At 43.0% G+C, this 243,793-nt stretch overlaps 8 protein-coding genes across 9 annotated transcripts; 6 read left to right on the top strand and 2 right to left on the bottom strand.

The window, feature by feature from the left end:
* The first annotated feature begins 2,367 nt into the window (after positions 1 to 2,367).
* b3gnt7l (UDP-GlcNAc:betaGal beta-1,3-N-acetylglucosaminyltransferase 7, like) lies at positions 2,368 to 3,877 on the top strand. Its single transcript, XM_079558673.1, has one exon. It carries the CDS (start codon positions 2,462 to 2,464, stop codon positions 3,800 to 3,802), a length of 1,341 nt encoding a protein of 446 aa, XP_079414799.1. The 5' UTR covers positions 2,368 to 2,461; the 3' UTR covers positions 3,803 to 3,877.
* Positions 3,878 to 9,169: 5,292 nt separating this feature from the next.
* On the bottom strand, positions 9,170 to 64,993 carry cep104 (centrosomal protein 104). Its single transcript, XM_079558009.1, has 22 exons — positions 64,941 to 64,993; positions 64,209 to 64,335; positions 62,773 to 62,928; positions 60,808 to 60,946; positions 60,556 to 60,618; positions 53,791 to 53,867; positions 52,024 to 52,192; positions 47,327 to 47,482; positions 46,377 to 46,565; positions 43,890 to 44,099; positions 43,614 to 43,781; positions 40,154 to 40,327; positions 37,314 to 37,490; positions 32,076 to 32,276; positions 30,763 to 30,831; positions 30,534 to 30,618; positions 29,884 to 29,959; positions 29,677 to 29,785; positions 28,347 to 28,485; positions 15,225 to 15,292; positions 10,460 to 10,547; positions 9,170 to 9,616 (listed from the first exon to the last, which is right to left on the bottom strand). Exons 2-22 carry the CDS (start codon positions 64,319 to 64,321, stop codon positions 9,489 to 9,491), a joined length of 2,754 nt encoding a protein of 917 aa, XP_079414135.1. The 5' UTR covers positions 64,322 to 64,335; positions 64,941 to 64,993; the 3' UTR covers positions 9,170 to 9,488.
* An 869-nt stretch (positions 64,994 to 65,862) lies between these two features.
* Positions 65,863 to 73,310, top strand: lrrc47 (leucine rich repeat containing 47). The gene is made up of 10 exons (XM_079558033.1): positions 65,863 to 66,190; positions 66,957 to 67,247; positions 67,944 to 68,028; positions 68,100 to 68,272; positions 68,660 to 68,866; positions 69,874 to 69,990; positions 70,283 to 70,398; positions 70,511 to 70,613; positions 71,807 to 71,896; positions 72,803 to 73,310. Exons 1-10 carry the CDS (start codon positions 65,906 to 65,908, stop codon positions 73,004 to 73,006), a joined length of 1,671 nt encoding a protein of 556 aa, XP_079414159.1. The 5' UTR covers positions 65,863 to 65,905; the 3' UTR covers positions 73,007 to 73,310.
* Positions 73,311 to 76,222: 2,912 nt separating this feature from the next.
* LOC306964138 (ornithine aminotransferase, mitochondrial-like) lies at positions 76,223 to 109,057 on the bottom strand. The gene is made up of 9 exons (XM_079558051.1): positions 108,940 to 109,057; positions 95,966 to 96,160; positions 94,504 to 94,728; positions 83,154 to 83,249; positions 81,104 to 81,231; positions 80,209 to 80,331; positions 80,011 to 80,139; positions 77,257 to 77,515; positions 76,223 to 76,426 (listed from the first exon to the last, which is right to left on the bottom strand). The coding sequence occupies exons 2-9, from the start codon at positions 96,156 to 96,158 to the stop codon at positions 76,263 to 76,265; spliced, it is 1,317 nt and encodes a 438-aa protein (XP_079414177.1). The 5' UTR covers positions 96,159 to 96,160; positions 108,940 to 109,057; the 3' UTR covers positions 76,223 to 76,262.
* A 16,022-nt stretch (positions 109,058 to 125,079) lies between these two features.
* LOC306964165 (tumor necrosis factor receptor superfamily member 14-like) lies at positions 125,080 to 161,104 on the top strand. Of its 2 annotated transcripts, none has more exons than XM_079558106.1 (7): positions 125,080 to 125,162; positions 130,921 to 131,017; positions 158,229 to 158,354; positions 158,711 to 158,869; positions 158,941 to 159,025; positions 160,721 to 160,851; positions 160,960 to 161,104. In XM_079558106.1, the coding sequence occupies exons 1-7, from the start codon at positions 125,130 to 125,132 to the stop codon at positions 161,010 to 161,012; spliced, it is 684 nt and encodes a 227-aa protein (XP_079414232.1). In that variant the 5' UTR covers positions 125,080 to 125,129; the 3' UTR covers positions 161,013 to 161,104. The 2 variants fall into 2 exon arrangements, with proteins under 2 accessions (XP_079414232.1, XP_079414231.1); XM_079558105.1 differs by lacking the exons at positions 125,080 to 125,162; positions 130,921 to 131,017 and adding exons at positions 155,457 to 155,570; positions 155,688 to 155,783 and having other exon boundaries at positions 160,960 to 161,100.
* Positions 146,062 to 153,022, top strand: LOC306964166 (tumor necrosis factor receptor superfamily member 14-like). Its single transcript, XM_079558107.1, has 6 exons — positions 146,062 to 146,296; positions 146,531 to 146,621; positions 147,805 to 147,933; positions 152,301 to 152,456; positions 152,536 to 152,623; positions 152,695 to 153,022. Exons 1-6 carry the CDS (start codon positions 146,264 to 146,266, stop codon positions 152,885 to 152,887), a joined length of 690 nt encoding a protein of 229 aa, XP_079414233.1. The 5' UTR covers positions 146,062 to 146,263; the 3' UTR covers positions 152,888 to 153,022.
* A 1,933-nt stretch (positions 161,105 to 163,037) lies between the features above and the next one.
* Positions 163,038 to 169,133, top strand: pex10 (peroxisomal biogenesis factor 10). Its single transcript, XM_079558075.1, has 7 exons — positions 163,038 to 163,214; positions 164,105 to 164,185; positions 164,488 to 164,675; positions 166,808 to 167,023; positions 167,089 to 167,261; positions 167,371 to 167,503; positions 169,020 to 169,133. Exons 1-7 carry the CDS (start codon positions 163,103 to 163,105, stop codon positions 169,086 to 169,088), a joined length of 972 nt encoding a protein of 323 aa, XP_079414201.1. The 5' UTR covers positions 163,038 to 163,102; the 3' UTR covers positions 169,089 to 169,133.
* Positions 169,134 to 201,162: 32,029 nt separating this feature from the next.
* LOC306964867 (NACHT, LRR and PYD domains-containing protein 12-like) lies at positions 201,163 to 216,633 on the top strand (the record flags this gene model as incomplete). The annotated part of the gene is made up of 9 exons (XM_079559035.1): positions 201,163 to 201,220; positions 206,757 to 206,838; positions 207,808 to 207,971; positions 209,644 to 211,318; positions 211,671 to 211,844; positions 212,570 to 212,746; positions 213,113 to 213,289; positions 214,412 to 214,585; positions 216,568 to 216,633. The coding sequence occupies 9 exons, from the start codon at positions 201,163 to 201,165 to the stop codon at positions 216,602 to 216,604; spliced, it is 2,718 nt and encodes a 905-aa protein (XP_079415161.1). The 3' UTR covers positions 216,605 to 216,633.
* Between the last annotated feature and the right edge of the window lie 27,160 nt (positions 216,634 to 243,793).

The following is a 243,793-nucleotide window of genomic DNA, read 5'->3' as shown; positions in this document are numbered from 1 at the left end:
ACGAAATGCTAAACAATGACACTAATTTGGAGTGAATCGGACACTATGGGGGGGCTGATCAATTATCAATCAATGATCAATACCTCAAAAACGAAGTGCGCACAAATGCTAATTTCGTGTGCACAAACGTGCACAAACGAAGCACAAACGAATGACACTATTTTGAAGCAAATCTGACACTATGGGGGGGCTAACTTCACACAGGTCATCTACAACCCACCTCCACGCGCTCCTGCACAAGGGGGGCTGGCGAAGGAAGTAGAGCAAACTGAAGTCTGAAGCCCATCCGACCGCTCCACATGCAGAGAACAACGAGAGTGGCCTCAGATCACGCAGAGTCTCGTTCAGATATCGCGTTCATTTAAAGCTTATCCTAAATAAAAGTCATTCACCTCCTGCTGTGTTTCCTTTACTCCAGAGACATCATTCTTCATCAGAGAAAACTTTCCCATTTGTTTGTTCAAGTTTGTGAGATAAAACACGTCCTTTTAAATCATTAGTTTGTTCTGAAAAGCATCAAACATGAGCTCTATTTTAGGGGCGATGCATAACTTTAATAGTTTCAGTCATAGTTTATTTGTTCAGATCTAAAGAGGAGAGAGGAGGGGGCGAGGAGCACGTTTCTGATCACAGCAGACTCGTATCCAATCACCTGCGCGTGAGCCGCGGACAGGTGGGTGTTTTCCCATCATGCACGGGGCCGTGGAGCCGCTGCAGTTGCCTCTGGAGAGATGCAGCGGCTGATCAAGTCGGCTGCTCTCGTTGGGGTCTCACGATCTTTCCGTGCCCCACGTGCCCGTGACATCAGAGCCCGTCTGGAGCAAGTCGGACAGAAATCTAACCGGCATGCACCGTGCGTCTGCAGTCAGCTGTCAAAACCGTCTGGCTCATCTCAAACACACCTGTTGTTCTCTGCATGTGGAGGGTCGGATGGGCTTCAGACTTTTTTTTCTCCGCAGCCGCATCTCGAACACACCTGTTGCGGTGATCTGCCGTCTCCTCCCCGCTTGGTTTCCGCCCTCCACACCCGAGGCCAGGCGGAACAAATTTGCAATCAGGAGCGCATAACCGGACTGTTGATAATGACGCGTATTCTCTCCAGTGTCGCGCACCGGGAGCAGCCCCACAGCACGGCAGGAGACTCAACCAACACAAATGAACCTGAAGAGGCTGCGGGTGAGCTCCAGCGCGCGCTTCTGTCTGTGCTGAAAGCGGTGTTCATTTTGTCAACACATTTTATTTTTAGTCTTTTGACTGAAAAATTTGGGGGGGGACAGGAGACACCATGTGAATGGTGATGAACAGACTACAGATAAATTAAATATTGTATCATGATAAGACAAAGTCTGCAGTAAGAAGAAGAGGATAGCGTGTGTCTTAGCTTTCAAATGAGGTGTTACACAGGCCTATATAATAGCCAAAGAGGACAGAATGCATTTGGTTTAGGCGGGTGGTAAGAGGTTAATTCATAATTAAGTATGAATGTTAAAATCCTTAAAGGCTAAAAAAACAAACAAAAAAAACCCCACTAAAACATAAAGAATAAAATGTGCTAAAATCCTATTTATCTGATTCATATATAAAATACTGTAAAAGCTACATGCTTGAAAGTATATGGTTTATTTATGTATTCTGATTGCCCCTGTACTGAATACTTACCTGTGTATTGTATTTTTACTTTATATTGGGTATTTTTTTTCTGTTGAGTCACTTCTGGTAAGTGGGAATAAAAGGAGGAAAGACAACTTCCTGCCTCTTGAGTAAATTCCTGTTAACTTCAGTAGTGAGTCACGTCAGGTGTGGGAGCCCGCCTGACAGTCACAGGCATGCTCGAAAAGCTCACTGTAGTTCATAAACACTGATACAAATACTTTATATCAGTTCTCAGTCGTGCTGGTGGTGAACTTCTTTCACCAAAACAACACAGACACATCATTTTCCAGATACTAAATCACAAATATTATCCAGCATTCACCGATTAAAAATGAGCTTTTGGCTAAACAAATGTATTTCTAACTAATCTTTTCCCAAACAGATCAACAATTCAACACTATTAAATGTCATTCATGGCACTTTACTGTAGTGTTTGTTCTCCCTGTGCAGAAACTCAAGTATCATGATACAGACTGCTGTTGTAGCACATGTTGATTTTTGGCTGAGAACTGAGTCTAAATGACAGTGACCATAGAAACCACTAGGTGTCAGCAGAGACCTGAGAGCTGGGTTTTCTGATCAGACCGTTTAGATTTGAGTGATTCAGACTAAACTAAAGGCTGCTATTAAAATCAAATCTAGCCCACACTGTGCTGGTGTAGGTCTAATGTCCCTCTGACACACGTGTTTGTTATTCATCATGATTCCTCTGTTTATTATGACTTGTTGTTTCGCAGATGTTCCTGTTTGTCCCTGAGCGCTTCTTGAGCTGATACTGAGTCAATGTCTCCATTGTTGATAAAGTCCTATGTCTTATCTTATACTCATGGTCCTGTCACAGAACTCACGCTCCGTTCCAAAAACCTCTCGGTGTCACGTGACAGTAGGCGCTCCTCAGGGTAGAGGAGGGACGGTCCCCCTGCTCCTCTCACTCAGCCGTGCGCACCGGTCACACCTGGAGCTCCGGGCTCCGCGGGCTCCGGGAGGAGACATGAATCACTGGGCCCGTCGGAAGCGGCTGGTTCTGTCCCTGCTGAAGCCGCTGCTCAGCCTGTCGCTCGTGTGCGCGTCCTTCCACATGCTGCACCGGCTCACGGAGAAGGACACGGGCTTCAGACTGAGCACCGAGGCTCCGGAGGACGCACAGGAGGACGCGCCGCGCTCACCCAACGCCACCGCCGCGTCGTGGGACGCGCAGGTCCTGAACTGCAGCGAGGACGCGTCAGTGCGCGCGCAGGACTGGTTCCGCCGCCTGGACTCGCGCTTCCATCAGTTCGTGCTGCACAGACACTGCCGTTACTTCCCGCTGCGCATCAACCACCCGGAGAAGTGCGCGCGCGGCCCCGTGCACCTGCTCATCGTGGTCAAGTCCGTGATCGAGCAGCACGACCGGCGCGAGGCGGTGCGTCAGACCTGGGGCCGCGAGCACGAAAGCGAGGACGGGAGCGTGCGCACCGTGTTTCTGCTCGGGAGCGCGGCCGACGGGAAGGACGCGCGGAACTTGCAGCGGCTGCTGGAGTACGAGGACCGGCTGTACGGGGACATCCTGCAGTGGGACTTCATGGACACTTTCTTTAACCTCACTCTCAAAGAGGTCAACTTCCTCAAGTGGTTCAACACCTACTGCCCGCGCACGCGCTTCATCTTCAAAGGGGATGATGACGTGTTTGTCAACACGCACAACCTGTTGCAGCTGATCCGCTTCAGGTCCGAGGAGCGGCTGGACGCGCAGCTGTTCGCGGGTGACATCATCTCCAAGGCCGGGCCGATCCGGAACCGTCAGAGCAAATACTACATCCCCAAAGAGCTGTACGACCGGCCCTACCCCCCGTACGCGGGCGGAGGAGGCTTCCTCATGTCCGGAGCCCTGGCCCGCAGCCTGTCCGGGGCCTCGGAGGCCGTGCAGTTATACCCCATTGATGACGTGTTTCTGGGCATGTGCCTGCAGCGGCTGGGCGTCAAACCGGAGGCGCACGCGGGATTTAGGACTTTCGGGGTGACGCGGCGGAGGCTCAGCCCGATGAACCGGGAGCCGTGCTTCTACAAACAGCTCATAGTCGTGCACAAGCTCAGCGCGCACGAACTCATGCGCATGTGGAACGTGACGCACGAGGACGGTCTGGTATGTGCGCGCGCCACCGCTGTCTGACCTCTGACCCGCACTGTGCTCCTGCTCCGTGGTCACAGGGACAGCGGGGTCACGGGTCACGCCTCCTCTGCCTGTGTGGAGCTGATGAGTCTGAGTAGCCCAGCTCAGACTGTCCGGTGTGGAGCCACAGCAGGAGGACGTCATAACACTGAACACACCTTTCTGACCCTGCCTCAGACTCTGCGGACTCTGGAGAGGCCGTGGCTCATGGTCAGTCATGAAGTGACCACACATCCTGAGCCTGTTGAAGGAGCAGACAGAGGGGCAAAAGGAGTTCACTTTGAGATACAAAGTGCCAAACTGGTCAGGGAGGATCTCTGGTTCCTGCTCTTCTCAAGAAGCCCATAAGCAACAGAGAAAGTCTATGTATCAAGTTACCAGTGGTCACTTTCAGGCCATACCTTCATCCTCAAGGTCAAAACATCAGCCTTTTAATTCTCTTTATTTTTGTGTGTGTCATCGTCTTAGGAGTTACCTAGGCCCTTGGACCAAATGGGACCGAGTCGGAGAACAATATCATGGATTTTTCATGGCTGAATAAGGTGAACTCTGAAAAACATAGTTCAGTTGGAATCCTAGGAGACTTTCTTTGATAACGGCTCAGGTTATTGTCCGCTGAAGCCAAATGTGACACTTGTATAACAAAGTGAACCAACCGGCCTGAAAATTCCTCTGCTCCAGTTCATCAGTAGCTAAAGTTTCAGTTTGAATGAATAATAAAGTGTTTGGGGAGATTCACTTCTGCACATTTACTTTTGCCAAGACAGCCCTGATTGTAAAACGCATCCGCCACCAACTTCTCACATAAAGGTTTGAAAGAAAGATTTTGTGTTCATCTGTCTTCTGTACACGCCGCCCATCAGCTGTAGTTTACTGAGATAAAAAGAACTGATAATGAAATGTAAAATAGGGGATTTCACCCAACACACACAGCAAATATACATATATTTATTATATTATAGATTACTGATGTAAATGAGTTACACATTTAATTTAGAAATAAGACATTCTAGGCATAAAAAAGGCCACAATTGCCTATATTTTCAGCGATCAAATCTATGGCTAGGGAAATTGTACATATATGGTTTTATTATGTTGATATATTAGGCTACGAAGATGTTTTCAGGAAGGATTTTGGATCTGGTTTAGTTTTAGAAAAAGCTATAAGTGGAAAAAAAAAAAAAAAATCCAATGTGTCCTTGTTTTTTGGGTTCAAACCCCGGATTAAGGAAGTAATTTGATATTGAAAACAATCCTGTGAGTCTGAAAAGTGTGGAGTCTTAAAGAGTGGATTGAAGTATTGAAGTTGAGTCTCTTTGTCTGCACATGCGCCCTGTGTACACTGGATTTCTCCCGTCTTTAGCCGCTGCTGTCTCCCACAAAGGAAATGACCATATTTGGATGTCAGTATTTGGGAATGAATAAGCGTTGGAAAGTGTTATGGGTATTTCTCGGTCATGATAAGAAGTCATAAAACAAGCATCACGAAGGGACAGTTTACTCTTTTTAAAACTCTGACATTGTTAGATGTTCAGGAGCAATGTGGAGCCACGGCGCCCCCTAGTGAGGCTGCAAAACGCAATGAGACAACCAACCGTGAGGAAATGACACAATGTGTGACTGTTTTATTTTGACAAAAGACAACTTAGAAGTGCAAGGAAACACGACGCACATGGGCGAGTTCACAGAGGGGCATCATGTGCAAGTTTTATTGTTGTTCCCTCATTTCTTTTTCAAATTACAAATACAAAAATACAAGCACAGCTCCAAGATCACCTGGTAGATTGTGAGAACATCCACATGTTTAGACTCCGGCTCAGAAACAGTTCAGACTTTAATGAGGTCTGTTTCTATTCGATCTACAAGTTCTAACACTAAATTGAGATTCCTTTACTTTGCTTTGGTAACAGCAGAGTCATTCCCCGCTCTCAGAGATGTGCTGCTTTTCAACATTCATCAAATAGTATTTCATTTAAAAAAAATGACGTAAGGGAACTTTTTTTTACAGGTGCACTGTTCAACATTTTAAGTTGGATTATAAATATGAGTTTGACCTTTCAGTGACCCAGCAGATGCTTGGTTGTTAGCATAGCTCCTTCACTTACCATCCCAATGCCCTGTAGGACGCTCCAGGATCGATTGTTTTTTAGGTTTTCACTGCTGACTGAACTGTATCCATGGTTACATATACATTCCATTCCGAAAACCTACCGGCAACCTTAAAAAAACTGAAATAAAATAAATCCTGAAGCATCATAGGAGCCACCAGGATAGAACGGTGCTAAGCTCACCTCCCAAACAGCTGCGGAGTCACTGAAAGGACAAAATCGCACTAATGTAATTAATTTTTATTTACATAAAAAGTTGCATAATGCACCTTTAACATATAAACAAAGCGAGCAGCATTACCCACAACTGTGTATGTGATACACAATACTTCTCCAACGTTATTACAATATTAAACATTCTCCATTTCTCCATCTGTGAGATCAATAAAGTATCATCTTATCTTATTCTCAAAGAAAGAGTGAGAACAATCTTTCTGAAACATTCACTGTGTCCACGACATACAGCATCTGTGTCACGGCCAGATTCCACATCCTCATCCATTCCACATCCATCCAGGTTTCCATTGTAGTTGGTGGGTTCGCTCCAAAGGCCACAGCTCGAAAAATATGGATCGTACTAAACAGGAAAGATCTATTTAGTTATGTATTCTACCCAATATAACCCCCATACTGTATTTCCACTCTGTAGGTGTTTGCTACCACTCACCAAAACAATCACACGTCATGATATAGATTTATTGCCCATGTTCAGGGGTGTAATGGTACACAAATATGACATTTCGGTCATCAGTTTGGTTCAGTGTTTTTTTGGGTACAAACAAGAAAATAAACTTGTTTGTACCCAAAGAAAATAAAGGCTAAAAGTTTAAAAATAGAGTATCAAAAATAATTGAAAGAAACCCATTTAGGTCTCACATTACAACACTTTTCTGTAGATTTATCCATATTAATAGATTGTTTATTCTGGTCAATCAACTTCTTTATCTTTCAGACTTTACAAATAAAAAGTATAAAACTGCACTTTAGCTCAGGGACAAGGACCATTAGTTGGAGCGATGACAGGCAAAGTAAGGCCAAGTGCACAATGACAACAACAAAAGCACATAGAGGAAGTGATGTCAGATGTCAGATGGAGTCCAAACCTCCACCCACACACTGGCATTCTGAAGTCTTTAAATACTCTGGATCGTTCAAAATCCAATCAGCATCAAGGTTACACTGATAAATAATAGACGAAAATACGTCCAAGGTGCAGTGTATTACTCGATAATGTCCATATATACAGACAGCATCATACAAGGGGGCGTGACCAAGTCGAGGGGTAGAAAACCGCTCTTGCTAATACACAAAGTGCTCCACCTGGGGATCAACATGTCAGGTCCTCCAGAACCATCACGCTGAACACGGGGGTTCCCCAAGGCTGTGTGCTGAGCCCCCTCCTGTTCACTCTGCTGACCCATGACTGCACTCCAAAGTACGACTCAAACCTCTTCATCAAGTTTGCAGACGACACAACAGTGGTGGGCTTCATCAGCAACAGAGACAAGTCAAACTACAGGAGTGAGGTGAGCACAGAACAATCTCTCTCTAAATGTGGAGAAGACAAAAGAGATTGTTGTGGACTTTCGAAGAACAGCATGCTCCTCTAACAATCAACTGTGCTGCTGTGGAGAGGGTGACCAGCACTAAGTTCCTGGGTGTGCGCATCACAGAGAAGCTCTCCTGGACCATGTATACTGCATCACTGGTCAAGAAAAGTAATCAGCGTCTCTACTTTCTCCGCAAGCTGAGAAGAGCCAGAGTCCCAGCCTCCATTATGTCCAACTTCTACAGAGGGACTATAGAGAGCATCCCGACCAGCTCCATCACCGTGTGGTTCTTCTACAGAGGGACTATAGAGAGCGCATCGTGAGATCAGCAGAGAAGATCTCCCGAGAAGATCTCCCCTCTATTAAGGACATGTACTCCACCCGTCTCAACCGCAAAGGGGACCCTACGCACCTTTCACACAGTCTCTTCAAAGTAATGCCTTCAGGGAGGAGACTGTGGAATCTACGGGTCAGTTCCAGTAGATTTCCCCCCCCTCACATGGTGCATGTGTTAGCATGTGTAGCATGAAGCATTGACTTTCTGGTTAACATTGTCCATTTTTTAAGTATCTATGGGCTGTTGAACCACTTTGCCCCTCTCCATGTCGCTGTATCTTTAGTAAGTAGAAATGGAGCACTTTACTGCACGGACGTCGAAGTGCTTCTGGCGTTATTACGCCTTACAATATAGTTCCCCTTTTTATCAGCTTAGAAAATGTTTTAATTTTGTGTAACTATACATGGATCATGTAACTCTTCACAAAGCCCTATTTTAAAAGGGAAAACGTGGAAGAGCTTGGTCGCTTCTAACTTAACTTCTGTTTGGCAGAAAAGGCAAAGAGAGAGAGGGATATTGTACATCCAATTACACATTGGAGATCTTTTTTTTCCACTCAAATTTGGCTGTAAATACTGTTTAAGTTAGCTTTGCCCGTTAGTGTGCTAGCTTCTTCTTCGTGATTCTATTAGTGTGTATGGGCTATATGCACAGTGACCCCACGTCATTTCCGCCTGGACAGTCAGCCAGAGGCTGTCCTTCCTGTCTGTCATCTCTTCCCATTAAAAATTAGCAGGTCCCACAGAAATGAAGCAATAGCTTAAGATTTGGTAAAGGACAGCGAGTAAAAGTTCGGATGTGGCTGGAGCAGGTTAAAAAATATTACGTGAGACGTAACGACTTCACTGGAGGAAACGTCCGTGTTCATAACGGTGGATGTTTTTGTCTTGAAGCTAACGCGGCTAACAAAATAAAAAATAAAACTAGCGCAAAGTTTTGAACGAGCCAGCGCAAAAAAGAATCGTCCTGTTAGTAGTTTAAATAATATTTACTTGTTTACATGTTATATTATCATTTTTCAACACTAGCCTTTAGCTCTAAGATAAAAGCTCCTACCTTACGACAGCAGGCGTTTCCTTTGGGTGCTGGATTCACAGCGAACATGATGTTTGTAATACGTTGCTGTGACTGTCCATCAGTAACTCGTTGTCCTTAACCAGATCCTGAGCTATCGCTATTTTTGTGTGGGAACCTGCTAATTGTGAACGTAAACGACCAGCGACAGGAAGTGCTGCGTCTGGCTGACTGTCCAGGAAGACGTCACGTGGGGAAACTGTGCATATAGCCCATTGGTGACTCTGACCCGTAGGCTGGAAAGTTGTAATTGTGGTTTTCTGGCCAGAGACACCAGGGGGAGATGAAAGACCCCCAATCCTCCCATTAACACTTGTACTACCCCAGAGGGACTATGAAAAGGATTTATTAAGGTTTATAAAGGTTCAATACTTGTGTGTACCGTTACCCCGTTAATGTTCACGCAGCTTTTCTCTGCAGTTTCCCTTACACGCCAGGGAAAAACACCTGTCTGCTCCTACATATAAATATAGTTAGTGATATAAACAGTCCAGAGCTGAAGGTGGGTGTAGTCAGCATTGACTTTATGCAGCGGGGCGGAGTCAGCAGGTGTGTGGTGGAATAAGTGGTCAGGCGTGTGAGTTTGGTGTCTCCTTGGCTCGGCGAGGGGAACCTCTTCAGCGTTTGTTGGCTGTGCTCCTGTGAGCCGGTGCCAGAGCCGGGATCCTGCTGCCTCTGCCCAGGGGCCGGCCCCGGGGCCCCACTGTCCAGCTCTGCTTGGGTCTGCTGCCACCCGCCGCTCGGCCTGTACATAGGAAACATCACATCAAGACAGGTCCCTGTGCTGTGGGGGGACAGGGGCTCCAAAAGTGGTTAGTAACAAAGGAAACTTAACACTGTGCTTAAAGAGCATGGCAGGTTTTTATGCTTTTGTAATTATGACAGATGGATCTGCTGTAACTAATAATCAGCAGTTTAAAGGTGCATTATTCAATTTTTTTAGCTGAAAAAGTTGATAATAATGCGTATTTGACCTTCCAGTGACGCAGAGGTTCTATATCACGCTCAGAGGCCACCAGGATGGAAAGTAAAGGCGCTAAGCTAACTACCCATACGGTCAAATACACACCAAGATGAACTTTTTTCACATAAAAAGTTGCACAGTGCATCTTTAATGAAGAAAGTGATTGCTTTTAATCTAAAATGAAAGTTCATGACATAGATGGAGGGAAACTAGAATTCTGACTCACTATAAACTTATCACACACCAATGAAGTCCAGCCAAAATCAGGTCCATATGGATGTTTTTTCACAGCAGCTTGTTCAGGAGAAGCGAAAAACGGCACTTGTTGCTAATGTTAGCATGTAGCATGAAGCTAATGTAGTTTCCTTGTTAGCATTGTCTGTTTTTAAGTATTTATGGGTTATTGGACCACTTTGGGAGAAAGTTCAGTTTGTTTTCCCTCTGGCTGCTTCGAACATGACCATATATGGGCAATGAGGAGTGTAACTTGATCGATACACATTCACCTTCAATACTTCTGTTACTGCTCGAAAAGTTGCGAGACTCCTCACATTACAGTCCATGTCCATGTGCCCAGTCCCAGTGGGAGTAGCGAGGGCGGTGCGGACAGTGTGAAAGGCGTACCTTGTAGCGGTTGCGTCCTGGGCAGCAGCGTGGGGCGGCGGGGGTTGTGTTTACAGCCCTCGCGACTCATGAGGTGTGTCTTCCAGGCCTGCGAGGGGACAAAGAGCTCAGTCTCCTGTACTCACACACTGCAGCCTTATGCCCAGAGTGAGCAGTACCTTCTCTGCACCAGCCTATACCCCCACCATCACTCTGCTCTGCTCTCTCTTCATGTGCCCAAACTTAACTTCAGGTTTCATTTAGGTGCTGTGTCTTTCACTTTTTATCAGTATTTTGGCTTAGTACGTTCAATTTTGGACACTGAAATGAAACATTGCTGTACACGTTACTCAAAAATAAAATCTAATTAAACAAACCACAAATGAAAACCTGGCTTTGTCCATTACAAGATTTTGCCACCACAAATATTGTCCATTTTGATGCAGAAAAACACCTAAGTTCCAAACGATAATATTAAACAAAAGAAAACTTGAAACACTTTTACAGTATCTATGCAAAAGTTTCAAACAGATCTTAGTTTAAAGTGAAAAAAAAAGTCTAAATAAATTTTACATTTAATAGTTCGCGGTGACACAACATTCTACTTTAGTTTAATCAATGAAGTTGTTTTGTATAGCCCAATATCACAACAGGGCTGCACCAATCATGAAAACAATGAAACAAAACAAACAATGCAGTGTCCGAGCAAATGTAGTGTCCAAATAAGCGTCAGACGAAACTGGCGTTTTGGGGGTCTGTAAACGAACATTTTCCATCCAGGTCCCAGAGTGGAAAGATCTCAAAATGTTGTTTACCTGGCTCTGTTTTTACGCCGTCTCTGCAACTTTTGCTAAAAGATGATGTCACAACACCAGCATTATGTGTGATTATAATCCACAAACGTTTACTGTGCATGCGCTATCTACATCTTGTTCTATTATCTGTGGAGGCGTCACAGCGCCACACAGAGGTCTGGTGCTACTTTAATCACATTCACCTGCAGTATCTAGAATTCTTTTGATCATAACTAGGGCTGCGTACAGTAAAACCAAAACAAAAAAATAGATACCAGTACTTAAAGCAGTACTAAGTAACTCTTCCCCCTAGAGGCCATAAGCGCAACTGCAGGTGTAGTAGCAAGTTACAATTTTTTTACTTTTTAATTGTCTTGGGGAGTAAATACTACGCTGACAGGAAAGGCGAAGGGAGAGAGGGTTACTGTGCATCCAATTATACAATGGAAATTTTTTTTTTTCACTCAAACTTGGCTGTAAATACTGTTTAAAGTGAAGTTTGCCTGCAGTTAGCTTTGCCCGTTAGCATGTTAGCTTCTTCTTCGTGATTCCACTTGTGTGTACTGCTTTCTCCGGACCGGTGGCAGTCAAGTTGCAAACATGGTTTTCTGGCCAGAGACACCAGGGGGAGATGAAAGACCCTCCAATCATCCCATAAACACTTGTATTACCCCCACAGGGACTACGAAAAGGATTTAATAAGGTAAACACGTTACTTAGTACTGCTTTAAACGTTTATACCATTACCTGAATGATACTTTTTTCGATAGCAATACTAAAGTATTTGACTAGAAAACAGAACAATAATGTTCATTCATTCCATAAAAGACTATTTATTTTAAATTTGTATAATTTATTTGAGCTGTTGAACCTAATCACTTCCTTTAATGGACCCAACAGTATCAAAACATGGTTAGTAAAGATGCTTTCGATACGTTTATTCTCTTTTTTTACACCAGTAGTACCTAAACGTTTAGCCCTCATCATGACTATGTAGGGAAATACAGTAACGTCTGCCACATGGAGGCTGAGGCTGACCAGGACTTTGTCTGGCGCTCCCTCTGCAGGCAGCAGTGGGAATGACACAGGTCCAGTGATGGATTACAGGCTTTAAAAATGTGGAAGACTGTTTTAGTTTCTTCTATGACGCAGTGTAACCCAGGAAGTACAGGTCGGAGGGCCTCAGCTGTAGAAGAAGAAACAACCCAAGCAAACCCAACCATAGTTTCCTCAGCAACAGACCACAGGTCATCAGAATAGACTTGGTTACATCATCCACTCTTCTTACCAACACCGGAGCCCCCCAGGGCTGTGTGCTCAGCCCCTTTCTTTATACTCTCTACACAAATGACTGTCTAAGCCCTCTACCTACCAGCACTTACTTCAAATATTCAGAGGACACTGCCATTCTCGAACAATAATTCAGTCATTGCCTACCACCGATCAGTCAATCATTTCACACAGTGGTGCTCAGGGAATTTGCTGGAGCTCAATGTGGAGACCTATCTATCTATCTATCTATCTATCTATCTATCTATCTATCTATCTATCTATCTATTTATCTATTTATCTATTTATCTATTTATCTATTTATCTATTTATCTATTTATCTATTTATCTATTTATCTATTTATTTATTTATTTATTTATTTCAGTCTGAGGAGAAGGCTGCTGGTAGACTCTCCCTCTGAAGGAGGTGGCTCCTGTGTCTGGCATCTGGTGCTCAGACGACCTGCGCCCCAGAAAGACGAGCTCATCACTTATTAACCTTCACAACAGCCACAGGTAACTCTATCCTGCAGGGAGAACAGCTCTTACACCCACCGGGCCAAGTGTAAGAAAAAATATTCAAAGACATCTACATTATTTAAGGGCTGGAGCCACACAGGTCCAACTCAAAGGACCAATCCCAAAGTTGGAATTGGCAATGATGGCTTCACTTGACTTGGTCACACGAACCTTTCAGATAATAATAGTTCACACAGGTTTGAGGAGTTTGCTTTGGTTGTTCCTTGGTCTACTACAGAAGTGCTCCAACATGGACATTGACATTTTCATAAACATGATCGGCCTGTGTTTCAGGACAATTAGCCTTATTATTGCCTGATCCTATAGTAGCTCATTGAGTTGCCTTGTGTGCGAAATGCGCGGCATAAATAAAGTTGCCCTGCCTTGCCTAGTCCAGCACGTTGCGGCCCCTTTATTGATCCAATGAGGGGGCACCGCAATTCACTCTTTCCAAAGACTATGGAATGATTTTCCTAAATACTGTCTCATCATTTTACAAAAACAAATAGTAGCTAATAGTGGATATTGGCTAAACACTTAAAATCATACAAATACCCATTTCAAGGAGGCCATAGTTTAAATATCCCTGCTCCTGTCCCCGATAAAGTCCCAGTCAGAGCCAAGACAGCCTCCAGTCACTGCATCTTAGAGGCTGAACTGGAGGTTCTTAGCTTTCAAATGTTCCCACAAACTTGTGCTTGTGTTCATCATGAGCATCTTTGACCAAACCATTACCAAAATAATAGTCGCAATAGTCGATCTGAATTGGCTAATTCAAAATTTGCCTTGGCCTTCCATCCAAGTTCAACAAGCGCTCTGTCCTTGTCCACTTTCACATACTAATATAAATCCTTCAAATGATAAACACGTACACAATAACGTCTGCTTTCTATACATTACATTGAAGTAAGTCATCCCGTCAGCTGACATTCGGCTAAACATTCCGTTCTGGTTGTGGGGCCCTGTACATTAGCATCGTCTCCTTTTGAAGTCTCCACAGCTCCATCAGCGGTCCAGCTGTTTTAGTCCTGTTCTGATTACAGCCTGAGGAGCAGCTCACCAAAGCCTCTGTTTTCACCAAACACAGCCTTCAAAATAAGATACAGAGAGACGGCTCCATGGAAACAGTCCAACTATGAGCTGTTTTGGATAATAGTGGTAACGTATTAGTCTAATATGCAGGTCAGCTACAATCAAAGAGTCATTGAAAAATCAACCCTCATTCAATTTGGATTTTATTGTTGTTTCCTTAATATCTAGAAAGAGCAGTTTACAGAAATCTAAATTTCATGGAGTATGGAGCCTTTATGACGTCCACATTCTGAGCTGAACAGAGCGTTACGGACTCTACACGACTTCAAGACAAAAGAAATGTGTGGTTTGTCTGTTTTTGATAAAGCACCACACAATCCAGATATTTTTCGTTGTTAAATGCACCAGTGTGAAACAATAGAAACAAACATAACCTGCAGTATGTGCATTATGCCAGTGCTATGACCCATAAACATGACCGTTACAGACACTACATGAAAACACAAGTTTTAATGATTCTCCATTGGGAAAATAAAAACTAATTGTAATATTTTTAACAAAGGGAGGTTTTGTTGTCACTACTGCTCATATATTACACTGAACTACCAAAGTCGGGCCCTTTAAAACAGCACAGACAAAGTTTAAGAAACAGAAAACCATAAAACAGCATTTTTGGGGAGAAAATTGTCCTCACTCCTATAATAATCAGCAGATCTGTCGCATAATAATCAACTATTTGGATTTATACTGAGTAAAATCTGGGATCTGCAGGGGCGTTACAACATGAACCCAGTCATGACGCTTTGTGGCTAACCCGATGGTGCTTTTGTGGACGCCTGAAGACGTCTAATATTGAGCATTCATCATTCACTGTGAAGACAACCTGATTTGTACTCACCTCGAGCTTTTGCGTACACGTAACATTTCCTTGAAGCCATTTTTACCTCTTTCAGATTAGCAGATAACTAGTTTTCCACCCTGACCTAAGGTACCAGATCTAGTTGTGGATGTGATGAGAGGAAAAGATCTACGTGAGCCTTGAAATGGTTTGGATTTTTGATAAAAACCTGTGTTAATTTTTCTACAACACTTCCTGGTTCACAGAGAGCTGTGTCCCCAGGACCCACCCCTTTCAACGTGTGTGTATAGAGTGTGTGTTTCCAGAGTCTGACCTCATCTCCGGGCTGGAAGTTGGAGTGGCACAGGGGGCAGTGGTTGGAGGCGTTCCCTGGGCTGAGAGCTGAAACGGAGAAGACCGACAAAAACACCTTAACGTCTGCTCCATGAGGACAACGTGCCGCTTCTCACATAAGACCTATTCACATTTATGAGCTTTAGTTTAGCGACAACAGACATTCCTCACGACGCACGACATCAGCGTCACGTCTCTGGGATTGTGCTCTAATCATAAAACAGCACTTTGAGTTCTCCCTTTTTTTTTTTTTTTTTCAGAAATATGTTTATTGCCATATTTTGCTTTTTTTTTTTTTACACCAACACACGCATACACATACAAAAAGACAATAAACAGAATAATAAGAGTAAATAAATCAAATAACGAACAATCAAACAAAGAAACAAACAACAGCATTTTTCACTTCAAAATGCAAATGCCCGTTTAACAATAGCTGATACCTCCAGTCCGACATACATTAAGAAAAGTTCTCAAGTCTTTCGAAAGACCTCGTCCCTGTGATTCAGTCGACAAGTCAAGTGGTCAAGGGAAAAGTAGCTGAAAATAGTTCTGTGCCATTGCGTCCTTTGGAATTTGGCACAAAAAGTAAGCATTCGATACAATTTCTTATGGTGTTTGTTGTTGATAACAGGGTCAGTTAATCCAAGCAACAAAAAGAAAGGGTTACATTTCAAATAAACAGAAAATATTTTTTCCATTTCACGTCCAACCATTTGCCAGAAATGTTGCACTTTTATACAAGACCAAAAGCAGTGTGTAAGGGCACCAGTCTCAATGTTACACTTCAAGCACAGTGGGGAGGAGTTAGGCTTAAATTTGTAACGTAGAGACGGAGAGATGTGGGCTCTATGAAGAATCATAAGTTGAGTTGCTTTAACTTTATTACAAACACATAATGTTTTCACATCACCCCAAATATTTTCCCATTCATCCTCAGTAATAACACAGCTAAGCTCCTTTTCCCACAGTTCTCTCAAGTGCGTAGTGTTGACTGACGAGTACTCTTTAAGGATGTTGTAAAATATCCTAATAGAGCTAGCAGATTTGTTTAAGAAAATGTGTCTCTCAGTGTCTGATATATCCTGAAGTGTCAAATCTGCAGCATCTCTTCACCTGTAAATACTGGTAAAAATCACTCCTTGAAATGTCATACTTCTCAGTTAGCTGGTTAAATGACATAAGAGTAGGTCCCTCAAAAAAGTCCTGTAGTTTAGATAAACCTTTATGTGCCCAATTTTGAAATCTGTTATCCAACATTCCGGGTACAAACTCTGGATTTTTCCATATCGGCGTAAGTTGTATTTGACCGTCCTTCTAGTTTTTTAAGCATTCACCATGCAATAGCTGTAGCGAGAGTAATGGGATTGGAACAAGCTAATTTTATGGATCTAATCTTTCGAAGAAATAATAAGGTTGCTAATGAAATTGACGTGCCGCTTCTCACATAAGACCTATTCACGTTTATGAGCTTTAGTTTAGCGACAACAGACATTCCTCACGACGCACGACATCAGCGTCACGTCTCTGGGATTGTGCTCTAATCATAAAACAGCACTTTCCTTTCTCCTTTTTTTTTTTTTTTTTTCAGAAATATGTTTATTGCCATATTTTGCTTTTTTTTTACACCAACACACGCATACACATACAAAAAGACAATAAACAGAATAATAAGAGTAAATAAATCAAATAACAAACAATCAAACAAAGAAACAAACATTGGCCCATACAAACAACAGCATTTTTCACTTCAAAATGCAAATGCCCGTTTAACAATAGCTGATACCTCCAGTCCGACATACATTAAGAAAAGTTCTCAAGTCTTTCGAAAGACCTCGTCCCTGTGATTCAGTCGACAAGTCAAGTGGTCAAGGGAAATGTAGCTGAAAATAGTTCTGTGCCATTGCGTCCTTTGGAATTTGGCACAAAAAGTAAGCATTCGATACAATTTCTTATGGTGTTTGTTGTTGATAACAGGGTCAGTTAATCCAAGCAACAAAAAGAAAGGGTTACATTTCAAATAAACAGAAAATATTTTTTCCATTTCGCGTCCAACCATTTGCCAGAAATGTTGCACTTTTATACAAGACCAAAGGCAGCGTGTAAGGGCACCAATCTCAATGTTACACTTCAAGCACAGTGGGGAGGAGTTAGGCTTAAATTTGTAACGTAGATACGGAGAGATGTGGGCTCTATGAAGAATCATAAGTTGAGTTGCTTTAACTTTATTACAAACACAAAATGTTTTCACATTACCCCAAATATTTTCCCATTCATCCTCAGTAATAACACAGCTAAGCTCCTTTTCCCACAGTTCTCTCAAGTGCGTAGTGTTGACTGACGAGTACTCTTTAAGGATGTTGTAAAATATCCTAATAGAGCTAGCAGATTTGTTTAAGAAAATGTGTCTCTCAGTGTCTGATATATCCTGAAGTGTCAAATCTGCAGCATCTCTTCGGATAAAGTCCCTCACCTGTAAATACTGGTAAAAATCACTCCTTGAAATGTCATACTTCTCAGTTAGCTGGTTAAATGACATAAGAGTAGGTCCCTCAAAAAAGTCCTGTAGTTTAGATAAACCTTTATGTGCCCAATTTTGAAATCTGTTATCCAACATTCCGGGTACAAACTCTGGATTTTTCCATATCGGCGTAAGTTGTATTTGACCGTCCTTCTAGTTTTTTAAGCATTCGCCATGCAATAGCTGTAGCGAGAGTAATGGGATTGGAAAAAGCAAATTTTATGGATCTAATCTTTCGAAGAAATAATAAAGTTGCTATTGAAATTGACGTGCCGCTTCTCACATAAGACCTATTCACATTTATGAGCTTTAGTTTAGCGACAACAGACATTCCTCACGACGCACGACATCAGCGTCACGTCTCTGGGATTGTGCCCTAATCATAAAACAGCACTTTCCGTTCTCCCTTTTTTTTTTTTTTTTTTCCAGAAATATGTTTATTGCCATATTTTGCTTTTTTTTTTTACACCAACACACGCATACACATACAAAAAGACAATAAAGAGAATAATAAGAGTAAATAAATCAAATAACGAACAATCAAACAAAGAAACAAACATTGGCCCATACAAACAACGGCATTTTTCACTTCAAAATGCAAATGCCCGTTTAACAATAGCTGATGCCTCCAGTCCGACATACATTAAGAAACGTTCTCAAGTCTTTCGAAAGACCTCGTCCCTGTGATTCAGTCGACAAGTCAAGTGGTCAAGGGAAATGTAGCTGAAAATAGTTCTGTGCCATTGCGTCCTTTGGAATTTGGCACAAAAAGTAAGCATTCGATACAATTTCTTATGGTGTTTGTTGTTGATAACAGGGTCAGTTAATCCAAGCAACAAAAAGAAAGGGTTACATTTCAAATAAACAGAAAATATTTTTTCCATTTCGCGTCCAACCAATTGCCAGAAATGTTGCACTTTTATACAAGACCAAAAGCAGTGTGTAAGGGCACCAATCTCAATGTTACACTTCAAGCACAGTGGGGAGGAGTTAGGCTTAAATTTGTAACGTAGATACGGAGAGATGTGGGCTCTATGAAGAATCATAAGTTGAGTTGCTTTAACTTTATTACAAACACAAAATGTTTTCACATTACCCCAAATATTTTCCCATTCATCCTCAGTAATAACACAGCTAAGCTCCTTTTCCCACAGTTCTCTCAAGTGCGTAGTGTTGACTGACGAGTACTCTTTAAGGATGTTGTAAAATATCCTAATAGAGCTAGCAGATTTGTTTAAGAAAATGTGTCTCTCAGTGTCTGATATATCCTGAAGTGTCAAATCTGCAGCATCTCTTCGGATAAAGTCCCTCACCTGTAAATACTGGCAAAAATCACTCCTTGAAATGTCATACTTCTCAGTTAGCTGGTTAAATGACATAAGAGTAGGTCCCTCAAAAAAGTCCTGTAGTTTAGATAAACCTTTATGTGCCCAATTTTGAAATCTGTTATCCAACATTTCGGGTACAAATTTTTCCATATCGGCGTAAGTTGTATTTGACCGTCCTTCTAGTTTTTTAAGCATTCACCATGCAATAGCTGTAGCGAGAGTAATGAGATTGGAACAAGCAAATTTTATGGATCTAATCTTTCGAAGAAATAATAAGGTTGCTAATGAAATTGAAATCACCTCCTATGATAGTATGTTTACTGCCAAGGTAAATAACTTTGTAGAAGGCGGAGGATAATAGATGTGTTGGATAGCCGGGTGGATTGTATATATTTAGTATTGAGAGTTCTTTACCAAAAAGAATTCCCCTCAAAATTACATAACAGCCCGATGTATCCTTTATACAGTCCAGAAGTTTAAAGGTCCTATATCATGCAAAATCGACTTTTTGGAGCTTTTAGCCATGTTGTTATGCTATTTCCTTATCAAAAACACCCCCAGAGTGGTTTGTGGCTTCATTCACGCAGCTCTCAGTAATCCTCCTGAATCCTGCTCTCTGAGCAGCTGCTCCTCCCTCTCCTGGTGAACGGCTGAGTGTTCAGTTGTGTCGTAACAACGGAACGGAAGTGCTCGACGTCTGTAATGTAATGTCTTAATTCTGTGCTTACGGCCTGATTTTAATTTGTAAAACAGCTTTTTCATTATTTCTGTCGTAAGAGAGAAACAAAGAGTAAAAAATGAAAAAAAAAATAAAAAAAAAAATAAAAAAAAAAGGATGTGCCCGAAGTGCTTCCAGGTCAGCTGTGGCCAAAACAAACACATCGCTTCTGAACAGATCAGTCATGTTTGCGCTGCAGCTGTGAAGATGGAGCTCGTTACCTACTCTGGACACCTGTTTTTTATTCTTAACTAACGATAATGTCACGGACGGAGAAAAAGAAGCGCGTTTGGCTACGAGGACGAGGAGTTTATATTCAACCCTTTTCAGGAAGAGGCCACTCAGCTGTTTTTTTCTCCGGGATTCAGCGACTATCAGCCAAAATGGTGTTTTTCTGTGATTGTCTCTGATGGATGTTTGGTGAACCTTCGCCAGAATCAAAGTGGATTAACTTTTATAACCAACGCGAGTCCCATAATGTAAACAACGATGGACCAGAGCGGTGAGTCAATCCAAACGCGGGTTAGCTTGTGTGTTAGCATATTAGCATGTGTGTTAGCCATTTATGAAGCTGTGTTGCAGATGTCAACTCCGTATAACTGCATCGTGAAGTAACTTCACTTATTGTTGTTTATTTATATTACGGTAAAGTTGTATGCGCGGAGAGAGGGGGCGGAGTTAACTGAATCGAAGCGTTGTGTCGTCCGGGTTTGAAAAATACCTCCAGAAAACACTTATATTTATCACAAAAATGAGTGCTCCATAGTGGTAGAGGTACAATATATCATATAAATGCCTATACTTAACTTTGGAATGGCTAAAATAGCATGATATAGCTCCTTTAAAAGGAATACCTCTTTGTATCAGAATAGCCACTCCCCGGCTCCTTGATGTTAAAGATGAGAAAATAAACTTAACTAAACCCCCCCTGCTGAAGTTTTCTCTTGCAATAAGGCTATTTGTACACCTTCCTTTTTAAGGTAATTTAAAACCTTTCTACGTTTTATTGGTGTATGTATCCCCTTGACATCCCAAGTACACAATTTAAGTCCCGACATACACTGCGTTCCAAATTATTATGCAAATTGGATTTTTGTGTCAAAAAGGTAAAAAAAAAAGCAATAATAATTAAAGCCGCAAGCGGCGTCGTACGGCCCTCGCCCCTGGCATTCCCCCCCTTGCAACCGCCCCTGCTCGCTGTCGCCCCATGCGAGGCCCCCGATTGCTATGCTCTTTGTGAGCCCTTCTGATCGCTCTTGCCCCTGGCGACCTCCCCCCTTGCGAATGCCCACGTTCGCTGTCACCCAAACCTGCTTTAGCCTCAGCCTCACACCCAAACCACTCTCTTACGCCTGCTAACCCATCCCACTCTCGCCTGAGCTTTTGTCACACACCGGCCTCACTCTTGTCCCAAGTAGCTTTGGTGCCGGCCCACTGTTGCCTCAGCCTGAGCTGCTATTCCAGATATGAAGCTTGTAACACAAGCCTATAAGTAATGTAAGTCTATCAAAGACAACAAACGGATACAGGAGAATCAGAAAAAGACGTTGCATCAAACTTTTCATACTTGTTGTAGGAAGACACGTTTTACTGTAATGTGGAACGAACCAGAGGGGTGTTTAAATGGAACACCTCTCTGCAATGGGCTGCACGAGTGAAGAGGGGGAAGGGAATACACAATTGTGTCACATTACTTGGTTCTCATTGTGTACTTGTATTAGGCTCAAAAATATGTGAATCATGTGAAAAAACAAAGAATTGAAAAATTGTCATGGCAGTGTTTGAACTGGCAACCTCCTATACCAGAGACCAGCACACTATCACTGAGCTATAACTACATACTGTCATTGGCCTGATGTGGGCTACTATTCTCTAGAATAACGCTCCAAAATTAGGTCCCAGCACCTGAGGAGAGGTCATTTTTGGTCAATTTTCCCTCTCCATTTTCTAGATTGTTTTGACATTGTCCCTGGTGTTGCCTCAATAGTTGCCCTACTATCCTGCCATGTCTGTAGTTATGCAAATTCTGTAAGCGTTGTTCCCACTTTTTTCATGAGGGTGAGACCATAGGTGCTGAATTATGTAATTTCCAGTAGGTGCCGAGGAAAAAAAAATATATATAACAATAGTACAGATCAGAATTGATCCAGCAGCCTCATGGTTATGAACCCAATGCTCTACCTATGACACTATACAGGCACAGTTAAAATACTAGCTGAACAAAAGAATGTCTTATGAAACTCCCCGTGCATTAGAAATGTTAGGACTAGCTACCTCCTTCACCTAAGACGACCTTTTACCACTGAGATATAAGTCCATACAAACATGGGCCTGATGAGGGCAAGGCTTCTCTAAATTTCTGGGCCGAAATTAGGGGACAGCACCCCACTGGAGGAGAGGGAACATTTCCCCATTTTTCATGAGGGTGGGACCATAGGCGGTAAATCATGTTCTTCCCAGAAAGGGCCAAAAAAAGAAAGAAAGAAAGAAAAAAAGAAAAAACACTTATGAAGTTCAGAATTGATCCAGGGGCCTTTTGGTTATAAACCCAATGCTCTGCCCATGACACTATACAGGTAAAGACAATGTATTAGTCGAACAAAAAAATATCTTATGAAACACCCGCACTCATGGTCTTAGGCTGAGATAATGTGTACAGTGGTCGATGTAAAATGAGAAAGCATAAGAAAAGTGTGAAGGCTGTGTTAGGACTAGCTCATTCACTGAAGACAACCTTGCTACTACTGAGATATACAAATATACTCCATACAAATATGGGCCTGATGAGGGTGAGGGTTCTCTCAATTCTCAGGCCAGAATTAGGTCACAGCACCCCACTGGAGGAGAGGGATCATTTCCCCATTTTTCATGAGGGTGGGACCAGAAAGTACCGAGTCCAAAAGGAAAAAAAAAAAAGGTGATGGCTGGGATCGATCCAACAACCTAACGTATAGGAACCCAGCACTCTACCAATGGAGCTTCACAAGCTTAGTGGATTCTGCAGCCAATTTAAGATTAACGTTATGAAAGACTGCACTTGTCTATTTGCAAAAAAAGGAAATTACAGCTTAAGCATTAATATATTTCATTCTTTTTAATTAGGGTAAATTCCTCTGACCGCCCAAAGATTTGATGAGAGGGTGCACCAGCCCAGCAGCACCCTCCATATAAAGAATATTTCGTTGAGAGCGAAATAGTACGAGGAACACACAGAGGGACGGACAGGAAACGGGCAAACTAAACTTCCTGTCACTATAAACTTTAGAAAAAGTTGATTTTGGAGTCAAAAACATCAAAATTGAAGCATCTTTCTGTGACAGAGGGGTAGTATAAACATGTACGAGTCTAAAACTGTAGCCGTTGTGAATAAAGGATGACATTTGGAAAAATGACGAATTTCAGAGAAAACTCTTAGAGAGGCCAGCGTGCTGCCTGGCTAAGACCTCTGGCCATTTCCACGGAGGATGGGTGGGACCACTTAGAACCACTTAAAACCCACTTAAGGCCCAAAGGCGCGAGTGTGTGTCCAAGTTGGTGGAGGCTCTCCGTCACTAAATTATTTTTTTCAATTTTGCAGGTGGCGCTGTTGTGCCATTTTGCACGTCCCACATTGGACACTCACATTTTCGTAAATTTTTCACCAGACCGGATTTTTCGGTGATTTTTAATTGAGTTTTCGCGCACGTTCAGGGGGTCAAAATGCAGTTTTAAGAGGCGGAATAAAGAAAAATAATCGTTTTTTGCCAAAAAAAAACCTAAGGCGTTGCCGTTACCACCACATGCTGTACACCGTTGGAAAGCTCTGGCTAAGGCGCACAAAAAAGTTGTGGGTCATTTTTTTCTGGCGTGTACGTGGAGCGCGCGGTTGGCCGCTGAAGCCCCCGGGAGGGCTTTTCTGCAAAAGCAAAAACAATAGTCCCTACCGCCATGTATGGCGCTCGGGCCTAATAAGGGTTTCCGTTGCCCGAAATAGCACATATTATACATTTTCGGAAAGCTCTGACCAAGGCGCATGCAACTGTCAGGGTCATTAGTCTCTGGCACGTACCCAGTGAATGAGTGATGGCATTAACATGCATATTAAAGGGGGCGCTGTTGGGTCCACTGCCACCAAACCTCATTCCATGTATGCGGGGGTGAAGGGGCAACATGTGTATGAGTTTTGGTAATAATCCGAGTGAGTGTGTGCGAACAGGAGCCATTATTGATGTCTCAGAAATGGCCAAAATAAAGGTCAACTTTGGGGCTCCACTGGAGGAAGACCGCAAAACATAGCAAAAATCCGTGGATAACTTTTGATCCCCAACATGTGTAGATGAGTTAGAAGCCATCAGAAGGTCATTCGGACAAACGCCCACGGAGGAGTTCGTTCAAATGCGACATCAGCGTGGAGGCAATTTGACTTTTCCTCATTTTTCCACTCAAAATAGGGGACTTCCTGTTTGTCAGGGGGCGGGGTCATAATAATGTTTTTTGCTGGTCACGACCTGGACAATGTCTGTGCCCAAAGGCGCGAGTGTGTGTCCAAGTTGGTGGAGGCTCTCCGTCACTAAATATTTTTTTTCAATTTTGCAGGTGGCGCTGTTGTGCCATGTTGCACGTCCCACATTGGACACTCACATTTTCGTAAATTTTTCACCAGACCGGATTTTTCTGTGATTTTTAATTGAGTTTTCGCGCACGTTCAGGGGGTCAAAATTTAGTTTTAAGAGGCGGAATAAAGAAAAATAATCGTTTTTTGCCAAAAAAAACCTAAGGCGTTGCCGTAACCACCACATGCTGTACACCGTTGGAAAGCTCTGGCTAAGGCGCACAAAAAAGTTGTGGGTCATTTTTTTCTGGCGTGTACGTGGAGCGCGCGGTTGGCCGCTGAAGCCCCCGGGAGGGCTTTTCTGCAAAAGCAAAAACAATAGTCCCTACCGCCATGTATGGCGCTCGGGCCTAATGAAACTCATGGATGGTATCGTGGCTCAGGGCTCTATGAATCACTGACATAAATCTCAGAGACCTGGGATGATTCGTTGTCGGGTTAAGCCCAGTTAAGGGAAAAACTACTGAAAAAGAGTGTTCCACTTTATTATGCAGATCATCATTTTCAAGCAATATGGGAAAGAAAAAGGGACTTTCTGCTGATGAAAAGCGTGAAATAGTTGAATGCCTTGGTCTAGGTATGAAAACCTTCGATATTTCATGAAAGATTAAGTGTAATCATCGTACTGATAAGAGATTTGTGGATGATTCAGAGCACACTCCGTTTTGTGCAGATAAAGGCACAATATGGATGGTTTCTGCCAGACAAACACATCAGATTATGAGAACAGCAGCTACAAAGCAGCATACAGGTATTTGAAGCTGCTGGTGCCTCTGGAGTCCCCCAATCATCAAGGTGTAGGACCCTCCAGAGGCTGCAGTTGTGCATAATCCTTCTATCCGGGCCTCCCCTAAACTGTTAATTGAATGTTCATGAACAGAAACGGCTGCAGTGGCTCAGAAATACATGAGGACTCATTTTCAAACAGTCTTGTTCACTGATGAGGCCGTGTAGCCCTGGATGGTCAGATCAATGGAGTAGTGGATGGTTGGTGAATGACCACAATGTCCCAACAAGGCTGTGACGTCAGTAAAGAGGGGGCGGAGTCATGTTTTGGGCCAGAGTCATGGGGAGAGAGCTGGTCGGCCCCTTTAGGCCCTTTTAGGCTCCCTGAAGGTGTGAAAATGACCTTTGAAAAATATGTGGAGTTTCTGACTGACCACTGTCTTCTATGCTACAAAAAGAAGAGCCGTGCTTTCCCTAACAAAATCCTCTTCATGCATGACAACGCACCATGTCATACTGTAAAGAAAACCTCTGCATCACTGGCTGCTATGGGCAAAAAAGGAGAGAAACTCATGATGTCGACCCCCTCCTTTCCTGACCTCAACCCTGTTGAGAACATTTGGAGCCTCAACAAAAAATACTTCTATTAAGGTGGGAGGCAGTTTTCATCCAAACAGCAGCTCTGGGAGGCTATTCTAACATCCTGCAAAGAAATCCAAGCAGAAACTGTCCAAAAACTTACAATTTTAATGGATTTAAGAATTTTGAAGCTGCTATCACACAAGGGCTCCTATGGTAAAATATAACTTGACCTGTTAATATTTTTTTGATTGAAATAGCTTTTGATTTCAGTAAATATGACCTCCTAATGCTACAAATACAACAAATGACCATTTTCAGTTAATTACAAGCTTTAAAATGTATTGAAACGATGAGTTGCATAATAACTTGGAACAGTGGATTTTGAGGTTTTTACTATATTTATTTTTGAAAAAAATACTGTTATCACTAGGAAATTTTTTCCACCACATTTAAATGATCCTCTACCAGGTAAAGACTTAAAAATTATGCTGACTCTCATTTGAGTTGACAATTTAGAAAATCTTAGAAAAATGTCATTTGCATAATAATTTGGAACGCAGTGTAGAAATGGTTAAAAAAGAAAATAGTTAGGCATGTGCATATTCTCAAAGTCACAGATAATATGGTAGTGACGTAGGGCCAAAAAGAACATAAACTGAACAAATGAAACAAATAGAACCAAAAACAGTGTACTTAAGGTACACGCTGTAGAAGTTAAGCGTAACACGCAACACTGTACTCCTCCCAAACACAGAGGAGATCGAGTGAGTGGGATCCCTAGCGGTAAAAGGACACATCAGTTCTGGTCGCCGGGAGGCGTGCACATCTTTCCCTACATAAACAACAACAGTAGATTTAAAGCTCCATTCTTATCCCAGTTCACAATGTTTACACTACTTACGGATAGATGACAGTCCGAGATGACGCGCCAAAAGAGTAGTCCAAATGTCACTCATCACCACCAGAAGCGCCCCCGTCCAGCGAGTCCACATACTGTTCTCAGAAGGATTATTAAACACTTGGTTTGATCCACGGAAAGTCATTATCATTTTAGCCGGGTAAATCAGCCTGTATTGTGCACCAAGTGCTCGAAGCCGCTTCTTCACTGCATTGTATCCGTTCCTCTTGCGGGCCACAATGGCCGAGAAGTCTTGGAATAACATCTCCTTGGAGTCTCCATGCTTCACAACATGATTCTTCCTCGCGAGTTCCCAGGAGGCATTCATCACACGTTGTTTGTCTTGATAGTTGTGAAAACGTGCAACCACTGGTCTTGGCCTCTGCATGGACTAGGGTTTGGGGCCGAGTGTGCGGTGCGCTCTCTCAAGTTATATCCGGCCGTTCTTCGTTTTCATATGTAGCACTTCAGGGATCCAGCGCTCGAAAAAGCGCGTCGGATCATTCCCTTCCACGTCCTCTGGGACCCCCAGAATTCTGATTCTCTAGTTCGTCCACACGTTCGGTCAAAAAGTCCACAGTCTTTTCCAAGACCTCAACCTTGGTTTTGACTGGGTCCGCCGCATCCTCCAGGGCCCCAATCCTCAGCTCCGTAACAGCTAGCCGTTTTTCATGGCTATCCAGTGTATGGCCATGCTTCTTCAACAGTTCCAACACCGGCGCAAACTTCTCATCCATAACTTTCGTGACATTTGATGTCACTTCGTGTACCACTTCACGCAATGCAACACGAATGTCAGAATCTGTCCCCTGAACTGCGCTAGCTTGCTGTTCCTCTTTGTTAGCTGCATTAGCATTCTCTCCCATCATGCTAGCTTGTTGCTCTTCGGTGGTGTCCGAAGCTGGGTTATTCCTTCTTGTCTCAGAAAATAGCTACTAATGCTCATCCTCAGCAAGGGAATCGGTGGGTGAATAGAGCTGTGGTATTCAGTAGGGTTAGTAGGGTTATCAACGACTTGTTTTAACAGCACCCCCGAGATTGACTTATCCCTACACCGCCATTTTGGAATCCCTCCTTTCTCCTTTTATCCGATCGCTCTGATGCTCCTCCTCGCTTTAAACTTCGCACCAAACGCATCCAAACTTTCCCTCAGCTGATCCATGTTGGTCGGTCTGCCATTGCCATGACAACGGGGGCGTGCTTCCGGTTCAATTGTGTGTAACATCAATGTTTCGGGGCATTTGGGTCGGAGTAATGTTATGATGCTTGATATTATTACTACAGTTTAAAAGTGGACATAAATAAATAGTCAACAAGATGTTGCCCTTAATTAGACTTCATTACGCAGTTAAAAACTTTCCAAACTCCGACATGTCGATTCACACGGGACTAGAGTCACCTGAGGACTGAGGAGTGAGGGAATTTTTCCCTTTTTACATAGAAACTCCAAGGACGTCATTCATCTTTACCCTTTACCTGAGGTCCCTGGGTAATTCTAATCCCGTGCGAATAGGGCTTTAGACACACTTACACACTGCAGCAGCTCACCGTTGTGCTCAATAATTCATGCAACATATGGCCAGGCACACCTCGCCCCATTAATAGGTTTCTCAGGTGTGTCACAACTTACATCATTTGGTTCATGGCCATGTTTTCCCGACCCGCAGTGCCTTGCCTTAAAATAACTTTTGAGTACTGGTAACAGCCGGACTGATGTGGTAGTACGAGGTGTACTCACGGTGGCAGGTGGCGCCCTCCATGTGTGTGGCCATCTCCTCAGAGGGAACGGCCTCGGTGCACTGGGGGCACTGGCTGAACGTGGCCCTGCTCTCACACTCCCCCAGCAGGTGCTCCGTCAGGCTGGAGATCTCCACCACCTGAAACCAACCAGCAGTGGAAAGGTTATGACTAACTAGAGAACCAAAACATTTATCATTTTGGTATCAGAAAAATGGAATCGATAGTGTTTTTGATGGATTTGCACTGATATCCAATACCGGAATCAGTGCATCAGTTATCGCTGAAATATCCAAGAATTCAAAACCCCATCCGTACACTCCGCTCCAGTAGTTACATAAACCTCTCTGTTCCCAAAGTCGGCACATTGTTCTTTTTCTGCAATAATCCAAGATCAGTGCACGAGTTTTTCATTGTTATTATTCATCCTAATGTGTGTAATTGCTCTTTTGTAAGATAGTAATAATAATAATAGTTCATGTTAAAGCAGAACTAAGTAACTCTTGCCCCTAGAGGCCCTAACAACTGCGGGTGTCGTAGCAAGTTGTGATTTTTTAACTTATTAATTGTCGGTGAGAGCAAATACTACACTGACAGAAAAGACAAAGGGACAGAGAGGATGTTGTACATCCAATTATACAATGGAAATATTATATTTTTCACTCAAACTTGGCTGTAAATACTGTAGCGCTATCCCACAGGTAGCTTTGCCTGCTAGCCTGTTAGCTTCTTCTTCATGATTCTATTAGTGTGTATTGGTTGCTCCGGTCCGGTGGCAGGAAAGCAAGCACTTTTTTTTCTCTGTTTTTTTTTTTTACCATGAGAAATGCAGCAGCTCAAGTTACACACATGAGCAACCATGCCATGCTCCGGCCCACCTCCTCCAGCCGGACCAAAGTCCAGAATCAATGTGGCTTCCTGCATGTGAGCGCATCCTTTAAGTGAATAGGCCACCATTTTTTGATACTGAGATTATGTTCTTACCTGAGCTTAGACGAGTTGATACGTACCTGTCTGGTCTTTGTGCGTGTGCTCAGTCACGAAGTAAGAAGCAACCACAGTTTTCCACGGGCACGCACAAAGACCAGACAGGTACACATCAACTCGTCTAAGCTCAGATAAGAACATATCTCAGTATGGAAAAACGGTGGCCTGTTCCTTTAAGACTTTAATGAAATATTCCTGGAAAATGCATAAGAAACTAGGTTGGGTAAGAGTCCAGAGTGAACACACAGCTTTATTTTTCAGAAAAGAGCAGTAATAGCCTCTCATGTAAACGTGCTTTCACCCAAACATTCCCCGTCAGCCCGAGGACAGAGGCCTCTTGTCACCTGTCTGCAGTGGTCACAGCGGCGCAGCATGGGGCAGTGCTTCCAGTAGTGCAGATCCAAACCGTCCTCTGTGAAGGCCTCGTCCCTCCGCCCACAGAAGATGCAGAGACTGCACAAAAACACGGGGAGCTTGAAGACACAGATGCTTACAACAGGTCTCGGGGATCCTTTCTGAAAGTTTAAAGAAATCCTACACACGAGACCTACTTGTCTAAATAGTTGCCGACGGTCTCTTGAACATCAGGAGCTTGTGCGGGTTTACTCTGTGGCGCCTTTAGGACAGCTGGAAAAATACAAAGGCATAACTTAAGTTATTCATAAAATGGTTTAGGAATGACTAGAAAATGTGACAAAAACACACTGGGAACCCTTCTTCATTCTGGCTTTTAAAACGCTTTAACACACATCAGAATATCCTATTTAGGAACTTTAAAATATGTTCTTCTGAAGTACTGTAGTTGAAAGCTGTAGAGAGTTTTGGCAAATTGCTGACCATGGCTATTTTTGCACAGTTCCTGGCCTGTCGTTGATGTGCTGGCGTGGTGTTGCACCCCCATTGGGTTTGCCATAGCTTGTATTTTCTTTTCGTTATTTATGTTTTGTCTGGACTTTTTTTTTTTTACCCCTGCAACCCACTGAAGACATCTGTGCGACCCTAGTGTCAGTTGCCTATTGTGTGTAGCCAGCTGAAACAGTATGACTAAAAGCTGATTTAGCAGAATGGGTCACCTCTGACTGGTTCTAGGTGTTGAAATAATGATTGGACGATTCATATGGTTGCTGGGCAGGTGTTTTGTGAGCATAGGAAAAAAAAAACATCACGTCCATGAGAAAAAGGGGGAGTGTGGCGTACGTACTCGCCCGCGCCGTCCTCTGGGCCCCCTTCTCCTCTTTGGCGGGTTCTTTCTTAGAACTTTGTGCTTTGGTGCTTTTGTCTCTGTCCTTAAAAACACAGGAGACATATAGTATTTCAGACATGCGAGACAATGAGAGAAGCAGCCTCATTCTCAGCATTAGCCTGATGAGGTCACCGGCGAAGGCCCAGTCATACACTGAGGTCAACACTTGGACATTGTAGTGACTCACAGTCAGTTCCTTTAGCGCGGCCAGTTGCTCCTGAAGGGATTGGACCTGTTCCTGCTGCCCTTCTGGGTCCTGCACAGAGCCACACACCAGGAAAAACAGCCATGGGATGTTGTAATCTACAAAGTAAACTCAGCATTTGTGAAATACAGCACATTTTACTGATTGCAAATGTGGAAGTAAGAGTCAACATGAGTGCAGTGCTTCCTTTGGTGATCTGCCAAGTTCCCTTCACAACACTGTCTCAGTCTATCCATCCATCCAAACCAACTCATCCATCCATATCCGAAAACCCACCCATCCACCCACCCATCTATAATGCACTATGTGGTGTGTCCGCACTCATATCTGCTGCTATCACTTAATGCACATCTGTAAAAACACTCACGCTGTTGTTCTATGTCAAATTGTTGTTGTCTTTACCATAGATTTTTTTAATCTTCTTACGCATGCCCTTATAGTCTTATAGTTTTTATGTTTATTATAGTTTATTATTTATCTAAGTTATGAGTCATCTTTTATGTTTCATGTTGCACGATCAACCGAAAAAAATCCCTAGTTGTGAACCTGTTCACAACCATGGCAATTAATACTATTCTGATTCTGATCCATCCGTCCAGCCACTTACCACCCCTCCGAGCCATCCGCCCGTCCGTCCATCCATCCACTTACACATACATCTAGGGATGGGTATCGCTAAAGATTTATCGATCCGGTACTTTAACGGCACTCTTATCGGTACTTTAAAAGGAAAAAAAAGTCAGATAAAGGCTACTGTATACATTTTATTTCCAATTAGGGCAAATACTTAATATATGGGAGTTAAAATACTTCAATTACTTTGCTATATATTTTTTCATCATTATTATTATCTAGTAAATCAAGGCTGCTGGTTAGATTTGGCTGTAGCTCTGAGGACTGAGTCCAAATGAAAACGTAGTGCAGTAAAATAATGAACTAGACTCGAGCTACAGCCTGTTTTCTACCCCTCAGCTTGTGTCCGGTGGGTCGGTTTATGGTCGACGGTGTGTCTTTCCCCGCGCGCACCTGTCTCGCCGCACACAGCTGCAGAAGGGAGACAGGGCAGTGGGAGAGTGCAGGGAAGCTCAGTCAACGAGCAGGAAGTTTGAGTATGTTGGGGGGAGGAGGCTGAGGAGTCTCGGGGCATGTACCACAAAGAGTAGGAATGGGGACAAACCTACTAGATCTAGGACATGCAGCTTGTGGCCCCTGACATGTCCTGCGATCCTTCCGAAAGAGCTGGAGGAAGTATGCACGTACAAAGAATCCCCCTCCGCGATCGAGGATAATGTTACCTGAGCGGGTGCCTGCGTTCCATCGATCTTGCTGAAGCCATCAAAGATCGTTTTGTAGATGAAGTTCTTGCGCGCGGCGTGGCCGTCGGGCGGGAGGTATCGGAGCACCGCGGCCCTGTGCTGCTGGTAAAGGGAGAGGATGATCCGCACAGCCAGGTCCCTCACCGGAGACGCACTGTGCTCCAGAGCCCCTGTGCAGAACTAACATCCACAGGACAAGTCAACTTCTCTTCCACGCACAAACAACAACAGTGAAGCATGTTTCATTATGGGCTGTACCACCTGGAGAAGGCCTGATCGCGGAAGCTAAGCTAGTTTGGCCTGGTTAGTGGGATACTTGGATGGCAGACCATGAGGGAATAGCAGATGCATGGGTGTCCAATGTTGTATTCCAGCGATGACACAGATTGGCCTCGCTTCTGTGCAAGGCCATATAAAGACGGTAGTAATACTCATCTGATATTATCTTCCAGTGGATAAGATGAGGTACAGAGGTTAGAAGGTAAACCAATAGTTATTAATTAACAAATGTAGTCTATAGTCCAAAAATAATAATCCTTAATGCAATTGCTAAATGTTAATGTTGCTCGTACTTTTCATACCAAGTACCACCTCGTAAAATATTTGATATTCCAAGGCCAACCAGGTCTGGATCAAGATAAAGTAAAGTAAAGTAAAGTAAAGTAAAGTAAAGTAAAGTAAAGTAAAGTAAAGTAAAGTAAAGTAAAGTAAAGTAAAGTAAAGTAAAGTAAAGTAAAGTAAAGTAAAGTAAAGTAAAGATGAACAAATGTGCAGGTGACGCTGTTGGTTCACAAAAGATCTGGACGTGATGATCAGAGGATTCTGATTGTAAAAAGCTTGATCCACATTTCCAATACCTATTTTCAATACTTACTAAAAATCAATTTGTTGAAATAGTAATATTATATTATGTTTAATGAAACTGACTAAAACTAGACTAAAACCTTTGGAGTTTTCGTCTGACTAAATCGTGACTAAAACTATCACATCGAGTAATGACTAAAATGTGAACAAAACTTAAAGCAGTAAGCAACTTGTTTACCTCAATAAATCCTTTCCGTAGTCCCTCTGGGGGTAATACAAGTGTTAATGGGATGATTGGGGGGGTCTTTCATCTCCCCCTGGTGGCACAGGCTAGAAAACCATGCTTGCAACTTTCTTGCACCGGGTCGGTGTCACCAATACACACTAATGGAATCACGAAGAAGAAGCTAACAGGCTAACGGGCAAAGCTAACTACGGGCTAGCACCACTTTAAACAGTATTTACAGCCAAGTTTGAGTGAAAAAAAAGATCTCCATTGTGTAATTGGATGAACAGCGTAGTATTTACTCTCACGGACAATCAATGAGTAAAAAACGCAACATGCTACGACACCTGCAGTGGCACTGATGGCCTCTAGGGGCATGAGTTACTTAGTACTGCTTTAAAGCCTTTTCGTCCAAAAGACTAAGACTACAACTAAGAATGCTGCCATAAACACTGCTAAACTGGGTGTAAACCATGTCTAAGCCAGACAACACTTAACTTGAGCGCATTACTAAAGCATAAATGAAATGGTCTCTAATGAACCACTGTTATAGATATTTTTATAGACTTTTTCAGATGTTTTAGGATCTTTTTTCTTCTTCATACAATTGAAAACAGCACCAATGTCCCTCCTCACAGGCCATCCTTTATCAGGGCAGAATGGCTGAACGGGCTTTACTCCATTTTCCTCTTCAACCCAAAAGTCAATTAACAGTTTAGTACAGAGCACAGTACATGATGCCGGTCCTCATAATCCTCAGCACAGAGAGGGGGACAATAGTGCTGGCAGCTCGGAGAGGGTTAGCACGTCCATGCAAACAGAGCAATAAAGCCCTCTTCGCTTACAGGAACCCGCTTGGTGGCCTCTGTGCGGGTCGTCCCGGAGACACCGCAGCGCGAGAGACAATGTTTGAACAGTCGAACCCACATCCACCATTTCACAGGGAGATGCTGCTCGCTGCTGCACCTTTCAGCGCCACCCTGGATTTTGATTCTAAAAATGGATCTGAAACTTTACAAACGGAAAGGCCCTAAAAAGCATTTTGCAGTAAAAGTCTCCTACCTCTATGTGTGTGTTTAAATAATGTGGCTTGTAGCAACAAATCCTCCATCACGCCTTAAAACTCTTACTTTTGAATTTTTTTAAATATTTGTTTTAGTCAAAGTAATATTTTTGCTGGCTAAATTTAGACAAAAACTATATAAAAGTAGTTGATGAGACTGAAACCTCTCCAGATGCAGTATTTAGGTCGACTTATAAAAACTAAATTAACAGTAAAGAAGGGACTAAAAACATGTGAACTGCAGTCAGTGCAGTTACATGACAAAGGGAAAGTTTAATCGCTCCCCTATTCAGAGGGGGGGGGCACGATCCGACTTTCCCCCTGAGCCAGTTGGCGACCTGCCTGGGCTGCAGCCAGATTAGATTTGCATGTAACCGCAGCGTTGCATCAAAGTGCATTGGTTTTTGAGTAGCACAAAGTATCTGCGTGTGCTGTCCCTGCCTGGAAACTGTCAGGCTCCTGGACGCAAAAACAACACATTGTCCAATGACATTGTGTTAGCTACTTCTAATCAGCGAGTGCTGTGTACTACTGCTCCAACACTGATGGCAGGGGAGCTCATCAGGTCCAGCGCTGAGAGTATGTTGTGCAATGAGAAAGAAGACTCCTATAGGAGCTACAGTTAATGTTAGCACTGAACAATCATATGAAAACATGAAATAAGTCACTAAACCACCAGCTACATTTAAAGCAGCTTTTAAAGTTGTGCTGTTCTTATTGAATGTATAGTTTATTACACAATTCTTATCACCAGAGAGCTGAAGCGTATCATATTACGTTAGCCTTTATCTAGCTGGCTGCTAACTGCTTATCACGAGTGCTAATCAGCATCAGTTTGAGAGTTTTAGGTGGATGGGAGCTTAAACGCCAGGGCAGACCATGGTGTCGTAGACCATGAGTGAATAGTTAAAGATCAATAGGGCATCACACTTAACCGCAGAACAGCACTTCAGTCTGAAAGCACCGTGAACTAATTGGGGCTAACTGTCAACGGCAAGTAGTGCGCATAGCATAGCATCGCATAGCATAGCATAGCATCACCCCCTGTCCCCTGCTGGCCGGGAGTTGCACTGCTCCTCTGCTGCTCCCACAGGACATTTAGATCGGTGGCTGTCATGTAGACTGGGAGAAGACTGGTTTGACAGGTGTTACTCGAGAAACGGATAGGAGTCGAATCTTTAGCCTAGTCGGATTAGAATTAACATGTAAACGTATGACTGACACAGTTTGAAAGAGCTTCACATCATTTAAATTCACTGCCAAAAGAACAGCTCTATGTCCATGTGGGAGAGCAAACATGAAGCAATGGACCTAGTGTAAAATAAATAACTGAATGGTAAAGTTGGACACATTCATTTTAGATTTAGGCCCTCTGGAACAGTCTGACATGTCCCCACATCCACTTGACGTCTGTTTCCCGTCACTGTCACTGACGGCAACACGCAACCACGAGGAGTGCTCGGTCCACAAGGAGGTGTTTCCCAAGCAAACAGAGCAGCATACATCTACATGCCAACGACCACCCACCAGCCCCAGGGCTGCGGCCCTGGGCCCCGGGGCCCGCCCTGACAATTACCCCCCACTGCGACGCAAGTACAGGGTGAGGGGGGAGGGGAGGTATGCTGTGTGGGAAAGAAGCCCCTGTCAGGACCTCTGCAACAGGCTCAGACCCGGGTTAAATGGGTCACAACCGAAATCTCCTCAACTTTCTCATGATGAAAATGGAGCCAAATGGAACGAAACCCTTAAAACAGGGGATTGTGCTGTTGAGTATTTGACGATCATTTCATCTTGACCTCTTTCTTATGCCTTGCTGGTCAGAGAATGCTATTGAACTAAAGCTTTTTCTACATGTTTCAATGATTCATATTGATGATTTGATGATTTGGAGGGTAAGAATTCCCCAGATTTTTTCCCTGAAACGATATCCGTCCGTGGTAATGGCCATGTCAGTCTTTTGAAAATGTTTTAACCCTGTAATGAAGCTTGAATAAGAGCAACACCGATTCCAAACGTCTATCTATTTCTGTCCACATGAGCAATGTTATTATGCTGCAATCGAAGCATTACATCAAACCCAGCAACATGGAGGCTGTTAGGGAAATACTAAAGGAGTCCGGAGGAGATGTGGATGGAGAGACGGGACACGGTCTGGATGTCTTACATGGTAGAAGTTTATTACCGTATTACAGGCCTGGAGACATTCGAACAGTCAACACAATGTTCAGAGCATTGATCATTCAGAGTCTGGGGAAGAGAGCTATATAGCCTCGGTTACACGTAGGCACTAACAGTCTACCTCTCGGACAATGTGCCACGTTGACTAGGCCACAAGTCATGTAGAAGGTCGGCGCCTGAATGTTCCCCTTTGACAGTACAATATGATAAGATTCGAAAGGAATGTGCCATGGCTGAATTAACTCTATAATTCTCCATCAGAGGCCACTGCTGATTTATGAGAAAAGTAAAACCTAGGCCAATACGAATGAATAAAAGGAATGTCCTCATTCAATGAATACAACCTGAGCTGTTTTACCAAGGTCACTAGGTAATTATTATCCAGTGCTAATAGAGTTTTAGTTTGCATTTGGCTCGCTTTGGCTCGCTTTCCTGCTATGCGGATGTAGTTTACTATTAAACATCCTCGCCAGTGTCTGAAAATGCTCCCATTCGAACATGCGCCGATAACTGCAAACACAACTCCAGCTATGTTCGTGACAACACTGTAACTTAGTACAAGGCTCTTTTATACCAACCTGCATTTAAAGTAAATATGTAGCCTGTCTAGCCAGAATACACGCTTTTCCAAATCTTTCCAAAGACATGTATCTGGTATTTCTTTGAGTTCTTGAAGGGCGTAACTGACAGATGTATTAACCAATCAGAGAAAAGCCAGATATGATGCACGCTGCATGCGGCGTATTGTGTAAACAAGAAAGTTAGTGGTTCAACAATGATATTGGCCAGAAGATCGGAAAGAAATGTGAACCATCTACAAAACAAAAAGCAGGACTGGCAAGGAGAGACAAGTAAATATGAAGTTGGGACGAAATGTGGGTCCTCCTTCAAAGGAACTGACAGTATGACGTTGCCTATGTAGCTCAGAGTGACGGTCAGCCCTTACCGTCATGACATTGTCCAGGGTGAAGCCGGAGCTCTCGGTGCCCAGGGCCGGCAGCAGCCTCAGCAGCAGCTCGGCGCGGCTCTGGGCCAGACGGTGGGGGAACGTGGATGTGAACGACTTCACCAGCTCACAGGGGATCCACTGCACCGCCCGCACATCCTTCAGGAGAGCCACGTCCTGCAGGAAACAACACCCACAGGTTTGTAATGGTGGGGTAAGAGCTCACACCTAAATCACGCAATGAGGACACAAGCATGACTGACTCTGTGAATAATGTTAGAATCAAGCTGACGGTGGGATGTTTATGAAGACTTGTCCTTATAGTTCAAATGCTGCAACTGCAGACTTTATTTTTGTTACAACAAACAGATTTATTGACAACAAATCGATTATTGAAAATTGAGTTGACAAAGATTAATTAATTACTAAACGCTCTTAAAAAGTTGATTTTGCGTCAGTACATGACAGTTTTGGTGCCTCTTTAATGATTACATTGGTTGGTGCTATTCTTTGTCAAAAAAGTAATGATCAATTAAAAACAAAATATGTTTGAATAATTAAAATTCCTCATAATTGCTGATAACAGGAGAAAGTTGGGACTCAAACTAGGGATGTGCCGATCCGATGTTTTGACACTTCATGCTAACTGATACCGATCTGATACAGTCTTTTTGGATTTTTATATTTTTATATTATTTAATATTATTATATATGATAGCCTATGGATGTTACAGTAGTTTCACCAGCTGGCTTTTATAAACATGCAAGAGGTTTAGGCTTTAGCTGTGAATTTTAAATTTGAAAGTTTTGAAGAAGCAGGTGTTAGCGGCAGGTTAGCGATAGTAGCCTAGCTTAGTGATGCATGAAGGCTGTGTTTTTCCGGTCCTGGATCTGTAAACCCGCAGATTCACGGCCGTCTTTTGTATCGGACCCGATCCCGTCATCAAATCCGATCCTATCCAATACTCTCAAAATGCCCGGATCGGCTAACGATACTTATACTGAATATCGGATCGGCACATGCCTAACTCAAACCAATCTGTAGCACCTGTAGGGGTGCGTACCGATGTTCCCCGGGTCCGATGTTCCCCCACTTGTATTGACGGGGGAACATCGGACCCGGGGAACATCGGTACCTCGCATATTAAAAAGTCCCGATGTTCCCCCGTCAATACAAGTGCCAACGCTGCATGCGATCAGGGTAGACTTACGCATAGGCATAATGCAGCGCTCTTCATTCATCAGGCAAAACGTAAAACAATCATCAGCAAATATAAGTAGGCTACTCATGCCCCAACACTACGTTAGCCTGTAGTGAGCCAGTCACAGCGGAGGGTGCAAGTAGGGATGACATGTCGAGGCACAAGGAACTGGTACACGATGCAACATCTGCACAGAGACAGCCAGATGTGCGCGTCCTGCAGACAGAGGTGCAGACCGCGCAGATGTCTCTGTCCTGAAGAGGCAGTGAACACTGAATGATCAGGACCGTGGGGTGGGCTTGGACAAAATTGGGTGTTCACAGGTCCACCCGCGGTGCCGCGTAATTGTGCCATAAGCCCCGAGCACTTTTCCTTTGCTGCGCTTCCTCAGCGTTCTCATTTAATATAGGCTATGGATCGTTTTCATGTAAAAAAACAGCGGCGCAAATACAGTTCAACGTCATTCAGTCTCACTGGCCTCAGTGGTGCCTCTCGGAGCGTCTGATGGCCAAAGCATAGTGCGTAATGTGTGCATGACAGGCGGCGGCACTGGGAGAGGAGTGAGGACGCAATGCATGTTGCCCCATTCGTAAAAAGATCCCTAATTTAATGTGTATAAGGCTGGAGTGCAGCCATCAGAAAAGACTTGCTGAGAGTTAGGAGCGGCTATGGCACGAGCCGCTGCACTTGGCTCTCCGCGCGCCGCGTAATGGACTACGCTGGGGCTCACGGACAATCACAAGAAAAAAACATGGATTTACGCACGATCGAGCTACAACAACGAACCAATCAAGCAGGTTGCGAGGATAAACGGGGGAGATCTGTTAACAAAAAAGAAAAAGCGGCTGTGGGTGAGTTCGGTGTTGCTAATTTTACTTTTCTTGTCTGAACTGCGACACGTTCTTATTCTGAGGTTGTCTATTACAATGCGAAATCTACAAGACTTATAGTATGTTATAAAGTAGCCTAATCAGTAGGCTAGTTATGAGCGAAACCAAGCCGCTTGTTGCTCCATTATCCGCGCGTACAGGGCCGCTCTGTGCCAAGCGGTGAAGAGAGAGGCGGGGGGCGTGTTCACTGCTTGCATCGGTCGGGGAACACCGGGCCCTCCGGCGTCCGGAGGGTCCGATGTTCCACAAGGTACGGGGGAACATCGGACCCGGGGAACATCTGGCCGACCCCCACCTGTAGTAAGTAAGCGTCAGAGTTTTACTCCAGTGGCAAAGTGAAAAAAGTTGCATATTTGCGTAGGAATGGGCTATAGCCCTTTTGTACAGTATGGTTACAGAGAACATCTGTTGTAAGTAATACTCATAGTTTTATTTCAGTGAAGCAGAAATGTAAGAAAAGTTTAAGTTATTGACACAGGTAGAGAGACAGGTCCAGAGAACAACATGATTGGCACGGCAACAGTTTAAAAATATTTTACCTCTACCTATGTCACTTCCTGTCAGGGTCCAATGAGAAAATAAAATACAACAAGACAAATCATGTATAATATGTAGATATATATAATATACAGAATCCAAAACATAACTGCTTTTAACTAAGTTTGGTAAAATGGTAAACATATAACGCGAGAGCTTTAACTGAGCTTTAACAAAAGCAATCCTGCACTAGCACTAGCACGGTGTTCACCTGTATGAAGGAGAGGGCAGCAAGGCGCAGGCGGCTGCAGGAGTCCCCAGTGCGGGGCAGGAGGTGGGGCCAGGTCTGCTCCAGACAGTGCGTGACCTCGGCTCGACCCAGACCTGCCCTGGGAATCAGCTCACTCAGCAGGAGGCGCAGCAGCTTCAGCGAACACTGGAACACCTGGAGCCGAGGGTCAGGGGGGGGAGTCACATGTCACTCAATAAATACACTCAAAATACGACAGAAAAGATATACAATAGGGCCAGGATCAATAAGAGTGTGTTGCGTGGTCATTAAAATGCTCTGTCCCAACAAATGAGTGGTTTGTTCCACCCTGAAATCAAAGCCCTATAGACTCTCTACATCAGAGGTTCAAAAGTGGGGGTCGCTGGAGAGATTATTTCAAGAAATAATTTTAAAAAACAATCAATAACATTCAATAACATTATATTAATGTCTAGGTTCTCGCAATTTCCATGCCAAATTGTGTAGCGGAGTCTCAGAGGAACTGTAATTATACCCTGCCAGAGTGGGCTCATTGATTTCTAAATTTACAATCTGCTCATCCTTACAGAATCACAAAACTGAGCCTCCACCAGCCCCTGCCGAGTTAGAGCAGTTTGATCAATGTGGCAAATAAATCACTGTATATTTTCTGCACTTGTCATTTGAGAAAGTTATAGCATTAAGAGAGTGAAGCTCAGGCTTATCCATGTGCATGTTTACTCTGTGCTCTGTGGCAGCTGCCCAGCTCGGCCCAACACTCCGGACTCTGTCAAAGTCGGGTCTGTGCGGTTTTCACAAACTTTACGTTAGACCAGGAGAGGACAGAACCAAAAATACACGTCCAAAGTATGTACAAGCTCTTGGTATTACACTTTTGCAGGTATGTCCAGCTATAATATGACATGTTTCCGGATATATCACAGGTACAGTGTCAGTGCTAAAAAATGCACTTTTTAGAGTTTGTCACATGGGGATGAAGAAACTCATTCCTCATTCATTTAGAATAAAAGTTAAACATGCATCAGGCAACAGCTGCTACAATTGTGCTCAAAACTTTTTTTCAGTGAACACAACAGATTTTTTTCATTCATAGTTAGTGGTTGTGTGAAGCCTTTTATGGTCAAACAACTGAGTTCCCGAGTTCTTAACACTGTGTATTTCCCCTTTAGCATCAATGACAGCTTGGATTCTTTTGTAGTCGTTGTGGATGAGCCTCTATTATTTCCTCAGGTAGTAAAACTGGCCATTGTTCTCGGCAAAAAGCTTCCAGTTCCTGTAAATTCCTGGGCTGTCTTGCATGAACAGTGCGTTTGAAATCTCCCCAGAGTGGCTCAATGATATTGAGGTCAGGAGACTGAGATGGACACTCCAGAACCTTCACTTTATTCTGCAAGAGCCAATGAGAGGTCCACACGGCTTTGTGCTTTGGGACGTTGTCATGTTGGAAGCATTTGAGTGCGTCCCATGAGCAGCGTCCAGGCTGATCAGTGACACTTTTCCTCCATTATTATTTAATAACATGCTGCATTCATCCTGAAATCAGTTTTGACCAAGTTCCCTGAAGCTCACACACCCCAAAACATGACTCCAACAACACCTCCATGTTTCTCTGTAGGAATGCTGCACCGTTTGTGGTTATGGCCAAAAAGTTACATTCTGGTTTCATTATTCCAAAAGACATTGAAATGTTGAGGCTTGTCTCTGTGCTGTTTGGCATATTGTAAGCAAATACTTTGGCATTTGTGAAGTAATAGCTTTTTTCTGGCAGCTCGACCATGCAGCCAATTTGTGTCTCCTTATTGTGCATCTTGAAACCATTACACAACTTTTTTTCAGAGAGTCCTGTATTTCAGCTTAAGTTATTTGTGAGTTTTTCTTTACATCACAAACAATTTTCCTGGCAGTTGTTGCGGAGATTTTAGTTGGTCGACCAGACCGTGGTTTGGTTTCAGTAGAATCATTCATTTTCCACTACACTGCTGATTGTGCCTTGGATATCTTTTAATATCCCTTTCCTGTTTTATACAGTTCGTTAGACAATTCTTTTGCTTTCCCCATGACTCCAGTGCAGCTCTGGATGACAGATGTCTGTCAGGAGTCCAAAAACTCACTGACTTTTATACGGACACAATAATTACAAACACAATTCACAGGTGAGGATGCTTATCTTTAGTAGTCCTTCAAACCCGTTTGTCAACTTGTGTGCATATTATCAGCCAAGATCATCAGGGTATGAAACTTTCATTTCATTATGGTACTTTCTTTTTCCATTATGATTTAAAAAGAGTAAACTTGGTTGCTTCACCTTAAATGGCTTCACACAACCACATAGGTGAACAAAACTAAATGTTATCTTTCATATTGTCTGAAAAATAGTCAAAAAATAAAAAAATCTGCCAGGTTATGTAAACTTATTTACAAAAACACATGTATATCTGTTCAGTGACAGTTTAGGGACTAGTGAATACTGTGGTATCGGAACAACCAAACAGGAACCCAACAGGTTTGCGTGCTCTGCTGTGTGCTGTACACAGCACTTCTTCAGTAACACGAGAGGATGGAGAGGTTATCAGAGACGGCAGTTCAGTTATGGAAACATTCTGTATTTAGGTTTGAGAAAAGCAACATTAAACTAAGGAGCGTTAAAGGGTAGGGTTAGGGAGGGAGTAGCTTGTTGTGGGTGTTGTCACTGTTGTGGTCAGGGCACTCCCAGGGCAGTTGACAGATTTGGCAGGGCCCGGGACAAGGACGTTTCACATACCCCACCCCACCCCCTCCCCTGACCCTTCCGGTGGCACCTGTTTGCCACAGCATAATAATCATTTCATTAATTATATTTTTCAGCCCTGTCCCGCCATTTGACACCACTGTTCTCTCCTCACTCTCTTCATTTGGTACCGGCCTCAAAAACACTTCATTCACTCATTTTATAAACTGTAGCTACTGAGTCTCAGGCCTATGTTATGTTTAACTTCTGGACCCTGACCCACACTTTGAGAACCACTGATTTACAATAAACTGAAACTGCACCTAACTGGTATTTGTTATCAAAGTTTCTTCTATTTAGTCTGAATATGAAGCAGACAAGCCGACTGAGAGTGAGAGGAGGAGAGAGAAGAAGAGAGAGAAGAGGAAGAGAGAGAGAAGAGGAAGAGAGAGAAGAGAAAGAGAGAGAAGAAGAGAAAGAGAGAGAAGTGGAAGAGAGAAGAGACGAAGAAGAGAAAGAAAGAGAATAAGAGAGTTGCTCGGACGGCGGAACTTAACAGCGATGCGGGGTTGTACCATTTGTGTGACGAGGGGGGTGCGCAATAAAGGAAAACAGATGATCTTATGCATGAAAATACATGTCAAAGTAATTAATGCCATTAAAAAATAATTACTTTTATAGAAAAAAGGGAAAATATAAAGTGGGCTCCTTGGAAGGCAAACTGTCCAATGTTCCATAAATAACATGACTTACAGAGGACACTTTGTCCCTCAGAGTCTTCTTGACCAGGAGGACAGCAGCTCGAATCATCACTCTGAGCTCCTCTTTGGAGCCTGTGGGAGAAGCTTCCAACAGCCTCTGGTGCACCGCCGCGACGGCGTCCTCTCTGTACGACCAGTTCTTAGAATAAGCTGCACACACCTAAATAAAACGAGACATTTCCTCAGTCAAATGACTCTAGAAGTGAAAATACAATTCAGACATTGATTAACCGTTGGTCTCCTCATAGGGAGTAACTTAATAACGTACAATGGTGTCTCCAAAGACTTCGAGCGCATGTCCAGCCTCCCTCTGGGCCTTCTCGGTGAGTGGCTCTGGCTCTCCGCTGATGCGGGCGGTCAGTGGAGAGCTGGCCTGGGGGCAGTGCTCCTCTGGTGGGCTCAGCGTGCTGTCATTAGCAGGTCTGTCCCATCTCTCCAGCGCTGGCAAAGGCCTCTCGTCATAAGGCACACTTGGAACCTTAAAGGGTGAAAAAAATCATTTCACATTGACAATCTCGTTATGCTTCAGATCAACTACTTTACACCTGTACCTTGATATTTTTTGTAGGATCGCCTTTAAGAAAATACCCTGTCCCTGTGGAACTCTGATGGGCATGTCTCAGTGTACCCTGTGGCACTCTGATGGGCATGTCTCAGTGTACCCTGTGGCACTCTGATGGGCATGTCTCAGTGTATCCTGTGGCACTCTGATGGGCATGTCTCAGTGTATCCTGTGGCACTCTGATGGGCATGTCTCAGTGTACCCTGTGGCACTCTGATGGGCATGTCTCAGTGTACCCTGTGGTACTCTGATGGGCATGTCTCAGTGTACCCTGTGGCACTCTGATGGGCATGTCTCAGTGTACCCTGTGGCACTCTGATGGGCATGTCTCAGTGTATCCTGTGGCACTCTGATGGGCATGTCTCAGTGTATCCTGTGGCACTCTGATGGGCATGTCTCAGTGTACCCTGTGGCACTCTGATGGGCATGTCTCAGTGTACCCTGTGGCACTCTGATGGGCATGTCTCAGTGTACCCTGTGGCACTCTGATGGGCATGTCTCAGTGTATCCTGTGGCACTCTGATGGGCATGTCTCAGTGTACCCTGTGGCACTCTGATGGGCATGTCTCAGTGTACCCTGTGGCACTCTGATGGGCATGTCTCAGTGTACCCTGTGGCACTCTGATGGGCATGTCTCAGTGTACCCTGTGGCACTCTGATGGGCATGTCTCAGTGTACCCTGTGGCACTCTGATGGGCATGTCTCAGTGTACCCTGTGGCACTCTGATGGGCATGTCTCAGTGTACCCTGTGGCACTCTGATGGGCACACTCATGGAGCCGTGGTCCAGCTGGCAGCAGGGCCCGGTGGCGGTGTGAGCCTGACAGACTGGCAGCCGCTGAAATCAGCCGACTGTGGCCCAGTTAATTAAAGAGTGAAACGTGAGGCGCTGGAGAGTGTGTTCATAATCTCCAGGCTTAGGCCGGAAACATGTTCCCAAGGTGCCACAGTGTGGGAGCCCCACAAGGCCCTATTCTTTATTCTTTCTTGGAATGCCCCTTGAGATGTAGCGTCTCTTTTTTGAGGGGGTCCATCGAATGCAATTGACAAAACAAAACAGGCACAGGCAGGTAAATTTTAAATCATAAATCAACAAATTGACAACATACAAAAAACATTTAACATTATACAACACTAGACAAACATAACAACACAGTACAACAAAGCAGCCCCCACCACCCCCAGATCCAGTTATAGGGTTGTTCTGATGGATGATATCATAGTCCATTGTGATGAATGAACCAACATCACGATGAAGAGCCACCATCGTGATGCCACGCCCCCTCCTGTCAGAAATGCGCACTGGTCTTCTGCAGGCCTAGTAAACTTTGCAGGGATTGCACTGTAAATTAAATCATGCATATAACTAATATACATGCTAGTTTAAGTAGCCTGCCAGAGACATGACATGTTAGTCTGTGAAAATACCATGTGGCTTAGGGGTTAGATTAACCGAACATTCTCCGTCATTTACAGAATATTTTAGGCCGTCCATCACTTTGATGGATTGAAAATCAAGTCGTAATGAATGTCCTGACACAGCGCTGCTCTTTTTCTGACAGGACGGGGCTCTCTCTGTGCACATCACTGTGGTGTGGTGGTTTCACTTTTCGCAAAAAGAAGGACAGAGATAGGAGAGAGAGAGAGAGGGAAGAGGTGTGGTGCGTGGAGGTAAGAGCAGGCGGGTCAGGCTACAAAGACGTATGATGCAAACTGCAAAATACTGTCCCGTTCGGCCACAGTTTATGACGCATTTCGTTAAAATTGGGAAAATGCAAACAATAAGTTCCAATTTGTATTAGTGTAATATGAGCCTTACGAACACGCCTGTGGTCATGCAGATTTATCATCTGCCAATCTTTAGCATGGATCGCAGATCATGCACACAACTTAATTTGTGTCCCTTGGCTGTCCACTGTACCAACTCTTCTTAAATGGAAGCTTTTTTTCCTTAAATGCCAAAGCCCCCGATGAGTAATTAAGTTAGTAAAATAACAAAATTATACATTTTAAGTAAAAAAGGGTATAGCATAAAAATTAAAATTAGTTATATTTTAAGAGATACCAGAGGTTAGTGCTACCACCAATCATAATTCTCAGCACGTTTCTAATTCTTCACGCACAGTGTACGTGAAAGCTTTTTATTGATGGTGAACTCGTTTACGTTACCGTGACAGTGTTGGTTGACACTTACATTGGCGGTGCTGGGCCCGCTGGAGGGGCTGCTCGGCGTGGGGGCGTCTGGGCTCAGGTCTGGGGGCTGTGGGTCAGAGCTCCGGGCCTTGGGCGGCGAGTTGGTGGGCACTGAGGGTGTGGTAAGGACTGGGGAGCTGTCCGGAGAGGGCAGAGTACAGGGGGAGCCCTCTGACGCCGCTGCTGTGATCTGAGACGGGGCACAGGGCAAAGAGAAACAATCACACTGGGGAGGCAAACGTATGGCCAGAAAGGGTTCAAATAAGAGCTAACGTTCAGAGGATTCGTGATAAAAGTTCAAATAGGAGCACAATCTGGACTTTGCCAAAAAATAATCAGTCTTTTTGATTTGTGTTCAGGGAGTTTTTGACTGTTTCTTCAGGGATTTATGTGGAAAACTGAAACTTCAAGAACCACTTTGTCAAAATGCATTTCCTCTTAGTTAAGTAGCACCTACAGTTAACATTATCTAGGTTTTTGTATGTTTTTTCAGAATGATTTTTCAATAAATAAATAAATAAATATTTTTTATTTTTATTTTACAGATATTTCCCTCACTAACACATTTATTGAGAAACTAAATAAGATATCAAAAATCTCCTCTGAAAAAAATATTTGTGTCTAATATGTCAACAAAGAAACCCATAAATTCAAACCGTGCTTAATCCATTTGGACCATTTTTTACACAAAGAAGGCCTTATCTCATACGAACATATTAAAGGTAAGAAAACTTACAACGCATTTGTCCTTATATTTGTGCCAGTGATCAACAGGGAAAGTTTTAATCTAATATCTTTTGTAGATAAAAATCTGGGAGAAGGACAATATAAATGTTGGAGCGGCGGTGGCTCAGGGTTAGAGCATTCTTGCACCGATCCAAAGGTTGCCTGTCCAATCAGAGCTCTGGCCAGCTGTGCCCATGGTGCCCATGGTGCCCCCGGAGACCTCACCAGAACGGGGTCCAGCAGCTCGTGCAGCTCCAGTTGCTGGTGCACAGTCCTGCGGTACTGCTCCATCTGCTGCCTCTTCTGCTCAGCCTGCTCATAATCCTCCTTCTCCAGAGCGCAGCGCTTCTCCACGTCCAGTCGGGCCAGACGCTCGCCCACCTGAGAGGGCCCAGAGCAGGCACCGTCAGTCACAAACGCACAGAGAACGTGTTTACATCACTCACTCACATCTTTCATTCAAAAGCATTTCAGCAAGCCATGGCTGCCAACTCAAAGGACCAAAAAGTCAAGATTTAAAGAGCACAGCAGTAGGAGCTCCCAATTTTTATATTTACTCACACCATATGAAAAATGTATGGAGCCTATGAAGTGACATTAGTGAGGAAAAATAAAAAGGTCATTAATAAGTCAAGTAAGGGCTGTAGATAGTGATCTTGCACACCCTGACACCCCGACCAGCATCAGAAGCGGTCTACTACGGTTAGACTGATTCAGATATTCGACATCAGCTTGACTACTCTACTCACGGCTGTAGTTGGTCAAAAAGAGTATGAGCTGGCACACCCTGCTCTGGTTAGGGGCCATCAACTAATTACTATACTAAACAACTCAATATCTTTAAGGGCATTTGACCCAGTTCTGAGAGCAACCGGTCTGACAAGCATCTCTCCCCGCCGGCTCACACCAGAACTTCCTAATGCTGATATTTGTTTTTGGTGGTATTTGACAAAATAAAGCAGTGAGTAGTAGGGGTGGGCCATATCGTTACATATACACATGGTATATCGTTACACCAGTATAATTGTTTTATTTCTTATATCTATCGATTCTGATGCTGGTCGGGGAACAGGTTGTGTCCATGCAGGATCACTATCTTGTGTCCCTGCATTAACCATCTCGAACCTCAAGTTACTATCTTGTGCCCTCGACTTAGTACGTTGGGATCCCGACATAATGACCGTCAGAGGGCCAGATCTTGTCCTGGCGCACGTAGGGGCGCAGGCTCCTAGCACATAATTTTCCGAGTGGCGGCGCTATGTGCCACCACGGAACCATGGAACACCACTGACATTCATTTCCTGGTTTACATTGAGCTGCCTTGTGTTCTTCCTTAAGCATGATCTCTCTCAGGTCAAACTAAAAACTTTATTTACCCATCATGAGCTAAACAATGTTTACGTCTCGAGAGAGAAAGAGCCACAGCGTCCAACTAAACAAATGCACATGTTCACCCCCCACAACCCCTCTCCCGACTGCGGAGTCGATCTGGTTGGAGGATAAAGTGTGTCTCCACCCCGGTACTTCCCCCTTAAATGCAGTAAGTCTGGAGAGGCAAGATCAAGCTCAAAATGTTACGCTATAGTCTGTGTTTTGACACACAAGACCGGGCCCTGGGCCTGGACCTGCATTACAAATGGTAATGGGCTTTTTACATAGATGTATGACATAGTTATCCTTTGACATCCTAGTTGGTCTTTCACTAAAGCACAAATAAAAGGGCAAGAAGACCAAAAGAACCGGACAGACAGACAGACAACAGAGCCCAGAAGAAAGGGAGCCTCCTTGCTTTAGAGTTTTTCATTATTTTTAATCTTAAAGGAATAGGCCACCGTTTTTATATACTAAGATATGTTCTTACCTCACTTTAGTCGAGTTAATATATCCCCGTCTGGTCATTGTCCGCGCGCTCTGTCACGCAAACGGAGCACATACGCAGCCTCTCCCATATGTGACATAGCTCCGAAAAAGCTCACGATAGAAGCTACCAAGCTCTTCCACGTGTTCCCTATTTAAATAAAGTTACGTGAAGTGTTGTCATGCGAAGTATATTTACACAGAAATGTAACGTGTCGATTTTATAAGCAAATAAAAAGGGGGACTATATTGTGAGGCGTAATGATACGAGGAGCACAGCGTCCGCGTAGTAACTCCTAAAGACTTCCCCCGCTCACTTCCGTCAATAACCTTTAGGAGTTACTGCGCGGACGTTTTACTCCTCGTATCATTACGCCTCACAATATAGTCCCCCTTTTTATTTGCTTATAAAATCGACACGTTACATTTCTGTGTAAATATACTTCGCATGAAAACACTTCACGTAACTTTATTTAAATAGGGAACACGTGGAAGAGCTTGGTAGCTTCTATCGTGAGCTTTTTCGGAGCTATGTCACATATGGGAGAGGCTGCGTATGTGCTCCGTTTGCGTGACAGAGCGCGCGGACAATGACCAGACGGGGATATATTAACTCGACTAAAGTGAGGTAAGAACATATCTTAGTATATAAAAACGGTGGCCTATTCCTTTAAGAATATTGAAATTGTTGGAAAATATTAAAATTTCCATGATATTTTATGTTTTGTCCAACACTAAAACATAAATTGGACTTCTGCAATAAAACAGTAACTGAGAACAATCCTTTTTTACTTTAACAGTACTTGGATTTGGGTCACTACTTTGTACTTTTACTTGTGTAAGTATCTTGGCTGCTGTAAGGCTCTCTGCGCCTGAACAGTTAATCGGGCTAGATTCAGTTACAGCAGTTGCATGAGTTACAGGTGAAAACATGGACATGATGGATAGCACAGAGGGCCATGAGGCCACACTTCCTCCTCATGCATTAACTATTGATGGTGTGCATGGAAACAGTGTCCACAGGAGGTCACCACACTGGCTGACCAATGACTAACACTCACTGCTGACAGATGGGACATGAGGCGACTTGACATTCACATTAGCCACCTAGCACTAGCACTAGCACTAGTACTAACACTAACACTAGTACTAACACTAACACTAGCCACTAGGGCTGCACTGCGCTATAAACAGACTCCACGTGTATCTTACACTGTGCAAACTATTCTCGCCACTATGGCAACAAACGCGTGTCTCGTGCTGTGCAATGTCTGAAGGAACTTTCCGGTAACACATGAGGAAGGAGAGTCTACTATAAGTTTACTAAACTCTGGGAATAATGTATTTCTGCGATAAAGACCAACCAAACTCAAGAGACAGTGGACTATTTATGGATAAATATGAGTCAAATACATTTTATTTCACATGGATTTGACATGAATGAAGAAAACGGCCTGGATTATTATCTTTATGTCTGAGAGAGGAAGCTCATTTAACAGCTCGGGCTAAAGGTAAGGTATTTTTTCACCGTTAATTCATGTCAAATCAACAACACACGACTGAAACAGCTGATTTCATTCAGTCATTTTGTGTTTAGGTCAAAGACCTCTCACTGTCGGCCGTTCTTCTCTGACGCCCATGTAGTGACCGTCACTGCTCACTACTTTTCAGAATGCATTGTAGGAAATTTTTGAGTGCACTACATTTTTCTCTGGTCACTCTCTCCGAGAGTGACCTACTTTTGCACCGCATCTGGTTATTACTAACTCTCTCCCATTCATTCTCGATGGTATATATGGATGCACACACGTTTTGGCCACCAGCGTCAAATTGGGGGGCTGTTTCACTCCTTTCAAATAGTTAAAGAAACACTTTTGTGGTGTTTTCCAACTTTTATTGCAAAGGTTGTTGACATCAACAAAGGTTTGTGTTAAAAATGACTTATAAAAGAATTGATGCTAAACTGACACTTTCAAAATGATCTAATGTGGCATTTTATTTGAGTTAAATGAATGAGGTAAAGTCACTGTAGGTGTTGTAGATACTGGTGTTTTGCACTATATTGCTACAATTGTTGATTTTGTTCAACTAAAACTACGCTTTTGCCTTAGTTAACATTGGTTTCAATGTAGCATGCATAGATTAGATAGAATCAAATGCTAACTATTATTTTTTTTAGTTATATGTGTTTCACGCTTGGCATTACCGTGTTTGGCCCATGATCCACAGGCATTTTTTCATTTTGGCCCTCGGAGATGAAAAGTTTGGGCCCCCCTGCACTATATAGTGCACTGTATAGGGAATAATGAGGACAGAGGACACCGCCCCAGTTTGCAATATGAGGAGAGCAGGAACAGAATTTTCAAAAGTAAACAATCAAGCTCCTCTTCCTCCCCTCCTGATTGGAGGGGAGGTGAACCAACAGGCTGGTTCACAGGAAAGCTCGCCTCATTGGTCAATGTGGTCACCCGGGGGATTCTGATTATTGCCTGAGATCAGCAAAGGGAGGAGCTTTAGAAAAATGTACTATTATAATAATGATTATTTATGTTACCTCAAATTTCAGACCCAGGCGGTCAATTGTACACGATCTATTACATTTGTAAAACATTTAAACTTACAGACCATCACGTTAAAAAATAATTAATATAATGCCTTCACTGAGAATTTACAATGTATAGTCTTAATAAACCACTACATTAAAAAAAGTGTTTACAAACCTTTGACGGTACTGTATGGATTGGAGTGGCTTAGAACGAAACGCAGAGTCTGACGTCGTGTTGAAGCCCATTCGACTCTCTCAAAGAAAGGTTTGTGAAACTTCAATCAAATAGTCTTTACAGTAAGTTTGTTTGTTCAACTCTAAGATGTTTTCATCCAATTTGTCATTTGTTATTTTCATTAAATCCCTTTCAGGTGTCTGATAACGCTTGCCACTTCAACAACCAGACAGCTCTAGAAGCTCACAAAATGATCTGATGTAACCATAGTCACAGTCTCTGGGAGCACAAAGGAAAGCGCTCGTGTTTGCCGTGTCACATCCGTCTTCACTGAGCACCACATACCTTCTGCAGGTCAGCGATGGCCTGCTTCAGATGCCTGGCCTGATCAAACTTTTCTTGGTGGACCTTCTCCTGCTTCCTCTGGTCCAGCAGGCGGATGATGTGCGCCACCTCCGGGTCCTGGTACATGTCGAAGGCCAGGTCGTCCAGAGGAGAGATGCTCTCCCATTTGCTGCGACAGGCAGATGGGAGAACACAGGAGTTTGAGATATCAGGCTGTAATCAGCAGGGGACTTATGACCAACAACTTTCACTCGACTTTTGGGTGAATTTGCAGTTAGGTCCAATATTTCATACAAAATCCACTTTAAAAAATGTTATAACCAGGGTTAAGAGTTATGCTGCTTACAAATAAATAGAACTGTTTATGATTGTGTAACGTATCAAGAACAAATGACGCAATCAAGGCACATCGAGGCGAATCGAATCGTAAATCGAGTTTTTTATCTTGCTTTTGTGGTTTAGCTTTTTATGTTATTAAAAAAAAGATATATTAAAAAAAACATCACAACGTGAACGCAGAGGAGCAATGGACAAGTTGGAATGATTCTGGCGGACGGGGTCGCGGTGGGCAGGACCGGCTGCTAGACTATAAAAGAGGCTTCAGGAGGCACACTAAAGGCTGGTTTATACTTCCTCGACAGCGCTGTGTTTACGTACTGGACGCACGAGGGAGCCAATCAGTGAGTCCGCGACAGCTGCACCTGCCGCTGAAGTGCACGCAATCGCTGTGATTGGTTGATCCTTTCGAAAAACAAGGAAACACACAACAAACTCCTGCAGTCTCCCTCTTTGACGTTATTTTTCATGAGTATATTGTTCGTATGACTTAGTACTTTTGTGTTTTCACTTTTGATCTAATAAAAAAAGTGTTCAAAATATACATAACAACGTGAGAGGAGCTCCGCGGACATTCGGATGATTCTGGCTTGCGTAAAGCGGACGGGGTAGCACTGGGCGGGACCGGCCGCCGAAGTATAGAAAGGCCTTTAAAGGTTCACACGGCAGGTGTGTTAGAGCGGTGTCAATCAGTGGCAATGAACGTGGCGTGAGGAGGCAGGAGGAGTAAAAACACACATTCATTAATAATTTATTGATTATCTGAATATGGAGCAACATAACCTCCTCTTCACCCTGATTACAAGCCTTTCAAGTGTCCAAATAGAAGCAGCAGCGCGGTCCGTGCAGTTATGTGTGTAGGCACCATAATGTAAGTGCCATAAAACACTTGAGAAAAAGCTGCAGCCTCCGGGCTGTTATCTGCAGCTGCAGGACAATGACAAAAACAGCTAATGGGCCCAGCCCCAAACCAACTCTTGTTAGGTGTAAACTTACCTGAAGCATGTGTCCACATTAGCTCATTATAAAAGACAATTCCTCGAAAATGGATGTGTTTATGTTGGGCCTATTATTGAGAGTAAATATATTGTGAATCATGATTAATAAAATTTCCAAAGTGTGATTAATCTAAGAAAAAAATTAATAAATTGACAGCAATCCATGATATAGAAAATACCTACAATAGTCGCATATCAACATCTCAAATTGTATTTCACTGTCGTCTTGCCCAAGGCTTCATAAACCTGTTTCCCATAACAGGCGATGGGAACAGTATTGGGGGTAAAAAACACATTTCGAAACGTGCCAGCTGCGCTGTGGCTTGCGTGCGTGACCTCAGATGCTCTTCTGATTTTCATCCAGACCAAATGGCTTTGCTGGACAGTTTTGCGGTCACAAGACGCTGAGGGGGGTTTGTCGGCCCAGACTCACCCCGCGTAGGTCGCGTCCAGGGCGGTGTCCCGCTGGGAGCCGCTGAGGTACTGCTCGATCAGCTGCTCGCGGCTGGGCTGGGGGCACACAGATGGGACATCACACGTGAATCACAACTCCATCACCACGGACACAGAGAAGAAGCAAACGCTGCAAAAAGCAAGAGTTTAAACGCGGGTATCGGATTTTGACCATTTACAAAGCGTGAGGAGGAAGCAGAGGTTACACTGTCAGGTGTGTCCCCAACTTGTTTCTAGCTTAAACAATACCTCCCGCACAACCGCATTGTTCATGTGAAATGACGCTTCAGAAGCATGTGCAGCAGCTCTGTCAGACGGAGAAGTGAAAAAGGTCAGATTGCTAGAGAAATACATCAACCTGATTCAGACTCTTCTGAGTTAGCGAACAATCAAAATGGGTGACATTCAGATGCGCACAGTGCGGACATTTCTCAACCACAACAAACAAGTCAGGTGCACCCGCTTCAGAGGCAGAGTATGTGGAAAAATGTGTGTAAATATTTTATGGACATGTTGTTGAAATAGAATATTGCATTTTACATTATGAAATAGTTTTAAATAAAATTTCAGTTTGGTTCTCAAAATGATTATGGAATCAGAATGAAGAAGTGCCCCACACGCCTATGGTTGTGAAAGTGTTAAAGTGACAGAACTTTGGAGACTTTTGGAGCTTTCATATGAAGAACGGCATGTTCACGTACAGTAAAACTCATGTCACTGTATGAATTAAACCAGTACATATGCTTTATTACTGCACAATGTGGAGCTAACTGCGGCTGTATGAAACAGAAAACAAGAGTGCAATAAAACAAAGACATAGAAAGACAACTTCAAAGGAGGAAGTCATCACAAGAACAGGATGTGGGGACACTATGTTAAGCACTCGTTTAGGGGAAAGTTTAGTGGAGTGGTTGACACGTCACCGTCGGCTGATGTGAAGCGGAAGTCAGAGTAGCCCAGATGGCCAACCAAACTAGTGCTCAGACTCAACTCTTTGAACTCCCTTGCTAAGAGACTTTTGTAAGAGCTAGGGATCTTGGCTTGAATGACTGAATAACATAACTTGTTGTTTCTAGGCTGGGAGTATAAGGACAACCTCAGGGGGATTGGTTCCTCCTGAGGATGAGGGAGTCTGACCATCTGACTATCAGAACCGTAACGTCTTTTCAAAACTCACAAAGAACTCACAGGGATACTCCACACTGGTTAAAGGTGCTATGTTCTGTCACTGCCTCCCGTCAGGTGGATATCTAATGAACCCAGATTGAAGGTTTTCTGGTAGGTTTTCTGGATGGAATCATTGTCGTGACCATGTAGACAGATCCATCAGCAGTGAAAAACTACCAGACAGACACCGAGCTGGTTCCAAGCTTATTTAAAAGGTGTAGGGCACAGTTCAAACAACCTCTCCTAAATGTTGAATGTTTAACTGGATCGACCACCAACTGTGACCCTCTATGATGTATACAACTCAAAATGTGGCCCGCAGGGATTAAAGTTTGAGGCGGGCAACAGAGGAAGGCCCGACTGAGCAATAGGCTTGCAGATTTAAGTCAGTAGGTGAATGGTAAAGCCTACTGCACAGCACTTCACAGAGTATAATACAAGCTTTTATTTCATCATCCCTCTAAAACCAGATGTCTTTACCGAGAGCAGCCATGGTGATGCTTTGCTTTGACTAAAGGCAGCCACACAGGTTTGAACACTTCATTTTGGCAGCCAAGGAGCATGTTTCTTATCGGCGGAATGTTTGTTTTTGTTTGGACTCTGACTCTGGTTTTAGCCAAGAAAATAACATGAGTAATGTTACATTACGCACAAGCATGATCTTCCCCAGGGCATGTAAATCTATGATCAGAATTTATCATACACAGTCATCAAGTAAACACAACATATCTGATTCACAGCTTTAAGCAGGAGACTGTCACACCTAATGAGAGGAAACGATGCTCAGTAAACTTTAATTTTGTATGAACCTTTTATAAATATGATTTCCACAAACACGGTTTTCCAGTTTGGTTCGTCATGTGACACATCAATGAACTATAACCTGGAATGTTCTACACCACACTTGTCAAGTCACATGGTTTAATGTGGCCCTTTAAGGAGCATGAATTCCTGAGCATGCAAAAGAAAGTCAGTCTCCAGCCCCTTTCTGCGTGGAGTTATGGATTTTTAACGAAATAACCAGTTTGCTCACTCCAGCCACTAGGGGGCAGCTTAAATTTAAAAAAGGAAAGAATTCCACACGTCTCCAGCAGAGGACGCTGTGTGGAAACTGTTGAGGCCACAGTCTTTTACTACATTTGCGGCCCACGACCCGCCGTGGGGGGCCGAATTTCGGCCCTCGACCCAAACGAGTTCGACACCCCTGTCTACACTGTAGCTTAAAGCAGTACAAAGTAACTTGTTTACATTAATAAATCCTTTCCGTAGTCCCTCTAAGGGGTAATACAAGTGTTAATGGGATGATTGGGGGGTCTTTCATCTCCCCCTGGTGTCTCTGGCCAGAAAACCACAATTGCAATTTTCCTGCCTCCGACCCGGAGCATCAATACACACTATTGAAATCACAAAGAAGAAGCTAACAGGCTAACAGGCAAAGCTAACTGTGGGCTAGCACCACTTAAACAGTATTTACAGCCAAGTTTGAGTGAACAAAATGATCTCCATTGTGTAATTGGATGTGGAATATCCCTCTGTCCCTTTGTCTTTTCTGTCAATGTAGTATTTACTCTCACGGACAGTTAATGAGTAAAAAACTCAACAAACTACGACACCTGCAGGGGCGCTTATGGCCTCTAGGGGCATGCTGTCAAGAACACACGTTGAGCACACAGGTTCAGTGCTGGTGTAAAAAATGACAGTTGGGTCTAGTCTATGATGCAATAAAATCCAGGAAGAACAGATTGGAGTTCTTCCTGGATACAGCAGAAGAAGAACAAACGACTAATGTGAATGAAGCAAAAGACTATTCCCGGTATATTTGAGAGTGAACAATGCTATATAAGTCTAAGCAAGGGACTGATCTGCCCTCCACATCAGCGTAAAACTATAGGCCTCTTGGAATGATGTCACATGAACGTAACCTTGACCTCTCTCTAATAAGAAACGTCGTACTGCCTTACATAAGCCTTGCCTCGTCATTACCTTTGGATGAACCGCACTCTTGTGTATGTGCACTTTACTCTATAGAATCCACTTCCTCGTGCAGGGCGGATCGGCCGGAGCTCTGGAGGTTACAGCCTGCGTGGAGGAGCCCACGGTGGGATTAGCGGCGTAAAACAATGTGCCGCCTGTTCCCTGGCGGAGTGTGCCAAGGCGCTGATCTGTGCGCACCTTCCTCCCGGAGCTGTCTGTCTGCGGGGCTATCCCGTTACGGCGGGGACTGAAGGGCCCCTGTCTCGCCTCCCGCCGCGCATTCCTCACATATACTCTAAGCGCTATTCGGCCACGGGGATACTTTACCTGGGCGCTATGGTAACATATGGGCTGTGACAGGGCGAGGTAAGGTGAGGGTGCAGCAAACTGACCTCATACAAACTGTCAGAATGGGTAGTACTGGTGATTTTACAGGTGGATGGATCGCCCGACTCGCCTCTTCTTCCCGAAGTTGGGGATCATCTTGTAAAATATTCGTTGTTATGATTCTCTGCATGTGTGTAGTGTCAGTGCGATTGTATAACAACAATTTGCCAGGACTCAGCCTCCAAAACCTCAAAATCGCCCAATATATTGCAGATAAAAGGTAGATATCTCCGGAACCGAATGTGATAGCGACTTCATGTTCTTTTTTGGTATGGGAAAGGAAATGAGCCTGACCACAACCTCCTAGGCCTCAGGCTTAGAAACATCCCGGTGAAAATCAGTCAAGTTTTGTGCAGCTCAGATTGTTTTTATATTTTATATTGATTGATATTTCATTATTCTTTATGTAGTGCCTCACAGCATGCCATGACCAACATTCTTATGCCACCATAAACCTACCTTCCCACCTAAAAGTATGATATTGGCTAGAAATTTAACATTCATGCAATGCTTATATATAAACATTACATTAATCATTTTACAACCATCATCAGTATCATAAAACAAATGTAACTGTGGTCATTATAACCAATATAATTGCGTATTACCTAATAATCTCTTTGCATAGATCAGGGATGTCAAACATACGCCATAACCCTGTTTTTTATCATGGCGGGTGTGAAGCCAACCACGGTTCATAGCGCCTAGTTGGAAGGGGAAAAAAGGTTTGTTTTGTATTATTGTTGGATATTGTTTGTATTGTAAAAATCTGTAACCTAATTACTGGTGTTTGTACAATTTTAGCTTTTACGGTGGAAATGGAAGGTACTGTAAGAATTATAATTGTATCTGCTTGTGTAAAACTTATAAACAACCCATTCAGAGAAGAACAACGTGAACTTTGTGTAATGATTTTGCTTGTGTCATTGTTACATTAATGTCCTGCCTTGAAAATTAAACAAACTTGTTTTGCTGAAACTTGCACATACCATCTGAGTCAAGGTCAGTTTGTGCGTCTGGTTTAGAGGCAGGACTAACAGTGTAAAATACTAAGACAGACTTCACTAGACAGACTTCCCATCAAATACTTGTCAAGATGTGACCTGTGTTTTGTGCTATTGATCAAATAAAGACTTCTTCGAACGGACACCTTCTCTTGAGTTTCTTATGTCCCGGAGCTTAAGGATCCCAAAAAAAATTAAAAAAAGTTCAAACTTTTACAAAAAATAAAAGTTAAAGGGAAAGGAAAACCACCTGTACGCTCATCTTTCCACAGGGCTGCTATAACAAAATGCTCATTCTAGCCACTAGGAGGCATTACATTAAATAAAAAAAAGGAAAGGATTCCAGCAGAGGGCACTGACATAATAAGAGCTCAGGACATGAACAACACATTATATAGCCATGTGGTACATGGACAGTGAGTGAATGAATAATGACTACTATGTAGTACTTTGAGGAACTTGTGACACAGGCTCGTAAAGTGCAATACAAGTGTAAGCCGTTGTTATTAATGAAGTTACAAGTTGGGGCTTTGACCAAATCAAAGCTTATTATTATTCATTTATTGGAAACATTTTCTCTCTTATATGCGGCCCACGACCCGCCGCGGGAGCTGAATAGTGGCCCGCGACCCAAAATGAGTTTGACACCCCTGGCATAGATCATCAGCATCACTCATCATATCATAAATACCTTAGTTTTCAACTGACAATATTTCAGTCTCTGATCATCACCTCAACTAAGTAACAAATTAGCCTCCGAGGATTCTAAATATTTTTAACAAAAAGTTGTGCACAACCTAATTGCTTGAAGGACATTCTTTCGAATGCAGCCACCCATCTCCATTGCCCAGATGGTGGTCTATCCTTTTTCCAGTTTTTAAGAATGATTTGTCTTGCAATCATGACACTTTGAATCTAACTCTTAATGTGTTTGTCCTGTTCAGTCCAGATTTCCTTCTCCATGGTCACATCGCCAGCAATTTGGTGATTCTTTTAACCCTAGGCGATAAAACCTAAGCAGGGACCAGTAAGAGCGAAGCAAGATTTTAAACTATAAGGCGAACCCTGAAGGGCAAAATTCCGTACAAGAGGAGATGAAGTTGTAAATATTTAAAGGAATTACATTTAGAGATTTTAAATTGTTCTACTATTTCTTCAAATGATTTTAAAATGCCATGATTGTACAGCCTCAGATTGTATTTCATATATTTTATGTCGAAGACTTTTGCTTATCATTCCAGAACCATAAGAGATAAAGACTCACCTTTTTTTGTTTTGGAATCAGCTGATTTGTCATTCATAGGAGCTCCCTCTGGAGAACCTACTAAACATGAATGTCTTGAATAAATCCGCCCTATGCCCTTAATAAAGCGCCCCCTAGAGTCACAGTTCAACACTGACACATTTTACAGTTTAGAAGCTTGAAAAAATCTTCCCCTTTGTTTCTATCCCTCCCCTTAATGTGATGCCCCTTTTCCCTCAGAGCACTGTTTGTCTGCACTCTAACTGTAAATATGCACTTGCGCTTGGTGTTGAAATAATAATAATTTGACGTAAAAAGGAGATAAGCATGAAGGAAAAGCAACATACACTGAAATAGTAAAAAAGTAAAAAGTAAGAGCTCTAATAGTATACCTGATGTTTCCCTTGTAGTGGAGTGAAAAGTTTTGTCCTTCAATGTCTTGTAAAAGTACACATTTGGTCGCTTCTAAGTTCGCCCCGTTTGGAGCTATAGGAATATACTGGGAGAGGCCAAATGCTAACAACATCTTTGGTCATTTTGGGTGACTGAGCGCACGCACAAAGACCAGACAGGTACGCATCAACTCGTCTATGCTCAGGAAAGAACATATCTCAGTATGTAAAAACAGTGGCCTGTTCCTTTAATCAATGTATAAGGCCTCTAAAACAGGAATAATATGTCAACATTGTGGGCCCAAGCGATCAGGCCTATTTCTTCTGCCTTTGTTTGATCATTTTTACTTAAAAATAAAATCAAGAAATAATAGGTGGGTCTTTTTAGGATCCTGGCTCCAGAATAAGAAGAGGGAGAGACAGGCTTGCTCCCAGTTCTCCAGTTCAAACTGAGCATGAGAACTGCAGTATTGTGCACATGTCCAGCTCTGGACCCTCATACTTAATACATGGACCCCCTCTACTGGTGAGCGACTGTATGACAAGCTCAGAAACACACTGATAAATACAGGTCTTACCATGGTGCTGAAGACATTCCCATCCAGTGAGTCGCCCAGGACGTTGATGGCCACCAAAGCCACCTGGAACACAACATGACAGGCGCGATTTGACTTTTATTTACTCTATTTGAGATGTGTGTCATACAGTCCTACTGAAGGCATCCATGACTAGAAACACACCACCACGCTCTGTGGATCTCAAAGCTTTCCCGCCAAGTACCACCTCAGAGAATGTCTGATCTTCCAAAACCAACGAACATGCAAATGTACCTGGTTGAAGCGGTTGTGACGGTTCCCATGGTTCTGATGCAGCGTAATCCGGAGGTACGTTCCGATGGCGTCCACGTGCACCGACTTGAGCTCCCGTGCTTTGAAGGACGTCTGTTCGTTGTCAGACAGCGACACGTACCTATGGCGTACACAGAGAGTTTACAATATACTAAAGTAGGACATCCGTTCCACTACTAGACAAAAATCAGGTATAGTGCCTTTAAGTCAGATTTGATTTGTTATTATTTGTTTGAAACTGGGTTAGAGAATCTGTATTATTGTAATATTTTAGACTTTTTAGACTTAGAAGGCCGACATTTTTGAAAATCATCAAAGTGGGTGGCGGCACATTGCAAAACTTAAAGGGACTGAATGTTAAAATGCAAAAATTAAATATTTTCCTCCCCCTACATGTTTCAACAATGTCCTAATGTGTAGAATGAGCCCAGACCTGTTCACCACAACTGCCTCTAAAATCCTGCACTGTCACTCAAAAAGGGGTTACTTTGGGTCCGAAGTGCCGTCATGCACGAGCTTAATATAGAAGGTGCAGTTACACGCATGACCTGAGATGGCAGTAGTGAGTATAAAATGGCTAACTTGCATCTAGCCCCTTTAAAGGAATAGGCCACCGTTTTTACATACTAAGATATGTTCTTAGCTCACTTTAGTCGAGTTAATATATCCCCGTCTGGTCTTTGTCCGTGCGCTCTGCCAGGCAAACGGAGCACATACGCAGCCTCTCCCATATGTCATATAGCTCCAAAAAAGCTCACGATAGAAGCTACCAAGCTCTTCCACGTGTTCCCTATTTAAATAAAGTTACGTGAAGTGTTTTCATGCGAAGTATATTTACCCAGAAATGTAGCATGTCGATTTTATAAGCAAATAAAAAGGGGGACTATATTGTGAGGCGTAATGATACGAGGAGCACAGCGTCCGCGCAGTAACTCCTAAAGACTTCCCCCGCTCACTTCCGTCAATAACCTTTAGGAGTTACTGCGCGGACGTTTTACTCCTCGTATCATTACGCCTCACAATATAGTCCCCCTTTTTATTTGCTTATAAAATCGACATGCTACATTTCTGTGTAAATATACTTCGCATGAAAACACTTCACGTAACTTTATTTAAATAGGGAACACGTGGAAGAGCTTGGTAGCTTCTATCGTGAGCTTTTTTGGAGCTATAGGACATGTGGGAGAGGCTGCGTATGTGCTCCGTTTGCGTGACAGGGCGCACGGACAAAGACCAGACGGGGATATATTAACACGTCTAAAGTGAGGTAAGAACATATTTTAGTATGTAAAAACGGTGGCCTATTCCTTTAAGGCAAGACGCTGCAGGTGAATAGGGGGGAAAAAATTATTTAGTGATATCACTTCTGCTGTCGATAAACATGACAAAAAAATGTATTGCAAGATTTCTTGAAGTTTTCATATAAAAACAAGAATAATTTATGCACAACAGTGGCTACAGTTGCCTATATTTTCAGCAACAAAATCTAAATAATGATAGTCGGGGTTAATGGTTTTATTTTGTTTATTATATTAGTTATAAAGACTCAGCGGGAACTTTGGATCGTGTTTAAGTGTTTTCTATTTAAAAAATAGTCAAATTCTTCCTTGTTTCTTGGGTCCAAAGCTGAATAAATCAGGCTAGGAATTAGATATTAAAAAATGCCTCTGAAAAAGTCCACGTAAATGAAAGTTTGAAATCTGTAGCAGCGGAACAAAAGCTTAATTTTGAGAAAAGCCGCCCTAAAGTTTTGTAACGTGTGCGCATGTGCGAGTACATGTCTGTTGTAGTTTGCGCCGGGTTTTGTCCCAGAAAGGAAATGACCATATTTGGATTAAAGCATAATCTCGCGGACCCTTCCATTGACTACAGGGTGAAAAATCTATAGCCAATCTATAGCCATCAGCCAAACGTGTCAGATATTTGGTCTGGGGTCTGGAGGTTTACCCGAGTCTGCGCATGGGGCTGCTGTCTGAGGGCCCCTCTCCGATGTGGAGCTCCACTCTGGAAGGGATCATGAACTGATGAGCCAGGAGCTGGAGCTTCCTCACCCGGCTCCTCTCCTCCAGCTGCAGGGTGATGTGCTGAGGGTACGAGCACAGCCTGTGGAACATCCAGTACAGGGATTTGATGAAAACCAGGATGAAAATGCAAAAAAAAAAACGCAGAAAAGAGACAAATGTGTGATGAAAATGCAACAAAAAAGCCACAAAAGAGCAACAGAAAAGTGACAAAACGGAACACGAGGAAATTTAGCTTTTTAGTTGAGTTTTGTAGATTTGGGTAAAGATGAACTGGAGAAAATGCACTTGGTTAATGCGGGGGTTAAGAGATTAATAATGTCATTTTGGGCACCTCAGCATTGATATTGTACTTTTTCAAATTAGAAATAATGGCTATGCAAAGATTAAAGAGTAAAGACTGTGTCCAAGATCAGAACTCAGTTATTGACAAGTGTTCTACAATAGAACACGTAATAACTTATTATAGACGTTTCCAATAACTTTTGGAAACTTCTATTATAAGTTTCCAAAAGTTATTTGGAACCTTTTCCAAATAACTTATATATATTTAGATAATAATCAATTATTACAAATAATTAATAATTTATTAATTATTTGCAAAAGCTTTCAGATCAGATCAAATATAATAGAACTTCTAATATATTTGAATTGATCCAAAAATGTTTCCATCATTTTTCCATCAATCAATCCTTATTTCTATAGCATCTTGTATAAACAAGAGTTTCCGAAGTGCTGCACAAGAAAATTAAATATTACTAAACCAGAAGCTATAAATAATTAAAAACAATAAAACATCAAAAGCCAATCGACACAGTAGAATAAAAAGATACTTTAAAATACTTTAAGAAACTATAAAAACAACAAAAGGACCACACTCTACGCAGAGTTTTAAGCCTAAAAATACAAGTGGACCCAAAACACTCCACTGTGGGGGGCATTCAGACGTGGAGGGTCAGAGAAGGGGACAATGCTCTGTCCCCCTTGGTTCTACAGTTCATCTTGAGCACCATGAGCTGGAGCTGGCCCTAAGACCTCAGTGCACACGCCACGGTATAAGAAAAACAAAACCAAGGCACTCATCGCGCCATCAGGTCATTTGAAGGGTCCATGGGGGCCAAACATCACGATTTCAGTTCTGCTTTGATTAAGACTTTAAAAGCTTTAAGCCAAACGGGCCTTGATGTCACTCAAGTACTGGAGTATGGGTACCAGGGTGCACCTACCGTTTTTCTTCAAAGGCATATAGATTTGGCAGTCGTCTGTGCAAAAGTGGTAAGAGACGCCATGCGGTAACTATGAGCATTCACATCTCAAACTTTAGAACATCGGATTTGTCATAATTCTAAGTAGTTTGTTCACCTGCTGGACCTCCATCCGCTGACGGTGGGCGCGTGCACCAGCAGCTCCTGTGCGCTGAACTTCTCCTCATGACTGGAAGAGCTGACCACGGTGAAGCCTATCTTCCTGGGCATCCCTGAGGCACATCCTGACAAGCAAAGACAACAGATGGAAAGACGTTAGAGAGACTTATTGGCCCTACATTTAAGCTAAAATAAAAATGGGCCTTGTCCTTCAGTATATTGTAAAAGCAAATGTGGTAGAAAAGTTAGGATCAAGTTTGGACACAACAAACTATTTAAAATGTGCGTGCTCTCACTTTCACTGTTTGCAAACGAAAACAAACTAATCTCAAAAAGCAGTTGAGTTGGGGACCTTCATTGTTTTGCGTTTTTGATGGACTGTCAAGGGTTGAACATGGTTAATAAGAATGAAGATCATGATAGAGTTCAGTTTACTTCAGACGTTTAGCCTAGTTTCTCCTTACAAGGAAACTATGCAGCGGTGCTGAACACAAACCTTCTGTTTACCTATTTCTACGATACGCTAACACAGGAGAGTCTGTGCCAGGCTAACATCATGCGGGTGGGGGCTTAGTAGGCTGCTTAGCTAGTCTGCATGTGTACAAGGTTTCTCCCTCTGCAGCACGGCACTAAAAGCCATGACAATGTTCGCACACCATAGTCCATGCTGTATCGCTTCATTATTATCCATCTGAACGGGTAAGATCGGCTTTGCGAGGACGTCTCTTACCACAAACATTAGCGCAGAGTTGACAGCTCGCAGCTCCATGTCGTCTCCATAACCACCGCCGACAACAACTACCCGCGCATGCGCAGGAGTAACATTCACACTTTTTTTCCCTGTCTTTTTTTAATTTGTATTATCATGTTTGAAATACATTTGAAAGAAAGTGAATCTCTAGTTTAGAACAGAGGATAATCATAGAATCAAACTATAGGCCAGCATGGCTAGCGCAGGAGCGGTTAGCAAAACAGTTAGCTTTCTGCTCTATGACTTATAACGGCAGAAAAATCCTCCAGAGGGGAAAATGTACTCAAACCAATTCAGCCAAAGTCAGTCCCAAATCTCTAACAACTTTAAAAGACAGTCGGCGTACTTTTGTCACCTTCTCACTGCACAGTTTGAGGTGGATGCGCGACTTGTGTCAAAAACTCAAATGCGCATGTGCGGCGTTAAAAGTCGTTCGTGAAATCCATTTACAAAACATCTACACAAAATATACACAAAATACATCATCAAACATACTACATACAGAATCAAGTGTTAAGTGTGATTTATTTTGTTCGGTAATTTTTATTTATTTATTTATTTTTACTCTGCGTGCTGCGTACGGGAAAAGGAGCAACAGCTCAAAGTAGAAATGTTTAATTACATTATCACATCAATTTAAAAGTGTTCGTAAAGCTACTGATTGACAAACGGTGCACGCGCAGATTCGCTGCACCAAATCGTGCTTCTGCCTCAAACTGTGCACTAACACAACTTACGGTCTTTTCGCTGTTTCGTTAGCGAAACGAGGTGATTAATAGGCTTTTTGTTTTGTGTTTGTTAAGTTGCCAGCAACTGCGTTTTATTTGCATGTTAAAAAAGAAGGGGGAAAAAATAATGAGTTTCATTTTCAGGTTTGGTCAACGCGGAAATGACGTATGGTTCCAGCCAGAACAGAGCAGAAGTAGCAGTAGCATCCGAGCAGCATGGACAGTGTGGATGAGGGAGAGAAATGGCCCGAAATCGAGAGAGCCGCTACGGAGAAAAGGCGTGAGCTGGTCCTCCAAGGTCCTGCCGTGGACACACGGGTGTCGTCCGCGGGGGGACTGTCCTCCGCGGTCTACTCCCTCACCCTGCTCAACTATCTGGAAGTCTCCCAGTGCCCCAGTCTCACCCGGGTCCATGAAGACATCAGGAACTTGACAAACCTCCAGAGCCTCATCCTGTGCAGGAACAAGCTCCTCTCTGTCCCAGGTGTAGACGCTCTGCAGGTAGGGTCACCACCTGCCTGTCCAAGTCCTACAGAAGTAGTCCTGGTTTATTAGTCCAGGTCTGTTTGGCTTGTGTTGGTTCTGCTCCTGGGTCAGTCACTCTCCTAGCTCAGGTTCTGTGCTGTTCAGGAAGTTCTCAAGGCCGTTTCACGTGGTATTGTATTAAAATAGGGAATGGTGAGGTGCTTGAAAACCTACAGTGATCCAGTTTTTTATTTACAGACATATGAGACTTGTCTTTAGTGGATAGAGAGCTCTCATCTCTATCCACTCTCTATATTCAATTAAAGGTGTCAGTCTATGGAACGGTCTCAATTGTAAAACAAAAGCGTCAAAGTCCATTTCTAAGTAAGTGCTTTATTTGTCATTGTACAATTGTAAATTGCGTAAATCAGGTGTTGGGTTAGTCCTGAGCCTCAGCCTTTGTGGGCCAACCTCAGCAGCATGTTTCAGAGCGTGGTGTCCCGCACTCCTCTTCCTCTGTGCATCTCTCCCCGCTACAGCCTCTCACCTCTCGCTCCTTCTCATCTTCATCTTCCTCCTCTTCCCCTGGCTCTGAGCCCATTCTTCACCTGTGGGTCACCTGTGACGCAGTTGAGCCAGGACTGAATATAATAACACCATCTGTAAAGCTTAGCAGACCAATATTGTTGTAATTATGGTTTTAGAAGAATCTATTTGTTTAAGATGAAATGAACTGGAACATGTTTTTTTTGTTGAAAAGAAATTTGGTTATTGCTTCTTCTCATCTGTCTCCTGTCCCCAGGCCTTGAAAGTGCTGGACCTCTCTGTAAACCAGCTGGAGAGCTTACCTGAGGGGCTGAGCGGGCTGAAGGAGCTGACCACTCTGAACCTCAGCTGTAACCGGCTGGAGACTCTGCCCGAGGGACTGAGCCAGTGTCCCCGACTGTCCACCCTGAATGTGTCTAAGAACCGCCTGCTGGGCCTGCCCGCAGACCTGTGCTCCGAGCGCATGGAGCTGCTCAGCACCCTGCTGGCGTCGGACAACTGCATCCAGGAGCTGAGCGGAGAGGTGCACCGGCTGCACGCGCTGAAGGTGAGGATGTGGACCTGTGCCAACTGTACAACACATCATTGCTACAATCTAACGTAACAAAAATGCATGACAATTGAACCATCAGTGAAGTCATTTTAGTTTGATGTTAGCCTTGTTTTGGTTCTGATTTATCCAAGCCTTGTTTTGACACAGTTTGATCAAGCAACTTAAAATTGCTGCCAGTGTTTTGTTTGAGCATAATGGATCACACTGTGTTGAAGTGGAAAAGGTCAGTGTTATACTGTATGTGTGTAATAATTTGCTGACGATAAGACCGTTATTGATCATTTCCCGTTTTGCATTGTGCAGCTCTATTAGCAAGTCAAAAGTTTGAAATTCCAATACTGACTTTGACCACTAGAGTCCCAGGTTCATTGTAACCAGAATCATTATTTGAATACTCGCATTTCACTAATGAAATGGCAAAGGATGAAATGACTGTGATTGCCTTTTGCCTCAAACCTGCTAATGAATATTTAGGAAAACAACAATTAGGTCTGAAAATGAAGCTAAATAACTATAAAAGTAAGCAAACAGTATTTTAAATACTCTTTGCTTAGTGCTCAAGTTTCCCTTTTTCTACTTCAGTGGAACATTATTTCATCTGAGTATTTTTAATCTCAATAAACAAGAGTAAATCTGGTCCTGTTCATGTAAAAGACAAAAAGATACTAACTTATGTCATTGTTCCCCCAGAACTTGGACCTGTCCAACAACCAGCTGAGTGAGATCCCTACGAGTCTGAGCGACTGCTCCAAACTCAAGGAGATCAACTTCAAAGGTGACACACAGTGTTCTCATCAGACACACATTATCTCTACACCTCCTGTGTCTGAACCTCACCTTTCACAGGGAACAAGCTCCGGGACCGGCGCCTGGAGAAGATGGTGAACGGCTGTCAGACCAAGTCTGTGCTGGAGTATCTGAGAGGCAGGGCCCGCACGGGGCCCGAGGGGAGCAGCGATGGGCCCCGCAACACTGACAAGAACAAGAAGAAAGGGCAGAAGAAGAGCAGAGCGCCTGAGGTACGGAAACAGGGCGTCCACGGGGCATTAACGGGTCTGTTACCACCTGCCTTTTATCCAGTTCAGCTTTATCCAAATCTAAAAGCTTCTCGAATGGAGCTTAGTCTATAGGCCAGAGTAGCACCTCAGACGTATGAAACTGTGTTGTTCTTTTTCAACTTATTTTTCTCACTTTTTTTGCCACTTTTTGTTGCTCTTTTGTCACGTTTTGACGCTTGACTTGAAGGTTCTTTAAAATGTGTCTACCCTCTATTGCTGTCCAGTGATTTTGAGTTTTCAAATGTGCAATTGTTTATAAAATGATGTGCAGATGTATTGAGTAGAGGTGTAGTAATGGAATCCAGGTTTGTCTGAATAAAGTGTAGTGAACTGTCTCCACATCCCCAGCCCGAGGAGCCAGACGAGGCCCAGGATGAGGCCCAGGACGTGGCCCGGATGCTGGTCAGGGTGCTGCATGTGTCCTCGGCTCCGCCCGCCCTCACGGTGACCGTCAGCCCCGAGGTCAAGGAGGTGCGGCCGTACCTGGTCTGCTGCCTGGTCCGCGGGCTCAACCTCAAACCCGGCAACGCGCTCAAGAGGTTCCTCATGGCCCAGGTCAGTGTTTTCACTCATTATTAAAGCTGGTCTCTTATAGTAGAGCTCCAGGTCTAGATACTGTATTCTCCCCCTGTACAAATGAATGGTGAAGTCCAGTCTTATGTTCCTTTCATGACATTTATGTATTTGATGTGGTTTCTCAATCGACAACTTATGAAAATGAGAGGTCTTGAAGCAAACAGATGGCTGCCAGATCGCAAAGCAAGAAATCTGAAAACACACTTTCTGAATATCATGGAATATCATGGAACAGGAATTTTGCAAGAGAAATGTATTAAAACCTGTGCATAAAAGTCTTTAAGGAGGAGCATCCTCTGCTCATCAATATGAAGGCTCAGATTTCAATATTAGAAATAATAGAGCTTATTATTTGCATTTCCTCAATTTTATCTTAATGTTAAAAAAACACAGAGGGCGAACAGGGCCACATTCAGCAGTTGCATCGTGTGTTTTTGATGCTCCCGAATCCCGCTCTGTGGCTTACCTTTGCCTCTCCTTCCGCTCCCCGTGCTTTGTGTATTGTATCCAAAGTCCATACTCTCTTGTTCGCCTTAGCGGCCGTAAAAGGCAGTTTAAAAGACAAAATGCAAAACAATGCCGTGTAGCTCTGTAAGGAGAGCGTCCGTTTAGTCAGTCCTTTGACTTGACATCCATCAATAAACAAAAGTAGAAATATTTCTGCAGCCATATTATTGTCACACACACTATCCTTTATTAAATCTTGGTCTATGACTTCAGACCAAGTAGTCACAGACTTCATTTTTAGAAGGTTGTATCACATTTTTGAATGAGAATCAATGAGCTCAGTCAGTGTTGAGTTAGCTTTTTTCAGGCTCATTGCTGCAATGCCTTTTCACCACCAGATGGCGCCTATAAGCCTACTAACACTGTGATACAATTTGTAAATGAGTGTGACACACTCACTGAGGTATCATCTAACCATCACTATTACGCAGAACTTCAAGAGTTTAAGAAGTATTAGAATCCTAAGTCTTTCTCCTCAGACGAAGCTCCATGAAGACATCTGTGGGAAAAGGACCACGGCCACCATTGCCACTCATGACGTGCGCCTGCTCAAGGGCCCGCTGACCTACGGAGTCAAACCCCCAACCCAACTCAAGGTAACGGTGAAACATCAGCTCAGCAGAGGGAGGGAAGGGGAGAGTTCAGCTTATTATCTGCAGGATTATTAGGTCACAAGACAACCTGCTCTACTGTCTGCGCCACTGCCGCCCCAAGAACAACAAAGTGTTCACAAAACAACCCTACCTTTTTTCCCTGCTCTGCCTGAGGCTGTATAATCCAGAAAACAATGATTTGATTACTTTAATGGCTGTTGAGAAGGAGACAGATTTGCACAGGACTGTTTTTGGAAGACCATTACAACATGGTGTCCTTGTGCTTGTGTTTCAGATCGTGGCTTTGGGGCGCAAGGAGATGACGGCCGTGGAGCTGGTCAGACACTTGCACCTGGAGGCGGAGGAGCTGAGGAAGCAGAAGAAGAGGCAGAATGTCACCGGCCTTCACAAGTGAGTCTGTGTTCCGGTCCGTCTCGTCACCAGAGGGCAGTGCTGGCCCTAGATTTTAGGTACTGTTGGTGACGAATGAATTTGATTGGTAAATACACTGTCCCTGTGTCAGGTACCTGCAGCTGCTGGACGGGAAGGCCATGTACCCCTGTCTGACGGACGCAGAGGGGCGGGTGGTCTCCTTCCCCCCCATCACCAACAGTGAGCACACCAAGGTGAGGCTGTAGGATTGGCCTGTGTGATTCTAGACACCTTTGCTACTGGGCCGCACAGAAATAGTAAATAAGTTGTAAACAACCAACACAAAACCAACCACATGGAAAAGTTATCTTTCTCTTCACAGTTTTGGCCATCTTTACACAGCTTAAAAACTTAGCCTAAAATAAGCCTACTCCTTTTGGACATTATTGTGTTTTCTTTTTTCTCAATAACTTTTAACCGGGTCCTTGAAAACACAACAACTCAAAAAAAGAAAATAAAGACTTGGGGGCACGGTAGCGCAGCGGTTAGCGCCTCCGCTTCACAGCTAGAAGGTCCCGGGTTCAATTCCCACCAGGACGGGCCTTTCTGTGTGGAGTACGGGGACAATAAAGTGTACATAAATAACATAAATAAGACTTATCAGTGCTGGTATAGGCTTGGGGTCTATCTATTTGTTTATTTTGGAAAACATTTACATATAATGTCTTCCTATAGCTGTTCATGAATGTAAAAGACATAACATTGACTAATTCCATTAGTCTTGTAGATGAGTGCCCTGTATTCTCTATATGCAAAGGTGATATCGGGCAGTTGTCTGTCACCTGCATAATGTCCTTGACCCTCCCATAACGATCCAGACCACTTTACCCTAAAGGCACTTGAAACTAAACTGCCCCTCCTTAAATGGTCTCAAGTGAACCGAACTGGTCGGGGCTGGACCAGTTTGGAGCAGTTCCCTTTTGGCTGTGGAAACACCCACAAACAGCTCCGGTATGTTCCAGTCCGCTCCTTTGGAATGCCCCTTGTCTACGTAGATTACTAGTTTCCAATAGTAACATTTACAATACACTTGGTGCCCTCTGTACTGCCCCTAGAGGGCACCAAGTGTATTGTAAATACAGTAGGAGATTCAGTAATATATTTCCTCTTGGTCTAATCAATAAATAATGAAGCTTCATCATGGCTCACTTTCTATACTGGGGCTATATTTTTCTGGACCTTGAAACCGTTCTTTGCCAGGATGAGATGGACACATGATGAACGTTTTTAACGCTCCAGTTGTATAGGTGATGTTGGCAGTGCTTGGCTTGAATGGGGGGCATTTTAAATCCCAAAGTCTTGCTCTTAAAACATTGTCCAATCTCTGCGGACGAGTGCAGCGACAGGAAAAGGGAACATGACGGATCCTTTTTGTGATATGTTTCAGATCGGCAAGACGACCGCTGAGCTGTTTGTGGAGGTGACCAGTGCGAGCAGCCTGCAGACCTGTAAGGACGTCATGGACGCTGTCATTCTGGTAAGGCCGTCTGGGTTTCGCATGTTCTCGTACACTTTCAAACACCATTCAATCAAAATCTCTTGGATAATAATGACATTACCTCTAAATAAAAGACATTTTGGTCCATTCATTTGCAGTTTTGGCTGAAATCGCACCCAATGTTTTGCTCTCAAGTTTCCCATTGTGTCCTATTTGCTTTTGATTATTGCAGTTTCCTGTAGGAATGGAAGGGGCGGACATTTTCCTAAAACTTTCAATGGGAACTTGAAAAAAACTGCATTTTTTTTGTTGAATGAACAATTGATTAATTGAACTGTTAGCAACCCGTCAATGACATTTACATACTTTGCATACATTGCATACTCCAATATGGCATCAGCAGCATAATTCGTTTTTCATATTTCCATTTAAGTCAAGATTTCTATGATATACAGTATACCTAAACCTACATCCTGTATAATGCTCTTTCTACTGAGACAGATTGAGTTTTATCTCTAACTCAGACTCTGACCAATACTTTACATGGAGTGGGCGGGGCCTGTGTCTGACACAGAGCTGCATTAAGCAGAACAGACCTGCTTTATCGACTCATAAAACAATATCATATTGTAAATCAGCACACACTTGATGGAAAAAAAAAACAATAGGAAAGAGTCTGTTCCAAAAGCTCTTCTTTGTATCGGTCACAACCTAAAACACTGTCCTCTTCAAGCCCTGCTGTCAGACAGTGAAGATGATTACTAGCAACTCTACTCAAAATGCATGTTTTATGGTTTAAAAACATAATAACTGGTTAAATAATAGTTATTTTATTGTTTATTCAGTCTGCCTCATACCCCTCTGTATACCCACTCCCACACAAACCTGTCCATGAGGGTGTTGCATCATGTTTCCTAAAGTCCCTCCTCTGTCTCCCCCCCACAGAAAATGTGTGAGCTGAACAAGTTTACGGCCGAGCACGCCGAGGAGGCGGGGTCGGACGGAGAAGGCCCCGCCCACTCCGACAGCCCCTCCAGTGAGCTGACAGTGCAGCAGGTGCGCACCGTAGACCCGGACGGCGGCCTGAAAGTGGTGTACCCTTCAAAGACTGATCTGAGCGACTGTCCCGGGGTAACGGTCCTCTGGTAGTGCCCCACCGCAAAACCAGACTGTCCCGGGGTAACGGTCCTCTGGTAGTGCCCCACCACAAAACCACACTGTCCCGGGGTCACGGTCCTCTGGTAGTGCCCCACCACAAAACCACACTGTCCCGGGGTCACGGTCCTCTGGTAGTGCCCCACCACAAAACCACACTGTCCCGGGGTCACGGTCCTCTGGTAGTGCCCCACCACAAAACCACACTGTCCCGGGGTCACGGTCCTCTGGTAGTGCCCCACCACAAAACCACCCTGTCCCGGGGTAACGGTCCTCTGGTAGAGCCCCACCACAAAACCACCCTGTCCCGGGGTCACGGTCCTCTGGTAGAGCCCCACCACAAAACCACACTGTCCCGGGGTCACGGTCCTCTGGTAGAGCCCCACCACAAAACCACACTGTCCCGGGGTCACGGTCCTCTGGTAGTGCCCCACCACAAAACCACACTGTCCCGGGGTAACGGTCCTCTGGTAGTGCCCCACCACAAAACCACACAGCGGCCGAGTCATTCACATCTGTTTATTTCAAAGTGCGTACAGGAAGAATACAAGTACAGTAACATACACCCTAACGTTGTACCTAAAGGCCTCTTCACACCAACCCCATTACCTCCGGTCTGGTTTTCTTTGGTCAGAATTTGAGTTTGATCATGTTTTCACATCTTGATCCATGTCTTACACACTGTTGATTAGAAAATGCTGCATTGATCTAAAACGACTTATTGAGAATTTCTTCATTTTGATGGGGAAGCTTAAACTGATTTTTTCTTCTTTTAACTGTTTGTTCTTTGCAATAGAGGGACAGATCAGGAGGTAAAAGAAAAGGTAAGGGCTCTGGGAGGGTCTTGGGATAAACAAGCTGCCATGGCGACACTAAGAACACTGAGGAAGATTCAAAGATTACTCAAAACATGTGCAAATGGCTCTAAAAACATAAGGTCAAGTTTTTTGATGAGGGGAAAAAACATTTAAACATTGATTTTGCGTAAGTCCCCACTTTAAGTGTCATCTTTAGGATTTAAGTTGAAAACGCTTTTTCTGTGCATGTTTCCTATTTATTAATATTGCCTGCAGTTCCCAAACTATTCACTAGGGGGTGCTGCAGCCCCATCAGCACCCTGGGTTCCCACGGCCTTGCTTTGGCCTCTCGTACCTCCATAAGACCTTAGAACATGGCCCTGCCCCTCACACAGACACAGGCGTTTGGTTGGTGTGAAGCCTCCTTTAGCTCGCTCCCAACATGCACTAACTATTATAAATATATATGTACTTTAATGCTGTCACTTGTATTTTCTTAATAAACATTCATTCTCCCCCTACATTTGTGAAAGGTTTCATGTTTTTCATCAAATACACTGCGCAGACAGTACATGTGTAAGCTCAGAGTGAAACCACTACTGACTATTGTCATTGCACTTTCCTCTTCACATTATGGTAAAAAAGAGCAGGGTCTTGACTTCAGCACGTCTGCAGAAACCCTGAAGAAGGCGTTCTGTAAACATGTTTACGCCCCTCCTATGTCACGCCATAACTTATGTAAGTCAAACTTTTGTATGTAAATGAATGGTTCAAGAGCTGCCTGTGTAACTCATTCCTTTTCTAGGCCGTAAACCTGTTCCTAAGGCTTTCTACACAGGCTTGAACATGTTGAACACAGTCTGCTAACATTTAAGACAGGAGCATCCAAACTCTTTTGTGATGGCAGTGACGAGGGCCACAGACTGGAGGTGGATACAGCCAGACCTTTCATCGGATGCACTTAGCAAAGGTTTAGAACCTTTGAACCATTTAAACCAGAGCAATCCCAGGTTTCCAGGTTAGATGTCAGTCGATTAAGCAAGAAATTTGAGGGCCAACCATTGAAGTAAATATAAGGGGCCAACAAACATGGCTTTGACAGTGGGGGAGTGCTACCTTTTCTTGAAGACACACTGCGCAACATTTTGGATTATAATACAAAACATGCTCCTAATGAGCAGCTCGACACAGAAAAGACATTTTCTGCAGTGGGTGGTTAAAGAATGGATGAGAACCTAAAATATTTAAATGTCATATTTGGCTGCTTTTGGTCACATCTCCATGGAGACGAGCCGGAGACGCCGCTCACAGTAAAGTCAGTCCGGTCTGAGGAGAGTTAACACAGATTTAAGTTTTTTGCTATGGTCCAATGTGTTTTTTTGTCTTGTATCGTGCAGCTCTAGCCAACACTATGTCGGTGCACACAGTGGACCCGGGGTCACGGTCCTCAGGTAGAGCCCCAGGTTCTACACAAAACACTGACCAATTTTCAAATCAATACCTGTATTTTATTCTTTTTTGGGTGAAATGTTGCGTAGAGTGGCTTTAAGTAAAAGCAGAGAGTAACACATTTACCAAAATAGAAGTATAAAAATATAGTTTTGTTTTGAACATTGATAAGAGTGAAATGTGCAGCATTTTTATGACAAATTGTGTTTGTCATCAAACAAAGTCACGCTTGAGCTTTGGATTCACGACTGTTCGACTGATCTTTGTTTTTATGTGTGTGGTTGATTGTGCAAGAAACATGTGGTGCAGAACTAACATCATTTTTTGGATTGTGATGTTTAAAGATCCCATTTACATTCAATGCAAAGGCAACCATGTAATGCAGTTGTTCTCGAGCTTTTCACACCCATTCATAATAATAATAAAATACTATTATTGCTGCTAAAGAAAAATTATATTTATATATTTTTAATATATATTAAAAATAACTAATAGTAGATGAATAATAATAATAGAGTTACGGAGAACAATTGTAATAAGTGTGTGCTGCTCTCCCCCTCCCCTCCGCATGGTTTGCTTTGTTGTAATTTGTATTCATTTGTATGTATTGTTCATTTTGCTTAAATTAATTAAAACATATATTTTTTTTTTTTAAAGATTCACGACTGTTCCTCATAAAGAGGTCACTAGGAAAATAAATGCATTCAAATTCAAATGCTTCAACAAAAAATATTGTGGAGTATAAAATACAGATACCTCTAAAATGTGGTGAAGTAAAAGCATTCATCATAAGGTTTACTGAAGTGAAAGTACTTAAAATGTGTACTTTGTCACTTCCCAGCACTGTGTGGACACTCCAGCTTCAGGCGGATATAAAACGTAACAAGAATCGTCCAGCAGCTTCCTCTGTCAGGCTGTTAGGAGGCTGGACTGAACCTCACTAGCTCCCCCTGGTTTGAACTGATTAAAGTCGCTCTCGGAGGAAAAGGCACTAAAGTCGCTCCTCAGAAGGACATGATGGTTCTCTGGATGATGTCCACGCACTCCTGCATCTGGTGCTCCGTGATGACGAGGGGCGGGGCCAGGCGGATGACCGAGCCATGGCTGGTGTTCTTGGCCAAGAGTCCGTTGTCGCGGAGACGCAGGCACACCTTCCACGCGTCCCAGTCTGAAAAAAAAGAGCCGGGTCAGCTGGAAACAACTCGAGGTAGTCATCGGTCAGACTGGATACCATTAAACCGTACCAGTACAGCATTGGAAAATTATTTACTACTTACTTATTTTTGCCCCAATTTTTTTCACAAGATTATTCTAAACTCTGCAGTCAGTTGTTTGATTAAATACTGCACTTTTCTCCATAAATTCATTCAACAACTGACTGTGACGAGTTTCTATGTTTTGAGCAAACCTGAAAACTTGACTTGAGTTTGGCCTGCAGTGTCTCTCATTTCCCCCTAACTGTTCGGAGCCACTCGAGGCAAAATGAGCTACTTCTGTTAAATAAAGCAAACAATTTAGTCTCCACTTTGTAAAGCAAATGTTGGTTTTGGAGGTGTTGTTTTCCTTCCTTACGTAAATGTACAATATTTGTTCTTAAAACACTGAACTAGTCGGAACAACTCACACTTGCCTTGCCTTGGGTATTAATTAACATTTGATCAAATAAATGTTATGTTCAGATTCCACATTCTACCGATACAGTGGGGCCAAAAAAAAATCTAACTCGATGTCAGAAATGTGCTTATTCGTTGTTTCAAATTAGGCGTAGTTTCCCAATGTCAGAAATGTAGCAAGTATTGTCTCAAATCATCCTGCGACCCCCACTTTGGGAACCACTGGGCTAAAACTCGAAATTTGCGCTGAAAAGTCCATTACTGAATCAGGGCTGAATAAGGTCTAAAAACAGTCTGATACATATATTTGCATTATCATACAGTATATATGGAACTTCAATAGATTATTTTTTTCTAAGAGAAAATGTAAATCAAGTGTGTGTACCTTTGGTCTCTCGGATGACCAGCCCCTGCAGCAGGCCTCTCCCCCGGACCTCCCGGACCACGTCTTTGGGCAGTTTGCTCAGACCGTTGTGCAGCAGCTGACCCATGACCGCGGCGTTCTCCGCCAGCTTCTCCTCCTCCATCACCTGCAGGGCGGCCATGGCCACGCGGCACGCCACCGGGCTCCCCCCGAACGTGGAGCCGTACTGACCCACTCTGACGCAGGAGGCGATGTGGTCGTCACACAGCACCGCGGAGACCTGGATTCCCACGGGATAAAAGACACAGTTGGCAAAGCACATGTATTGATGTACTGTATTGATACCATCATACTTGAACGTTTATTTGCTGAACTAAAATTGGCATGTAAGTGTGTTCCACAATTTAGAACAACAGTTATAGTACTTGGGTTATACTCCACACTCCTTGAACGCCTCATAAGCTTCCGGGCCGTGGTCCGTTATAGCTCCTGTACAGAGACAAAAATGACCTGACAGTTCCCTACACATCATGGACTGTCAACCAAAGTAACATGAACATTTTACGAGGATTTAAACAGAACTGGTGTCAGCGGGTCAGACTGGCATTCTCCACAACGTCTAAACAACTCGGGCTGATTGCGCGCAGACAAGGGGCATATGTGCCAGGTGAGGGGTGTGTTAATAAGGGCAGGTGAGGGTGTGGTACGGCAGGTGAGGTGTGTGTTAGGGCAGGTGAGGGGTGTGTTTGGGCAGGTGAGGGTGTGGTACGGCATGTGAGGTGTGTGTTAGGGCAGTTGAGGGGTGTGGTACGGCAGGTGAGGGTGTGATACGGCATGTGAGGTGTGTGTTAGGGCAGGTGAGGTGTGTGTTAGGGCAGTTGAGGGGTGTGTTAGGGCAGGTGAAGGTGTGGTACGGCAGGAGAGGTGTGTGTTAGGGCAGGTGAGGGGTGTGTTAGGGCAGGTGAAGGTGTGGTACGGCAGGTGAGGTGTGTGTTAGGGCAGGTGAGGGGTGTGGTACGGCAGGTGAGGTGTGTGTTAGGGCAGGTGAGGGGTGTATTTGGGCAGGTGAGGGTGTGGTACGGCAGGTGATCGATGTGCTAACTAGGGCAGGTGAGAGGTGTGTTGGGGCAGGTGAGAGGTGTGTTGGGGCAGGTGAGAGGTGTGTTGGGGCAGGTGAGGGGTGTGTTGGGGCAGGTGAGGGGTGTGTTAGGGCAGGTGAGAGGTGTGTTAGGGCAGTTGAGGGGTGTGTTGGGGCAGGTGAGGGGTGTGTTGGGGCAGGTGAGAGGTGTGTTGGGGCAGGTGAGAGGTGTGTTGGGGCAGGTGAGAGGTGTGTTGGGGCAGGTGAGGGGTGTGTTGGGGCAGGTGAGGGGTGTGTTAGGGCAGTTGAAGTGTGTGTTAGGGCAGTTGAGGGGTGTGTTAGGGCAGGTGACGGTGTGGTACGGCATGTGAGGTGTGTGTTAGGGCAGGTGACGGTGTGGTACGGCATGTGAGGTGTGTGTTAGGGCAGGTGAGGTGTGTGTTGGGGCAGGTAAGGGGTGTGTTGGGGCAGGTGACGGTGTGGTACGGCATGTGAGGTGTGTGTTAGGGCAGGTGAGGGGTGTGTTAGGGCAGGTGAGGGGTGTGTTAGGGCAGGTGACGGTGTGGTACGGCATGTGAGGTGTGTGTTAGGGCAGGTGAGGGGTGTGTTAGGGCAGGTGAGGGGTGTGTTAGGGCAGGTGACGGTGTGGTACGGCATGTGAGGTGTGTGTTAGGGCAGGTGAGGGGTGTGTTAGGGCAGGTGAGGGGTGTGTTAGGGCAGGTGACGGTGTGGTACGGCATGTGAGGTGTGTGTTAGGGCAGGTGAGGGGTGTGTTAGGGCAGTTGAACGGTGTGTTAGGGCAGGTTACGGTGTGGTACGGCAGGTGAGGTGTGTTGGGGCAGGTGAGGGGTGTGTTTGGGCAGGTGAGGGTGTGGTACAGCAGGTGATGGGTGTGTTGGGGCAGGTGAGGGGTGTGGTACAGCAGGTGAGGGGTGTGTTTGGGCAGGTGAGGGTGTGGTACAGCAGGTGATGGGTGTGTTGGGGCAGGTGAGGGGTGTGTTAACTAAGGCAGGTGAGGTGTGTGTTGGGGCAGGTAAGGGATGTGTTGGGGCAGGTGAGGGGTGTGTTGGGGCAGATGAGGGGTGTGTTGGGGCAGGTGAGGGGTGTGTTGGGGCAGATGAGGGGTGTGGTGGGGGTGTAATATGAGGCGGGGAGGTGCCAAGCTTATGTCAAAAGGCGGTACATACAGGTCCTCATCACATCATTAGAATATAATAAAAAAGTAAATTTATTTCTGTAATTCAACTTAAAATGTGAAGCTAATATATCAAATTGACTCAAGCCTTTATTTGTTATACTTGTGATGATTGTGGCTTATAGTCCATCTTCAAAATCTTCTAATTTTATGAGATTTCTTTTTTTTTCTTTTTTTACAAGCTGAGTCATAAAAATCAAAACTACAACAAATAAAGGCTATACATATCTCACTCTGCATGTAATGAGTCTATCATATAGTAGTTTCACAGATTAAGTTGAATAACAGAAGTGATTGCACTTTTTCATGATATTCTAATTAAAGGACGAGCACCTGTATAGAGGTGTAACATGGGAATGTAACATGGGAATGTAACATGGACGGGATGTGCGATCTTTCTGCTCATTGGGGCTTTAAGGCAACTAACGTTCAGTTGTAGAACCTTTCTTACACCACTAAGAGCATCATACAAGTATTTAGCAGCATTGATGAGAATACTTACAGGGTAAACTCCTCCAGACAGAGACTTGCCCAGGATGAGGATGTCTGGGCGCACATTTTCATGGTCTACAGCCAGTCTCCGCCCGGTCCGGCCCAGTCCTGTCTGCACCTCGTCTGCGATCCACAACACCTGTGGCACAAAGCGGTCAGTCTGCGGTCAGCCACTACCACAGCACAGCAATTCTGTTGGCTGACTTACATTGTATTTGTTACAGAGATGTCGGATTTTGCCCAGGTATCCGGGATCAGGCACCACGACCCCCCCGTCGCCCTGGATGGGCTCCACCATGAAGGCGGCGGTGTGCGGGTCCTGCAGCGCTTTCTGGGGAACAGGAAGGTCAGTCACACAAACAAACCAAACACTCTGGTAATCCGCACAAACTAGATGCACAATAGAAAGGCAGAGCGCCACGATGTGAGCCTGGGATGAGCTAGATGTGAGCTGAGAGGAGCTGAGAGGAGCTGAGAGGAGCTGGGGGGGTACCTATTTTTCATTTTTTCATATGCTATTCACATAGCCCTGGTGCACACTAATCATTACATTAAACATAATCAACAGCAAATATGAGCAAACCAACTACAGCTGTAACATCAGTCCTCGTGGCGGAAACGTCAGTACAGTTGCAGGTACTTCCACTCAGACTTGAACTGAATGGTTCTTTTCAAAAGCAGGCTGAATGAGCAGGGCACAGTATGCTGCACAGATGCAATGGCAACACGTTTTTGAGTGTGGAAAACGACCGGACTCTGGGGCTGTAGAGCGAGCGCCTGCACCCCTTGTATCGGAGTAATATTCAACAAAGTAGTGAAAAGTACTTCGACCACCACTGCCCACCAGCGAGGTGTTGGCGCAAGTCCCTACAGTGTCCTCAAAGCCCCTGCCTTTGACCACAGCCTGGACCTCAGTGCTCGGCGTCTTAACTGCTCCCCCTGCAGGTGGATGCACATGTGTAAACGTCTCACATCCGCTCTTGGTCTGGCCCGTCAACTGAATCCTGAAACCGGTTTGTCACGAAAGACCCTAATCCATAGCTCCGAGGGCTTTTAGGGCCCCACCGCCACCCGGGAGTTGTTCAAACTTTAGACACACTTACCTCCAGCGCAGGGATGTCGTTGTAAGGGATAAGCTCAAAGCCCGGCATGTACGGCCCAAAGTCCTCAGTGCTGCTCACATCGGAGGAACTGGAGAAGGCAGCCATAGTGCGGCCCCAGAAGTTCCCATCTGCAATTAAACAATCTCCTGTCACCTTTAGAATTCACATTTTAAAAGCACTACATGTACAATACGTAAGCCATTTCTAATCCAGATTCTATAATAACTTGATCTCTAAATCAATCATCTCAAAAAAAAAAAAAACATTACACTGAAGTAAATATCTAATCCCTGACAATTTAAAAGTAGGTTTCATTTTTTCGGTACCTGTAGAATCAAAACTTTTAACTGGTATTGTGTAAAGGTACTCGGCCCTATTTTAAAGGGTACAGGCTTTCATATTTTCTATGAAGCTACAATAGCCTAGTGTGTTTTTACAGAGTAATTCAGCTAACTAAAGTAGTATTCAGTAGTCTAAGGCAGTGGTTCTCAACCTGGCGGTTGGGACCCCCAAAGGGGTCACGAGACAAATTTGGGGGGTCGCCAGATCATGTAGATAAATAAATATATATATATATTATTATTATTTTATTGGGGCATGTGTGTGTTATTTTACCAAAGTGCCATCATTTGTTCTTGATTTTAATAACTTTATTTAGCCATTGTTTTCTAAGAATTATACAGGCTAATGTCCCCGTCTTCCATGCTGTGACCTGGGGGTCACAAGCCCAGTTAACTGTCATAATAACTGTCAAAAGGTTGAGAACCACTGGTATAAGGCCTGCGTACAGATATGTTCACAGTCCGGTGCAGAAGAACCAGGAGTCTTACCAGAACACATCACTCAGCCGAATGTGTACCGCTGGCAGAAGAAAATCTACTTCAAAAACATGACAGTCAGAAAACCACAGAGCCATGGTTAGACCATGGACATGCACAGAGAGGGGACAGTGACAGGGACAGAGGACAGAGGGGGGACAGGGACAGAGGGACAGATCACATCTTTGTGTCGGGGGAGCTCGGCTTACTGGTTTTACTGGTTAGGCCGGATCCTGTTTGTTCTGTTGTTCTACGGCAGCTAAGGATTCACATTTTGTTCAGTTTGTTCAGGCTCAACACCCACCTTTTTAGCTTAGCTTTTAACTGACATCTATTTATTTAGTCCTAATTTATAAGGTGTATGGGAGGGTGTGCCAGGCGTATTGTTTTAAATGTAATCTGTAAAGCACTTTGTGAAAAGTATGAAAAGCGCTTTATAAATAAAGTTTGATTGATTGATTGAGTTACTTTAATTGAGGAATAGGCCTTATCATAATCATGAATCTTCATTTTAAAGTTTACTATAATTCTCTAAAGCCCCGTTGTATGTCCTAGACGTCAGTTTCCAAACTTGGTTGATTTGTCTTATTCTGTTTAATTCTCAGATGCAACCGTCTTTTATTGTTAGTGTTCTCTCCAAAAGGAAATTCACAATCAATTTCCGGATATTTTACAGAAACTTTCAGGAACATTAGCCTGGTCTAAGTCAAAATGCTTAAATAAACAGTACGTTTTTGCATTTTTCATTGAACAGAAAATAATCAGTGATTATCTGTTGCCCATTAAAGCAGTACTAAGTAACTCTTGCCCTAGAGGCCATAAGCGCAACTGCAGGTGTCGTAGCAAGTTGTGATTTTTTGACAAATTAATTGTCCTTGAGAGTAAATATTAAGCTGAGAGAAATGACCAAGGGAGAGAGGGATATTGTTCATCCAATTCCACAATGGAAATAATTTTTTGCGTTCTTTTTCTGTGTCATTTCAGTTTTATTCTGGTTACCAGGCTGTTGTTTTCATGTTTTCCAAGAGGTTTCACTCTGAATCACTTTGCTATCTCTGGCCTGCCTGACAAACCGGAACCTCGGCTGATAAAAGACAGTGACCCTACAGAGAAAAGATCACAGTTCAGGCAGAATGTGACAAGAATAAGGGGGGGACATCTTTTTTTACACATTGTCAGACTGGAGAAGAAAACATTGAGGACAAAAGAGAAACTGTAAAACGCAAACTTACGTGCAAAAACGATTTTGGCCCGATATTTGGGGACGCCCTTGACTTTGTAGGCCCAGCTGCGTGCCAGCTTACAGGCCGTCTCTCCTCCTTCAGTGCCTGGGGGGTACAAGTACCAACAAGTGAGCCAAATAAAAGTGACCATTAGACGGATAGGAACCTCTCTCCCTACTGCGCTACAAGACATACGTTTCTAACTAGCTAGCTCTGCTTTGCTAACCCTTTTAGAATGTACGCCTGGATTCAGTCTCAGATTCAATCATTTTGTTATACATAGTTTTCTCTTTCTGTGAGTGTGTTTACATGCACTGGTGTTTCCCAGTTATAATCGGGAGTCTTTAATACCGTATTCCGTTTTTATTATTCGATAAACACACTTTTCCAATTGTAGAGAGCGGAAAATAGCAGTTTCCTGGTGATGAGAAACCTGGATGCTTTGACTGGGATTCTAAAACAGTAGCCTAGCATAACCGGGATATAACAGATTATATATAGATACAGACAGCAACGTGACATACAAGGCCGAGCCGAGGGGAAAGAAAACCTCTCATGAGAATCACAATTTTTCACTGTTTTTAGCTGTTTTCTGGTAGACTATTAACATATTTATCACACACCAATGAAGTCGAGCCAAAATCAGCTCTGTATGGATGTTTTTCACGGCAGATTGTTCAGTTGAAGCCAAAACAGCACTCATTACTAATGTTAGCATTATGTAGCATGAAGCTAAAGTTAGCTTCCTTGTTAGCTTTGTCTGTTTTTTTTTTATATTTATGGGTTGTTGAACCACTTTGCTCCTCTCCGTGTCTCTGTATCTTTATTTAGTAGAAAAGCATTTTAATAATTAAGCTTTTTTAAAAGTAATGGCGGAAAAATGCGAGGAAGTTCACTTTTTCTCTTTTTTGTTTTCCTTCTGGCTGCTTCGAGCATGACCATATATGGGCGAACATGCCGTTTGTATCATGCATTTCCAATGACATCACGCATAGTCCCGGCGGCCATTTTGAATACCGAAGTGGAATTATGCAGTACTACAACATGTAACAATACCTCTACTCAGGATGAAAATGCAAGACAACTGCTTGACAGTGGCATTTTTATGTTCTCCTAATCATTGCTCAAGAAGATAACTAAATCCGTAAAAATCCGGGGCCATGTTTTCTTTTATGTGAGAAAACTAGCAGATATGGCACAGATGTAGCAGCTCTGTCTAGCTAGCTTTAGCTCGACAGAGATTTACTAAAGATCTGCTTCACTCAGAAGACTAAATGAACACATCAAAAAGGAAACAGAAAACCTTTCTCTGTGGTTTTTACAGTTTGTCATGTCGACAGTCTCAGTCCGAGTCAGTTTTTAAGCTGTTCAAGACCATAGCATGCTACCGGTTAGCAACTGTCAATGGCTTCAGCACGGTAAACACATGTGTGTCTCACATGTATGAACACTGAGGAAATGCTACAGTAACAGTTCAGCTCTGACCTCTGTCACATGTTGTATCCAAGGCTCGATGTTTGTGGTTCAGGGCTTTCTCTTGGAGAGATCAGAGCTGTTGAAGCTCAATGCTAACCGGTAGAATGCAAACATCTTGAACAGCTTAACCCGCATTTAGTAGAGCCTTTTATTTTTGCGGGTCCACTTCCTGCGCCACCCCAAACTTCCAACTTCCTACAAGTTACGGGTCACGCGGGTTCACTTCCTCTCCGTCTCCACTGTGGCTGTGGCATGATATTTCGGCGTCCCCAAACAAATGAACGACACGCTCCAAGCTTAGCGATTCAAGTTCTGAATCCTAGGTAAGTCTTTTGCCATCCGCTTCTCAACCTATATTATGTCTCGTTTTGCCGTGTGATTGCTCACGGAAGCGTTACTTTGACTATAGTTGCTGCCGTTCCTCAACCAGAGCCCCTGTCTGGTTCCGCTGTGTTTAGACGTCGGGCCGCGCCTGGAGACTCCGCGCTAAACATTCTAAAACTCAAAGGTAAATTGTTTGTTTGTTCTATCGTGAAAGCCGAATTGTAGGCATTGCTTTAAACTATTAGCTTCTTCGCTAATCTAAAGAATTATTGCCGTTTTGAGCGTTTTTTGTCACTTTCGTGACTACCGCTGAAATGGTTACATGTTTGGTGGCCATTGAAGCCCATTGATTTTAACGTAGCTACGTAGATCCTTTCCTGAATATTGCGCAATACCAATTCGAATACCAAACTCTGCATTTGTGTTTGGATTATTCGACCACTGAATTTAAAGGTGCACTTTGTTTATTATTTTTCTCAATGTGATTTGAGTTGTTTTGATTCTGAACACAACTTTCAGATACAATTCACAGTGTGGGGTAACATCATTACACATGAGTGTAATATGCATTTGCATTCAGCATGTATGTTTATGCATATTGATTTATTTATTTATTGATATTGATTTACTTTATTTCGTTGGTTACTTTAGTAACTAGGTTACTTAACCTATGTTTTTGGCCTTGTAGATCAGGTTTTTTGTATGGAACCAACAAAGTCCAATCCTACCCCATGAACTCTTGAACTCTCGATCGTCCCAACTCGAGGACTCCTAACGAGATGGCGAGCTACGAACCCTCGGACCTATATGTGGTAGGATAAGCAAAACACACATCCATCCGATACGTTTGAACTCTGCCCTAACTGGATTACCGCTCAACTCGAACTCTATTCCGGCCGTGGGACATATCGGGACGGGGTTTTTTTCCCCCTTTCCCCTTTTATTTGGGTTTTCTTTTCCCCTCCCATTCGTTGGCGGCGCGTTGCTCCGCCCTCGAACTGTCCAAACTATTTTGTGTTCCTGTACTCCTGTTGTTACTTCATGTGCTTGAAGAATACACTAAAACTGAATTCCATGGCTCTGGTATAATCATTCACAACCCAGGCTCCGTGACGAACCATCTTCTGTGCATTCTAGCTTTCGCAGTCAACCGCCTAGCCTTTACATGTTACATCTATGGCGAGCTAGCCAGGAGCCTGATATTGTGAATGTCTGTACGTGTGTCATCTGTGTAATTACCGGGTTATGACATAGGAACAATCGCAATTGAGTGGGAACATGGATTTCTTTAAGAAAACTGGTATCAATATAGCTAATTCTGTCATTGTTGATGGTGTGTCAAATGCTGACGGAGATGACGAGATTATTCATCACTTACGTAGCTACGGTGAAATTAAACAGTCGTTTACCGTTACCGAACGTGAGAGTCAATTTTACAAAAACCTGACCGTTGAGTTTATTAATGCAGCAGCTTTGGCACCGCTAAAACCAAAACTGCCGTATACATTTTCAGGCCCAACTGCCGATTTTGATATTAAGTTACTCTCGAGTGGAGGCCACCCCTCTCCCTGATTACCTACAAGAGCTAAAACGTATCTCCCGACAGAGTGGCCAGCCATTCGACAACGTTTTAAAAGGAATGTTTGACCAAATAAGTGCACATTTGGGAATAGCGGCCACTGGTGGGGGACAGGAGGAGACTGATGGTGAAGAAGAGGTGGAGGAAGAAGCGGAAGAGGACACTGAGGTACCTGGAACTGCTGTGGAGTCAAATCAACCTCTTTCATTCACTTTTCCCGGACCACGTGGAGGTCGTCCCTCGTTTGTGCAGCAAGGACCTCGACCCCGCTCAACCCCGGCTAGGGATGTTGGACCCAGAATCTCCCTCTCTGGCCATGACCTGAATCCTCCTGAGATCCAACGGGTGGTAGTCGAGCACATTGTGCGCAGAGACGATGTTAACTTGCAGCCCATGTCTTCACTCCGACTACGCACCTTCTCAGGAAAACTTCCAAAACCACAGCATGAAGCGGATTACGAGTCCTGGAGCTCTCAAATTGAACTTTTGAATGCAGATCCAAGTCTTGCACCTCTACATATTACGAGACGCATACTGGAAAACTTACTCCCTCCAGCTGCAGACCTGGTGAAAGGTTTAGGACCCAACGCTCTGCCTGCTACGTTTCTGCATGTGCTTGACTCCGCTTATGCCACTGTTGAAGATGGGGAAGAACTATTTGCCAAATATTTGAACACTCTTCAAGACCAAGGAGAACAACCATCTTCATACCTGCAGAGACTCCAGCTCACCCTCGGAACCGTGATTAAGCGTGGTGGTATCCCAGCCGCTGAATTCGACAGATACCTGCTGAAGCAATTTTGTAGAGGGTGCTGGGACAACGGCGTGATAAACAAGTTGCAACTGGAGCAGAAAAGAGACCGACCACCTCCGTTCTCAGAGCTGTTGTTTATGCTCAGAACTGAAGAAGACAGGCAGTTGGCGAAAGAGACACTAATGAAGAAACACATTCCATCAGTGAAGCACCGTGCAAACTTGCAAACTCATAGCACTAGTGCATGGACATGTGACCATTCCTCGAGTGCTATTGAGGAACTGAAAACACAGATGCTTCAACTTCAAAGCCAGATGTCCGCCTTGTTGGCTCAGAACTCTGCTAAATCAGGCACCCAGTCGAACAAGAAGAACTCTAAACCTGGTCAAGGTCAAAGGCCAAAGCCTTGGTTTTGTTTCCAGTGCGGAGAGGATGGTCACATAGTTCCCAACTGTCCCAAGCAGCCAAATCCCAGCCTGGTGGAAGAAAAACGCCGCCAGCTTAAATGCAAGCAGCAATCCTGGGGAAAGGGGAAGCCATCAAACTAGAAGCAGCTTCTGCCGAGGGACAAGCGGGAGCTGCAACCAATGACTGTCCCCACGTTAACCATTCATCACCCCATTGCCCATTGCCTAAGGGGTTGGTGGGCACAAGAAGTACTGGTGAGATCAAGATTGGAGGGACCAACTTTCATTGCCTTTTTGACACGGGGTCCCAAGTCACCACAGTTTCACATTCCTTCTACAATACTTACCTCTCAGACCATGAAATAAAGCCATTGAATAATCTGTTGGAGGTAGAGGGTGCCAATGGACAATGTGTGCCTTACATCGGGTATGTGGAACTCTGTCTGACCTTCCCACCTGAGTTCATGGGAGAAGAAATGGACATCGACACCCTAGCTTTGGTCGTACCGGACCTGCGGACGACACAGCCCCCTGTTCTGATTGGCACCAACACTCTAGATGTCCTCTATGACCAGCACTGTTTATCACGCTCCGAGTTTCATCCTGTGCCTTTTGGATACAAGGCGGTGCACAAGATTCTGGAAATAAGACGCAAGCTAACAACCGACGACTATCATGGTGTTTTGAAGCTGCTGTCCACCATCCCACAGACCATTCCTGCCCGGAAGACTGTCGTGCTGGACGCGCATGCTGTTTGTCCGTTCCTGCGAGGTGAGAAAGAAGTGCTAATCCAACATCCGACCTCTTTCTCGTTGCCCGGTGGTTTGATGGTGAAATCTAGTCTTGTCGACCTACCTCCAGTCCAGCCTGTCCATCTACCAGTGGTAATCACCAACGAATCTGACCACGACGTTGTGATTCCTGCCAGAGCAGCCATCGCGGAGTTAAGTGCCATCCAGACTATCTTGCATAAAGAGCAAAGCGTTCATCAACCTTCCCACTGTACAGAACCAATTCCGACCAAGCTGAACTACAACTTCGGAGAGTCATCGCTTTCAGCTGAATGGAAGCAACGTGTAACAGCCATGCTCGACAGTATACCTGAGGTGTTCGCAAAGCATGAACTCGATTTTGGCTGTACGGACAAAGTCAAGCATGACATCAAGCTTTCCGATCCAACTGCTTTCAAGCAACGACCAAGACCGATACACCCTCAAGATGTGGATGCTGTTCGAAATCACATACATGAACTGTTACAATCTGGGGTTATACGTGAATCTAACTCACCCTTTGCTTCCCCGATAGTTGTGGTGCGAAAGAAAAATGGTTCTGTACGACTCTGTATCGATTATCGCAGGTTGAATGCACAGACGATCCGGGATGCGTACGCACTGCCGAAGCTGGAAGACACATTCTCAGCACTCGCTGGCTCCACATGGTTCTCTACGCTGGACTTGAAATCTGGGTACTACCAGATAGAGATGGAGGAAAGCGACAAGAGCAAGACGGCGTTCGTATGTCCACTTGGATTTTATGAATTCAACCGTATGCCTCAAGGGGTGACTAATGCCCCAAGCACCTTTCAACGTCTCATGGAGCGGTGCATGGGAGACTTGAATTTGAAAGAAGCGCTGGTGTTCATTGATGATCTGCTTGTGTTTGCACCAACACTGGAAGAGCATGAGCGACGTTTGATGAAAGTGCTCCAACGCCTGAAGGAGTTTGGACTGAAGTTATCCGTCGAAAAATGTGTTTTCTTCCAGACGTCGGTTCGCTACCTTGGGCATGTTGTTTCAACCGATGGTGTGAAGACCGACCCCGACAAGATTGCAACTTTAACGACCTGGCCTGTCCCGCAAAACCTCAAAGAACTCAGATCATTCCTTGGTTTTGCAGGGTACTACCGGCGGTTTGTGCAGGGGTATTCTTCCATTGTCAGACCCCTCAATGAGCTAACTTCTGGATATCCGCCCAGCCAGAAAAAGTCCAAACAAGTGGGGAAGTTGCAACATTACCTGAACCCAAAAGAACTATTTGCTGACCGTTGGACCCCTGCTTGCCAGCAAGCCTTCAAGGAGATAATCCAGAAGCTCACGGCTGCACCAGTCCTCGCCTTTGCTGATCCGAGGAAACCCTACATCTTGCACACGGATGCAAGCTGTACTGGCCTTGGTGCAGTATTGTATCAAGAGGATGATGGACGAAACCGGGTGGTGGCATATGCTAGCAGAGGCCTTTCACGCGGTGAAAGCAGATACTCCGCACATAAACTTGAGTTTTTGGCGCTCAAATGGGCGGTCACGGAGAAATTCACCGACTACTTGTACGGATCGGAGTTCACTGTAGTGACTGATAGTAATCCTTTAACATATTTGCTGACTTCTGCAAAATTGGATGCTACCAGCTACCGATGGCTCTCCGCCCTGTCAACCTTTGCATTCAAGATTGTATATCGAGCTGGGAAGTTGAATGCTGATGCTGACGGACTCTCTCGGCGACCTCATGCTGAACTATTAGAGGATGCCCTATCCCAAAAGGAGAGAGAGAGAATTCTGAAGTTCACAGAACAACACCTAGAGGATCCATTCTGTGTGTCTATCGACCAGCATTCCGTCCAGACAGTTTTGTAAATGATCTGCAGTTCTCTTCCCTCGTTGTGCCATCCCTCTCTGATGTTGAGATTGCTGCCAAGCAACGAGCTGATCCGGTCCTTCAGCACATTGTGGCTCAGTTGGAGAGAGGAGAGACTCCGCCGCCATCTCTGAGGGAACAGCTCCCCGATCTGCCATTACTCCTGCGAGAGCTTCCACGTCTGGAGCTCCATAATAATGTTCTCGTCAGGAGGAGGACTATCGGCGGGGAGCCCAGTTACCAACTCGTCCTTCCGGAGGAATGTCGGCCTGATGTCTTCTTCCAGCTTCACGATCAAATGGGTCACTTGGGCACAGAGAGAACACTGGACCTTATCAGATCCCGTTTCTTCTGGCCACGCATGTCTGTCTACGTCTGTGACCGGATTAAAAGATGTGAACGATGCATTCGACGGAAAGCACAACCAGAAAAAGCTGCACCCCTTGTCAACATCAGAACATCCAGGCCTCTAGAACTTGTTTGCCCACTTGTTTGCCCACCCCGAATCAACGAGCCAAGACGGTTGCGAAAGCCCTATGGGACAACTACCTGGTCCATTACGGAATCCCGGAGCGACTCCATAGTGATCAAGGGCGCGATTTCGAATCTCACACTATCAAAGAGCTCTGTCAAATGGCCGGAATCCACAAAATCAGGACCACACCTTACCATCCTCGTGGCAATCCTGTGGAACGATTCAATCGGACTCTACTGAACATGTTGGGCACTCTACCAGATCAGGATAAAGCACACTGGAAAGATTTCGTCAAGCCGCTTGTACATGCTTACAACTGTACTCGTAATGACGTCACAGGATACTCCCCATATGAACTTATGTTCGGTCGACAACCCCGCCTTCCCGTTGATTTGGCTTTTAGGCTGCCTGTGTCTGAAAAACCGTCTACGTCGCACTCGCAGTATATTGAAAAGCTTAAATCACATCTGGAAGACAGCTATAGGATTGCCGCCGAGAACTCTGAAAAGGTTATGGGGAGGAACAAGCTCCGATTCGACAAGCACGTCACGGCTTCAGAACTCTTTGTTGGAGACAGAGTTCTGGTCAGAAATGTCAACCTCCGAGGCAAGCCCAAACTTGCGGATCGATGGGAGCCAGATGTGTATATCGTCCAGAAGAGAGCCGGCACTCTTCCAGTATACACAGTCAAACCCGAAAGCAAAGATCGCCCCATCAGAACTCTCCACCGAGATTTGTTGCTGCCTTGTGGCTACTTGTCGCCAGCTTCCAAGCCTGAACTAGCAAAGACCACCTCAGTTGAGTTATCGCCTCCAGTGATCCCTGAAAGCTTTGATTCTCCAGACCCTGAGGATGATCTGCAAGAACTGTTCATACCTTACTTGCCTGACACCTCTAGCTCCTCTCCCACCTGCATTACCACTGTGGTGGATTTCCCTGTTCCAGCGCTTGCAGTTCCTCCCGTCGTCCTGTCTGTGATTCCACCTGGCCAGCGTTCACAGCCTGCCTCTGAAGAAACTGCTGACGTGGAACGGATAGTGGAGTCTGGACCTGAACCTACGATTGACTCTGACCCAGAACCACATGAGCAGTGTGTGGATGCGGAACTTTCGAATGACTCTAGCTTTGATGCTGCTGATGGCCCTGAGCTGCCCCCAGAGGAAAGCACCTCCTCTGATCCAGAACCTGTATCTGCTCAGGAGCCGGTCAACCTTTCAAGTGCTTCCGAATCATCCCCTGTACCTGAACTGTCTAGCCCAGACTCTGAACCCCAAGCACAACGTTCTGTTCGAGTTCGTCGGCCGCCTAGTCGCCTGCAGTATTCGACGCTTGGGAATCCGCTTCTGCATAGCATTCAGTCCCTGTTCCATGGGCTCAGCACTGTGTTTGCCTCTGCTCTCCAACTAGATGGGGCCCCTCCGACCTCTGCTCCCTGTGATGGCGCTGTGTGCTGTCAGCCTCCTGCATGTCCGAGGCCGTACATGAGTATAGGGGGGGAACCTGTAACCCGCATTTAGTAGAGCCTTTTATTTTTGCGGGTCCACTTCCTGCGCCACCCCAAACTTCCAACTTCCTACAAGTTACGGGTCACGCGGGTTCACTTCCTCTCCGTCTCCACTGTGGCTGTGGCATGATATTTCGGCGTCCCCAAACAAATGAACGACACGCTCCAAGCTTAGCGATTCAAGTTCTGAATCCTAGGTAAGTCTTTTGCCATCCGCTTCTCAACCTATATTATGTCTCGTTTTGCCGTGTGATTGCTCACGGAAGCGTTACTTTGACTATAGTTGCTGCCGTTCCTCAACCAGAGCCCCTGTCTGGTTCCGCTGTGTTTAGACGTCGGGCCGCGCCTGGAGACTCCGCGCTAAACATTCTAAAACTCAAAGGTAAATTGTTTGTTTGTTCTATCGTGAAAGCCGAATTGTAGGCATTGCTTTAAACTATTAGCTTCTTCGCTAATCTAAAGAATTATTGCCGTTTTGAGCGTTTTTTGTCACTTTCGTGACTACCGCTGAAATGGTTACATGTTTGGTGGCCATTGAAGCCCATTGATTTTAACGTAGCTACGTAGATCCTTTCCTGAATATTGCACAATACCAATTCGAATACCAAACTCTGCATTTGTGTTTGGATTATTCGACCACTGAATTTAAAGGTGCACTTTGTTTATTATTTTTCTCAATGTGATTTGAGTTGTTTTGATTCTGAACACAACTTTCAGATACAATTCACAGTGTGGGGTAACATCATTACACATGAGTGTAATATGCATTTGCATTCAGCATGTATGTTTATGCATATTGATTTATTTATTTATTGATATTGATTTACTTTATTTCGTTGGTTACTTTAGTAACTAGGTTACTTAACCTGTGTTTTTGGCCTTGTAGGTCAGGTTTTTTGTATGGAACCAACAAAGTCCAATCCTACCCCATGAACTCTTGAACTCTCGATCGTCCCAACTCGAGGACTCCTAACGAGATGGCGAGCTACGAACCCTCGGACCTATATGTGGTAGGATAAGCAAAACACACATCCATCCGATACGTTTGAACTCTGCCCTAACTGGATTACCGCTCAACTCGAACTCTATTCCGGCCGTGGGACATATCGGGACGGGTTTTTTTTCCCCCTTTCCCCTTTTATTTGGGTTTTCTTTTCCCCTCCCATTCGTTGGCGGCGCGTTGCTCCGCCCTCGAACTGTCCAAACTATTTTGTGTTCCTGTACTCCTGTTGTTACTTCATGTGCTTGAAGAATACACTAAAACTGAATTCCATGGCTCTGGTATAATCATTCACAACCCAGGCTCCGTGACGAACCATCTTCTGTGCATTCTAGCTTTCGCAGTCAACCGCCTAGCCTTTACATGTTACAACTGGTTTCTTCACATAAATGTGCGTCTCTGTGGCCGTGTTTTTACTGTTTTCTTCTTGAGCAATGATTACGAGTAAATAATATTGTCACTGTCAATCAGTTGTCTTTCATTTTCATTTTCGTCTTTCAGTAGAGATATTGTTACATGTTGTAGTACAGCATAAACCTACTTCGGTATTCAAAATGGCCACTATAGAAACAAAAGTCACATGACTGAAAAGCGCGCTATTTCACGGTTATATATGCACCATTAATCTTAAACAAACATGGTGGCGGCGAGTCAAAAGAGCTCCTATATCTGGAGTCAAGAGAAAACAGAGTTTTTTATTTTAACCATGGAAGAACTAGGGATTATTTTAGATGGAAAAATGCGTTGTAATTTGGATTTATGTAAAACTGTGGCCGATCATTTAAAGTTGGCTGGTTTTCCTCCGCGCTCTCAAACAGGTGCGTTGAATTAGATTGAAAAGACAAAACCAGGAGGCTGCCAACTTTAATTCCATTATTTTATCATGTAAATGCGGGATTTCAGTTGACATATAAACACCACATCTCGAGCACATGTAAACGCACTCTGACATGTACTTTGGTCATCCTGGTATAGTGTTACACCACATTAAGAGTACGATACAAAATCACCAAACATTGACATCAGCATCAGAAAACCCCACATGGGTGTTTTCCGGTCTGTCCTGTTCCACTGCTGTAGAAATGGCCCTATTGTTTCTTTTGTTCAACTGCAGAGGTTCGTGTTCTCAAAGCGCTGCGGGCAAATGAGCTGTACCCGGTGTGTTGTTTTTGGAGCGTCCGTTTGGCGTGACCAGTGTGGGGAGCGTACCTGTGTTGGTGGGCAGCACCTTGTCGTACCCGAACAGCCTGCAGATGTGCTCCTCGTACAGGCCCAGCAGGCTGTTGTGGAAGGCCCTGGACGTCTGGGTGAGCTTGGCGGTCTGAGCGTGCAGCGCCGAGAGGATGCGCGGGTGTCTGTGGCCGTGGTTCAGAGAGCTGCACGCGCTCAGGAAGTCGTAGTACTGATGCCCTTCCACGTCCCACACAAACACACCTGCAAACAAGCACAGTCAACTCGTCTGGCCTCCTCTGACCACAGGGGAACTGCTGTTTGATTCCCAGGAGCAGTTCGGCGTCCGCGCAGTAAAGTGAAGATATTAATGCACGGATGTCAAACTACTCCTGGTATTATTACGCCTTACAATATAGTTCCCCCTTTTATCCTCTTAGAAAATCCACATTGTTTCATTTTGTGTAGTTATACTTAGTAGTGTAACACTTCTCGTAACCATATTTAAATAGGGAAAACGTGGAAGAGCTTGGTCGCTTCTATCTTGACCTGGTTTGGAGCTATAGAGGAGAGAGGGAGAGGCTAAATGCTAACGCCGTCTGTGCTGTGTTTACGTGATAGAAGGCACGGGGGAAGACCAGACAGGTCCTAAAGAACTTGTCTAAGATAAGGTAAGAACATATCTCAGTATGTAAAAACGGTGGCCTATTCCTTTAAGTTATTTCCCCATAGGTGCTTGTTTATACACAACGGATGTTTCACTGTTTGCATGAGTCCACCATAATAAATATTACATTTTAAAACATGACTCATTAGTTCTTTTTAAGCACATAAATCATCTTGAAGAAATTAAAAAGTCACCTTGGTAAGTCTTCAAAAAGTAATCAAAAGTAAGCAACTCAAAATCAGATGACAATCTTCCTTCTTAAAATGCTGACAATGTGTGGAAATATAAATACATGGCTACATTTATTTGACGAGCTTTGGCAGCAGATTTGTAAAAAGCTCCACACACCAGCGCTGACGGACATTTGGGGTCGTCGTGTGTGTATTTTGCAGCTTCAGTGCTTTCAGTTGCTATCACAAATGACGGTTTCAGACCTCATTTTAGTTCTATACCATCTATATTATTATACACGATATCTTGTATTAACCAATCATCAGTTTAAAGGGATATTTCAGGATTTTTGACATAGGGCCTCATTTCCTAGTTATCCAGAGTGTTGCTGATTTCTGGAGATATTATTTTTTGTAATTCATGCAATTCTTATATTTGAAGAGTTAAGTGGCGCTAGGCTAATGCATGTCTATGGTATCAGTTGGCCTGCAGTAAAAACAGTCTGACCTGGACAGGGTTATCTCAGAGGGAGATTTCACACTGGTCTCACAGCACCTCCATCAGTGACTGAATCTTCCACATTGCACTTGACCTCTGTGATAAGCTTCTAAGCATCTAAGAGACCTAGAGGTGTATTAGTGTGTGCGGCTCTGCAGTGCGTACCTTCTCCTCTCTCCAGGATGACAGGGACCGGCTTATAGATACAAGCTCCATACTTGTGCTCCAGAGAGAAGAGCTCCTCGGAGGTAGAGCCGCCCCCGGGCTGCAGCCGGGGCGGGGCTGAGGAGGCCGGCCGAGCCAAGGCCCGGAGGAGGAGAGGGGTGGTCTGGGAGAGGCGGCGGCTCACGGGAAACATCTCTGCAACACACATGAGATTGGGACAGTGTTAGATGTTGGGCTGAAGGGTCATCGCAATAAAACATGTTACTCCAAACATTAAAGGCACGCCCACTTTCATTTTGTCTTTCAAATCTGACCTCTATTTCACCAGGAAAGTCCCTGTATGACTCAAAATCTCCTTTATGGACGTACTGGTCTGTCTTGTCCAATGGTTTTGTGTCCCCTTTATGAATGGAGCGCATGAATGAGCGGTTGGTGGTGCACAGCAAATGAAGATTTTTGCTCAAAATGTCATGTCCGATGGTTTCGTATTTATCCATTTTGTGAATTTAGCATAGGGCAGAATCATCAGGTTTCTTTGGCATATTGTGTTGCAATCACAATATGCCAATCTCATTATATACAATCTCATTATATTCAGATTGTGTTGAATATAATGAAATCAAGGAGCATGACATTTCCTGGGACAGGGATAAGACTGAATGACCGAATTTTTAAGAGCTGATCTTGGTAATAAATAAATGGAACCGTTAAACTGGTGAAGGCAAAATGTAGACTTCAGTATTAGGAATAAGTCTGGACTAGTTTAATGATATTTTCATTTCAGTTTTGTAATGGCTCAGTGAACTGCCGCACATTTAGGCGCTCCGCTTTGATCTAAATTAGTAATCTGTTTCAGTTTTGGTCTGTAAACGCCCGTATTGCCGGTGGACGTCTTACAATGATGTCAGATTATTACAGTGGGGAAAAAAAAGTATTTGGTCAGCTCCTCATAGACTTCATATTGGATTTTGGTCAAATACCTTCAACATGCGTATGTAAGACTAATGCATTATTACTATTATCATTTTGATAAAGTTTGGCAAAAGAACTCTCTCTCACTCTCACTTTGGTATAAGAACTCTCTCTCACTCTCACTTTGGTATAAGAACTCTCTCTCACCCCCAAAAGTCCTATGTGGTGCAGTGCAGACTCCATTAAATAAGGAGATCCAAGGGGTCTCAAGCAGGGGCGGACTGGGACTGCAAAACAGCCCTGGACTCTGACCAGCCTGGCCCAAATTAGCGTAAATGTGCACTTCCACAAATACATATTAACCTCTTACCCCCCGCCTTAACACTAACGAGTGCATTTTCCCCAGTTTGGTTTTTATTATTATTTTTTTGATTGGTATCATCAGCAAAAAGAACGTGAAAGGTGGTCGTAGAAACAGAAGCAAAATCATTAATATAAATAATAAATAATAATGGTCCCAAAATTGAACCTTGTGGCACACCACACTCCACGGAATTCCTTTTAGATTCATGTTTTTTTATACTTTACCCAAATCTACAAGGTTCTCGACTGGAGATCAAATATGTAACGCCTCATTTGAAAGCTAAGACCTACAAAAGTGATGGAAACTTTTCGTCACGTCGCCACATTTTTGTCATATTTTTGTTGTTTTTTTAAAATTATTATTTCTATCATTTTTTGTTGTGTTTTTTTGTCTGTGTTTTTCTCATATTTTCATCCTCTTTTTGTCGCTATTTTGATGCTTTTCTTTTCAGCCCTCAGATTTGGGTAAAGCTCGGTTGAGGCGGGACCGGTGGCCCTCGAGCCAGTGGCCCTTCTGTGCTCTTCCAGAATGGACATATGGCCAGTCCGCCCCTGGTCTCAAGGGGTCCGTGGGTGGAAAAAGGTTTAGTGAATTTAACTGATTTGACAGGGACCATGTACAGGAGCATTAATCAGCATATGAAACGATGCTTTGTAATTTGTAGTTTTTGGAGCTCATCTCCATCTGCGGGCCCCGAGAACACTAAACCAGGGGGAGGCAAGTTTGCTCGGTGGAGGGGCCAGGATATTTCATCGTCAAAAGACCAAGGGCCAGGACCAATTGAAGCAAAGCATCACTTTCTACATATGCCAGTGTTGTACATCATATACACTGGAAAAATGTCCGCCATAAATTAGATAAATTACTTAAAATTGCTTGATGAAGTTTTTTTTTTTTTTTTTTTTAATAAATTTGAGTCGGTTTGAACTAAACTAAGATAAGATAAAAACAATTGAGCAATTAGAAATCCCACTGGGAATCAAATAAACTTTTACTGTAAAAAATATTTCTTTTTCACTTGAAATTAAACAAAATTATCTGAAAAAGTGAGTGCTTGTTCCATTGGCAAGAATATGTTTTATCTGCTTTAAGGCCAGACCAAATCCACTCAATCTTCAGATTTAATCTCTTAATTCAAGTAGATTTAAGTAATTTCTTGGTATTCTTAGAGTATTCTTTTAGGATTATAGCCTAAAAGGGTGCTCTGCTAAGACATTATAATGAATTGACAGTATTTTTCACTTCTAGAGTACTGTAACAGGCATTTGATTTCTGATTTGGGGCATAATATTTCTCAAAATCATCTCCAGGGCCAGAGTTGGATGATGGAGGGCCGGTTTTGGCCCCCGGGCCTGACGTTGCCTGCTCTAACCCACGGCCTGCCCTTCTCACATATAAAGTTTCATTGTTTTTGGAGAAAAATGCCGATTGTCTTTGTGCTGTTTTTGGTTTTGGCACACTGGATGTTGATCTTGTTCTGACTCTGATCAGGTTTAATGGACAAACCTTTTTTAGTGGGGAGATTAAACAGAGATTACCCGGCACTTGGCTCCAGGGAAGTCGTCTGTCAGCGCGGTGACCTCACCTGACAACAATCTGTGCACCAAAAGCACACCAACCCCCACGAGGAAGAGAAGTGGTCTTCTTCCTGTCCCCCGGGCGACTCTCTTTTTACTGAAGGACTTTGAGGATAATATCACGATACTGCACTGTGTTAAGTATGTTGTCATCTCTGTTTGCATGTATTTCGTCAGTCAGTTTTATGGTTAAGGCTCTGTTTAAAGTGGTTTATTGTGGCCCAGAGTCTCAGACCTATACCGCCCCGAACGCATTTCCAAGACCCCCGTTGTTCAGTCACACGGTCCGCTGTCAGGCTGACCAGTGCTCGGTTCCTGAAATCCCTCTAACACCAATACGAGCGGAAGTTTTTTACAGCCGGTGAACATGACCCTGCAGGTACCGGTCGTTCCAAGTAGAATGCAGAAAAACAAAACAAAAAGATGATCCGATTACCGCAGATCTAGACGAGAGTGTATTCTGCCTTGTCTCTGGGCATCTTTTTATTATCACCAGAGAGGGCATCGGTTTGCAGGTTTGTGTTTCAGGGAGTTTTTAGAAACCATCTCGTGGGGCAGCAGTGAGGTCAAGTTACTTTCAGTTCATCACTAGCCTGTATGTAGTTTCACCTCTCTCTATCCCTGTGTAACGGATTGAACCAGAGTTAGATCTTTCCAAATGCTCTCCGAACAACAAATACGTCCGGGAAGCAGCTGTTGCAAGCCTTTCTCATAAAAAACTACTAAAACATTTGGACACTGCAGTGTGTTATGGCTGGTGTACACTATACGTTTTTTTTCCCCATAAGATTTCTAGATGTCACATTGCACCACGTGGGGATTCTAAAATCGTAAGCCAGAGCCAAAATACAGTGAGCCACTGTACGATGGTTCAAAGAATCATAGTCCAAAGTTTTGTTGTAGCAGTGCACCCGACTTAAAGGAACAGACCACTGTTTTTCCATACTGAGATATGTTCTTACCTGAGCTTAGACGAGTTGATGAGTACCTGTCTGGTCTTTGTACATGCCCTCAGTCATGCAAAACAACCAAAGATGTTGTTAGCATTTGGCCTCTCCCAAAGTATTCCTACAGCTCCAAACGGGGGTGAAGTTGGAAGAGACCAAGCATTTCCACGGGCACAAAGACCAGACAGTTACGTATCAACTCGTCTAAGCTCAGGTAAGAACACATCACAGTATGGAAGAACTGTGTGCCTTCAGTCACGCAAAAAGACTTAAGATGTTGTTAGCATCTGGCCTCTCCCAGCATATTCCTATAGCTCCAAACGGGAGTGAAGATGGAACACATCTCAGGATGGAAGAACTGTGGCCTTTTCCTTTAAGATGGATTTACCAGTCGTGACTCGTCCCATGGCTTTTTCTCCACTTTTAATATTGTTTTCAGCCAATGTTAGTCTCTGGGAAAATGTTTGCTCGTGCCCACAAACATGGCGGATCTCCATGGTAACAGTGATTTTATAACATTCCATCTCTAACTCCTTTGATTCCAGTTCACGTGCAATAACGAGCTGCACTTTGTCTATGTGCGCAATAACTGTTATGGTATTTCACTGTATGATACATTTTCTCGAGCAGAGAAGGTTCTGGTGGATCTGTTCTTTACTCGAGGAATATGAGAACGGAGCACTTTCACTCCACTCCATCTGAAAGACAAATATATCCTCCGCTACAAAAATGAACTGCCTATTTTGTCCAATGTAAAAATGTTATGATACACACTCCAGAACAGCAGATGGCGCTGCAGACGTACGTTCAATGTCACTGAACCACTACAGGGAAGAAAGTTTGTCCCTATCGTGTTGCCATACTGAATTTAGGAATGAAATGCCATGTTTTTGATGACTAAGAATGGGTACTTTGAATGCTTTAATATTCTGTACAGTGAATACTTGAGTTTGACCTTAAAGTGGAACTAAACATCTAAATCCATTAACAGTCTACAAAGATCTGCCAAAGTGGGCCGCGCCTGGTTGGACTATAACGGCACAAAGGCCAAGCGTCATACTGTATAATCATTGGATCTTTTAGTAACATTGGATTGTGCCACTTTTACTTTCACTGGACTAATATTTGAGCAATTGCATCTTTACTTTTACTGAAGAAGTATTGAAATGAAGTACTGAGGCCACCTCTGCCCTCAAACGCTCCCATCCAGCTCCACTCTGTTTGAACATGCAGTGAATGTCCCCGGGGAACAAACGCATCAACACTGGCCTCAGCATCGGTTCTCGGCAGCGTTCAAACAGAACCACACCTCAGTGTCTCTGGGAAAACTGTGAAGTAAACTCAGCTTACTGCCTCTGGCAAACGGAGCACTCGCGATGGTCGAGACACCGAGGATCCTCCCAAGTGAGAAACAGCCGCTGTCTAAGTCCGCCCTGGGTCCCGTGTGATTTTGTTACTTCAGTTCTTCTTGTTTCTGAATTTTGTGGTGTTTTGCTCAGTTATTAAACATCACCCATTTTTGTCACATTCAAAGCCATGACAGAACCCTTTCAAAAATCTAATTGGAATTAAATTACTACATGCCCACGTTCAAGATAATGTTCTTAAAGGAACAGGCCACTGTTTTTCCATACTGAGATATGTTCTTACCTGAGCTTAGACGAGGTGATGTGTACCTGTCTGGTCTTTGTGTGTGCCCTCAGTCACGGAAAACGACCAAAGATGTTGTTAGCATTTGGCCTATCCCAGTATATTCCTATGGCTCCAAAGCTGGAAGCTACCACGCTCTTCCACGGGCACAAAGACCAGACAGGTACGTATCAACTCGTCTAAGCTCAGGAAAGACCATATCACAGTATGGAAGAACTGTGGCCGGTTCCTTTAAACTGCTACCTGCCAGCTTAGGGTTTGCAATTATGCATATCCAAATCTCAAAGCGTATTGACTGGAGAGTTTGTGGCCTATATGTTAGTGTGATATCGCATTTGAAAGCCAAGACCTTCTAGTTTCTAAAAGATGGGGTTAGCACAACATTCGGCTGCATTCCAACATCTGAGCTGTGTCTCATACCAGAGGTGGCATCACTCAACAAATACCCCACCTAGGAGCGAGGCCTATACAGGAAGGCAGGTGACCTTACTTAGGTAAAGCAAATGTATTTGTGTAGCAGCACCTCAGAGTGCTTTAGAGTGCTTTAGAAGAAAACGCCATTTGGAAATGCAGCCAAATCAAAAAGATGACTCGACATGGTCTAATTGGTCTAAATGACCTTTCGCAAAAGCCTACGAAATGTTAGCTAGCTCCGGCCAGAAGTGGAGTTAATAAAACTTTCAGATGCTGCATACTTTATACTTTCATATATTTAGGACAAAGCTCATGTTTATTCAACCAAATGTCACGCAGCAAAACTGTCCATCATTTCACACTCATAGAGTTTGGAAACCTCCAGGGACCAGCAGTGGATTGTGGGATAGTTTTTAGCTCCGTATGGGTTTGTTGAGGAACATCCCGAACTCTTTTGGATGCTCCTTTTCACGGCTGATGATGAGGCATTTCCTGGTCAATGATGAGAAGGATGATGCAGCCTTTGTGCTTTTGTAGCTGGAAAGTTCTTTCTAATTTCAATATTTGAATATTTTCTATTGCAAATACTGGTCAAATTTTGATGGACAAACTTTTACTTGAACAGTAGTATCAGTACTTTTTCCTCAAGTTATGAAAAAATCCCTGGAGCTATACCTTCAATGCAACCTGTCATTGGACTGACACTGCCGGGTAAGTTCTCATCTTGTGTTGAAACATGAGCGTCATTGTTAAGTTAGCGAGCTTGCTAAACCAGCAGGAGCAGAGTGCACTTCTAACTTCAGTCTGAAAGTTACGGCTTTCTCATTCTTACGACCTGTAACCTCTCAGGCTTAAGCCTTACGTATAACTCGTACGGCCAGTCCAGGTTAGGCAGTATTAGCTCGGCTCTAATGTTAGCAGGCAGTGTTTTTTCAGCTCGTTTATCGGCTTTGAGGTATGATTGGACAATGATCGTTTGGGTTTTGCGAAAGGTCAATTGACAGTAGCTGACACTGAGGACACACAACGGAAGAAACCATTTAGAACTTCCATCCATGCATCCATTTTCTTCTGCTTTACACGGTTTAAACTCCTGATATGACTTTACCACATTTCTGTCACGCGTGCACTAAATGAAGAGTGTTAAGACTGTTAAGTCTTGAATCCAGTGTTGGCCACAGGATGGAGCAGGTTCTGAAACCCTCTGCTAGGGCTGCTCGATTATTGAAAAAATAATAATCACGATTATTTTTGTCATAATTGAAATCCCGATTATTCAAACGATTATTTGTTGCCTTTAAAAAAAAGTCTTTAGATATTTATTAATAAAAAAACAAACTAATATGAATATTTTCTGAAGAGTCATAAAAGTACACATGATTTCAAGTTTGCCTCGATTAAGGAGAGGTCTCTGTTTCACACCTGCCCCCTGCTGGCCCGCCCTCACACCTGCGCAAGTAAACTGAGCAGCGCGGCCTGATGACATCATCACACAGCGCTGTTTGTTTATATGTCAGGCAAAAGCATGAGCCATGGCACCTGAAATGTGAAAATAATCCCAGTGCCATGAAATAATGCAACTCTGCTTTGCCAAAAAAAATAACTAAATAGTTTTTTTTTCTTTTTTTTCGATTATGCTAATTTTGTACGCGTTGCACAGCCCTACGTTCTGTATCCTCAGGCTACCACCAAACACAATTTCAACAATTGATTATTTGATTAAGGACAAACTCCTAAATCCTCTTGAACATTTTTAGAATAGATCCAAATTCATCCAAGGTCTCTCCACAATCTTAGAATAGTAAAAAAAAAAACGAATGGTCCCCACATACAACACAGAGTTCCCGACAGCATCATCAACACAGAATAACTGAGTCAACCCACACTGTAAAGGTCCTACAATGTCAGGTGTTGTTTGTTGCTCCGCGCAGCAGCAGGGGGCTTTGACTCCAAAGGGGAACATTGTCTTTTGGAGCTCGACAGTCGATGCCCCGACTGACTGGTGCCGGAACTCAAAATCCGATTCATAATCTTTATAAATTGAGAGTTTAATCTCTGTGCTAGCTACTGACCACCGTGCAGATAATGAAGTAAATATTCAGTTTAAAATGGTGTGTTTTCTGTCCGTGAGTTACCACAGGCCTATTAGCTGCAATTGTTCTTTTAAACGTCTATGGAGATTCTGAATGGGATTTTCACTTCGGCACCGAGGAGGAGCTTCGGCTGTTTAGGGTTGATCCCCATCAGGGAAGTTTGCTCTCTGCATTTGACCCATCCTCAGCGCCGTAGGGGTGAGCTGTAGGAGCAGTGATGGGTGAACCTATACGTGTTTTTAGTGGTATGGGAAACCGGAGGAAACCTATGCAATACACAGAAATACAAAAATATGGTATCCAACAAAAACAAAAGTCACTAAAGCAGATTTGAAATGTTTTGCACCTGAAGTTATAAGTGCTTGATACATTTCACAGTGGGGGGTCCCGAGATGTTGGTCCAGGGATTTTAGGATTTGCATTTGAGAGTGCGCACAGTGAGGCTGTATCTGATCAAACTCACCTAAAGATACACCAGACCAGGAAACACCCCGCTGTGAGTGAGTTTCCCTTTTCCTCATGGTTACTACCATGGAACCTGTTGTCCAAACTTGTCAGGAATCTGGGGAATCCCACAACAACCAGCCGGCCGTCATGAATTTGAGTTCTACAGGAGGAGGCCCAGGTTTGGACTGGCCAAGGACTAAGACCAAGGACCAAGAGAATTCTTAAACCAAACGGGAGCATCACGATGTCTACAGTATTTGAAAGGGTTTCCACGAGGCGTTCAAAGTCATTAGGTCAAATTAAATGGATATTTCAGGATTTTTGACATAGGGCCTCATTTCCTTGTTATCCAGAGCTGATGTCTGGAGATATTTTTTTTGTAATTCATGCAGTTCTTATATTTGAAGAGTTAAGTGGCGCTAGGCTAGTGCATTTCTATGGTATCAGCTAGCTTGCATTAAAAACAGTCTTACGCACTCCACAGTGCACCTGGGGCAAATCACTTATAACACCAGGCTACCCATATAAATGTCTGTGTCGATAGAATAATTTTTGGAATATAACTGACCTTGCATCACATGAATAATCACATTTTGAGGGACTATTTTATAGCAGATCACTCCGCCGCTGCGTACCTTATACCAACACAAAGCCGATGCTGCTCAAATATAAGTTCTTTTAACTGCAAAATGGCCAAAATTATTCAATTGTGGAGTGGGTCAGACTGTGTTTAATGCAGGCTAGCTGATACCATAGAAATCCACTAGCCTTGCACTAGCCTAGCACCACAAAACTCTTCAAATATACTGTAAGAACTGTTTGAATTACAAAAAAAAAAAAAAATCTCCAGAAATCAACAACACTCTGGATAACTAGGAAATGAGGCCCTACGTCAAAAATCCTGAAACATCCCTTTAAAGCCTTATACTGTATGTTATTAAAGTGTAGTAAACTTGATTGCAACTGGCATTCAATCTGAATTTTCAACACCAGAGGTTCATCAAAAATACTACTTCTGTCAGCACACATACATTTCCTGTAGTGTGCATCCTTCCTCTGGTAAAACAAAACAAAACACAAATGCAACTTGCCACTACATGTGTAAAGCCCGGCGACTATTTACATAATTACAGAGAGAGACCTAAATCTCCATTTGTGACCGCGAGGTCTTCCTCTAACCCCGGCTAACCCTGGAGCTGAGGCCTCTTCAAACATGTTCTGAAGTGCACGGGATTCTTGCAATAGTTTAGCACTAAATGCCCTCTTTTTACAGTTTGTTGTGTTGTTGCCAGACTTGTTTGAACAATGCACCAAATCAAAGGCTCTAAATTCTCCAGGGGGTGAGTCCTGTTTTTCTATTTTTTTCTGGTTATTTAGCCTATTCTCGAGGCCTCAACTCCTCAGGGAAAGGCTTGTCCAGTGCAGTCAAACAACGGGAATGCAAATCTCTGCGTGCACATACTGAAGGTTGTCTTAGTACTTCATTTATTTGTAATGCTCAGCTCAACCTAAACGCCCGCTCTATTCCAAAGGACATTTAGCGTGGAAAAGTCCTTGGATCCATAAGTTTATCCATAAATATGATAGATAATTGATCTGTAGCATCCCACAATGGAGAAAATAGGAGCCTGACCTGCAGATACTCAAACCACCAGCATCAGCATCAGAAGCAAAGAAGCTGGATGCGCCTCTACTAAAGAGCAAAGCTGAAATGATCCTTCTGAATGAAATCGAAGTTGGCCGTAGACCTTGAGCACCAGTGGAAGACGAGCCCAACCTTTCAGACAGTTGGTGCATTATCTAACAAGCACCCTCTCTGTAAAGACAGGGCCACAAAATGATAGAGCTGTCAGACAACAATCCGCGTTGCAACATCCGTTCCACACGTGCCCCAGTACATTTCCACTGGCTCCACTGGCTGACGCATTGGTTTAGTATTCCTGGTAGGTTTTGTTTTAGCCTTAGCCATTGGGAACGCTCTGTTCATATTGGATATTTACAGTGGTGGAAGAAGTGCCTGATTTTAGACTTGAAACTGGAGATGTGACAAAAGGCAGGCAGGTTAGGTCTGGTAACCGTGACATCAACCACATTTCCCGAGCGGAACATACGCAAAGGAAACCAATCAGCGAAGGGCAGGTGTTATTAGCAGTTGTTCGAAAAGGGTTAAAGTTATCTACTGTCACTGTTTTTTTGGTCATTTATCGCCGATTGGAAAAAAACGATCGGCTCTCCTGTGCGCCGTCTGTGGATTTATCTCCACAAAACCTAGTTACGCAACTCCATTTTCAATTTCTCAATCTAGACGTTTGTTAAGTGTGACGTCACTAGCAGACCAGCAAATATGAGGGGAAAAAAACATTGAAAACCACAATCAATATTTCTAAAACTCAGAGGAGAGATACTGAACCTATTTCTCAGACTCAATAACCAAAACTGCTAACGACAACTAATCAAAGCTGGGACAGAAACTATAATTGGATCACCCAAAGTAATACAATGAAATGGGCCAGTGCTGGAGCGGCCAAGTATTTGTTTTTGCAGGATTATAGATCAGACATTTCGAAAACTCGGCCAATTAACATCACAAATGATTGGCATCAGCCTTAGAATAACCCATATCGGTATCGGCCTCTAGAAGAAACTGCATCGTCGCCCAGCCTGAGAGTTAAACAGCAAAGTTAGATTGTGTAAGCGCAGACCATGACGACAGGTTTACACGCCCGTTTCCAACAAGAAGCTGCAGAATCCAAATGAATACTGAACATTTTAAAACTAAAGGGGACGCCTGGTTATATTTACACTATCAACACCTTTTTCAGAATACTCAAAAGGTAGAGGAATATGTCGGTCCCTCAGAGACCTGACCTCCAGACCCCTTATAGGTCTTTCTCATTAAAGCTAAAAATAAAAGTAAAGCTTTGATTTTAAAACATCTCACTCTAAACTCTGAATGCAGCCTTTTACGGAGAAAGTATTACATTTGACCAAAACAATGCGAATAAATGTACAGATGATATATTTGGAGCTTATTATGATGTTTATCTGACACTACAGGCAAAACTCAATTTCCAGTTTTCAGGTTTTGGGCCATATTGGTCTCTGAAGATATAAGCTTTCACCTAGTAAAAAAAATATACCTGATCTTCACAATAACATATTTAAATATTGCGCTGATTCAATGCTTCCCCATAGGTTTATATGGGACAACCCAATTTCAAGGGCCTTTTTCTCAAAACGCATTTTTCTCTCATTGTGGCGACACTATGTTCCTGTCAGTAGCACCTGAAGACTTTTCCAGCCTTGGACTGAACAATGTTTTGAAGATTTTTTCAGAGGGATTTTTTAAATATATGATTTATTGAGTTTTGAATGTCAAAAAAATAAGGTGAAAATACATTTTTACTAATTTTTCCACTCCGCTTATTGTAACACTAAACAAGACATCCAAAATCCCCTCTGAAAAAGTCTTGCTAACTCATTTATTAATAACATAAAACCATCAATTTAATGTAGGTTAATCCATTATTCAGATTTCGTCACCGAAAAGATGGGAAATTTGGGGCATTTTTAGACATAAAACACCTTGCTTTGATATGAAAACATAAAATGACAGAAAACTTGCAATGTAATCTACAGCAGAAGTTTCAAATTGATATCTGTACATTTAAAATGTTTCCCTATTCACCTGCAGTGTCTCGCCTTAATGAGGCGGGTAGTACTCAGTGACATTTACACAAGTAACTCTTTGAAATAAATGTACTTAAGCAAGTCTTTTTTCATACAGTACTTTTTGCTTGTACTTGAGTAATATTAAAATGAAGTATCTGTTTCTTGCTTGAGTTTTTACTTTTACATGTAAAAGGTGGTGTATGTTTTTGTGGTATTTTCTACATTATTTCATGTTTTTTCTCACCATTGATGTCACGACTGAAACTCTCACAATACAACATTTCATCCAAGCACTTTTTTACTTTTATTTGAGTCGAATTATTTGAGCCACTACTTTTTACTGATACTTGAGTAAAATGATTTCAAAGTAACGTTACTCTTACTCGAGTAAATATTGGCCACTCTACCACCTCTGGACTTCTGGACAAGTCGATTGGACCGGTACTGGCAAGGCCTGGGAACCCATGGTGCTTAGGGTACTACAGCACCCCCTGGTGGATCGTCTATGCATTACAGGCAATATTAAATAAATATGAAATAAGCAGCCAAAATATCCCCCCGCGGTCCTGGGTACTGGGATACTTTTCAACAAATCCTACAAAAACTTCAGACTTGGACATGTGTGGATGAGCTTTACTGCTCCAGTGATACGATTACGATTGTCCCACAGAAATCTACTGATGCCGTGGAATGAAACACATCTTTGGGTAGATTTCATATTTTCATTGCGACATCGAGGTGAACTAAGCTTCACAATGAGAGGGGGAAATGCGCGGCTCATCTGCTGCCTTTCACTGTCACTTCCCACTTTACCCAGCGCGCGCACCTCCGCGTCCATACAGTTCAAATCTCCTGTTTTATCATCGTAGAAAGGATCGAGAGTGAGAGCAGAGCTTACCTGTGTGCAGCGGCGCGGGGCAGGTCTGTTCCGTTGGCGCGCGGCAGGTGCAGTGTGTGTGATGGTGAGTGTGGACTGACTGTCACACGCGCGCGCGCTTTATAGCGAGAGCGCACGGGGACCTGGCTGCTGATTGGACACGGGCCAAGGCGAACACCTGCGCAGGCAACAGGGCCGGAGCGACACGCTTTACTTTACTTTTCTTATTCATAATTACAGTTTTTCTTTTGCATTTTCAGGTTATAGGACAGTCTGCTCAAAGACCTTCACTAGGAAACTAATAAAATGCCAAATCTCCATTCATTTACATCCTAAGAGCAAATTGTAACTTTCAAAAGCATTTTCTCACATCGCGGCAGTAACATACATACAAACATAGGTTATGTAAGTTTAGGTGTCTTGCCCAAGGACATGCAGTAATGTGCACTGCCACTTTAGTGAACCTACTGTTCCCCTGTGGTCAGACAGAAAGTCATTATGAAAGTGCATTTATGTACATTTATCATACAGGTCACATCAGGGGTAGACTGGGACTGAAAAACAGCCCTGGACTCTGACCAGCCTGGCCCAAATTAGCGTAATTGTGACTTCCACAAATACATATTTTAACCTCTGACCCCCCGCCAAAACATTAACGAGTGCATTTCCCCCAGTTCGGCTTTTTTTTTTTTTGACTGGTATCATCAGCAAAAAGAGCGGGAAAGGTGGTCGTAGAAACAGAAGCAAAATCATTAATATAAATAATAAATAATAATGGTCCCAAAATTGAACCTTGTGGTACACCATACACCACGGAATTCCTTTTAGATTCATGTTTTTTTATACTGGGCTTTACCCAAATCTAAAAGCTTCTCGACTGGAGATCAACAATGTAACGCCTCATTTGAAAGCTAAGACCTACAAAAGTGACGGAAACTTTCACATCGCCACATTTTTGTCATATTTTTTGTTGTTTTTTTTTTTTTATTATTTTTTCTCTCATTTTTTGTTGCGTTTTTCTCACGTTTTGTAGTTTTTTTTTTCATCCTCTTTTTCTCGCTATTTTGATGCTTTTCTTTTTAGCTTTTAGATTTGGGTAAAGCTCGGTTGAGGCGGGACCGGTGGCCCTAGAGCCAGTGGCCCTTCTGTGCTCTTCCAGAATGGACATATGGCCAGTCCGCCCCGGGTCACATTATACACGATATAAACGATATCAAAACAACAAGAGACACGCACACAATAGAGGCATCATGCAGCTCAACTTGGATTGATTGAACGTCAACACAAACAGATGTGTTTTAAGGTAAAGCAGCTCTGACTGAGTCTCCAGAGTTTGGGAGCAGCCACAATAAACGCCCGATCTCCTCGCGTCTTTAGACAGGATCTGGGCACGTGCAAAGGCAAGGCAAGTTCATTTGTAGAGCACGATTCATACACAAGGCAAATCAAAGTGCTTCACAGTTGCATTGTTGGTATGAGCAAGCCAAAGGCACATTTCTGCCATCATTTTTTTCTATTCTATTCTATTCTATTCTATTCTATTCTATTCTATAAATACAAGAAAACAAGTAGAATCAATAAAAACATCAGCATAAAATTAATTAATTACAGTAAAAGGCGAGAGTGCAGATAAAATACTTTCAGTCATATGCATCGGTAAAAAGAACTGTTTTCAGCCTGGATTTGAACATTGTCAGAGTTGAGGCCTGTCTCACATCCTCATGAAGACTGTTCCAGATTTTAGCTGCATGAAACTGAAACGCAGCCTCACCGTGTTTAGTCCTGACTCTGGGAACCACCAGGAGACCCCTCCCTGAAGTTCTAAGGGCCCGAGATGGTTCATACGGCTGTAACATGACAGAGATGGACTTCAGCGCTAAACCATGAAAAGACTTGTAACAAGCAGAGCTGTTTTAAAGTCTATTCTCTGAGTGACAGGGAGACAGTGCAGAGACCGGAGCACTGGACTAATATGGTTGTATTTCCTGGTTCTGGATGTTCTGCAGCTCTGACAGTGAGCAGCCGTTGCAGTCCTCTAACCTGCTGGAGACAAATGCATGGATAAGTCTCTCTAAGTCTGGTTTTGACACTGTTCCTCTGATCTTAGCCATGTTTTTCAGATGGTAAAAAGCTGCTGATGTTATTGCTTTGATGTGGCTGTTTAAGTTCAGGTCTGAGCCCATGATTACTCCTAGATTTGGAACCTGACAGCTGGTTCGCAGACCTTACTGATCTGACTGGGGCATAAACGGACAAAAGCTCAGAGAGATACTCCGATAATAATAATAATGCATTGGTTTTATGTAGCACTTTCTGGACACTCAAAGACACTTTACATTGCACTATTCGTTCACCGCCAACCTGACCCAGCAGGAAGGAGGGGGGGAGTGTCTTCGCCTCACGCCTCAGGACAACTGGTTATCTTCTTCTACCACATCACTTTTCTTGGTTTGAAAAAACAGAAGGGACGTTTGCACCGAGTTCCTAAATCACAGTGAAGACATGTGATCGAGATGAACCGGAATGAGTCAACGCCGGTCATTCCGAGTTATCAGGCGCCTCATGTTGCAACATCTTACAGCGAGAAGAGTTGACAAGTTTTACACAACTCGGGATGGAATTTTTTTTTTTGGTGAAACCCAACCGAAAACAAACAGTCAGGGAACTTGAAAATGTGCAACAGTTGATTTCCTGTTTTGGTCCTGATTGAGTTCATCACATCAGCATATTTAAGTCTTGTTTTGACTAAAAAGGCCAAATACAAAGGTCTTTATGTGCATTTTTAATCTTTATATGCCAGAGCTGAGAAAAATGTCCAGTATTTATTTATTTGTTTTACCTTGACACGTAGTACCGGTTGACCACAATGAAAAGTGCTGTGTAACTATGGTAGTAATGGAGTAATGTGTCTCAGCAGGAGGTACATCGTGTAATAAGACCATTAAAGTTCATGTGGCAAGTCTGAATGATTTTGAAAATGTGACAGTTGGATAATATCAAGCAGATCACACAGTGTGGGGATGCTAAACAACTTCCTCCAGTTAAATACAGATACAAGTGAGATCATTGTCTTGAGCCCACAAACACACAGAGGTTGTCATTGGTCATCTTGAGACTCTTTCGCTGGGACCGAAAGATAGAAATCTTGGAGTAATCATGGACTCAGGCATGAATTTTAACTGTCCTATTAAGTCCATTACATCAGCCGCCTACTACCATCTAAAAAAACATAGCTAAGATTAAAAAAACATAGTGTCTAAACCAGATTTGGAGAGACAAATCCATGCTTTTGTCTCCAGCTGTTAGAGTATTGTAAAGGTCTGTTCACTGGCCTCTCTAAACGAGCTGTCAGAGCTGCAGAAATACGACCATATTAGTCCAGTGCTCTCCAGTGCACTGACTTCCTGTCGCTCAGAGAATAGACTTCAAAGGTCCTATATCATGCAAAGTCGTGGAGCTTTTAACCTCTTAACTCCCGCCTGAACCGAGAGGATCTTTTTCCTCACGTCAGCAGATTTTTTTTGTAACGTTTTTTTTCATTTTTTTTTTTTTCATTTTTTCATCAATTTTTTATCACATTTTTGTCACATTTTTGTAATTTTTTCATCTATTTTTTATTAAATTTTTGTCACTTTTTTGTCACATTTAGTCACATTTTTGTAATTTTTCTGTCACATTTTTGTCATTTTTTCGTCCATTTTTGATCAAATTTTCGTCATTTTTTCGTCACATTTAGTCACATTTTTGCCATTTTTTGGTCCAATTTTTATCACATTTTTGTCATATTTTTGTCACATTTTAGTAATTTTGGGTCATTTGTTTTGTTACATTTTTGTCATTTTTCGTAAATTTTTTGTCAATTTCTTGTGACATTTTTGCCACTTTTTCATCAATTTTTTGTCCTTTTTTTGTCAATGTTTTCTCACTTTTTTGTCACATTTCCATCATTGTTTTCGTCTCAGTTTTGTTGCTATTTTCACAGCTTTTTTCTAGAAGCTTTTGGACTGGGGTAAAGCCATACTGGAGAAAATGTGCTCAGTTCAGGTGGGAGTTAAGGGGTTGACCATGTTGTTCCTTATCAAAAAAAAAAACAGTGGTTTTTAGCTTCATTCACACAGCTCTCAGCAATCCTCCTGAATCTCCTGCTCCGCCCCCTCCTGGAAAACCACTGACTTGTGACACTCAGGAAGAGCCCGACGTCTGTAATGTAATGCCTTATGGCCTGCTTTTAATTTATAAAACCTCTTTTTCCAGGTCAGCGCTGCCCCTGTGTATTGCAGATGTCAATTTCACTTATGTCTGTGATATTTATATTTATTTTACTGCTAATAATGCATGGGCGGATTAGCTCAGAGAGAGGGGGCGGAGTTAACTGAATCGAAGCATGGTGTCTTCTGGGTTTGAAAATACCCCCAGAAAACACTTATATTTCTCACAGAAATGAGTTCTCCATAGTGGTAGAGGTACAATATATCATATAAATGCCTATACTTAACTTTGGAATGGCTAAAATAGCAAGATACAGATCCTACAAAACAGAAGTCTCTTTAATGTCAGCCAAAGTATGACATGTTCCACCCGTATGAACCACCTCAGGCGCTGAGATCCTCCTGGTGGTTCCCAGAGTCAGGACTAAACACTGTGAGGCTGCGTTTCAGTTTCACGCAGCAAAAATCTGGAACAGCCTGAGGTCGTGAGACAGGCCTCAACACTGACCATGTTTAAGTCCAGGCTGAAAACAAACTTATTTACCAATAGCAACTGATTGTATTTTAGCTAATTTTAATATATATATGTATTTTTTCATGTATTTTTTGAATGGGTGTTTGGTGTTGCTGTGAGGCAGTTTTGCATGAAATGTGCCATACAAGTAAACTTGTCTTGCCTAATATCTGTTCTCAGTCATATAATCACTTTATTTCAGTGAAGCAGCACTTTAAAGGTTCCCTAATATATAAAAAAGAGTTGATATTAGTGCGTATTTGACCTTTCAGTGATCCAGAGGCTGTGTGGGTGGTTAGCACAGCACCTTCATTTTCCATCCCAGTGGCTCTTATGATGCTTCAGGATACATTTTATTTCAGGTTTTTTTCAGGGTTTCTGGCAGATTTTTCGGAATGAAATGCATCCGTAACCATGGATACGGTTTTGTCAGCAGTGAAAACCTAAAAACAATAGATCCTGGAGCATATAGATACAGACGGCATCTCTGGAATCGCCCATATATGGTCATGTTTGAAAGCAGTTAAGGGGGAAAACAATTTGGAAAAATCTCTTTCTCTAATTATTCAAAAACTACTTCAACAAATGCTGAATTATTGATATAGTTTTATACTAAATAAAGATACAAAGACATGGAGAGGAGCAAAGTGGTTCAACAGCCCATAAATACATAAATGACGGAGAATGCTAACATGATGCTACATGTTAGCATCGGGCTAATGCTTAAGGTTAGCTAGTGCTTGCTACAACTGCCGTTTTTTTCACTTCTACTGAACAATCTGCGGTGATAAAATATCCATATGGGCCGGATTTACACTTGACTTTGTTTGTATGTGAAAGAGTGAAAAAGTGTGTTTCCCAAAATAATCTATTTTCCCCCTCAGCGAGGCCACGCCCCCTTCTATGACGAGATGCCGTCTGTATCTATGGAGCTCTATGCTATCAACCCAAGCCTCTGCCGGGTCACAGAAAGGTCAAATATGTTTAATATATATTTAAAAAAATGACATCAAAAGTTTCATAGTGCAGCTTTAATGAAGAAACGTTGGGCAGAAAAGTTACAGTTTTAAGCTACTGGCAGGAATCTGGAGCAGCCTCTTCAGGCATCCTGCACATCCTCTTCCTCGCCGAGTCTGGGCAGTGAACGAACACGGAAACATCACTTTGTTTATATTTCACTTTAGAGTTCATTTTTACTTTACTTTATTTTAGTTCCGTTACATTCACTTCCAACTGTTGCCAACAGGGGGAGACAGACACCTCCACTGTGTGAAAGCAAACGAACACATAATCAAACTTGTATTGAGATAAAAAGAAGAGCCACTCTGGGATGATTCTAACTGATTCATTTGTAGAATATGACTCAGGTGAACTCTTTGCATGTTTGAATATAGCTATAGGCTCCGATTTACAGAAACAACGGTTGACTTTGCACACAGTCGCCTGCGGTCTGTTTGTGATGAGCTTGTTTGGTTTGGGAGGGTCTTCCCAGGAGCAGAGGAGCTGAAATGTTTCCTTTCCTCAGTGAAGCTAGGGAAAAACAAACACACACAAAAACCTGTAGTGCTCTAGCCTCCTGTATCATTAAACAATACCAGTATCAGGAAAAAAAAGTAAAATCTGATCCTGTTGGTCCAGGGACAGCATTAAAGGAAGTGACTTGGTTCATGTTTGTATTATTATTTGTGATACAGTATGTGTGTGCTATTTTACCTGTGTCATTATTTCTATCTTTTTTCCCCCTTTGTTTTTGAAGAATTATAAACATGTATTCCACAACCAAACAACAGGAATAAAAAAGATCCACACATAAATACAGACAGACAGGGGTCATTTTTATAATGGGGGCCTTGGCTCCAAACAGTTGAGAACCACTGATCTAGAAACAAATTCAGCTGCAGTTTTCACTTCCATTTTGCCCAATCTTTTGCACAAATGTTGCCCGTTCGTTGTGACTAATTTGGCCTTTAATATCAACATTTCCCCTCCGTCCCATTTGTTTGGAAGTTTACACACTTTGCAAAATGAAGTAGGCCAAGATTTTTTTGTTTTTGATTTGTGGCATTAAAAATACTAATTAAAATGGCATGGTTCTAGATGTCAAATGTTTTAGTATAGGTATGGAGTAAAAGCATAGTTCAGGTATAGGAGACATTTTTCCTCTTAACTGCATTACACATTCACAAGTCATATCTAAAAACAAAATTAATGAATTAAAGGGGCTAGATGCAAGTTTGCCATTTTATACTCACTACTGCCATCTCAGGTCATACATGTAACAACAGCGTCTATATTAAGCTCGTGGATGACGGCACTTCTGACCCGAAGCAACACCTTTTTGAATCGATGGGAAAGAAGTTTAATACAAAACCCCTCCTCCAGGGGGCGCCAACCAGGGTCGGTTGGTCCGGCTAAGTAACTTGTTTACCTTAATAAATCATTTTCGTAGTCCCTCTGGGGGTAATACAAGTGTTAATGGAAGATTGGGGGGTCTTTCATCTCCCCCTGGTGTCTCTGGCCAGAAAACCACAATTCGGTTGAGAGCCTATAAAAGTCAATGGACGACTGCGGAAGGATTCCGCAGTCAATTAATAAGAACTCTCTTCCATTCATTCTCAATGGTAAATATAGATGCAGTACACTTTTTGACCACCAGAGTCAAATTGGGGGCGCTGTTTCACTCCTTTCGCAAAGGAAACACCACTGTTGTGGTGTCTTGGTATTTATCAATTTCACAGTTTTCCAACTTTTACTGCAAAGGTTGTTGACGTCAACAACAGTATATGTTAAAAATTGACTTATAAAAGAATTGATGCTGAACTGACACTTTCAAAATAATCTAATGTGGCATTTTCTTTGAGTTAACGAATGAGGCAAAGTTACTGTAGGTGCTGTAGATACAGGTGTTCTGTTTTTTTGCACTAAATTGCTGCAATTGTTGATTTTGTTTTATTAAAATTAGGCTTTTGCCATAGTTACCATTTGTTTTAATATAGCAAGTTATTTGCATATATAGAATCAAATGCAAATGTAGGCCAAATGATGACCAGAATGTCCCATTTTATTCTGATGGAAAAATGTTAAACTCCATAATTCAGCGACATGCACTTATTCTATCTCCTCCAAGGAAAACCTGGTGAAAAAGATCTAGAGAAGTGAGGAACCAAAGGTTGTCCAAAGTACTTGGATAACCTTTGTGGATTTTCTGCGGCACATCCGCAACCCTAAATAAAATGTAGAAATAGGCTTCAGTTTGCAGATTTGCAACTCCATGCTCAATAAACAAAATTGAGCGTGGAGTGCTCATTTTTTTACTGACAAAAACTTTCCCAGATACCAGGGGGGCGTGTTTGCGCTTTCCAACAATCCTAAAACTAAGAGCCTAGGGAAAAAACACTTAAATAACAAACAAACATAAACGCAGTAGAAATGATGTAATTTTAGATTGAGGAAGACAGAAGAGGCGCAAAGCGGAAGGGCCGTCGGGGAAGGCCGATAATCGCCGCGGCTATATTTTTTAATATATTATTATATTACAGTAAAAGCAGGGACCTTGAATGTGGAGAAGGAAACAACATGCCTGTGGTCATTGGAATCAATGTTGGAGCTGTGACACTGGTCATTATATTTGATTCAGTTGCACTGGTTTTAGTCAAGAGAAACAGACTACAAGGAAATGTAAAGGGTGTGGTTTGAATGGACGATTGACCAAACAAATAAGTGGAGCATGGTTTTATCACATGACCTTTGGACCAAGAGAGACAAGCCTTGTTACAGGGAGAGAGATCACACCAAGACCAGGATTCAGCCACTCACATTCCAGCCTGTTCTCAAGCTTCTGATCCTTTACCATCTGTTGACATACCATGCAAACTTGACATTTTTGAGCCTTAACCAGGGATTCAAGTAGTTCCCTCATCTGCATCTCAATCTGCAGGTTATCACATCTTTGGATCATCATTCGGGTGCTCAAACCCTTCCACAACGTTAAGGTGGAGATTCAAAGAGGGAATCTTTGTTTGAATGAAGATTCAAAATCCATTCATCAGTTAAAAAAGACATTCAAGAAAGTTGTATTATCAGAGTACAGAGCCAAGGAAGGTATTTAATTGTTGTAAGTTTTAATTGTTTAAAGGTTTTCAGTTATAAATCATCAAAGTTGTTCAATTGACGAAAAATAACCAAATTAATTGGCCATTGTTGCTGCTTGTTATTGTTGTCATTGCTGCTGCGACTTCAATATCACAATGGGAGTGGCCTCACAGGCTGCACCAAACATTTCAACTAAACAAACATGAACCAAGCCAAGGGCATCCCTGTCCTTAGACCCTCTGAAGGAAAAAATATGATAATGACTAAGATCCTCTAGAGAGCGCCATTGCCTCGTCAAAACCGAAAGACGGTCGGGTCGCGCTCATAGATGTAATAGCGAAACTAAACTACAGGGAATGATCACGCACACAAACATTTCCTGTGCCTCAGCTCCACAGCACGTAAGTTTTTTGTGCCTTCCATACGATCCTCAGATATGTTGATAACTGATTTTAATACTGTATTTCTCATCGGTGCATTGTTCAGTCGTTTGTAATTCGAGTGACCTCCGAGCTATCAAAACATGAGAACTCTTGATTCCGACAGCAAATCTAAGCGATCGAGGTCGTCTTCTGAGTGATAATAATACGGCCAGATCATTGTAATTAGAGAAGTTGATGAATACGCAGCCTATTCGTATCAAAAGCAATAATAAAACGGTTTCAAAAGGGAGCCTGTAGGTTTAGTCTAAAGACTAGCCCTAACCCTGAGGCACGGGTGTGACGTCATGATTATTTGAATTCAGGAGCTGTTAATGTTCAGATTAGACATGTTGTAGCTTGAGTAGAAGGTAAACTGGTTATTATGTATTATGCAAGGTCACGTGGCCTGGGAAGTCCCTGACAGAGGGTTATAGTTTTACTTTCATAATTTCAACTTAAACTCACTGTTCCATTACAAATAAAATGCCCATTAAACATTATTGTGTAAAGATTATTATTATTATTATTTTCTATCAGCATTCTAACCTAAGAAGAGCCAGGTTATATTCCAGCCCAAATAGAGTTCAGGACTGTGACGTCATATCACTAAGAATCATGGGATTTGCAGCAATAATAAAATAATGGAGATTTTTAAAAGGTAAAATCCTGACGTTATTGTTCACATTAAAACACTTTAAGTTAGATGGACTTACCAGCAGTGACTCGGCGGCTTTTTCCTTCACTTTCTATCCTGTTTTTAGCTATTATTATGGTGCTTTCCTGGTTATATATTAATCGGCACATAAGGCTGAGTTCTGTCTGAAGTAAGTAAAGTAATATGTTAATCTTAAAATGTGTAAAAACAAAAAGGTAGCTAGTTGCAGCTGTATTTTTGCTTTTACCTGAGTCATTTTGGACATCTCTGCCGCTCAGAAACGGAGTGCTATTGTTAGGGCTGCACTAACAATAGCACAATGGGTGACATTTTGCCAATATCAAAATGTCACCTATTTTGATATTATCACCCATTGTGATATCGGCACGTGTGATATACATATCTAAAAGATGCGTGATAATTTCAAATTATTTAATGCAAAAATCAGGCATTTTTTTACATGCATACTGACCAATCTGCTGCAACCTTAAATAGGTCCCAAGGTGCTGTTTCGCTATTGGCCAGGGCGAGCACATGCTCTGTCTCAGCGATACAATAACAAAAACAAGCATGGCGGGGGACGAAGAAACAAATGAGGATGAAAGCAGAGAGCAGCTTGTTCCTAAAGGACAATGCACCTCCGGAATTTTGGACGACTTTGGTTTTGCAGCACAGGACGGATCACAGACACAAGTTATTTGGAAGTCGTGTAGAAAGATATTGGCTATGTCAAGGGGAGACATGATTTTCACAGAGATCCTCTTTCTGTGGTTGTGTTAAAGTGTGCCATCTTTAACACAACCACACGGAACTTTATGCTGTGTATAACGCTCCACAGCCAACTCCGGTAAAGTCAGGGAAACAAAACGAAAGTTTCGCTTCTGCCACTCCTCATGAAAAAGCTTTGAAGTGACACAAAGAATTAACTGCAGCCTTTATGTGATATATATAGCGAAATGCACTCTCGGTTAATGGGGGTGTAAAGAGGGCTTTTTGGAACTGGCAAAGGAGTTCGACTGGAGATATCAAATGCCATCACAAACATATTTCTCCCAAGTCGCTATTTCGGAGATGTACGAGTCATATGTGAAGTCTGTATGGGAAGAGCTCGGTGGATTTCTACGCAAGCATCACGGACTTGTGGTCCAGTCGAACCACTGAGCCGTACATGAACGTTACTGTTCACTTTTTGACAAGCAAATTTGAACTCATTACACGCTGCCTGAAAGTTGCTTAATTCCTCACACACCGGTGAAAACATCGCTGCATTCAAAGCATGTTGCCAGCTGAAGAAAAACACGGTGTCCCATCCCATGGAGAAGTCAGTCACCATTGAGAAATATATGTGACTGAGTTGAGACAGAAGAGCAAGGACTGTGAATTTTGGTGCATCAGAAAACTTCATGATCTGAGACAAGATTGTGTTCAGTTTGAATGATCCACGGCTCAAAGAAAGGCTGTTAAGAGAGTCAGATCTCACGCTGGAGAGAGTGATTGACATTTGCAGAGCAGTGGAGACGGCCAAAGCACAAATACAAACAATGAGTATGACAACAACAAGAAAGTCTCTCTCGTACCGAAAGTGTGGTTAGCTGCAGTCACTATGCAAAGATGTGTGAGTCTACAAAAGCAACACATAGGATGAAAATGCATGATTTGTGCCCAGAAATAGATACACTTTTTATTGGGACATCGACCACAAAAGTGCTGAAAGAGACAATTCCTGGAATGCAGACATAAATGCTGGTGACATGTTTGTTAAGTTAAAGTTGGACACAGGAGCAGAAACAAATGTACTACTGCAAGCTGTGTACAAAAGATTGAAGAGAAAAGCCAGGTGTGAAAAACAAACATTCAATTGAAACCGACTATGTTAGTGACGTGCGGTGGAGTACGGCTGAAACCAGAAGGAACAATTTCACTTGAGTGCAACACTGCCCAAACCAAATCCAACCTGCTGTTCAATGATCAAACTACTCCAACACAGTTATTCTAGGAAAAGATGCATGCGAAGCATTAGGTCGGATAAAGAGAATGGACTTTGACAAGTTCCCAACTAAAAAAGAGAAGCTGCGTGAGCAACATGCAAGTGTCTTTGAAGGACTGAGGTGAACATCACATCCACATTGACCCTACAGTCACTCCTGTCATACATGGCTGCAGGAAGATACCACTGGCAGTTCTAGATAGACTGAGAGGCACTCTTAAAGGGGCTATATCATGCTATTTTAGCCATTCCAAAGTTAAGTATAGGCATTTATATGATATATTATACCTCTACCATTATGGAGCACTCATTTTTGTGATAAATATAAGTGTTTTCTGGAGGTATTTTTCAAACCCGGAAGACACAACGCTTCGATTCAGTTAACTCCGCCCCCTCTCTCCGCACATACAACTTTACCGTAATATAAATAAACAGCAATAAGTGAAGTCACTTCACGATGCAGTTATACGGAGTTGACATCTGCAACACAGCTTCATAAATGGCTAACACACATGCTAATATGCTAACACACATGCTAATATGCTAACCCGCGTTTGGATTGACTCACCGCTCTGGTCCATCGCTGTTTACATTATGGGACTCGCGTTGGTTATAAAAGTTAATCCACTTTGGTTCTGGTGAAGGTTCACCAAACATCCATCAGAGACAGTCACAGAAAAACAATATTTTGGTGATAGTCGCTGAATCCCGGAGAAAAAACAGCTGAGTGGCCTCTTCCTGAAAAGGGTTGAATATAAACTCCTCGTCCTCGTAGCCAAACGCGCTTCTTTTTCTCCGTCCGTGACATTATCGTTAGTTAAGAATAAAAAACAGGTGTGTCCAGAGTAGGTAACGAGCTCCATCTTCACAGCTGCAGCGCAAACATGACTGATCTGTTCAGACGCTCAGTACAGGGGATGTGTTTGTTTTGGCCACAGCTGACCTGGAAGCACCTCGGGCACATCCTTTTTTTTATTTTTTTTATTTAAATTTTTCACTCTTTGTTTCTCTCTTACGACAGAAATAATGAAAACGCTGTTTTACAAATTAAAATCAGGCCGTAAGCATAGAATTAAGACATTGCATTACAGACGTCGAGCACTTCCGTTCCGCTGTTACGACACAACTGAACACTCAGTCGTTCACCAGGAGAGGGAGGAGCAGCTGCTCAGAGAGCAGGATTCAGGAGGATTACTGAGAGCTGCGTGAAAGAAGCCACAAACCACTCTGGGGGTGTTTTTGATGAGGAAATAGCATAACAACATGGCTAAAAGCTCCAAAAAGTCGATTTTGCATGATATAGGACCTTTAATGACCCACACCATATGAGGTGTTGTGCAAATTTGCCGGTAAGAAAACCTTCTTCAGTGCTGGCTGAGAAGGACGGCTATTGGCAAATAAAGCTGGACAAGGAGTCATCGCTACTGTGCACTTTCAATACGCCATGGGGGCGTATAGGTTTAAGGCTGAAAGTACGGGCTGACATGTTTGAAATCAGTGGTCAGTCATTTCTTCTGGATTATTTCTGGATTTGTGGATTAAAGATCAGAGACAAGACAGCACACACAGTCATTAACACAATGAAATCGGTATTTGGCAGAGAGTGAGACGGGCCTAAACTCTGACCGGATTCAAATCCAGACTGAAAACAGTTCTATTTAGCTGCACAAGTGTCACATATTACTTGTCAAATATGACTTTTTTTTAATTAAAAGTTGCTCCGTCAAATTATTACTAGAGTCAAAGTAAATGAACGAAGGGGACAAAGTACCCTCTTCCTTGTTGTGAACAAGTGGCATGACAGTACATCTGCACAGTGCCACCTACTGTTCTCGAGTTCTGCTTTTAGAAAGTATAAGTAAAAAACTACGACTAAGTAAATGACAGAGCCTCCAAAATTCTGCTTAAGTACTTAAGTGAATTTCCTATGCTACTGAACACCTCTGCCCCTTTATTTAACCCATACTGGCAGTTCTCATAAGAAATGTGCTTCTACATGTAAAATAACAAAAATCAATAAATATAATATAAAAAAAGAAAAAAAGAAATGTGCTTCTGATGCACAAAATGTGTAAATTTTAACCAAATGTTTGGACAAGTCACAGCTCAGGTGTTACTGCTCCCCCTTCACTGAGCAAGTTTGTAAACTTCAGATCGAGTGCAGACAGAATAACTTGAGGGGCTCCCTCACTGCTCTTCGAGAGAATGCATCCTCTCCAGTAGAAAAACTGCATTTTGGCAGGACGTCTTTTCTCATAAAGCATCCCAACAGTGGAACACAGTGCCTGAATCAATTCGCGAGTCTCCCTCATTCTATTCATTTAAAAACAATGCCATGTGGAGACACAGACTTGTGAGCACTAGTTAAAATGCATACTTTGCTCTTTACATGCACTATGTATGTATGTAACTACAGTGCCTCTCGTTAGTATTGATACACCTTGAGCTTTTGCACATTTTGTCATGTTTACAACCCTAAACATAAAGATTTTATTTTGATTTTTTTACTGAACGTTCACACACAAGTAACAGACAACTGTGAAGTGAAAGCAACATGATACATGATTCTGTTATTTTTCAATAAATAGAAAAGTGAAAAGTGGGGCTTGCATAAGTATTCATACAGCATTTTCTGAGTGCATTAAATTGCCTTTATAACATTCCTAATGACTCCAGAATGTTCACACCTTGGCCTAACCATTAAATAGAGGCACCTGTGTGTAATCTACTCTCAGTATAATTTCAGCTGTTCTTTTAGGCCCTCAGAGCTGTGGTCGGAGTGTATTGGTCACTGAACAGCATAATGAAGGTCAAGGAGCTCACCAGAGAGGTCAGGGATAAAGTTGTGGAGAAGTTTAAAGCAGTGTTAAGTTATACAAAGATTTCCCAAGATTTAAACATCTCCCGGAGCACTGTTCAATCCATCATTCAGAAATGGAAAGAGTAAAGCACCACTGCAGACTTACCAAGACGTGGTCGTTCACCTAAACTAACAAACTGAACAAGGAGAACACTGGTGAGAAATGCAACCAAGTGCCCCATGATAACTCTGGAGGAGCTGTGAAGTCCTGCCGCTGAGCTGGGGGAATCTGTACATGGGGCAACTATAAGTCGTATCTACACAAATCTGGCCTTCATGGACGAGTGGAAGAAGAAAGCCATTATAGAAAGGAGGCCATAAGAAATCCCGTTTGAAGTTTGCTAGAAGTCATCTGGAGGACACAGCTCCATGTGGAAGAAGGAGCTTTGGTCAGATGAGACAAAAATTGAACTTTTTGGCCCAAATGCAAAACGTTGTGTATGGAGCAAACCTGACACTGCTCATCGTCCTGAGTGCACCATCCCCAATGTCAAATATACGGGGGGGAGCATCATGCTGTGGGGCTGATTTTCCTCAGCGGGGACTGGGGCGACTGTAAGAATAGTTGGGAAGATGGATGGAGCCAAATACAGAGACATTTTGGAGGAAAACCTGCTGGAGTCAGCAAGAGAACTGAGGCTGGGGCGGAGATTCACCTTCCAGCAGGACAATGACCCGGAGCACAAAGCTAAATCTTCAATGGAATGGTTCAATAAAAACATATTAATGTGTTAGAATGGCCCAGTCAAAGTCCTGACCTAAATCCTATTGAAAATCTGTGGAATAATCTGAAAACTGCTGTTCACAAACGCTCTCCTTCTAATGTGACAGAGCTTGAGTTGTTTTGTAAAGAGGAATGGGCTAAAATGTCTCTACATGTGCAAATCTTGTAGAGTCAAACCCCAAAAGATTTGTGCTGTTATTACAGCAAAAGGGGGTTCCACAAAGTATTCATTCATGCTGTATGAATACTTATGCAAGCCCCACTTTTCTATTTTTTGAAAAATAACAGAATCATGTATCAATTTGCTTTCACTTCACAGTTGTCTGTTACTTGTGTGTGAACGTTAAGTAAAAAAAATCAAAATAAAATCTTTATGTTTAGGGTTGTAAACATGACAAAATGTGCAAAAGTTCAAGGTGTATGAATACTTTCGAGAGGCACTGTATATTGTGTTCTGTAAATTGCTGTGTGATTTTCTGTCTTTTTTGACATCGCCTTTCTCTGCTAACTCAGGCATATTTACATTGTATAATGTTGATTAATGTGCACTGAACCTTTTCAAATAAATAAAATAAAATAAATAAACACAGTTCCCATATTTCTGTGCTTCAGCTCATTCCAAAAACATTAATGCGGAGTTCTGATGTTTTATCCATCTATTTCTATCTTGTGAAAATAGAATGTTCTAACTTTATGTTTCAGGAAAAGGAATGTACGTGAACCACAACATTATGATTTAATAATGCAACATGAAAAGCTCAGCGCGAGGAACCATTTTACTGGTAAGTGATTCTGCTTACAGCATAAATGGGGGCTGGAGGCTAATTTAGAGAAACATATTTTTGAAACGTTTTGCTGTAGATTACTGATGTAAATATAGTAAAGACATGGGGCCAGATCTTGTGGCGGCGCAGGCTCTTGGCGAATTATTTTCCGATTGGCGGCGCTATATGTGCCATTTGCCTCCGCCACCTGTGAGGGGGCGTCACAAGAGGAGGCACTCATGGAAACACGGCTGACATTCACTTCCTCGTTTACATTGCGCTGTCTTGCGTTCTTTCTTAAGCCTTAGGCTCTCACAGGTCAAACTAAAAACTTTACCCCATCGTGAGCTAAACGATGTTCACGTCTCGAGAGAAAAAGAGCTACAGCGTCCGCTGTGGCGCGGATCGGCCGCGCTTGGCGTGAACGTGAAGCAAAACAAAAGCACATGTTCACCCCCCAGTCCCACACAACCACTCTCCTGGACGCGGAGTCGATCTGGTTGGAGGAAAATGTGTGTGTCTCCACCCACTTAAATGCGCTAAGTCTGGAGTGGCAAGATCACAAAGTGCTCCTACTGAGCGCAAAATGTCACGCTATCGTCTCCGTTTTGATGCACAAGAATGCAATTTTCCTTTCATGTATTGCTTTATGTTTGGATCGCCGCCTAGTGAAGCCAGATCCCATCAACTCACAGAAGCTAAGCAGGGTTAGTGCCTGGACTGGAGTCCTCTGCTGTGAATGGTCAGTCTACCACAAGGGCAGCTGTGGCTATGTTCATAGCTTACCACCATTGGCTAGGGACTGAGTGAAAAGTGGCAGAAATTGCGTGTATTTGTGGCATTGGGCCTCATTTATCAAACTTGCGCACGGTGAAATCAGAGCGTATATGGGGTGTACGAAAAATTACCTCCTGTTTTGGCATTTATCAATCTCAAATCCTACACCAAGTATACCATACTAATCTTAAGTAAACACTAAACCACGCTGGAAAACAGTTTTTAACAACATGAATTGCATTGCCACATCGCATATAATCCTCGTTGATGATTTAAACATGAAACAAGGCTACAGCGTTAATGTTTACGGACAGACTTGATTCAATCTTGCGCTGCATTGACATGCTCCTCCACGCCGCGGGCTGAGCGGAAAGGCTCAGCTCGGACCAGAGACACTATAGAACCTGGACTGCGGGCCACAGAGACACTTTTTTTTTTAATCAAGAATATTTTTATTGAATTTTAACATATTAAAAAGATGAAACATATGTACATGTGTTTGGTACAAAAATGGTATATTAAAAACAAAATCCCCGGCCAAAACAAAAAATAAAAAAAATAAAAAAAATAAAACCCCCACCATTACTGCCAAAACAATGACGTCACACCAAGACCTATTCCAACAAATGAAGGCACTGTAAAGTACAAGTACAATATCACAGAGCTGGGAATGCAAGTAAGAGTGGGCCCCAAGTATCCTCAAAGGCACCAGGCGTTTGTTTTAGCGAACATCTTATCTTTTCCAATTTTAAGCAGGACATGACATCTTGCAGCCACTGTGCGTGTGACGGAGGGGAGGCCTCCTTCCATTTAAGTAAAATGGCACGGCGTGCCAAAAGCAAAGCAAAGACTAGTGACTGTCTTTTGTTGGCGCTGAGACATGTTTGATTTTCAAAAACCCCAAAAAGGGCTAATACGGGATTTGGTTCGAGCCTAAAGCTCAGTAGTTGAGATAATGTGCTGAAAATGGTCCCCCAAAAGTTGCTTAAGTGCGAACAAGACCAGAACATGTGACTGAGGGAGGCCTCCATCCGTTTACATCTGGTGCACAGACAGAGACACTTTTTAATAGGATCCGATCATGTGATCGGAAATCGGCCCGATGACGTGGCTACAGACTCGATCAGAATCGGGCAATACCTCCCGATCAGGACTCGGATATTTATGCGTGTCCATTCTCGTTACTTTTGATCAGATTTCGAGCTACCGCGAACCACTTTCTGTCCTCTCCCCCTGGCCCAGCGCCTCTGTCACTCACTCCATCTGCTGCGTCAAACCACTCGCACCATCGCTCAGTCCGTGTCCCCCCTTCGTCTGAGAAATCCCCAAATCCACACAAGTGCCAGCGCAGGAGAACAATAACAACTCCGATAACGCGTGCAGAGTTTACTGTGTAGGCTGAGCGAGGAGAGAGGAGTGAGAACGGACGGGAAGACAGGACGCGGAGAGAGCGGTAAGAAGTAGCAAACAGCTGTTTTTATCGCTATTACCCTGCTACATGTGATTAAACCATGCCTACTCAGACCCGCACTGAGCAGAGAAACCCTCCTCGCATTTCTGCAGAGATGTTTAAGTCCGTGATGGCCCGCTGCGCTCATACGTGCGCAAACGCTGAAAGACGAGGGGAAACTTCGTCTCTATAACCTGATAACCACCGCCTCCTCTCTTACACCGCCTCCTCTCTTAACCACCGCCTCCTCTCTTAACCACCGCCTCCTCTCTTAACCACCGCCTCCTCTCTTAACCACCGCCTCCTCTCTTAACCACCGCCTCCTCTCTTAACCACCGCCTCCTCTCTTAACCACCGCCTCCTCTCTTAACCACCGCCTCCTCTCTTCGCTTATCCCCGCGCTACGTTCAGGAGGTGAATAGAAGCACTTGTTGTCACTCCTGGTTGTCTTAAACCTTTAGTAAAACACACACACTCTGTACACGCCCACAGTAGGTGACCCGCGCTCAAGCCACGGTGAACGGCGCGCGTGCACAGCTCGGTGGACGGTGCACTGCGCGCGGACCTCGACCATGTCCCGGTTTTCAGGCTGGGAAATGTGGTCACCCTATATCTACTTATTAAAGATACTGTAATCAGGTTAACATGGCACATTTAGCTTTTGGCCAAACATATTCTGTTATTTAACTGTTTGGCCACATTACTGCTGTGTTTTTTTCTGTGCTGCCAGACAGTTTTTTACATTGCAGTGCATAAAAAATGTATTGACGAAGTTTTGTTTTCATTGCCAATCAACAAACACATTTAATAACGAATGGGATTTTAGTTCACCCTCTCTGTGTAAAACTATATTATACTGTAAAGACTAATAGTCTTGCTTACTTGAGAAAAAACAGACAAAGCAGAGTTACTCTCTATATCCAAAACCATGAATGAAAACAAGTTGAATAATATAGTTTTTAATTTTTAAAACAATGTATTAGGTATCGGATCGGGACTCGGTATCGGGCAATTCTCAAAATCAAATGACTCGGAGGCAAAAAAACCTGATCGGGACATCCCTACTTTTTAATATATTTTCTTTTTTAACAAAAGACCACTGCTGCGCAAACTTTGTGTGGATGGCTGCCCCACCTCACATGGGACTCACCTCGGTCTGCGCTGGTTTGAGCATCAACTCTGTGAACCGTATAAGCCGAATGCCCATCTCGACTGCGCATGCGTGAGTTAATCAGGCTCCTAATTTCGGCGACCAAACAAACCACTCCATCATTGAACTGTGTGAGCGAGTTCAGGCAGCGGAGCGTGAACACTGAAGTATATTGAGCCATAACCGTGACCCACAAGTCTTACGGGCATTTGTTTAAAGACTATAAGTCTCAAGCATAGACTGTATATTAATGGACAGCTTCTGCTCACTCTCCCCAGCTCTGATGAAGCATGTTCCTAAAAAGGGCATAATGGCGGGATCTTCACTGTAGACTTGGCCCTTGCGTGACGTGTAGCTCGCGCTGCTCCAATGCTAACAGTCCGACCCTCATTAAGTACGAGATTTCTAAAATTCTTCTTACAAAAACCAGCCTGGTTTCTTAAATTAGTGCTAGCCCAGCGTTATCTCAGGAGGAATATCTAGCCTAGTCGAGTGCTGAAAAAATTGAAACCAGGCGTTAAAGTTGTTCTTAAGGTGTCTAAACTCCAATGCTTTTCAATGGGGGACTAGCGGCGATATGGAGGTACTACAGCAATGGCGGCCTCTAGTGTTGTGGTTATAAAGCAGAGCAGCCAGCGCCCATTGGTCTCAAGTGACATTTCTTGCAAATTTTTATGTTGTCAATTTCTTGAAAGCGAGAGAAAAGTCAGGACGGCGGCTCCGTAGGCAGTTGTGGACCATAGCGGACAGGGGAACGACAGGACCTGGGATATGCCCGACACAGACACCACCACTTTTTAAATCATTTAAATTTGTCTTGAAATCGCAGGAAAAAGTTTCAAAACGGTGTTGATGTTAAATATAGTGGGTACATTTCCGTCTGTCAAATTAGCGATCGATGAGACATGTTGTTCACCATCAGATCACTCGGAAGAAATACAAATAAAGTGAATTCAGATGGCCTAGCCTGTACGTGTACATGGATCTCTCTGGTCACAATAATAATAAAAAAGATTTCATTTGCTGTCCACCTCCTTATTGACAAAAAAAGAGAACTCTACATGTTTATTTCTCACTACAATTTAAATGTTCTAAGTTTCGGCGACATGAGGCCACAGTTTCAGTTTCAGTCGCTTTCGAGGGTCAGAAATGTTTTTCTCACATAGTTATTCCAACTATATGAACAAGGACTGGTCTTTACTTTTAAAGCAGCTCTACATATGAATGGTCGTTCATTTCTTTCAGTTTCTGTCTATCTCCGTACACAGCCGTGGTTGTAAAAAATAGACTTTATGCTAGTATAGTAAAAAGCTACACGGTGACGACAAAAGCACTTTATATCATCATATCAGCTCGCTGTACGTGTAGTCGGGGTTTGGGGACGAGGCAGTGGTTCACTTTGGGCGTGAATGAGGAGCAGAGTCCGGGTGGTGAGAGAGAGAGGGATGTCATGGAGCTGCAGCGTCTCTGTATGGACTTGTGCCTTGGACCAGCCCTCAGCGCGGTCTCTGCAGGAGTTCAGACTGTGGTTAAAGCGGTTCTGTTCGGATCCTTCCTGCTTCCCGCTCTGAGGAGGTGGCAGCACTCCAGTGTCCGTGCATGAGCGTACATGAGCGTGCACATCTTTGACAAATATTGTCGTAATCTGTGACGCTCCAAGTATAAGAACAAAATATTTAAACACTTTACTCAAAGCCTATGGTTTAATTCTATATTTTATATTTTTATTACCAATCATTTCTAATGAATAAGGTGATTAAATAAAGCTCAGCGGTTTAAAATGTGCACAAAACTTCATTTCCTCAATCTGACCTCCCCTCGCTACTTTCCCTCGCCTTTTGTCGTGTCTGTGCAGCGTTTCTGAAAAGTGCGGATTGCGTACGACGGGTACAAACCTAGTGTGGCGGTGCGTAATGTTTCAGTTTGATTTCTATAAATACCACCTTTAGCACAGAACAGTTCGTACAGAAGGTTTTGGCCTTGTTTTGTCCATATGTGAGCTTTATAAATGAGACCCCTGGACTTATGACTTGGACTTGGTTTTGGGTGATTGTGAATCGAGCTATAGGACTTTATTCTCATTATTCTAATTAAACTTGGACTTGTTTATCCATTCTCTGCTTTCAAAGCGTAACTAAGCACTACACTCCAAATCCTCAATCCAGAAATGACAGGTAAAGTGGGCGGTGTCTGGGGCACTGCCTGTACGAGCTTGGATAAACACACGGGGCTCGGTCTTAAGAGGAGGAGGGAGGAACTGAGGAAGAGCAAAGTGCAAACGGCTCAAGTTTACATTATAATGGCAAAAACATTGACTGGGAACAGTAGAAATCACTCTTGGAACAATATACAGTTTATCAGCAGATTAGCTACACTTCATGCTTTTGTTTTGTCGACAGATCCAAATAATGATGCATGCTGTGTTAAGCCTGCCCCCGCCCTGTTATGAAGGCGAATACCAGATAGGACAGGAGTGTTGTCCCAAGTGTCCTCCAGGTATGTACCAAAACACGTACAATGGAATCAAACAGATCTAAGGCCTGCTCCATGGACAGCGACATAAGACCCAACTCTGGTGAAGGGACAGGAGAGGACAGTTAAGTGGACTGATAAACTTGTCTGTCCCTGAAGGTGACAGAAATTCTTCTCTGACAGGCTTAAAACATGCACACACTCTTCCATAAAAACAACAATGAACAACAGGACTCTTGTTTGTGACCTTTCATGGTGGTGATTACATTTGGAACTCGGGCAGGTACCAAAAAAAATCTTGTATCTTTAGATCCTAATTTTCATGTCTGTTGGGTCCAAGGTTCTAATAAATCTAAATGTATTTATTTTTGTCACATTTAAAAAAGAAAATGTCCAATGTTTTCCCCATTTTTTTTATATTTTTCCCTCCAATTTTGCTCCAATTTTTTCTTGTTTACATTTTTCTTTTCTGATTTGTATTAAAAATATGTTCCCTATTTCCCCCCAATTTTCCCCCAAGTTATTCCCTGTTTTCTCCCCATTTTCTTTAATACAATTTGTCCTATTTTTTGCCACAATTCCTCCCTATTTCCCCCCATTTTATCCTAAATTAATCCCCATTTTTCACACATTTTTTGACACGACTGTAAAGTTCACAGAGGGGTTTGAGCTGTAACGTTGAACCATGATGTGATACTGAAAGTGATTATGGATTCTATGAGAGATTTGTAAACCAGTGTTAAAATGTCTTTTTTTTCTCAGTACATGGAGGTGCTGTGCGTTTTTGAACACAGAGTCCATGAGATGTTCAAAAGACAGGCCAACATCTACAGTGCCTCTCGAAAGTATTCATACACCTTGAACTTTTGCACATTTTGTCATGTTTACAATCCTAAACATAAAGATTTTATTTTGATTTTTTTTTACTGAACGTTCACACACAAGTAACAGACAACTGTGAAGTGAAAGCTAAATGATACATTCAAAAAATAGAAATGCATAAGTATTCATACAGCATGCATGAATACTTTGTGGAACCCTCTTTTTCTGCAATAACAGCACAAGTCTTTTGGGGTCTGACTCTAGAAGATTTGCACATGTAGAGACTGACATTTTAGCCCATTCCTCTTTACAAAACAACTCAAGCTCTTTCACATTAGAAGGAGAGCGTTTGTGAACAGCAGTTTTCAGGTCTTTCCACAGATTTTCAATAGGATTTAGGTCAGGACTTTGACTGGGCCATTCTAACACATTGATATGTTTTTATTGAACCATTCCATTGTAAATTTAGCTTTGTGCTTCGGGTCATTGTCCTGCTGAAGGTGAATCTCCGCCCCAGCCTCAGTTCTCTTGCTGACTTCAGCAGGTTTTCCTCCAAAATGTCCCTGTATTTGGCTCCATCCATCTTCACAACTATTCTTACAGTCTCCCCAGTCGCCGCTGAGGAAAAGCAGCCCCGCAGCATGATTCCCCCACCCCGCATATTTGACACTGGGGATGGTGCACTCAGGACCATGAACAGTGTCAGGTTTGCTCCATACATAACGTTTTGCATTCAATAAGTTCAATTTTTGTCTCATCTGACCAAAGCTCCTTCTTCCACATGGAGCTGTGTCCTCCATATGACTTCTAGCAAACTTCAAACGGGATTTCTTATGGCCTCCTTTCAATAATGGCTTTCTTCTTCCACTCGTCCATGAAGACCAGATTTTTGTAGAGTACAACTTATAGTTGTCCCATGTACAGATTCCCCCAGCTCAGCGGCAGGACTTCACAGCTCCTCCAGAGTTATCTTGGGGCACTTGGTTGCATTTCTTACCAGTGCTCTCCTTGTTCGGTCTAATATTTTCGGTGGACGGCCGTGTCTTGGTAAGTTTGCAGTGGTGCTATACTCTTTCCATTTCTGAATGATGGATTAAACAGTGCTCCGGGAAATTTTGGGAAATCTTTGTATAACTTAAGGCTGCTTTAAACTTCTCCACAGCTTTATCCCTGACCTCTCTGGTGCTCCTTGACCTTCATGATGTTGTTTAGTGACCAATACACTCCGACCACAGCTCTGAGGGCCTAAAAGAACAGCTGAAATTATACTGAGATACACAGGTGGCCTCTTTTTAATGGTTAGGCCAAGGTGTGAACATTCTGCCGTCATTAGGAATGTTATAAAGGTAATTTAATGCACTCAGAAAAATGCTGTATGAATACTTGTGCACGCCCCACTTTTCACTTTTCTATTTTTGGAAAAATAACAGAATCATGTATCATTTTACACTTCACAGTTGTCTGTTACTTGTGTGTGAATGTTCAGTAAAAAAATCAAAATAAAATCTTTATGTTTAGGGTTGTAAACATGACAAAATGTGCAAAAGTTCAAGGTGTATGAAAGGGTTAAAATTGTGGCTACATTTAAAATTGCAGTAAACAGTACCATCTATGGCGATGTGTGTCAATAAAACTAGAAAAAATTGTTCTGAGGCCGCATTTGACCCCGGGTCACACTTTGGGCACCCCGGCATTATGGCAATGGGATCTTCAGTTACAGAAGCTCAGACACACTAAATGTGCCAGTCTTGTATTTAATAACTGATTTGAAGGTTTCATAAGAAGAACATTTCAAATAATAATAAAAAATCTCTCAGCCAGAAAACAAGACAAAATTGTAATTTTTATAGATTTTTTTTCACTAATAACTCACTACTTATGCAGGGGAAGAACACTCGATATTGATGCGTATTGACCTGGTGGTGACCCCACGGCTGTATGGGTGGTCAGCATGGCACCTTTACTTTGATCAATTGTTTTGTAGGTTTTGCAGAAACTCTAAAAACCATTGATCCTGGAGCCCTATAGAGGCCGCCATCATGGAAAGTAAAGGCGCCGTTCTAACCACACAGCTGCTGGGTCACTCATAAAAATCTAAATCAAATCACATAGAAAGTTACACATTCATGTTGGATTCTGCTGTGGGCGGTGGTATAAACATGCTCCCATGAGCAGCTCGACACACAGAAGTCTGTTTCTGCAGTGGATGATAATCAAAGAGTGGATTTTTCTTAAATCTCATTCTCAGCTGACTTTAGTCACATGTCCATGGAGAAGCTGGTCCCGCTCTCAGCACAGGCACAGTCAGGTCTCACAGTAAACACACACGTTTGTTATATTTTTTTTTTCTAAAATGTTTTATTCTATTTATGGAAATAGTGCGCGGTGGCTTTTAGTGAAGTATCTGCTCCTGAATCGAAATATTTTGAGTAAATACTTTTTTTTTTACCACTGGACAGGGGCGGACTGGCCATGTCCATTCTGGAAGAGCACAGAAGGGCCACTGGCTCTTGGGCCACCAGTCTAAATTTTCTCCTTAACCTCTTAAATCCCGGCCTTAACCGAGCTTCACCCAGATCTAAGAGTTTAAAAGCAAAGCATCAAAATAGCAATGAGTGAGCCAGAAAAGCAACAAAAATGTGACAAAAAAGTGACTAAGACGTGACGAAAACATGACAACAAAGCAACGAAATAAGCAATGAAACAACAACCAAAACGTGTTGCAGCAATGTGACAAAAGGGTACAATCACTTTTGTAGGTCTTAGCTTTCAAATGAGGCATTACACTGTTGCTCTCCAGTGGAAGCTTGTAGATTTGGGTAAAGCCGAACTGGGGGAAATGCACTCGGTTCAGACGGGAGGTAAGAGGTTCACATATGTCTTTGTGGAAGTGCTGCATTTACGCTCATTTGGGCCAGGCTGATCAGAGCCCAGGGCCCTTTTCCCGTCCCAGTCCGTCCCCGCCACTGGAGGGCGCAAGTGAAAGCGAAACTAAAAGAAGCTCAACCCCCACAATAACATGGAGAGTCACGTAGCACACTTCACCCCGCTCTGAAGAATATGTAAGTAAGCCTGTATTATTCTGTCCTGTCCTCACTGAGAGTTGCTTTTTGATGGTAACTGTCGGTCTTGTTCCTGCGCACTGTACAGTCGTGTGATTAGTCATTACCTTTCGTGTGTTATGTGTTATATGAGGCCTCGGCTCTTATGAGTTGGCAAAAGTTTCCGAATCTGCTTTCACTTTTGAAATGAACAATATAAATATGAACTCACCACAAACGTCTACGGGAGCGCGGACAGAACGGGTTTGTCACATGAAGAGTAGAGGTGGATATTGTTAGGTTATCTAAAACAACAACAGTGTTTTGACCTTGAATCAGCCTGGCTGCAGTTTATTTTCATGGTAAACAAACAACTGCAGATGCATATTTTTAAAAGTGGTGTTTGAATACTGGCAATGGTGACAGAAAAAAAAATGGAGGAAATATGTGTGTGATCACAATCTGATAGAAATGGACCCGTTAAAAAGGGTAAACGCGACTATACAGGTGAAGGTGTCTGTATAATGAGCTTGTTCTGGACCTAAATCTCGTCCACTCCAGAACTGAACCTCAAAAGCTGCTTTGGGTCGAAGTCATGGATCTATTATAAACTGGATAAGGCATGCTGTCCCAGCTCCTATCTCTTTACATAGGGGTGCTCAGTGGCGCATGAAACCAGTTTCGTCCGCCATTGCGGCCCAAAGTACCCGTATGACGCGTCACCTGTATCTATGCTCCCTACGGCCCAAGTGGGTGAAAGCAGCGTGAGCGCGCACGGCTGCCGACGAAGCTTCAGAGCGGAGCGGACGCCATTACGCAAAAAGTCAAATCTCTTAATATCATCGTTCTTTAAACACAAAATGTTTTTTTAAGGCCATTTCAGGCGAATAAGCTACCATGCTACGATGACTTTGGGGGTTAGTTTGTCAGTGCGGGGCTTAAAAAGCTAGTTTAGCCCGCTCTTTGAACAACCGGGCGCTTAGCGGCCCTTCGGACGTACGTAGCCGCGCTCATGAACTTCCGCTCGGTCACTTTTCTGGGAAGTTTCGTAAGTGCTGGAAGTCTTGATATTGTGATAGAATTGATAAAAATCGAGTTGTTACTTCACTGTATTTGCTAGTATAACATCACAACTAGAATTGTTTGGCTGAAATACAAAGAATGAGCACTGCAAAAGTGTTTTATATTACATTTTCATTGGTAAAATGTGATAAATTGTTTTTTACATAGCATTTATCTGTACTGTACTGTACTGGATCCAGGACAGATGCAGAAATCATGCATTTTTTTGTGTTTCATTCTACTTACACAAATAATGGTGTAAGTACATAAGTACATTAAATGCTGCTAGTATTTTTTTTAATTAATAAAACAGTTACAGGTTATTAGTGCCATTATTTAATTTTCAGAAATGAGTTTAATAACATGTAGACTAGTTGTTTCTTATTAACCATAATCCAATGCTATGCTATATTCATCATACATTTCGTATTTAGTTTTTGGCTAAACTTACTTGAGATGTTCGTTATTTCGCGTTTATCCTTGTTTTTAGTCCAGTCCGTTCATTTGTTTTGCTCAGACTTCAGCCGCTAAATCACACGAGGGAGAACTCTGCTCGTTCATGAGTCATCACGCACACGCTCGCGCACTTCTGCGGCCCTGGTGACGTCACGTCATTAGAACACTTTTTAAAATGTATTTTTGATGCTTTACAATTTTTTTACGAAGAAAAAAAGTCCATGTCCTAAAAATAGTAATTTTAAAGAAATATATTTGCCTCAGTCTGAAACTCCAGATGCCCTGTGGACCATTTTACAGGCTGCTCCTTTTACATGAGTGTCTATGACAAAAAGGGCTTTTTGGGCTGCTGGCTGCAATATCACGGCCTGCCACTAGCACGTACTCATTTCAGAGTGAAGGGGGCGGACCCCCCCACTGGTCGAAGTGCGTAAGACTCTGCGGGAGCGCGGCTGCGGCTGCGCGTCCGTCATAAAAGAGAGAGAGAGGAGCGTGCGCCGCCACAGTTCCTTTTTCCGCTGAATGATGATGAATTTGATTGAAAATAACCATATTGTGGTAAATTGTCTAAATTTGCACTGATGTTTAAAAAAAAAAAAATACTTTTTCCGCTCGTTCTGATCCGAGGAGCGAGAGGAGGGAGAAGCGTCTGTGGTCTGTGGTGTTATTCTTCTTTCTACTTCTTCCTTCTTTGGCTGCTGAACGGATAAATTGTGCATGAACGTCTTTATGGCTTACAGCTTTAGGACTAATGTAGCCTGCAAGCTACAGAGGAAAACAAAACACAAAACCTATTTTCCTTTTCATTAAATCCCTTCTCCATTAAATTTCCTACACATCATTAAGACATGCCCAACCGATTCTGGCACATTATGTGTTGTTCTTCTGCCGCTAAACCCGTGTCTAAACCTGTATAAGGCACAAGAACAATTCTAGAGCTAGCTAGAGAACACCTGATCATGGTTTCCTGTTTTCATGTGCATTTTAATATGGTGCAGTCTGCTATAAAGTGATCAGAGTTATATTTGTGATAAAAGGATTGACAGAAGACAAAAAGCATAATACCCCCTCTTTAAAGGAACAGGCCACCGTTTTTACATAATGTGATATGTTGTTGGCTGAGCTTAGACGAGTTGATGCGTACCTGTCTGGTCTTTGTGCGTGCCCTTAGTCACGCAAAAAGACCAAAGATGTTGTTAGCATTTGCCTCTCACAGTATATTTCTATAGCTTCAAACGGGGGTGAAGTTGGAAGTGACCAAGCTCTTCCACGGGCACAAAGACCAGACAGGTACAGATCAACACAAGGTCCACTGCCTTAAAGAGGGGGTATTATGCTTTTTTCAGCCACATAGCACCAGTCTATAGCACACTACAATGATGACGAAACCTTCTGTTGGTCTGTAAATGCAGTAAATTAGAATAACTGCCTTGTATAAAATTGCTCTTTCAAAATGGCGGTAGCGAAAGACTTGAAATAGGCCCCTGTCTCTTTAAGAACCTCTGACCCTTTCCGACACGCCCCCTCCACACGCTGTCTGTGGCATCACAACACTGCGCTCGTTGTCTCAACTGTATTGAAACTACGATCGGTGCATTTTAATTTTTATTGTTGGAAAGGAGCTACTGTTTATCACTTTGTGAACAATGGCCACACAGGATATTATTTGGAGACAAACCTTCCACACCGGACGCTTGGAAGGGGCTCTTGCCTGAAAAATAACTGCTGTTTGGAGGCTATCTCTTTGCATCTGCCATGCCCTATGGATCTCTAACTATACCCCCATGGACGACACCAGGATCTGCAGGAGCCCATACGATTGAAAGACGGACATTATCTGTGCAGGTGGACAATGGTTTTTCGAGGTTACCCGTTAGCTTGTTATAATCGACTACAGCTCATTGTTGATGAAAAGTCTGCAGTAAACCACAAATGTGTAAAGCCAGGCTCATTGTGTGATCATCGTAAAGGCTGCTTCAAGTAGTTGCCTGCTTTATTGACGTTATTTGTGCATAATATGCTGCCTGTTTTCAATGAATGTTGTGAAGGTGAAGGTTGTTAGCTTGTCGTGGCTAATAGTGCCTTAGCTCCGGGAGAAAACCACTCGGCTACGACTCACTGTAGATGAAAAGTGAGCAATAAACTACAAAATCAACAAGCCAGGCTCCGTGTGTGATCATCATAAAGGCTGCTTCAAGCAGTTGCCTGTTTTAGTGACGTTTTCAATGCATAATATGCTGCTTGTATTCAGTGAATTTTCCCGTTAGCTTATCGCGGCTAGCTTGTTAGCTCCGGGAGAAAGCCACTCTATGCTATGACCCATTGTAGATGAAATGTGAGCAATAAACTTCCAAATCAACAAGCCTGGCTCCGTGTGTGATCATTGTTAAACGGTTCTTTATGTGTGTGGTGGTTTTATTGACTTTATGTGTGCATATTTCTCGTTTTCACGTGATGACTCGAGGTTTAGCTTAGCATTAGCTTTCTCCGGAGGCTCTGTGCATCATCAAGGCCCAGCGCAGAACCAGACACTGAAATAAGCGTTCTTGTCACCGGTTTTAATCCTGGGTGTTTCGGTAACAGAAACACTGATGTGTGTCTTTGTAAAAGTCTGCTGTGGCTCCGGTTCACAACACATGAAGCTAATCCTCCATGATGACTCTGTTTACATCTTAGGGCTAGACACTGCGGGGAGGGGGTTCTGCTGAGGGGCAGTGGTTGGTTACTCGGCTGGTGACGAAAGGTCGGAGGCGTATCCTGGAGGTCGGAGGCGTTTCCTGAAGGAATCAGGCGTTTTATCCCTAAAATGGCTGCCATCGGAGTTTTTACAGATTACTCGAAAATACGTGAATGTGCTAAGGCAACACTTCAGGCATGTTTTTAATGAGGGAATGACTTAATAACATGATGTAAAGCTTGAAAAAGTCGATTTTGCATAATACCCCCCCTTTAAGAATCTTTCAACCTAAAGCTCTAGAAAAATGATTGTAAAGCCATATGTTTGAGCAGCACGTTTATATTGTTATGATTTGACTCAGTATAAGCTGTTATGTTTTGGACCTGGCTGTGTCAGATACAAACCAAAATACAGCACATTTTTGATAATAGGCTCAGACTTCAAGATCAACTGGGCCTAATGTACTACAGTACAGTAAAAAAAAAACATTGGTTGATTGGGACAGTGGCACAGATGGTAGAGCGGGTCGTCTCATGATCGGAAGGTCGGGGGTTCGAATCCCACCTCCTGAAGGTGCACATTGTCGTTGTGTCCTTGGGCAAGACACTTCACCCACATTGCCCCTGGTGTCTGCGTACATTGGTGTATGAATGGGTGAGTGGATCCTTACTGTAAAGCGCTTTGAGTGCCTATAATGTAGGTGGAAACGCGCTATATAAGTTGAGACCATTTACCATTAATAGTATAACTATTGGGTCATGTGTGTATGTTTTTGATTTGACCTGGCCTACCTACAAAATACATTTCCAAATAATGTGTTTCGTATTCTGAGGGATTCTTTTATGGCCGACAAACGGTCTACATCAACTTAAGCTATAGTGTGTTTTTGGTTAGAATAATGAACACAGAACGACGCAACGTAAATGCACAGAAAATTAGCGGGGGATTAAATAAATAAATAATTGATATGCCGAGAAATGGTCAAAACAGGGGTACGCGATTCATCACTCAAAGCTTCAGGGGAACACGGCTCCAAAAAGTTTGAGAACCACTGGCCGAGTCTGTTTGGTGGAATAACAGCGCCCAGAGGCGTTGGTCTACGTGTGAACTTAACACGCCTATTGATGATCTGTAGACTTTGTGAGTAACCTCTGATTATTCTGAAGAATCCATGCTGTAAATTGAGCTACACAAAAATAAGTTACTCCCGCGCAAACTTCTGGTCACGTGCTTTAGTCCGGAAGTAAAATTCCCTTTCTTATTTCTAATGACCGAAAGTAAGCACTAAATACCTTGAAAAATATGAACAAAATACTTTTTCAGTTGATCAAGTTTTAGATAAATCTTCAATTTGAATCAGTGTTTTATGTCCATGAGTAGCACATTGCTGATTAGCCTGTGCCGTGCTTTTAAACTCTTCAAAGTTTTCAAAAGGCAACAGATCATCACTGATCTGTTCGGATCAATTTCTACGGGGCGACACACGCGTAGATTGATTGATTTATGAAAAAAAAAAGTTGTGGGCACGTTCAGTCCACACACAGCGTGGTCACGGCGAGCGGAGGAACGGAGGAGCTTGAACCCCGCGTCATTTAAATGGTTCCCTGTCAAATTTAATGATGAAGGAAGAGGTTGGAGAGAGCGCACGGCTCCCGTGTTGTCTGGGCACAAAACAAAACCCTGAGAATATCTGATAATGATAGAAGCTTATTAACCATCCTCATGGCGCTGGAGGAGTCACTGACCCGCTCTGAGAGTCCTCCATGTCGGCCCATCTATGCGCTCCGTCCTGGAGAAATGCTCCGACTGGGCTTTATTCATTTAAATGTTCACTTTGGCTTCTGTCCCACAGCCTCATTTAGCAACAACCTGTGATACAGGTACAATCCTATAGGCCTATTGCTCATTATTGAAATAACATTGGCAACACTGTTTAGATTTATAATCTATTTAATTGTCTGTGATACATTTAATATGATTTATAATAGAGTTTTTTATGGGTCCATGTTTAAAGGAAGGAGATAATATGTCTTTTGCTGATCCGAAAAATGATCCGATCCATGACTCTGATCCGAGGAATGATCCGAACCGTGAGTTTACTGATCCGTTGCACCCTTAGTGCTGCAGTGAAATAATTTGAATTTAGATACATTAAGTTTTACGTACGTTAAGTTTTTCATTCATTTTTTTCATTTTCATATATAAATACATAATCTTATGTTCAAAGTTTGAAACTGATGTGGTATTGTGTGTTAAAACCAGTCAGGATCGCTGCTATCGCTGCTGCAGTTTGATCCAGTTGGGGGCACAAAAGAGTTTTGTGTCAGCTCTGGAGAGGGTTGTAATAATCGAGGCGGGAGAAGATGAAAGTGTGGATGATGTTTGTTTCAATCGCAGGCTTAGAATGACTGAGACTGCCGTTTGTGTGCTTGTAAACCTGACTGCTGCAATGGGAAACATGTGGGTGTTTAGGCTTTACCTGTCAGGAAGATCTTTGTCACTCAGGCCGGTGCTTTCCACACTTTATGTTATACTTCAGTCAGATTTCTCAAAATACGCTGTGTGAATGACACCTCCTCCGACTTTGTTGCCTCACAACCTTTTCCATCTCTATGGGGGGAAACTGAGCCTGTGGTGACTGACCTGGGCTCTGTTAACTCTCGCCTTTTCTCCAAATCTAAAACCTTCTTGACCGGAGCTTACAGACTTAGTGTAACGCCTCATTTGAAAGCTGTGTTTTTTTGTTTTGCTTTTTTCGTCATGTTTTGGTCATCGCATTTTCGTCACTGTTTTGTCACTCTCTCTTGTTGATTTTCTGTTGCTTTTTCATCACTCTTTAGTCATGTTTTTGCCGCTTTTTTGGTTGTGTTATTGTTGCTTTTCCACCACGTTTTTGTTGCACTTTTGCCGCATTTTTGTCACATTTTGTAAGTCTATCTATCTATCTATTGTCAAGAAGAGTGTTATACTCAGTAACCAGCTACTGATTCAGCTACTGATTACTGTGGAAAGTCCCTGACATGCCGTTGTTGTGGAGATGTTTGTTGTGAGTATGCATGAATTTGCATTCTACCAAAGGCTAAATTGAGCGTATATAATTCCATATACGTCCATTTCTAAACTTGGAGCCTGGAGCATGTTCATCTTTCATGACAAAAACAAACAAAACAAAAAAACACGGAGCAAACTGTGTTGTGTTTTTTGTTTCATAAAAATAACCTGTCCCTAGTAACCTCTCAAACTCCTCCCACATAACCTTTCTGCACATACTTCATTATCACTTTTCATTAAACAGCACTGAAGGAAAGAAATTCAACAACAAAGTAGTCTAGTCAGTGTAAAGCTTGTGTAAACATGCACATTCACTGTCCTCTTGACAAAACTCGAGATACTGCCTTTTTCACAAAAGTGAGTCTGCCCTCCAATGAAAATGTCCACATTGGGCTCAAAATAGGGCTGTTACATTACAAAAATAGCATGATCGAGAAAAAAAATGATTATTAAGGATGCCCTCCCGCTTGTCCATCCAAAGCGCTGAAAGTCAGTCCTGTGCGGTGTGTTTGGGCGCATCTGATTGGTTGAACTAACAGTACAGTGTGATAAAACTGTTGTATTTGTCACAAAAATAGCTCATGAGATAATGTCACTGAGTGTTACCCTTTTACTGAAAGGAGAACAGAAGTTTAGAAGCCTATATCCTTTGTCCAGGCGCATGGTTTTGAGTCAGAACTCAACGGAGCTCAAAGCAAACTCGTATTATTTCATGCTGTGATGATTGTTTCTGTTCCCTTTACATTTCACGTGCTAGTGGCTCATGCTTTTGTCCGACCAATGGGTAATTTGGACGTTTTTCTTAACAGTCCAAAGAAAATATTTTGCATAGTTTAAAAAAATAAAATTAAGATTATTTTTTCAAAAGGCAACAAATAATCATTTAAATAATCATGATTTCGATTATTACTAAAATAATCGTGATTATATTTTTTTCTATAATCGAGCAGCCCTATAGCTCAAAATGTCAATATTTTGTGTTTCCATTAGTGTATTCCAGCTCCGTCTTGGTCATCTCTGGAGTCCTCTTCCACGCCTTTGTGACATCACGTACCCGGTGGATGCCAGAGACCTTGTGCTCCTCCAGCCTCTGTTTGGAGATGACTCGCAGATGCTCAGTCGGGTTTAGATGGAGGGACTCCTATCCCCAGCTTCTTGGAGGTGCGTTTGGGGTCACATCATGTTGGATTTGGCCCCTGTGGTCCAGTTTCTGAGGTTTAAGACGGAGCTGGAAAATACAAAATGTTGACATTTTGAGCCCAATTTTGACATTTTCATTGTTTTCGGGGACAAAACAGTGAATTTGCACATTTTCATTCATTCAGTGTTGTTCAATGGAAGGTTAGAATATAATCTGTGCAGAAATGTGAAAAACCTTAGCCTGAAGTAGCCTTTTTGCATGCATTACAGTTTTATGACATAGACATAAACATGATATATAATAGACCACTATTCCTCACTCCTTTATTTACATAATAACACCAGTTGAGAGAGAATCCAGGATGGCAGAGCGTGTTCATAATCTGCTCTTTTGTGAGCATGTTGCACTTCTTTTACCATTTGATGTTGCCTGTGTTACATTCTCAGACCCACAAATCTGATACGTAAATAAGATAGCTAAGTTCTTTCTCTGTCTGTCCCACAATTCTTGTGCGGTTCTATGAAGCATTTATCAAGAGCCTTTTGTGTTTTTCTTTTGTCTGCTGGTTTAAAACCCTTTCACTCGCAGACAAAAATAGTCCGAATCGAGCTGTAAAAACCTGCTCTAAAATCATTGGAGTTCAGTTGAGGGATCTGTCTGTTTACTGTGACCTGCAGATCTCTAGGAAAGCCCAGACAATTCTTGCTTCACCAGAGCATGTTCTATATGGTGTATTCTCATTGTTACCTTCAGGACGTCGTTTTGCCTTGCCATGCGGTAAGAGGAACCGCTATATGAAATCTTTTGTCCCAAAGGCCATACGACTCCTGAACTCTCCTTAATTTAATTTGAGGTTGTCACCTGCCTGTTATTCAGACAGACTGTAGCTCCACTTGCTTGCTTTTGTGTTTCTGTTTGTATATTTTATGTTTTCTGCTCTAAAGGAATTGCCCCATGTGGGATAAATATAGTTTGCTGAACTGAACTGAAGATATTGCTGCGTGAGTAAAAAAAAAAGACTGATCCACTTTTGCACGTGGTTGGTACATGAGAAAACACTTGGTAAATGACCCTTTGAGTGTAAACGATTTGGAAGATTTCATCTCTTTTTTGCCCTTTTTTCTTGCATGATTTTTTACTTTATTATCACCTTAACCTCTTAGCCCCCACCTGAGCCTATTTTCTCCAGTTATACCCAAATCTAAAAGCCTCTTGACTGGAGCCTACAGCCTGTAAGCCAGGATAATGTCTAAATTGAAAGCTAGGACCTAGACAAATCATTTAAGCTTCTTCCTAGTTTCTGTTATCACGTTTTAGTTGCATTTTTGTCACTTTTTTGTCACTGTGATCAAGCCACAAAAATGTGACCCAAAAAAAGCAACAAAATGTAAATGCAAAATGTAATGCTCTACTGAAGAATAGTAAGGGGTTAATGACTAAAATGGGAGTACATGTCATGCCCCGCAGATCACACTCTTCCCACATGACTTCAGTGCAGACACATGCCAGATCGCTTCCTCTCTTCTGCCTGTACATAACCACGCATATACTGCTCAGTTGTCACCAGAACGCTACAAAGACAACCACAGGGGGTAAGGCTGGGACGGTATGCTCTTCTCACTATACAAAATATTCATCATGATACATAGGGATCGCTACAACACGCAATTGAACACAGTAAGTAATATTCACAGAGGTGCTACCGTACTTGTGAAATGAAAGCACAAGTTGAGTGCATGCATGGGCAGTGCTGATATAATTCTTGTCCACTATTGACTTTGAAAGAAGAAGATCACCGCATTAGATGTCTACTGTTATGAAGTGTTACCGGGCGGAGTTTCTGATATGATGAGCGTGTTAATTAAGAGTTTATCTGGTTTATCTGGACTCATGGCTTAAGTCCTATGCTGTTTTCTGATGCAATTCTGTTATCATGCTATAATTTAGTACAAAGATGTGTAATAAAACTCTAGATTGACGTTTGACCCTTTAACCCAGTGCAATGATATCAAATAGAAACTCCACTTTTTTCCTTTATCTAATTTTATTTCAGTTTTAAGGAGGCACAGACTTTAGCTCCAGTTGTTCATGGATTTTCCTGTCAAACACTTCAAATCATTCACTTCTATGTATGTCAAATATAATAATAATGTGTTTCCTCCTTTAAAACAGTATTTCTGTCCTTTTTAACTCCACATGACCATTATTTATTGAACACGGGACAGTGATACATGTTAAGGGAAGTTTGTCTTCTTCTCTCAGCATTATTTTATGTGAAAATGAAAGAATATTCAACGATTGAAATAAATAAAAAATGAAATGAAATGAGAAAACAAAGCTTATACGCAGGGCTGGGTAATTAATCTAATTTGAATCTAATCGAGATTTTAATAAAGGTCGATCACGATACTCGCGTGGTGCGTTTTAATCGAGGAGAATTGGCCAGTCCTGTCGCAGTCTGGACGGCGTAATGCTGCAGCGCCTGTCAGGTCAATCCCAGGGAAACACTCAGCCCAAACAAACCGGGAGCACGGATGATACATGCGGCGGAATGGGGAGAGGACCTGGTGATTTTAAGAGTAAAATCAGCTTCAAAATCACGCTAACTCGTCAAATGGGCAAAACAGAAACACGTGAGGCGCCTCAGAGGACCAGGACACACACGGGGATGAAGAGTTTACCTTCAAAGAGGAAAACTACCGATCGCTATTTGGACCATGTGGATTTGTTTCGAAGCTGCAGCCGTCGATTAGCTGGACTTTTATCAGTGAATTGTAAGTTTGATCGTCTTTTTTTAACATTGGTGGCATAGGGGTTCGCCTCACCGGCAAGGCACAAGCAGGCCGCCATGTTTGCCACGACAACGAGCCTCACGTCCGATGTAGAGTTTTATTAAGGAGCTTTGATGTAGTAGCTGTGTATTTTACTTTACAGCTGAATATCCTTTTCTTTCAGATTTTCCAATGTGTTACAAAAGGACAACATGAAGATGAAGATGACCCTCACTTTATTAATACAACATGAGAAACCCTAAGAGATTTTTTCTTCTACTGGTAGGACAGCCTCCTTATTTATGGAATCTGCTGACTCACGTGTTGACTCACTGTGTGTGACATAGTTGAGTTGATCCAACTCACTAGTTATTCACCTGGGCCACAGGAGAGGGAGGGCGGGTCAGGACACGCACAGTCTTACTCTTAGAACCACACTCACAACCATTATTTTGGCACTCATTTAATCTGGCTAATGAGGCGCAATCTCTGGTGTTAATTGTGTTTTATTGACAGTTCCAAATATTGACTCACGTTGGGATAATCCTGACCTGTCATCGTGCGGAGTACCAGATAGGACCGGAGTGTTGCCCCATGTGCCCTGCAGGTACGTGCCAAAACATGGTTTATTTTGTTCATAAACCAGGCTCACTCTGAGGGCCAGATCTTGTGACTGGCGCAGTCCGTGCGCAACTCTAAACGCAACGTGGTGCACGCGCGATCTTGCATGAGGCGCAGGTTTTGCTGAGCCACTAGGGAGAGGGCATTATTTAAGAAAAAGAGGCCGACTGAGGCGTGGTTCATTACAAGCAGCACTCGAGCTGCTCTTCTATGGCAACCTTCACATTATGTTCACATTACTCTTTACATCGCGCTGCCTTGTCTTCTTCCTTAGAATCGACGTCAAAGTGAAAACAAAAGCGAAATTGCCTTGAAAAGTCTGTTTGAGCGTAGGTTATGCACGGGTTTATTTTGATACTGTAGATCCACACGCACACCTCTAACACCAAAACAACAACAGTTTTCCATAAATAAACCACACATGCCTTCAAGTGCCACAACACCAGGTCTAATCTGTGTTTTAAGGAGACATTTCCATCGGGTGTCAGTCTTTACCTCCTGATGATGCTCCTTGTGTGGCCACAGCTCAGTCCAAAAGAAAGAAGCGCATTTTACAGGGCGCATAGCAACTTTTTTTTTCTTTTCCAATTCAGCCGCTCCAAGAATCCTGCAGCTGGAGCGCAAATGTTCCAATACTTTACAGTTTTCTTGCAACTACTGCATAACTCTGCAACTCCTCCGCAGCCGATATAACAGTTTCTGATCAATTAAATCCTGCACATTTTGTAACTTTGTGCATTTGAACGATGTCCAACGCTGAGGCTGCTGCCTCTCTTTCCCGCCCGCTCATCATGGATCTGAAGCAGAAGAGGAACAGTTTTATTTCTTTAATCTTTATTAAACATTGCGCGTTGCATCGTGCATGTTACGCATGTACAAGAGAACCCCTCCCTGCAAACCAACGCCTTCCGCAGGTCTGGGGAAAGCATGGGGAGGGGGTGGCACCACAACATCACAATGCAAGTCTGTACCCCCCTCCTGTCCTGCCCACTTTTTGCGTCAGGTATGACACTGAAGATTGCAAGGAGCGCCACCCGTCTGCGCACTTGTCTTCTCTACAGCCTGCACTATGAACCACAAGATCTGGCCCTGAGTCTGGCTCAGTTGCTGAGTAAATGTAGTCCTTGACCCTGTTTCCTCCTCTCTTAACATCACATATTTTTTTCCAGGAACCCGGGTGAACAAACACTGTACAGAATTCCGCAGTACGTCCTGTTTGCCGTGTGATGAGGGCATCACATACATGGACAATCCCACAGGAATGACCCAGTGCCTTCCCTGTCGAATATGTGACCCTGGTAATGTCTCATATGCCAAAGCACTCCCACTCATCCATTCCTTAACCAAATTCTGCTCTTTGTAGTTTTCCCACTCCGCAGGTTCTCGCTGTATTCTAGCTGTGTATGTGGAAGCAGAATAAGATTAAGATGGTCAGAGCTTGCGTTCTCCTTATCATTGACCCAAACGAACAATGAACCTCCGAAGTGTCCGTGCAGTTAGGAGGGAGTGAGGAAAGGAGCTAGGAACATTGCCACAAGCCACTGCAGCTTTGCCACGTGACATTTTATTCAATAAATATGAGGGCCAAGATCAAAACACCATGAGATGTCTTGTCACTGTGTAATCCCGTGGACTTTTATTTATCTATTTTTTTAGGCTGCATAAACAGTATAAACCTTTACTGTAGACTCCTTATGGTGCTTACAGGTATATTTAGTTATCCAGCAATGTGTACAGTACATGATATATATATACGCTTGGATTGCCCCCTCATTTATTAAACCAGACAGAGGATCCATGTCCCACTTTACTAAAGTCTCTGCTGTTGCCACTCCAACTTCAAGACCAGATATGTCTTCTATTTTGCTATTATACACGCTATTATACCGTGCCCGGTTTAAAAGTAAAGAAAAAAGTTAATTAGATCTGTCTAAATCCTGCTGATGTCAAGTGTTAGTGCGCCCTAAATCACAAGAATGAGTAAATAGTGTCCGCTTTAACTAATACCACCCAAACATTTACATTTTATTATATTTGTAATGGCCAAAACATGTAAACATTCACAGGACAGCATGGAATAAGTGACTACACACCTTTGCTAAGGATCCTCCAAGAGCTAATGAGCTAATGAGCTACGTTAAGAGTTGTTGTTTGTTGAGAAGCATTGTTTATTTGTATAAAGCAGGAAAAGATCACAGAACCATCTGTGACTTCACTGTTGCTTCACTTCCAAGGAGTGGCCGCTCTGCAAAGATGACTCCAAGGGCACAGTGCAGAATACTCAATGAGGTAGAAAAAACATTGCTGCACGTTTGAAGTTTGCGAAAGAGCACTAGGATGCTCCACAGCACTACTGGCAAAATATTCTGTGGATTGATGTAACCAAAGTTGAATAGTTTGGGAGGAACACACAACAAATGGAACAGCACATCAACATCAATACCCTGTCCCCACTGTGAAGTATGGAGCAGGCTGTTTTGTTCCCTCAGGGCCTGGACAACGTGCTATCATCAATAGAAACATTTATTCAGTTTATAAAGATATTTTTGCAGAAAAGCTTGTGGCCATCTGTCCAACAGCTGAAGCTCAACAGAGGATGGAGCTGCAACAAGACAATGACCCAAAGCACAAAAGCAAAACCACTTCAGAATGGTTTCAGAAGAATAAAATACGCTCTGGAATGGCCCAAAGTCAAAGTCCTGAACTTAAAGGTCCTATATCATGCAAAATCGACTTTTTGGAGCTTTTAGCCATGTTGTTATGCTATTTCCTTATCAAAAACACCCCCAGAGTGGATTTTGGCTTCATTTACGCAGTTCTCAGCAATCCTCCTGAATCCTCCTCTCTGAGCAGCTGCTCCGCCCTCTGCTGGAAAACCACTGAGTTGTGACACTCTGACGTTTTTTTACGTCAGAGTGTCAAACAGGAAGAGCTCGACATCTGTAACATAACATAACATAACAGCCTGACTTTAATTTGTAAAACGGCGTTTTCATTATTTCTGTTGTAAGAAAGAAATAATAATTTTTAAAAACTGAAAAAAAGGGAAGAGTTGGACGCGTCGCTGCCCCTTAGGAGAAAACAAACGCACCCCCTGAGCGTCTGAACAGGTGTCATGTTTGCACCGAAAGCTGTGAAGAAGGAGCTCTTTCTAACCTACTCTGGACACGCCTGTTCTTTTTTCTTACCTAGCAATAATGTGGTGAAAATGTGCTTTTGGCTACGAGAGGTGCAGGACTTTATTCAACCTTCCTGAAGGAGAGGCCACTCGCCACAAGTTGGAATTTCTTTCCGGGATTCAGTGACTATCAGCCAGAATAATGTATGTCTGTGACTGTCTCTTCACTGATGGATGCTTGGTGAACCTTGGCCAGAACCAAAGTGGATTAAACTCTTATAGTTAAGAGTCAATCAAAATGTGTTTTTAGCCATTTATGAAGCTGAGCTGCAAATGTCAACTCCTTATAACTGCATTGTGAATATTTATATTTCTACTACTGTTAAATCTAAAAAGTAGTTAACTGAATCCAAGCGTCTTGTCTTCTGGGTTTGAAAAATACCTCCCGAAAATACTTATATCTATCACAAAAATGAGTGCTCCATAGTGGTAGTGATACAATATATCATACAAATGCCTATACTTTACTTTGGAATAGCAGGTGCAAGATTCATCCTGATCGTTGTGCACGTCTAATCTGCAACTACAGGAAACGTCTGGATGAAGTTATTGCTGCCAAAGGAGGGTCAACCAGATATTGAATCTAAGGGTGTACTCACTTATTCCTCCATCTTTTGTGAATGTTTACATGTTTTGGCCAATAAAAGATCATCAATTTAGGCAGAAATGTGGAAAATTTCAAAGGGTTCACAGACTTTTTCCTCCCACTGCGGCCCATGTTTTATTTCATAAGCAAACAATGTGAGAATTGAATTTTCAATGACACTGATATTGATCAAATCTTAACAATTCCTATCCCTTTTATTATTATTTTTTTTATAATACAATACAATGGAAAAGAATGGCTCATGGAAAGTTGTTCTCTGCCGCACCCTCTGTCTCGCTTCCTATTGATTTTTCCCTTTGAGGAATAACCAATTCCAACCCTTCCTCCCTTATACAGAGTCCCTGAAAGTCTAGTTGCTGTTTCCGAATCTGCTTCAGGAGTTTTCTCTGTTATACTATATAACGGGGTGTGTGGCTTGTCCAGTGTGCCGTACATCTGTGGCTTGTATTTGCTTTTCCATTTGATTGGAGATGGTCCAAATCTCACATCCGTATGTCTGCACTGGCGTGACATAACACTCATGGGCTCGGAGTCTTGTCTCCATTGTCATTTTGAGTTTGCAAAGTAAATTGTGTGACTCACACACCGTTGCTCCAGGTTTCTTTGTTCGGGTGATAAAGATTGACTTGCTTTAGTTCAGGAGGATTTCACCATTGTCATACATTGAATTCAACACTTCTGTTCTGTTTTCCTACACCCAGTTCTTCCAAGCACTTAATCATTTCTACACTTATCTCATCCAGACCAATGGCTTTTTTGGTCTTTATACTATGAATAACATAACACACTTCAGATTGTAATATCATTGGGCCTTCACCGTCCTTAAATATCGGGGGTAGTTCACGCCTTTGCTCATCAAACAATTCTGTGATGTGTTCTGTCCATAAGAACAAAATGTGTTGTTTAAAATCCCGTTTCGTTCCCATAAACTCAATCTGGTGTCTCGTTTCGAGGGATTTATAAAAATATAATAAAAATGCAAAGCAGGTCATACCAGCGTTAGAGCCACAGCAGCACATGAAGGTTCAACGTAGAAACGGTGGAAACATTACTTGGCAGCTTTATAAATATTTGTTTCCAATTGCCATGAACTAAACTTCCATCCACGTTGCTCATTTTCATAAACTCACTGTACAAAAAAATTACAAAAATTGACAAAAATTTGACAAAAAAGTGAGAAAAATTTGCCAAAAAATTGAGGAAAAAATGGACGAAAAAGTGACAAGAATTTGACAAAAAAATGCGAATAATTTGATGAAAAACTGACAAAAACTGACAAAAAAAATGGACAAAAAAAAGAAAAAATTGACGAAAAAGTGACAAAAAAGTCAAGAAAATTTGACAAAAATGAGATGCCTGCCCAACAAAAAAAGTGATGAAAAAAAATCTGATGATGTGAGGAAAAATATCAATTTAGTTCTGTAGGTCTTAGCTTTCAAATGAGGTGTTGCACTGGCCTACAGGATTTGGGTAAAGCTGAACTGGAGAAAATGCTCTCGGTTCAGGCGGGAGTTAAGAGGTTAAATTCGCAGCAGTGCATATTATGCAGAGGGCACATCGTAGCCAGTGGTTGGGTGTTTCCGTCTGCTGGAGGCAAAGTAACTCCTCCCATTGTTCCTGCCGGTGGGTTAAGAAGGTCAGATAGTCCTGACCTGCAGAAGCAGCAGCTGAAGTTCCTGTTCCTCACTCCCCGTAGGTAAAAGAATAAAGGGCGCCACTTTTCAGATGCAGCCTTTATTTGCAGGATGGTGGAAGAAAAACTATAAACATATTAGCCGAGTGTAGCTGTTTATACTGAGGGAGTCCAGCGAGTGAAGCAAAACTGTGAAGAATTCATTCCTGTATCACCAAACAACAGTGCACATGTATGTTCTTGGCAGGAGCCGGGCTGAAAGTGAAGACCGCATGTTCCACAATGTCTAACGCGGTGTGTGAAGCTCAGGAGGGACACTTCTGTGAGCAGCAGGCAGAAGGCAGCTGTGTGTCTGCTCGGAAACACAGGAGGTGTGAGCCGGGAGAGTTCATCCAGAAACCAGGTAACAACACTCACTTAAAGCATATTGTTACGTACTCTGATAGTCTATATCAGGTGAAGTGATGGTGATGTCTTCATAGGTAGTCCCTCTGCAGACACTGTGTGCTCTCCATGTGACGAGGGAACCTTTTCCAATGGGACTCTGTCTAAATGTCAGCCGCACACACAGTGAGTACAGCACAGGCTCTGGGTCTGAATAACATGTCACTGACTAAAGATGTTTTGATCTGCTCTTACAGATGTGAGCAGATGGATAAAATCACAGTAAATGCAGGAACCTTCTCCTCAGACGCTGAATGTGGAGAAAGAAACAACATGCCTGTGGTCATTGGGATCAGTGTTGGAGCTGTGATTGTGACACTGGTCATTATAGTTTCAGTTGCACTGGTTTGCTTCAAAAAGAGACTCGGAAATGGAAATGATGTGCTTTGAGTTATAAGTGATTGACGAAACAAATAACTGGTTTTATCACAGCACCTTTGGACCAAAAGAATCAAGCCCTGTGACACTTTGAGACCAAACTGAGGAAAGATCACACCAAGACCAGGATTCTTCCACTCTGACATTTACACATTCCCCTTGTCTGCGTAGGTTTCCTTTCCCCTATGATTAAAAACATGTACAATAGGCCAGGATGAATGAGAGTGTGAGGGAATGAATGTGACGTTGCTTACCACCACCACTACGTGTACATGTAAATAGTTTCATGTAAAGGGCTTGTGAATATATCTGTATCAACTAATTCCTTTCCTTCCTAGATTTGTATATTGATTATTGATTTGTTTTTGTGCAATGATTCAATTCATCTTTTTAGGAAGAGTTCAGCACAGTAGTCAAAACCAAAGAAAGATACATGTGTTGGTGAAAAGATAAATAAATAAATAACGTGGATGTGATTGAGGGAAATGTCATCACACACAATCTGCAAACATTTTGATAAATATAAAAAAACTATTAAATTCATTAATTATAAATATTCATTAAAAAATGTGTGATAATATTATCCCAGTTACTAACCATCCAGTGTGTCCAGTATATAGAAACTCTCATGTGTCCTAAAAGCCAAACTAACTCCCTGCCCTAAGTTTGTATAAGTACAAACTTAAAACTTATGTTTGAAGTTTGCATAAGTAGTGCACAGGGCATGCATCAAGTATTTGAAACTCTGAAAGCACTGCCTGGATACTCCAAGGAATGTATATTGCTCATTTTGTAGGAACATTTGTTTATAGACCTTATGTTATATGCTTCACACTGCATGTTTAAACTTTATTGTCACATCAGGTTTTCTGAATGGAAAGTTTTCGTAACCATGGAGACGGTTCATTCAGCCATAGACTGTGCAGACATTGCTGTGGCTTTAAGGACAAGTCCAGAAAGTGCACTGGTAAAAGATCGTTGTGTCGCGGCCAGTGTTCATTTTGACAACATATTTAAATCTTAGTCTTTTGACGAAAATGTAATTCAATTTTAGTCGAGATTTAGTAAAACAAAATCTTCCATTTTAGTCTAGTTTTACTCGACTAAAATTGCAAGTAAATTTAGTCGACTTTACATTGATAATATTCATTATAATCATATTTAATTTTGTTCCTCTGCTTCATGGAGCTGCTCCACATGAACAAAGCTCAGAGCTGATCCTTTGGCAGTGATTGTAAATGACATGAGGCTCTTTCAGTCAATAGAAGTTTGGATGATTTTAGTCTCTCCTTTTCATTTTGATTTAGTCTTATTTTAGTCGACTAAAATATCTGGACATTTTAGTCATAGTTTTAGTCTCATGAGAAACTTTTAATTGCGTTTTAGTCCAATTTTAGTCGTCAAAAATATCACTTTGACTAAAATTAAGACTAAATATTTAGTCGACGACACTGGTCGTGGTCGCCATCTTCACTGTTTTGGTTCCAGGAGGAGCACTGGTTCATGGGAAATCCTAGCGTGGAAGATGACGCACTCTTAGGCTTGTTCGAGATGAGCCAGACGGTTTTTACAGCCGACTGCAGACGCACGGTGCCGGTTAGATTTCTGTCCGGCTTGCTCCAGACGGGCTCTGATGTCACGGGCACGTGGGGCACGGAAAGATCGTGAGACCCCAACGAGAGCAGCCGACTGGATCAGCCGCAGCATCTCTCCAGAGGCAACTGCAGGGGCTCCACGGCCCCGTGCATGATGGGAAAACACCCACCTGTCCGCGGCTCACGCGCAGGTGATTGGATACGAGTCTGTGTGATCAGAAACATGCTCTGACCCCCTCCACTCCTCTTTAGATCTGAACAAATAAACTGTGACTGAAACTATTAAAGTTTTGTATCGCCCCTAAAATAGAGCTCATGTTTGATGCTTTTACAGAACAACTCAGGATTTAAAAGGACGTGTTTTATCTCACAAACTTGAACAAACAAATGGGAAAGTTTCCTCTGATGAAGAATGATGTCTCTTGAGTAAAGAAAACCAAGCAGGAGGTGAATGACTTTTACTTAGGATCAACTTTAAATGAACGTGATATCTGAACGAGACGCTGCGTGATCTGAGGCCGCTCTCGTCGTCTCTGCATGTGGAGCGGTCGGATGGTCTTCAGACTTTTCTCTCCGCCCCCGTTGCGTCTGCTACTCTCGCTGATCATCCAGGCGAGCCACAACCTCATCTCGAACACACCGAACTCCCGCCTCCTGCTGTGATTGGCTCGTCTTGGTTTTGCCGGAGTCAGCGAGATTGCACAATTCCAGACTGTATCACCATGTATCTCTTAACAGATATCAGTCTGGCTCGTGCCAGGCTAGGCAACTGTCTCCAAAATGTTACGCACTGTGTCTTTAAACTATAAGTTGGCCTAACCTAAAATGTTTACTTTTTGTCGGCCTATCTATTTTAGATTTGTTTAACCCTAAACTCTAATGGCCTTTAGAGGATCAGTGTGAGAAGGGCCTGATGGTAAAGATAAGAGCAAGTAGCTGATCTGATGGAATGAGCAATGCAAGCTTCATGGTTTCTTTAATGGGTCTTTTACTGTGAAATTTTTCGGTCGGCTCACATCCGCCCGTCGCCAGGCATAACGAACAAGGCGAAACAATAGTAATGCCACATAATGTTCGGTCGTTAACAGCATGGCTATTCGGTAAGTCACCGGGAATGTTTATTTTGTCGCCTCTGAGCGCACTGGCCGCGCAGGCTCTGGCTCTCGCCCGCCATGTTTCAGCTCCATAAGCTCTATGTGACTTTTCCCCTGACCCAGGTCTCGTGGCTCTGTGTCTGCTCCTGCCCGCGCTCTGCTGCCGACCCGAGGAATACGCGTCTCCGGACGGACAGTGCTGCCCCATGTGCCGCGAAGGTAACCCCAAGACTCTTCTACTCCTCCTCCTCCTCCGGTAACACGGTGGCACGTTCCTCCGTGCGTGCAGCAGAGACGCAGACAGCGCGTCACAGTGAGCTGTGGCGCAGCTGCTTTTTCTTTTCACTCCTTGTTGGTAAATCACCTGACCTGGCTCCGTCCCCGAAGTTCAAGCACTATGTTCCGAAAAAAAGTTATACTACAATGTGTGAGCGCGATTAAAGGAGCAGCTGCTGACAGGCCAGAGGCAGGGACACGCATCAGCTCCCTGGCCCTGAAGTGAACTGTGCCTCCACTTCCTTGTGTGTGCGCCATATTTCAGCTTTATACTGTCAATGATTCCAACACAAAGACAAGCCCACCACACTCTTTAGAAATAAAGAATCAGAATAAATAAAGCTGGAGGTGTTACTGTGATGGTGAAGTACGCAATTACTTAACCCTCTCCATCGACTTTTTAAGGCCACAATGACCTCAATAAGAATCGAAGCAGAGGCGGAAGTATCAGTCATATTTACGCTACATGTAGGCTACATGTACTTAAGTAACCCTTTGAAGTAACTGTACTTTTGCAAATCGCTTTTTTCTTACAGTAGGCATTACTTCCACTCGAGTGGTATAACAATTAAGCATCTGTACTTTAACTTGAGTAAAAGAAGTAACTCTTTAAGTGCTAAATCTTCATTTTGACGCGTAAAATGGGGGTATTTTGTGTTTTGTTACTTAATTCTCCTTTTTTTTTAAATTACGACAAAACAAAAACGACAACAACATATCACCACGTAAGTGATGCATACAAAACATAAAAAACAAAAAGAGAGATAACAGTAATAGTACATGTTATAGTCAACTCAGTTCCATTCAGGTAAATGGGGATTAATTTATTATTTACTATTATATATTATATATATATATATATATTATATATTATTATATATATATATATATATATATATATATATATATATATATATATATATATATTATTATATTATATTTATTATCATAATTATTATTTTATATGTAGATATGTAAAAACATAAAACCGAGTGGGGAATACTTAAATTGATTTCTTTTTATAGGTTTTTATGGTATTTTCTTTGAAAATATTAACATTTTCCGATTATTTAATGTTTCGTTTCTCTGAATTGATGCCACGACTGAAACATAATCAGACTTTTACTCTAAAACAGTTACTGATAAATTGCTCTTACTTTTTTTCATCTTCCCTGAGTAATTATTTGGGTCACTACTTTTTACTACTTAAAGTAACATTCATTTTCTTGAGTAAATCTTTTGGCCGCTCTACCACCTCTCCTGCTGTGTCAGTCACATACAGATAGTCAATGCAACATCACAGACAACAGATGTACAGTTACTACAGGCAGTTGTTTAGTGTCGTATGTCGTAAATCTGTCTCCTCAGTGGCAATGTACTTCATGTTACATTAAATGTCCATGTATATGTACAGTTACATATATACATACAGCCTACATACACACATATATACATTCATACATACATTTATTCATACATTCATACACTTATACATACATACATCTTTGTATCCAAGGGTCTATATCACAGCACTGTTTATCAGTGCCACCTGTCGTCGAGTGGTTGAGCCTGCTGCAATGCACAAGACATTGTTGTGGGTTAAAATCCCGGCTCTGTCAATATGCTTAAAGTCTCTACCGTCCACACCCACCCTGAGCCGTCCTGTCTAATAAAACCTATGGGCCAAACAAAACCACCAACTGAGCTCCAGTGCTCCACAGGCACAGGTGAAGCTTCAAATTAGACAATGTTAATGAGCAAGGCAAGTTTATTCCATACAAAGGCCTAAACAGGTGCATGAAATCACAAGACGAAATCCATCCATAAAACATTAATATAATCATTAATTATATTATATAGATCAAATACCATACAACTAAAATGTTATATTCCTAACATTTTTAGTTGCATACCTATAATAGATCCATTTTGAACGAAGTACTTGCATGCAGAGACTGGTGTCATGACTCACTTGTCCCACTGAGCAGCTCCTCGGAATGCCAGGCCAAAGCCCTGAACAGTTTTATTGTGAAAGTCAGTGGATCTGCCACGCCCGGCCTCCAGGCCACATGGTCATGTGACATGGGACAGTTAAGATACTGTGGCGCCGCCCAGCACTCGCTCTAACAGGAGCTGTTCTACACTGCCCTCTTTCTTTGATTCAATGTCAAAGGGACTGCGTTTATATTCCAGTCAATCAAATAAAGGAAACTTCTCATTGAAAAGAAGAAACAAACAAGAGTAAATAATTTAGCTAAATGCATGTCAGCCATGGCTCTTTTGAATGTATAAGAAAAATATGACTTCATCCCGTCCCTGGTCTGTGAGGAGGACGGTCCCAGTGGAAATGGGCACTTTCCAAGACTCTCTCTCTCTCTGCTCTGGCAGGCACTGTGGTGATAAAGCACTGCACAGCAGACTCTGGCACTCGCTGTGGACCATGTGCAAACGGCACCTACATGAACCAACCCAACGGGCAAACCCGCTGCTTCCCCTGCTTCATCTGTCACCCAGGTGAGCCACGCAAAATCTGACCATATACATGTACTACCTGAAAATGTACATGTCTGTGAAAAACATCTGTGCTGCCATGTGCACTGCTAATATTTTCATAAATTTCCATAGAGAATTTGTATTTATGTTGTTTCATTGCTCAGAAAGGCTTAAACCTGTTGTTCTCAAAGTAGATTCCTTTAGAAGTCAGTTCATTGATGCTTTACTCGTGCATTGAAGTTTGGTGTTTTTCAGGTTTAGACTTGTCTTACCCCGACTTTAGACTGAATTTAGTCCAGTGTAGATCCAGTGTTTGATGAGGTTGTTGTGAAAAGGCTGAGGACTTACTTTAAACTGTATTCCCTGTCTGTTTGCAGCACACGGGTTGTTCTCCCTGCAGCCCTGCAGCTCTGTCAGTGACGCTGTGTGCGGCGCGAGGCCCGGGTTCTTCTGTGAGCGCGTCAGGGAGGGGGGCAGCTGTGAGGCAGCTCAGAAACACTCCAGCTGCTCTCCTGGGCAGAAGGTCAAAGAGCCAGGTGAGGAACGCTCTGGAATCCTCTCATACTGTGCACACAGAGACGTTACCTCTGCTCCTCCTCCTGCTCAGGGACCAGTTCAGCCGACACTGTGTGTGAAGACTGTCCAGAGGAAACCTTCTCACCACAGGGGAGCAGCTGCACAGCCTGGACTCGGTATGTACTGTGTGTGTGTCACTTACAGCAGTGGTTCACAAACTATTGTTTCTTCCCCAAACATTGTAATCCATTTTTTATAGTTAGTCAGGAAGTAGAGTTTATTTAGAAAGAAGCTTTCACAGACACAAAGTCACAAAGTGATTCACAAAATAACAATAAAAATACAAACCATAAACCCCACCCTAACCGAGTGTATTTTCTCCAGGTCAGCTTTACCCAAATCTATAAGGTCATAGCCTATAGGCCAGTGCAATGCCTCATTTGAAAGCTAAGACCTTCAAAACTCATCTAAGCTTCTTCCTCATTATGATTGTGAAACGTTTGTTGTTTTGGTTGTGTTTGGCCACATTTTCAAAGGAACATCAAACGAAAATGTGAAAAAACATGACAAAAACATGACAATGGAATGAAAACCCGATATCTCTTCAGAGCTTTAAAATGAGCACTCCCACAACTTCCTCGGCCTCAGAGGAGTTCTCACCGCTGCACCAGCGAGTGGCTAGAGTTCCCATCAACTACATATCCAGAGCACATTATAAAGACAATACCCTTCTGTAAACCAATATAAAAACTGCTGAGTGGAAATGCTTTTTTTTGCTATCGCCTACCACAGAACATGCATCTCTGATCAAATATATACAATTCAAATGAGTGATGTGGTTACGTAAGGGATGTCATGCAAAATCAAGCCAGTGCGAGTCATCCTTTTTCGCCTCGGACGTGTGGATCTCCTCTTTTTAAATTTCAAACTGAAGCAGTTCAACTGGCTGTATCTCTCATTGCAAACTGTATTTCTGTTTTGCCCAGCGTGGGCGCTGACGTCACATAAACACACTAGGCACCGACGTAACGGGGCCCCTGCACTCCTGAGTTTGTGGTTATCTCAAAACTGCAGCGTGTCCATGGTTCAAACAGAGCTTTTTGCGTGTGATGTGACGGCCACCCACTGGTGCTGCCGTGTAACTACATCACACAGTAAACTTAATGTGAGACGCTGCAGGTGCATAGGGAAACCTTTTAAATGTAGAGATATCCATTTGAAACTTGTACCGTAGATTACTGACATAAATATGAGGGGGGGAAAAAGTTTTGTGTCATTTTCAGTTTTCATATAAAATAAGGCGTTTTATACCGGGAAAAAAAAGCATCCAAAACGTCCCATATTTTCAGTGATGAAATCTGAATAATGGATCAAGTTTGGTTTCAATTTATAGTTTTATTTTGTTCATATATTTAGCTACAAAGACTTTCTCAGAGGGCTTTAGTTTTAAAATAAGCTGTTCACTAGTGGAAAAATCTGTAAGAATTGGAATTCAAAACTCAATAAATCAGGCCAGGAATTAGATATTGGAAAATCCCTTTGAAAAAACCTTCAAAATATCGTTCAGTCCTAGTATGGAAGGTTTGGCGTCTGTCGGTGCTACTTAACGTCGAGATATTGTTGAAAATGGCCCTTGAAACGACAATTTCCCAAATAAATCTATCGCAAAACAAAAACGTGTTATTGTGAAGTCTAGGATTTGGCCCAAAACCTGAACATTAAAAATAAATAAATAATGATAAATGCCTGTAGTGTCTCCCATTTAAATGAGTGAAGCTGCAGATGATCCTGAGTAAGCACCTCGCACTCGAGACCACCCAGTGTGAGAAAGACTGATCCAACCCAATGACCTGACTCCTCCTGCTCCACAGCTGCTCTGAAGCAAACATCGTCGTCCGAGCGGGAAGCAGGACGGAGGACGTGCTGTGTGGATCTGCTTCACGGAACCGTTACGGCATAATCGTGTCGCTCCTTTTCTGTGTGATTTGTCCTGTAATACTCGGTTAGTGCTGGTCAGCTTCTATTTTCTAATCAATTCATTCACTATTTCAGATGTTCTAATCCGTTTGTTCCTCAGCCTGCTACTGACACACAGATATTTGTGTTCCAGTGGTTTTGCGCAGGTTGAGAGGACAGCCTGGCCAGCAAGAAAGTCCCGAGTGACCAAAGCGTTAGACTTTAATTCCAATTTAACCTCTGCCCAGTGTGACCGGATTCTGCCTAACTTCTTACTCTTCATATTGCCCAGGACTTGTTTCAGAAAAGCCCATTGGTCGCCCCCCAAAAATTGCAATTCCTAAAGACGGTGCAATTTTCCTTGAGTGTTGCCCAGTGACTCCAAGGCAGTGAACAGGCCAACCAGAAACTGATATATTTTTTAAATAACTTTTGTATTCATTTGGAGTTGACCTCAGCCCATTAGAAGATCATTTCCGATCCAGCTACGCCTCGTTTGGTCCCAGGTTCCAGGTTCCCAGACTGCATCTTTGGGACTGGAAACTTAACTCTGGTCTGGGCTGACCCCAGTTTTCAACATTGTTCAGTTCAGTAAAGTTTGTGTTTTGTTCCAACTCCACCAGTGCTCCTGCGTTGGTGTCTCTGGCAGCTCCTGTGTGTTACTGTTTTTTGTGAAGTACAGTGTTTCTAAATTGATTACTTCTGAGTGTTTTGCATCAAGGTTTTGTGCACTAAATGTTTTTTCACAAGAATCAATAAATTACCAAATGTTTTTTACAGAAAGAGTGGCTGACAGTTTTTGTTAAAAATGTCTGACAGAAGAGGTGTGTGATAATTACCTTGACCTTTTTGTCTGAAATGTGTCATTTCTTGGAGGAACACTTTCTAAAGGAACATTATTTTTGAAGTAGGCAGACTGAACTCTCATTCTCGTAAAGGTACTCTACCCAGCAACATGTACAATAAGGGTAATGATTCTGAAGCATAACATTGTGGTGTGGAGGCGTCCAAATGTAGCCTATATAGAGGAATCGAGAGTATTCGTCCTCATTAAGGAGCGATAGAAACTGGAGCTGTAGTCAGGGTTGCCAGGTCTCCGCAGCCAAACCTGCCCAAAAATATCTGGAAAACGGACCAAAATCTGCGGACATACAGCGTGGCTGTAATCTTCAATGTTTTGTCCTATACAGAGCCATGTGCTCCTGCGCTCTCTTAAAAAGCTGCTCTGCGAGTCTTGGGTTTAAGGTTTTGTCAATAATGGTCACTCAGCTCAGCTCCACCTCCAGGGAGCTTCAGACATGTAGTGTTGAACTCTGCTGTTCCATTTAATTCTAAGCTGCGGCTCGCAGCCTTTCACATCACTCCTTCACCTGCCAGGGTTGTGATGTGATGAACGTCATTAAGAGATCTGTTATAAATTAAACCTTAATAATGTTGATGCTTAAATTGTATGTGTGACCTGAAATTTTTAATAAATAGTCACATTTAAAGTTTGGGTTTCTGCGTGTTGTTGTGCTTGGATTTCTTCAGTACAGTTAAAAGATTTATATAAGACTTTCTTCCTGAATGTCCATATTAATCTGTCAAAGAGAATTTTACTAGTGCCCCCAAACTAAACCTTATTTAAGCGATTGATCACATTTGTTTTGAGTTATCAGTATCACTTAACAATACCTAAGCAACACCTAATATTTCCAAAGGTAATGCCATGAACATGAATTACAATAAGCAATGTGTCACGAATTACAGACAAATTACTCAAGTATATATTATAATATTCCTTAGCTGTCTGGTGTGAACTTTATGTAGGCTACATGTATATGAACTAACAACCTGTGTCAATAGCAATTCATTTGACAGGACTATTGAGTTTGATAGAGACCCACACTGTGATGAAATACTCACTGAGCTAAGTCAGATGCACAATTTCCCTACTGGAAAAATAAAGTATACAAACAAACAATATATTTTAAGATACTTCATAAAACTGTCAAAACCGTCATGAACAAAAGAACATTTAGAAATCGGCTGCACTATGTTCTCAGCCGCACGGGGGCGGCAGAGCGCGGAGAGCCCCGGAAGTTCCTTTACACTCGTCTGTTTCGGCCACAACAACACCGGAAGTCGTGTCATTCTGTCACATCTTTGCTTCTTCTTTGCCAAACTTACGTGAAGAAAGGTCAAACCAAGTGGCCGTGCGCTGTCCATGCCGCAGCCCGGCCCCGGACGGTCAGGACCGCGGAGGGAGCACGAGCCGCTGTGAGAGCGGGCGTGCGGACGGAGCCTGGCCCGGGAACATGCCTCTCGTCCCCGCGAACCAGGCTCAGCTGATCCGCTCCAGCCAAAAGGACGAGTATTACCAGAGTGTCCTGAGAAACAGCGCCAACGAGGCTGTCCAGACTGTCGCAGGTCAGAGCTGATTCTCTAAAGCAGTGCTTCTCAAAGTGACGTCCGGGGCCCCCTGGTGGGCCCCCTGTAGTGCATATGAGGCCCACCAGGGGGGCCCAAAGCTCGTCCCCAAAACAGAACAGCTTTTTGGAAAATATTGATTTTGTAAGGAAAAATACATATGTTTACTAAAATGTACTGTTTAAAACCAGTATTTTGTCTACAACCATTGATAGCTTTTGCTTTGTATGTCACTTTAGCTGTAAAATGACTTTAAGTGGGGTAAATCATTATTATTGTGGGGCCCATGAGAATCTTGAATTGATAAGGGGGGCCTGGACTGTGGGAATGGCTGCTCTAAAGAATGTGGATTGATGAAGTTATGATCCACAGTCTGGTATTGTCGGAACACACAGTTATATACAGGAGTGGGTAGAGTAGCCATAGTATTTACTAAGTAAGAGTAACGTTTAAAAAATGCTGCGAGGTGATGCTTCAAATGGTTCTTGAGTGATAAAGAAAATGTAGGTAAACACAGGTGCTGTCAAAGACTAGGCCTAAAAGTATGCTAGCATGGACAAAAAGTGGACGGCAATAAAGCAAGAGAGCAGAGGCACTCTGTACAAAGTAACGTTGCTTTGAAATGATTTGATATGAAATAACATCCATGCCATTAATAGAAAAAAGAATATACATTTTCTGATAATTTGAACGGATTTGACTTACCATCTCGATTTCTTAGGTGTATTAAGTAAGAACTGTAGTTCAAGGCTCGAAGAGCGGCTATGAAATGATAGTTGATCTTTTCACATATATTTATCATGTGTTTTTCCAGATAATGAACTTATCGATTGTGAAAATACTTTGAAGAGGTGTAGTTCGTGACTCTTCTTCCTGTTTGTCCTGGTCAGGGTCGAAGCGATGGCTGGACTGGAGGAGGGAGGTGGAGCTGCTCACAGACGTGGCCTACTTCACTCTGACCACGTTCTCAGGTCAGTATTGCCCCTGATGTCCACCAGACCTCGGAAGCTCAGCAGGAAGGGCCTGGTGTGTACTTGGATGGGAGACCGTTTGAAACACCAGGAAGCCTGTGTGACTGTAGTGAGAGAGTGGCTGGTGGTCGGAGGGGCTGATGGCACAGACTGTGCAAAAAGCACAATACAAAGCCATTATTATTATTATGTTTAAATGGTCTAAAAGTCTCTGAAAAGAAGCAGAAGACCTCAGTGTCTGCACAGTCAGTGTATTACAATATGAATGTATTGCGGAGACTCACACCTGTCTCCCCCTGCAGGGTACCAGACCCTGGGTGAGGAGTATGTGCACATGGTGGCTGTGGACCCGTCCCAGCGCAGAGTCCCGTCTGCGTGGCGGCGTGCGGCCTTCGTCCTGAGCCACAGCCTGGTGCCGTACCTGCTGGACCGCACGCTGCTCTGTGTGGAGAGAGAGCTGGAGGAGGGCGGCAGGGAGGCACCACGCCAGGTCTGCTCTAGACCGTTCACCACGTTGTTCTGTTTGTTTGAGTCTCTTTGAGATATTAACACATTGCGTGCCAAAAACACAAAAACTAGACACTCTAATACACCTTATGTGTGATTTTGGTAGCTCTGTGATGAAAAGAAGTGAAATAAATGATGATCAAAAACTTGTGAAAAGTCACGATCTGGACATTTCATATATATTATTGCGTTTCTTTAAGGGCTGCAAAAAACTATTATTTTGTAATCGATTTATCTATAGTTTTTTTTTAGGATTAATCGATTAGTCGCTTGGCTGTGATATGTAGGACATGTTCATGGAGTAAACTTAAAGTGTTTGTAGGAGACTTTTTGTGCTAATTCTGCCTCTGATTGGACGAGACACAGACAGATATTCATTAAATTTACAATGTACAAAACACTACAGACTCTTCAAAAATACTACATGTTCATTTCATTTTTGCTCTATTTGAGCCTGTGTGAACCAGAAAACGATTAATCGATTACTAAAATAGTTGTCAACTATTTCAATAATCAATCGATCTGCGGCAACACGCTGTGTTTCGAAACATGTCAACAATGTTGTCTTTGGAAATTGACTTGAAACAGAGATATTTAGGCATTTGCCTCTTCACATAATGTTAGTGCCAGAGGACAGAGGTGTGAATCGGAAAGGAGAGTGTTTCATAAAACATGTAATATCTCTGTTTCTAGAACAAAATCTGTGATTTTGATCAAAACAAGCCTCTGTTTATCTTAGATTTCTCAGGAACCGAGGCACATAGAATTAAACTGTTTTCACCGACTGAGAGCTTAGAGTCTCACCTTTTCAAATGAACAATGTGTCCATAGCTACAACATAGAATATGCTGTGGTGCTACAAATATCATGAAAAATGGTCTGGATTGATGGCACTATACAGCTAAATCCCCAAAACAGCGCAGCTCGCTGGAGCGCATGTGACAAAGCAGATGGAAAGATTGAAACAGTTGAGATTTTAACGTTTCTCTGAGTTAATTCTCTTGGTCTCAGAGTGAAAAAAGTGAATATTCCTCTTTTCTCCAATGTCAGATCAATAGAGTCTTATTTTTTCTTGCAAACAAGACGTTACAGATCAATTATTAATACTTAGGCTATATCTATTAATAAACAAATAGAAAAACTGATCTTTTCTACACTAAATATAAGCCATAATAAATGCCGAAATCACAGAGGCCTTCCATCTGTCTGACTGGCTGTTTTTTTCCTAACGCTGCCTGAAACAAAAACATGCTTAAAAATGAGCCAAATTTCCATTTTAGCCATGGTTTTGGTAATGAAGTTCTATTTGAGTTGTATTTTAGTCTCGATGTAGACGTTATTTCAAAGTACCAGGGTTCCCGTGGGGCCTTATAAAGGTCTTTAATTTGATTTTGTGAATGTTTTCTTGAAATGTGGCGTTAGGTTTACCAGCAGCAGAATTCTCGCACTGAATTTTTGTGAGTTTACAAACACACGAGAATCCTTCTTGAACCGCTCCCGCCTCCACCGTTCCGAACCGCATAAAAGACACTAAAGAACAACACGGTGATCACAAAAACATGAGGTGCTGCCCATAACGCAAACAAGTGGATCCAATCAGCAGAAAATGCCGCTCCAAACGACCTCTCCCCGAATGATTCGAGCCGGTCTCAGACTGGTGACAGACAAATGTTATTGGCTCTGGAATCTCAATGTGGCTCTTGCAGCTTAGGTCTAGGTTTTCAAGCATGTGTTTTGAGGACCAGCTCCTCTGATTCATCCAAAATAATGAATGAGCTCAAGTTTTATATATTTTGTGAATAAGGAGGCGGAGTCAGGCGGCCTGATGACACACAGCAGCTAGCAATGTTAGCATCACTCTGTCACTTTCTTATTATTGCAATTTGAGACAATTTGTAAAAGAAAGTGCTCTTCTCCATCTCCTTCATGTTCAAACCCATTTCTTAGTTGATATTATGTTGGTCACTTGTTTCTGTTAAGTTATATAAGTAATATATTTTTCTCTCTTTGAATCTAAAATTTGACTTGAGCTTGTATAACATGTGAGTGGTCTTTTTGTGGTTGTTTTATCAGTATCATATCAGGACTAAACCCAGGCCGTGTGTTCCTGCTCAGGTCTCCTCCTCCAGGCCCTGGGGTGTGGAGGGTTGTCTGCGGAGCTGCGTGAAGCGTGCAGTGGCCGTCCTGACCCCGGCCCAGAGGAGCGCCTGTGCCCCGGCCGTGCCCGTCCTCCAGCAGGCCCTGGACCTCCTGCACCGCTTCCACGCCGCCCTGTTCTACCTCAGCGGCTCCTTCTATCACCTGTCCCGGAGAGCGGCCGGCGTCAGCTACGTGAGTCCCGCGGGAAGAGTAGGAACCAGGAAGTGACTGGTTAAACTTGGTGTTTGTGTCCTCAGCTGCGAGCGACCGGGCCCTCGGGAGACGACAGCGCCATCAGGACCAGCTACCGCCTGCTGGGGGCGCTCTCCCTGCTCCAGCTGCTGCTCACTGTGCTCCTGCAGCTGCACCACTTCAGGCAGAGGCAGAGGTCCCGGGGCGAGCGGAGAGTGCACAGGAACACGCTCCACAGGTTTAAGGCCATAGCAAATCTAAATTTCTTTGTTTAAAAAAAGGCATTTCTTGAGTATTTTCGCTGCGTCCGTGACTTTCCGCTCTTCCATTTGTGTTTGTCCCTTCAGTCCTGACTCAGGGTCCGGAGTGAGCTCCAGAGCCCGCTGCATCCTCTGCCTGGAGCCGCGGAGGCACTGCACGGCCACGCCCTGCGGTCACCTGTTCTGCTGGGACTGTATCACCGAGTGGTGCCAAAACAAGGTCAGGATCAGTCTCTGGGCTCTGGTGAAAACTGAACAGAAATCACTAAGACTGAGGTTACATTAGCCGAAAACTCACTGTCCTTTATGGAATATGTTTAGCTTCAATGGAAAATAAAATCATCATAAACCAGTTGTAAAAATGTCATGCGCGATAACATAGTCTCAGTTTAGGGTATAGTTTAGTTATGTAACAAAAAAGAGCTACCACCTGCTCTTCAGCCAACTGTTATATCCAAGTATTGTTTAAACCAGGGGTGCCCAAACTTTTTGTCTCCGAGGGCCAAAATGAAAAAGTGCCTTAGGGTCCCAATCAGTGATGTCAGCGTGAGACACATTTAACTGCAAATAAAAATAGTTACTTTGTTTTATTTTTTGGTATACATTTGCATTTAATTCTATCTATGCAAATAGTATATAACAAAATCAATCATTGTAGCAATATAGTGTTTTTTTCGTAGTATAGTTGCTACATCAAGCAATGAGAGTGTACCAACTATCCTAGGAAAAATGAACCTTGCGCACAGTCGTGACACCGGTAACAGCAGTCTGTCAGTCCTGTCAGATCTAGGGGCTTGGTCTGAGACGGTCAACAGAGCAGACCCCGCCCACACACTCACCCCCCTCGTCTCCCCCAAAGCCTCCGAGACCACCCTTTCTCAGCAATTTTTGACTTTAGTTTGTGGGTGGGGAAAGGCTCTGCCACGCCCGTTTAGTTACTTTTTAACTTTGCGAAAGGAGTGAAACAGCGGCCCCAATTTGACGTTGGTGGCCAAAAAGTGTACTGCATCTATATTTGCCATTGAGAATGAATGGGGGAGAGTTAGTATTAACCTCTTAACTCCCATCTGAACGGATCCAATTTTCTCCAGTTTGGCTTTACCCTAATCAAAAAGATTCTTGGGAAAAAAGCACCAAAACAGCCACAAAAAATTAGAAGAAACCAAGGATGTAAACGCAACCAAAAACAAAAATGTGATAAAAACTCAAACAAAAAGTGACAAAAATTCAACAAAAAGCGGACAAAAATTCAACAAAAATTCAACAAAAAATTGACAAAAATTCAACAAAATTGTGACAAAAATTCAACAAAAATGTGACAAAAAGTCAACCTACAAGTGACAAAAAAAAAAAAAGGGGACAAAAACTCAACAATAAAAGTACAAAAACTCCCAAAACCCCCCCACAAAATAAAACATAAAAAAGGTGACACAACACAGCAACAACGCAAGAAAAAGATCAGTTTTGTGGGTCTTAGCTTTCAAATGAGGTGTTACACAGGCCTATAGCCAAAGAGGACAGAAGGCGTTCGGTTTAGGCGGGTGGTAAGAGGTTAACCAGATGCGGCGCGAAAGTAGGTCACTCTGGCGGGCCAACTTAATTGTTCTGGGGGCCAAATTTGGCCCGCGGGCCCCACTTTGGGCACCCCTGGTTTAAACAGTGATTAGCATGTGCACAGCTGAAGGAGTGTTAGTTTCAGATCCCTGCTGACAGCGCTGTGTGCTTGTTGTTCTCAGGCCGAGTGTCCTCTGTGTCGAGAGAAGTTCCAGCCGCACAGACTGGTGTATCTGCGCAACTACTGCTAGTTCCACTCCAGCTGACGGGAGATAGGAACCACACCAATCTGAAGACGGGACAGCGCCTGTGGGCCGCTCTCTCGCCGTGCCGCCGTGTCCTTTGGCAAAGGAGATGAAAACACTGATGGGGCTGAGAGACAATCCCTGAGGAGAGACTAACAGGGTTTTCTAAATGGGTAGAGCACAGGGTTATTTTCTGGATGAAGGACCTAAACCTGTGGCTGCTTAAATACCAAGTAAAGGGCTCCATCTGGTGGACAGAGAGACGAACTGCACCTACATAGTACAGAGCCGATTATTTAGAACATATTACATTTTTACAGTAACTTGCCCAACACTGTTCTCTACTGGGACGCTGTCTTTATGCTAAGATGGTAAGCCGATATATCGGGCCGATATTTGAGTATCATTCAATATATGCCATTGACAAAATGAGCTAAAAGAGCTCAGTCAGAGGTTTAAAAAGAGCCTCCCACAAACCCCTCGGCCACAGAGAAGCGGAGAAACATCATGGTGAAGTTTGTACCTATTTGATATGTTTTATGTTGCAGACTTTTGTGTATAATTTTGGAATCTTAAGAGACAGAGACTTGCAGTTTTTTGGGGGGAATTTACTGATTTCTGTCTTTCAAACGAGCTCCCTCTGAAGAACCCACTAAACCTGAACGTTCTGAATGAAACAATAAATGGCCTGTAAAGGTTAGCTTAAGGTTAAGGTGCTTTATTTGTCATGATACAAAACTGTACAATGAAATTTGTCCTCTGCATTTGACCCACCCTACCAACGCCACTGGAACCACCTGTAAGGAGCAGCATCAGATGTGGAGCCAGGCTGATGGTCAGAATCACCTGGCTGGAGGATTTAACTATTGTAGATATTTTGATATCATTATTAATGAAGACCAGACATTTCAAAGCAGTTTGCCCCCTCTTACTTCAGTAGCTATAGAGGCGCATCTGCACAAACTGAGAGTATTTTAGCTTTGTTTTGAACACAACACTCCACAAATCACCAATATATCATTTGTTTTGCTGATCACTTTGGGTGCCCCCATCTTTACAGAGTTGAAATGAACAGCTCAAGGTGTGAGACAAACGGTTGGTAACCACTGGACACTGACATGGTCGTCTGCACTGTCATTAATACACCACTGTGTGGGTGAAGTGTCTTGCCAAAAGACACAACGCCACTACACCTGAAGGCCCCGACCTTCCATTCATGAGATACCCGTTACTACCATCTGCACCACATCCAGGTCAAGAAACATCAACACAGCTTTCAGGAGCAGGATGATGGACAGGACCAGGGGCGTGGCTCCAAATCCTGGGCCTGGAAACAAACGATCTCAGCATCTGACGCCAATGCCTCTTTGACGCTCCCTCACCAGTTCTGCTCGGCCTAACTGTTTGAATTGGTTCAAACATAACATAAAAATAAATACAATAAAAAGAAGCTACATTGCAATGAGGCTCTTCATCTTGTTTTACAAATATTTCTTGAAAATCCAGATAGACGCGCGCGGAGTCACGAACGTGCCGTGCGTCGGTGCCATGGTAACGGAAGTGAGTATTTAAAGAGCGACTTGACTACAATCTTTCTTTTCACTTCGACCCTCGAGTGGAGATTACACGTGAGGTTTGTATTTCATTTCTTATTAAGTCCATGTCACTTATTGGTCAAAAACACATTCAAAAGACTTTCTAACATTTTCTAACACTGTTTCTGTGGCTGTGCGTGTGTTTTTGCAGATTTACGAACTACAAACTACTGAACGATGGCGCCTTCGCATCTGGAGCTGCGGTTCCCTCTCCTGGGTAAGTATCTTTACAATATGCTATTGTTTATCAGCAGATATCGCTAAAATAGCTGCAATGTTCGATGTTAGTAACAGTTGTGTCCGTGTGAGGCGATATGGGCCTTTTGCTAAGGCTTAAGCTGATGAAATGGCCACTTTTACATAGTTGGCAACTTTCACTCGACGATTTCTTTTTCGTGCCTGGTTATTCCCTGATAAAAACGGCTTAAATGTCTCAGTAGGAGTCCTAAGTTAAACGTTATCAAGGAATTTGTTGGAAAACTAAGGTAGTTTAGTTTTTGGACGTCTTGTTTTGGTCAAAAGTGGTCAAGTTGATGAACTAGTCAAGTTTACAGCTACTACTTAGTTGGTAACTTTCACTGGATTACTTTTTTCCGTGCCTGGTTAAAACCAGATCAAAATGGCTTCAATTCATAAGTAGGAGTCTAACGTAAAACATTATCAAGGGATTTGTTGGAAAACAAAGGAAGTTTAGTTTCTGGGAGTCCAAATTCATGGATGTTTTATGTCAGCTTTCCAGCCCAACATTCTAAAGTGGCAGATTTGTTTCACAAATGCATTGGCAAGTTTTAAAAAGCTGATCAATATTGCGTCAATTGACACTTGTGTATTTTTAGGTTTAGACGGCGCTGTCAAGGTGCCCTGGGAACTTACACAAAAGAGATACCAGACTGAGGTCAGTACTTACTTATTGTCATAGTTTTAATGTTTCTTTATTAAGAAATAATGTTTTCATATTTATTATTTTATTCTTAATTAGTTTAATTTTCACTTGATTTTATTATATCTATTTTATTTAAAGAATAGAATAGAATAGTTATTATCTACCGAGGTAGAAATTCATCTTTGGCTCACCGACACACAGAAATACAAGACTGTGGACCATACAAACATGCCCAATAAAAAAATAAAACCAAAACACACATATAAGAACAGTTCATTTCTGTGACAATTGTATTCAGGTCGCTGCTTCATTCAGAATTCCCACAGCACAGGGGACAAAAGATTTCTTAAACACAGCCTTTTTAGCCAGTGGGACTCTGTATCGCCTCCTAGAGTTCAGAAGCTCAAACTGAGGGTTGAGAGGGTGAGCAGAGTCAGAGGCAACAGCTCCAGCCTTTGTCAGTGTCCTTTCCTTGTCCAGCTCAGATAAAGGTCCCTGAGGTCTTCCCACAATCCTATATACTGTGGATTTTATGTGCGGCACTTTGGAAACGCTTGTTTCTAACATGTGCTATGTAAATAAAGTGGATTAGATTGAATGAATATGAAGTGGTGAATAGTTCTGACATGTTCCTGTGATGTAATGCTCATGTTTGTGTGTTTCAGACCTTCTGTGGGACGCTCCGTTGGCCGACCTGTGGGCGGACCCGGTGGACGCGGGCGACCCGTGGGAGGACGACATCGATCCGTTTGAGGTAAATGGTTTTCCTTTCTTTTTTCAGCTGGCTTCTGATGAAGAGGAGGAGGAGGAAGACGAGGAAGACCCTGGCGAAGACGAGGAAGACCCTGGCGAAGACGAGGAAGACTCTGGCGAAGAGGAGGAAGACCCTGGCGAAGACGAGGAAGACTCTGGCGAAGACGAGGAAGACTCTGGCGAAGACGAGGAAGACTCTGGCGAAGACGAGGAAGACTCTGGCGAAGACGAGGAAGACTCTGCGGACTCTGGCGAAGAGGAGGAAGACTCTGCGGACTCTGGCGAAGACGAGGAAGACTCTGCGGACTCTGGCGAAGAGGAGGAAGACACGGACTCTGGCGACAGCAGTCTCTCGGAGGAAGAGGAAGGTGAAGAGGACGACCAGCGCTTTCCTCCAGAAGAGTTTGGGGCTGGCTGTCGGGCCCCTCCTGCTCAAGCTGTGGAGCCGGTGGGTCTTCCCCAGGTCCCTGCCCCACAGCAGCGAGCAGAGAGCCCGTCTCCAGCCTGCAGCGCCCTCGGTCAGCTCTCTCCCCCTGGACCCTCCCGTCCCCTCCTGGATGTGTCTTCAGGCCCTGCTCTGGACTTCCTGCCCCTCGGCAGATCCAAGCGCAGCAGGGACGAAGATGACGAAGACGAGGACAACGACTTCAAGCGCCCGCGTCTTTCCGCCTGAGAAAACGTCACTTCACCCGCTATTTACTTCCACTACCCCCACGTGCTCCAGGACCCACAGCCGGACATGGACTAAGTTTTAGCCTCCGAGCTCTGGACCTGGAAACTTCATTTCGGCGACTTTTACCACCTTCCTCGTCGCCGCCTTATAACCTGTATATAGTCTTTACTTAGCTGTAGGTGTGTGAGCTTCAAAAACAAAAAGACCAAAAAAAATCTTTCTTTTAGTAGTAATAGTAGTATTTCTGTGTGTGTTAAAAACAAAAAGACAAAAAAAATCTTTCTTGTTGTTGTAGCTGTGTTTCCAGTTTTCTAAATAATGTAAAGGTAGGTGTGTGTGTTTAAAAAACTATATATTTCCAATATTTCGTCCATTATACTTTTCCGTCTTAGCTGTTTGTGCTTAAAGAGAAAAAGGGTTTGAACTCAGTGCGTTTGCACTTTTCCTACAGTTATAGACGTGCGCCTTAACTAGTTCTACTCTGGGCATAGGAGGGTTAGACAGAGTCGCCCCATAACCCGAGGGTTGCCGGTGCGACTCCTTCACTGTGCGTTTTGTGTAAATATTTCATGTCTATATTGGCCGTGTTTAAACTGAACGTTTGAATCAGGAGGTCTGGGTTTGTTGACGAGCGAGTCGCTGGTCGGACAATCCCGGTTCTCCTGTTGTTGTTATGGGGTAGCAGTGGCTCAGCTGGTAGAGTTTGACCTCTAACTCAAAGGTTGGTGGTTCGATCTCTTATACTGGCAGTGCACACTGTCATTGTGTCCTTGGGCAAGACACTTGGCCCGCCTTGCCTCCAGTGTGGATGTGTGGGTGGACAGAGTGAATGGGTGAATGGCTGACTGCTGTACTGTAAGGTAAGTGTGTCTTTGGAGACACTGACTGTGATAAACTGTAACACGGAGATTTGGGTTTGTCCATGAACTCATCAGTTTGTGGGACACTCCCTCCTTCCCCGTTTATCTTGTTTTCAATGTACTGTGTCATAAAAGGATTTGACTGGCCTCTTTGCACTTGATTTTGGTTTGTCAAAAATACATAAACTGTTTTAAAAGGTGTGAAACGTGTCAAGAAAGGGCTTATTATCGTTAACAAAAATAGAATCATAAAATGTTGTTTTAAAATCAAAACTGCTGCATGGTTTTCATCTAACACTACTATATTAAAGGAAAAAAGAAGTGTGTTTTCCTTGGTAGGGTGTGTGTGTTTTTGTTTTGTTTGTTTACAGGAAACATGGAGCCGTCCACATCCGGGAGTGAACATGGCACCAGCAGAGGGCGTCCTGACCCAACACCACACCAACACAGCTCCAGAGGGATGTGGGACCTGTGATTTCTCAGGACGACGCTGCTCTTTATAAAAGGTAAATGGTCTGAACTTACAGCATGAAGCGCTTTGCATCAGGGAACCACTCACTCCTTTACACTCTCATTCATGCTCCGATGTGTGCAGGTACCGAGGCAAGGACCCAACCACAGTGTGCACCTGCAGGAGCCGGGATCCCAACCCCTGACCTTCTGATCATGGGACGACCCGCTGTCTTCCTCTCTTGTTGGAAGTGGCAGGTCACTGGAGTGCAGAGTCCACAAAGAGGAGCTCCAGCTGAGGTGAGACGGTGCTGCAGCGGTGCCTTCTGACTGTGCAGCGCCATGGAGCACTTAGAGCAGTGATCAATAAACTGACAGAAACATGGTGGATTTGTATTGTCTTTTTTGTTCACAGTTTATTTAGAAAGTATTGGGAAGTTTGAATAATTGACCTTTGTTGTGAGTGCAGAGAGGCTGCCCAAATGAGGGACAGGGGAGTTTTTCTGTTTTTTCTTCAGCTGCACCACTGTTGAATCTCTCTCATCGAGTAGTTTAAAATAGTTTGTGTGACGGCCCTAACAGGTCAAATAGTTGTGAGTCATTTAGACGAGATCCTTTTTGTTTTTGGCAGATCCAGTGATTTAGACACTAGGGCTTTTTCACACGGTACAAAGTCATCTACAGTTTTGGGCTGGCTCTGAGGAGTCAGATGGAGCCAAACGGACCGGACACGGGCGACAGGCTCGTCCCGGAGAAGAACGCCTGCGGACACGCCACACATTCAGCTCTGAGGCTTTTCAAATTTGCTATGGAGGTTTATGGCTCTCCAATCACAACCTCTGAAACTGTATTTACTCTATTTGGAGAGAACTCAACACAAAGTAAAAGAATTTAAAACTGTCCACATATTTTGGGAGGTTGGAGGAAACAATCCGACTGAAGCTCTTTGAGGAAGTTACTGGCCTGTAAAGCTTAAGGTTAAGGTGCTTTATTTGTCATGATACAAAACTGTACAATGAAATTTGTCCTCTGCATTTGACCCACCCTACCAACGCCGCTGGAACCACCTGTAAGGAGCAGCACCACCAAGCAGTTTGCCCCCTCTTACTTCAGTAGCTATAGAGGCGCATCTGCACAAACTGAGAGTATTTTAGCTTTGTTTTGAACACAACACTCCACAAATCACCAATATATCATTTGTTTTGCTGATCACTTTGGGTGCCCCCATCTTTACAGAGTTGAAATGAACAGCTCAAGATGTGAGACAAACGGTTGGTAACCACTGGACACTGACATGGTCGTCTGCACTGTCATTAATACACCACTGTGTGGGTGAAGTGTCTTGCCAAAAGACACAACGCCACTACACCTGAAGGCCCCGACCTTCCATTCATGAGATACCCGTTACTACCATCTGCAGCACATCCAGGTCAAGAAACATCAACACAGCTTTCAGGAGCAGGATGATGGACAGGACCAGGGGCGTGGCTCCAAATCCTGGGCCTGGAAACAAACGATCTCAGCATCTGACGCCAATGCCTCTTTGACGCTCCCTCGCCAGTTCTGCTCGGCCTAACTGTTTGAATTGGTTCAAACATAACATAAAAATAAATACAATAAAAAGAAGCTACATTGCAATGAGGCTCTTCCAGTAGCGGCTCCAGACGATTTTAATTGGGGGGGAAATATGGGGTTCTGGTCATTTCAAGGGGGGTCTCATGAAAACCAACAAAAAATATAGTGGACACGGCTAATAACTGCATATTACTGCTACTAAACCATAAAAACAACACAGCAGATCAACTACTTTGTTTTGAATTAATGAATCAATTGCAGTTTGCAAATAACACGCTCAAACTTAAATTGCCATATTCACGCCCATGACATAAAACATATTTACAAAATAGTTGGTGCAGCGAAGTTCATGGGGTGTTGCAGGGATTCTTATGTTTATATTATTGATTGACTGCGGAATTCTTCCGCAGTCAATTATTGGTTTTCATGTTCTTTATTATTTTTCCTCTTCCATCTTTTTCCCGATTTTCTCCGGCTTTCAGCACCTTCATGCTTTGTGCAATTTATGCAAGTTATGCATCAAAACGTTCCGCATGTTGAGGAGAAGGGTGCTATTACTTTTGGGACTTCTGCAACTTACGGTTTTTCCGCAATCGGCCAAAATGTCGGAGATTTTTCCCATTGACTTATAATGGGGCTGCCGCAAATCCATGCTTTTCTGCACTTTTTTCTGCATTTTCTGCAATTTCTGCACTTTGTGCATGTTCAGCTTCTGCAACTTGTGGGTTTTGAGAAAAAATTGTCCTTCTGCAGTTTTCAAACTCTCTTTATACGAGAGTTTGAAATTTTTGCATTGGTGTGTATGGGGGAATCCAGCCAATCAGGAGACTCCAGGCCTTTCAGCCATTTGTGCTTCTGCCAATCAAGCACTTTCAACAGTTTGACCAGTTTATGGAATTTTAAAGTTTATGCAATATTAACAATTTATGCAAAGTAACCACTTTATGCATTTTAAACCGTGTATGCAACTTAAGAGTTTATGCCATTTAGGATTTATGAATTTTAAAGAGTTTATGCAATTTACATAATTTATGCAAATTAACCCATTCATGCATTTTACCACTTGATGCAGTTTATACAGTTCATGCAACATGACATTTTATGCATTTTACCAGTTTATGCAAATTAGATTATGCAAATTAAGCAATTTATGCAATTTGAAGAGTTTATGCAATTTCTGCATTCGCTTCCCGCAATTCCGCAGTCAATCGCAATGGCGCAGCCATTGCATTTCTAGTTATTATTCCTCTTCCATCTTTTTCCCGATTTTCTAGAGCTTTCAGCACCTTCATGCTTTGTGCAATTTATGCAAGTTATGCATCAATATGTTCCGCATGTTGAGGAGAAGGGTGCTATTACTTTTGGGACTTCTGCAACTTACGGTTTTTCCGCAATCGGACGAAATGTCGGAGATTTTTCCCATTGACTTATAATGGGGCTGCCGCAAATCCATGCTTTTCTGCACTTTTTTCTGCATTTTATGCAATTTCTGCACTTTGTGCATGTTCAGGTTATGCAACTTGTGGGTTTTGAGAAAAAATTGTCCTTCTGCAGTTTTCCAGTTTTTTTATACGAGAGTTTGAAATTTTTGCATTGGTGTGTATGGGGGAATCCAGCCAATGGGGAGACTCCAGGCCTTTCAGCCATTTGTGCAGCTTCTGCCAATCAAGCACTTTCAACAGTTTGACCAGTTTATATGGAATATAAAAGTTCATGCAATATTAACAATTTATGCAAAGTAACCACTTTATGCATTTTAAACCGTTTATGCAACTTAAGAGTTTATGCAATTTACATAATTTATGCAAATGAACCCATTCATGCATTTTACCACTTTATGCAAATTAGATTATGCAAATTAAACAATTTATGCAATTTGAACAGTTTATGCAATTTCTGCATTCGCTTCCCGCAATTCCGCAATTCCGCAGTCAATCGCAATGGCGCAGCCATTGCATTTCTAGTTATATATTATATATTTATGTGTCAAATAAATTATTAAATATTATTAGGGCCGGGAATCGATTTTTACAAAATGTTTACAAATTAATTGCAAATCTAATTATAAATGCCTTCATGAACTGCCTAAAATCTCTTGACTAGAATTTACTTTGGCTTTAAAAAAGGCCAAAACATTTCTCTTCAGTCTGTGAGCCTGCCCCTGCTGTGCTGGTCCTCAGAGGGTCACCAGCTCTATCACACTGAAAAGCAGGACTCTGGAGGTCAAAAGTGAGGACACATGTGAAACCTACAGATATGATTTTAAATAATGTTACATCCAATCAGAACAAAGCATCAATGTTGTTGCATTATGTATAGAAAATATCATCAGCATAAATAAGAACATTATGTGGTCATAATGCATTTAGGGCACAGGTCTCTATGGTAACGCTGAGGGGAGGGGCTGACTCGCTCTCATTTGGTCCATGTTGTGAAGAACTCAAACAAACAGAGTGATGAATGCGTGGCACCTGTGGCACCTGTCTCTTCCCTTCTGGTCAGTGCGCTCGCTCCGTGCGTGTGAGCGGCAGCTGTGCGGTCAGAGCGCAGAACTGAGCGCGGGGCAGGCGGGCCAGGGCACAGGCTCAGCCCGGTCAAAGCAAAAGGTGGACATTGTGTCGGTCAGCGACAATAACGAGTCTAAATGAACAGGCGGTTTGTGCGTGACCAGATCCTGACTCCGCTGTGGAGTTTACAGACTTCCATCCGCCCGGTGCAACTGCGTCCTCCCTCTGTCAGCCCCGCGCTCAGGCACGCGCCAGTCGTGGCGTTCACCTAATGTGGGCTCTTCATCTTGTTTTACAAATATTTCTTAAAAATCCAGATAGACGCGCGCGGACACACGAACGTGCCGTGCGTCGGTGCCATGGCAACGAGAGAGACTATTTAACCCTCGTGTCGCCTTCGCGGGTCTTTTTGACCCGCTGTCATGCTCCGGGCATTTGGATGCAAGGTGACACAAGGGGGCGCCCTTCCAACCTTCTCAGTGTAAATGTGAGTTGACTTTCTTCAGAGTGAGACTTTAGGTCAGACACCATGAGTGACAGTAACATGAGGCTAAATACAGTGAGCTCTTTGTTTTCAGTAAAAAGGCTGAGGCCTCATTGCTCTTCAGTCACAGACTGAGAAGTAAAGAAGGAAGTCATGGAGCTTCTGCTTTAGACAGAACTTCAGACTTCTGCTGCATGTAGTGGTCATATTACATGATATCAAATGTTGTAATCTGTAAAGCACTTTGTGATATCTTTCGGTATGAAAAGCGCTTTATAAATAAAGATTGATTGATTGATCATATTCTGAAACTCAAATCTGTAGTAAAAACATAATATATAGAAAATAATTACAATTACAAAAATGCTGTATCTAATCAAAAAAAGTTTTTTTTAAATTTACTCTCATTCTAAAAAAGAAAACCCAAACAAACCTTAACCATTTGTATCTGCTGTAGGTCATGTTTGTCCCAGTTCCTCTGAGTCGTGGTGTAGCAGGACTGATGTGGACAGATGTTACAAAAGAAGCTCATGAGGTTCATTTCTTCAACAGTTACTATAGTAACTATTCTCTCCAAAGTAAAAGTAGATCTACCACAGTCCTGTCCACATCTGTCACGGTCCACCAGGACCCACCACGACTCAGAGGAACTGGGACAAACATGACTTTACAGCAGATACAAATGGTTAGGGTTTGTTTGTTTGTTTTAATTTTTTTTTTAGAATGAGAGTAAATAAAACTTTTTTTTGATTAGATACATGATTTTCAAATATTTTTCTTTTTATTTATTTGTAATAATTATTTCCATATATTATGTTTTTACTACAGATTTGGGTTCCAGAATATGATCAATCAATCTTTATTTATAAAGCACTTTGCATACCGAAAGGTATCACAAAGTGCTTTACAGATTACAACATTTGATATGATATAACTCTTATATCCAGCAGAAGTCTGAAGTTCTGTCTAAAGCAGAATCTCCATGACTTCCTTCTTCACTTCTCAGTCTGTGACTGAAGAGCAATGAGGCCTCAGCCTTTTTACCTTTTTACAAAGAGCTCACTGTATTTAGTGTCATGTTACTGTCACTCATGGTGTCTGACCTAAAGTCTAACTCTGAAGAAAGTCAATTCACATTTACACTGAGAAGGTTGGAAGGGCGCCCCCTTGTGTCACCTTGCATCCAAATGCCCGGAACATGACAGCGGGTCAAAATGACCCGCGAAGGCGACACGAGGGTTAAAGAGCGACTTGACTACAATCTTTCTTTTCACTTCGACCCTCGAGTGGAGATTACACGTGAGGTTTGTATCTTCATTTCTTATTAAGTCCATGTCAATTATTGGTCAAAAACACATTCAAAACACTTTCTAACATTTTCTAACACTGTTTCTGTGGCTGTGCGTGTGTTTTTGCAGATTTACGAACTACAAACTACTGAACGATGGCGCCTTCGCATCTGGAGCTGCGGTTCCCTCTCCTGGGTAAGTATCTTTACAATATACTATTGTTTATCAGCAGATATCGCTAAAATAGCTGCAATGTTCGATGTCAGTAACAGTTGTGTCCGTGTGAGGGCGATATGGGCCTTTTGCTAAGGCTTAAGCTGATCAAATGGGCACTTTTACATAGTTAGCAACTTTCACTCGACGATTTCTTTTTCGGGCCTGGTTATTCCCTGATAAAAACGGCTTAAATGTATCAGTAGGAGTCCTAAGTTAAACGTTATCAAGGAATTTGTTGGAAAACTAAAGTAGTTTAGTTTCTGGACGTCTTGTTCTGGTCAAAAGTGGTCAAGTTGATGAAATGGTTAGTTTTACAGGTAGCTAATAACTTTAACTCGACGATTACTTTTTTGGGCCTGGTTAATGCCTGATAAAAATGGCTTAAATCTGTGAGTAAGGGTCCTAAGTTAAACGCTATGAAGGAATTTGTTGGAAAACTAAGGTAGTTTAGTTTTTGGACGTCTTGTTTTGGTCAAAAGTGGTCAAGTTGATGAACTAGTCAAGTTTACAGCTACTACTTAGTTGGTAACTTTAACTCGATTACTTTTTTTCGGGCCTGGTTAAAACCTGATGAAAATGGCTTCAATTCATAAGTAGGAGTCTTACGTAAAACATTATCAAGGGATTTGTTGGAAAACAAAGGAAGTATAGTTTTTGGACGTCTTGTTTTGGTCAAAAGTGGTCAAGTTGATGCAATAGTTTATGTTACAGGTAGTTAGCAGCTTTCATCCGATTTCTTTTCGGGCCTGGTTAATACATTTATCAGTAGGAGTCCTCAGTTAAACATTATCAAGGAATTTGTTCAAAAACAAAGAAAGTTTAGTTTAGTTTCTGGGCGTCAAAATTCATGGATGTTTTATGTCAGCTTTCCAGCCCAACATTATAAACTGGCAGATTTGTTTCACAAATGCATTGGCAAGTTTTAAAAAGCTGATCAATATTACATCAATTGACACTTTTACACATTTTTAGGTTTAGACGGCGCTGTCAGGTGTCCTGGGAACTTACGCAAAAGAGATAGAGGTAATATTTAACTAACTTATGGTAATTGTTTACATTTTTCTTTATTCAGAAATAATATGTTCATATTTATTATTTATTATTTTACTCTTAATTAGTTTTGTTTTCACTTGATTTTATTATATCTATTTTTTATTCCTATATACTGTCTGTTGTATTGGATTGAATGAATATGAAGTGGTGAATAGTTCTGACATGTTCCTGTGATGTAATGCTCATGTTTGTGTGTTTCAGACCTTCTGTGGGACGCTCCGGTGGCCGACCTGTGGGCGGAGCCGGTGGACGCGGGCGACCCGTGGGAGGACGACATCGATCCGTTTGAGGTAAATGGTTTTCCTTTCTTTTTTCAGCTGGCTTCTGATGAAGAGGAGGAGGAGGAAGACGAGGAAGACTCTGGCGAAGACGAGGAAGACTCTGGCGAAGACGAGGAAGACTCTGGCGAAGACGAGGAAGACTCTGGCGAAGACGAGGAAGACTCTGCGGACTCTGGCGAAGAGGAGGAAGACTCTGCGGACTCTGGCGAAGACGAGGAAGACTCTGCGGACTCTGGCGAAGAGGAGGAAGACACGGACTCTGGCGACAGCAGTCTCTCGGAGGAAGAGGAAGGTGAAGAGGACGACCAGCGCTTTCCTCCAGAAGAGTTTGGGGCTGGCTGTCGGGCCCCTCCTGCTCAAGCTGTGGAGCCGGTGGGTCTTCCCCAGGTCCCTGCCCCACAGCAGCGAGCAGAGAGCCCGTCTCCAGCCTGCAGCGCCCTCGGTCAGCTCTCTCCCCCTGGACCCTCCCGTCCCCTCCTGGATGTGTCTTCAGGCCCTGCTCTGGACTTCCTGCCCCTCGGCAGATCCAAGCGCAGCAGGGACGAAGATGACGAAGACGAGGACAACGACTTCAAGCGCCCGCGTCTTTCCGCCTGAGAAAACGTCACTTCACCCGCTATTTACTTCCACTACCCCCACGTGCTCCAGGACCCACAGCCGGACATGGACTAAGTTTTAGCCTCCGAGCTCTGGACCTGGAAACTTCATTTCGGCGACTTTTACCACCTTCCTCGTCGCCGCCTTATAACCTGTATATAGTCTTTACTTAGCTGTAGGTGTGTGAGCTTCAAAAACAAAAAGACCAAAAAAAATCTTTCTTTTAGTAGTAATAGTAGTATTTCTGTGTGTGTTAAATGCAAAAAGACAAAAAAATCTTTCTTGTTGTTGTAGCTGTGTTTCCAGTTTTCTAAATAATGTAAAGGTAGGTGTGTGTGTTTAAAAAACTATATATTTCCAATATTTCGTCCATTATACTTTTCCGTCTTAGTGGTAGCTGTTTGTGCTTAAAGAGAAAAAGGGTTTGAACTCAGTGCGTTTGCACTTTTCCTACAGTTATAGACGTGCGCCTTAACTAGTTCTACTCTGGGCATAGGAGGGTTAGACAGAGTCGCCCCATAACCCGAGGGTTGCCGGTGCGACTCCTTCACTGTGCGTTTTGTGTAAATATTTCATGTCTATATTGGCCGTGTTTAAACTGAACGTTTGGATCAGGAGGTCTGGGTTTGTTGACGAGCGAGTCGCTGGTCGGACAATCCCGGTTCTCCTGTTGTTGTTATGGGGTAGCAGTGGCTCAGCTGGTAGAGTTTGACCTCTAACTCAAAGGTTGGTGGTTCGATCTCTTATACTGGCAGTGCACACTGTCATTGTGTCCTTGGGCAAGACACTTGGCCCGCCTTGCCTCCAGTGTGGATGTGTGGGTGGACAGAGTGAATGGGTGAATGGCTGACTGCTGTACTGTAAGGTAAGTGTGTCTTTGGAGACACTGACTGTAATAAACTGTAACGCGGAGATTTGGGTTTGTCCATGAACTCATCAGTTTGTGGGACACTCCCTCCTTCCCCGTTTATCTTGTTTTCAATGTACTGTGTCATAAAAGGATTTGACTGGCCTCTTTGCACTTGATTTTGGTTTGTCAAAAATACATAAACTGTTTTAAAAGGTGTGAAACGTGTAGAGAAAGGGCTTATTATCGTTAACAAAAATAGAATCATAAAATGTTGTTTTAAAATCAAAACTGCTGCATGGTTTTCATCTAACACTACTATATTAAAGGGAAAAAAGAAGTGTGTTTTCCTTGGTAGGGTGTGTGTGTTTTTGTTTTGTTTGTTTACAGGAAACATGGAGCCGTCCACATCCGGGAGTGAACATGGCACCAGCAGAGGGCGTCCTGACCCAACACCACACCAACACAGCTCCAGAGGGACGTGGGACCTGTGATTTCTCAGGACGACGCTGCTCTTTATAAAAGGTAAATGGTCTGAACTTACAGCATAAAGCGCTTTGCATCAGGGAACCACTCACTCCTTTACACTCTCATTCATGCTCCGATGTGTGCAGGTACCGAGGCAAGGACCCAACCACAGTCTGCACCTGCAGGAGCCGGGATTCCAACCCCTGACCTTCCGATCATGGGACGACCCGCTGTCTTCCTCTCTTGTTGGAAGTGGCAGGTCACTGGAGTCAGGGTTGCCAGGTATGGGCAGCCAAACCCGCCCAAAAATATCTGAAAACCGCGGAAAACCCGCGGACATACTGCGCGGCTAGAATTTTCAATATTGTTTACTAGTTAACAGAGCCCATGTGCTACGACGACATGAGAAACCGCCCCTACTCCCCTCCCTTATTGAAAAAGCAGCTCACAGAGCCTTGGATTTTCTTTCGAAATAGTGATTTTGATCAATTCAACATTGATTACAGCAAGGCCAAAAACCGACAGTTTTTTTCACCCGCGGACTGGCTTTAAAAACCGCCCAATTCCGCGGTTTAACCGCGGACCTGGCAACCCTGACTGGAGTGCACAGAGTCCACAAAGAGGAGCTCCAGCTGAGGTGAGACGGTGCTGCAGCGGTGCCTTCTAACTGTGTAGCAGGGTTGCCAGGTCCGCGGTTAAACCGCGGAATTGGGCGGTTTTTAAAGCCATTCCGCGGGTGAAAAAACTGTCCGCGTTTTTTTGTCTTGCTGTAATCAATGTTGAATTGATCCAAATCACTATTTCGAAGGCAAATCCAAAGCTCTGTGAGCTGCTTTTTCAAGAAGGGAGGGAAATAGGGGCGGTTTCTCATCATCGCAGGAGCACATGGGCTCTGTTAACTAGTAAACAATATTGAAATTTCCAGCCGCGCCATATGTCCGCGGGTTTTCCGCGGTTTTCAGATATTTTTGGGCGGGTTTGGCTGCCCGGACCTGGCAACCCTGCTGTGCAGCGCCATGGAGCACTTAGAGCAGTGATCAATAAACTGACATAAACATGGTTGATTTGTATTGTCTTTTTTAATTCACAGTTTATTTAGAAAGTATTGGGAAGTTTGAATAATTGACCTTTGTTGTGAGTGCAGAGAGGCTGCCCAAATGAGGGACTGGGGAGTTTTTTTCTTCAGCTGCACCACTGTTGAATCTCTCTCATCGAGTAGTTTACAATAGTTTGTGTGACGGCCCTAACATATGGAGGACCGTGGCTGCCAAAACTATAAATATATACATAAATAAATAAATAAATTTAAAAAAGATAAAATTTGCAAAGAAATGCGTGCAATTATGAGAATAAGTGCATTTATTTATGTATTTATTTATTTATATATTTATTTATTTCTGTATTTCTGTATTTATATATTTATTTATTTATTTTTATATTTATTTATACATTTATTTCTGTATTTCTCTATTTAATTCTCTATTTCTGTATTTATTTTTGTATTTATTTATTTATTTATATATTTATTTATTTCTCTATTTATTTATTTATTTCTCTATTTATTTATTTATTTTTGTATGTATTTATTTATTTCTCTATTTATTTATTTATTTCTCTATTTATTTTTTTATTTATGCATTTATTTATTTATTTCTGTATTTATTTATTTATTTCTGTATTTCTGTATTTATTTCTGTATTTATTTATTTATTTCTGTATTTATTTATTTATTTCTGTATTTATTTCTGTATTTATTTCTGTATTTCTCTTAATGAGATGCAAATCATGGGGTGGGTCGGGATGCCTCTGCTGTAAGCTCATTGGTCAATCTTTTTCCTTGCTCCAGAGCTTGTCCAGCATAGACGGCCATGTTGAGATCACTGTGTTCTCGCTATAGCCATGTCAGAACGAAAAAGAAAAAAAAGCATTCTTCCATATGCAGCAATTGCATTGTGTGTGTGTTTTTTAAACAAATAAGTAAATTATCCTTTGCTCTGGGTCGCTGAACAGCCTCCATTTTGGAGTGGTGAACGGTTGCATGTTGGACCTCAAGCATATCTAGTTGGGGACTGCTGTGCTATGTTCTAATGAGCTGAGAAGACTGGCGGACAGGAGAAACTGTAGTGTTGACTATATTATTTTCCGTTTGGATCAGTTACGTAAAGTCCCGTCGCCAGACGTCAGTCTTCAGGGGGGCATATGAAATCCACGCAGGGGCACATTTAGTATTACTATAAAGAACATATTTTTCGGTATTCGCGTAGCCCTGGCGCACACTGATCATTACATTAAACATAATCAACAGCAAATATGACCAGACCAACTACAGCTGTAACATCAGTCCTCGTGGCGTAAACGTCAGTAGGCCTACATGCGTTTCTCCGAGCTGAGCCTCCTCATCAACACATCCTTCTACTCAAACTTGAACTTATGAGTGAGGTCCTTTTCAAAAGCAGCTGAATGAGCTGGGCCTTGCGTCTGTGCAGAATACTGCGCCGATGCAACGAAAACACGTTTCCGAGCGTGGAAAACGACCGGACTCTGGGGCTGTAGAACGAGCGCCTGCACCCCCACACTCCCCTCCACACTCCCCCCACACACACCCCCACACTCGCGCCACCGTTTGTACCATGAATATGGCTCGGTCAGTGCTGTGGCCGCGTCCACTTTTCAGTCTCTCTCAGCCTTCACTGAAAGCTTCAGTGTCTGAGTGTAAAACGCACACTTCGAACGCGGGGACTTTTCGGCGGACTTCAGCGCTTTGTAGTAAAACACACACGAGCACCTGTCACTGCCTTTGCCTCTCACGAGCATCGTGGACTCTCAGGGCGGAGGATGATCGTTGATGCCCCTCTATCATATCACCTATATTTTATTTTGTGCCCAGACAACACGGGAGCCGTGCGCAATTGCGCACGAGCGCAGCTTGGAAGGAACTGTGCCAGAGAAAGAGAGAGAGGGATGAAATGCCGACTCCGTGCTAGAGGAGGAAATAGTTAGGCTACTTGTTGTGGAGTTTGGGCTGGTCTAATCGGGCAGAAAGCGCGAAAGTAACACTGTGCAATTGAGTGATCTTTGCCCAATTTGTAGTGGTTTGTAGTGGGCACACGCATCTTGACCGCATGGCGCTTCTCAGCGCACTCCTGTAATGTACATGTACGCACTTTGCGCGAGAGAGCTCGTCGCGTGCGGTGTATTAAACCGATTGAAAGCGCAAAGTAACACTTCGCACATGAGTGATACGTATCTTGGCCCGGTTTGTCGTGGTTATCCGGCCATCCTGCATGTTTTCTAGTGGTTATACCCGTCGCTATGGGCTGGCCATACGGGGCCATGCCCGCCCCCCCGACACAGATGTGGTGTAGTAGACTACGTGATACTCAGACATACGCCGTATAACCACGAGAAGGCCTGCAGAACTGCTGTACAACCACTACAAATTGGGCAAAGATCACTCATTTGCACAGTGTTACTTTCGCGCTTTCTGCCCGATTAGACCAGCCCAAACTCCACAAGTAACCTAACTATTTCCTCCTCACGGAGAGAGAGGACCGGCGGCATTTAATGCATGTAGGCCTACTGACGTTTACGCCACGAGGACTGATGTTACAGCTGTAGTTGGTCTGGTCATATTTGCTGTTGATTATGTTTAATGTAATGATCAGTGTGCGCCAGGGCTATACGCGAATACCGAAAAATATGTTCTTTATAGTAATACTAATGCCGCCTTAAGACTGACGTCTGGCAGCGGGACTTTACGTAACTGATCCAAACGGAAAATAATATAGTCAACACTACAGTTTCTCCTGTCCGCCAGTCTTCTCAGCTCATTAGAACATAGCACAGCAGTCCCCAACTAGATATGCTTGAGGTCCAACATGCAACCGTTCACCACTCCAAAATGGAGGCTGTTCAGCGACCCAGAGCAAAGGATAATTTACTTATTTGTTTAAAAAACACACACACAATGCAATTGCTGCATATGGAAGAATGCTTTTTTTTTTTTTTCCATTCTGACATGGCTATAGCGAGAACACAGTGATCTCAACATGGCCGTCTATGCTGGACAAGCTCTGGAGCAAGGAAAAAGATTGACCAATGAGCTTACAGCAGAGGCATCCCGACCCACCCCATGATTTGCATCTCATTAAGAGAAATACAGAAATAAATACAGAAATAAATACAGAAATAAATAAATAAATACAGAAATAAATAAATAAATACAGAAATAAATAAATAAATACAGAAATAAATAAATAAATGCATAAATAAAAAAATAAATAGAGAAATAAATAAATAAATAGAGAAATAAATAAATACATACAAAAATAAATAAATAAATAGAGAAATAAATAAATAAATAGAGAAATAAATAAATATATAAATAAATAAATAAATACAAAAATAAATACAGAAATAGAGAAATAAATAGAGAAATACAGAAATAAATGTATAAATAAATACAAAAATAAATAAATATGTAAATAAATAAATAAATACAGAAATAAATAAATATATAAATAAATAAATACAGAAATAAATGCACTTATTCTCATAATTGCACGCATTTCTTTGCAAATTTGATCTTTTTTAAATTTATTTATTTATTTATTTATTTATGTATATATTTATAGTTTTGGCAGCCACGGTCCTCCATACTAACAGGTCAAATAGTTGTGAGTCATTTAGACGAGATCCTTTTTGTTTTTGGCAAATCCAGTGATTCCTAGACACTAGGGCTTTTTCACACGGTACAAAGTCATCTACAATTTTGGGCTGGCTCTGAGGAGTCTAGATTTTTAGGGAAATACTAAAGGAGTCCGGAGGAGGTGTGGATGGAGAGACGGGACACAGTCTGGATGTCTGAAGAAGTTTATTACCGTATTACAGGCCTGGAGACATTTGAACAGTCAACACAGTGTTCGGAGCATTGATCATTCAGAGTCTGGGGATACTTCCACATGAAGAGAGCTATATAGCCTCGGTTACACGTAGGCACTAACAGTCTTCCTCTCGGACAATGTGCCACGTTGACTAGGCCACAAGTCGTGTAGAAGGTCGGCGCCTGAATGTTCCCCTTTGACAGTACAATATGATAAGATTCGAAAGGAATGTGCCATGGCTGAATTAACTCTATAATTCTCCATCACCCCACCCTTTTGAAACACGTACTAGTAGTTTCACTTCAGAAAAAAATAAATTTATCCCAAAGTAAAATCCAAATAAAATCAATTGAACCCATTAACCCAACTAAAGCAATTTCCCAACGAATTTGCTTAAAATAACACTCTTATGTGGAAGGATACCTGATCCCATCAATATGTGGCCCGAAAACCCATCAGTGCAGTAAACTGTCTTCATAATTACTCATTTGATGGGAAAGGCGACCTCATCGCGCTGCTGCACCCAACCTCCACCCAGCCGCGACCATTTCAGGTACTATTGGGATCTTACCAGACTTTAGTTCATTAGAATCACATATCAATCAATACAAACACCTTAAAGATTAATGGCAACATAACACAAAAAATAAAATAATCACTTGTCAATTCACTCAGTGTTATCGGATAAAAATACGAGGAAAATGAAAATATAAGAACACATAAAATCATGTCAATATCGATCATCAATTGATTACACAAATAAAAGGTAACAAAATTAATATATAAGAGATTTTTTTTTTAAAGGGGGGGTATTATGCAAAATCGACTTTTTCAAGCTTTACATCATGTTAGTAAGTCATTCCCTCATTAAAAACATGCCTGAAGTGTTGCCTTGGCACATTCACGTATTTTCGAGTAATCTGTAGAAACTCTGATGGCAGCCATTTTAGGGATAAAACGCCTGATTCCTTCAGGAAACGCCCTCGACCTCCAGGATACGCCTCCGACCTTTCGTCACCAGTCGAGTAACCAACCACTGCTCCTCAGCAGAACCCCCTCCCCGCAGTGTCTAGCCCTAAGATGTAAACAGAGTCATCATGGAGGATTAGCTTCATGTGTTGTGAACCGGAGCCACAGCAGACTTTTACAAAGACACACATCAGTGTTTCTGTTACCGAAACACCCAGGATTCAAACCGGTGACAGGAACACTTATTTCAGTGTCTGGTTCTGCGCTGGGCCTTGATGATGCACAGAGCCTCCGGAGAAAGCTAATGCTAAGCTTAACCTCGAGTCATCACGTGAAAACGAGAAATATGCACACATAAAGTCAATAAAATCACCACACACATAAAGAACCGTTTAACAATGATCACACACGGAGCCAGGCTTGTTGATTTGGAAGTTTATTGCTCACATTTCATCTACAATGGGTCATAGCCGAGTGGCTTTCTCCCGGAGCTAACAAGCTAGCCGCGACAAGCTAACGGGAAAATTCACTGAATACAAGCAGCATATTATGCATTGAAAACGTCACTAAAACAGGCAACTGCTTGAAGCAGCCTTTATGATGATCACACACTGAGCCGGGCTTGTTGATTTCGTAGTTTATTGCTCACATTTCATCTACAGTGAGTCGTAGCCGAGTGGTTTTCTCCCGGAGCTAAGGCACTATTAGCCACGACAAGCTAACAACCTTCACCTTCACAACATTCATTGAAAACAGGCAGCATATTATGCACACATAACGTCAATAAAGCAGCAACTACTCGAAGCAGCCTTTACGATGATCACACAATGAGCCTGTCTTACACATTTGTGGTTTATTGCAGACTTTTCATCAACAATGAGCTGTAGTCGATTATAACAAGCTAACGGGTAACCTCGAAAAACCATTGTCCACCTGCACAGATAATGTCCGTCTTTTGAATCGTATGGGCTCCTGCAGATCCTGGTGTCGTCCATGGGGGTATAGTTAGAGATCCATAGGGCATGGCAGATGCAAAGAGATAGCCTCCAAACAGCAGTTATTTTTCAGGCAAGAGCCCCTTCCAAGCGTCCGGTGTGGAAGGTTCGTCTCCAAATAATATCCTGTGTGGCCATCGTTCACAAAGTGATAAACAGTAGCTCCTTTCCAACAATAAAAATTAAATGCACCGATCCTAGTTTCTGTTGAGACAACGAGCGCAGTGTTGTTGTGATGCCACAGACAGCGTGTGGAGGGGGCGTGTCGGAAAGGGTCAGAGGTTCTTAAAGAGACAGGGGCCTATTTCAAGTCATTTGCTAACGCCATTTTGAAAGAGCAATTTTATACAAGGCAGTTCTTCTAATTTACTGCATTGACAGACCAACAGAAGGTTTCGTCATCATTGTAGTGTGCTAGAGACTGGTGCTATATGGCTGAAAAAAGCATAATACCCCCTCTTTAATGAATGGAATCTTCACTCTGAATAAATTCAGTGTACAACTCTCTCACTGTCCTTCGAGACAGTGTCATCGGCAAGATCTCCGAGGGTGCGGGTAGACTGCCGCACCCACCACTCTTGGTGTGCTAAGGGATTATTCTGCCCACACACCAAGAGGTCCCTACGTTGTTCTTCCGACTGGCATGAAATGGGGGAATCACCAACAATGTCCATGAGGCATACAATGGATCTCCATCGTGAAATCCACTGTGATTCTTCACAATCTTCTTCATGGACAGTTCAATTAATAAAACTTTATTGCTTGTAATAAAGTTCACCACAAAATAATACATCAACAAAGCAGACTCACAAAAAGGATCACATGAAACATCACCACAAAGCCTGTGTGGCTGATTAAACACCTTTTCTTTTCTCTTTTTTTGTTGAATACCTTTTGTTTTTAAATTAACTAAACCAAACTGAGTGATTCTGCAACTTTTAGAGTCAAGTAAAATACTACACTGATTAAAAAATAATAATAATAATAATAGTAATAATAATAATAATTGATAAATCACCAAAGCAGGCCTGAAATATAAAATAATAATAAATATATATATATATATATATATATATATATATATATATATATATATATATATATAAAGTAAGATAAATAATCAAATTATGTTAAATGCTGATTTAAAAAAAATGACAATATAAAATGTAAATTGATAAAAATGTGAAAATATAAAATGTAAAATGTAAAAATAAAAAAATGAATTCGGTATGGTTAAATACTGATTAGAAACATGGTAAAATGTAAAAATGTAACATGTAAAAATTTAAAGAATTTAAAATGTAAAAATATAAAAATGAATTTGGTATGGTTAAATACTGATTAGAAAAATGATAAAAATGTAAAAATATAAAATGTAATGTATGAATAAAAATGGAATAAAATCGGCCTCCTTACTGCTGAATCCCAGGTTCATTTCACTTAATAATCTGTAGGGGATCTGTGTTGTGGCTCTTCGATCACTGGGGGTCTCCACTGAGTGTTGGCAATGTTACACGTCACTTCTCCATTGTCTACGCTACATGTCGCCACTCTAGGGGCTTGAATCACTGCAGCCGCAGTCTTTCTTGCTAGGATCTTAGTTACTGCAATTACGCATGAGCCTAAAAGGCACACCATCAAGATGAATAACGCTACGCTAAAGAGAAATTTAGCTAAACCAGAGCCCCATGCTCCAAATATCCCAGATATGTCCCCTAGATTGAACCCATGTAGTCGATGTAGTTCCTGAACCCCCTGTTCTGTGTTGTGTACCATGTCCATTACCTCCTGTGTGGCATCCGGAACATACGTACAGCACTCTGTTGATGCTATGACTTTACACGTACCCCCTTGTGCAGCTAGCAAGAGATCAAGGGCCATCCTATTCTGCAAGGCGATGTTTTTTTACCTCATTTAACTCTCTGTGTTCTGCCAGCATGGCCCTCGCCGAGGCATTCAATTGTGCCTCCAACACTTTGGATAGGGAGCTAACCTCCTCTTGTGTAATGTACACCCCATACCATGGCAACAGTGTACCGAGTACCTTATCCGTTGTTGTTAAAGTACGCTTGTCTCGGTGTAGTGGTGCATAGAGGGCAGCTACCTCAGATGCTGCAACTTTTCGAATCATAGGGGTTAAGTATGCCAAGTAGCAGGTGCCACTCATATTTTCATATGGAATGCAACTGTATGCCTTACCCCCACACACCATATAGACTCTTTCAGGGAGCGGGACCCGCTTTACCCATAGACTGTAAAAAAAAATGGACGTCTTATGCTCACTCCTCCCCGTTTACCAGAATGACCACGGCCGTGGGGGAATTCATGGCGGATTTACAGACTCCCCCTCCCCAGCTCTGACGAAGCATGTTCCTAAAAAGGACATACGGGCGGGATTTTCACCGTAGACTCGGCCCTTGCGTGACGTGTAGCTCGCGCAGCTCCAATGCTAACAGTCCGACCCTCATTAAGTACGAGATTTCAAAAATTCATATTACGAAAACCAGCCTGGTTTCATATATTGTTATTAACCCAGCGTTATCTCAGGAGGAATATCTAGCCTAGTCTAGTGTTGAAACAATTGAAACCAGGCTTTAAAGTAGTTTTTAACGTGTCTAAAGTCCAATGCTTTTCAATAAGGGCCTAGCGGCGATATGGAGGTACTGCAGCAACGGCGGAGCAATGGCGGCCCCCACGTTTGTGGTCAAAAAGCAGGGCAGCCAACGGCCATTGGCTTTACCGCAACTCTGACGCTGTGGGCACACTGGCTATGGCCCACGCTCTCCTTGGCATCAGTTCCCACTCCCTGAAAGCAGATGGAAACGTTAGTCAACTCATTAACCAATACAGGTGGTATATATTGGGAACAATCACGGGGGCTACTTGCTTCAGTCCAAATTGATTTAGAACATTCCAAAATGTCCACCTTTACCTCGTCAACTGATCGAGTGCCATACCATGGGAGTACGCTAACCAAAGCTTCCACCAACACTGCCGGTGTGTAGGGCTGAGGAAGGCATATCCTGCTCTTAATTTGTTTGCTGCAGTTAGTTTGGGTAAGCGTCAATTGCATCCTATACTCGAATCCTAGTCTAGTGTACATTCGAACATAAGTTATCCTCAGAAGGGTAGTGATGTTGACCCCACGCGGTAAATATTTGGCATTGACTTCATTTATGATTAATTTGGCAAGGCCTTGGTTCCTTTTATCATGGGCTCGTTCAATGGGATATGTTGGAGTATAGCAATCATCTGAACGGTTTTGTAGGCAGTCACCTATACTGTTCCAATTATATTTAATGTAATCTGCCTTACTAAATGGAATTGGAGACAAAGTAGATGAATGCATGGACTTGGGCAAATGCTGGCACAACCAACAGTTACTGAAGTTACGCTCTCTAGCATAATCTATCATTAACGCGATGGCAGAGTTTGGGTGTTTTCTCTGCTTGGTTAAATTTTTAAGTCCTGCCTTAAAGCCCTGATCGTTACTCACCTCTGCACATGTTGTAAGTTGTTGTTTACCTGGGGGATAGTTCTGAGCAGTTTGGCTGCCCTTTTAGTTGTTGTTCAGTAAAGCACCAAAACTCAATGTTTGCTGTGTCTAACCCTCGGGGTGTATATCGAACCAATGTTATATCTGGTGAACGCCGGGATACCTCCATGTGTACATTCTCGGTGTTATCTGTTACCCACTCCCAGTGCCCCCTCCGTGCTTCTCTCCTTGCCACAACACAGTCCCCACCTCGACACCTCGAGCTCGGGCAAATGAAGTCAAGCGTGCCCGCAGCTCTTCTCCCCCTCGGACCTCCTGTAACCACAAGCTCATTAGTCTGCTCAATTTTGCGGTTAACATACCTCTCGCCTTCGGCGCTCGAGGGAGGGGACGGTTTTGTGGACTCGAATGAATGATGATGCGGCCGGTGGTATTGGGACAGGGGAGGGTGTCTCCCCTGCTCTATGGACTGGCCCTCGGGAGTGCGGTTTGCCATCCCCCCCAGCTGGAGGAGAGCCAGAACCAGGATGATCATTTCCTTGAGGAACTTGTGCCTGGGCTGTCTGACGGAGGAGGAAGGGAGCGCTGGTTCGCCTCCCCTCCCTCCTCTTGCCGCGGGACCCTCTGGCACCTGGTGGCGTGTATCCATTCTGGCTTCCCCTGCACCTTGACGGGGGGATCTGGTAGGTGTCAAACGGACCGGACACGGGCGACAGGCTCGTCCCGGAGAAGAACGCCTGCGGACACGCCACACATTCAGCTCTGAGGCTTTTCAAATGTGCTATGGAGGTTTATGGCTCTCCAATCACAACCTCTGAAACTGTATTTACTCTATTTGGAGAGAACTCAACACAAAGTAACAGAATTTAAAACTGTCCACATATTTTGGGAGGTTGGAGGAAACAATCCGACTGAAGCTCTTTGAGGAAGTTACTGGCCTGTAAAGGTTAGCTTAAGGTTAAGGGGCTTTATTTGTTTTTATTTATTTATTTATTTTATTTGTCATGATACAAAACTGTACAATGAAATTTGTCCTCTGCATTTGACCCACCCTACCAACGCCGCTGGAACCACCTGTAAGGAGCAGCACCACCAAGCAGTTTGCCCCCTCTTACTTCAGTAGCTATAGAGGCGCATCTGCACAAACTGAGAGTATTTTAGCTTTGTTTTGAACACAACACTCCACAAATCACCAATATATCATTTGTTTTGCTGATCACTTTGGGTGCCCCCATCTTTACAGAGTTGAAATGAACAGCTCAAGATGTGAGACAAACGGTTGGTAACCACTGGACACTGACATGGTCGTCTGCACTGTCATTAATACACCACTGTGTGGGTGAAGTGTCTTGCCAAAAGACACAACGCCACTACACCTGAAGGCCCCGACCTTCCATTCATGAGATACCCGTTACTACCATCTGCAGCACATCCAGGTCAAGAAACATCAACACAGCTTTCAGGAGCAGGATGATGGACAGGACCAGGGGCGTGGCTCCAAATCCTGGGCCTGGAAACAAACGATCTCAGCATCTGACGCCAATGCCTCTTTGATGCTCCCTCACCAGTTCTGCTCGGCCTAACTGTTTGAATTGGTTCAAACATAACATAAAAATAAATACAATAAAAAGAAGCTACATTGCAATGAGGCTCTTCCAGTAGCGGCTCCAGACAATTTTGATTGGGGGGAAATAGGGGGTTCTGGTCATTTCAAGGGGGGTCTCATGAAAACCAACAAAAAATATAGTGGACACGGCTAATAACTGCATATTACTGCTGCTAAACCATAAAAACAACACAGCAGATCAACTACTTTGTTTTTAATTGATGAAACAATTGCAGTTTGCAAATAACACGCTCAAACTTTTATTGCCATATTCACGCCCATGACACAAAACATATTTACAAAATAGTTGGTGCAGCGAAGTTCATGGGGTGTTGCAGGGATTCTTATGTTTATATTATTATATATTATATATTTATGTGTCAAATAAATTATTAAATATTATTAGGGCCGGGAATCGATTTTTACAAAATGTTTACAAATTTATTGCAAATCTAATTATAAATGCCTTCATGAACTGCCTAAAATCTCTTGACTAGAATTTACTTTGGCTTTAAAAAAGGCCAAAACATTTCTCTTCAGTCTGTGAGCCTGCCCCTGCTGTGCTGGTCCTCAGAGGGTCACCAGCTCTATCACACTGAAAAGCAGGACTCTGGAGGTCAAAAGTGAGGACACATGTGAAACCTACAGATATGATTTTAAATAATGTTACATCCAATCAGTACAAAGCATCAATGTTGTTGCATTATGTATAGTTAATATCATTAGCATAAATAAGAACATTATGTGGTCATAATGCATTTGGTGGGCACAGGTCTCTATGGTAACGCTGAGGGGAGGGGCTGACTCGCTCTCATTTGGTCCATGTTGTGAAGAACTCAAACAAACAGAGTGATGAATGCGTGGCACCTGTGGCACCTGTCTCTTCCCTTCTGGACAGTGCGCTCGCTCCGTGCGTGTGAGCGGCAGCTGTGCGGTCAGAGCGCAGAACTGACCGCGGGGCAGGCGGGCCAGTGCACAGGCTCAGCCCGGCCAAAGCAAAAGGTGGACATTGTGTCGGTCAGCGACAATAACGAGTCTAAATGAACACGTGCTTTGTGCGTGACCAGATCCTGACTCCGCTGTGGAGTTTACAGACTTCCATCCGCCCGGTGCAACTGCGTCCTCCCTCTGTCAGCCCCGCGCTCAGGCACGCGCCAGTCGTGGCGTTCACCTAATGTGGGCTCTTCATCTTGTTTTACAAATATTTCTTAAAAATCCAGATAGATGCGCGCGGAGTCACGAACGTGCCGTGCGTCGGTGCCATGGCAACGAGAGAGACTATTTAAAGAGCGACTTGACTACAATCTTTCTTTTCACTTCGACCCTCGAGTGGAGATTACACGTGAGGTTTGTATCTTCATTTCTTATTAAGTCCATGTCAATTATTGGTCAAAAACACATTCAAAACACTTTCTAACACTTTCTAACACTGTTTCTGTGGCTGTGCGTGTGTTTTTGCAGATTTACAAACTACTGAACGATGGCGCCTTCGCATCTGGAGCTGCGGTTCCCTCTTCTGGGTAAGTATCTTTACAATATGCTATTGTTTATCAGCTACGGAAACTCATTGCTGCCAATGTGAGTGAAACTTTTTTGACTGCGCTTTCTCGTTCGAACGTAATACCATCTCGTTCTAACGAGTTGCCAATGTCGTTTTAACGAGTTGCCAATGTCGTGTGAACGACTTTTTAAGCCCAACGCAGACGCTTGACGGTGCGGCAAAAGAGCCGCCTCCTGTGATCCAGACGCGGTGCCGCGGGGTAAACACATAGGCCTACGTTTTTGACCTGCTGCAGAGGCACAGACGGGTCTCCGCTGTGACAAACAGGGAGACCGCCGTACACTTTGTTTAAGGGGATGATAGAAGCAGCGGAGACAGAACCATCATCAGGGCTCAGGTGGAGCATGTTAAACTCGCCAGCCCCCAATTAACCTGCAAAAGAGAGCCACGTTTTCTCTCTCTCTCTCTCTCGCAACACGGACATACGTGTCTTATTTTATTAATGATAAATGTATGAATTACGCGTTTAAAGCACCACATGGTTTGAGGAAAAGCCTCTGAACTGAAGTGCCCTGACGCGCCGCCTGTGCCGAAATGGACGCGCGTCAGATGATGTGCCGCTGCGCTCTGGTGTGCGCTGGGCTTTTGGCAACTCGTTAGAACGACATTGGCAACTCGTTAGAACGACATTGGCAACTCGTTAGAACGACATTGGCAACTCGTTAGAACGACATTGGCAACTCGTTAGAACGACATTGGCAACTCGTTAGAACGACATTGGCAACACGTTAGAACGACATTGGCAACTCGTTAGAACGACATTGGCAACTCGTTAGAACGACATTGGCAACTCGTTAGAACGACATTGGCAACTCGTTAGAACGACATTGGCAACTCGTTAGAACGACATTGGCAACTCGTTAGAACGACATTGGCAACTCGTTAGAACGACATTGGCAACTCGTTAGAACGACATTGGCAACACGTTAGAACGACATTGGCAACACGTTAGAACGACATTGGCAACACGTTAGAACGACATTGGCAACACGTTAGAACGACATTGGCAACTCGTTAGAACGACATTGGCAACACGTTAGAACGAGATGGTATTACGTTCGAACGAGAAAGCGCAGTCAAAAAAGTTTCACTCACATTGGCAGCAATGAGTTTCCGTAATCAGCAGATATCGCTAAAATAGCTGCAATGTTCGATGTCAGTAACAGTTGTGTCCGTGTGAGGGCGATATGGGCCTTTTGCTAAGGCTTAAGCTGATGAAATGGGCACTTTTACATAGTTAGCAACTTTCACTCGACGATTTCTTTTTCGGGCCTGGTTATTCCCTGATAAAAACGGCTTAAATGTATCAGTAGGAGTCCTAAGTTAAACGTTATCAAGGAATTTGTTGGAAAACTAAGGTAGTTTAGTTTTTGGACGTCTTGTTTTGGTCAAAAGTGGTCAAGTTGATGAACTAGTCAAGTTTACAGCTACTACTTAGTTGGTAACTTTAACTCGATTACTTTTTTCCGGGCCTGGTTAAAACCTGATTAAAATGGCTTCAATTCATAAGTAGGAGTCTTACGTCAAACATTATCAAGGAATTTGTTGGAAAACAAAGGAAGTATAGTTTTTGGACGTCTTGTTTTGCTCAAAAGTGGTCAAGTTGATGCAATAGTTTATGTTACAGGTAGTTAGCAGCTTTCATCCGATTTCTTTTCGGGCCTGGTTAATACATTTATCAGTAGGAGTCCTCAGTAAAACATTATCAAGGAATTTGTTAAAAAACAAAGAAAGTTTAGTTTAGTTTCTGGGAGTCTAAATTCATGGATGTTTTATGTCAGCTTTCCAGCCCAACATTATAAACTGGCAGATTTGTTTCACAAATGCATTGGCAAGTTTTAAAAAGCTGATCAATATTACATCAATTGACACTTGTGCATTTTTAGGTTTAGACGGCGCTGTCAGGTGTCCTGGGAACTTACGCAAAAGAGATAGAGGTAATATTTAACTAACTTATGGTAATTGTTTAAATTTTTCTTTATTCAGAAATAATATGTTCATATTTATTATTTATTATTTTACTCTTAATTAGTTTTGTTTTCACTTGATTTTATTATATCTATTTTTTATTCCTATATACTGTCTGTTGTATTGGATTGAATGAATATGAAGTGGTGAATAGTTCGGACATGTTCCTGTGATGTAATGCTCATGTTTGTGTGTTTCAGACCTTCTGTGGGACGCTCCGGTGGCCGACCTGTGGGCGGAGCCGGTGGACGCGGGCGACCCGTGGGAGGACGACATCGATCCGTTTGAGGTAAATGGTTTTCCTTTCTTTTTTCAGCTGGCTTCTGATGAAGAGGAGGAGGAGGAAGACGAGGAAGACTCTGGCGAAGACGAGGAAGACTCTGGCGAAGACGAGGAAGACTCTGCGGACTCTGGCGAAGACGAGGAAGACTCTGCGGACTCTGGCGAAGAGGAGGAAGACACGGACTCTGGCGACAGCAGTCTCTCGGAGGAAGAGGAAGGTGAAGAGGACGACCAGCGCTTTCCTCCAGAAGAGTTTGGGGCTGGCTGTCGGGCCCCTCCTGCTCAAGCTGTGGAGCCGGTGGGTCTTCCCCAGGTCCCTGCCCCACAGCAGCGAGCAGAGAGCCCGTCTCCAGCCTGCAGCGCCCTCGGTCAGCTCTCTCCCCCTGGACCCTCCCGTCCCCTCCTGGATGTGTCTTCAGGCCCTGCTCTGGACTTCCTGCCCCTCGGCAGATCCAAGCGCAGCAGGGACGAAGATGACGAAGACGAGGACAACGACTTCAAGCGCCCGCGTCTTTCCGCCTGAGAAAACGTCACTTCACCCGCTATTTACTTCCACTACCCCCACGTGCTCCAGGACCCACAGCCGGACATGGACTAAGTTTTAGCCTCCGAGCTCTGGACCTGGAAACTTCATTTCGGCGACTTTTACCACCTTCCTCGTCGCCGCCTTATAACCTGTATATAGTCTTTACTTAGCTGTAGGTGTGTGAGCTTCAAAAACAAAAAGACCAAAAAAAATCTTTCTTTTAGTAGTAATAGTAGTATTTCTGTGTGTGTTAAATGCAAAAAGACAAAAAAAATCTTTCTTGTTGTTGTAGCTGTGTTTCCAGTTTTCTAAATAATGTAAAGGTAGGTGTGTGTGTTTAAAAAACTATATATTTCCAATATTTCGTCCATTATACTTTTCCGTCTTAGCTGTTTGTGCTTAAAGAGAAAAAGGGTTTGAACTCAGTGCGTTTGCACTTTTCCTACAGTTATAGACGTGCGCCTTAACTAGTTCTACTCTGGGCATAGGAGGGTTAGACAGAGTCGCCCCATAACCCGAGGGTTGCCGGTGCGACTCCTTCACTGTGCGTTTTGTGTAAATATTTCATGTCTATATTGGCCGTGTTTAAACTGAACGTTTGGATCGGGAGGTCTGGGTTTGTTGACGAGCGAGTCGCTGGTCGGACAATCCCGGTTCTCCTGTTGTTGTTATGGGGTAGCAGTGGCTCAGCTGGTAGAGTTTGACCTCTAACTCAAAGGTTGGTGGTTCGATCTCTTATACTGGCAGTGCACACTGTCATTGTGTCCTTGGGCAAGACACTTGGCCCGCCTTGCCTCCAGTGTGGATGTGTGGGTGGACAGAGTGAATGGGTGAATGGCTGACTGCTGTACTGTAAGGTAAGTGTGTCTTTGGAGACACTGACTGTGATAAACTGTAACGCGGAGATTTGGGTTTGTCCATGAACTCATCAGTTTGTGGGACACTCCCTCCTTCCCCGTTTATCTTGTTTTTTAATGTACTGTGTCATAAAAGGATTTGACTGGCCTCTTTGCACTTGATTTTGGTTTGTCAAAAATACAAAAACTGTTTTAAAAGGTGTGAAACGTGTAGAGAAAGGGCTTATTATCGTTAACAAAAATAGAATCATAAAATGTTGTTTTAAAATCAAAACTGCTGCATGGTTTTCATCTAACACTACTATATTAAAGGGAAAAAAGAAGTGTGTTTTCCTTGGTAGGGTGTGTGTGTTTTTGTTTTGTTTGTTTACAGGAAACATGGAGCCGTCCACATCCGGGAGTGAACATGGCACCAGCAGAGGGCGTCCTGACCCAACACCACACCAACACAGCTCCAGAGGGACGTGGGACCTGTGATTTCTCAGGACGACGCTGCTCTTTATAAAAGGTAAATGGTCTGAACTTACAGCATAAAGTGCTTTGCATCAGGGAACCACTCACTCCTTTACACTCTCATTCATGCTCCGATGTGTGCAGGTACCGAGGCAAGGACCCAACCACAGTGTGCACCTGCAGGAGCCGGGATCCCAACCCCTGACCTTCTGATCATGGGACGACCCGCTGTCTTCCTCGCTTGTTGGAAGTGGCAGGTCACTGGAGTGCAGAGTCCACAAAGAGGAGCTCCAGCTGAGGTGAGACGGTGCTGCAGCGGTGCCTTCTGACTGTGCAGCGCCATGGAGCACTTAGAGCAGTGATCAATAAACTGACAGAAACATGGTTGATCTGTATTGTCTTTTTTTATTCACAGTTTATTTAGAAAGTATTGGGAAGTTTGAATCATTGACCTTTGTTGTGAGTGCAGAGAGGCTGCCCAAATGAGGGACAGGGGAGTTTTTCTGTTTTTTTTCTTCAGCTGCACCACTGTTGAATCTCTCTCATCGAGTAGTTTACAATAGTTTGTGTGACGGCCCTAACAGGTCAAATAGTTGTGAGTCATTTAGACGAGATCCTTTTTGTTTTTGGCAAATCCAGTGATTCCTAGACACTAGGGCTTTTTCAGACGGTACAAAGTTATCTACAGTTTTGGGCTGGCTCTGAGGAGTCTAGATGGAACCAAACGGACCGGACACGGGCGACAGGCTCGTCCCGGAGAAGAACGCCTGCGGACACGCCACACATTCAGCTCTGAGGCTTTTCAAATTTGCTATGGAGGTTTATGGCTCTCCAATCACAACCTCTGAAACTGTATTTACTCTATTTGGAGAGAACTCAACACAAAGTAACAGAATTTAAAACTGTCCACATATTTTGGGAGGTTGGAGGAAACAATCCGACTGAAGCTCTTTGAGGAAGTTACTGGCCTGTAAAGCTTAAGGTTAAGGTGCTTTATTTGACATGATACAAAACTGTACAATGGGCCTGGAAACAAACGATCTCAGCATCTGACGTGTGACCAGGGGCGGACTGGCCATATGTCCATTCTGGAAGAGCACAGAAGGGCCACTGGCTCGAGGGCCACCCGTCCCGCCTCAACCGAGCTTTACCCAAATCTAAAAGCTGAAAAGAAAAGCATCAAAATAGCGAGAAAAAGAGGAAAACGTGAGAAAAACACAACAAAAAATGATAATAAAATAATAAAATAAAATAATTTAAAATTCAACAAGATGTGACAAAAATGTAACAAAAACTCAACAAAAAAATTATAAAAAATCATCAAAAAGTGACAAAAATTCAACAAAAAGTGACAAAAATTCAAAAATGTGACAAAAACTCAACAAAAAATGTGACAAAAAAGAAAAAGAAAAAAAAAACATACAAAAGGTGACACAACACAGCAACAGCGCGAGGAAACAGGTCAGTTTTGTGGGTCTTAGCTTTCAAATGAGGTGTTACACAGCCAAAAGAGGACAGAATGCATTTGGTTTAGGCGGGTGGTAAGAGGTTAAAATGTGTATTTGTGGAAGTGCACAATTGCGCTGATTGGGGCCAGGCTGGTCAGAGTCCAGGGCTGTTTTTCATTTCCAGTCCGCCCCTGCGTCTGGCTGAACTAGAGAGCGTAGACTCGTCACATGACTTCCAGGAACTGGAGAAGGGCGGGGCTTCCAGGACCCAGCGTGGATGGATCATGGATCTAGTATAATGGGATGTATTTATGGGACCACACAGTAAAGGTAATGTGGCGTCATGTCATGGACCAACTGCGATGGAAGAAAAGAGGACGCAAACAGAGGGGTGAGTACGTGTTTATTCAAGCCATGAAAAGCAAAGTGCGTCAGGGTCCAGTTGTGGAGCAGGTGATCTCCAGGCAAAACACCAGGGGTTTCATGCTCAAAGTGAACTTCAGGATTGTTCACAGAAACTTATGACACACACACACAAAAAAATATTAAACTGAAAAATATGAATATGTGGGATAGTGGAGTCCGATGAGACACGTTTTGCTTTGGTGGTTGTTGTGTCAAAACAGTGTAATATACATGCAAATGTTTTTATTATTTACATATTTGGAATGTTTTCTATTTGTTTGCATCCTCAAAAATCATCTGGAGTATATGGCTTTAAAGATGTTCTTGGTTAAAAAAATTGAAAAAAATAACTTTTAAAAAGGGTCTCAGAGGAAATAATAATAATAATTATTATTACATTTTAGCGTTTCAATGTAGTGTGAGCAATTTTCTGCAATAAGATACTATATTATATTTTTATATTTTCATACACCCAGATTATGATATTTTGTTTGTAAAAACAAACAAATAATTGAGTGTAATTCATTTGTATCTACCAAACCCACCATAAAACCATGCAAATACTATAGAACTGTAAATGAAAAATGTTGTTTGTCATTGATTGCTTCTGGAGCAGAGACTGCCCTGGGTCAAATGACAAAATGTTTGATAGATGACAAGATAGTTTTGTTTATTTAAAAGCAGGAAATCTACTTTCACACCTAAAAACCCACATCAGAAAAAGAAACTTCGTGTGTTTGTTTTTTGTATCAGGCCAAACATTCACCTTGAGAAGTGAAAAACACCTTTTCAGACAAAGTGAACAGAATAAAAACTGATGATTGAAATTGCAAATGTGACACATCGCAATGTAGGAAATCAGATTCGACATTTTGTGTTAATTTCAACTTTAAATCTGACCTCGCCCCTGGGATGAAGTGAGCCACCAGACTTTTTTTCTTCCAATTTCTTTAAAAAAAAACATATGTTCCAGAATATTATTAGAAGTTGATAACCATAAAGGGAAGTGTCCTTTTCTTCACCAGGAAGGACATGTTTAAAATAGGCCGATTATTGAAAAAATAATAATCACGATTACTTTTGTCATAATTGAAATCACAATAATTCAAACGATTATTTGATGCATTTAAAAAAAAGTCTTTATTTTATTTATATATTTATGCTGAATATTTTCTGGTTTCTGAACAGTCATAAAAGTACAAATGATTTCAAGTTTGCCTCGATTAACGACAGGTCTCTGTTTCACACCTGTCCCCTGCTGGCCAGCCCTCACACCTGCACAAGTAAACTGAGCAGCGCGGCCTGATGACATCATCACACAGCGCCGTTTGTTTTTATGTCAGGCAAAAGCATGAGCGATGGCACGTGAAATGTGAAGGGAAAATAATCCCAGCGCCATGAAATAATGCAAGTCTGCTTTGCAAAAACATAAAATAAATAATAATTTGAAAAAACCCCTGATTATGCTAATTTTGTAATCGTTTTGTGTAATAATCGAAATCGTAATCGAATTTTGATTAATTGCACAGCCCTAGTTTAAAACACAGATTCCAGAGCTGGACAATGTGAGTACTGGTGGGACATTCATCTGCACATGTGGGACACCGTCACCCTTGAAGTCACATGCTCTCAAATCAAGTATAAAATATAATCATTGGTAATAGTTAGATGCTTGATCTGTCCAAAGGGAGACTGTCACCACGGTAACCGACCTGCCCTCGGGTTAAAAAGAGACTGTGTGTCTTTCCATCGACGTGAAGCAACCATGATTAATAATTAACTTAGCACCCATAAAAGTCAGCTCAGCCGACTGGAAAGTGACATGTGGGATGAAAGATAAGATAAGACAAGACAAGCCTTTATTTATCTCACAATGGAGAAATTCACTTGTTACTTTCAGCTCTCAGGATAGACAGGAAATGTGCAAACAATTCAATATTAAATGGAGGGATCTTAATCCTGGGCACAGCTTCTTCTGAGCGCAGCCTGATTTTTCTGCATTTTGCCCCAGATTTGCCCCAAATATAGTATGTTTGATTTTGTACGTTGCAAATGTCATTAATTTGATGTGTAGGGTTGTGTACCGTTAAACCAGTGGTTCTCAACCCCCCACGGGGCTCGCGAGAAAAATTCAGGGGGTCGCCAGATCATGCAGATAAAAAGTATATGTGTACATGTGCTACTTTACCAGTGTGTCATCATTTGTTCTTAATCTGATTTATTTTATTCAGCCTATTGTTTTATTCCTTCTTTTTTTAAAGAATTGACTCTGTGCATAACATCAAATCATAACAACACGGCCCCAAAATGTGACTTCCTTTTTCGATCAAGGACACCAGAAGAAAACCTCCTTCTTATTCATTAGTTCAACTTTCTTTCTGCCTAACTAACAGAAAAAAACACTTGAAATGTGTATTTAATTACATTCTTGTAATGTTCAGTACGTTCAGTACTGATTAATGAGACGAGCCGTGTGCTTTTATTTTGGCGTGCAGATTTTCCACACATTATTGTTCTGTTTTCTGGTTCTGGTAGGTATCGGAAAGTATCATAAACCAAGTATGGTTTAAGTACCAGTATGTAAAATAATGTAATGTACCCAGCCCTAATGACGTGTCTGCGTCTCAGGACAATGATCCAATCAGAAAGCAGAATGAGCTTCTCTCATTGTTGCCAGCTCCTATCGTTTAAACCAGTTTGGAAATAGACCTCCTCCATCCCAGCGTCTTTCCTTAGCTTTCAAATGAGGAATGGCCTGTTCACACACACTTGTACACGTTCAGAGACTTTTTTAAAGCACAAAAGAGCCTCCTAAAAACATTTACTTTGAGTTTACTCCATCGACACGTCCTCAAGCGGCGCCGCTTTGGCTTTGTGTGGAAAAAAAGCCTTTCACAGCCAAGCAGTGAATCGATTAATGGTAGACATTTTTTTTTTTTTTTAGCAGATTAACTATTACCGAATGAGTGGATAGTTGTACACCGGAATCCAAAACTTCAACTCCAAGGCCCTTTACTGAGAGTGAACTGAGTAAACTGCTTGGAGGAGGAGGAGGAGGAGGAGGAGGAGGAGGAGGAGGAGGAGGAGGGACTAACCTTTTTGCTTTTTGTTCCTTGAGACAGAGGTCATACAGTATTTTCTAACACTGACTATATGACAGCCTTTAAAACGCTATTTAATGACCACTAGTTTTATTCAGAAAAAAAGTTGAAATGGCCAGCAGAGGGCGGTAGAGCTTTTTGGTAAGAATTCTATAATTAGAGTAATTGAGATAAATGAGAGCAGAATGGGGTCAGTGGTTCCTGGAGCAGGAGACAGATGAAGTTAAATGGAGCCTGCGTTTTCAGCTCACACAGTCACAGCAGCAGCAGCAGCTCTAGAATCACTTAAACATGAAACTATTATTTAGTTTTAGTCTTGGTCCTGTGACAAAAGTTCACTTTGTTTTGTCTCTCACATTTCATGCATATTTAGTCGGCTAAATCTGAAGTGAGCACTTTTGCATTCGCATTATTTCATTTATTCATAATTAGTATGTTGATGATATGTTTAGAGGAAACATATGGACATGTTTGACTTTTGTGTGTATTACAGACAGTGTGTTCCTCAGCGGTCGGTGGAAGTCAAAGCAAAAAGCCCAGGTTTACGGAGCAGTTTAAACACATTCTGACTTTTCTTCTCCTTGACCTTTCAGACAGAAACATGGAGCGTGTCAGTGAGGATGAGGAGTCTTCACTAGGCCTTTCTAAAAACAAAGCAGAGCTCACTCAAACACAGTGAGTACTTCAGCAGCTGTTTGTGTGCAGAAGGATGGACACCTTACTGATCCAAAAGAACGTCCTGATGTTGGATCAAATGTCCCTCAGGGAATCACAATCTGCTGACATTGCGCTATTTGATACACAGTCCTGATCAAACGTTTAAGACCAGTTGAACAATGGTAAAAAAAAAAATCACATTCCTGATGGTTGGATCTTAAAGGAACAGGCCACCGTTTTTCCATACTGAGATATGTCCTTACCTGAGCTTAGACGAGTTGATGTGTACCTGTCTGGTCTTTGTGCCCATGGAAGAGTGGTCGCTTCTAACTTCACCCCGTTTGGAGCTATAGGAATATGCTGGGAGAAGCCAAATGCTAACAACATCTTTGGTCATTGTGCCATGACTGGGGGCACACGCAAAGACTAGACAGGTACGTATCAACTCGTCTAGGCTCAGGTTAGAACATATCACAGTATGTAAAAACGGTGGCCTGTTCCTTTAACAAGGTTCAAAGTAGAAGAAGAAATGGGAGCGAGACAAAAATAAATATAGAGTCAGCCTTTCATTGAAAACAACAAATAAACTGAAATAGTCTGTATTTGCAACTGAGCAGAGCCTCTTGCAGCTGAGGTGGAACGCAGTAACGCAGTCATTTTGAATGTCTTAAAAGATCCTGAGCGTTATGGAACAAAATTGTCAAGTGGAAGACCCAAAAAAATGTCCCCAGCTCTGACACTGAGGATCTCATTTTCTGGAGGATGCTCAGTTCCTGGAGCCGATTGCAGCCCAATAAACAGTTGTTCCCACAGATGAGGCCTCAGTCGACTAGAGTCTGCTCAGATAAAAGTTTTTTCAAACCTATTGTTGCTGATGTTTGAAATCTCTGTTCCCACTGATTCTTATTGAGGAACAGAGACGGCAATAGAAGGACGAGAACATCTGCTGAGTGGATGTGTTTGACTGGGAGTGTGTGTCCTCCACAGAGAGCGTCCTGGTCCGGCCTCATCGTCCTGTCGTCTGTGTGGGAGCGTCCTGAAGGACCCAGACTCCTCCAGCTGTGGACACTGTTTGTCGTCCTCCTGTGACCAGGGCCCGTCTGATCAGCGTCAGTATGGACCAGGACTCCAGCCCCGCAGCACTTTACACAGTGAGATCTGTTCGCGCCAACTCTGAAACATGCCATTCATCTGAAGTATTTATCGTGCTTTGAACAGAAAAAAAAAAGATTAAAAAAAAGAAATATTTGACAAGAGTGTCTGTCTGCAGGCCAACCCTCTCTTGTACCTTTTTCATTATAGGCCTTCTACCGTAATTTCCAGACTTTAAGCGTTACTGAATATTGTGTCATGTGTCACTCTGACGCTGCCTTAGTTCCTCCACCTCTGTCTGCGGTGTTTACTGTCCACCAGAGCGGAGGCAGCAGGATGCCCTCCCGCGCTAACCTGGCTCACTGCTGAAACATTATGAAGGGTCCAGTGAAGCGCGAGTATCAAAAGCCAGCCTCGAGCGGTCACCACGGACCCAGCTCAGAGGCTGTGTGTGTGCACTACAATGTGGAGGAGGCCGGCTCTAAACACAGCCACTCTCCCGAGGAGGGGGCGCTGTGTGGGCAGCACTTTGGCTTCACTGAACACACGCAGGTTAAAAGAATTAATATAAGTGTGTTAAAATCAAAGTTTTTAACACACTTTAATAAAAGGTAAATGTACCTGTAGGCCACCGTTCTCTTGGGAAATTTGACCGTGAACGAAGAGAAAAGTCCAGTGTTTCCAGCACTGATGACTCCTCTAATGCACAGCTTATAGACCAGAGCAGTCTATGTATGAAAAAGAAAAGTCTTTACAAATGTTGTTATATTCAGGTGCGCTCAATAGAAATTTGTCAACATAATAAATACCTTTGAGTAAAGTTGTAATGCCTTTGATTCTTTGCGTCTGTATGCCTGTGATTTCATCTGGACAGTCCGTTTTTTAGCCCTTGTGTGTAGTCGAAAGAAAGCCTGTTTTCCCTTTTCAGCATTTGTCTGTTTTTTTTTTTACTTGAGCAGCAGCAGTTCATTAATGCGCATTTCTGCACACATCACACATTTAATCACAGCGTTAATGTTAAAGCTGAGCTTGATTATCGAGTGGCATGACTTGAGAGAAGGGCAACCAGCTCACGAGTTAATCAAAAGCCTTACCCGCTATTGTGTGTCAAATTTTAGTTTTTTGGTTTCTTTTTGAAAGACACTAGGTAAAAACAAACAAAGCTGTTCAAATACCTTACGCGTTTCGACGGACAAGGAACTACTTCCGTCTTCGTCAGAGGCGTCTCCCGACGTGCATGATGCGTCTCTTATTGGGATGTTGTTCTTCCCAGGCGTGGCCACACTGACATAAGCAATAAACCTGTCAGTGTGGCCACGCCTATTTCTCGCTTTCTGATCTCTATGGCCTCCCGGATCTGGGAGGCCATAGAGATCAGAAAGCGAGGGATAAGATCCATCAACAGAGATGAGGGCGCCTTTACCCTGGCGCACACATGGGACGCACTTCTCCAATAACCAGCACTCGGCGGAAGGCGTGGCCACACTGACAGGTTTATTGCTTATGTCAGTGTGGCCACAGAAACTTAAGTACAGTTCAGGTAAATGTACTTGCGTACCTCTGATTTTAAATGTGTTGAAAGTGTCGTATAAAGTCAGATTGATGGGCAAAGGGACTTTTGTGTTATGTCGGTCAGAAATTCCACGGAAAGAACGGTGTGAAAATACATTTAAGCAGGCATCCTCTTTCCCTCCGCTGAGAGCTTCACTCTAACTGTCCTGGTCTGTGCAGGTGCCTACAGGAGCGCTCTGGAGCAGAGGTGTGAGAGTGTGTCTGAAGGAGCTGAAACAGGAGCTACAACTTCTCTGAACAGGATCTACACTGAGCTGTACATCACAGAGGGCCTCAGTGAAGAGGTCAGTACCCAACATGAGGAGAGGCAGATGGAGACTCTCTCCAAGAAGACTGTCCATGACGCTCCAATCAGGTGCCAGGACATCTTTAAAGCCTTACCCTCCGAGCACAAAGCCATCAGAGTGGTGCTGACCTGCGGCGTGGCTGGAGTGGGGAAGACCTTCTCAGTTGTGAAGTTCTCTCTGGACTGGGCCCAGGGCACAGAGAACCAGGAGCTGGAGCTGGTGGTGCCACTGTCCTTCAGAGAGCTGAACCTGGTCAGAGAGCAGCGCCACAGTCTGCTGACGCTGATACATGTGTTCCACCCATCACTAAAGGAGCTCTCAGCTCAGACTCTGACCCACAGTAAAGTCCTGTTCATCTGTGACGGCCTCGATGAGAGCAGGCTGTCTCTGGACTTCAGCCGTGAGCTCATCTCTGAGGTCACACAGGAGTCAGAGGTCAGCCAGCTGCTGGTCAACCTCATCAGAGGCTCTCTGCTTCCTTCTGCCCTTATATGGATCACCTCCCGACCTGCAGCAGCCAATAAGATCCCTGCGCGCTGTGTGCACAGGTTCACAGAGGTCAGGGGCTTCATCACTGACCAACAGAAGGAGCAGTACTTCAGGAAGAGGTTCACAGACTCAGAGCAGTGTGACAGAGTGCTCTCCCACATCAGGACGTCCCGCAGCCTCCACAACATGAGTCAGATCCCAGTCTTCTGCTGGATCACAGCCACCGTCCTGGGCCACATGTTGAGAAGCGAGCAGAGCGGACCCCTGCCCCAGACCCTCAGCGACATGTACGCACACTTCCTGTTAGTGCAGACGCAGAGGAAGAGGAAGTACAGCCAGGAGAGCAGCGGCCCAGAGCTGACTCCGGCCGACTGTGAGCTCCTCCTGAAGCTGGGGAGACTGGCCTTTGAACAACTGCAGAGAGGAAACATCATGTTCTACCAAGAAGACCTGCAAGGAGAGAGCCTCCTCTTCAATAAATCAGTCTCCTGCTTCCTCCAAGAGTTTCTGGCAGCAGTTTACCAGTTACATAAGTTTAATTGTTATAAAAAAAACAATAGTTTAGTGCAGAGGATTAAAAAAATATTCAAAGGAAACCCATCACTGGAGGAGTTTCTCATAAAAATGCTCAAAAAGTCTTTTAAAAGTCCAAACGGCCACCTGGACCTGTTTGTGCGCTTCCTCCACGGCCTCACTCTGGAGTCCAACCAGAGGCTCCTGGGAGCTCTGCTGGGTCCATCACAGATTGACTCGGGAACAAGACGAAGAGTCATCAACAACCTGAAGAAGATGAACCTGAAGGACATATCTCCAGACCGAAGCATCAACGTCATCCACTGTCTGACTGAGTTAAATGACCACTCGCTCCATCAGCAGATCCAGGACTTCCTGAAGTCGGACAGATCACAGGAGTTGTCCGAGATCCAGTGCTCTGCCCTGGCCTACACGCTGGAGATGTCAGAGGACGTCCTGGAGGAGCTGGATCCACACAAGTACAGCACATCAGAGCAAGGACGACTTAGACTGGTCCCGGCCATGAGGAAGTGCAGAAAGGCTCAGTAAGTCCAGAAGACTCATGAACTCATCACCTTTTCATGAATGCCGTGATTTTTGTTTTCTGCTCAGAAACAATCCTGTTCATTAAATAAAATAAAATCTATTCAATTTTTATTTGCATGTTAGCTGTTAGCTTCATCTCACAGCCTGCGGTGTCTGGAATCACTGGAGGACAGTTTCATCCAACAGACTCCCAGGAAGCTGCACTCTCTCCTTCCCTCCCTCTGCAGCCTAAATATTGCATGCATTTTTGATATTAGCCACTTACTCTAGTGTTGTCAGGATTTCTACGCAGCAGTTCTGCTCACGCTTAGTTTTTCTTCTTTTGATTGTTTTTTTCCCCTTATTTCACAGATTGGATAATTGCAACCTCTCAAAGATTCATCTTGAAGTGGTGGCATCAGCACTGAAGTCCAATCCCTCTAACCTGAGATCTTTAGACCTGACTTGTAACTCAGTGGTGAACTCTGAAATGAAGGCGTTGTGTGGCGGACTCCGGAGTCCAAACTGTCGACTGGAGACTCTGAGGTAAGTCGCTAATGCTCGCTTCCATCACTGCACCTCTCCACAGCGTCCACACACTTTTACTGGGCTCATGCCGATCATTTCACTGTCACACAGTGGACATGATCCTCTGCTCCGCCTCAGTCATGAACTCACAGACATCCAGAAAACACATGAGGAAAACGCTGCATCGGAGGAAAACAAAGTAGACGGTGTAATCCCTCCCCAAGCTTTTTCTTCCTACAGACCAGGGCTGGACTGGCCAGTTTTCCTGGTGGACCGACAGACTTTTGGCAGGTCAAACCAAACAAGTGAACAGGCCCAAACTACACCACACCAGCATGGGACACTGGGACACAGCCGATGTTTAACTCACTGGGGAAGTTTGTAGTGTGTCCTGTAAGAGGCTGAGAATGATGCAGCCTAAATGCTAAAAGAAGTACACAAGGCAGCGCGCAAAATGAATGGAAAGATGAGCAGAGCAAAGGGGTGTTCGACGCCTCAGTCGACCCTTTCTTTCTAAGCCACGCCACGTTTGTTTGCACGCAAGATGTCACACTCGTCTGCGCTAACACTGTTGTTGCGCCAGGCAGTAGATTGGGCCCATAATGTTGTTCCCTTGTCAATAAACAGACCTAAAGTTTGATATTTGACTTCATTTATGCAGTTTTTAGTAATCCTAGGATCCTGAGTAATTTAGCTCAGACTTTGATGTTAATATTAATACCAGCTGTTTATTCTCTCTTCAGATTGGCCTGGTGCAGTCTGTCAGCGTCCAGCTGTTCCTCTCTGGCCTCAGCCCTGAAGTCCAACCCCTCACATCTGAGAAAACTGAATCTGGGCAGTAACAAAGACCTGAAGGACTCAGGAGTGGAACGTTTGTGTCTTTTCCTGCAGAGTCCAGAATGTCAACTGGACACTCTGAGGTCAGGTCACTGTCACTGTTCCTCCACCTCATGAACACAAGCCCATCCAGACAAACTCACACACTGTTTTTCATAATCATTGTCTCGTTTTCATCCAGTACTTTTTACTGCTACTGGAGTCATTTTGAAATGAAATATCTGTAATCTTGAGTAACATAAAAAAGTTAATCTTTAAGAATCTTTGCCCGACGTCATCTTAGGGTGCTATTTTCCTCTGACAGACACTCTGTTTCCCTTGGCAAAACAAAGCCTTACAGACGCCGTCTGCCATGCACTCATCAGTGTGCCTCGGCCAAGTTGTTTGGAAAATATTGACTTGAACCATGTGTTGCGTTCGAGTGGTGACATCAATTCTTGTTTTTTCAGCTTGACCTGGTGCAGTCTGTCAGAGTCCAGCTGTTCCTCTCTGGCTTCAGCCCTGAAGTCCAACCCCTCACACCTGAGAGAACTGAATCTGGGCTATAACCTACACCTGAAGGACTCAGGAGTGGAACGTCTGTGTGGTTTCCTGCAGTGTCCAGAATGTCAACTGGACACTCTGAGGTCAGGTCACTGTTACTGTTCCTCCACCTCATGAACACAAGCCCATCCAGACAAACACACATAATTATTGTTTCTTTTTCATCCAGTACTTTTTACTTCTACTAGAGTAAAAAATGAAGTGTACTGCACTCTTGAGCAACATAAAAAAGATAATCTTTAAGAATCTTTGCATGGCGCCAAGGGAAACACCCTGTTTCCCTGCACCCTGTTTCCCTGCATTTGTCAATACGCCGTCTCTCGTCGCTGCACTGGAGCGCTATGATTGGTTGAGTGTTACCGACTGGATATTAGGAGAGTTTTTCTACTGTGTTTTTGAGTTGTTGAACTCTCTAAATTTCTCTCCCTCTTGCCTATTTTGCCATATACTGCTCTGTTTGATCAACAAGCTGGAGCTGGTTGGTGTGAATCCTCCTTTACAAACCTAACTGGTTCTTGGCTCTCTTGGCTCTCCTCGAGGACTATTTAAACCGTCTTCTCTGGAAGCATAGTTAGACTTGAATGACCCCCACAATGTGAGAGTTCATGTCTCAAAGTCCCGTACTGATACTAAATAAACCTCTCCTGTGTCACACATCCAGTGTCTCCTGCCTGATTAAAGTTTATGAATTTTGTGCAGCCGAGAGTGCGTTCTCTGCACAGTCCAGTCAGGACGAAGCTGCAGGCACTGAGCGCACAGGCCAGGGGCGAATCAGAGAAGGGGACTCAGTGGGCAGGGCCCCACATACAAACACACCCTAGCATAAAAAAATAAAAAAAATCTAATTCTGTCTCAGTCAGAGCAGCACAAAATGTCAGTTAATATACATTTATTTCAATCTTGGTAAGGAGTAAAACCATTAAATCTAACATAATTATTGAAAAAAAAAGAGATAAAGGCCAAGCATGAAGTTATAGTTTATTGTGATTAAATATAACGGTCACATTCTATTTAATCGCAATAAACTACCGCCCCTGGATCTCGCTAATGGTCGGTGCCTTTGTGGCAAGGTTGAAAATTTCGGCTCTTGGTCTCTGACTAGTTGGCCACTCCTGATCTAGAGCAATGTTTTATGTTGAACTATCTGCTCATCAATACATTGTAAAGGGTGAGTTTTTTAACTTTGACATTAATACTTTATTCAGATTGAACATGTGCAGATTGTCAAAGTCCAGCTGTTCTTCTCTGGCCTCAGCTCTGAAGTCCAACCCCTTAGCTCTGAGAGAACTGAGTCTGGAGGAAAACGGCCTGAAGGAGTCGGATGTTCAGGAGCTGTGTGAACTCCAGCAGAGTCCTCACTGCCGACTGGAGGAACTACTGTGAGTATATTAAAGGGGAGACACACATTCTTATGCACAAAACTGAAGAGAGCCATTTTTGTTCTACACTGTTAGCGCCAGTTTGTAGCTGATTGTATTCTGAAATTCACTGGATTGTCTTCCCTGGCTGGCGCTTGTCTTCCTGTTTGGATCTTGCAATTCTATGGGCTTGATCAGAGGAAAGTGCTGGAGCATCTTGCCAAAATAGACTTCTTGTGCATTCTTTCCATTACGCTGCACGCACGGTCTTCGTTCGTTTATGTTTTTCCAGTGGGAATCCTTCGGATCATTGGTTTCGTTTCAAGCTTAAATCTGAGAAACAAATGATTGTTTCACACGATGCCTGTGCGTGACGTCTCCCCTGATCACTGGCCATGTTGGCACATGTTCCATGGGATGTTTTTTTTTGTCAAGTGCATAGAATCTGTTCAATGACATTCAGTCACAGTGGAATCAGTGTGGGCACATTTGATGGCAGACGCACAGTGCGTTATGACTGTAGGCCTATTCACCTTATTCCGGAAGTCGCGATAGGCGGCACCATGTTTTGTCCTGCATCTTCCGGTTGGCCTGTTTTCCATCTAGTGGCATTTTTAAAAGAAAACCATAAGAAGTCCTGTTTTCTGTTTGCCAGAAGCCACCATGTGTCCTCCATGTGGCTTCTGGCAAACAGCAAACAGGCTTCATATGGTTTTCTTTTGAAAATGGTTTGTTCTAGACATAAACGCCATATTTGTGCAGTGTATGACTAATAGTTGTTCTGTGGACAGTTTCCCCCACCTGAGCTGTAGCTCTCTGCAGTTCATTCAGGGTCCTCATAGGTCATCACAGCAGTGCGGTCCTTGTTCAGTCAGTAAGTTTAGGAGGACGGCGGATCTTGGTAGGTTTACAGTGATGACAATGTGCCCCATATGCGGGGCAAGTTGTCACAATGCATGGGGTTGGTTGTCACTATTGTTTTTAATGGAGTTTTTGATGTTTTGCATTTGATTTTATCTATGCAAATAACATGCTACATTAAATCTAATATTAACTATGGCAAAATCCTAGTTTTAATTGAACAAAATCAGCAATATAGTGCAAAATGTAATGAACAACACTTTTACAGTAGCCTACCAACAGTGACTTTACCTCATTCATTTGTTAACTCAAAGTAAATGCTACATTTGATCATTTTGAACGTGTTAGTTCAGTCATAAATTCTTTTATAAGTTAATTTTTAACATGACCTTTGTTGATGTCAACAACCTTTGCAATATAAGTTTGAAGACTGAGAAAGTTGATGCTAAAACGCTCTGTAATTGATAAACACCAAGACAACAAGAGTGTTTCCTTAACTTTGCAAAAGGAGTGAAACCGTGCCCCCAATTTGACGCTGGTGGCAAAAAAGTGCACTGCATCCATATTTACCATTGAGAATGAATGGGAGAATTAACCAGATGCGGCGCAAAAATAAATAAAACGGCTCAAATCAAAGCTAGCATCTGTGTCTTTCAGATCACTGTGTTTTGTTTAAGGCACTAACTAAAGGAAAGCTCTCATTACAGAAGTAACCCAGACATTTAAGTTTGGGAAAAGGCATGAAAACTATTCAAATGTGTCGTGTCCTCATGTCTTCAGTCCAAATGAGAAAATTATTATTGGAAGAGAAGAGGAATACCAATACACATGTTATACCAGTGTACAGCGCCCTCTAGTGTGGCTATCAAAAGCAATGTGACAAATAAAATGACTCCACTTGACAAATAGCCCCGGTGTCGCCTATCTGCCACAGAGATCAACACGTATTCCCTTTTCCATAGCATTTTACAAACTATTTACTTTGTTTTAAAAAGTCTTCAAATGTGTAAAGAGAAGAGCGTTAAAGCTGATAATATAGGTTGTATAAATGTACCCTGCATTGCGTTTAACCACCTGTCAATAATGATGTATGATATTTGTATATTCAAAAGATTGACTCTTTCTCTTCCTTCTCTCCTCAGCTGTTTCCACTGTTTCTGTGGTAATTCTCGACACTGACCGCCAGTCAGTCAGGCTCCCCTACAATCCTTTAAACGACTTTACCACAATACGCCATGGTCCACACACGTGAAGGGCGCCCTCTGGTGGATAAAGAGCAGATAACAAGGGTCATCATTATTGTACTGAATCACAGTCAGAATCTGAATCACACAGTGGTCAACAACAATACTTTTCAGACACTAACTGTATGGAATGTAGTTTTACCGTTTTACATACTGAGATATGTTCTTACCTGAGTTGATGCCTGGTAGCTTCCATCCCCGTTTGGAGCTATAGGAACACATTGGGAGAGGCCAAATGCTAACCACTTCTTTGGTCGTTTTGCGTGAGCAGGTAAGCATCAACTCGTCTAAGCTCAGGTAAAGTATGTAAAAATGGTGGCCTGTTCCTTTAAAATTAAGCATAATGGGATTAAATCAAATCAACACTAATCTCATCATTAGTTTAGCATTAAAAATATATCAGTTATTCTTTACCATCATTTCATAACCAAAATCCAGAGGTGGGTAGGACTCAGTTACTCAAGTACATCGTCATCTGGGCTTTCCCAAATCACTCATTCTTCTGGCATTTAGCAAATAGAACAAGAAAAAAACAAGAAAAGTTCATTCTGATTTCATGTCAGTCAGTGAGAAAAAAAATGGAGATGTGTCTTTTTATATAGTGTATGTAAACATCTGGTTTCCGCTGTATGTAAACTTGTTCAGCGAGTTCAGCTTCCCGATGACCTTGTGTATGAAACTGCTCTTCAGTCGACTGGAACTGACCCGTAGATTCCGCAGTCTCCTCCCTGAAGGCATTACTTTATCTTAAGGCGACAGGCAAATAGTGTCAATACAGAGCGAAATAGTGCTCAAGACAGAGCGAGTCAAAACGAGACTGAAAAATAGTTCTCAAGACAGAGTGAATCTAAACAAGACTTAAAAATGCATATAACTGAAAGTATTTTATCTACACTCTTGCCTCTTACTGTAATTGATTAATTCTATGTTGATGTTTTTATTGATTGTATTTGTTTTCTTATATTTATGCAACTGTGAAGCACTTTGAATTGCCTTGTGTATGAATTGTGCTCTACAAATAAACTTGCCTTGCCTTGCCTTGCCTTACTTTGAAGAGACTGTGTGATGGGTGCGAAGGGTCCCCTTTGCGGGTGAGATGGGTGGAGTACATGTCCTTCATAGAGGGGAGAGGGGCTTCGCAGATCTTCTCGCTGCTCTCACAATGCGCTGGATTCTCCTTCGGCAGGAGGCAGTGCTGGAGCCGTGCCACACAGTGATGGAGCTGGTCAGGATGCTCTCTATAGTCCCTCTGTAGAAGAACCACACAGTGATGGAGCTGGTCAGGATGCTCTCTATAGTCCCTCTGTAGAAGAACCACACAGTGATGGAGCTGGTCAGGATGCTCTCTATAGTCCCTCTGTAGAAGAACCACACAGTGATGGAGCTGGTCAGGATGCTCTCTATAGTCCCTCTGTAGGAGAACCACACAGTGATGGAGCTGGTCAGGATGCTCTCTATAGTCCCTCTGTAGAAGAACCACACAGTGATGGAGCTGGTCAGGATGCTCTCTATAGTCCCTCTGTAGGAGAACCACACAGTGATGGAGCTGGTCAGGATGCTCTCTATAGTCCCTCTGTAGGTGAACCACACGGTGATGGAGCTGGTCAGGATGTCCTCTATAGTCCCTCTGTAGAAGTTGCACATAACAGAGGCTGGGACTCAACTTGCGGAGAAAGTAGAGACACTGATTACTTTTCTTGACCAGTGATGTAGTGTGCATGGTCCAGGAGAGCTTCTCTGTGATGTGCACACCCAGGAACTTAGTGCTGGTCACCCTCTCCACTGCAGCACCGTTGATTGTTAGAGGAGCATGCTGGTCCACAACAATCTCTTTTGTAGAGATTGTTCTGTGTGCACCACATGGCCAGACTGCTCACCTCACTCCTGTAGTTTAGTTTATATGTGCCTGTAGAAGGTCTAAAGTATGATATAGGCCCTTTAATGTGACTTTCTGCCAATCTGCCATAACCCTATCCTGGTCAGAATCCTGCTCCAGCCTCCTGTCGCCCTGGACCGTGGAGAGGCTCTGAAGTGGAGAGGGCGTTTGGGTCGTTTCTGATGAGGCAGCTGAGATCGCTTAGTCACCACTTTAGACTGAAAAAACTGGTGAAGTGTGCTATTTTGGGGACTGTATCAGCCAAAAACCAGGACAATTAGAGACAAAACTGGGACAAGTCGGTGGCTTTGGAGAAATCTATCAGGGCGTGGGACAAAGATCTCAAAACTGGGACTGTCCCAGGTAAACTGGGACATCTGGTCACCCTATAGCAGCCAAATGTGTCAAACGCTGTCCACATAAATGTGCCTCGATCCTTTCTGAACATTAACATATTTTTTTGTGAAAAACCAAACTAATAATGTGAAAATCCCTAAGAAAATACCATACAAATATAGATTTCTGAAGGAAAAAGAGGCTCTACACACAAACCTCATATACATTTTAGGTCGACTTGAAGCTTTTGTAACTTTATATTGTAATAGTAAGAGTAAAAATACTTGATACTATGATATAACTACTCACCAAATGTCAATAGCAACTACTTGCTGAATGTCTATTCTACTCTATTTTCCGGTCATTTATTTAGTTGATTTGTTTTAGAATTTTTGATTTGTTTCTGCTTTATTTTATCAATTTGGGCCAAACAGTTGAACTTTCACCTGGAAACAATAAAACCCTAATCCTCACAATAACATGTTTAATTATTGCACTAATTCAAGGTTTCCCCATAGATTTATTTGGAAATTGTAAATTCAAAAGGTCATTTTCTCAAAATGCATTTTTCTCTCATTGGTGCGACGTCAGACTCCAAACTCTCCAGTCTTTTTTTAATTATTTAATTCACAGCCTGATTTACTGAGTTTTTAATTTAAAAAGAACAAAGCAAAATTTCTCTTTTTACGGATTTTCACAATAAAAAAAAACGACTTTATTACTGTAAGTAGGGAATTAGAGTTACCCTTTATATGAAAACATAAAATGGCATAAAACTTGCAACACATTTTTTTTCTCATATGTCAATAGCAAAAGTTTCACACTCTACATTCAAAAAGTTTCCCTAGTCACCTGCAGCGTCTGTCTCCGTCTAGAGAGCCAGTAAACAGCTGTATTAACATTTAGTCTCCACTGAGAGGCGCTGTTACCCCGTATATCCAGCAGGTACAGTCTGGATAAAAGTGTAGCACAAACCATTTCAAGAACACAAACAAATACGCACAGGTGAGGAAAGATGCCACACTTATACAGCCACATTAGTTTCCGCAGTGGAATAATAAACTTTGATTCATTCATTGTCTCCTCCCTTTGTCCCTCCCTGTCTCTGTGTGTCCCTCTCCCTTCCCTCTCCTAGATCCTGTACACTGTCATTGTAGGCACTGGACAAACCTGTTTCCTTCTGTGCTCACTTCAAACCCACGTGGGATAAAAGAACATGCACCAGACCTCCTTCATTAAAGAGGGGGTATTATGCTTTTTTCAGCCACATAGCACCAGTCTATATCACACTACAATGATGACGAAACCTTGTTTGCCACCTACAACTTTCCTAAAACAAAAAGAATTAAAGCCGCAAGCGGCATCGAACGGCCCTCGCGGGCCGTGCCTCCTTTAGCGCCTCTATCTATCCGTGCCACAACCCTACCGAGAAAGCCAGCGTGGCCACACTGCATTTTATTGCCTAAATGTGCCATTAATCGTTGTCAGTAAACATCAAAACAACATTTTTAGCCTCTCCATGTGAACAATGGCTCCAGCCTGCAGAGGGCGCTAGCGCGCCCGTAATCTTTTTAATTTCACAAGTAGCATCAGACGGCCCTGATGGGCCGTATTTCCATGACCACTGTCCACAAGCTCCTGACAGGGGGCGCTAACGCGCTGTAATGTTGCATAATGTGACATTTATGTGTCAGCCCCATTACAATAACATGGGGGGCCCCGGGCTTTACCATGGCAACACCGTACAAAATACGATATGGGTCTCATTGGCTTTTTGGATCGGGACGCCATCAACTATTTTTGTGCCGAATTTCATCCATTTTCGAGAAACTAATTTTTTTCCCATAATGCAATTTTTCTTCTGCACCTGGAGGGGGCGCTATCGCGCCCAATGTCACTTTTTCACATTTGTTGTGTCCAGGGGTGAAAGGTCAATAAAATGTTTATTTCCGATTTTTAATCGGAGTTTGTTTGTGCGAATGGGAGCGATTTTTAGTTTTTGATGAATCGCAAAATACTTCGGAAAGATTGCGGCTTCGCCGCAAACAAACCGTAAAACATCGTCAAAAAATTTGGATAACTTTTGATGCCCCACATCTCGAGATGAGCTGGAGCGATTTTGAGCTCATTTGGTGAAACGCCCTAGGAGGAGTTCGATAAAATGCGACGTCAGCGAAAACGCTGACTCAGCATTCTCCAGGCTTCCTGTCAAAATGGCGGACTTCCAGTTTGTCAGGGGGCGTGGCCACAATAATATTTTTATTTTGTCGTCACATGACGAATATCTGTACCGAATCTCGTCGCTCTACGACAAAGTTTACCTCGGCCCCTCCCCCATTGGCGTAATGTATTTTCACTTTTGTAGGTGGCGCTGTCGCGCCATTTTTTTTTCCCCCAATATGAAACACACATTTTTATTAATTTTTCACCGAACCTGAATTTTGGGCAAAGTTTGGTGAGTTTTCGACAATGTTCAGGGGGTCAAATTCCTGCTCAAAGAGCAGAAGAAGAAGAAAGAAAGAAAGAAAGAAGAAGAAGAAAGAAAGAATAATAATATTTTCGGCAAAAACAATATCGTCGCTTTCGCGACGACATCATATTATACATTTTTGGAAAGCTTTCAACAATCCGCACGCATCCGTGGGGGTCCTGGGTGGATGACGAGCGCTTCGCGCTCGTCATCCACTATATACCCCCATTTACACTATATACCCCCATTCATTTTAATGCAATAATAAGTATAAGGGGCCACACCTTCGGTGTGGGCTGTCACTGTTTTACATGGTGAGTTTACGGTTGACATGGGGACAGCGCTTCGCGCTGTTTTTGTGCGCTCCGCGCACTTAGGTTCAGTGCGCTGCGCGCACTGCGCTGTGATTACGATTACAATAGGCCCTTGCGACGGCAGGCCGCTCGGGCCTAATTACTTCACTACATCTGGACGAAAACCGAATATATTTTTCATCAAAAGACTATAAACACATTATAACAGTAAAAAAAAAAGTCAAACCACCGACGCAGATGTAAACAGTGGAGGATTAGCTTTATGTGTTGTGAACCGGCTTCCCAAAGCTAATGCTACAAGCTTAAGTTCCGATCGATGTGAAAAACAGAAATATGCAATATTACTTTCAAAGGAATGTTGATTTTAATGGCGGTTTTGAGTAAAAGGTTTGAGAGCATTTTGGCTTTATCTTGAACCCAACACTAAAAAGCCTAATGTTCCGGTCAAAGTTCATACCGACCCACGGTGTCAACAAAACCCATTAAAACCACACTATCATAACAACCGGCTATTTAGTGATTACTACGTCAATTAAAGTTGTTTTATGGTGATATGCCAGGTTCGCATTCATTCTCCATTACAGTGCAACTCCACGTGGGCATGATCCGTCTATGGAAGAGTTTTGCTCTAGTGAAGAGTGTAATAAAGGAACCTCATAGCGTTGTATATGCGAGTCACCATAGGTACTCATCACATTTCCTACTGTAAGAAGACAAATTAGTAAATTTGACATATAGCTAAATAGTAATGCTATTTGTAACCAATGCGTCTATTAATTTAAAGCAGTAAGTAACGTGTTTACCTTAACAAACCCCTTTCGTCGTCCCTCTGGGGGTAATACAAGTGTTTATGGGATGATTGGAGGGTCCCTCATCTCCCCCTGGTGACTCTGTCCAGAAAACCATGCTTGCAACTTGACTGTCACAATCACGAAGAAGAAGCTAGCATGCTAACGGGCAAACGGGCTAAGCTAACTGCCGACTAGCATCACTCACAGTATTTACAGCCAAGTTTGAGTGAAAAGAATTATTTTCACTGTATAATTGGATGCACAATATCCCTCTCTCCCTTCGCCTTTCCTGTCAGCGTAGTATTTACTCTCCAAGACAATTAATAAGTTAAAAAATCGCATGTTTTTTATATATTTATTGGTTTAGCAAGGGCCACAAGTTATTCTTCTCTTCCCAGTAACACTGTGTCCCCGTTTCTTACCGAAGTCATTTAAAAACATCGAGTTTTAACGCTCAAAATATTCAATATCTGTGTCACACTCGGTCATGTTAACGTGTTTGAGATACGATCTGGGTAGGCCTGACCTTTAACCTGGACCAGCATGCTTTGCGCTCGGTGAGATGCCGAATCCGCTTATTACACATGCTACACGTTTTGCACATAAGCAAACGTTTGGTAAATGACCACCAACACAACTTTTAGTCATGATTTTTCTGTTAGATTTTAGCGTAGTTTGGTCCTGTGTTGATATGGTTTAGCAAAATATTAGGCAAGGCAAGGCAAGTTTATTTGTAGAGCACAATTCATACACAAGGCAATTCAAAGTGCTTCACAGTTGCATGAATACAAGAAAGCAAATAGAATCAATAAAAACATCAACATAAAACTAATCAATTACAGTAAGAGGCAAGAGTGTAGATAAAATACTTTCAGTTATATGCATTTTTAAGTCTTGTTTAGATTCACTCTGTCTTGAGAACTATTTTTAAGTCTTGTTTTGACTCGCTCTGTCTTGAGCACTATTTTTAAGTTATGTTTAGACTCTCTGTCTTGAGCACTATTTTTAAGTCTTGTTTTGACTCGCTCTGTCTTGAGCACTATTTCGCTCTGTCTTGAGCACTACTTCGCTCTGTCTTGAGCACTATTTCGCTCTGTCTTGAGCACTATTTTAAGTCTTGTTTTGACTCGCTCTGTCTTGAGCACTATTTCGCTCTGTCTTGAGCACTATTTCGCTTTGTCTTGAGCACTATTTCGCTTTGTCTTGAGCACTATTTCGCTCTGTCTTGAGCACTATTTCACTCTGTCTTGAGCACTATTTCGCTTTGTCTTGAGCACTATTTTTAAGTCTTGTTTGGACTCACTCTGTCTTGAGCACTATTTTTTCTTGCTCGTTCACACGAAGTTACCTAACCTCTGTTTTGTCGCTCCTTCTCCTCTGGACATCAACATAAAATTAATCAATTACAGTAAAAGGCAAGAGTGCAGATAAAATACTTTCAGTCATATGCACGGGCAAAAAGAACTGTTTTCAGCCTGGATTTGAACATTGTCAGAGTTGAGGCCTGTCACATCCTCATGAAGACTGTTCCAGATTTTAGCTGCATGAAACTGAAACGCAGCTACTATTAAAGCTACTCTTAACTACCCCGTTTTGTAGGACAGGCGCCACTCTTCCCTCACAGCACACCCCGCACCACACGCCTAACCTGGCCTCAACCTTTTATAAGTATGTGGATTGGACCTAGAAGGAAGTGATGGATGGATCTAGCAGTTAATAAGACATTTTACACTTTTTTTCCTTCATTTTGGCCAGGACTAGCAGAGAAGGCCCTGCTGGGGTAAGTGATTTGGACTGTTATCCTCCTCCTTGTGTTGTCACAGTTGAAGATGTTCCCGTCTCTCGCTGCCGCCCAAACGCTGGTTCAAGGACAACTACGACAGCGACTTCCTGGAGGACAGACAGCTGGGACTGCAGGCCTTATAAACTTATATAAGCTTTTAAACTCATCTCTCTAAAGAATCTGGATGTTTGGACCAGGGTGAACAGTTCAAACTTAAGTACATCCCTCTCTTGCTGTTTGAAAAAAAATGGGTACAGGAGCTTTAAATATGTAATGATCATATAAAAACTTAGTTCACAATGATGTCTCAGACTTTTGTAAATTGATCTGTTGATTTAAGCGATACCTCTCCGAGTTTCATCGATGTTTGTTAACGCTGGTGTCTGTCCAGGCTTTCTGCGAGACTCTGGAGGAGAGCAACTTTCGTTTGCAGAAGGAGCTCCTGGAGAAACAAAAGGAAATCACGGCGTTAAAGAGGCAGCTGGAGGAGAAGGAGCAGGCCATCCTTCTGCTGGAGAGACATATCAAGTCAGTTTTCAGCTTTCAGTGGTTCGAATTGATCTCGCTTTTGAAGAGACCAAATGTTTTCTTACGTTACTCATGCAAATTTTACACGCAATTGGGAGGAAGGTTGCTCCTTAGTGTGGCCTGCGTATACCGCAAAATCGCCCACGGAGTCACCGAGCAACCTCGATGCTAATGCTAACGCTGTGCACAGTCAGCGACTGGTTTCCAAACAGCTAAGTGACGGGATGATCAAATGGTTGTGTCCATCCATTTTCTTCCGCTTTATCCGGGGCCGGGTCGTGGGGGCAGCAGTCTCAGCAGACATACCCAGACTTCCCGATCCACGTATAGTACACCTCCTCCAGCTGTTCTGGGGGGCCCCGAGGCGACACCAGGCCAGCTCGGAGACATAGTCCCACAGGTGTGCCCTCTACCCACTAGGACATGCCTGGAACACCTTCCGCGGGAGGCGACCAGGAGGGATCCGGAAACAGATGCCCGAGCCACCTCAGCTGGCTCCTTTCGACGTGAAGGAGCAGCGACTCTACTCCGAGCTCCTCCCGGGTAGCTGAGCTCCTCACCCGATCTCAAAGGGTGCGCCCAGCCACCCTGCGAAGGAAACTCATTTCGGCCGTTTGTATTCGCGATCTTGTCCTTGGTAGTGTACTCGGATGACAGGTGAAATAAATTAATCTCACCCAAATCTCATCCGATATCGACCTTTTCAGTGAAATCTATAAATAACTAGCTGAGACCCGGCCTTCGGCCGGGCCTCGCTAGTCTCCACATTTGATATTCTGAGATTATGAGTGATTACAAAGAAATGTCCAACCCGTCACACAGTGCAGCTGTAGACCAGTGGTTCCCAACCCATGCCAAAAACTATGGCCACTACAAATGAGTAAAAGAATGAATGCAAAAAAAAAAGTCAAACAAACTGCAATTGGAGTGTTTGATGCACCCGTGCTCCTTTCTTATAAACTACAACGACAATATTTTCGCTAAACTCAGGGAATAGAATTCAAGAGACAGTGGAATAATTATGGATAAATATTAGGGGTTCAGCTCTAACGGTTTGGTTCACGGTGCAGGACCCGTGGTTTGGTGCATCACGGTAGTTTACAATCCAAAAAATAATGAGTAGGTTTTGAAATGAAATAGCCTAATGATCGTTGTGAGACAGTATTTATAACCTTACAATAAAATTGGCAATGCTTTCAAAGCTGCTTTAGAATAAAATGTACCTCTGGGCTCAATACGTGAAAGCAAAATAGAAAACAAATGGTACAGCAGCAAAGTAAAAAAAAAGATAAAAAGAAAAAAAACTACGCAGTGCAGGCCATGCGCTCGTTAAGTTGTAGTGTCATTTTCGCTTTTACGCACACGGAGGATAAATCAGTCGGAGCAGCGCGTGTGATTAGAGGCTCGTGTTTGAGGAGGTTTTGGGCACGCACGCACACGCACACACATACGCACACGCACACGCACACATGGCCCTGTTTGGATGCGCACGCGCACACATACATACACACACGCGCGCACACACACATCGCCCTGTTTGTACGCGCGCACACGCACGGCAGTCAGATCGCGTGCACTCGCGTTTGTGTGACGGCGGGTTGTCCTCGGACAGCAGCACCGCGGTCCATATGGACCCGTGGCCAATGCCCGCGAGCTGTGGGACTCGTCACGTGGGGGCCGGCCGCGGATGTAATAACACCAACCACGCACACACTCAGTACTGTCGCCAGGCTTCCTGGTGTTCCCAAACGGTCTCCCATCCCAGTCCTAACCAGGCCTTTCCCTGCTTAGCATCGGAGGAACGGTCTCCCATCCCAGTTCTAACCAGGCACTTTCCTGCTTAGCTTCAAAGTCGGTATGGGAAATAAACATGGCGGCGCCCAGGCGGCGGCCATTGAGATAGCGTTTTCTATAATAGATTGTCAATGTTCCTGTGACAGAATTTATGCTACAGTAATGGCTTTGTCTGTCCTGTCGTAAAGGTATTATTGCGTTGAAGAAGAAAAATAGATTGGCTTTGTATGAATTAAAAGAGAAAAATGGTGTTTGAATTAAATAATGTTTGTCCTTGCCCAAGTGTTACTTGGCTTGGTTCCAAACAAATACAAGATGTGCAATAATGGGCTCATACTGACGTTTTTTTTGCTGAGTTTTTAGAGTCATTTTACAAAATAAAAAAAGGTGGTTATGGAATAGGGTTTCATCAATTCTGTTTCAGCTCAAACTGAAAAGAGGCATGGAAACAAAGCTGCATTAGAAGAATTTTATTGAACATACGTGGGCTTGATGAATTTATAGCTGAGTTCTGAGCTGGGATGATGATGAGAGAGTTGATGCAGTGATCTCACGATGGCCTAGGACACTTTTACTACTATAGACTAAATTTGATTGCAAAATGTAATCTATGATGGACAAGTAGAGGTGGTCAAAGTACTTCTTTTCATTTCTTCAGTTAAAGCATTTTTGTAGCTTAAAAAATATGAAGATATACTTCTGAAGACAACACAGTTCCTGACCAGTTTCCAAAACCAGCAGCTCCCATTAATTTCCTCTGCAGGCCTGAGCTCTGAGGCCACAAGCGGCCGTCCTCGGAGGAGAGTGTCCTGACACAGGAGACTTGAGCCCAGACCGTTGAGCTGAAGAAACAACCTAAATGCAGGTGCACGGCGGTGCTGCCCGCGACAGCAGCCACAGAGCGAGGTACACTACAGCTGCCTGGAGCCCTGCCCCGGGCCCTGCACACGGGGTGGTTTGGAGACACATCTGTACCGGAGCTGAACTCAAAAAGCATCTGTCGCTGCCCAGTCCGCTACCTGCAGTAGCCCTCGCTAATTTCCCCCGCGCAATGTCCTACCCCTGACGATTTCACCTCGCGATGTCCTACCCCTCACTAATTTGCCTATAAAATCTCTTCCCTCCCCCCCGCTCCCTAACCACTGCCCTGTCCTAAACCCCCCTCCCCGTGCTGTAAGAACCACCTTGTCCTAAACCCCCCCCCCCCCCCATCCTCTAACAACCGCCCTGTCCTAAACCCCCCCCTCCCCCCGTCCTAGCCCCGGTCCTGTCACACCAATGGCAGCAGATTTACCCCTCTGATGACAGATCAGCTTTTCGTTGGTTCAGCTCCCCTCAGATGTTCCCCTACCCCCCGTCGTGCAGGACTCCGGGGTCAGCGGCTTCCAGACGCAGCTGCAGGTCCTCGATCTGTGGCCCGCCGTCGTTCGAGCTGCATCGCCCATGCACTTGCATTAAGTTGTTTCCTCAGCTCAACGTTGTCTGGGCTCTGGTCCCCTGTACGGGACACTCTCCTCCTGGGACGGCCGCTTGTTGCCTCAGTGCTCCGGCCTGCAGAAGAAACGAATGGGAGCTCAAATATGTGTTGTCCTGGGAAGTATATCTTCATATTTTAGGAGCCACTGTTATCATTTAACTGAAGAAATTTGAATCTAATTTGTATTTTAAAGTACTTTTTAATTTCAAAATATAAATAATATTCTGAATTATTTAAGTATATTAAGAAATTTAGACCTTTTTACATATTAATTTGTTGAAAGTTAAAATAAAACAGCAGTATGCCCTTATAAGAGGTGAACTCTCACTGTCTTCACGTCTCTCTGCTTATTCTGGCCGTTCTTCCTTTTTCCTTGTGTTTTAGTGGAGCACGCTAGCGGACCGGTATTATCGTCCTTGATGTCAGTCACAAATGTCTCCTGAGGCAGAGATTCCTGAGCTCCGTGGTCCAAGGGAGCTACTGCTGGGGTTCCTATATCTATGATATCTTGGTTTTCTTCTGGAATACAATCTTTTTGGACTCTTTGGGATCTTTCAGCTCCAGCCTCTGGCATTTTTCTGAGATTTTTCTTTTTTCTTTGGGTGGAGGACGTTTCAGACTTCATAATGGTCTTGGGATGTTCCTCAGAAGATCTTAATGGCTCCATTTCAACCACCGTCACTGAAGGATTGTACAGAAATCGTTTGAGCTCTGGGGGAAGATCCCCAAATGTGACCGATGTGTGGTTCGTGAGGCCAGAGCTAATGTTGGCACTTTCTGTCTCACAAACTTCTTTTACTTCAACAACCTGCTTCTGTGCTGCCATTTTTTGGAGATTTTTCTTTTTTCTTTGGGTGGAGAACGTTTCAGACTTCATAACTGTCTTGGGATGTTCCTCAGAAGATCTTAATGGCTCCATTTCAACCACCGTCACTGAAGGATTGTACAGAAATCGTTTGAGCTCTGGGGGAAGATCTCCAAATGTGACCAACGTGTGGTTCGTGAGGCCAGAGCTAATGTTGGCACTTTCTGTCTCACAAACTTCTTTTACTTCAACAACCTGCTTCTGTGCTGCCATTTTTTGGAGATTTTTCTTTTTTCTTTGGGTGGAGAACGTTTCAGACTTCATAACTGTCTTGGGAGGTTCCTCAGAAGATCTTAGTGGCTCCATTTCAACCACTGTCACTGACGGATCGTTCAGAAGTCGTTCGAGCTCTTTGGGAAAATCCCCAAATGTGACCGTGTGGTTCGTGAGGCCAGAGCTAAAGTTGGCACTGCTCGCTGGCTCAGAAACTGTTTGCTGAACTTTGACATCTCCTAACCCCTGCGTGTCTGAAGTCTGGGGGTTCAAAATGTCAGACGTTCTCTGATGTTTGATTATTTGATGCTGCTTCTCCTCTTTCAACACTTTTAACAGAACCTCCTCCCGCGCTTTGGACTCCTGTGCGACGCTTTCCAAGTGTTGTATTTGCTGGTCATGTAGGACTTTCCATTCACAAAAGCGTCTTTGATTCTCTAACTGGGCCTCTGACCACTGTTTCTCTCTGGCATGAAACGCGGACAACCAGAGCCTGTCCCGCTCCTGTCGCCAGTTTTCTCTCTGGAGGAGAATTTCTCTCTCCTCTCTCCACCGTCGTTCTCTGAAACGCAGCGCCTGTATCTCCTGAATCAGCCTCTCGTTTCCCCAAGAGGCGTCGGTGCTTTCTGGAGCGCTGCAAGACTTTTGGCTGTAGCTAATGTTGTCAGTGTTCGCTGGACCAAAATATATTTGCTTAACCTTGACTTCTTCGAACCCCTGCGTGTTTGTCGTCTGAGGGATCACAATTTCAGAGTCAATTTCGATTATTAAATGCCTTTTCTCTTCATTCAACACTTTTAACAGTAGCTCCTCACGTGCTTTGAACTCTTGTGCGCAGTTTTCAAAGTCTTGAATCTGTTGGGCATGTACGGTTTTCCAGTGAGACCAGCGTCTTTGATTCTCCAGCTGGGCCTCAGACCACTGTCTTTCTCTGGCATGAAAGGCGGACAGCCAGAGCGTGTCACTGTCCTGCCTAAATCTATCTCTCTGAAGGAGAACTTCTCTCTCCTCTCTCCACACTCTTTCCCTGGCTCGAAGCCCCTGCATCTCCTGTATCAACCTGTGTTTTGCCAAAAAGGCTTCAGGACCTACTGTAGCGCTGTAGGACATGTTTTGGGCGTTTTCCATTTCACTAATGTCAGAAACGTTGTAAAAACTGCTTCAAAACTGTTCGAGATATACTGCACACAGCTGCACTGACCGATCCGCGACTTGTAATGAAGTTCGGGACAGCACATGTGACCAAGTAACTATAGCAATATACCAACATTCCAGTATGGAATCGTGTCATGTGATTTTGCAAAAGCCATATATGGGCACATTTTGGAATTATATGTCCATTGTACTGTTGCTAGGTTACAAGGTAGATTCCACTTTCCCAGGTCAAAGGTCATGGTACATTATGTATTACACCAAATTTACATGGGATTTCAGTCGACAGAAAACTAGGCTAAAACTGAAAGAGGAGACCGGAGTACTGCCTTCAGTGCCCCTCTGAAATGATGCACCTCAGGGGCTGCAAATAGTCAGGAAAATGTGCAACAAACAACAGGAAAATAGTTTGTAAATGGGTGAATCTTGTGCAGAATATCTTTAAAGTCATTGAAACAGATTAAACAGCAAAGTAGAAAGCCTTGAGTGCACTAGAATCTAGTTCTAACCAACTGCAGCAAACCCAGATCAAAACAGTTTTTTCTTTCTTTTTTCAAATATATTTATTAAAACATATATTTATTAAAACTGTTACTGTGATTTTCACATTTCTCTGAGTTTTTAAATGGTCAAAATCGGTCCAAGGACGGCTGAGAAACATCCTGATAAAGTCTTCAATCCGAGACCCAGGCTGTTTAAATACACACACGATAAAAGCGATCAATCTGCGGCAACACGCGGTGTTTCAAAACGTGTCAACAATGTCTTGAAAATTGACTTGAAACGGAGATATTTAGGCATTTGCCTCTTCACATGACGTTAGTGTCCGTCCAGAGAGGAGAGAGGAGGAGAGAGGAGTTAATCATAAAGGAGAGCGTTGCATAAAACACTAATCATCTCTGAATATAGAAAAAAACAAAACGTGATTTTGATCCAAACTTGCTGTGTATATTTGAGTAACTGAGTGCAAAAGTCAGATTTATTTTTCAGTTGTGAAATAAATAATGAGACACAAAACTTGTCATTGATAATAAAGAAAATACCCCAAATATGTATTAGAAATACCGATTTCTGAAGAAAAAGAGGCTCAAAACATAATATTTTGACTGGAAGCTTTTATAACTTTAACATTTACTCATAGTGGTACAAAGCAAGAGATACTCCATTACAATGTAACTCAAGTAGAAGTAAAAAGTACTGAATGATACAGCTACTCTAATAATCAGAATAGTTTTTATTGCCATTGTTTGTAAACAGGTTCACAAACTAGGATTTTTTCTTGGACGTGCAACATTAAACATTAAAGTGCAGTTTATTTGGGAACCACTACCTAGTCCTATATGGGCCCCTCCAAATATGAACCATTACTGATAGTTTGGATTGTTTTATTTGACAACAAACCCATTGTGATGAAAAGCTAACATGGTAGAATTGCCTTTTTGTATTGTAGCTATTTAAACCTGGCATAACCACTTAAAGGGGCTAGATGCAAGTTAGCCATTTTATACTCACTACTGCCACCTCAGGTCATACGTGTAGCTGCACCTTCTATATCAAGCTCGTGCATGACGGCACTTTGGACCCGAATTAACACCTTTTTGAGTGACAGTGCAGGATTTTAGAAGCAGTTGTGGTGAACAGCTCTGAGCTCATTCTACACATTAGGACATGGCTGGAACATAAGGGGATGAAAATACATATTTTTTACATTTTTAAACTTTGTATAGTCCCTTTGAAGGGGCACTATGCAATTTTTTATGTTATATTAGTGGATATTTGACCTCTCAGTGACCCAGTGGCTGTGAGGGTAATTAGCTTAGTGCCTTTACTTTCCATCCCAGTGGCTCCTATAATGCTTCAGGACTCATATTATTTCAGGTTTTGGTAGGTTTTCGTAATGGAATGCGTCTTTATGTAACCATGGATACAGTTTAATCCGTAGAGAAAACCGAAAAACAATTGATCCTGGAGCGTCCTACAGGCCATAGAGACGGTAAAGGCGTGATATTAACCACCACTCATCCGCTGGTCACTGAAAGGCACAATATGTATAAATATCAACTTTAATTTTAAAGTTTAGATGTTTTCAAAGCCAAAGGTCCCAAAACTTGAACATTTGCCTGCAGCGTCTCCTCCTCATGTCTACTCTGTACATCATATTTCAAAACCAGCTGCATATAATCTTTCGTGAGCAATAATGATATTACAGCACAGACATCACAAGACGTCAATAAAGGCGCCCGGGCTTGTGGAGATGGGAGTTTGACAATAAGGAGGAAGCTGGACTTTGCTCTCTGTGTGTGTGCGGGAGGGAGGGAGTTTCCCGTCACCTCCCCCTGTCTCCCTGCTCACAGCGGGACAGAGAGAGAGAGAGAGAGAGAGGAGTCTCCTCCCCCTGTCTCCCTGTCCCCGCCCCGCACCTCCTGTAAACTTCCAGCGGGAGGTAAGGTGCTGCAGGAGGAAGTGGCCGGGACATTCCCAGACAGCGGGAGCGATCGGAGCCAGGTAAGGGCTACAAACCCATTCTAAAAAAGAGAATAGAAACAAATACGGATTCAAATACTACTGCTACTACTTGGAAACACGCTGATGCTGTAGTGCGGTGCTTACCCTGAGATGATAGTCATTCAGTGAGTCGGCACGTACTGTACTCGGGGCTTGTACAGGTAGCAGCAAGTCACACGAAACAGCGTGTAATGTGTATTGCCATTTTGATGCCTGAGAGAATTTGCAAACGTTCCATCAAACGGAGGAATGAGAGGAAATTTCAATATTCAGGGGGAAATTGGACACAACGGACGACTTATGCGCGAAGTATTGATGAACTGAACTCGTTGACTGGGTTTTAGCACTTTCGATCAATCAATGTCATTGTTTCCCAAGAAATTCCAAATGAATGCCTGTTTCAATGCCTTTTAATGACAGCCAAGGCGTTATTTTGCATATATGTGGTTAAAGGTTGGTGGATATCAAAATGAAGCTTTCAAATAAGCAGTGGCCGCCCTTTCTTTTTAAATAATTCTTTGGATTTTTTGGGAAAAATGAGAATTGACACTTGACATTTTGAGCCGTCCATACTTGGACTTGAGAAAATGAAAAATGGTCCTCACTAGTCACCTGACCAATCATTTGTTTGTTTGTTTGTATACTTTATTGTCCCCGTAGGGAAATTTGTCCTCTGCATTTAACCCATCCTTCGATGCCACTGGGGCAACCCGTAAGGAGCAGTGGTCGACGGCCGTGCCGCGCCCGGGGACCCATCTCCATGATGTGGAGCCAGGCTGATGGTCAGAATCACCTGGTTGGAGGATTCACCTATTGCACATGTTTTTAGTGGTAGGGGAAACCGGAGTACCCGGAGGAAACCTACGCAGACACGGGGAGAACATGCAAACTCCACACAGAAAGGCCCCGTCCTGGTGGGAATCGAACCCGGGACCTTCTAGCTGTGAAGCGGAGGCGCTAACCGCTGCGCTACCGTGCCGCCTTCAGATAGCTCAGATAGCTTATACAGAACAAAAATTTAATTATACAGTCCACAGTCTATCCACATATTTCTAGGCGCTGACATTGTGGTGCTTTTGTGTAAAATGTACTGCCACAGGACTTCTTGTATCATTGTCCCGGATGTTTGATCTGTGTTCAGCTATTCTTGTTTTTAACGCTCTGGTGGTTTTTACCTACAAAGCCCAATCCACACGGACACTGCAACATGTAGATGGCGTTGGTATTGCAGGTGATCACTCCTTTGATTTTAAAGGACTTCCCTGTCCTTTGCCTGGCCTGCCAAACTACATGCTTTTCATAGATATTTCAAAGACATATAGTCTGGGAGCAAACATGATCTCAACGATTTCCCGGTGGACATGATTGACAGACGACGTCAACCAATCAGAGCAACGCTGGATACGTCGCAGTAACAAGCGGCAGAAAGCCTTTTCAAAAACGTCCTTATTTACGAGGAACGCTTCGAACGCTGTTTCTTGCTTCAGTTTTAGGGATTTTATATTTTCCAAATGATTTAAAACAGACGAAAGAGCAAGAAATCATGGTGTCAGTCGCCATGCCGCCATCTTTAATGTTTTGGAAGAGTGCGTGGTGTTGACAGGTGACGACTTCCGTCTCGTGGTGCGTGATTGGACCGATGTGGGTCAAATGGTGAAATGATTGGCTGCCAGACGGTTCTTCTTTTGAACAGAAAGGAGGAGTGTCTGGCAGGCCAGGCAACCCGGTCCTGGGATGGTTGAAGTTTTGAGTTTGATGAGTAAAGATGCATTGTGCACAGTGTCCGCACCTATAATTACCAAGACTGTAGGAAATGAGCTTGTGTTGAAGCAGGTAGTTGAGCTTTTACCAAATGATTGTTTGAGTTTTATGATTCCCATATTGTTGAATATTGTACAATGCACTGAATTTATTTCCTCTGTGAATAGTCAAACCATTTTTGTTTGTATTGTCTTTGTCCGATCTAATCCTCACCTATGGTCATGAGATTTGGGTAACGACCGAAAGGACAAGATCGAAGATACAAGCGGCCGAAATGAGTTCGCAGGGTGGCTGGGCGCACCCTTCGAGATCGGGTGAGGAGCTCAGTTACCCGGGAGGAGCTCGGAGTAGAGTCGCTGCTCCTTCACGTCGAAAGGAGCCAGCTGAGGTGGCTCGGGCAACTGTTCCGGATGCCTCCTGGTCGAATGCCTCGGGAGGTGTTCCAGGCATGTCCTATTGGGAGGAGGTCTTGTGGAAGGCCCAGGGCACGCTGGTCGGACTATGTCTCCGAGCTGGCCTGGTGTCGCCTCGGGGTCCCCCCAGAACAGCTGGAGGAGGTGTGTGTGGATCGGGAAGTCTGGACATTTCTGCTTTTCGGCCCCGGATAAAGCAGAAGAAAATGGATGGATGGATGGACGACTTTGTCTGACTTGTTTTTCCAAGGCGTCAGCTTGAGTTTGGAAGTCCGAATCCAACTAAAGATGCGGCGGATACGACTGAGCTGGAAAAGGCAAACTCTTTTTTAAGCAACACTGGATGCAATGACACTCCATATTCTACCTCTGCTCTTGCGATACACGTGTTATACCACTTCTATTTGAGAATGTTCAAAGTTGGACTAGCTCATTGAGGACTTGACTGTGACTTGTACTCTTTTAACCGTGACCGGCCTCGAACAGTTCAGGGCTCAGCGGACACGCCTGTCGGCTGCCTCCGTGTCACTGCTCTCCCACACAACACGTCCCGACACGACGCACTAGTGCCCACACACACGGCTTTATTCTGAATGAACGAGCTCAATCTCTGACCCCAAACAAAGGAGAGGGAGCCAAAAAGTGAAAATAACGCTTTCAGTTAATAAGGAAAATAGGCACAGCTGGTAAAGAAAGACAAATATTGGACGTGTCATCATTTTTCTTGCAAAATTTCTAAAGGTTCAGACAACTAAACCACACTGAAACCAAAGCAGATCTAAATCAGATCTTAAACTGTGGCTGAACGAGGACAAAACAGAGCACTACATTATACACTCTGATCACGCCACAGTCGGTGGGGGTATAAGCTACTCTTGTAACCACAGTAGCCTTCGGGTATTGAGACAGTGAGAATGTCAGTCTGTGCCATCAGCCACACTGATCACCACTAACCACTCTCTCACTACGGTCACACTGAACTGCCGACGACCCACTTTACCATCGGAGTAGAGTGGGTCATGCTCTAAACCGGTGAAAACCCCTGTAAGATAAGAAGACAGCTCTTTGACTGATCAGAGAGCGAGCTGCTGCAGGGAGGGACATCTTTCAGACGACTTCGCACAACAGGCTTATTTTATCACAAAAGAGTGAAATGTTTGTCACAAGCTAACACACACGCTAACACACAAGCTAACACACAAGCTAACACATATGCTAACACACACGCTAACACACAAGCTAACACACACGCTAACACACACGCTAACACACAAGCTAACACACACGCTAACACACAAGCTAACACGTGTTTTGACTCACCACCACTCTGTCCTGGCCTCTCCATCACTTTGGGGACTCGTGTTGGTTCTAAAAGTTAATCCACTTTGCGAAGATTCACCAAACATCCATCAGAGACGGTCACAGAAAAACACTATTTTGGCTGAAAGTCGCTGAATCCCGGAAAGAAATTACAACTTCTGGCGAGTGTCCTCTTCTTTAGGAAGGCTGAAAAAAGTCCTGAACCTCTCGTAGCCAAACGTGCTTTTCTCCGTGACTTTATCGTTAGGTAAGAATAAAGAACAGGCGTGTCCAGAATAGTTTAGAAAGAGCTCCATCTTCACAACCTTCAGTGCAAACATGACATCTGTTCAGACGCTCAGGGGTGCGTTTGTTTTATTTTTTTAAGCTGTTTTATAAATTAATATCAGGCCATAAGGCACTACATTACAGAAGTTGTGCTCTTCCTGTTTGACACTATGACGTAAAAAACGTCAAAGTCACAACTCAGTGGTTTTCCAGCAGAGGGCGGAGCAGCTGATCAGAGAGCAGGATTCAGGAGGATTGCTGAGAACTCCGTGAATGAAGCTAAAAACCACTCTGGGGGTGTTTTTGATAAGGAAATAGCATAACAACATGGCTAAAAGCTCCAAAAAGTCGATTTTGCATGATATAAGTCCTTTAACATTAAATCTTTTCTTTGACAACCTCAACCGGCTCCATCGTGAAATGAAAATTCCAGGACACAATCCAACCCGCAGGTCGAGAGACACTCGTTTGTTCTTAGTGGTGCAATTTGCATAGCATGTTACACAGTGTGGAATTTGTTTATAACGCACTGCAGACGATACAAATGATTATTCTGCAGTGACTTTTGATTGGTCAGCAGCCAAAGGAAGCGATTCTGATTGGCAAACATGACTGCCACTCAAACAGCGGTGGAGCAAGGCAGAGAAGAACTCCCCCCCAAAGACACCTCAACCCTTGCGGCACCCCCTACTACCAACTAGCAGCTCAAATCCTCATTAAACCAGGACTAAAACATGACTAACCCAGGATTAAACCGACACCAGGACTAAAGTGTGACTGAATCTGGACTAATCAATGGCTAAAGCCGTACTAAACCTCCACTGAACCAGCAGTAAGCCAGGACTAAACTATGACTAAACCAGGACTACACCTGGACTTATCTCGAGGCCTGATCCCAGTCGATCTCATCGTACCTGAACTGCAGTTTAAGACCCACAGTAACTCCACATTATACAGGTCTGTCTGTTCTCTGTTGTCTTTATCTCTAAACCCCGGAGCATGTCTCGTCCACTCGTGATAACATCAGCCCCAGATTTGAAGAGAACTGTTTATATTTTGAAGAAAGCTCTTTTTGAACTGCTGCCCGTCTCAAAGCGTGACATTGTTCTACCCCTTCACTACGAGACAGGCCCATTCAATCATCTTTGGCCCGGGTACAAGTCGGAGCACATCTACAGCGTGCGGCAGAAGGAGGAAACAGGATTTGTGAGCTGCTAATGTCTGTCTTTACGACTTCATTAGCTGTTATTGATATATGGCTATGCTGTCAGAACACGCTCCTCTCCCTGTGGGTGGGTCTGCCTCCACACGGTGAAGATGTACCTGAACATGACAGTTGTTTGAGGTCTCACTCTCAGGTTCAGGGCAGGGGACATAGCTCTGCAGGAAAATCACAAAGACGAATCTTGTGGCCTGAAGCAGTGGTTCTTCAAGGCCAACCACTAGTCTGCCATTACCAGCCACAATCCAAATCTACCATCTGCGGCAGTGGCACTGTAAAGTGCCTGATATAGGTGGAAAAGCGCTATATAAGTTGAGACCATTTACCATTTACCAAGTGCTGTTGCCAAATAAACAAAACATATGTGCATTTCCCATGTTATAGTGTATGAACAACAGTGTTTCCTAACATATACATTGATCAGAAGGCTGACTACCTTCATGATCAGCTGTGTGGCCACTAAAATGCTCTTATTATATGCATTCTGTTAGCATTAGTTTATCTTTGTTGAAGGTTCATTGAAGATGGACCAGTCAGTTTAGTATCCATTTACCCTGTCTTATAATCTATTTTTTTTTTTTTTTTACTAAAGTAAATATGATTTCTGAATAGAATCATGGAACAGGAATTTTGCAACACAAATGTGTTAAAACTTGTGCATAAAAGTCTCAAAGGAGGACAACTTATTCATAGCCATCGTCTGCATCGTCACTATAAAGCAGGGGTATGTTTGCGTTGTGGAGGCCGATTTCTATCATCGCCAAAACAGGGGGGGCCGAACCTCACCAATGTAGCCCAAAGTAAAGAACCATTTCCTGCAAATACATTACATTAATGAGGGGGTATTATGCTTTTTTCACATAGCACCAGTCTATATCACACTACAATGATGACAAAACCTTCTGTTGGTCTGTAAATTCAGTAAATTAAAATAACTGCCTTGTATAACATTGCGCTCTCAAAATGGCTGTAGTGAATGTCTTGAAATAGGCCTCTGTCTCTTTAAGAACCTCTGACCCTTTCCGACACGCCCCCTCCACACGCTGTCTGTGGCATCAGTGGGGAGGGGGTTCTGCTGAGGAGGTGGGGGCGTTCCTAGGAGGACTCAGGCAAACCTACCCCCAAAATGGCTGCCATCAGAGTTTTTACAGATTACTCAAAAATATGTGAATGTGAACACTTCAGGCATGTTTTTAATGAGGGAATGACAAAATAACATGATGTAAAGCTTGAAAAAGTCGATTTTGCATAATACCCCCCTTTAAATATGACCAAGTGGGATGTTGTGACAATACACTACAAAAAGTAGTTGGCTTGAAGCATTGGCTTAAATTACCAAATTGAGGAAATGTATCTTGTTTTTACTCACTTTTTTCCTGATCCAACTAAGTTTACTAGTTTGACACATCCCAGACTAAGGTAAATCTCACTTGAAATAAGAAAGTCGAACTGCCAATGGGATGTTGGCAGTTCTTACCCCATTGGTGAATATAATTACTTAAAATAAAAACTAGATGTATTGAAACGAGTCAGAAACATACCAGCACAAGTAAATCAATATTCAATAATCTCAATAGGTAAAAAGTTCAACCACAGCTTAAAGGGGCTAGATGCAAGTTAGTCATTTTATGCTCACTACTGCCACCTCAGGTCTTGTGCGTAACTGCAGCTTCTATATTAAGCTCGTGCATGACGGCACTTCGGAACCGAATGAACACCTTTCTGTGTGACAGTGCAGGGTTTTAGAGGCAGTTGTGGTGAACAGGTCTGAGCTAATTCTACACATTAGGACATGGCTGGAACATGTAGGGGGAGGAAAATACTTAGCTTTACAATTTTGAACTCCGCATAGTCCCTTTAAGTCACCAAAACAACTCAAATTTGGATTATGATGCTGAAATTGACAATTTTAAACTGATCTAGCCAATTACTTTCTTGCAGTGGACTGACAGTATTACACTCATACTTTAAGGGCATTTGATATCTATTTTGCATAAATATAATATTTCTCAAATTAATCTTGGGGGCCAGAGGTTTTGTGCCATAGAGCCGGATTTGGCCCCCAGGCCTACCCCTGCTACAAAGGCTCATATTGCACTGTTGCAAACACGGGATCAGTGTTTGCATTCCCAAAGTTCAACTTCAAGTTCAAGAAACAATATTCATCTGTTTGCACCTCTGACCTCTGACCTCTGAACCACCTCTCTCTTCTCTGTGGCCTTCGTATCTTTAGTGAAGATGATCAGACGTATGATCCATGACGGTGCTCTCCGTCCCGGTGCTCTCCGCACGGCCATCATTGGTGCCAGTGTTTATTGTTTGTTTATTTGGTCAGGACAGTACATGTTAATGTTGTGAGACCGATGCATTCCTCTTCAACTCAACTTCAGTCGCACAGGAGGTTTCCATCATAGAGAAGAGTTAAAGTTAAGTCGTCCTCTTTGCTGGTTTAGTGAAGCTAAGCGCTCTCTCTACAGCTGTGACAAGTATTCCACTTGGATTACTGTCGAGTGTGAACTGTCCTGTCTGTATTCTGTCTCCCTCTGACTGACTGGACGCTGGTGTTGTGTACAGTGCGGCTTTGCTGAAACCTTATCAAGCCAGTGCAGTGAATAGGCCCTTTGTGGAGCGCACAGGAGCAGTCAGGTGCTTCGGAGAAAGACCCATTGTCCCTGTATCTCTGACTAATGTGTGGAACATCTGCCCCCTGGCTCTCACACTGGAACTGCCCCGGAACAGTTTACTGAGGAGGAACTGCGGCACATAGTCCGCGGCAGGTCCAGACATTCAGGATGTGATGAAAGGAGAGAAGGGTGGATTTCTTATGGACAAATGCAGGGATTAAGGAATTACGAGAGAGCCTCTTTACGATCATTTACAAACTGGTTTTAGTCCTAGGATCTGGAAACTCTAAGTGTGGGGTTTATTTTATGAAACGTTTGCACAATGCCTTTGAATGCAGAGGGAAGGATTCATTATTGTTATTTCAGTCAGTTTAATGAAGAAACGTTCTTATATACAGTACTTGTGTCCTATCCCCAAGCTTAGGGTAAACTTTAGTGACTTTAAGGGGAGACACTACAGGCAAAACTAAATTTTTTCAGTTTTCAGGTTTTGGGCCAAATTGGTCTCTGAACATACAAGCTTTCACCCGGAAACCAAATATATACCTAATCTTCACAAAAACATGTTTAATTATTGCGCTGATTCAATGTTCCCCCATAGACTTGTATGGGACAATGCAATTTCAAGGGCCTTTTTCTCAAAACACTTTTTTCTGTCATTGTGGCGACACTATGTCCACGTCAGTCGGACCTAAAGACTTCAAATTTTCCAGCCTTGGACTGAACAATACTTGGAAGATTTTTTCAGAGGGATTTTTTATTATCTAATCTCTAGCCCCATTTATTGAGTTTTGAATGTCAAAAAATAAGGCAAAAATTTAAATTTTATAAAATTATTATTTTAAAACTAAAAAAGAAATCCAAAATCCCCTCTGAAAAAGTCTTGGCAACTCATTTATCAATAAAATGAAACAATAAATTTGAATGTAGCTCTATCCATTATTCAGATTTCGCCGCTGAAAAGATGGGAAATTTGGGGCATTTTTAGGCATAAAACACCTTGTTCTTATAAGAAAAGATAAAATGACAGAAAACTTGCAATGTATTTTTTTCCTCACATTTATGCCAGTGATCTACAGCAAAAGTTTCAAATTGATATCTGTAAATTTAATTTTTTTCCCTATTCACCTGCAGTGTCTCGCCTTAACCCACTGTGGTCCTGGTTTACTAAGACATGAATATTAACGTTTTGTTCCATAAAACGTTGCATAATGCACCTTTAAGTGCACTTTCCCCACCCTGTAAAACACTCTGAAACTCTATGACCCGTAAACAGTGTGGCCTCGACCTGTGAGCCCTCAGAAACCACACGCTGTCCCATAACTGGAATTACAAGTGACTAAGTGACTGCTCCTCATATGAGACTAATATGGGAGAATTAGCCGCAGCGTAAGCCTGATGTACGTCGTCATGAGAACACAAAAGAGGATTGTCTCCACATGCCCCGGAGAACTGGGGCGTCCGTCCTTCTGTACGCACTGACAGATCACTCTGAGGACGTGAAAGGGGGTAATTACATCTGCAGGTTTGTCATATGATCGTGATTCATGATGCGGCGACAGTAGAAATATCCCATTCACCAGAAACCGAGCCACTATGTTTAGGAAGTCACATTTGTCCAACTCTTTCTACACTGCAGCTCCGGAGTACTGCCTTCAGTGCTTCTCTGAAACGGTGCACCGCCTCCTGGGTTTGCCCCAGCTTCAGAGCGTGGCCTCCTGCACTGGTCAGCTCCTCTGCCTTCCTTTTCCTCCTGCGCAGCTCCCTCCGCTCCACAACAGTCTTTCACCATCTTCTGAACTGCATGGCAGACCAATACAATCCGAACGGACATTAGTCAGAATAGAAGATTAGTGTGGCTTAGCTGCGAGTCTTGCCTGGATACCTCCTCGTTTGTCCCTTCCTTGTTTCCTGTTGCTCCTCTTGTGACGTCTCCACTGTGCTGCAGGTGTGTGTGTGTGTGGGGGGGCCTCTTGGTGCATCTTCAGTGTCTCAGTAGAAGAAATGTGTAGGTCTCAAATGTCTTAAGCTCATAAGCTAGCTGTTGTTTAGTTTTAACCTGTTAACGGCCGCTTAAAGGTTACAATCATTTGTAGCCAAATCTCAAAGTGTATTGACTGGAGAGCTTACAGCATACACACTAGTGTAATACCTCATTTGAAAGCCAAGACCTTCTAGTTTCTAAAAAATCTGTGTGAGATCTGTGTGAGCAAAACACAACTTACGTTACATTTTCCGTTCTTAACCCTAATTAGCCTATATCCTGATTAGGGTTAACTAACCCTTACCCAAACCCCCTGATTGAAAAGTTGGGTCCTTCGTGACTCTGCAATAAAAAAAATCGACTAAACCTCACAAAAATACAGCAAAGATGTACTAAAGTACCAAGAGAAAGGGAAGTTGCTGCTTGTTTACGTGTCGTCATGGCTATACGACGAAGCATGAGTACTTTGGTAAAGTGTGTCTGTAACAGGGAGAGACCATTAAACACCTCTCACACTAATGCAAGTCAGTTCACTCCAATCTAGCGGCTCATTTGGAAAAATGGATGAGCCATTAGCAATAGTGGTCCTTGAACAAAACACAAAACAATCTGAAAAATTTAAATTGTCTTATTAGTCTTCAAAAAGTCGAGAAAAACTTTCCACTTGATTACTCCTCCCTCATCGAGCTTGACGTTTTTCCCTGCAGAACCCTCAGAGACGCTTTGTATCTGGGAATAAATTAAACGAATATGGATTGAAATGAGAACAAATATAAAAAAGAAGGCAAAACAGCAATCTTTGAAGATCCAATTTTTGTGCAGTTCATTAACAAAATGTCAGTACAGTTACCTCATTACATGTATAAAATAAAATAAAAAGCAAGAAAGAAAAACCTTTCCAATAGAAGCAGCAGATCAACATGTGATACAATTAAACAACAACCGTATGTAAGCCAAGATCATACATTGCAGCCTGATTGTAGTAGATTTTACCGCAACATGGAACATTGGAGTCTTATTAGTCTTCACAACACAATTTTCTACCCTCATAATTAGATCCACAGGCTCCTCAGAAACTCCCACACTTGGAGGAGAAATTGCAGTTGCTCCTCATCCATTATTTGTTCTCATTTCAATACATATTCTCTCTATTTATTCCCAGATAAAAAGCATCTCTGAGGGATCCCCAGGGTGAAAGGTCGATGAGGGAGGGGGAATCACTGGGAACGTTTTCTCGACTTTTTTCAATGAATTCCAAGGGTTGGAGCTTGAAGATTCAGATGTGTTTTTTTTAAGTACCACTCAATTGCTAATGCTTCACTCTCTCTTAAAGGAACAGGCCACCGTTTTTCCAGACTGAGATAAGTTCTTGCCTGAGCTTAGACGAGTTGATGCGTACCTGTCTGGTCTTTGTGCGTGCGCAAAAGCG

This window comes from Gobius niger, assembly GCF_951799975.1.
Source record: "Gobius niger genome assembly, chromosome: 6".
NCBI classification, from domain to species: Eukaryota; Metazoa; Chordata; class Actinopteri; order Gobiiformes; family Gobiidae; genus Gobius; species Gobius niger.
Note: the sequence above shows the minus strand (reverse complement) of the source record. Positions and strands in the feature narration are given on the sequence as shown.

Coding starts and splice junctions, on each gene's coding strand:
- b3gnt7l (XM_079558673.1), top strand. CDS start 2,462: ATGTCTTATCTTATACTCATGGTCCTGTCACAGAACTCACGCTCCGTT.
- cep104 (XM_079558009.1), bottom strand. CDS start 64,321: ATGCCCAGGAAGATAGGCTTCACCGTGGTCAGCTCTTCCAGTCATGAG. Junction 60,947..62,772: donor AGCCCCATGCGCAGACTCGG/GTAAACCTCCAG, acceptor TGTACGCCATAG/GTACGTGTCGCTGTCTGACA. Junction 10,548..15,224: donor ACTTCCAGCCCGGAGATGAG/GTCAGACTCTGG, acceptor GTCCCCTCGCAG/GCCTGGAAGACACACCTCAT.
- lrrc47 (XM_079558033.1), top strand. CDS start 65,906: ATGGACAGTGTGGATGAGGGAGAGAAATGGCCCGAAATCGAGAGAGCC. Junction 68,273..68,659: donor AGAAGAGCAGAGCGCCTGAG/GTACGGAAACAG, acceptor CCACATCCCCAG/CCCGAGGAGCCAGACGAGGC. Junction 68,867..69,873: donor AGAGGTTCCTCATGGCCCAG/GTCAGTGTTTTC, acceptor CTTTCTCCTCAG/ACGAAGCTCCATGAAGACAT.
- LOC306964138 (XM_079558051.1), bottom strand. CDS start 96,158: ATGTTTCCCGTGAGCCGCCGCCTCTCCCAGACCACCCCTCTCCTCCTC. Junction 94,729..95,965: donor CATCCTGGAGAGAGGAGAAG/GTACGCACTGCA, acceptor GCTTGTTTGCAG/GTGTGTTTGTGTGGGACGTG. Junction 81,232..83,153: donor GGCCAAAATCGTTTTTGCAC/GTAAGTTTGCGT, acceptor GTTTAATTGCAG/ATGGGAACTTCTGGGGCCGC.
- LOC306964166 (XM_079558107.1), top strand. CDS start 146,264: ATGAGAAACCCTAAGAGATTTTTTCTTCTACTG. Junction 147,934..152,300: donor CTGTCGAATATGTGACCCTG/GTAATGTCTCAT, acceptor TGTTCTTGGCAG/GAGCCGGGCTGAAAGTGAAG. Junction 152,457..152,535: donor AGAGTTCATCCAGAAACCAG/GTAACAACACTC, acceptor ATGTCTTCATAG/GTAGTCCCTCTGCAGACACT.
- LOC306964165 (XM_079558105.1), top strand. CDS start 155,531: ATGCCACATAATGTTCGGTCGTTAACAGCATGGCTATTCG. Junction 158,355..158,710: donor CTGCTTCATCTGTCACCCAG/GTGAGCCACGCA, acceptor GTCTGTTTGCAG/CACACGGGTTGTTCTCCCTG. Junction 160,852..160,959: donor GATTTGTCCTGTAATACTCG/GTTAGTGCTGGT, acceptor TTTGTGTTCCAG/TGGTTTTGCGCAGGTTGAGA.
- pex10 (XM_079558075.1), top strand. CDS start 163,103: ATGCCTCTCGTCCCCGCGAACCAGGCTCAGCTGATCCGCTCCAGCCAA. Junction 167,262..167,370: donor CACAGGAACACGCTCCACAG/GTTTAAGGCCAT, acceptor TTGTCCCTTCAG/TCCTGACTCAGGGTCCGGAG. Junction 167,504..169,019: donor CCGAGTGGTGCCAAAACAAG/GTCAGGATCAGT, acceptor TGTTGTTCTCAG/GCCGAGTGTCCTCTGTGTCG.